At 40.6% G+C, this 288,358-nt stretch overlaps 1 long non-coding RNA gene and 1 pseudogene across 1 annotated transcript; one reads left to right on the top strand and one right to left on the bottom strand.

The window, feature by feature from the left end:
• The first annotated feature begins 30,876 nt into the window (after positions 1–30,876).
• On the top strand, positions 30,877–48,728 carry LOC113617639 (regulator of nonsense transcripts 1 pseudogene; annotated as a pseudogene).
• Positions 48,729–145,311: 96,583 nt separating this feature from the next.
• Positions 145,312–260,490, bottom strand: LOC113615979 (uncharacterized). The gene is made up of 3 exons (XR_003431170.1): positions 260,252–260,490; positions 176,850–176,892; positions 145,312–146,437 (listed from the first exon to the last, which is right to left on the bottom strand). It is a non-coding gene; the product is annotated as an uncharacterized LOC113615979 (long non-coding RNA).
• Between the last annotated feature and the right edge of the window lie 27,868 nt (positions 260,491–288,358).

The following is a 288,358-nucleotide window of genomic DNA, read 5'->3' as shown; positions in this document are numbered from 1 at the left end:
TTCTGAGCCATGTGGCTGACAGGGTCTTGGTGCTCCAGATGAGTGTCAGGCCTGAGCCTCTGTGGTGGGAGAGCTGAGTCCAGGACACTGGATGACCAGAGACCTCCCAGCCCCATGTAATATCAATTGGCTAGAGCTCTCCCAGAGATTTCCGTCTCAACACAAAGACCCAGCTTCACTCAATGGCCAGCAAGCTGGAGTGCTAGACACCCCAAGCCAAACAACTACCAAGACAGGAACACAACCCCATCCATTAGCAGACAGGCTGCCTAAAATCATACTAAGTTCACAGAAACCCCAAAACACACCACCAGACATGTTACTGCCCACGAGAAAGACAAGATCTAGCCTCATCCACTAGAACACAGGCACCAGTCCCCTCCACCAGGAAGCCTACACAACCCACTGAACCAACCTAACCCACTGGAGGCAGACCCCAAAACAAGGGGAACTACAAACATGCAGCCTGTGAAAAGGTGACGCCAAACACAGTAAGTTAAGCAAAATGAGAAGGCAGAGAAATACGCAGCAGATGAAGGAGCAAAGTAAAAAACGCACCAGACCAAACAAATGAAGAGGAAATAGGCAGTCTACCTGAAAAAGAATTCAGAGTAATGATAGGAAAGATGATCCAAAATCTTGGAAATAGAATGGAAAAAATACAACAAATATTTAACAAGGACCTAGAAGAACTAAAGAGCAAACAAACAATGATGAACAACACAATAAATGAAATTAAAAATTCTCTAGAAGGAATCAATAGAATAACTGAGGCAGAAGAACGGGTAAGTGACCTGGAAGATAAGATAGTGGAAATAACTGCCGCAGAGCAGAATAAAGAAAAAAGAATGAGGGCTTCCCTGGTGGCGCAGTGGTTGAGAGTCCGCCTGCCGATGCAGGGGACATGGGCTCATGCCCCGTTCCGGGAAGATCCCACATGCTGCGGAGCGGCTGGGCCCGTGAGCCATGGCCGCTGAGCCTGTGCGTCTGGAGCCTGTGCTCCGTAACGGGAGAGGCCACAACAGTGAGAGGCCCTCGTACCGCAAAAAAAAAAATAAATAAAGTGACATGTACCACAATGTTCGTTGTAGCACTATTTACAATAGCCATGACATGGAAGCAACCTAAGTGTCCATCGACAGGTGAATGAATAAGAAGATATGGCACATATATACAATGGAATATTACTCAGCCATAAAAAGAAACGAAACTGAGTTATTTGTAGTGAGGTGGATGGACCTAGAGTCTGTCATACAGAGTGAAGTAAGTCAGAAAGAGTAAAACAAATATTGTATGCTAATGCATACATATGGAATCTAAAAAAATGGTTCTGCTGAACCTAGGGGCAGGACAGAAATAATGACGCAGACATAGCAAATGGACTTGAGGACACGGGGAGGGGGAAGGGTAAGCTGGGACAAAGTGAGAGAGTAGCATTGACACATATACACTACCAAATGTAAAATAGATAGCTAGTGGGAAGCAGCCGCGTGCGTAGCACAGGGAGATCAGCTCAGTGCTTTGTGACCACCTAGAGGGGTGGGATAGGGAGTGTGGGAGGGAGGGAGACGCAAGAGGGAGGGGATATGGGGACATATGTATATGTATAGCTGATTCACTTTGTTATACAGCAGAAACTAACACAACACTGTAAAGCAATTATACTTGAATAAAGATGTTAAAAAGAAAAAAAAAACTGAAGGGATTTTACTAGGCAGGGAATCCTTGAGTGGGAGATCATTCCCTTATAAAAATTTCAAGAGTAACGCTCTAATCATGAGGCTCCAATGTGAAAGGGAAATCTATGATCACGTGTCAGGCATACATGTATTTTAAATGGGATACTGTAAAGGGAGAAATCTTCCCAGTAGAATCATTCATACTTAAGGAACTAATGAGATCATCTGCCAAAGATAATGAATCCATTAGTTGAAAAAGAAATCAAATTGTAACTCTATATCCTATATTTATGCTGTTACATATAAGGATTGAATGAAATATGAACAAAAAATACCTCATCTTATCACCCATGTGTCCAACTGAACCATTTCCAAATTAAATCAAAAATGTCATTGAAATTGTTTCTAGTTTTCACGATCTCACTGGGAACAGAAAGGATTTTCTTCAATAGTCTGTTGTAACTCTGTCATTATGCTGTAGTGAGGTATTTGCTAAAACGGCTACATCTAATGAGTAAACCTTTCCATCTGGAACAGCCAATACAGACACAAACAACCTCATCAGTTTAAAAAAAAATAAACTTTATTTCACAAAGAAGAATTCTATTTTAAGAAATGTGTCTTAGAACTATACAAAAGGTAGAAAGCACGTGGAGGGGACGACCATCTCTGTCTCTCTTGGTGGAGTTGTTCTATCCATTCCCAGGCTAAGTACATACACACGTGGCCTAAACATTTGCCATGTTGATAATGTGTTGCCTATGGATGGATTACAAAAAATTCAGTACATGTTCATAACAGAAACATCTGACCACCGCGGCACCCCCCAAAAAAAAAAACTGCACAAAAGGAATGCTGTTATAACATGTTAACTCTGCCAACTAGAATGAGAAGATAAAAAATATAGATATAAAAACATGTTTATCTTTCTTTTTATTCTGAGAGATTGTTAGTAGGCCCTTAATGTAAAGTGTCATGGTCCATTCAGAAATCCTTGGCACCTCACACTGCACTTTTACTGACAGATATTCAAGGAAAGCTTTGTTATTTGAATAATTGGTGAAAAATTGCATAATGCTAAAATCTTCTTAACTGCTAATTATTTGGGGTGAGTTCTTGTAAAATATTACCTATTCTCCCTTTACCATGTATCTGTTACTATCTTTCAGCAAACATCCAGGCTGTGATCTGAGTGTCCAAACTGCCTATTTTCCTTCCTTTTTAACTATAGACATTTTTCCTTCTGATGAATCAATGAAGCATAGGCTACTCAATTTTTCTTTTTCATGAAGTTGCTTTATTTAGTCTTAGTCTTAGAAATCCAGTCATTGTGATTTCTCTATTTCCCAATACTGTATGCTTCCTAGGTGAAAATTAAATCTAAACATGTGTACAATTGTATAAAAAAAAAGTCATAAGAGTTTAGGTTAGGATTGGATTTCACAGCTCTCATCTTGCTGAAATGTTTTCTAACCAAAGGCTAAATAAATGCTCATTAAAATGGAATCCAGAGAGTTGAATGTGTTAAGGATTTTCAGTGCACATGCTGGCATTCTGGTTTAGAGATCATGGATGAGATAGGGGTGCAGTCTTAGCGTGACTGAGCCTCCTGCCAGAAAGCTATCAGTCTTCTGGGGGAGACAATAGCAGGAGCTTTAATTTTTCCCCCTGACTCCTGGGTATAATGTAAAATTAATGTGCATCATGTCAAGGTTATGGCAGGGCACTGCTGTCTGAAAGAGAAAACAGTTTTTGCTCCCCACCCTCCAAACAAAGCAAATTTCTTTGTTATTGTCAATAATGGCAAGCTGGTAAAGGGTATTTCCCAGCACCGATTATGCAGGAGGAAGTTGACAGACCTCTAAAATTCAGTCTGAAAGCAAAGAAAATTGTTTATTCATAAAACAAATATAGCTCCACCTATCTAACTTTAATGTCATAAGAGGAAATTCAGTCATAAACGTTCATTCAGCAACTTCACTGTGCACAGCATTGTGTCTTAGTATTAAAGGGCTATAAAGAACAGAAAAGAAATGGCACCTGCCCTCCCAGTGCTTGAGTTTTAAATCAGTGATTCTTGGACTCTGATCTGATCGAGCAGGCCTCTGACCAACCCAGAAATCCGTATTTTTTTCAAGAAACTCCCACATAACTTGAAAATAAATGGTTGACAGAGAATGATAGTTCTACCAAAAAAAGGTGGGGAAAATTTAACACCAACAACATATCCCATTTGCTGTCATCATCCAACTCTTCTGAGAGGTCTAACCTCATATACAAACCCACAGGTAGACACATCCTAGCATTCACATGATAAGGTGATGTGTTCTTTGGGGGATAGAATACAGGGTTAACATTTTCTTAGTGGAAAAGATTTTAAAAGTTTTTCCCCTCTAAGAATGATAGAAAGGAAGAACCAAAAACAAATAAATGTCTGTTGAACAAATTTTAAAAGAATTAAATGAAAGAAAGTGGGTTATAAAGATAAAATTAAGGCAAAACATGGGACTTCCCTGGTGGCTCAGTGGTTAAGAATCCTCCTGCCAATGCAAGGGACACAGGTTCGAGCACTGGTCTGGGAAGATCCCACATGCCGTGGAGCAACTAAGCCCATGTGCCTAACTATTGAGCCTGCGCTCTAGAGCCCATGAGCCACAACTACTGAGCCCACGCACCACAACTACTGAAGCCCACATGCCTAGAGCCCATGCTCCGCAACAAGAGAAGCCACCACAATGAGAAGCCCACTCACCACAACGAAGAGTAGCCCCCACTCTCCACAACTAGAGAAAGCCCGTGCACAGTAATGAAGACCCAACACAGCCAAAAAAATAAAATAAAATAAAATAAAACCTGAAGAGTCATGCAATATAAATAAATTTTAAAAACTAAGGCACAACAGTTGATATAAAACCAGTGTCCAAACTAACTTTTCTTAGCAGAGGTGAAGGCCAAAGGACAATATGCTCTGTTACCTGATTTAAAATGTTGCAAAATGAATATAGATCCCTTTTCCACAACATATTAAATGCAAATCCAAGTAGTCCTCCAAAGGTAAATTGATTTTAACTGTGTCTACATTTTCTCTACTTCTCTCTTCAGAGACCAATAACGTGTAGTATTACATGTGGATTAGGCATAATACCAGAGCTTTGTGCAGAAGACAGACCTCTAGGAATATGACATGGAAGAGCCTGCTTGATGTTTATCTAACTTTTTGAGAAAACTAGAATAAAAGAAGGCATAAAATTGAGCTTAAATAATTAGCACAACATATTAATAGGGAAAAGTCAGGGTAATTTTGAGAGCTCCCTCACCTTGCCACCTTACATGTGCTAGGTGCTCAGGCTACAGATATTGGGGGAATCCCTTTTAGGGTCATTCTATCTTGCCTCCATATGGCAGCAGGATGGACGGGTCTCCTTGGGCTGCCATTACAAAATACCACAGACTGTTGTTTCAACAGACACTTACTTTCATAGAGTACCGGGTGCTAGAAGTCCATATTTAAGGTGCCAGCAAACTAGGTTTCTGGTGAAGACTCTCTTTCTGGCTTGTAAATGGCTATCTTCTCACTGTGTCTCCAAATGCCTTTCTTCTGTGAGTGCTCAGAGAGAGACTGAGCTCTGATGTCTCTTCCTCTTCTTATAAGGACACCAGTTCCATCATACCTAAGGACCCCACCCTTATGACCTCTTTTAATCTTAATTACCTCCACGAAGGCCCTGTCTCCAAATGCAGTCACAAAATATGCATTTTGAGGGGGACATAATTCAGTCCATAACAGGGTTGGGGAACCCCTGGACAAGACCACACGTAGCCCATGGGCCACCTGTGCATGAGCTAGACCAAGGTGCCCCTTCCTCTCCGCAGATGAGGTCCTAGTGTGGTTTATGAATGTGGGTAGCCACCGGATGTGTGGAGTAGGTCACAGACTCAATTCCAGCCCTTAATTACCCTCTTGCTCACGAGTTCTCTACAGGGCACTGAAACGGAGCAGAACCCTGTGAGGCCCTTCCAGGTACAAATCCTTTCCGTGTCCCCTCTTCTTGTTTGTAGGAAATAGGCTTCATTCAGACTCCTTGACCTTCCCTGAGTTCCAAAGGGCAGATTCAAATAGTTGCCCATCAGGGAAGGGAAGGAATGCAGAAACAAAGGAGGAGTAGTCAAGAAATGATACTGCAGCATGGGGCATGGTCCTAGTTCCTCCTCAAGAAATATACATAACAATAACTTTGAGTTCTTCTGTAAGAACTAAGGCCCCTACCCCGGTGGAGGATGGTAACTTCAGGCTGAGCACAAGATTCCTGGAACACCACCCTCTTGCCATAATGAAGACTCTCACCCCCTCCCCAAATGATTCTCCTTTAAAAACTTTCATGGTCAAGCTGAATCTTCAGAGTTGCTTTTTGGACATGAGTCTGCCTTCTCCCAAGGTTACTGGGCTCCTGAATAAAGAAACCTTTCCTTTCCAACCAACACTTGTCTTTTGAGTATTAGCTTTCAAGCAGCAAGCAGCTGAACCTGAGTTTGGCAACAGTACAACTTATACAACCAAAAGCAGATTTGAAGAATCTAAAGAGGAACCTGAGGCACCTTGGGACATCAGGAATAACAAATGGGGCCTTTAGCAAAAGAGAGTAAGAGGCCAACATTCAAATACGGATACAACGTAAACCCATCCTAATACGTCTTACTTCCATGTTAGACAACTACTAGGTAGTCTGGTATTGTAGACCTGGAACTCAGATGACAGCCTTCTTAGGTTCAAGCACCCTGATGTGGACCTGCAGGAAATGGAGGCACTTCCATGACACAGACAAGAGTCTATCCGGGATCCAAGCCAAGTACAAATATATTCTTAGATTGTGAAAGCACAGAGAGTGCCTCCTAGTGAAGATTAACCTAGCCCCCAAGAAGCCCTTGGCCATGAAAAGTACTGGGGGTCAGGCTTGACTTCCTGGACTGCCCTGGCTGCAGTCTCCTTGAGGAAGGGCAGTAATGTTCAATGGATAGGACCCCAGATTCCAAGCCCAAGATACCTGGATTGGAATTCTGGACCTGCCCCTTGTGGGCTGTATGACCTTGAGCAAGTTAATTAACTTCCTATGCTTTATTTCTTTCATGTGTAAAATGGTCACAAGTATACTACTTCAAAGGTTGATTGTGGGGATTAAGTAAATTGGTACCTGTACATAATCCCTCATCCAAAATTCTCAAACAAACAGCTGAAAACCTAAAGAACTGACAAACTTACTTGATAGAAAAACTTGATCTAAACTGAAATTAGGCTATGTATAATCTTTGTTTATTCTACAGAGTGCTAATATTCCTTTTTCTGCTATAAAAACATGAAAATATTAGATTACAGAGAGCTACCTCAGACTCAGTTTGGGGTATAAAGTTATATTTGGTATACAGACCTTTCTAAAATAGAAAAATACAAAATTGAACCCAAGGATTACAGGTAAGGCTTATGGACGTAGAATAGTAATTAGCACTTAGCAATCTATTTAAGTGTCAGTTTTGAAAAGTCTGTCCTGTGACTAGGTGTTCTGCAAATAAAAAAGGGAGAGCAGTGACTCTATCTACTGCACAGACTTAAACTTCAAACTATAGAATCATAGGATAATAGAGCTAGAAGCAGCCTGAGTGATGATTTATTCCAGTCACACATTTGTAGATCTGAAACACAGAAATTGTACTTCCAGCCACAAAGGAGTAACAGGGACCAGATTCACCCTCCCACCTGAAATAACCAAAAAATACATAAAACAATAGTTTTCACAGGACATTAGTCAATGAAAAACAGTGATTCCCTCAGAGATGGGAAACAAACAAGAGAACCCCTATGATTGCCATAGCTTATTGCCTGGGGAGAGTTTCCAGGCTGTGGCGCAAGGAGGGGAAACCCAAGCAAAGCCCAGCAGAGTTCCTGAGTTGTGGATATGAAGCTGCGAGACCAGACAGACCAAGGCAGCTAAAGTCTGCAAACCAGAGTACCAGATAGAAGAGAGGTCCATAGAGTTTGAACTTTGGAGATCAACAGAGGGTACCCTGGAGTATTCAACTATCCATACATGCATATGAAGAAACTGTCCAAGGCCTGGGAAAGGAACACCCAAAAAGAGTAAGAGGGAACAGTACTCAGCACTCACAAAGGACTGGGAACGGTGCCAGTTCCCATGAGCCAGAGTGGAAAAAAGAATCAAGATTTATGGGGCACCGGGTAGAGTATACAGCAGGGTCTTTTTTCAATACTGGGGAATAATTAATCCTAGACTAAGCATTGCTCTGGTCCTGTCTAAAATACCTTAAAAGCAAGACCCAAAAGGCTGAAGCTGTTTCCAAGCAGCTTAAATGAGTCCCAGAACAAAGTTCAAGAATATCAACTGGAATATGAAATATCCCCACCAACAAAATAAAAATCACAAAGTCTGGCATCCAATACAAAATTACCAGGTATATAAAGAAATATGACCCATAATAATAAGAAAAAGAAATCAATCAAAAGTGACACATACTTTTCCCTATTCCTCCCACTATGTATAACTAAAACTCTGGACATTATGTATAAAACAAACATAAGAAGACTCTGAAAGGCAGAGAGAAGAAAGTAGGGAACTAAGAACCCAAGACACAATATGGTGGTGAGTTCCTTGGGTTTTCTTTTTGCCTCACACATCCCAGATTTGGTGCTGAACAAGGGCACAAGCCAAATATATCAATATCTGCAGACAGAAAAATCCTCAGCAAGACTCTTCTTTCTAGCCAAAGAACCATGAGAGGGGCAGCATAACAAGACAGAAAACTTGAGACAACAACCTCTCCACTCCAGCCAGACATTCAAAAATAAGAACCGCAGCCCCACACCATCCACAACAGCTAAGGGCCAGTGGGGAGCCCGAGTTTCCACCCTATGAGTCCCTAATGGGGCACCACAACACCCCTGCTGGGGTCATGTCAGAGAAGACCAAGGAGGGAGCCAGGTCTTTCCATCCCCACTAACTAGTAACAAGTCTCCCCTCCCCATGATGTCACCAGAGACCAGGTGGGAAGATAAAACTCCTACCCCTACCCTAATGAAGCTGTGTTGCCCCTCACCCTGCTCTAGTGATGTGAAAGAAAGCTATATAAAATGGAAAGTTTAAATAAGATCCAGAGTCTAATAACATAATACAAAAACATCCAGCCCTGATAAAATGCTTTGTCTAAGAGCAATTAAGAACATGCTTAAAACAAAGGAAAAAAACAGAAAGCTTCAGGAAAAAAAAAAAATAGACAATTCCAGCAAGCAGAAGATATAAAGAAGAACCAAATAGAAATTTAGAGCTGAAATATACAATAATGTAAATAAAAGCTCAGTAAATGGGCTCAACAGCAAAATGGAGTGGACTTAGAAAAGAACCTTGTGAACTGGAAGACAGAACAACTGAAATGATCCACTCTGAGCCACAGAGAGAAAACAGACTGAAAAGTAAAAATGAAGAGAGCCTCAGTGACTTGCGTCACTGACTCCCAGAAGGAGAGGAGAAAGAGGGCAAGACTGAAAAAGTGCTCAAAAAATAAAATAAAATAAAACAAAATAATGGCTGAAAACTTATGAAATCTGGCAAAACACACGAACACACAGATTCAGGAAGCAGAGTGAACTCCAAACAAGATAAAACCAAACATCATAATTAAACTTCTGAAAAATAGAGACAAAAATTCTTGAAAGAAACCAGAGAAAAATAACATCTATAAGGGACAACTATTCAATGACAGCAGGTTTCTCATCATAAACCACTGAAGCCAGAAGGAAGTGGCACAGTATTTTTCAAGTGCTGAAAGAAAATATCTGTCAACCTAGAATCCTATACCCGGTAAAATATTCCACAAGAAAGAAAATAAAATAAAAGCATTCAGGTGAAGAAAAACTAGGATAATTTGTCACCAACAGACGTGCCCTAAAAGAACGACTTAAAGAAATTCACTAAACAAAAAGAAACAATAAAAGACAGAAGCTTGGAACATCAGAAAGGAAGAAAGAACACAGTAAGCAAAAATATGGATAAATACAAGAGATTTTGCTTCTCCTCCTGAGTTTTCTAAAGTGTGTTTCATGGCTAAAGCAAAATTCATAACATTGTTTGATGTGGTTCTAAATATAGAGAGAGGAAATATTTAAGACAATTATATTCTAAATGGGGGAAAGTAGAGTGGCATAAAGGGAGGTAAGATTTCTATACTTCACCCCAAATGATAAAATATCAGTACCAGTAGACTGCAATAAGATACAGATAGATAGATAAAGATATAGATATAGATATAGATGGATATCTATCTATGAGACCACCGAAATAGCCAAAGAGATGCACTCAAAAACATAAATAACTCCAAAACAAAATTCTTAGAAATGTTCCTATAACCCACAAAAAGGCAGGAAAAGGAAAGAAGAGAAATGAAACATAGAGAACAAATAAAAACAAAATATAAATGGCAGACTGAAGCCCTAACATATCAATAATTACATTAAATTTAAATACGTTAATTAAAAGAGACTGGCAGAGTAGATTGTTTTTAAGAATCAACCAACTATATGCTGTCTATAAGAAAATCACTACAAATGTAGTGACACAGGCTGTAAGTAAAAAGACAGAAAAAAATATAACATTAGTAAAAACAAAGCAAGAATGGATATATTAAGATTAAATAAAGTACACTTCAGAGCAAAAAACAACAAAAATCACCAGCCCCAATTAGAACATTATATAATGATGAAAGGGGTCAACAGACCAAGATGACATAGCAATCTTAATTGTGTATGCACCAAGCAACAGAGTTACAAAATATATAAGCAAAACTGGTAAAACCCAGAGGGGAAATAGACAAATCCACATTGACTATTTCAACATTACTCTCCCAACAATTGACAGAGCAGCTACACAGAAAACCAGCAAGAATACAAATTCAACACCACCAACCAAAAGGATCAAATCAACAACTTTATAGAGCAGTACACCTCACAAAAGCAGATTACATATGCTTTCCAAATATCCATGGAATGTATATACCAAGATAGACCATATCCTGGTCCACAAATATAAAAGAACTGAAATTGTGAAGTGAGTATTCTCCAACCACCAAAGAATAAAACTTGAAATCAATAACACAAAAATAATTTTTAAATCTTCAAACATTTAGAAACTAAACAACACACTTCTAAATAATTCATGGGTCAAATAGGAAAACTAAAGGGAAATTTTAAAAACCTGAAAATGGGTAAATTATACTTTTTTCTTATCATTTAAATCTTTGTAGCAGATAATTGTTTAAACAAAAATGAAAATAATGTAGTGGGGTTTATAACATATGTAAAAGTAAATTAGACATAAACCACAGCAAGACCTTTTTTGATCCATCTCCTAGAGTAGTGAAAATAAAAACAAAAATAAACAAATTAAAATTAAAAGCTTTTGCACAGCAAAGAAAACACTACACAAAACAAAAAGACAACCCTCCGAATGGGAGAAAATACTTGTAAACAAAGCAACCAAGGGATTAATATACAAAATATACAAACAGCTCATGCAGCTCAATATCAAAAAAACAACCCAATCAAAAAATGGGCAGACCTAAATTGACATTTCTCCAAAGAAGAGAAATACATACAGATGGCCAAAAAGTACATGAAAAGATGGCCAAAAAGCACATGAAAAAATGCTCAACATCACTAATCATTAGAGAAATGCAAATCAAAACTACAGTGAGGTATCACCTCACACCAGCCAGAATGGACACCATCAAAAAGTCTACAAACAATAAATGCTGGAGAGGGTGTGGAGAAAAGGGAACCCTCATACACTGTTGGTGGGAATGTAAATTGGTAGAGCCACTATGGAGAACAGTATGGAGGTTCCTTAAAAAACTAAAAATAGAACTACCATATGACCCAGCAATCCCACTACTGGGCATATACCCAGATAAAACTGTAATTCAAAGAGATACATGCACCCCAATGTTCACTGCAACACTATATACAATAGCCAGGACATGGAAGCAACCTAAATGGCCATCAACAGAGGAGTGGATAAAGAAAATGTGGTCCATGTATACAATGGAGTATTACTCAGCCATAAAAAAGAACAAAATAATGACATTTGCAGCAACATGGATAGACCTAGAGATTGTCATACTAAGTGAGGTAAGTCAGACACCGAAAGACAAATATCATATGACATCACTTATATGCGGAATCTCAAAAAAAAATGGTACTAATGAACTTATTTACAAAACAGAAGTAGAGTCACAGATGTAGAAAACAAACTTACGGTTACCAGGGGATGGGGAGGGAAGGAATACATTGGGACACTGGGACTGACATATACACTCTACTATATATGAAATGGATAACTAATAAGAATCTGTTGTATACCACAGGGAACTCTACTCAATGAGAAAAAAAACTGAAAATGAGTCTATGTATATATATATATATATATATATATGTATAACTGATTCACTTTGCTGTACAACTGAAAGTAACACAACGCTGTAAATCGACTACACTCCAATAAAAATTTTTTTAAAAACCTAAAAAAACAAAAAAATAAAAAATAAGGAACAAGGAATGTAAAAAAAAAAAAAAAAAAAGACATGTCCAAAATAGGCAAGTCTGTAGCGACAGAAAATAGATAGTAGATTAGTGGTTGCATAGGGCCAGAGGGCATGGGGGGACTAGGAGGTAATAACTAAAGGTTACAGGGTTTCTTTTTAGCAGAATGGAAATGTTCCAAAATTGACCATGGCAATAGTTGTACAACTTTGTGAATATACAAAAACCTATTGAATTGTACACTTAAAGTGGTTGAATCTAATGTTATGTGAACTATATCTCACTAAAGCTGTTTCAAACCAACCACCCAAAAAAAAAAAAGTAAACTATATGACAAAAATAGCACAAAGGTTGGGACAAGAGCAATCAAAGTGTGCTATTGCGTACAAGTGATATATACACCAATACGGATGAATCTCAAAATAACTGTGCTGAATAGTCAGACCAAAAAAAGAGTCCATATTATATGAGTCCATTTATATAAATATTATATGAGTCCATTTATATAAAACTTTAGAAAATATAAACTAAAGTGTAGAGTCAGATTAGTGGCTGCTTGAGGACGAAGAGAGGACAAGGAGGACGCGGGGGAGATTACAAAAGGGCACAAAGAAATTTATGGAAATGATGGATATGCTTATTACTTTAATTGTGGCAGTAGTGTCACAGGTGTACACATATGTCAAAACTTACAAACTTAAATACTTTAAATTTGTGCAGTTTTTGTATGTCAATTCTGCAATACAAAATGTTTTAAGACTATAAAAATGATATACAGAAATCATCAGAGGTCACATAATTTTATACTTTTATATGTATTTGCTTACTCGCTGTTTTTTTGAGCAATTACAGCTTTTGTTGACTTTAAAATATTTCTGTACTTGCTTGCAGAGATATTTGTTTTTATACTTCCCTATAATTAGATTATAATCTCTGTGGCTCCTCTAAGTATGTGCAAAGGCTGTAGACATGGAAAATGGGCAAAGCCAAGACAGAGCGTAAACAAACTAAATGCCGCCAGGGATCAACTTCAGCTGCACATTCTTTGGCTGTTATTTTTAGTAAGTGAAATTAATGTGAATATTGAAGTGTCTCTGTCTGTGAATGAGGATCTCCAATGTGGATGTGAAACTTTCATCCAGTGCCAAATACCAAAGTGGGAACTGGCTTCCCAAAGTTGTTTTTACTTGTAAGATTTCAAGTAGATATATTTCTATGGTTGTTAAATATCAGCTTCTGGGCATCCTGCCATAATTTTAAGACAGCTGAGAAAAGTGATTCTTAAAGTGTGTGGTCCACAGTCTACTGGAAATTTTCAAAGGGCTTCCAGTTGATTCATAAATGCATCGAAAGGACAAATCATAGGACACTGTCGGCATGTAAGTGTTTTTTCTCAACTGCAGGTTTAGATCTATGTCACAAGTGACAAAAGTCAACAGTCTCTTCTCCTATAGCATTCATTTAACAAAAACTCAAACTGGATATTAAGAGGCTGATTAATTATGAGTAGGCACTTCTGCAGTTTTTCCTCAAAGTGTTCTGCAAACCAACTGTACCAGAACCATCTGGGAAAGTTGTAAAAAATTCAAGTGCAGACTCTCGCCTCCCACCCAAATCTACTGGACTGGATACATTAGAGATGAGAGCAGGAATCTTCATGCTTGACAAACATCCTAATGCTTCTTATGTATACCGAGATTTGAATGCTACAGTTTTCCCCATTTGGATCCAGCCCCACTTGAGTAGCAAAATATATTTCATGACATTTAGAACACACTACCACCTTGTTTTACTGCAGACTGCTTTGTTGTCAACAACTTATCTTATTCTTCTGTTTATCTCTGTGTTGAACTGAGCTACAAGCAGAACTATAAGGTCAAATTCAAAGATGACCGAGAAAACCCAGCGACTTCCAAGAAGTGGTATGAAGGATAAATGAGGAAGCTTCTGGGTGTGTGTGTTGTCTGTTTTGAGGAACAAAAATATTACTTTTAGATGGCGATAACAAAATTCACTTCTAGTGAACAAAACAATTATTGAAGGCATCACAGTGGAAAAAAATGTAGTGATCATAAGCCTGAACCCCCCTAATTTGTCACTGGAAACAACTGTCCTTATAATGGAATGTTTGTTTATGTGAGAAATTTAATAACACAATTCTAACAGAACAAATTTTCTGTCAGAAAAGTGGCACAGAAAAGTTTTCAAAGATTACTGAGCTTGTATGGACCTAAAACTGTGAGGACTAAAGGGCCAGGGAGGTGGAAATAACCAAGATCAAGGAATGTGGCTGCACCTGGCCAACCTTCTAGAAATAATTTCAATTTTCATACTCAGAGTTTCTCATTCATAAGAAATTAAATTAGCACTGTAATAACCTAATAGGCATTTACAGCTGTAGGTTAATAACTGTAGGTTAAATACAAATGTTGGGCTCCCTGGTCTACTAAACCAAGAGACGGTGTAGACGCTACAAATAGACAAAGGCCATGTTTAAAAAACAGCTGAATCAAAATACACTGTTGTAATGGAGCACATCTTCAGCACAAGGAGAAAGTGGATAAGGTCACAGTGTGTCCTTTCAGTGTCAGAGTGGATTACACCTCCAACACCCCTTTATCTGCTGACTCACTAACATACCACAGCCGGTTAGGGGAGAAGAGCTGGTGAGTCGGAAGGGAATAATCCTGGTTTGGGGAGCTTAGACTGTATCCAGCTTGGGTCTCAATCTGTGAGCCTCCAATACTATTTACTTCTATGGTGTTAACAAGTAAGCCACAAGTGGCCCCTGCCTTATTGAGTTATGTCTGCCAGGAAAGACAAGACAAGACAAGCCTTGGTAGGAGAGTAAAGCCTAGGCTGTGAGTTAATAATGGCAGGCTGTTTCTCTGTGATATTGACTAAGCGCTTCACGTCCATGTTGTAAATCAGAAGAGGAAGCTTAGAGGCACTGGGAAGCCAAGTAAAACAAAATGTATTTACTGTGATTTAAAGAAGTCATAGAAAGAAGCCACACAGTAGATATGGGAAGGTCACACAAACAGAAATTGCTGGTATATGAGCCTCCTACAATAGTCCAGACTCTTATTATTCTGTACACTATGTGTCCCCTCCTCATCTCTAGAAGATTTGGGGAGTTCACATGAAAAGATGTCACATTCACGGGAAGTCTTCACCACCATCCCTTTCCATGTCAAAATTTATGTCTACCCCAAATTCAGCGACTTTCCTGAAGCCATACTTCCTCCACACAATCAGCAGAATTACTCTCTGCCTCTGCTTTATTCGTAATAGACTTCTGACCTCTTTTATAGCACATACACATTTCATGGTTAAGGTTTTGCCTGTCTGTCCCCTTTGATTAAGCCCCTAAAGATAAGGTTCATATCTGATGATCGTTCTATCATCCACAGCACAAAGCACGTGATCTTGCACAGAACTGCCATTTTATAACGTCTAGTCAGTTGGGTTTAAAAGGGTTATAAAAATGATCTCAGAATTTCCAGAGCAAATACACTTAGCCAGATAAAATAATGCATATTTTGTCTGATTTTTAAAATTCATAGAAACATCCACAGAGTAGATATTAGATTTACCCAATTTCAGCATGGATCTACCTGGATTGGAAGTTCAGCTAATGCCGACTACACAGTGCTGTTGCTATATTTAAATGTATCTGAAATTCATGATTCAAGAGCATCATCCTCTTCACCCTGAGTGTTGGGAATATACTATATATTACTTTATAACTATATACAGAGACCATAATGTCTTTTTACAATCACTGTCTTCTTTTTGCAATTCTTCCATTTTGACTCATAGCTAGGAAGTGTTTGATGGAATAATTTGAGTGTAGATAAACAGTCTTAATTGATGCTTAATCTCCAAATGATCAGAGATCTATTCAAAGGCCTACCGTTCTACCACATTGTAGTGATAGGAATGCATAATTAAACATCTGTCCCTAAATAGATACATTAAGAAAATAGAAATAGATACAAATATTTTGAAAACTTGATAAAAATCAATTTATATAGGGAAACACTTACATAATACCATTATTGTAATCAGCTTTAAGATAGTGAAATCTTTTGATCCCTTCCTTCAAAATCAGCTAAATACATAAACTCAGTTAAATTCAAATTGGTTTTCATTCTACAGCAACCTGTGTCTTAAATATATACGTAAGTGTATAAAGTATACCTGCCCTGTAAATAATTTACCTCCGGGGAAGTTCTACTTATTATTTTCCTCTAATGTAAAGATCAGCTAGACAATTTAGAGGTCAATAGTGAGCATTTGGTAATTCAGGAATGATTAAGAGTATCTTCAGCTATAATTTCAAAAACTGGAAACTGCTAGGATCTAGGGAGCAATTTCATCGGCCATTAAAATGTTCTTAAGCTGTAGAATAACATACAATGCCTTTACTGATGAGCAGAGCTATTAGTGGTCAGCTTAATTTTAAACAAATTTAAATATATTAATTTTCCTAATAAATATTTAATTGTGCATGCTGACGACAGGAAAGTAATTCTGCAGATTGGAGTTATCTTAAGGTAATCAAAGCCTCAGGAGGACTGAGGAATTGTGACTGCGGCTACTTCTTATAACCTGGGGTTGCAATTTATTTTTCATAACACAAAAAGCCTCTTTTCCTCCTAAGCAAGGCACATGGTAAATTCAACAATTCCAGTTCAATTCCACAAGCATTTATTAAGCATGTTCTACAAGAGGAGTCAGTATCACACAAAGGTTAACAGTGTGACCTTGGGAGCTACCTGCCGGGTTGAATCCTCGCTTTACCACTTCACACCTGGGTGCCTGTTAAAGTTACTGAACAGCTCTGTGCCTCAGTTTCCGCATCTGCAAAATGGGGATGATAATAACAGTACCCACTCAAAGGATAAAATAAGTTTAAACAAAATGATGTGCATGAAGTTCTTTAAAAATTCCTGATGTAGGAAGTGCCTAATAAATTGTATGAGTCTGGACTCTCAAGAGAAAAAAAAACTATAGCTATAGATATCCATTTAGATATATATAGGGAGAGAGGGAGAGAGAGAGCAATGGACATTTATTATGAAGGCTCATGTGATTACGGAAGCTGAGAAGTTCCACGATCTGCCATCTGCAAGCTGGGAATCTAAGAAAGCCAGTGGTGTGATTCAGTACAAGGCTGAGGACTGATAACCAGGGGAGCCGATGGTATAAACCACAGTCCAAGGGCAGGATAAGATGAGATACCTAGTTCAAGCAATGAGGCAGGAAAAAAGGGGTAGATTCCTCCTTCCTCCACCTTTTGATCTATTCAGGCCCTCAATGGATTGGATGATACCCACACACTTTGGAAAGGGCCATCTACTTTACTAAATCCACCAATTCAAATGCTAATCTCATCCAGAAACACCTTCCCAGACACACCCAGAAATAACGTTTAATCTGGGCACCCCATGCCTTATTCAAGTTGACACACAAAATTAATCATCACATCAGTGTTAGCTGCTGAGGTGTACAAGGCACTATGTTTGGTGCTGGGATAAGGCATGAATACAACACAGTCTCCTCTCATAAAACAAGGCAGTTCTGCAAAGCTCCGGCTAACAGTCATCATTCTGGCCTTCTCCGTAATTCCAACTGGGAGCATTCTGAGGTGGAATACTAAGAGGAAACCATGAGAGACCTTCATTTCAAACTTCCAACATACCTCATTGGCATACTGATAGAGTTACTAAAAACTAAGGAGAGTCTGGTCTTGAGAAAAGAGCTAATTTGAATGAAAGCCCAAGGAGAAATAACTTTCCTTCTGTTGATGTTCACCAGCCCTCCAGAGAAAGATGTTCCCTGGGAATTGCTTTGTCTGACCTGTTGCTGTTTTAATTGGTTTTCACGTATTGTTGGTCTCTCTTACCAGAAAACATTAATTCTTTTCTGGTCCCTTTCCACTTGAGATAAAATTTAAATTTATAAGGTCAAATTAAAAGATCAATACACATTTCCAGACCAGCATATCCTCTTATTTTAAAAAGCCTCTTTTTAAGAATTGAGTGGCTTGGTTGAGTGGACCCCTACTGTTTTTAAGAGTCTATTTGGATTTGAAATGACCCTGGGGGGCCACAGCAGGTAGATGGGGAACATGCAGCATTAATTGGGAATTTTTGGAAATTCTGCTTTTTCCCTCTGTATCTCAATAACCTTTGTTCTCTTGGCGAGAGAAATCCAAATGTAGTTGGCTTGCACAAACAAAAGAAATTTCTTGGCTCCCATTAAAGCCAAGAACAAAAACATCCTGAGGTAAATTGAATTCAGGGGCAGCTGGACCAGAATTCAGTAAGTATCATTAGAGTTCCATCTTGGCATGTGTGATGTCTCCTATCAGCCCAAGAGGCCCAACCTGCTGGCTGTGTAACTGCTGCAGGAAGACAGCATGCGCACCTCTCTGTCTGCACCATCTCCCTTCTCTTGGGCTGTACGCCCAGCCCTGAACTAATCTCTGTGTCCAGGGGGCTGGAGTACAAGTCATCTGCCCACCCTGAGAGCTGCACTAGAGTGTAGTAGATAAAAGCCAAAGTCTGGCAACACATTACCCAGGTTTGGACCTCAGTTCCACCACTTAACAGGTGAGTGACATTAGACAAATTGTTTAGTCAACCTGTGCCTCGGTTTCCTCGTCCAGAGAATGGAGCCGATTAAGTGTCCCTATCATCATTTTGTTGCACAAATAGCTAAATGAATACATGTAACAAATGCGTAAGAATAGAAGGCATTTAGAACAGTGCCTGATGTCTAGTAACCACTCAGCAAGCATCAGCAGTGCTGCCAAGTGGCAGGAAGAGGAGGAGGAAGAGAAGCAGCAGCAGGAATCAGCTACTGATGTCGCCAGCAGAAGCATATGGAGTAGAGGAAGAACAGTCTTAAAAGGATAGGGAGGGTGGGAGGGAGACGCAAGAGGGAGGAGATATGGGGATATATGTATATGTATAGCTGATTCACTTTGTTATAAAGCAGAAACTAACACACCATTGTAAAGCAATTACACTCTAATAAAACATGTTAAAAAAAAAAAAAAAGGAACTGGTTCAAGGCAAAACAAACAAATAATCCCCCCAGACTGGAAGGTATTTGTCTCTAGTCCCTCCATCAAGCTGTTAGCCTCTGCTCTGTTCCCCAATAGACTCCCACATAGTTTGGGTGCTGTAAGACACCGTCTAGACTTCAGCGAGTAAATCCTCGTGCATGTCCTGCCTTGGTGTTATAAATACAAATATGTTGCTGCTGTGCTTTTTAAAAACATAGAACTTTTACATGGTAAAGGTATGGTTTAAGGCTCCTCCAAGCAATTTTCAATTTGTAAATTTCATCGCTATAAATACCACTCCAGAAATGATGCTAACCATGATTGTGTGGCAGGGTGGGAAAAATAACTACGTTAGATACATCTTTTAAAAAATAATGTTACTCACTAAAACCCTTTTACCGACAGAAAATGGACTGCACGTTAGTTGTGCATGCAGAGAGAAAGGACGTGGAAGACACAAGGAAGCAAGAAAGGAAAGAGAGAACCAAAATAAACCCTCTCCTGTGTGGAGCGTTGAAAATGTGGCACTAACAAAGACTTCCCATTTCACATAGAATAAGCGCTGGCAGAGGCAGCATGCAGGGCTGTGGGTGTACTCAGCTGTGCAGTGCTGATTATAGAAGATGAAAGGGCTTGGCAATTTATTTCATCTCACACTGAAGCACTGCTGACAACTGAAAGTGAGGACAGAAGGATTCATTTGTTCAACTTCTGTTTTAAAAAGCAGACTTCAAATGATACCACAGAGAAAAAAAAGGAAATGCTGTGGTGTAATAAAATGTCTTCTTTTTAAAAATACACTAACTGCAGCATTTGTATTTTGTAGATGGGTTTGGAAGGAAAAGGGGTTGGCTTTGTGTGTGTGTGTGTGCTTCTTATCAATTCCAGGGAACAAAATGTACATACATAGAATCAACTACTAATCAGATAGGGCAAGTTAACCTAATTTGACCAAAACACTCATGTCTATTCATCCCTGAATCCAAAGATGGGTCAGAATAAAAAAAAAAAAAAAACCCTGTAGCATTTAGAAAATTGAAAATGAAATGATTTTATGCAGGATCTTTATGCTAAAGTTGAATAAATATATACGACATGATAGAGAATATATCTTAAATTTCATAATGTTGGTCTTTTAACATTGTTTGCAGATCCAGATTTTCTTCATTTACCTATATTATTTTGTTTGCTTGAAACTTTGGAAGAAAAGGTTCAACTTCCTTTTAAATAAAATGTGGTATTACTTTTCATCAACATATTAGTGTTTGACAAGGAGAAATATTTTTCAGTTCAAAGACTCATATAAATTATTATGAAATCTAAGCCACCTAGCAAAGTGGTCTTATCCCAAAAGATTTATAAAGATGGGTAATATCCCATACTGGTAGCACATTAGTTATTTATGATTAATACACAAGAACAGATCCAAATGTTAATGGCAAAAATAAAGAAATACATTCTGACTGTAATCATTAATATTAAACTAAAACATCAGTAACAAGAGCACATCATTCTTAAGCAATTTAGTTAAATGATTGATTTTTTTCTTTGTAACTTATATTAGAAATTTCCACTGTTTTCAATGTAGGGCTGTGTTCTAATTCCAAGAAATGAGCAAAGCAATAGAAATGGAAAGGATTACGGCTAAAATAAAATTCACTAGCTTCCTTAGCCTCTTAAAACGATTATATTAGAGAGTTATTTTTTTCAAAAAATATTTTTGGAGCACTCACTGTATGCCAGGCACCGTTTTGGGGACTAGGAATAATAGTGTTTACCAAAAGCTCTATCTGTTATGGAGGGCAAATGTGTGAGGCTATGCAGGCTTACAATGCCCTTCTCCAGAGGCACCATTCACAGAGACCACAATGCAACAAGGCCACCTGAACTGTGCAATGCACAGCCTGCTTCTACTCTAATACATAGAGGGAGACAGAAAATGTACAAGTAAGCTAACACATAATTTAGATCAGAACTACGAGTTAGATAAGAAAAACACAGACTGATTGTGTGTAGGAAGAAGAGCCATATATGGGGATTTCAGGGAAGGTCTCACCAAAACCAGACAAAGACATTACAAAGAAAGAAAACTTCAGGCCAGTATCTCTGATGAATATAGATGCAAAAATCCTCAACAAGATATTAGCAAATCAAATTCAATAATACATAAAAAGGATCACACACCATGATCAAGTTGGATTTCTATTCCAGGGATGCAAGGATGGTTCAATATTCACTAATCTATCAATGTGATACACCACATTAAAAAAATGAAGGACTAAGATCACATGATCGTCTCAACAGACACAGAGGTCATTTGACAAAATTCAACTTTCATTCATGATAAAAACTCTCAACAAAGTTGGTATGAACAGAACATATCTCAACACAATAAAGGCTATTTATGAAAAAGCAATAGCTAACATCATACTCAATGGTGAAAAGCTAAAAGCTTTTTCTCTAAGATCAGGAACAAAGCAAGAATGCCCATTCTCACCATTTCTATTTAACATAGTACTAGAAGTCCTAGCTGTGACAGTCAGACAAGAAAAAAAACAAAAGGCATCTAAATTGGAAGAGAAGAAGTAAAACTGTCACTATTTGCAGATGACATGATACTATATGTAGAAAACCCTAAACATGCCACAAAAAAACTGTTCATACTAATAAAGTAATAGTACTTTATTGAATAAATAAATTTATTATTAAATATAAATTTATAAATTTATTATTAAATAATTTAAAATTTTTATATTTAATTTTAATTTATTTATTAAATTTTATAAACTTATTATCAAATAAACTAATAAGTTAAATAAAGTACTAGTACTAGATTCAGTTAAGTTGAAAGATAAAAGATTAATATACAGAAATATGATGCATTTCCATACACTAATAATGAACTATCAGAAAGAGAAATCACAAAAAAGATCTCATTTATAATCACACTAAAAAGGAATAAATTTAGCCAAAGAAGTGAAATACACATACTCTGACAACTCTAAGACACTGATGAAGGAAATTGAAGACATTACAAATATATGGGAAAATATCCTATGTTCACAGATTAGAAGAATTAATATTGTTAAAATGTTCATAGTGCCCAAAGCAATCTACAGATTTAATGCAATTTCTATCAAAATAGCCATGACATTTTTCACAGAACTAGAACAAATGATCCTAAAATTTGTATGGAACCACAAAAACCCTAAATAGCCAGAGAAATTTTGAGACAAAAAGAACAAAGCCAGAGGTATTATGCCTTCCAACTTCAGATTATACTATGAAGTTATAGTAAGCAAAATAGTATGGTCCTGGCACAAAAACAGACACATCAATCAATGGAACAGAATAGAGAGCCCAGAAATAAACCCATGTACATACAGTAAATAATCTATGACAAAGGAAGCAAGAAAATACAATGGGGAAAATACAATCTCTTTATTAAGTGGTATTGGGAAAACTGGACAGTTATGTGTAGAAGAATGAACTTAGAAATTTTCTCGCACCATATACAAAAAACCAATTCAAAATGGGTTAAAGACCTAAATGTAAGAGCTGAAACCATAAAAATCCTAGAAGAAAACATAGGCAGTACGCTCTTTGACAAAGGTCTTAGCAATATATTTTTGGATCTGTCCCCTCAGGCAAGGGAAACAAAAGCAAAAATAAATTTTGTTACATACCTATTAAGTTCTAGTTCATGGACCAAACTTTGCATTCCCAGGAAACCCTGTAATGACTAGCAGTAACTTTTCACCAAGATCTTGACTGCAGGCATCCCTTAGCCAAAATTCATATATATATATCCTGGCTCCTCCGCTACCTCTTCAGAGCAGTTCCTCAGAGCTATCTGAGAGGCTGTCTCCTGGGCCACAGTCCTCAGTAACACCCTGAAAAAACTCACCTCACAGCTCATATGTTGTGCTTTTTTTTTTTCAGTCAACATGAAGGACATCTAAGACAAGAAGGTAAACTGGTGGGAATGTAAACTGGTGCAGCCACTACAGAAAATGGTATGGATGTTCCTCAAAAAAACTAGAGTTGCCATGTGATCATCACTAATTATTAGAGAAATGCGAATCAAAACTACAATAAGGGGCTTCCCTGGTGGCACAGTGGTTGAGAGTCCACCTGCCAAAGCAGGGGACACGGGTTCGTGCCCCGGTCTGGGAAGATCCCACATGCCGCGGAGCGGCTGGGCCCGTGAGCCATGGCTACTGAGCCTGCGCGTCCGGAGCCTGTGCTCCGCAATGGGAGAGGCCACAACAGTGAGAGGCCTGCGTACCGCAAAAAAAAAAAAAAAAAAGACTATAATGAGGTACCACCTCACACTGGTCAGAATGGCCATAATTAAAAAGTCTACAAATAACCAATGCTGGAGAGGGTATGAAAGAATTTGAAAAAGAATAGATACATGTATATGTATAACTGAATCATTTGCTGTACACCTGAAACTAACAACATTGTTAATCAACTATTCCGCAATATAAAATAAAATATTTTTTTTAAATGCTAGAGAGGTGTGGAAAAAAGGAAATCATCCCATCTCTCCTTGCCCTGGGTACCCCTCTCATTTCTCCATATGACTTACCTCTATTAAATGATTGTTTCAACTCTTCACTTTACCTACATGTTCAGAGTTCTCTCAGACTCCAGTTTCAGTGCCCTAGCTGCCTAGGCTAGAAGCTCAGGAAGGGAAGCAGTGTGCCTATGGTCACGCAGTGAGTTAAGGGCAGAGCCAGGATTTGAACTCTGGTCTCTCATGCTCCATGCCTATATTCTTTCACTGGCTTCAGTGGCCCCCTCCAGCTCCAAGGCACTACTATGTCATCCACTTTCCTTACATTTTATTCTAGGTCATTAAAGTCTACAAAGGCAGTCAGCTCCAAGACGGACATATTTTGCTCCAGGCTTGTCACTGACTTAGCCTAAATTAAGGAGATTGGAAGCATGGCTGAGCTGGTGGCTTGTGGCTCTGAGCTCCCTCCCGTGGCACATCCTTGAATCAGAAGTCATTGACATGGTCAGAAAGGGCATCATTAAAAAGTCTACAAATAACAAATGCTGGAGAGGGTGTGGAGAAAAGGGAACCCTCCTACACTGTTGGTGGGAATGTAAGTCAGAGCAGCTGCTATGGAAAACAGCATGGAGGTTCCTCAAAAAACTAAAACTAGAGTTTCCATATGATCCAGCAATCCCACTCCTGGGCATATACCCAGACAACACTATAATTAAAAAAGACACATGCACCCCAATGTTCATAGCAGCACTATTTACAATAGCTAGGACATGGAAACAAGCTAAATGTCCACTGACAGATGAAGGGATAAAGATGTGGTACATATATACAATGGAATACTACACAGCCATAGAAAAGAATGAAACAATGCCATTTGCAGCAACATGGACAGACCTAGGGATTATCATACTAAGTGAAGGAAGTCAGAAAGAGAAAGACAAATACCATATGATATCACTTATACGTGGAATCTAAAATATGACACAAACTTCTCTGCAAAACGGAAACAGACTCACAGAGAATAAACATGATTGCCAAGGGGGAGGAAAGTGGGAGAGGGTTGGATTGGGAGTTTGGGATTAGCAGATGCAAACTGGTATATACAGAATGGATAAACAACAAGGTCCTACTGTATAGCACAGGGAACTATATTCAATATCCTCTGATAAACCGCAATGGAAAAGAATGTATGTATAACTGAATCACTTTGCTGTATAGCAGAAATTAACACAACATTGTAACACAAGGTCCTACTGTATAGCACAGGGAACTATATTCAATATCCTCTGCTAAACCACAGTGGAAAAGAATGTATGTATATGTATAACTGAATCACTTTGCTGTATAGCAGAAATTAACACAACACTGTAAATCAACTATACTTCAGTAAAATTTTTTAAAAAGTAATCACTGAGTTTCTCTTACACACCAGGATGATAATGGTGAAAATACATTCAGGTTCCTGCTTCTATTCCCAACTCCCATGGAGCCTTCCCTTTTTTGTCAGAGTCTCTTCTCTAACCTGCAAGGAGAAGCAACCAGGTAATTCCTCACTGCTTTCCCCTAGGTCTTTGGCTCTGTAAGGCAGGAACTCAGGAGATGGTGCTGGCTGAGTTTCCATGATCTCTGTACTTAGTTTGGGCTCCATGTTGGTCATCATCAAGGCACTATTCTCTTTCAATCTGGACCCCATAGTGGTAAAGCAAGTGTTTCTAGACAAGACTCTGAACGGCCATCCTACTGACTGGGTGCCACTGACTACATGGTGGACGTGCATGTTACAAGCATGACATGGGGTGAAGACAAGGTTCATGGCCAAAAAAGATCGGTCTACAAAGAAGGATGGGGCTTCTGGGTAGCAGTGTAATGGACAAACGCTTTGGAGGAAAAAATGGGTGCTTTCTGGAAGCCCATGTTGATGACCCATGGTAGTGTGTTATCCAACAGAAGGCAGGAAGAGAAAATGCAGTTTCGGTGCCCTAGCTGCCTAGGCTAGAAGCTCAGAAAGGGAAGCAGTGTGCCTGTGGTCATGCAGTGAGCAGTAATTTCATTCGTGGGAGTGGTTAATTTTACCTGGCAATTTTTTCCAGCCCAAAATGTGAAGGAATCTGGGTTTACGTCTTAGGCCCCTAGTTATGAGTCATCCATTGATTGATTCATTCATTCAAGAAATACTTCATGAAAGTAAATAGGCACTAATGATATACTGTGATAATTGCTACCTAAGAGAATTTCAAGAGCCTGTGGAAACCCCACGGAGGGGTACACAGCTCTGGTTTGGAAAGTTTTCTGGAGGAAATGAAGAAGAAACTAAGCTCTGAAGGAGAACAGGACCTTAACTAGAGGAAGAGATGGGGAGTTGTGCTGCATGTGTCTCTAATGGAAAAGATAGAGAAAACAAGGCCTATTTGGGGAAGCTGTAAGAAGTCTGGTGTGGCTGGAGCATACACTTTGACATGGGAGAGGTGACAGTTGTGGCTAAAGATGTGAGCAGGGACTTTCTCGGGCACTGAAATAGTTTGTGGAGGAACACGACACACTCAGAGTACTGCTTTAGAAAGCTCATCCTTTGGGGGCTACGTGGAGAAGGGATGGGGAGGTCAGAGCCTGCACTTGACAACTATGCCCCAGAAAGGTGCAGTCTCCTCCTCACATCCTAGTGAACTCTCTTAATGCTTGGTGGAGAGCTGCACAGACAGACATGAAAGAATTCAAGGTGTACAGGCAGATGGAGGGTCTTCTGTAGCCCACTTAAAAAACCCAGCCCAGGCCACATTGCCAGGGGTAAGTAGATGGGCTGAAATGACTGGTTAAAATCTTCCCCTGACAGGGATTTTGATACTTTTGTACTCTAGAAGTACAGACATCAGACAAAGGAATAAGCAGTCCCAGCCCCCCTGCACATCCAGTTGAAATTCGCTGTTGCCAACTTACTCTATTCCCAGGACACAGCCCAACCAAGCACCACCAAACACCAGCGGAACAAGGGAAGTATTGAGGATTCAGTAAGAATGGAGTTCTGTGTTCACTCTCTTCCCACGTAGTGACTGACCTATGGACACTGGGTAGTCAGAGAGTGACTTTTTGTAACAATTCATGAAGACAGGTTCTTATTCCCATTTTACAAAATAAAAGGTACAGAGAGGTTCAGTACCTAGCCCAGGGCCACATAGCTAAGCCATACCCTGTAACAGGGTATCCTCTGCTATACATACCTAGGCTAGTGCTCGGTGAAACAAGAAAAAGTATCAATAGATGAGGAAGTGTGCTCAGTGGCTAAAAATTCTTTGATGCCCCTGGACTAGGGATTCTCACCAAGGAAACAACCTGTCTTTCAACTCAACTAGCCCTTCTGAAACAGCAATATCAAGAGTCATTTTTCTTACTGTCAAGTTTTAGCATTCAGATAAGTTCCAGTGCAGGGTCTAATCACTCTGGAGACTTCCGTTGTCTGTTAAGTAAAGTGTCCATATGCCACAGTCTCTCAGTTCCTAGCTATTATGGAAGAGAGCCCTAGGAATATACAGCTGTTGCCTAAAAACCAGCTTGTTCCTAACAGTGAGCACAACTGGCTTAGATACTGAAGAGAGCCTGCGTGAACCTCAGCAGACACGGAGATGCCTGGTGCTGGGAGCCACGGAATACAGTGTAGCGTTCATATCCAAAGACATCAGCTACTGAAGGTAGGATCCGTGGGAGATGGGGAGTTACAACCAGCTGACTCAGAGCCCAGCAGTCTAACCGTGCTGTCCAACAATGTAGCCACTAACCACACAAGGCAATTTAAATATCATACATACCTACTGGGATATGATTCACATACCGTACAATGTACTTTTGACGTGTGTAATTCAGTGGCATATTCATAGAGTGGTACCACTATCCCACTATGTACTGGTGGAACACTTCCATGACCCCAAAAAGGAATCTCGTACCCATGAGCAGTCACTCCTCATTCTTCCCTCACCCCCAGTCCCTAGCAATCAATAATGACTGTGAATCTCTGTGAATCTGCCTATGCTGGATATTTTCGTATAAATGCAATCATACACTACGTGGTCTTTGGGGACTGACTTCTATCACTTAGCACAATGTTTTCAAGATTCATCCACGTGGTAGCATGTATCAGTACTTCATTCCTTTTTATGACTGAATAATGTTCCATTGTACAGCTATCCCACTTTTTGTTTATCTGCCCATCCACTGATAGACACTGGGTTGTCTCCCCTTTTTAGCTGTTATTAATAATGCTGTTATGATCATGACTGTACAAGTTTTTATGTAAACTTATGTTTTCAATTCTCTTCAGCATATACGTAAGAGTATTGTAGGGTCATAGAGTAACTCCATGTTTAAGTTTTGCAGAACTACTGAGCTGTTTTCCATACGTGCTCCATCACTTTACCTCCCCACCAGCAATGTATGAAGGTTGGAATTCTCCACAGCTTCCCCCTCTAGCAAGGTCCAGGCAGGCCCATGATGCCTCTTGGCCTGGCTACTTGAGCACTGCCTTCACAGAGCTCCACCCAGGAGATTGTTGAGGAGCTGGTCAATGGGTTTACCTTCTCCATTTCACTGGCAGGGGGCAGATGCATCAGGCCACCAACAATGATCAGGGCAGGTCTGAGGTCAGACTCAGCACAGAGGGGTCCCAACACCCAAGAGCCTGAAAAGACCAGGTATCGCAGAATCTCATCTCAGAACCCCTCTCCCCCCAAGGCCCTCCCAGAGTCTTCCCACTAGAGTGGCCCACAGTCCCACTCCCAAAGGAAATCTGGACCTCCACTCACCCCACTAGCTGCATCAGAGAGGAGAGAGTCACTCTTCACATAGCCACAGGATATTACAGAAAAAATGTGTCTCCACTATACACTAGGCAATTAAAGAGACAAGTTGTTCCCACTTTACACTAGTCAATGAGTATCTTTGTATTTTGTCCTTTTGCTAAATCTGGGATCTCCAAAATGAGGTTCCCAAAACTCCGTTTAATGCAAAAAGAAAGAGAAAAGAAAGAAAGAAAACTCAGTGTCTTCTTTTTGAAGTAAGCAGGGCTCTCATAGTCTGTCTGCCCTGCACACTGTTTCCAAACTTGGGAGGAATAAGTTTTCCCCAGACCCATTCCCTCTGGGTGAGGGGCAGATCAAGCCACTGTAGCTTAGATAAAATTTCATGCAGCCCTAGACTTGGAAGGTTCTGGGTTCTGACCTGCATGACCTTGAGCAGCCATCTGACATGCCTAAGCCTCTGTATTTTCATCCCTATAATGGGGATGCTTGTTGAGAACTCACTGGGATAATTCTCTTAATAAAGACTATTAATACAGGGAGGTCAGATGTTCCACAGCTAAAAAACATGCCCAGATAGTAACAAGTGTCGAAGCATGCACCCCCTTCCCCACCACCAAACTCAAATTGTACTTTTAAAGGCCAGAACTTTCTTCAGCGAGGGCACTCCTGTCCCTCCTATTGCACATGGCCCTGAGGGGCTGGGATTTCCTGGGTGAGCTCCAGACCCCAATCCTAGGAGTTCAAGGTCCCTCCTTGCCCCATCCAGTATGAAGATGAGTTCACTTTGAACCTAAAGAATGCCTACAGGATGTAAGCACCCCCCAGGAAGGTGCAATGGAGAAGCTGCTGGGGTCCATGGTACCAGCCTTTGCAGGTAGAAGTATCTCCGTCACCACCTTCCTTTTCACATAGCTGGCCTTCACCACAGGCCAACAGGTCCTAGACCAGCTGCTCACCAGGTGAGCGTCCCCAGCCTCTTTGGCACAGTAGTGGTTCTGCCCACTGTCGACTATATGTTTTGGGAATGTCACCATATGTATCGGAGCCTTAGTTTGCTCCTCTAAAAAGTGGATGGTAAAGGATAAACTTCAAAGGGTTCTTGTGGGGATTAATGGATCACCCATGGCAGGTGCTTACCTGGTACCTAGCTCTCAGAAAGGGCTTCCAGTCACGCTATGGTTATTCATCTTTTTTCCCCCAGTTTTATTGAGATGTAATTGCCATACAGGACTGTTTAAATTTAAGGTCCACACCATAATGATCTGACTTAATACATCATGAAAAGATTACCAAAGTTTAGTGAACATCTATCACCTGATACAGATACAAAATATATACAGATCCTCGTCCTTATTTATCTTACAACTAGAAGTTCCTACTTTTTGATTGCCTCCATCCAGTTTCCCCTCCCCAACCCTCACTTCTGGTAACCACAAACCTGATCTCTTCTTCTATAAGTTTGTTCATTTGTTTTTGAAGTATAAATGACCTACAATACTATGTTAGCTCCTGTTACACAATGTAGTGATTTGGTATTTTTACACATTTCAAAATTATCACCACAAGTCTATTAAGATCTTTCACCATATAAAGATAGTACATAGTTATTGACTTTATTCCCCATACTGTACATTTCATACCCGTGACTCACTTATTTTGCAACTGGAAGTCTGTACCTCTTAATTGCCCTCACCTATTTCTCCCTCCACTTTTCTCCCCTCTGGCAACCACATATTTGTTCTCTGTATCTGTGACTCTGTTTCTGTTTTGTATGTTTTCTTCTTTGTTTTGTTTTTTAGACTCCACATATAAGTGAAACCCCCTAGGTCCATCCATGTTTATGGTTGTCCATCTTTATTTTTTCTCCCTCCCCCATTAAAACACATCCACCTCACCCCTCAATAACCTCTGGTCTTTCTCAGTGTGGAAAAACATGTGGAAAGCAACCCGTTTTTCCATTTGTCAAGGAGACTGAGATTTCTTCTAGCTGATCTGATCCTTGTCCTTGGTGTTGCCAGATGAGGGATCTCCGGAAGCAGCAGAGGGGCCCCAGGACCACCCAGATATCTGGGATGCTTGTGCTTGCAGATCATTCATTCAAAAATGCAGATCAAGCACCTACTGCATGCAGCCAGTTTTTGAGATACTTAACATAACTCAGTGAATGAAGCAGACACAATCCCCGGGCCTCAATGCTAGACAGAGAGTTGGACATGCACACTAGATACCATACACAGCTCCTGTCCACGTACATCACATGTGATGCCATCATAGGCTTCTACACATCTGGAGGCATCTTCCTATTTTCTGATGAGGATGATGAACCACAGGACTTACTGAAACAGTGAGTGGCCTCTGGGTGTGGAAGGAGGGGGCCTCTTGCCTCTGCAGAACAGGGTGGGACAGTACAGGAGGGTTGGGACCGGCAAAACACTGGATCTCACACATCTTCTGATTCCCATGGAAAAGCGAGGCCTTGTGGCTTCCACTCCAGGAGGAAAGTAGTGAAAAAGAACTGTGGGTAAGGTCCCAGGACCTTGGGGACAAGAGCGGAGGCTGGGCTGTACCATCCCCTGGAAACTTATCTCCATTGTAGGTCCACCTCAATCTGTGGATGTGTGGACCTACTTCTCCCTACCTTCTCCAGCCCTCATCCTGGTGCCAGAGAACCTGAACTGACTTCTCTGGAAGTGACCAGAAGGAGGGTCTGGAAGAGCTAGGTACAGGATGGTTTCGGGGTGGGCAGGAGTCAGGAACCATGTAGCCTGGAATGTGCCAAAAGGCAGCCCTGAGAGGTGACTAGAAGTTTGGTGTTCTGGCAGGGGATGGGAGGGAGATTTGGAGGAGGCTACTAAGGGTCCCAGCTGCTCCATGTGGGAGCCTAGGTTGGGCCAGGAGATTGAGGGTGAGGGCTATCAGTGGAGGGTCCATTGCAGCACCTGAGAGTGGGCGCTCATTACCAACCCCACCCTGATGGCAGAGGACTGCATCCCCTTCCTCAACACATTCCTGTTACCTGCTGCAGCTGAACACTGTGATGAAGGATTATCTGGAGGTGAGTGAGCCTGGGCATGGGGTGGGGGGGATCCTGTGGTTAGAAAGGAGGGAGTCCCTTCCTGCCTAAGGTCTGAGTCTCCCCGTTTGTCATCAGAGAATGTTGAGTTAGAAGGTCTCTGACCTCAGTTCCCCTGTTCCCCCATCTCTGGAGCCCAGAGCCAAGCCCAGGTCCAACTCCTGCTTCTGGGCATGTGTGTCCCCTGCTGGGCCCTGGCAGTAGTGCAGTATGAGAAGGGGTGTGGATGGGGGCTAGTTATGGGCTCAGAGGTCTGTTTCTGACAGACTTTGGCTGTCTGCCTTCCAAAGCAAGGTGATCAACTTTCTGAAAAGGAGAGAGGTGAGCAGCTGTGGTCTCACTGTAGGGAGGTGTAGAAATCAGGGACCCCAATGGGCAGGACCCTCTCTGGCTCTAACCCTTGGATCTTACACTTGTTGGGAGAGTTTGATACACATAACAGGAAAGAGCCATCCCATTAATGGGTGGGGGTAGGGGATGACATCAAGGACAGCTTCCTGGAGGAGGAGCTATTTAAACCCAGTTGGGACGTGAGGCAGGGCCTGGATGGAAGTGGAGGCAAGGAGGGTCTCCATGTGAGCAAAGACAGAGGACCAGCCCCCTGTCCCACTCCTCACCCCCAGGAGGTCTCCACAGTTCCCCCACCCAGGCCTTATCTGTGAGTCCTCAGATGGTAGTTTTGACTGAAGACGCACTGCGTGCAGGAAAGGCAAATCTACATCTAGAGTAAGTGCCTCTCCCAGAAAGAGAAACATTGCTCCTTCAATGGCCAAATGTATCCAATGTAATCACCTGCCACCCAGGGCTGATCATCCCAGGGAGTGGTGATATCGCAACCCTTGCTGAGAACCATCTGAAGACCACCAGAACAGCTCTTCCACAGCTAAGGCTATAAATAAAGAGCCACAGGGAGTCTGGTAGGAGGGGCAGAGAAGCAATTTAGTCAAGACTCACAGCCACTGCCAGCACATGTGCCTGTGCACACTTAGGAAGGAGGTGAACCAGCTTGGCCGGAGCCTGCCATGGGTCAGGGCAGAGACTGCCACTGCCAGCATGTGCCCACTTATGAGCACTTGGCAAGGAGAAGAGCAAGTTCAGTAGTGTGGGTCAAATGCCTGCAGCCCCAACCCAGCCTCTGACCAAGGCAAGTAAACCAGGGAAAAACTGGAACCAGCTCATAAGTGCAGCCCCAAACCCTTGGGCACCGGACATGCCCCCAAACAAGGTAGAGGCTGCCATCACCTCCCTCAGAGCTCCTGTTCCAGCAGCTTGGGCACTGGCCTCAACCCCAATAGGGCAGTGACTACCATTCAGCCTAGGAGTCTCAGCTTTCAAATGGCTTCTGCTGTAGCCCCTCCAACTCAAACCCTACCAAATTCCCACCAAGGCAGCGGCTGCCATCGCACCCCAGGGAAGTCGTGGTCCAGGATGACTTCAGATCCAGCTGTCTCACCAAAGCCACTAGGCACATGCAGAACACACAGGGACACTCTCACAAAAGGACATACCGTCAAGACCGCGATAAGTAACTGTTTCACCTAATTTCTTAGAAACAAAGAGGGAAAGTTAAACAAAATAAGAAAACAGAACATGTTACAAATGAAAGATAAAACCCCTGAAAAAATTCCTAATGAAACAGAGATAATTCACCTGATAAAGAATTCAAAGCAATAGTAATAAAAATGCTAACCTAACTTGGGAAAAGAATAGATGAACACAATCAGCACTTCAACAAAGAACTAGAAAATATAAAAAAGAACCAGTCAGAGATGAAGAATTCAATAACTGAAATGAAAAATACACTCAAAGGAATCAACAATAGATTAGGCAATACAGAAGAATGCATAAGCGATTGGGAGATAGAAAAGTGGAAATCACCTAATCAAAACAGCAAAAAGAAAAACAAATCGTTAAAAATGAGGATAGGTTAAGGAATCTTTGGGACAACATCAAGCATACTAACATTCTCATTACAGGGGTCCCAGAAGAAAAAGAGAGAGAGAAGGGGACCAAAAATGTATTTGATGAAATTATGGCTGAAAACTTCACTAACCTGAAGGAGGAAACAAATATCTAGGTTCAGGAAGCACAGACAGACCCAAACAAGATGAACCCAGAGACTCACACGAAGACACGTCATAATTAAAATAGCAAAAGTTAGAAATGAAGACCTTTAAAGGCAGCAAGAGAAAAATAATCACATACAAGGGCATGCCCATAAGGCTATCACCTGATTTTTTTAGCAGAAACTTTGCAGCCCAAAAGGGAGTGGCATGATATATTTAAATTACTGAAAGGAAAAAACCTACAACCTAGGATACTCTTCCCAGCAAGGTAATCATTCAGAATTGAAGGACAGATAAAGAGTTCCCCAGACAAGCAAAAACTGAAGTAATGACTACTAACCCAACCTTACAAGAAATGTTCAAAGTTCTCCTTTAAGAGAAAAAGAAAAGGCTACAACAAGAAATAAGAAAATGGAGGTAGGGAAAAAGTCATTGGTAAAGGCAAATATATAGAAAAGCAGTGCATCAACAATTTAAATAAGCTAGTACAAAGGTTAAAAGAGAGAACTCTTTAAGTCAACTATAACTACAATAGACAGTAAAGAGATAGGCATGAATATATAAAATATGACATCAAAACATAAAACGTGGGGGAGGAGTAAAAATGCAGATCTTTTAGAATGGATTTGAACTCAAATAATTATCAGTTTAAAACAAGTAGTACAATTATAGGTCAATACACATGAACTCCGTGGTAGCCACAAATCAAAAACCTACAACAGATGCACAAAAATTAGAGAGAAAGGGATACAAACATTAACACTAAAGAAAATCATCAAACCACAAGGGAAGAGACTAAAAGAAGAAAAAAAATAGAACTACAAAATAAATAAAAAACAAGTAACAAAATGGTAACCATTACATACCAATTAATAATCACTTTAAATGTCAATGAACTAGATGCCCCAACCAAAACATGTAAGGTAGCTAACTAGATAAAAAGGCAAGACCTATCTATATACTGCCTACAAGAGACCAACTTCAGAGCTAAAGACACACACAAACTGAAAGTAAGAGGATGGAAAAAGATAACCATGCAAATGGAAGTGAAAAGAAACCCAGGAGAGCAACACTCATATAACACAAAGTAGACTTTAAAAAAAAGTCTATATGAAAAAATGAGGAAGGGCATTATATAATGATAAATGGGTCAAGACAAGAAGAGAATATAACATGTTAAATACACATGCACCTAATATAAGAGCACCTAAATATATAGAGCAAATATTAAAAACATAAAGAAAGAAACTGACAGGAATACAGTAATAGTAGGAGATGTAACACTCCACTTACATCAATGGATAGACCATCCAGACAGAAAATCAATAGGAGACAGAGACCTTAAATGACACTTTAGACCAGATGAACTTAATAGATATTTATAGGACATTCCATCCAAAAAGAACAGAATACACATTCTTTTTCAGTGCACACAGAACGTTCTCCAGGAGAGATGACATGCTAGGCCACAAAACATTACTCAGTAAATTTAAGAGGACATAATTTATATCAAGCATCTTTTCTGACCACAACAGTATGAAGTTAGAAATCAATTACAGGAAGAAAAATAGAAAAAACACAAATGCATGGAGACTAAACAACACGCTATTTTTAAAAAATGTATCAACAGATAAACCAAAGAGGAAATCAGAAAATCCCTAAGACAAATGAAAGTAAAAATACAACTTTCCAAAATCTATGGAACATTGCAAAAGCAATTCTAAGGGGGAAGTGTATAGCAATATAGATCTACCTAAAGAAACAAGAAAAATATCAAATAAACAACCATCAAAAGGAATTAGAAAAAGAAAAACAGACAAAGCCCAAAGTCAGCAGAAGAAAGAAAATAATAAAGATCAGAGTGAAATAAATAGAAACCAAAAAAACAAAAACAAAAAACCCTAGAAATATCAATGAAAACAAGAGCTACTTTTTGAAAAGATAAACTAAATTGATAAGTCTTTATCCTGGTTCATTAAGAAAAAAAGAGAGAGGACCCAAATAAACAAAATTAGAAATGAAAGAGGAAAAGTTAAAACTGGTATCACAGAAATGCAAACAATCATAACAGAATACTACAGTTATATGCCAACATATTGGACAACCTAGAAGAAACTGAAACATACAAGCTTCCAAGATTGAATCAGCAAGAAATAGATAACCTGAACAGACTGATTACTAGTACTGAAATTGAATCAGTAATCAAAAAACTCCCAAAAAACAGAAGTTCAGGACCACATGTCTTCAAAGGGGAATTCTACCACATATAAAGAAGAATTAATACCTATCCTTCTCAAACTATTTCAAAAATCTGAAGAGAAGGCAACACTCCTAAAATCATTCTATGAGGCCAATATTACCCTGATGCCAAAGCCAGACAATGACACTGCAAAAAAGAAAATCCCAGGCCAACATCTCTGATGAATATAGATAAAATACTCAACAAAATATTAGCAAGCCAAATTCAATATATAAAAAGCATCATACACCATAATCAAATAGGACATATCCCAGGATGCAAAGATGGTTCAGTATCTGCAAATCAATCAATGTGATGATACAGCACATTAACAAAACAAAGACTAAAAATCACATGATCGTCTCAAAAGATTCAGAAAAAGCATTTGACAAAATTCAACATCCATTCATGATTAAAAAAAACTCTCAACAAAGTTGGTACAGACAGAACAGATCTCAACATAATAAAGGCCATTTATGACATACCCGTAGCTAACATCACACTGAACCATGAAAAGCTGAAAGATCCGGAACAAGACAAGCATATCCACTCTCACCATTTATATTTAACATTGAATTGGATGTCCCAGCCACAGCAATCAGACAAGAAAAAGAAATTAAAGGCATCCCAATTGGAAGGGCAGAGCAAAACTGTCACTATTTGCAGATGACATGATACTATTATACATACAGAAAACTCTAAAGTCACCATTAAAAGACTATTAGAAGTAAAAAATGGATCAGTAAAGTTGTAGAATACAAGATTAGTATACAGATATCTGCTGTTTTTCTATATGCTAATAATAAAGTATTAGAAAGAAAAAGTAAGAGAACAATCCCATTTATAATTGAATCAAAAGAATGAGATACCTTGGGACTTCCCTGGTGGTACAGTGGTAAAGAATCCACCTTCCAATGCAGCAGATGCGGGTTTGATCCCTGGTCAAGGAACTAAGATCCCACATGCTGCGGGGCAACTAAGCCCATGTGCCACAACTACATTGAGCTTGCATGCCTCAACGAGACAGCCCACATGCCACAAAACTACAGAGCCCAAATGCACTGGAGCCCACGTGCCACAACTAGAGAGAGAAAACCCGCATGCCACAACTAGAGAGAAGCCCAAGTGCTGCAACTAGAGGGAAGCCCAAGCGCCGCAACAAAGAGACTGTGTACTAACAAAAGATCCTGCGTGCCTCAACGAATATCCCATGTGCCACAACTAAGACCCAATGCAGTCAAAATAAATAAATAAATAAGATACCTAAGAGTAAATTTAACCAAGGCAGTGAAAGACACATACTCTTAAAACTGTAACACACTGATGAAGAAAACTGAAGATGATTCACATAAATGTAAAGATATCCCATGTTCATCAACTGGAAGTATTAATATTGTTAAAATGTCCACACTACCCAAAGCAATCTACAGATTTAATGCAATCTCTATCAAAATACTCATGACATTTTCCACAGAACTAGAACAAATAATCCTAAAATTTGTATGGAACCACAAAAACCCCAAATGGCCAAAGCAATCTTGAGTAAAAAGAACAAAGCTTGAGGTATTATGCTCCCTGACTTCAGACTATACTACAAAGTTACAGCAATCAAAAGAGCATGGTACTGGCACAAAAAAAGACATATAGACCAATGGAAAAACATAAAGAGACCAGAAATAAACCCATGCACATATGGTCAATTAATCTACGATGAAGGAGGCAAGAATATACAATGGGGAAAAGACAGTCTCTTTAATAAGTGGTGTTCAGAAAACTGGACAACTACATGTAAAATAATAAAATTAAAACATTTTTTCAAACCATATACAAAAGTAAACTCAAAATGGACTAAAGATCTAAATGTATAAAACTCCTAGAAGAAAGCATAGGCAGCACACTCTTTGGCATAGGTCTTAGCTATAAACTTTTGGATCTATCTCCTCAGGCAAGGAAAGCAAAAGCAAAAAATAAATAAATGGGACCTAATCAAACTTAAAACCTTTTGCACAGTGAAGAAAACCATCAACAAAAGGAAAATACAACTTACTGAATGGGAGAAAATATTTGTAAATGATATATGTAATAAGAGACTAATAATCAAAATAGAGAAAGAACTCATACAACTCAATATCAAAAAAAAATCCAATTAAAAATGGGCAGGAGACCTGAACAGACATTGTTCCAAAGAAGACATACAGATAATATATAAACATATCAAATCACTATGCTGTACACCTGAAGCTAAAATAATAAGTCAACTATACTTTGATTTAAAGACAAAAAGAAAAGGAAACAAAGAACCAGGCTTGTGAAGATCTGAGGAAGAATGTTCTAAGTACCCAAGCACAGGAATGAGTTTGTCAGTCACTGCGGTCAGAGGGAAGGCCTGAGCAACTGGAGTGATGAGCAAAGGGGGAGAGAGGCAGAAGCAAGGTCAGGGAACCAAAAGAGGCCACTCTTCAGAAGGCCTGATAAGCCAAGTAGTTTGAACCTTTTTTAGGGCCAAACAGAAACCTCTGGAGAGCTCCTTCCATTCAGGAGAGTAATGTTAGAGCTCTCATAGCACAAGAATAGCTCAGCACTGAGGCTCCTGGTCCCATTTTGGCTGCCATCAGAGCATCAGATGATGGGATATTGAGGTAAGAAGAGTAAGTACTGAGATAAATTATAATTAAATGGTAATTATAGTACTGAGGTTCTAATTGGAAAGTCATAATAATCCAAACCCTACAGAAGCAAAACTCAAGCTGGGGCACTATAGATTTATCTGGATGAGCAATTATTTTTCAAAGACACTTGGACACTACAGTATACATTTTTTGTTTGTTTGTTTGTTTGTTTTTTTGCAGTGCGCGGGCCTCTCACTGTTGCGGCCTCTCCCGCTGCGGAGCACAGGCTCCGGACGTGCCGGCCCAGCGGCCATGGCTCACGGGCCCAGCCGCTCCACAGCATGTGGGATCCTCCGGGACCGGGGCACGAACCCGTGTCCCCTGCATCAGCAGGCGGACTCTCAACCACTGCGCCACCAGGGAAGCCCTACAGTATACATTTTTGCTCTGCCATAATGAATGACATTTAAACAAAACTGAAGACGGAACAGAAAAGACTGTTTACAAGAGGTGGTCCAGGCACCAGGAGGCTCTGATAAACAGAACACCCTTTACTTAGGTTACATATAGCTTAATATAGAGTATAATATTGAGTGCAATATTGGGTAAACTCAATAATACTCTAATACTGAATATAGCTTAATTATATAGTTTAATATTGAGCTATATATACCAGACCCTATAAAAAATGTGATCACTTTTCTATAGAAGCCACTATTTAATACTGAGAAGACCAAAGATATCCTACGGTAGGTAAAGCACATAAAACTGTACATCTACTCTTACAGTAAGTAGCTAACAAATGTTTAAATGAATAAATGAATGCTTAGATTTCAATCACTTGTCATTCAATAAAAATATGCTATTTAATTGAGATTATCTGATTTACAAGTTAGTTTGAATAACATCTCAATTTTTAAAAATTTATTTATTTATGTTTACTTTTGACTGTGTTGGGTCTTTGTTGCTGCGTGTGGGGGCTACTCTTTGTCGCAGTGTGCAGGCTTCTCACTGCGGTGGCTTCTCGTGGAGCACGGGCTCTAGGTGCGTGGGCTTCAGTAGTTATGGCATGCAGGCTTCAGCAGTTGTGGCTCAGGGGCTCTAGAGCGCACACTCAGTAGTTGTGGCACATGGGCTTAGTTGCTCCATGGCATGTGGGATCTTCCCGGAACAGGGCTTGAAACTGTGGCCCCTGCACTGGCAGGCAGATTCTTAACCACTGCACCACCAGGGAAGCCCCTACATCTCAATTTTTATGACAGAATTTAAGTCTATCTGATATAAGGGATGCTTGGTATTTTATTATACTTTATTGATAAAGAAAAAATTATAAAAATGAGGCTTTAACATTAGCAATTCCATTCTAATATATTGGGAATTATCATAGGTATAGTCAATTTGGGGCATAAATTTTATTTCCATAAAGACAACTTGGGGGGAGTAAAAGTATTTTGATAAAAGCTATCATAAAGTACACTTTTCTTAAATTAGCATTCACAGAAGAGTTAAATCACAGGAAAATGCTTTAAAAACCTATCTAAAGATAGTCCTTGTGGATAACCAAAAACATTAAAAATAGATAACTGACCTAAGCACATGATAATATCAATCAACTATTACGGCAATCAGGCAGTATACCTGGTTATTTTTCATACACTGTCTTCTCTTTTCTTTTCATGAGGTATAAATTACAATCAGTGAAATGCACATATCTTAAGAATATAGTCCAATGGGGTTTAAAATATGTGTACACCCTATAAACAGCACCCATACTACAGAAACTTCCCTCTAGGCCTTTCCCAATCAATCTCTTCACCTTCTGCTTGAGGCAATCATCACCATAGCTTAGTATTACCAGTTTTAAAAATTCACTGATAATCAAACACCTACAGGCCTCCGCTCTACCAGCTGAGCTACAAAAATAAACTCCAAATGGATTAAAGACCTAAATGTAAGGCCAGACACTATCAAACTCTTAGAGGAAAACATAGGCAGAACAGTCTATGACATAAATCACAGCAAGATCCTTTTTGACCCACCTCCTAGAGAAATGGAAATAAAAACAAAAATAAACAAATGGGACCTAATGAAACTTCAAAGCTTTTGCACAGCAAAGGAAACCATAAACAAGACAAAAAGACAACCCTCAGAATGGGAGAAAATATTTGCAAATGAAGCAACTGACAAAGGATTAATTTCCAAAATTTACAAGCAGTTCATGCAGCTCAGTAACAAAAAACAAACAACCCAATCCAAAAATGGGCAGAAGACCTAAATAGACATTTCTCCAAAGAAGATACACAGATTGCCAACAAACACATGAAAGAATGCTCAACATCATTAATCATTAGAGAAATGCAAATCAAAACTACAATGTGATATCATCTCACAACGGTCAGAATGGCCATCATCAAAAAATCTAGAAACAATATATGCTGGAGAGGGTGTGGAGAAAAGGGAACACTCTTGCACTGTTGGTGGGAATGTAAATTGATACAGCCACTATGGAGAACAGTATGGAGGTTCCTTAAAAAACTACAAATAGAACTACCATACGACCCAGCAATCCCACTACTGGGCATATACCCTGAGAAAACCATAATTCAAAAAGAGTCATGTACCAAAATGTTCATTGCAGCTCTATTTACAACGGCCAGGACATAGAAGCAAACTAAGTGTCCATCAACAGATGAATGGATAAAGAAGATGTGGCATATATATACAATGGAATATTACTCAGCCATAAAAAGAAACAAAATTGAGTTATTTGTAGTGAAGTGGATGGACCTAGAGTCTGTCATACAGAGTGAAGTAAGTCAGAAAGAGAAAAACAAATACCATATGCTAACACATATATATGGAATCTAAGGAAAAAAAAAAAACGTCATGGAGATCCTAGGGGTAAGACGGGAATAAAGACACAGACCTACTGGAGCATGGACTTGAGGATATGGGGAGGGGGAAGGGTAAGCTGTGACAAAGTGAGAGAGTGGCATGGACATATATACACTACCAAACGTAAAATAGATAGCTAGTGGGAAGCAGCCGCATAGCACAGGGAGATCAGGTCGGTGCTTTGTGACCACCTAGAGGGGTGGGATAGGGAGGGTGGGAGGGAGGGAGATGAAAGAGGGAAGAGATATGGGAACATATGTATATGTATATCTGATTCACTGTTATATAGCAGAAACTAACACACCACTGTAAAGCAATTATACTCCAATGAAGATGTTAAAAAAAAAAAAAAGAAATGAAGAGTGGGAAAGACTTCTGATGCAATGGAGACTTAATAAAGATTTGATTTTGAATCAATAAAAAAATTCATTGAATAGAATTATATTACTACTTAGCAATAAAAAAGAATGAACTAATTATAGATACAACATGGATGAACCTCCAAATCACTAAGCTGGGTGAAAGAAAAACCATACACAAAAGTAGTAATATAATGCATCATTCTATTTATATAAAATTCCAGAAAAATCCAACTAACCCTTGCTGACAGAACTCAGAGCACTGGTTGTCTGGGGACCAGGGAGAGGATAAGCAAGAGGAATTACAAATGAGCATAAGTAAATGTGGGAGGTATATTCATATGTCAAAACTTACCAAATTGTACACTTTAAATATGTGTAGTTGATTTTTTTCAACTATATCTCAGTAAAGCTTAAAATCATAACTCAAATGGCATATCAGTTTGCTGGATAAGAAAAATTTACTTCACAAGTCACACAGAGCTTACATATTCAATAAGTAATTAAGCTTTCATAATGTGTTTTAACTTAGAAAAGGTTTCACCATTTTTCCTCCAAATATTTTTCTCTAATGCAATTTTTCTTCCATTCCATGAATCCAATTCCATGTGTGTTCAATACCAATGTTGTCCTACAATAAAGAGGTCAATACTGCTCTTTTTATTTTTTTTCACTCTGGGCTTTTGTTTGGTTTATTTCTATTGATTTGCAAGTTCACCGATCTTTTCTCACTGTCCAGTCTGTTGTTATGACCTCATTTCATCTCACTTCTCAAATTTCCATTTGACCCCTTTTTAGTTTCCATTTTTCTACTATGAACCTCTATCTGTTCATCCATTATATCCATCTTTACCTTAAAGCTTTGAAAATATTTATAATACTGTCTTAAATTCTTTTTGAATAGAAGGCTCTAGTTAAATCTTCTTTCGGTTCAAATTATAAAACTATTGTATGTGTCATTTAAATAAGGGAGTAGACTTCCTTATTTAATGTTTTATTTACTTTCAATGTACAGCTCAAAGCACAAACACTGTACGCTTTAAACCCAAACCCTTTCCTTCCCCTGTTTATTCAATATTTTGGACACATATTATGCCATATGCACTGGACCTAAATTCAAGAGTTCTGTGAAAACCATATCATTGGAAGAAGGAATTCATTGATCTACTGTATTTTTCAAGGGCTTCAGCCTCATATTTGGTTTTATGTTACTAACTGATCCACTAAAATAAGATGGCAAAAAACCCAGCTCTATTTTTGGAAACACAATTTTCCTTATTATTTTTTTACAAGTTGTATGCACCTATTGTCTTCTGTTATTAAGAAACGAACAAAATAATATCTTAGTCCAGATTTGTTTTTAAATGATACTTCACTTTATACTTTTTGTTGAGGTATAAATCACAAAAAATAAAATGCATATGTCTTAATAGTACAGTTCAATGATTTTGACAATGACTGGGTAACAACCACTGAAATTAATATACAGAACATTTCCATCACTCCCAAAATTTCCCTCATTCCCCCTTTCCAGTTAGTCTGCTTTCCCCAGAGGTAACCAGTTTCTCATTCCTACTAACATGGTATAGAACTGCCTGTTCTTGGAACTTATATAAAATGAAGTCATATATAAGTACTCCTTTGCGTCTAGATTCATTCACTCAGATACTATTTTTAAGATTTATCCATGTCGTTTCACCAATCAAAAGTTCATTCTTTCTAACTGTTAAGTATTCCATTGTATAAATATACTACAGTTTCTTTACCCATTTTCGTATTGATGGGCCTCTTGGATTGTTTTCAAACTGTGGCTATTACTTTGTATAAACCTGCTATGAATATTCTCTTATACCCATTTTCATAGACATATGTTTTCATTTCTCTTGGCTTAATACCTAGAAATGGAATTTCTGTGTCACAGATGTACTCACTTTATATATCTTTTTCCACTCCTCAAACTGAATTTGTGTTTTTAGATATTATAAAATATATCCTGTAAACAACATGTAGATAGGTCTTGCTTTTTATCCAGTCTTGTAATATCCTTCTCTCTAATGGAGCATTTAGTCCACTTACATTTAATGGAATTACGGTTTTGTTCAGATCAGTTTAATTCTACTACCTTGGTATTTGTTTTCTATCTGTCCCATCTGTTATGTGTTCTATTGCTCATTTATTTCTATTGTCTTCTGTGCTTACAGAATAATTTTTATCCAATTTTATCTATTTAATTGATTTTTTTAGCAATACTTCTTTGTGTGCGTCCACTGTTACGTGTTGTAATGGTTACCCTATAGATAGTAATACACACACTTAACTTACAACACTCTCAATTCATAAGATATTAAAGAACAATACAATAACTATACAATGGTATAATTTCACTTAATCCCCACTCAATTCCTTGTATATTAGCCATACGTTTTAATTCAACATATTCTATAAACCCCATACCCATTATTACTGTTTTGTGCTTTAAACAGTCAAGAGTCTTTTAAAGAACTTCAGCAATGTCATGAGCCTAAAACAACTTAAATTAGACTTCAAGGGCATCAAGACAGCCAGAACCTAAAAGGCCAAGATTACAGAGAGAAGAGTTCAAAGAACCGAGCCCAATAGTCTAAGCCGTTTTTCCTCTTGAGGCACTTGCCAGTTTGTAAGTAGTATAGGCTGAGAAGCACAGAAGCGGCGCAGAAACTAGCTGCTATGAGTTCGAGAAACTATGCAGGATTTTTCTCAGTTTCATGGCTCTGGGAAGATTTTAAAAATGGGATTAAAGAACCACCAAAAGGATGGGGTTCTGATAAAAACCCCAAGTATTCAATTGGACACCACAAGGGCTACAGTCTATGCTGAGGTTAAGCCAGAAATAGGCCAGCCTTGCAGACTTGAACCCAGCTGTGAATCAGCTCAGCCTGTTTGAATTAAAGTAATCCATGCCGACTCTAATTGACTGCCAGAAGCTAAAGAAATCCCCTTTAGAGAAAGATTACATTTCAAGAATCCCTGTAATTTTTACACATAATTTTAGTAATTCAATAAAAACTTTACCAGGTATACAAAATAAAAAATAACGGGGTGAGGGGTGGGGGAGGCAATAGAAACTGATGCACAGGTGATCCAGATACTGGTTTTCAGAAAAAGATTTTAAATGACTGTAAAATGGACGACAAGATAGAGAAATCAACTAGAAAACTAGAATTTATATCAAAAGAATAAAATGGAACTCCTAAAACAAAAAATAATATCAGAAATCAAGGATGCAATGGAGACCACCTCACATCCGACAGAAAAGGTAAAATTAAAGCAACGTACTTACAACAGGCCGTGGCGACGGCAGTTCCTGCAGTCGCTGTGAGCTGCGGGTGGCTCCGAGGGCAGCAAGAGCAGCTCTGGTCGCGCGGCTCGCGCGGATGCGACCCTTTGGATACTGCCCAGCTACGCAGCGGCCTAGACCTCGGCGTGGCTGAGGGCTCCGCGCAGCGAAAAGGCAGCAGCTTGAGCTTGGAGGCGTTTCCGCCCAGCCCGCACATGCGCACCTTCCTGGGTGCGCAGAAAGCCAACCTCCCAGGCTTCCACACGCAGGGCTAGGAGTTTGAATGTACCGAGATCGCCTTCCCCAGCCAGACACAGACGCGCCTCCCAAGGCGGCAGCACTAGAGGCCAGGTCCGTGTAGAAGCTGCAGCCGGACCGGTGGACTCGCAGGTGGGCTGACCCGTGCGCATCCTGCAGAACCAGGCGAGAATGAGAACGTGGGCAAGACCAGCCAGTCGGCCAAGTTTAACTTCAAAGAAGATGAAGACGATACTTGTTAGAGGAAGGATGTCTCATACATGCCTGCAGCTACTGGGGAATACCCGATCCCGACTGCATGGTTTACTGTGATACCAGCAAGAGTGGTTCAGTAGATCACGGAAATGCTTCTGGCAGCCACATTCTAAGTCACCTCTGAGGGCAAAATGCAAACAGATGACTCTGCACAAGGATGGGCCCCGGGGGAGACAGTTCTGGAGTGTTATGACTATGTCAGCAGCAAGGCCTTCCTCCTTGGCTTCATTCTTACCAAAGCCACCTGGGTCATGGGGCAACTGTGCAGCCAGCCCTAAGCCACTCAGAGCAGCCTCAAGAAAATCAGATGAGAGAGTTCACAGTGGAAACCCCGGATCCAGGACCCGTACTTCCTGTCCTGGCTGATCGCAATCCCTTCTGAGCAGGAACAGCTGTGGGCTCACAGATCAGCAGGGAGTAGATGAGCCAGCTGGAGTAGCTCTGCAAGGAAAATCCTTCCACCACCTTGGAGGACCTGGAGAAGCCAGGGGTGGAGGCAGGGCCCCAGCATATCATCCCCAGGTAGGAGGACTCTTACCAGTACCAGAACATATTTGGCCCTCTGGTCAAGCTGGAGACCAACTACTCTAAGAAACTGAAAGAGTCCCAGAGTCAAGGTAACATCACTGTCAGGTGGCACCTGGGCCTTAACAAGAAGAGAATTGCCTACTTCACTTTGCCCAAGACTGACTTTGGTAATCAGGCTTTAGTAATAATTTGGTTAGGAGACATGCAGCTCATGCAGGGGAACAAGATTTGTCTGTGGTACAAAGGGGACCTGGTGCCCCTGTGGAAAGGGATCGGCCACGTCATCAAGGCTCCTGATAATTATGGCAATGAGATCGCCATTGAGCTGCAGAGTAGTTGTGGGCGTACCTTGGCGGTAACTCATAACTTCCAGGTGGATTTCATGTGGAGGTCAGCCTCATTAGACAGAATGCAGAGTGTTGAAAACATCTGCTGTGGAGGAGAGCTCTGTGTTGGGCCACATCTACCGTAAACTGCTAGGCGAGATCAGAGAGTGCCAGCTGCCCAAGTACTTCACAGCACAAGAGTTCCAAGACCTCCACCACTCTCAGGTTGACTTTCCGAGGATGGTGCTGCAGAGACCACTGAGCTGGATCCAGGGACCACTAGGCACAGGGAAGATGTGACCTCAGCCACCATCATCTACCATCTGGCTCAGTGGGCCTGTGCTAGTCTGTGCCCCAACTAACATAGCCAAGGATCAGCTGACCAAGAAGATCCACTGACCAGGCTGAAAGTCATGCAGCTCTGCGCCAGGGTCCTCGGCTCCCCATTGTGCATCCTGGCCCTGCACCAGCAGATCAGGAACACAGGTAGCATGCCAGAGCTCCAGAAGCTGCAGTTGCTGAAGGACAAGACCTGGGAGCTGTCCTCTGCAGACCAGAAGTGGTACTTGGCCCTGAAGCAGACTCCTGAGAGGGAACTGCTTGTGAACACAGATGTTATCTGCTGTACATGCGGGTGACCGAAGCTTGCCAAGAGGCAGTTTCACAGGGAGCCAGGCCACTGAGCCCTGGAGTGCATGGTCCCTGTGTCCTCAGAGCCAAGCAGCTGATCCTTGTGGATGACCACTGCCAGCTGGGCCTCATGGTGATATGCAAGAAGGCAGCCAAGGCTGGGCTGTCCCAGTCACTCCTTGAGTACCTGGTGGTGCTGGGCACCTTTCCCATCTGCATCATCCGCCTCCAGGTCCAGGATCAGAGGTACCCTGCACTCAGCGCCTTCCTGTCCAACATCTTCTGCGAGGACCCTTGTCAGAACAGCAGCAGGTCATGTGAAGATGCTGTGTGTGACCCAGGGCCAGGAGGAGATCATCAGGTCAGGTACCTCCTACCTAACAGGCCAGAAGCTGCAAACAGAAAAGATCACCACAAAGCTAATGAAGACGGCTGCCAAGCTGGACCAGATTGCCATCATCATGTCCGTCATCATGTCCTATGAGGGCCAATGCTCCTACCAGCGCAGTACATGCAGCTCAGTAACTCCCTGCACACCAAGCCCTACCAAGAGGTGGAGAATGGCAGCGTGGATGTATTTCAAGGGCTCAAGAACAATTTTATCATCTTCTGCATGTGGGCAGGTAAGCACCAAAGCATTGGATTTTTAAACAACCCCAGGCACTTAATGTGGCCCTGACCAAAGCACATTATGGGCAACCCAGGGGCCCTGTCCAAGCAGCTGCTCTGGAACCACCTGCTGAACTACAACCACCTGCTGGGGGCGGGCGCACTGAATGATCTGCAGGAGAGCCTCATGCAGTTCAGCAAGCCCAGGAAGCTAGTCATCACCATCAACCTTGGAGCCCACTTCATGACAACATCCGTGTATGACCCCGGAAAGCCATTATGCCAGGATCAGTCTATGATCAGAGCAGCCAGGGCCAGCCTTTGAACATGTGCTTCCAGACCCATGACCAGATCAGCATGATCAGTGCCTACCCCAGCCTCATGACCTCCATGAACAGTCCCCATGGCCTCCAACCTGGTCATGCCACCCATGCTGCCACCGGGGTATTTTGGACAAGCTAGCAGGCCATCCACAGGTGGGGCACCCCAAAAGGCAAGACTGGTCATGGGGGATTCTAGAAGAACAGCTTTGGGCCTCCTGGGCCAGCCAGAGGGATCTCCTCAACAGCCAGGCCAGCCGGGCATGTGCCGTCAAAGTTGTCGCACAGGGTGCCCTGTGGACAGGCTGCATCTCCATCAGCCAGCCCTTCCAGGTGAGTCAGGCCCACCTCTCCCAGCCCAAGCTGTCTCAGGACAGTTGTCTTGGCAGCATGGCGCTGTCACAAGACTCCATATACTCCATGTACCAGGGGCAGCAAGCATACCCGCCCAGCAGAGTGATGGGGCTGCACCAGTACTAGAAGGTGGTCTCCTCCACTAGCATCTTATTCTGGGTTAAAAAAGTAAAAATAGGGCTTCCCTGGTGGCGTGGTGGTTGAGAGTCCGCCTGCTGATGCAGGGGACACAGGTTCGTGCCCCGGTCCGGGAAGATCCCACATGCCTCGGAGCAGCTAGGCCCGTGAGCCATGGCCGCTGAGCCTGCGCGTCCGGAGCCTGTGCTCCGCAACGGGAGAGGCCACAACAGTGAGAGGCCCGCGTACCGCAAAAAAAAAAAAAAAAAGTAAAAATAAATGGATGCCTGTTTTCCACTGCTAAAACTGAAGCATCATTTTGAGCAGCACGAGAGGGAGAGGAACACCCAAGGGAGAGAGGAGCTTAAGTCAGAGCAAGTGCCCAATGCCGGTGCTTGGTGAGGAGGAGGAGGAGGGGGAGTGAGAGGTGGGCTCCACCACGGAAGACCATCCACCATCAAGCCTTACCATCCCTGCTGCCAACAAGGCCCAGCGCCCACAATGTCCACACCTGGGTCTGCCACCAGGGCAGAGCAAGGAAAACCCTCGTCTCAGAGGAGCCCTTTTCCCTGTTCTGTTCTTCTTCTCTTTTAGTTAAAGGGGAACTACGTTTTAGCAGGAAAAAAACTTCGCACTCTGTGCCCAGTCAGGGCTCCGGGCAGTTGACAGCTGTGCTAGGCTGAGCCCCTTCGAGATGTGCTGTCCACACCAGCTCTGAAACTGTGGAGGGCATGCTGGCTGTGTTCTAAGAGGGTTTTCCTGTAAAGAAATACATGTTTGGAAGGTTTCTGGTTACTTTTTAAAGATTCTTTCAAAGAAGTACTGAAATAAACACTTTCCTGAGTTTGTCTGCCAAATCTGAGTGGTGGACCTGGGTGATGTGAGTAGGTTCCAGAAACAAAGTTTAAACAAACCAATACAACTAGAGACTAGGAGCAACACCTGTGATGCAATTGCAAGAAGGGTTTTTGTTTGAAGTTTTAGCTTCCAGCAGCTTCTCCCTGCAGGTGAGGGAGCAGCATTCAGGAACAGGAGGCTCCTTTCTCCACTAGACTCTGAGAAGCAAAGCATTTCCCTCTAGGGCTGGATTTGCCCCTCACTCCCTGTGAAAATTTGGACACAGAGACAGACACATAGAGGGAAGATGATATGAAGATACACAGAAAAACAACAGCCATGTGACTGTAGTGATGAAGCTACAAGCCAAGGAATGCCAAAGGTGGCTGGCAAACATCAAAAGCCAGAAGCAAAGACGGATTCTCCCCCAGAGCCATCAGAGAAAGCATGGCTCTGCCAGTGCCTTGATTTCAGACTTCTAGTCTCCAGAACTGTGACACAATTGCTGTTGTCTTAAGCCACTCAACTTTTGATACATTTTTACAGTCACCCTAGGAAATCAATACAACTACTAGTATAGTTAACAACATGGATGAATTCTCAAAAGCATTATATTATGTAAAAAAATCTTACATAAAAGATACTAAATGTATGATTCACTTTATATGAAGTTCTAGAACAGGCAAAACTAACCTATGGTGGGAAAAAAATCAGAACAGTGATTGCTTATGGGTGAGGAAGTTGGGACTGGCTGGGAAGAGGCATGAAGAAACTTTCTAGGGGGATGACTATGTTCTATATCTTGGTAGAGGATTGGGTACACCAGTATTTGCATTTATCAAAACTCAGCAAATGAATACCTAAGATTTGTGTAGTTCATTGTATATAAATTCTACCTCAAAATAAAAACTACTATAAACAAATACTGAACTCTAGCTAATGGTATGCATGCTGAGGTGTTTAGAAGGAAGTGTAGTAAAGTCTGCATTTTAATTTGAAATGCATTAAAGAGTAAGATGGATTGATGACTGTATAGTTAGATGGTTAGGTAGATATGTGATAATGCAAGTATAATATAATATTAATGGCAGAATCTAGTTGGTGGACATATGGCTGTTCAATGTAAAATTCTTTCAACTTTTCTGTGTGCTTGAATATTTTTATAATAAAATGTTACAGAAAAAAGAATGTAATAAAGGAGTTAACCAGAAAATTAGACATAGAAGTTTAATCAGGCTGCAGCACAGAATTTTAAAAAGAATGGAAAATACAGAAAGGAGCATAAGTGATACCAGTCTCAGGGATAAAGACTAACATAGGTATAATTGGAGTTGTAGAAGCAAAGAAGAAAAAGAATTGGCTAGATGCTGTTTTTTAAAAGATCATTTTTGAGAATTTTTCGAAGTAGATGAAAGACTTCAAGCCACATATTCGGTTAATAAAATGAATTGCAAGCATTTCTTTTGAATACAAAGGAAAACAAAATGAGGTATATCTAGTTAAACTGTTGAAAAACAAAGACAAAAACCCCTTAAAAGCATTCAGAGGTGCAACAACGAGACAGAACTGACTTCTCAATGGAATGGCATCTTTAAAGTGAGGCCTGTGAATAGAGCTGGCATTTATTAGGCTTCTATTATATGTCAGACTCTGGGCTAAACCCTTCACAAACATTGTAGCATTTAATCCTCACACCCTCCCAATGAGGTAGAATTAAGAATCCCATTTTAGGGCTTCCCTGGTGGCGCAGTGGTTGAGAGTCCGCCTGCCGATGCAGGGGACACGGTTTCATGCCCAGGTCCAGGAAGATCCCACATGCCGCAGAGCGGCTAGGCCCGTGAGCCATGGCCGCTGAGCCTGTGCGTCCGGAGCCTGTGCTCCGCAACAGGAGAGGCCACAACAGTGAGAGGCCTGCGTACCGCAAAAAAAAAAAAAAAAAAGAATCCCATTTTAATAAAAAGAAATTGAGGGTTGGAAAAGTTCATTATTTGTGTAAAGTCAGATGGCTAACCAGTGGTAAAGATTACAATTTAATTGTGACAGACTGTAAACACATTCATCTTAAGCTTTGTGCTTCCTCCCGTATTATAAGTGTTCTGCTTTTTTCCTCCACTTCTGTGCATCTGCCAAGGCTCTTGATCTCAGCATTCCCTGATTTGGTAATCCCCCTGCCAAGTCTTGTAATGGTTATGAAAATATGCTTGGGGTTAATATTGAAAATGGAGAGAGAGAGAGAGAGAGAGAGAGAGAGAGAGAGAAACTGAATGTGGTGGAACACTAGTATCTAGTATCGGATAACAAGGATACAGATCACATTATTGTATGATACTGGAGCACTGACTGTAGACAGAATACATTTAATTGGCACCTTTTCTTTGAATGCAGTATATCTAGTCTCCATTTTGACACTCTAGTAGATGACTGAAATGCTATGTTGTGTCTTGTTAGCACCGTATTGTAAAGTGTATATTATTATAGGAAATTGACAAGGTGATGAGCTGTCACTTTAGCTAAGAGAATATCCTATTTTTAATGAATATTATTTCATAAGGAAATGTGCTGATGACAGCTTATTTCAGTGGAAACTGTTGATGCGTAACCTTTTTGCTAGACAACATTATATCAGTAGTGACTATACCTAAAAAATTATGCTAGATGCTAGAAATGTGTTTGCAAGAATAAGTTTTAAGAAATGAGTACATAAGAGTAAGCAAAAGTATTTTTGAAATATTGTGTTAGCATATATTTATTATAGGAGATTTTGTGGGGGTATATTTCTTATGACAAAATAGTAATTTATATCCCAATAATATTTTTTTAATATATTTTTTCTTTACATCTGTGCTAAGATGTAAGAACACGTCTTCAGAATAAATTTACATGTGTAGATGAATGCACAAATGTACGTATGTATATACTGATACGCATATAGATGAAATATTCCAAAGTTTGTATTATATGTCATATAAATTACATCCAATCTGGCAAGGAAGCACAGATCTTCCACTGATTACTAGAATTAGGAGAGCTAAATTCAAGTCCTGGTTCTATCACTTTTATTTTGTAATCTTGGGAAAGTCCTTTAATCTCTTATTTAAGACGAGTTTACTTCTCAGTTAAAAATGGAGAAAATAATATTTGACCTACGTACTTCACAGGGTGGTCAGGAGGCTTTTAAAAGAGATAATGTGTATGAAAGAAACATGATATTGCAAAAAGATATTATATTTAATAATATGTATAATTATATATTATAACATATTAAATATAAATGTGTATATAAATACAAGTATCATTATATGACCTGAATTATTCTAGGAGTTACCAACTTATGGCTTCAAATAAGGTCATGTTAACAATAATAACTAAATTTCTCTACTCCATGGCTCACAACCTAATGAAGCCACCTCAAAATATGACCCAGCTTGTTCTAGGAGAGCGAAGGGGAGTGAAGTTTTAGGAGCTCATAGTGCATCTGCTCAGGGTCCACCCTCTCTCACTCACTAACACTTTCAAGAAACCAGCAGAAGTGCTCTTGCTGATGCTTCACAGCCCACCCGCTCACGGCAAGAACATCTGCATCTGGGCACCATCCTCTAGGACCCACAAAGTGGTCAGTGTCCAAAGAGCCAGAGTGGGGCTGTGTTCCTGCTCTGCATACAAAGAGAATGCCTGTCACACTGGCACAATTTCCAAGTCCCTCTTTGTTACACGGGCAGCAAACTGTATTTCTAAGTGCCCTGTGTCTCTTCCTGCAGGACCCTGTCAGGAGTCCAGGCTTACAGCCCAAAGTCTGAAGCAGGCAATGCTGTTTATCCCATTCTTTCCAGCCTGTCCCTTTGCTCTCCCCCTATATATGCAAACACTTGTCTCATTTTCCTCTAACCAAAAAGTATTTTTAAAATGGCATCCTGTCTGGCATATTTCACATTTCCCACACTTGCCTAGAAATGTCTGAAATCCAGTTGGGAGCACTTAATGCTCTAGCTACTCATTGCTGTGTAACACACTGCTCCAAAATTTAGTGACCTAGAACAATATCGATGTTTTGATTTTCACTGTTCTATAGGTCGTCTGGGTGGAAGTTTTGCTGGTCTTCTGGAACTACTCAGCTGAAGTCAGCTGAGCTGACTGGGGACTAGACTCAGCAGTGGCACTGGGATGACTGGGCCCCTCTTCCCTCATAGTCTCTTGTCATTAGGCTAGAATTCCTTTAATAGCAGCAAGAGTATACCAAATGAACAAAGACAGAAGCTGCCAGGCCTCTTAAAATCCAGCTTCTCAAATATACCACACCATTTCCATAGCATTCTGTTGATCAAAGTATGTCACCAGGCCAGCCCAGATTCAAAATGGTCTGCACTTCTTCAATGGAAGAGGCATGCAAATAGTGAGATGATAAGAATTTTTGGAGAGTCATCTTTGAAGACAAACAACTACCATTCAGTCTCTGGCTACAACATTGCAGATCCCTTGCACATGCAAAATACACCATCCCCCTCCCAATACCCCAAAAGTCTTATTCAATTACACTATTAGCTCTAAGTCCAGGATTTCATCATTAAACATGGTCCAGGTGGGGACAAGTTTCCACAGGTTCAGAGACTCAGATGCAGTTGCTCAAGTGTGGCTCTTCTTGATTTGTGAACTAAAATGACAAGTTATCTGCCCTCCCCACCTCACCTTCACACATACATGCAAAATGCAATAGTGAAAGAGGGACACGATAACTATAATAGACACTCCTGTTCAAGAAAGAGGAAATCGAAGGTGTGTAGAGCCACTGATCCATAGCAATTCTGAAATCTGGTCAGGTACATATTTTCAGGGCTGCTACTCTGGAAACAGAATGCTCTTTGATTAGGGACCAGCTCTGCCCCCTGGGAATAATTTCCTGATTCACTCTTCTCTTAGCTCTTGTCTTGCACACTGGAGTCTTGGCTCTGCCCTCTGAGTCATTACTTGCTCTCAACACAAATACAGAAATAGCCACCATTTCACAATTAGTGCACCATTTTTTTCCTAACAATGCACTCTTTGTGCCAACAGCTGACCAGGACTTATTAAAAGTTCAAAATGAAATGTGTGACCTTTCCATTTGTGTAAATATGTTCAACTATGTATGTGAAAATGCTTAAGTCATTTGTATAAATTCATCAGTATAATTATATAATGAATACATGAATAATCTATACAGTTTTTATACTAAATTAAGCTGTCTTCCAATGTAATAAGCTGTGAAGGAATATTTCTTGTGACTAAGAAATGCTATATTATTTTATGTCTCTTAAATCTGTTCTTTTACTTAATTCTAGAAAGGGAAGGAGTATATGGCTTTATCCAGAGGCAAAAGAGGAGCTAGGTAGTGTCACTGACTTCCAGAATGGTGTTGAAAGAATGAAAGAGAGGAAGGAAGGAAGGAAGGAAGGGAGGGAGGGAGGGAGGGAGGAAGGAAGGAAAAGAAAGGGAGAAAGAAAGACTTGCCCAAATTCTCTCTCTCTCTTGGATATTTGCAATAGGGAGGAGTGAAATGTCCCAATTGGACATGGCCTTAGACTCTTTGGGAATAATACAGTACTAACAATACTTCAGTTCCTGGGCTCTCTACCTAATACTTCTTGGAGGCTCTCCCATGAAAGTTTTCAGTGGGAAGTCCAGAATCTGAGAAATTCTCAGAGTTTAGATACCTAAGATACTGCTATATATCATTGTACTGGACCTGCATTAACTGCTTGTTAATGCTAAATACGGTTCCAGTATTTTCCTTCCAGTTATTTTTTAGACATTTTTTTCTTAAGTAAATTGAGGTCATTATCAGATGTAACACTTTAATATAAGTATGACAAAGATTGAGTTATTTTATTATAGGTCTTCTTTTATATTTTTGAAACCCCTCCCCACCCCACCCCCAGTTTCCTCAGGAATTCCAGTTGTGCATTTATTGGCTTTTCTTTACCTGTCTTCTGTGTATTATTTTTCTAATTATCAATCTTTATTCTTTGACATTTTATTTTGCTATGCTTTTCGATCCCTTCCTATATGTTTGTGTTTGTAATATATCCATTTCACATTTTGTTACTTCCCTGTTATTGTTTTTTCCCTGTGATTGTGTTATATGTTCCTTTTATTGTTTTCCAGCTCCCCTTCCATCTCTTCCTTCTGAATAGGATACTCTGAATCTATTTTTTAACGATTGTTTCAAAAAGTTTATCTTTTAATGCCTGATATAACAATAAAGAAATGTTTGACTTTCTGCCATAATTTTTCTTCTGATGTGCAGTTTCATTTGTCATGTTTTATTGTATTTCTTGCCTCCTCTTTTTCTGGCAATATTGCTGACTGTTTCCTTTTTATTATTACTCACCTTTTAATGGAGGCCTTTTCCTCTGGGTGAGCCACTTGTTGTGGAACAGAACAGTAAGGTGCTGGGAAAGTGTATGTGGAATGCCAATTTAGATATGTTGCCCCAACGTTGCTGCTCAGCAAGTCTGTCTCACACTCTATCATGAGAGTACACTTCACCAGGGCTCTGGTTATCCTGGTTTCTCCCTGTGGGCTGACAGGCAAAGCCTCAGTTGTGACATATGCAAGTGTTTTGTGTGATCATTTGGTATTTATTTCTTTCTCTTTAGCCATTATTATCAGCAGCTGCAAAGCTGATGTACACACACTACTCCACCCTTCCTGAAAAGAGAAATGGGTGAGGGAATGAACAACTTCTCATCCAAGCCATATACCCCCACTCCATACTGCTGGGTCAAATGTGACTGGGAATGTTCCTGCTAACAGACTTGGCCCACAGCTGCAATCCCAAATAAGGGATCGTTGCTTGAGTGTCTCAGGGCCATGCCACCTACTTCTGGATTATTCTATATAATGCCCCAAATCTGTAATGCTATGAGATCTCCCTTAATATCCTCTCTTGATTTGATAGAAATAGCACATTCAGCAGCTGTCCTGCATAGTTTGAGGTAGGAATTGAGGCAATATTTTAATTTTTGTTTAAGTTAAATTACAGAGTTTCCTCTGTGCTTTTCATCCTTCTTTTTTATTTAAATTATTTTCATGCAGGAAAATGAAGCTGAAAATTTTTTACAGTATTTTTTTTTGAATTTCCACTCTGTATGCCATAGAGTTGACCCTTGAACAACATGGGGGTTAGAGTGCCAACCCCATGTGGTCAAGAATCCGTGTATAACTTTACACTTGGCCCTTCTATCCATGGTTCTGCATCCACAAATCCACCAACCACGGATCTTGTAGTACTGTAGTACTAGAAATCCACATGTAAGTGGACCATGTAGTTCAAACCCATGTAGTTCAAGGGTCAGCTGTAGTTTAGAAATAATGTGATTTGCAGCAAGGTCTTTTTTCACCCACCTCCTAGAGTAATGGAAATAAAAACAAAAATAAACAAATGGGACCTAATGAAACTTAAAAGCTTTTGCACAGCAAAGGAAACCATAAACAAGACAAAAAGACAACCCTCAGAATGGGAGAAAATATTTGCAAACGAATCAATGGACAAAGGATTGATCTCCAAAATATATAAACAGCTCATGCAGCTCAATATTAAAAAAACAAACAACCCAATCCAAAAATGGGCAGAGGACCTAAATAGACATTTCTCCAAAGATGACATACAGATGGCCAAGAGGCACATGAAAAGCTACTCAACATCACTAATTATTAGAGAAATGCAAATCAAAACTACAATGAGGTATCACCTCACACCAGTTAGAATGGGCATCATCAGAAATTCTACAAACAACAAATGCTGGAGAGGGTGTGGAGAAAAGGGAACCCTCTTACACTGTTGGTGGGAATGTAAACTGATACAGCCACTATGGAGAACAGTATGGAGGTTCCTTAAAAAACTAAAAATAGAATTACCATATGACCCAGCAATCCTACTACTGGGCATATACCTAGAGAAAACCATAATTCAAAAAGACACAGGCACCCCAACATTCACTGCAGCACTATTTACAATAGCCAGGTCATGGAAGCAACCCAAATGTCCATCAACAAATGAATGGATAAAGAAGATGTGGTACATATATACAATGGAATATTACTCAGCCATAAAAAGGAATGAAAATGGGTCATTTGTAAAGACATGGATGGACCTGGAGACTGTCATACAGAGTGAAGTAAGTCAGAAACAGAAAAACAAATATCGTATATTAATGCATATATGTGGAATCTAGAAAAATGGTACAGATGAACCAGTCTGCAAGGCAGAAATAGAGACACAGATGTAGAGAACAAACATATGGACACCAAGGAGGGAAAGCGGGGGTGGGGGGGGATGAATTGGGAGATTGGGATTGACATATATACACCAATATGTATAAAATAGATAACTAATAAGAACCTGCTGTATACAAAAATAAAATAAAATTCAAAAGAAAAAAAGAATGTGATTTGTGAAGACCAACAAAATTACAAAGTCTCACTCAGATCATATATTTAAAAATAAAAGAGATGGCTTGCCCTTCATTCATGGTAACTGATACCCTTCAAGTTGGAATAAACTTTAAAACACTACACAAGGGCTTCCCTGGTGGTGCGGTGGTTGAGAGTCCGCCTGCCGATGCAGGGGACATGGGCTTGTGCCCCAGTCTGGGAAGATCCCACATGCCGCGGAGCGGCTGGGCCTGTGAGCCATGGCTGCTGAGCCTGCGTGTCTGGAGCCTGTGCTCCGCAATGGGAGAGGCCACAACAGTGAGAGGCCCGCCTACAGAAAAAAAAAAAAATGTGAAACTTCTTTAAAAGTTACTGCAGGCAACTATAATTTTTCTTCCACCACTCTCCCTCTCTCTTTTTTCACTCTTTTCTTCCTTTCTTCTTCCTTTTTTCTTCCAAGGTATTGATTTGATTTAATTCAATGATTCATACCAGCCTCCTAAAAAATTACTCAAACCTCTGCTTGAGCTTTCTACCCTCCCCACCTTGGTTCAAACTCTTACTCTCTTTGCAGAATGTCTATTTCTTCTTCTCTGGTCTGCCAAACTTTCCACATCTTTCAAAAGCATTTTAAGGGACTTCCCTGGCAGTCCAGTGGTTAAGACTTCATCTTCCAATGCAGGGAGTGTGGATTCGATCCCTGGTCGGGGAGCTAAGATCCCACGTGCCTTTTGGCCAAAATACCAACACATAAAACAGAAACAATACTGTAACAAATTCAATAAAGACTTTAAAAATGGTCCACATCCAAAAAAAAATAAAATATCTTTAAAAAAAAAAAAAGCAGTTTAAGTTCTACTGTTTAGTGAAACTTTTCTAAATCATGCTGGGTTCTCATGTGAGAGTATAAAAAGTACTTTCTTACAACTCCTATGCCAGTCAATAGATTGTCTTGTGACCTCAACTCTGTGTGGTTATTTGCTCCTATATGGTTATTTAACCCCACACCTAGATTTTTTTTTTTTGCGGTACGCAGGCCTCTCACTGTTGTGGCCTCTCCCGTTGCGGAGCACAGGCTCTGGATGCGCAGGCTCAGCAGCCATGGCTCACGGGCCCAGCTGCACTGCGCCACCAGGGAAGCCCCACACCTAGATTTTTAAGCTCCTTGAGGTCAAGGACCAGGAATACTTTTCAATTTCCTGGACTCTGGTCCAGTGATTTACACAAATATGCTTAACCAATTTTGGCTGATTGTGTGTAATAGGAACCAAAATGAGATATGCAGAAGGTGAAAAGCTTTTCAAACTTTATATAAAAATGATGAAAAAAATGTGATTTACTTATATTAAACATGAAAAATATGGACTCAAAGGAAAATTTGAGAACCTTTAAATATATGTCAGCCCTGACATGTTTTAATCACAGTAGACACAAAATTTCTCCGGCACACAGTTATCCATTATGAAGTTATTGGATGAAAGTGAAAAACCAGAAGATTTTCCGAAACATGTAAAAAAACCAACAAACAAAAAAAACTGGTGTCTCTGAGGACACCAGTTTCACTAGCCAAAATTTCTCTATTCAATTTCTCCAAAACAGGAGTAACTTTATTTTCTTCCTAATTAAAGCAGAAGTAAATCTAATTTAAGTTTTTGCTTTCAATCATCACCAATAAAAAGACATAATTAGATTTTCGCTATCTTGGCCTTGACTGAGATATGAAAACTAACTGGAAAAGAATTATCTCAGAAAGAGTAATATAGAAATTATTTATTTCGGGGTGAGGGCAAGGGGAGGTACATAACTATAACACGTGGAAATGTATGAAAGATAAAATAACAGTTCAATGTTTCTACCTTCTGAGACAAATATATAAATAAAAGTATATTTTCCATTCAAAAGAGAGATCTGAAAATAATGAGTAGGTATATCTATACTTATAATACATTATGCGTCTGTTATAGAAATGTATTTGTTAACATGGAAAAATATTCATCATATATTGCTAATGTTTTTAAAAGCAATTAAAATAATGCATACTATGTAATTTTACTGTGTAGGTAAAATAATACATATTCGTTTAAGTCTAGAAGGAGAGGGTAGTGGATGCTGTAGGTGCCTCTTCTATATCTGTCACTTTTACTGGGTCAGTGCATCCACACCGAGCTGCTATGAGCATAGCCTGCTGACAGCTCACCACTGCCTCCTTCCTCTGAAGAGGTGTCCTTCACCAAATAGGAACTGCCTTGCTTGAGCCTCTGGGGGCATCCCATTATCAATGACTGAATTATACAGAATACAACTGCCTGGGCCCGTTGTCTCAAGTGGTAACCAACAGTGGGGTGCAGTCCATGCTCTGAGTTCCACCTGAGATTGCAACCTGAGGCTTGAGCTGACTCCGCAGACTTCCTTGGCTCCTCCCCCCACCTTATCCCACTCCTTCCCTTGCCCTGCGAGCCCTCTCTCTATGAAACCTGTGCACATGACTCCCTTGTGCGCGTGATTGCAGGCTTGGCTTCTAGGGAAACTCAGAAGGACATGAAATGTTAAAAATAATTCTACAGGTGCTGAGATTAAATATCATTTTTAGTTTATTTGTCCTGCTTTTCTCTAATTAAAATATATTGTTTGTATATATAGTTTAAAAAAGTATAGAGAGTTTCAAAATACTAAGGTTTCTAAATTGTTATTTATATGCTCTTGTTTGGTAGAACCAGGGAAGTTAATTTTTAAAATATAGACAAAAGAAAATTTAAAGGAAACATTTAACATATTTTGTTTTAATAAAATGTGTTTATTTAAATAACACTAAAGTTATTTTGAATCCTTCAGGAAAAGAATTTTGAATACTTGTGAATTTCTAAATTATTAATAATAAATTATTTTCTGACACTAATTTAGGTCTTTTATTAGAACCAACCTTAGGATTTTATACTAGATGAAATATAAATATCAACTAGATTATTATTGACCCTTTTCACCTTCCTTTCTATAATTGCTTAAATAAGTATATATTAACGTCTAGATAGACTTGAAAGGCATACTATAACATAAAGCAGGAAGGACTTCATTTTCTTTGGCATTTTTCTGTTTAGTCATATCTAAATCACACAAGTTTCAGTAAAGACAGGTTTGAAAATTTGTGGAAGGTTTTGGCATTATCTATGTCCTACTTGAAATCATTCATATTTAACATGATATGTTTTCAATTATACGTCTATCTCTGTATAGATCTAGACATAGATCTTAGATGTATAGTATTTATCCCAGACACTGTGCTAGGCATGTTACACTAGTTTTTCACTTAATCGTTGTAGTACCCCTTCAGCATTACTATTATTATTCATAATTGAGCTCAGAGATATTAACTACCTTATGGAAGGTCTCATACTACAGAGTTCTAACTTTGTACCATCCCTTTCTTACTTTATAGTGTTTAGGAATCAGATTTGCTACTTTCTCCTGCAGTATATTTTATACCTTTCTCCACTATGGCTAATAACTGACCACAAAGTTTTCCCTAAATAAAATGGCAAGTTATTATCTAAAATAACCAAAATTCAAATAATTTGTAGGGGAAAGCTTAATAAAGGATAACTTATTATTTTAAGGGCATCCCTCAGAGCTATAATGATAAATGAAATTATATTACATTTCTCAATAAAGAGGAAACTATGTTCTCCAAAGCACATAAAATTAGTTCCAAAATTAAAAATTCAGAAGTTAGACTTAAATGAATGCTATCAATTAATTTTTATGAAAGAACTAGAACCATTTTGAAAAAGTTCAATTGTCTTCTAAATGAAAATTAGATAAATAACTTCATTTTATTGAGAAAAATTATTATGATCTGAGAGATAGAACTAGCAGGCTTTTTCACCTTCAATTAAAAATATCAATCCTCCAGTGGAGTCCCCCGAATCATTCATCTACAGATGAGCAGAACTCAAAGAGGATTTCATCTAGAGAGCAAAGGAGCAGTAGTTGACAGAAATGCTTCTTTTTATTTGTGATTCCATTGTCTTCAGTGAAAATGACATTTTTAAAAAAATGACATTTTTTAAAAATACCCTAACAATGTTTGAATAAATATTTAAGTTGTTAAAAGTTCCAGGTACTGTCTTGTACCCTACAAGCTGAGGGGACCCTAAAACAATGAACATATTCTCCATGTACTTTAGGTTTTCCTAATTTCAGTGCAATCTTACAGCTGCTTGAAAAGTCACTGCCTGCTCAGTTCTTCATAAAGCAAATAAAGAATAAAAAGAACTCTCCCTTTATTATTGTGTTGTTGGAAAGAAATCTATAAAGATACAGTGCAGGTTCTTAATTACTCAGTATGTGAGAATCTGACCAGTAATATAGAAAGACACAAAATGGTGACCAATTTACAGTGTTCCACATTTTTTTTTAACATCTTTATTGGAGCATAATTGCTTTACAGTGGTGGGTTAGTTTTTGCTTTATAACCGTTCCACATTTTTATTGTTACTATTTTTCTTTGAAGTAACTGTAAGGAAGGAAACAATATGGTATTTCTGTGTCCCTGGTCATCCTTTTCATTGACCCTGTTTTTTCACTACTAGAGAAGTATTTGTCCTTGTGTGTTGAACTAATTTAAGGAACTAGAAACATCTATGAATTCTATAGAAAATTTTATGATAGAGCAAAAAGTGACTAACCCATTTGTTACCATCTTCTCAATGGCACAAATGGCCCAAATCATAAATATCGTAATCTAACTGAGACAAGATGAAATGGACCATTTTCTGTGCAGTATCACTTTTCCTTTTTTTTTTTTTTAAGCATGGAAGCATTTGCTGAAATGTGATATCTGTAATGACAAGCCACAGGGGAAAAAAAAGCAAAACATCCTTGCACAGTGATGGCAGAGTATTACATTTATCCTACCCACACAAATTGGTCCCAGCAGCTTTCTCTTTAATTCAGGATTTATGGAAACATCTGAGATTATAAAATTAACCAAACAAAAACAGATGCTATAATTGTGAGGGGCCCAATTCTTGGATGAATACCAGATCTAAACATTAGTATATGGAGTGGAAACATTTTAACTTAAATTCTCATATATCCGTTTACAAGCCGATGTGAATATTCCACGTGAAATAACATTTTAAACAGCTTGGAGAAATGAAATTATGTTCACATAAGTGGCCCATTTTTCTCCCTTTCAAAAGGAAGACAAGAGCTATTGAAATGATCATTTCCTCAAGTTTCTTAATTAATAATATAAAGTCTCTCACCTATTAACAATTCCTAGGAAAGATAGGGGGAGAGGTATATCTTAGATATAGCTCCCAAATTGTGCTTTTATAGTACCCTGGGGTGATACATAATAACGCCACTGTCATTTAGTTTGCATATTTATTGTGGAAGATCAATTTTGAGCAGTACTTAGCATTTTGGTCAGTGGTAGCATCAGCTAAAAAGAAAAAAGAACACCTTTATATTTAAATAAGAGTAACTATTTAAAGGTAGTAGAAAATACTCTTCTAGTCTAGGCTACACTTAGATATTGTAAAGGACGTGGAAATTACTCTTTGGAAAAGAGATATAAAAAATGATGTTTGATAGTCTTATTTCCACTAAGGGCTGGGTGTAGTTGTAGCAACTGACTCCTTGTGGCTATGCCTTTGCTGAGACTGGTTTGAAGGTAAAAATACAAAGGAAATTAGAGACTTGAAATCAATCAAAAATGTGTTCTTTTTAGGAATGAAGGAACTTTAAGTGATCTAAGATGTTTTTTCTGTAAAGTAGTAGGTTTCTCTGAATCAAAGAACACATGGCAGAGGCTATGGTTCTAAGACTGGGTAAAAAAAGCTTTGTAAACACACTCAGATAAATGTCAGGATAATACCTCCAAGGGACCCTGGCCAAGATTTGTTTATTGAATTTACACAATTGAACCAATCATGATTAGACTGCCTCAGGGCCAAAGTTCAAAGGGATAACAATCAGAATGCATAAAAAGTAGAGCAACGACTGGCATATATTAAAATAAGTAAGATGTCAATGTAAAGAGATGTGTCTTTCAGTTCTTTACAGTTCTGCTTGTAGAAGGTTATTAGACAAGGATTGGACCAAACCATGATGAACAAAGAATCCCACACACAAGGTCCTTCCACAGAAATCTAATTTCTTCTTGAGTTCTTTATGGATGAAATGTGATGACTGTTAGCTGGAGCTCTCCAGCTGATTCATATTTCTATGAAGTTGAGTAAGCAGTGTTTTCCACAGTGCATTCCAGAGAACACAAAACCCATGGGATGTTACTAAACATTAGCCAACCGCTCTCCTTTCCTACCAAGGTGAATCATTGAGTAAACATGGATTTAAATCTGGTTTAACAAATTGTCTGTTTTTCTAGAATCCATGTTTCCCAAACTTATTTCCCTTCATAGTCCCTTTTTCTGAGGCAAATCTTGCAGGAACAGTATTCTTTTGGAATACACTTTGGGGAACCCAAATCTAAGTTAATTAATGTACAAGATCTGTGCATAGTCTTAGGCCCAAAGGTGAAGAAAATTGGTTGCTTGGTCCATACTAACTTCTTAATTCCAGTCAGCCCCATTTTTCTTCCATAATAGACAGTCTTCCTTCCCACTTAAGAGCTTAGTCCCTTCACGCTCCTCTCTATCAAATGTTAATCTGACTCTCCTTAAAATAAGGTAAAAATGCTTGATAATTGCTGGAGTGTGTTTTCTCACAAACATATTTGCATGCAACAGAATAGACCTTTGATGCGAACGAATGTAATTCTTACTCAGATATTTTAGGCAAGCAAGTAAGAACAATATTTGAAGGAATAATAAAGCTATTTATAGGCGTCTTGTGCCCATATGCCATAAATTGATAGTCATACCTGAAAGTAACCCAGACCAAGATACTGAGGGCTCGGGAACTCAAAATTAGGACTTTGAACTGGACCTGGAGGTCTCTGAAGCACTTGTTTCTCAATTTCCCTGCATCTGAGCGATTCCATGAGTCATCTGATAAGAGAGTCACCATGAGGTAATGGCATCAATGTCATTTAATTGCTAACCCTGGACTAGTTGTTCCCTACTAGAAAGGCACCCAGAACAAGAGCTGCTCAGTTAGCTGAGGCTAAGCTGACTTGTCTTGGCATTTATGGGTACTAAACTCTCCAGGCAATGTTCACACAAGCTGTTAGCACCACAAGTCCATGAAGTCCAGTTCCCCAAGGTACCCAGAAAGTCAAAACTCAAAAGTCCAGGCAGAAGGACAGGGAGCATCTTGACTATTTTCCTATTACATGGTTTATTCAGTCACTAAACAGTTCCTGAGCCATGTTGTTCTAGGAACTGGTGACAGGAGAAAAAGCAAGACAAATAAGGCCCCAAGATTCATGATACTTACATGTTAGTTGGGGGGAAGACAGGCAAGAAACAAATAAACAAGGAATTATCAAGAAATGCAGGAGTACAAGAAAGAAACTATAAACAAGTGACATAAAATATAGTGATGGGGCTCTGGAGCCAATGTACAAAGAGAGGACTCCAGCATCCAGAGATAAGAATGACAAATGCTAGGCCAGGTCCTAGAAGGAAGCTAAGACATCTGGTAAGAGATTGGGACAAAGATAAGAATATGGATAGGATCTTAGATATATGACACCAAGTGGGTGAGTAACTCAGGAAGCCAGGTACAAGAAGAACGTTTAACAGAATGAGGGTGAGGAGGGGTACAACATGGCTGCTACTCTTTGATCACCACTGAGCATGTTATGAGTCTAAATGCAGTTGAAAAATATAAAAGGCAACACTGGGGCAGCAAATGCTACTTAGAGAGCAGGCAAAGTAAACCAACAAAAGTTCCTACTCCAAAGAGTTGCCATTTGATTTTCTGCTCCAGTTAACATAGATCTGGGATCTGGGGTAAACACATCTCTACCACTTAAGGAGATGAGTAAAGAGCAGGAGCCTGGCATTTTATAACTATTGGATCAAGAGATTATATCCTGAGGATTCAGATATGAAAGAGGCATGCCTCATTTGCTTATGGTGATGGCAGCTAGCACTCGGCTGGAATTTCTAACTGCAAGTTCAACCCTAGCTCCACACATTTGATTCATTTCTTGGGCTGGTGTGATAGCTAATTTTGTGTGTCAACTCAGCTGAGCTAAGGGAGCTCAGATAGCTTATAAAACAATATTTCTGGGTGTGTTTGTGAGGGTGTTTCTGAAAGATTAACATTTGAATAAGTAGACTGAGCAAAGATCCCCTCTCACCAACTTGGGTTGGCATCATCCAATCTATTTAGGGCCCAAATAGAACAAAAAGGTGGAGGGAGGGTGAAGTTGCTCTCTCTGCTTAAGCTGGGACTGCCACTTTCTACCCTCAGATATCATCACTCCTGGTTTCCAGGCCTTTGAACTCAGACTGGGACTTACACCATTGGCTCCCCTGGTTCTCAGACTTTTGGCCTTGAACTAGAACCACACCACCCACCAGCTTTCCTGGGCCTCCAGCCTGCAGATGGCAGATTGTGGGACTTCTCCACCCCCATAGTCATGTGAGCCAATCCCTCATTATAAGTCTCTTTTTATGTATCTCTATATGTCTTACTGGTTCTGTTTCTCTGGAGAATCTTAATATAGCTGGTGTAATAAGTGGCAATTCCCTGCATCAGCAGCAGAGAGACTACCATGTATGACAAATAGACTGGGCAGGTATTTGATAGGATATGCATTTTCTTTTCATGTAAAAACCCACATCTTCTAACCTGGTTAAGTCAGCGGTTGTTCATAATATTTGTATATAGGCTCTAGACTTTATATCTCCTATGCAAACAGATGGTCAAAGACTAATTTTCTACATATAAAGCTTTCAGAAAATTGTAAATTTCCTAACTGGTGAGAGTTCACCTCTGCAGACATTATATATTAATGAATAGTTAAATGAAAATATATAATATTAAATATTGACTTGAGGGTATTATTGGAATCCCCAAACTCAGACTAGAGATTGAGGCAGAAAGACAAATTAACTTTGGAGGGATTCAACATTACAACTGCTTGGGCTCATCTGTAAAGAGCTCAAGAAAACAATAGCAAAATTAAATGAAACAAATGATTAAACATGATTTAAAATATGTTTATATGTCTCTACCTATCTTTAATTTGGCATGAATTACAATGGAAAAAAAATTTTACAATCCATTTGTTTCTTTTTCTGTCCGTGTAATCAAATATGGTCCTAAACATTTAGGGAGTTATGCTTAATTGTTTTAGGGGTCAGTTTTTATCAAAGTGCTAAAATGAAAGGGGGGGGAAGCTATTTTGGCTTAAATTACAGGATAAAATAGAAAACAGATCTAAAATTCACTTGACCAAAAACTTAATTGAACTTAATGCCTTACACTCAGCATTAATATTTCAGAACATCAGTGCTTTCAGTATTTGCTCAAATTTTATTTTCTATTTTCAACAAACACTTCCTAAAATAAAAGATATTACATACATTCTGTTACATGCTCTGAAGGCTAAAAAGATAAAACTCATCCTAATTCTGAAAAGGCCCTTTATATATGTTTTATAGGTACAAACCCTAGAGTATAAAAACATAATTGGTTTTGTCAAAGGGCGCCATGGGGAAGCTTTAACCTCTACATAATCTCTACCAATCCCAAAACCTGTCTTGAAAACTCACAATGTCACTAAGAGAAAAATGCTTGCCATGCCAATACAGTTTTAATACATTCCCTTGCCCTCTCTTCCAGTTTCCTAAGTTTAAGCCCCTCCCTGTAGAAAGGCTAGACCCTCCAGTGGATCCTTTGCTGTGTAACAGAGGAAGGAAGGTCAGTCCAATTTTAGAAGAAAGGGCGTGGATAGGATGTGAGAAAACCTCAGAGAGGAGAGATGACTTGAGTGAAACTTCGTGGCTCCATTAGATTTTCACGAGCAGGAATGAGGGCAGGCTGAAGAGCCTGCAAGAGCAAAGATCTAGACGAACTTTGACAAGTACCAAGGATAATCAAGAAGGATTAGGAAAACCAGCCTGACTCCAAGTTTAGCGTAACCCCAGGGGCACCACTCACATCCTACCTGGTATGGAGCTTTGCTCCAGGGGACCCCCCTGAAGGTTAGGGCACCTGCTTGGATAATAATATTGACTGCTCACTCTTTGGTTTACACTTGAGAAAAATAAAAAGCTTTCTGAGTAGAAAGTACTCCGTAAAGGCTAAATAATGATAATGTCCTCTCCAGTGTGTATAGATTGGTGAATACGTTTTGACTTTGCTATCTTTCTTGGGGGACTGTGCACAGAGACTTGGATATATGTGTCCTTTTCTGTTGCTTCATTTGTCTTTCTCTTTCTACTGTAATAGCCCTGTCTCCAGTTCTCACTTTCCACTGAGATCAGAAAATTGTCTCCCTGTCACTGGGGCTGCGGCTTCCTTTCGGCAGATCTTTCCATCTCTGTTAGTCCATCTTATCGAATTTCATGCTCTCCACAGACCTTCCCTTATTCTGTCATAGATCTTACTTTGAAAAATCTATTGTGCTTTTTAGGTTCTCTCCGCAGCCCTGACTTGTCCACCTCTCTGACATCTCATTTTCTTTCACGGCTCTCCCATGTACCTCGCTAGGCCTTTATTGAACACTCCAGAAAGGGTAAAATGGGAAAGGGTGAGCTTGTAAATTATAGAGAGAACCAATCTCTTGACTACTAAAATGGCGTTCCACTGATGTAATTTGTCAATATGTTGTTTAGTACCTCACAAAATCAGACACGCACGGTCGGTAGTAAAAATTGACCAAATCGGGAGACGTAAATTCCCTCTGATTGCAGGTCCGAGAAGCGGAAATCCATACGCAGGAGTAGAGAAATATTGACGGAGCTGCATTGGCTTAAGGGCTTAAAATCACATTCCTGACCCTCCATGAAAGTGTTGGGTCCTAACACCCAAGGTACGTTTTGGAGGACCTAACAGTGTGACTGGAAGAAGAAATGAAACCTTTAAATACACCTCCATATGTGCTTGGCCTCCTGAGTGTCTCCTCTCTGTTAGGTGAGTGTGGGAGAGGCACACAGATATTCACAAGGACAATATAACCCAAATTTATCACAATTTAACATGTTACAGCACTTCCTACTGAAAATGAGTATTTCTCAAAAAGACAGGTGTTTACCACAAGAGTTACTGAGAATCGCATTGCTATGGGTATGCTGGGTTTCCCTTATTTATGCCACTTTCTCCTGAAGATGCAAATATGGGTCACTCACAAGGAACATATTTTAGCTAGCTTTTTGAGGCAGTGAAAGCCTTTACCATAAAAAAGATATCAAGGAGGAGTTCTGAAATGTTATGATCACGAAAATTGCCACAGCTGTAACTTTAAAATAGCTTGAATGTTCTATTTTTAGGCTTTGATCCCTCACATAAAACAGTTTCTCCTTTTAAATGACTTTGTCAGCTACAGATTATTCCAAATATACACAATGACAACAAGTAAACTATTTTACAATGGCTTCTGAGTACAGATCTAACCTGTATCTTTTTTCCAGTGTTTACTTTTCTCCTTATGGCTTCTTGCTTCTTTCCTTTCCTCTTTCCACTATCTTACACCGGGTTTCTTGATAAACTTTAACTACATTGTCTCAATGTATTTGTGATCTAACTTTATAATTCTTAAAAACCTTTCCTGGAAGATATTTCAGGGAATTGTGTAAAACAACTGCTTGTTTCTCCTATAAAACATGTCAATAGTGTCTTCTAACTCTGTATTTATACTAGTTTCCCTTCCGTCCATTACAACTAATCAATGACTTAGATGCAGCATGCTTGTAGCATGAGCTTGCCTATTTCCACTAAATACTAAAATACGCTCTTTAGAATGATGTCATTTGGTCAGTCTGGAGACAATCAAATTGCTGAAAACCAGAGAAGAACTCACTGTTTAAAAAAAAAAAAAACATAGATAAGGAAAATAAAGGAGCACTTCTTAGGAAAATGAAGAGAGGCAAAAATATCATATAATACATTATTCTTCCAAGTGCTCGTCTTATTTTGCGTAACTTCCCTGAGCTTCTAGGTTCTTGAAGGCTGAGAATTTAATAGAAGAAAAAAACAGACTGCGGTAAAGAAAAGATTAAGTGAGGATACTGTATATAATAAAAGCATTTTCTGGGCAAAATGAGGACCATTATCAGATAGAGATGCACACGTACAGATATGGGATATATATATATATATATATAAAATATATATATATTTCTCACGGGGTGATTTTTAGGCACCATGACTTTTCTATTACTTGATTAAAAGACTAGACATTTCCCCTTGAGATTTGTCCCTCTGCCTAATGTGCTGTAATTGCAACAGAGTGCTTGGTACAGCAGCAATGAGCAATCTTCTGTAATAAATTTGGGTCACTGCAAGAGTTCATCGTGCAGTCCTCGGCAACGGGAGATAAAGTACTGGTTACTTCACCTCTAGCTTTCAGCTGCAGTGTCACTGGTTCTCCTGCCTAATGATATTAATAGAGCTAAATGTACGCAAATTACCCATGTCCTGGCTCTTTCCCCTCCCCGTTTCTACGTATATTTCATCTCTAGAAAACATTTCTCACAACGGAAATGTGAATCAGAAATGCGGAAGTGTCAGGTGCCGACAAAAAGACGACTCCCCTTTCCTTTGGCTCATTCTTTTTCTTATCCTATATTTCTTCAGATCAACATTTTAAAAATCTTTTAGTTCGTATAAATTCTCTCATCTATTTCTCTGGTGGAAAAACAAACAGAGCTTGGTGTAGGGCTCTCCAAAGTGCTGACTGCAACGGCTAAGCGGTCGAATGAGCTTAGTGAGTGCTTTTCTTTAGAGAAATGATTTTTCACTTGCTTCATTACCCTTACTCCTCAGAGTTTCTTATTTACAGATTGTCGGTCACAGGAATTCATTTCTGCCACCTGTAAACACATTTTACAGGGCTACCGGCGAGATTTAACCCTCTACTTGAAAGTCTGGACAACTTTCCAGCCATCCCTTTCCAGATTCTTCTATGACCGCACCCACATCACACACTCTCCTTCTGCCCCACCCCTTGCCGTGCACCGAAAAATCCAGCAGCCGTTCATTCTCAAATTGTGCTCTGTAAAACTTTTAAAACTCTTTTTTAACAGAACTGGGGGGATTCAATAAAAGGAATTAAAACAATAGAGCAGAAATCAGAACTAGAAAAATTAGAGAGAGCGAATGGTTTCCTTTTAACTCCAACACACATATTTAAATCAGTGAACTCTGTGCAGCCGGCTTCAGGCAGAGGGCTGAGACATGCGTTTTGCTTTTGAAGATCTTTGCCTGAAAATGCTTTTGAAGCATTTAATAAGTGAGTTAGGACTGTGTAAATCTTGTTAAAGCAAGTGAACATGAAGTGCATCGCCGAAAAGGCAGCCTGTTAACGCTTGGAGGGAAATCACTGTCCTTACTCTGCTCTTACATCAATATCAGGGGTGAAGCTAGAATGTGCACTTGACCTCGCTTCATATTGATGAAAATTCTCAACCTTTTAAAAAGAGAAAAGATTTCATCATAAATAGACACCCCTGCTTGCTATTTATTTTTTATTTTTATAAGAACTTTTTTTCTTCTTCTAGGGCATTACAAGACTTCTTCTGTCCTACATAAATGTAGAGTACTAGAACCTGCCTCAGTCGTGTCAGCTACTCAGACTCCTCCCATAACAGTAAACCCCTCAAAATGAAGGGAGAGGCTCAAAACAGCAAAGGCCCACCCCCAGTGCTTTGTCACCAGGAGTAAGCACAGGAATATCCCAACAATGTGGCTGGCCCAGGAAACTAAGGGCTAAATGCCTGAGGCAAACGGAAGTCTTTCATGGTACCAGAGAACCAAGTTCCCCAAATCACATGTCATATATGTCATATGTGTCACATATGTGTCTCCAGATCTAAAATAGTCACTGGGTCTTAATTCCAGTTGGCACCAAATATTCTGAAAGGAGCACAAATAAGTAAAATTTTCTATAAGCATACAACCACAACTTTTGCTAACTAACCACAGGTTTTTGCATACAACAACCTTCTTACTTTCTCGTGACCTTGAACAGGTCATTAAACCTCTAGATCACACTATCTTCCTCTGGATTATGAGACAATATTTATTCTTGCATGTTGCTAAGAGAATTGAATGAGCTGATATAACCACAGCACACAGCACACGGTACCCACTTAAAAAATTTCAAGTCCCTGCTATCCGCACTCTGAAATGCAACAACCGTGTCTCATGATACAGGGAAAATGTATTTTAATAATATCAGCGATGGACTTAGAATTTTATCAAAACATAGTCCACATTCAACCCATTGTAGACTCTTAGAGAGCTTACTGCAAGTGAGTGTTTTCTTTCTTTTTTTCTACCAAAAAGAATGCTGGAGTCATTTATTTCCTTGCAAGAACACTGTGGAGGTCTTTGTAAGTCTGATAGCATTATCTGACAAATAATCAATGTTTGGCTGTAACCTGAGGGCCTCCAAAGCTGGAGGACATTACTCAGCATGGTATCATGGGGAAGGAGGCAAAGCCAGCATCAATTGTTTTCTACATAGAAATTATCATGTGATTTTTGCCCAGGACTCTCCATCATAACACTTCCTATAGGATTAGATTTGAAGCTCAGAATTATTTTGATTATTCATCATGTCATCCTTTGTATCGAGACAGATTTTCTTTCACAAACTACCAAGAGCACAAGCCCAGCTGCATGTTTACTGACGTGTATCGGTAAAGTGACAGAAAAGCTATACATCTTTAGGCTCTTCATTTCTCAGAGAGGTTAAAGTGACCTTTTAACAGACCCACAATAAAATTGGAATCTGAAAAGAGTGTAGGGCCCAGGTATAAAACACTTTCCAACCTAGCTGACATAAATACTAATAGGATGGAATAATTTGAGTGGACACAGGAAAAATAAATCAAATTCACTCACACTTAAAGATATAAAACTATTGTAGAGACACAGACCATGACTAAAGGTGTGATTTATTTCTGACAAAGCGCAGTAAAATTATAACACCTAATACCATATTCCAAACCACCTTCAGAAAAGCACACGTTTATAAATTTTTTCTTGCTTCCAAAATATGTTCTTTCTCTGTTACCTGCTAATGGGGAAGCATAAAGCCTGTGGACTGATATGAAAAATTCCCTAGTATATTCTTTTGAACTATAAAAACAGTGAGCATATAATTTACGTATAATATAAGGTCTTATATTATAAATACATGATCCTCTCTTGTCTTAACTACCTGACTCTACCTAATATACTGCAAATAGAGATCTGGAGTTAGGCAGAAAAGTCTAAACTTGAGTGGGAAGCGGGTATCAAGAAACACTGCATTATGAATTTTTTTTTTACCTTATATACATAAACAGATAATTGTGGAAACCTGGGCTATTTTGGTGACTGCAGCTAGTTTTGTTATTATTTTGAGGTATCTGTAAAATCAGAGCCATTGTCGACGTAGAATTGAAAAATGCAATAGGATATCCTTGCTGAGATACAATAGTTAGGGAACAGCAGAAGAGTCGGGAAAGAAAAGTTCAGGGCAGTACTGAGGTAACTAGAGACCCCTGAGAGGTTGGTAATCATTAAGAATAACCACAACAGGGGCTTTCCTGGTGGTGCAGTGGTTAAGAATCCACCTGCCAATGCAGGGGACACGGGTTCGAGCCCTGGTCTGGGAAGATCCCACATGCTGCGGAGCAACTAAGCCTGTGCGCCACAACTACTGAGCCTGTGCTCTAGAGTCTGTGAGCCACAACTACTGAGACCACGTGCCACAACTACTAAAGTCGGTGTGCCTAGAGCCCGTGCTCCGCAACAAGAGAAGCCACTGCAAAGAGAAGCCCACGCACTGCAACAAAGAGTAACCCCCGCTCACCGCAACTAGAGAAAGCCCGTGTGCAGCAACAAAAGACCCAATGCAGCCTAAATAAATAAATAATAAAATAAATAAATCTATTTAAAAAAAAAAAAGAATAACCACATCAGGAATGATGTTTGCACTTACAAGGGTCTCTTAGACAACAGGCTTAAGGATTTAAGACCTTGACCTACGAGACAGAGGTCTTTAAAGTGAGCTACTCTTGGAATGTTAACTTGATAAATTCGGTTCTGAATTCCTACTCTCCTTGGACTAAGTCCAAAGGACCCTGGATGCAAACTCCAAACTACAGACTCTCACGATGAGGCCTACATTCACAACTCGAAACAAAGAGTGTTCTCAGCACAGTCAGCTTTCAACAAATAATCTTGGCATTTTTTACATGATGTTGAAAATGTTTCATACCATTAAAACTCTTTTACAGTTTGAACCTAAACGAGCGTTCTTAAGAGTATGGCAAGGATGAACCCAGGCTGTGCAGCAAATTCAAGGTACTAAAAGAGGTTCTTTGAAATGCCTTAAATTCAAAAATTCCAACATGGGGTATCTGGAAGAAACTGCAGAAGGGGAAAACTTTAATTTTTCATTTCCATTTTGAAAATGATGAATGTGAAGTTTGTAAAAGAAGTTTTATAATCTCTCTTAACTTTGGGAGCAAATTTAAAAAGGTCATTATTTAACAAAGATGTAACTGTAGATGACTTACCTCAAGGAGCCCATCTACCATGATTCAAGCAAAAAGCATTTATTAAGCACCTACTATAAACGTTTATTGAGCACCTAACATTACACCTGAAACAAAGTTGTATAACATTGCTCTTTTGAGAAACGGCTCAATCACAAATCAATGACTGCATTAAAGAGTTTCTCCCACCTGGCTTTTGATTTCAGGCTTATCTGTGAATTCAGTTTCGATCTTCTCTGTCCACAGCATCTTAATACGTATTCCGTGTCCTACCTAAGGCAGTCACACAGGTCTCTCATTATGCACCTTGGTTCAGCCCCTCTGAAAATGTGCTGATCTATTTGAGGTGCTCCCAGAGGCTCCCAAAATTGTGCCCAGCCACATAGCCACCACATAGCCTATACTTTCATCAACCATCCCAAATATAGCTTTTAAATTCAGTAAAAATCCACGCCATGGCCCCAAGTGTTACCTAATATGCAGCAAAGAGACAGAAGATATTTTACTATATGGATATCTCCCATAAGGGTGATCATATTTGACATCTATTCAATACAATGTTTTTCATCCAAATGCAGAACAAAGAAAGGTCAGGAATGCTATAAAATTGATTCCTGCATCAGTTGACCAGTTGGAAGAGTGTGTAGGTTATCAATCCAAATATTATTAGCATTACCTGGGTGAGGTTACAGTGTGTGCTATGATTGCCACAAACTGAATCAGCTCTGAGGAAATATGATTCTGATTTGAACTTTTTGAACACTTTAGGTTCTTATGGAAAAGACTGAGGGCTCTGGAAGCTTCTCTGAGCTGAACATCCTCTTTATTTAGTTGTTAGCTGCAGCCTGGGCCACGTGTCTTCTGTATCATATAACACATATGCTCAGAGCAAATGAGTCCATCTTTCCGTGACAAAACTGAGGTCCAGAAGCATTTGTTCCCCACCAGCACACATCAACTTGATGGCAAGGTTGGCAACAGGCCACTGACATCCCGTCTACATCCCGTCTACATGCACCATGACCCAGGGCCAACCTCTCCACTAAGCACAGGAGGCACAGTTCTGAGCCCACAGAAGTTTTAGGACCCATGGAAATGTTTTCATTTCTTTCAAAATAAGAAAAGAAAAAGAAATTTTAGGTCAAAGAAAATGCCAATAATTCATCTTTATAGCAATGCAGTTGTGAAATATGATTTTTATGAGGGAAGGGACCCATACAGGCAAAAGAGCCTAGGACCTGTGAAGTCACAGGTGGACTTGGTTATCCTGGACTGTGGGTGGCCAGCTATATAATTCCCAGGACCCTTAAGAAAATGAAAAATGCAGGGTCTCTTGTACAAAATATTATGGATTTCAAGGTGGTACCATCAGAACATTAAACCAAGCATAGAAAAAAAAATAAAAAATAAAAAAAAATAAAAAATAGAAAAAAAATAAACCAAGCATAGGGCCCTCAGAGCATGGGGTCCCATGCCATGGCCCTCGTTAGCTGATGGAGGGCACTGTTAGGAACTAGTATTGCATAAGTGAAGACTGGGGTCTTCATCTCGGTTTTTACCTTGTCTAATCCTTTTTCTTCCTCCATGCAACTCCTTCAACCAGAGCTAGCCAACGAGAGGACAAGAGCACTAAAGAAGGATGTGGCTCTTCGGGGCATCTGGTTGAGAAATTTCATTCCCTTCATGACTATCATTACTTTGACAACGCTTTAAGTTCCACCCTGTCATTGGGCAGAGGATCTTTTATTTCCTGTTCACCGCCCACAAATACAATGTTAAGTGACCTTGAAATTTGAGCACTGAAAACACATACCTTACCTTAGCACATGTCACTGTCACCAGGTAAGGCCCCCAACCCCCCTTACTATTGCTTTGAAACATACTATGGCTGGTACAGAAACTTCTGCTGTTAAACCTACCTCGACACAAAGTCGGTGTTATTTATTTATGATGTTACATGAATCATCTGTACTTTCCCTGATAAGCCCTGGGCTGTGTGTCTTTCATTGCAGCTGACATCTTGCTGCCATTTGCCAAGCTAAGTAACTACTGCGCAATCACTCCAAGCTGATGCATGGTCATTGTTTTGCACAAAATGGATTTTTAAGTCCATTGAAAGGCTTTCTGAAGAATATAATTTGACAAAGTAAATTTTTGCCCATGTAACAGAAATCAGCCAGGGCTGCACCAAATGTATTTTTTAAGATAGCTGAAAGGATTTCTGCAGAGAGTTTGACAAAGTATTTTACTTTTGTGCACAAAGCAAAAATTGATTAGTTTTGAACAAAAAGGATTTCTCAGGGCGCTGAAAGGCTTTTCTCTGGAATTATATTCTTCAGCTTGTGGGATAAGATATTTGAAAGGAGTGTCTTTGAGAAGACAAATAGTTGTCAGTGACATTTTTTTTTTTTCAGGAACAAGTTAGAAGAATCTACTTACATGACATTTTCAACCACCTAAACCTGGTTTGGTTCCAGATGTCTTACTACTCACAGAAAGATGACCCATTTTCCAGTGAATGAGACTTACTGCATGAATCAGTCACTTGTTTGATCCTGCTTCTAAATTGATAGAACCACTGAGTAGACATTTCACTGAACACTTTTCCCCTTCAGTTTAACTACAGAAGACAAGAAATCTGAACAAATTGGGAGGTACAGAGTTTTAGCTTAAATTGTTTAGCTTCGGGGAAATTTTGCTGACAATTTTCCTGGTATCCACAATGCTTCTATTTGAGGAGGGGAGGTGATATGGAAACATGCAACTTATACAAAAACTGCTTCAGTTTTTTCCAAAAGCGTCAGTCTGCTGCCTGGAAAGTTTTGAAGTTGGAAGATAAATGCTATGACCTACTTATTCAATGTGCTGTGAGAGCTTTGTGCTCAGGTGTGTGTGTGCGTGTGTGTGTGTGTGTTAGTGCAGGTGGCATGTAAGCAAGTATGTGTGGCTATAACACCAATCGAATTTTTGAGTAGTGATCATTTCTTAAATACAAAGAATGTGTTTTAGATGATATATAAGAGTAATAATTTACAACATCCATATTTTTCTGTATATATCTTCGGGGGTTTTTGTGCTTTTATAATTCACCAGTATAAATTTGGAATTTCTTTTCCCAGCTCAGTTTGTATTCTCTGCATAAAATCATGACAGGACAGAGCAAAACCATCCCTGTCCCTCATTCTTTGGTTATACCATTAAATTAAATACAAACTCAAATCTAAATTTTCTTCATAAGTTGCTGAAGCTTTAGAAGTTATGTATATTTTTACCTATTGTATATCTAGAAATTAAGGGTAGCTAGTTTTTAGCAGTTCATTATTTAACAAGGCTGTATTCATACTTATGAAACAAATCTTTGATGTGTTTACGTTAACTGTCACAGAAGATTGTAATATGTAATCTTATTTCTGTCCTCTCTTCTTGTCTGACATCAAATAAAATCCTCTTCTCTACAAGATGTTCCTTATCATTCTTGTTTTTTAAGCAACGGTATTTAAATAAAGGAAATGAGAATCAGTGGGTCAGCTTCTCTTCATCTTATCATTCACCAGCAGGAGGAACACACACACACCCGCATGTTCTCATACACATCATTACTATAGCACTACCTCCCTAAAGCTTGACAATGGACAGCAAAAACAGTTTATTGACCAAATTCTCTGGCTTTTATCAAAACAAAGCAAGCAAAATAAGTATTACAGACCTACAGGACTTTGATTACTAACCTATTTTAGGAAGGGACTAACACAACACACCATTTCACCTCATGTCTTGACTAAGACCATGCCAGCTCTTGACCATGTTGTAGCACAAGCAAGTTTAGAAGTTCATGGCTTACAAAGTAAGGCCATTCACTGTGGACGTCAAATCCAGGGGGACCATAGGCGGATGAATCACCCTGGAGGTTAACTCTTGGCATGTGGTTTCTTTGGACACTTTACCCTGGAGACGATAATAAAATGATGATGGTACATAGCAGGTAAAACCGGTTCATATGAATATTTGATGCTGTACTAATTGCGAGAGTGGGTCAATAAGACCAACCCTTCAAATCGAAAAGGCAGAAAAATACACATGTATCTTTAAATGCTTCAGAAACAGAACAACGTAATAGCAGCAGGAAAGCAAGATGAACTCCTAAGAACCCAGAAGGAGCCAAACACTGATAGAAAGATAGTTAGATGTAACTGCCCATTAGGGACTACTTCATGATGACAAATAATGACATTTTCTTGGGAAATGGGAGAATATAAAGCGTCTCAAGTTGCTGAGGAATAAATAGTCATGGAAATGCTAGATCATAACCATTGCTCACTCAAAAGCTACAACTGATGTTGAGAAAATCACAGTGTGGAAGTCAGGACTTTTTCCCTCAGATTCACAACTGTAAACTCCTTTAAATGCTGCAACTACTTTTAGAGGTGCTATAGTGAGTTGGTTTCTTTATACATTGGTTGTGTAATTTTTTCAGTGATGGTATACTCCATCTTTCTACAGGTGACATTAACTCATGTTTGCTCAAACAGAATAGCCTTAATACTTCTATAAACCTGGGGCAAAAGAGAAGGAAATCCCACCCATGACCAGTAGTGAATTTCCTGCCCAGTCATCAAAATATGGGCTAGCAACAGATTTAGCTTGATTTTAGGGAAAAATAAATAATTGGATATTTCCTGCACCTGAGCATGGGGTTTGCATATTTGTACCCATTATACTCCCATAATGATGTGCTGGGCACTTACTAGGCCCCGTGAAGAAAACACTGAGCCTCAGAGAAGGTAACTCAGCAGAGCCAGGTTCCAAACCCAGTCCTATCTGAAGACAAAGCCTCTGCTTCTAATCTCAACACTATAATATGACAGTCCCATTGCTGGCACACGTGAGCCATGTGCCCTTAGATGAGTTGTTTATTCCTTCTCTATTATATGTACACCCCTATTTACTCACCTAGAAGGTGGTAATGGTATTGGCTGCTCCATGAGATTTTTATTCTGAGGATTAAATGAGAAAATACATGTAAAATATGTCGCATGGTGCCTGGCACATCAGAACAGTGCTCACCTCCCATTTGCTTAATTATGGATTCATGCTGGGGCAGGGGGTCCTGACCTGAATTCATGGATGAGCTTCAGGGTGACAGAAAAATCACAGAGGTTGAAAGGATTAAATAGCGGAGATGCACAAATACACGTGTGTACAGCATGGTATAGATTAAATAGCTGGGGGCATGGGGACTGAGAAAATAAGAATCTTCCACCTGGGAAGTATGTACCAAGATTTCATTCATTGAGAGGAGAAGGTATCTACCCTACAGGGGGCCCGCAACAGTTGAAGAGACACTTAGATCACTTTAAAACTCTTAGAACACCAAGAACCATCTTAACAAAGCAACCATTAGTCAGTCTTGCCAACTGAGAATCAGATTGCCTCTGTTAAAATTTGAAGAATAATTACCTTCAGAAATGCTTCCTCAAATTTCTGGATATGATATTGAGGCTCAACTAAAACAATTCTAATTTCCCATTAAGCTTCATTTTCTCACTCCTTTTCAAATGGTCATCTATAAAATTTCAATTTTGAAAAAGGGAAAAGATCTTTCAGGAAAAGTTGCAAATCAGGTTTGAAAACCCTCCCATGCTTTTTCAAAGTTCTAAGCACTACTAAATAAGATCAAGGGAAGTTATTGGCAGTTTACCACACTGGTTTTTATTTGGAAGTTGCAAAATAGCCGTCTATTTTATTTTCCTTCCACATTGTGTTTTGAAAATCTGGAAATGGCACAGATAAATCCAGATTTTTATCTTCCCTTGAAACACTTGAACATTTGCCACCATGCCAATCCTAGGCCCACATTCTCAAGTGGCAACAACCAGCTGGAGCTGCAGGGCAGCCACCCCTATTGGTGCATTTGCTCCCCAATATACCACAGTCCCCACCATTCCCTTATGTCTCATACCAGCCCACTTGTCTCATTTATGCTACCCGGCTTTGAATTTGTGATCCCTGATACAGAAACTGAGAAGGGTTACAAAAGCAGCCACGTTCTCCAAGTGTTAGACTTTGGTTCATCCGTCTACCTAATACCACCTTATGAACTGGACTGTCATCAACTGCGGTTTAGGTGGTGCTCTGTGGAGGTGTTTTAGCATTGTCCCCTCCCAATCTTCCTAGACTGACAGCCCAGGAAATAAGGAGCAGTATCTCTACAGCAGTAGCAAGAGAGATCAGGAAGATATTGACAAGTGAATTGGTTTTTCCTAAAGTCCCTCACATGTTTGCCTAATGCCAGTGTGGATGATCATTAGATGAAACATTTCTCCATTGACGGTAGAAGATGAATCTTGGACTAAGGTTTTATGTGCTTCCTTCCATAAAACCAGACTCTGATAGGAATGAACACTGAATGAGCATTTTCTTCCCAGTTCGTTTATTTACTGAGTACCCTTGGGTAACAGACATTGGAGAGAGAGTAGAATAGAAAGATAAGTAACACATGGTTTTTACCCTTGTGGAGCTTTCATATTAGCGGTGGAAACTGACATGAAAACAAATGTAATTTGGGGCAGATGGACATAATACGACTGACTTGAAGGAAAGATGATAAAGTAGAGAGATAGACTGGGAACTGGAGGCTGAAGGTAGGAAGTAGGGGCAAGTGGGGTAAACCTGTAAGAATACTCCAGAGAAGAAATGAAAAGAGGCTGAACTAGACTAGAACAAAGCATTAGGCTGGGAAGTCAACGTATTTAGCAGAAGGCACTTAAGAGCTCACTGTTCAAAAGAAAGTCCAGTTCACCCAAGTTCCCAGAGGGGAACTCTGGTCAAATTTAAATGGAGGGGGTGAAATGGTGGTCCTTTGGGTCCCTTTAGACCTGATCGTATCCCTGGTCACTACACTTTCTCTCCAGTTCTCCACAGTCCCCACGATTCTCTAATATCCAACACCAAACCACTTCACTCACCACCAACATTTAAAATAACTATATTTATTTTCAAATACGGCTATTTAACCATTTTTTAAAAAAAATGTCTTTCATCAAGGCCCAGAACGAATCATTCTATTTCAGCCTGAAATGTCATCCTTTATGGGGCTTCCTGGGCATCCACATCCCCTCATCCCAATTTTCCACTCCTCTGTGTTCAAAAAGCAATTCACAGGCCTGTTTTCTAGCATTTACTATACTGTGTTATAGTTTCTTACCTGAGTACCTCTCATACCAGCTCATGTTCAAAGTATCTGGAATACAGGAGTGTAGTGGATCGATACTTCCCCCACCCCTGCTCCAAAAAAAAGGTATGTCCACCCAGAACCCATGAATGTGATCCTCCTTGGAGAAGGGGTCTTTGAAGAATTACTTAAGTTAAGGGTCTCTAGATGAGATCATCCTGGATTATTCGAGTGGGCCCTAAATCCAATGATGTGTCCCTCTAAGAGACAGAAGAAGAGAAGCACAGAGAGGAGAAGGCCGTGTGAAGACAAAGACAGATATTGGAGTGCCCACAGCAACTAGAAGCTGGAAGAGGCAACGAAGGATTCTGCCTCACAGCCTTCAGAGGGACAGCGGCTCTGCCAGCATCTACTTTTCTGAACTCTGGCCTCCAGAGCTGTGAGAGAATAAATTTCTGTTGCTGTAAACCACCCAGTTTGTGGTCATTTGTTATGGCAGCCCTAGGAAAATAATATAAGCTGTATTATCAATGTATATCAGTTAAATAGTTATTCATTTGATTAATTAACTAATTCAGTGCTAGGTTGCAAGCCTAGTGATTAGTCTAGCGATTGTAAGCCAAGAAGAAATTGTAAGCACCTCCAAGCAAGGGGGGTAAAATCTTATGGCATAGTCAGATAAATATGAGCCCTCTCTGTAGTAATGAAAGATTGAAGTATCCCTACCTTCTTCCAAGACCTTACAGAGGTAGGAAGCGGAGAACTGAGCATCAGTGAAGGAGAAATTCCTGAACTGGCTCTTCCAGTCCCTAAGGTCACAGTGCAATGGCTGGTACCCCAGGGTCGCTGTCCAAGCTGGCAGCTACTGCCAATCCCTACCAGGGCCAGGGAAGCCTCTCTCCATCTGCTTGGCCTAAGGAAAGCCACACCTGCAGAAACCTCAATTATATATTTTGTAGCATCTTTTTTTTCCTCTGGGAAGGACCCTCATTCTTCCACACACCCCCCCCACGCTGATAATATGAGTTTGCTATTGGACTTAACATCTGGTCTTCAAATGCATTTTTCAGAACATAGAAAAGTATGGAACTGCTTGTATATTGTAAGTGAAAGGGAAAAAAATAAGCTAAAAATAGTGTATTCAATTCAGTACCACTTTAAAAACAAGTTTAAAATAAAGAATAGTTAGACAGTAGTGAGGATTGGAGGATAAAGGAAATAAAGTAGTAACAGTAAATATTTCTGGGTGAGATTGCTGGTTATATATTTTATGAACTATTCTGTTTTTCATGTTTCTTAACTAACCGTATTTTCTCTATTAGATAAAATAACAACGAATATTCTAAAATCAGTAAAAATATAATGAAAACACAAAATAAAGGATGTAACACCTTGAATATTCAGAAGCTGGGATGAGCATTGACCCAAGAGGTTTAACAGTCACATACACGTTGCCCAGATTATGAATAAACAGATATATTATAGTATAGTATATAATACAGCATCGAGCCCATGACGGAACAGAGAAAAAAAGCAAGGCTGTGGTTAGAAATTCAAGTTGTGGAATAAAGCAGACCTGAGTTGGAATCCCAGTCCTTTAATAGCCATGTAACCTTGAGCAAATTCCCTAAGCATTTAAATTAAATAAGATAGTATACAAAAGTCACTTGGCATAATAGCTGATAGACAATAAGATTCAAATAAATATCAATAATCTATCAATCATCACCACATAGGGTACCAATAATTTAGATTGTCATAAGAGTTAATTTCCAATTGATATTCCTTCTTAGAATTATTAATTCATTTTACATTAAGTTAAGCAGAACAAAATTGGGAATGTAAACAATTTAAAGTTAAATAATACCCTATCATTTTAGGGTAATCATACTGTGACTAATTTATATCCTTACTCTGGTCCATGAAAGTAGATATTTTCCAGCTGACCACTAAATTACATACTATTATAATCAAATAATCAACTTTCTTATTTATGAGAAGAGGGTCTCTGGTTAGGCCTTTTATAATATTTGGCAAGAATTGGATTCTTTTAAGATGTGATAGCTACAGAATTGTTCAGTAGGGAGGAATTTTTGAGGCTTTTTAATGTAACCCATTACCTAATTTTACAAAGGAGGAAATGAGGCATGGTGTGGTTAACTGATGTCCCTACAGCCACCCAGCTAGAGTGGTAAGGATGTCAGGTCTTTCATTTCCTCAACCAGGAAAGGTCTTTCCACTGGGCTATTTTTGTTCATTTCTGGCATAGAGGCAAGCACTCCATCCATTCTGCTGCCATAATATTGATGGGGGTGGGGAGCAGTCAAAGCAGCCTCCAGGGGACATTTCATGCTCAGACAAGGAAGTTAGTTACATGAAGAAAACAGAGACTCAGATGATTAATTTGTGAGCAAGTGAATGGTGAATCCATGAGAGGATTAGTTGAGTTTTTGATGCTTGGTTTAGTATTACTTGAGAGAATTAAGAGAGATTAAATTATTAAAAACTTTATGATACCGCTTGTTTTATTTTCATAGCATTGATAGATATCTCTTCCGTAATCACTCATGATGTCTCTCTTAAAACTATTCAGGATATGTTTGCCTGTGGGATTTTAAAGATATGTGAAATATGAATTACCAGGCAGCAATGGTGGGAAGGATAGTAACACTATGACAATATACTCATCCTCCCTCTTCCTATCAAAATTATTTTTCACACAATCAAGTACCAAATGTGGGAAAAAAATGGGACTTCATCAAAAGAATCATGCCTTTCTAACTCTAAATATAGGTAAAAGGATATTGGGAGGAACTTTTCCTGTTGCCTCAGCATCAGTGACCTGAGACCAGAACTGAGGACAAAAAAAAAGCATTCAGAACACCCCCCCAAAATTTCAGCAGGACAATTTGTCTGAGGCTTAAAAAGAAGGCAATAAAACTAGTGTTCGTCCTAACAGCTGTTACCCCAATCTTTCACCTCACTCTTCCTCATAGGCTGAGGTATGGGATAAGAGAGAATGACTGGAGTCTTCAGAGCCAGAGGCTGTTGTTAAGATCTTACTTTCCTCTTTCCTGACAACATGAAGGTGTGTGTGTGTTGGGGGTGGGGGTGGGGGGGGAGCTTCAAGAAACTTACTCAAAGAGATCATGCATGCCAGTGAGAAAGGGAAACCAGCCTCTTACTCCCCGGTGGACCCTTGAAAAAATAAAAAGCACGCAGATTCATCTATGCCCTGAGCAACATGTAGTGAAATGGCAATATCTAAAGACATAGAGACAGGTGTCTGCTTCTCACCTGAAATTTTCTCAAAGACAGGAGGCTTTCCAGAGCAGTCTGAGCCAGGCTTGAGCAGAGACCACACTACCATGTGCCTAGGAAGAAACTGATGGAAGATACCAACACTTTAGGGTCTCACAACTCTTACAGGGTTCCATAAATGACCTCAGAGATTCTGGAAAGCCCATGGATGTTCCAGGTAAAGTAAGCTGCCATAAAGTTGTCAGGTGGTTTTCAAGTGAAGAGAAAGTCCTGCTTGGAGAAGAGGATTGGGGTATTGACTACTTTGCAGGGCTAAAGCGATATAGGGCTGCCTCTCTCTTTGTGAGTCCTTGATAATGGAGGAGGTTGGATATAAAGATGTCCCTCCAAAGTAAGCAAACAAACACATCATGTATGCTAAGTCAATCTCAACAGCAGAGGACAGGTGCAGATTTGACAGTGAACCGAACCAAAACACGACCAGTCAAACAGGATGCTAGAGGGACTTCTGCTGCTGCCCTGGAATTGACTCCCTTCAGATTAGGCTACTGTGTTTTCCAAACAGGCACACTCTAAGGATAACACTTTCTCAAGACAGACACCTACATAGGACGTTAGATACTTCCCTTAATGCTTATTAATATGTGAACCTTGGGCCTGGCTCTCCCAGCCTCTACTCCAATTTCCCACCTGCACTCCCTCCCCAGTTCAAATAAAACTGAAGAGAAGAGAGAAGGGAAATCAGTCAAGAACCCTAGGCCATATGGGGAGTATTGTGTTCTTTGTGATATGCCAGTTTTGCCACACTTCGAAGACAAGAAAGTAAGGGGGAGACTCCAAAAGAATTACTCATAGAGATTAGAGTGATGATAGGATTTGGGAAATGGCATTCTACTCTTGGTTGGACATCTGCTTTTAGTCAATGGACTTGCTAATCTAGCCCTGGGTTTGTGTGATCAGAGAAGATAGCCACTGGAAAGAAATGGCAAAGAATTGTCCTACACACATGCCTTTTGCTAAAATGGCAAGATTCGTGTGTTTCTGGAGCTTAAACTGGACTCTGCAGAAGGTGCCTCCTAATTTGCCTTCCTGCCACTACCCCGTATGAGACCTGCCCACTGAGCAAGGGGATCCCAACAGCAATAGACTCCAGGGTGGAGCTGAGAGACTAAGGAAGAGGTTGCCTGAAGCTGGATTTCTAAGGTCAGGCAACAGTGCAATGGGAAGACGCTACAGGGCCCTCCGTAGAATTCATACATGCTCCCTATGAGAGAGCCCACACTTGAAAGTCTAACATGATGAGAAGAAGACCTGGCAAGTGGAGATCTGCAATGTCAGTTGTTGAGTGCAGAGACAACTGTCTCTTATCTCTCCCTTCTCTTTGCCCCAATCCAAGGAGGAACTAGGCCTTGAAGAGGCAGAAAGATGTCTCCAGGCAAGATCATCTCCCATCCCCACCCCACCCCACCTACTCAAGCTGTCAGGGTTCCAGGCTCTACCTGTTCTAAAGGGAAGAGAGAAGAGATTTAAGTCAAGTTTCAGGCTGATCCAGACTTAGTATGTTAATATATGGGTTTGACAAGGGAGATTTGACAAAGTAGTTGAAAACAGGGAATGAAGAAAAATATTTTCATATCGTATGGCCCAGAGAGTTAGCCTCTTTAATAGGTCTTTTAAAAAATACATCATCTTTATTTTTTTAGAGTAGTTTTAGATTTACAGCACAGCTGAGTGGACAGTACAGAGAGTTCCTATGTACCCCTCCCCTTACACAGGCACAACCTCCCTCCCCGTCAACATCCCATACCAGAGTGTTTGTTACAGTCGATGAACTTACACTGATACATCATTATCATCAAAGTTCATTATAATCCAAAGTTCATTATCAATCCTACTTTACATTAGGATTCAAACTTGTTGTTATATGTTTCATGGGTTTTAAGAAATGTATAATGACATGTACATACCCTTATAGTATCATACAGAATAGTTTCACTGCCCTTAAAACTCCCTGATCTCCACCTAGAATGTACCTTTTATATATATATTTCTTCTCTGGAATAGTAATGGGCTCATTCAAGTTCTTCCATACTCTAACCTCTCCACACTGGTAAATAATAACCCTCTGTAATAATATCTTGCCATTTGAGACTTGATGAATAAGTGGTGTTTTGCTATTATTTTCATGATTGTTTATTCCACTTTCTTGCTATAATGTTCCTCCTCCCAGGGTCTTTCAATCTGCATGAATGGAGTCTACCAGTATAACACATCCAATGAAATCCTTGCAGAACATTTGGTTGGCCCTGTCCAAAATGTTCATACGACATTTGGTCCATGCCAAAAGATTCTTGAAATTTAGTCCTGTCCAAACATCCACAAGCATATTTGGTCTGTGCCAAATGGTTTTGGACAGGACCAAATATCAAGGACCTTTTGGCATGGACCAAATGACTTATGAACGTTTCGCATAGGACCAAATGTCTGCTAACTGATGAAATAAAACCAGAAGACGTCTCTACACCTTTTTATTAAGGAATTTATTTATAATTCTGATGTGCTCTATCCTTCGAAGAGGTTGATATTATCATCATTTTGCAAGTGAAATAAAGAAAATAAGCATGCCCTGAATGTTAAATGCCATACTTTCAGTTGGTAGAACACCAACATTAAGTATATATAATAAGCGTCTCTTGCTTAACACAAGTCGGTCTAGAAAAACAAAAGACATTTTTCCTAAAAATGCTGATCAGGAACGTATTTCCTTTTATTTTTAAATGGAAAAAAAATTATAATCCATCATACCTTGATACAAAGCCCCCTACTAATGACCTAAAAGGTAATTAAAATACAGCAGGGCTTCCCTGGTGGAGCAGTGGTTGAGAGTCTGCCTGCCGATGCAGGGGACATGGGTTCGTGCCCCCGTCTGGGAAGATCCCACATGCCGCGGAGAGGCTGGGCCTGTGAGCCATGGCCGCTGGGCCTGTGCGTCCGGAGCCTGTGCTCCACAACAGGAGAGGCCACAACAGTGAGAGGCCTGCGTACCGCAAAAAAAAACAAAAACAAAATACAGCAAATTGCCTGTATACATAAGCAACAAATTATCATGTTAGGATATAGCATTCTAAAAAAACTGCTTTCTGTTCACCAAAAAAATTAATGTTGTCAACCAGAAGTTGTTGGTGTGCAGTAATTTAGCACACTTTCTAAATACTCTACACAAGATTGTGATGTCCTAACAATTGAATTTGGAATAGAATTTGAGACCATTCCAGCACATCATTTAATTCAATATGTTTTTCTAAGTTTTAGGTTTATAAATATAACTTTTTTTTTTTTTTTTTTTTTTGCGGTACGCGGGCCTCTCACCGCTGTGGCCTCTCCCGTTGCGGAGCACAGGCCCCGGACGTGCAGGCCCAGCGGCCATGGCCCACGGGCCCAGCCGCTCCGCGGCACGCGGGATCCTCCCGGACTGGGGCACGAACCCGCGTCCTCTACATCGGCAGGCGGACTCTCAACCACTGCGCCACCAGGGAAGCCCTAAATATAACTTTTTTAAACAAACATGGGTTAAGAAGTATTTTATTAAGAAATACGTAAGTTCTGTGAAGTTTGGGTATTGAAAACAACGAGGCATTGTACCAGGCAACAAGCCAGAGACATTCTGCAAAGTATGCCTGAATATTCATATAATATATTGAATATATGAATATTCAATAAGTCAAACCCTAAACAGCTATGGGAAAGTTTAGCAAACTAAAAGACGAACTATTAGGAGCCATTACTAATGGAAGTGTAATATAAAAATCACATTCATGCTAGATTTCTAAGTAAAATGGAATTCCAAGGGAACATATCATTCTGTGTGCATACAATTTTTTAGTAACACATCTACCAAGTATAGAATAAAGATTTATTTTGAAGGCCTTAAGGAAAGTAAAATTATCAGCTTCCCTGTCTCCAGGTACTGTTACCACAGAGAAATAAAGGATTAGAAACTATTGAAACTGTTGTTTCTGAACTGAGATGAGGAGTTTCAGGGACTTCCTTGGGTCTGGGACTTTTTTCTTAAAAGTACTTGAATAATTACTAGTAAATTTTGTCATATTGCTTCTCACAAAGTTTGTACTTTAATTAATAACAATTACCAACAAACTGTGGGAGTTCACTTTTTCCATTCTTTTTTCATCTTTGCAATGGAAAGGTATAAAGTGTAAACATTTTTGACTTTGCATTCCTTAACTATCAGGGAGGCTGATCATTTTTTCATAAACCAGCTAAGTATCTTTTCTAGAAATCTGCCTTAAAATTTTTTTTAGCCCATTTTTCCTTTAGGGCATTCATCTTTTTCTTATTAATTTGTAGAAACTTGTTATATGTTAAGAACATCAACACTTTTTCTATGATATATGTTGCAAATATTCTCCCAAGTTTTTTTTTTTTTAATGAGTTGATAGCTTTCAGTACTTCTGAAGACAAAATTTTTAAATTTATACTTGGTTAACTCCAATAGCATTTTCCCTTTGTGGCTTTTGTCCTTGGGTTCAGATTAAACAGCCCTTTCCTCTCAAGATTACATAAATATTTACCTGTATTTTTCTATAATTCCTTTTTCTTAACATTTAAAATTTTAATGTAATAGGAAATTATTTTGGTGTAAGTTATAAAGTAAGGATATTGATTGATTGATTTCCAAATGATGATAATTATCCAGCAAACTTCATTGAATAACCCTCTTTTCCCTCAACTTATTTGAGCTACCTCCCTGCCCCCCTTTATTATTTGTTATAGTTAATTATATATTTTGGTCTATTTCTGATTTACAAAATTTTTTCCATTGATCTATCTTATTATTTCCTATGCTACTGCCATTCTCTTCTAATTACTGTGTCCTCATAATTTATCTGTTCAGGTTTTCAACTTCTCTTAGGTCAATTTTGGTCATTCATATTTTCTCAGGAAATCATTTAATTCAAGAATTTTAAGCTTATCAAAAGCACAATCATGATGTTTCCACTATGTCTATGGTTTTCTTATGTTACATATTTCTCTCTTCCTCTCCTTTTAATTAGCCTGGACAACAGTTTGGTTCCATTATTAGGCTTTTCAAAGTTCTTAGATTTACTCTTCAAATCTGTATTTTTCCTCTTTTCTACTTAATTATTTTAATCTTTTTAAAAAGTATTTCTGTTTACTATTCACTATCACCCTTTCCTTTATTTCTCTCTCTTATTGCTCTTGGCTTCAACTTGGTACTGTTGTTTTTCTTATTTCTTGAATCAATGCCTAGTTTATTTATTTTCATCTTGTTTAACAAAAAAAGCCCTAATGCTATGAGTTTTTGCTGAGTAGAGATTTGGTTATACCCCAGAATTTTAGAAGTAGTGTTTCATATTTGTTTGTCTGGAAATAGTCTTCAGTTTCAATTCCGATCAGCTCTTTCACCCAAAAGTTGCTTAAGAAAGTAATTGAATTATCATGAAGGAGGAAGGTTAACCTCTTGGAGAATATAATGGGAGTTTGTGGTTAACTGTATGGTCAGTTTTTATAACTATCAATACTTCATGGGGACTGGAAGAAAAAATTATATTCCTTATTTTTTGGACATAAAGTTTTAAGTATTGCTGAAAAATCAATAATGTCATTACTGACACCATTTAAACCCTCTGTATCTTTATTCTTTTGTGATCTCTCAAAGACTAAGAGTAGTACACTGAAGTTTCCTCATACTATTATGCTTCTGTCACTTTAATAAGAGGGACTAAAGATCTAGAAGTAAAAATAACAACAGAGGGAAATATAAAGTACTGAAAACATTACTGGAAGTTATTTTTATAATTTTGGTGAAGGAAATATTTTATAATCAAGACACAAAGTACAGAGACCATTAAAAAGAGATTTAAATACAGAATTTAAAAAATTTTTATGGTGAAAGATGCCATAAGCAAAATTTTTAAAAATAGCAAACATTTGCAACAAATGAAGCAATATTCCCAAGCTGACATATTCTCTCTTCTTTTCTGAAAAAATTCAGAAAAAATGGCATATAAAGAAGCTAAAATGTTTATAGAAATAAATATCAGGACCCTAAGTTTTATCCCTCACTTCTTTCATTATCATTTGTGAGTAGACAATCTATGTAGCATTGAGACCGCCATGCCCTCAAGTCCCTTCTGTGCTGGGGGGTCAAAGCCTATTTCTTTCCATTGGCTTCCATTCCTTATGTAATGTTCCCTGCAACTCTGTTCACAACTCACTGTAATAACAATTAGTGTCTAATGCAAAAAGAACTCCCCCTCCTCAAAATAATGAGCATGAGTAGGCCTGCAAAGCAAGCTAGCACGAGAATTTTCCCCAGTAGACACTTCTTATACCCATTAGGGACTAATCAGTCTGACTAGACTGCTTGTATCCTCCCTCTCAGGGTGTTAAAACCCAAGACATGAGAGAGGGCCACCAACGAAAGAGAAAAGCAAAAGACACGTAGAGAAAGTCAGTAAGCAAAAATTATGAGGCTGTAGAAGCCATAAATCAAAAGAAACCATGAAGTAAAAAGGTGAGTAAAAAGAGACAGAAATGATAAAAGGAATAAAAACGTAATGCTGTTACTGTTACATTTGAAAGAGGGAGAGAGATACTCAGTAATGCACAGAGCAGAACAGATAAAGTAGAAGGACACAGCTGTCCTCCCAGATGTCAAGAGCTCTTCTTTTCCCGGCAGGATGAGTGAGGTTCTACTTTTTTGGGGTCTGACTTTTCAGCTGTAGAATATCATCTCATGTTCCCTGCTCTTCAGGAATCCTTTACAATAAATCACTAATCTGGAGATACCCTAAGCTATTTTCCCAATCTTGTAACCTGAAATATCCTAACTAAAACCACTTCTTGGTATCACTGCAATTGATGCCATTCCAATTTCATAGTACATTTTCAAAGAATTCTATAAGCCTGTCAAGAATCTCTGTTCCATAGCCATACTTTCCCTCCCACTGAATGTGCCAAATAATTGATGACATTTTTACCCCAGAACTGTTAACACTCCCTGCAATCATCAGTATAAATACTTTGTTAATAATTCGTATTTATAGAACATCTGCCTCCCAAAGAGCTCAAAGCTGTTTACAAATATCATCTCATTAATCCTGATAGCACCCTTTTTTTAATAAGCAGAAATGTGTAACGGCTAATGGGTACTGTCATCTCCATTTGACTCATGGGAAAGCTGAAACCCAGGGAAGGGTTATTCTTTTCAGGGTCAAGCAATATTATCTGAGAAATAGCACAGAAATACAATCCAGAACTTCTACCTTCTTGTACTTTATGCTCTTCCCTAGAAACCTCTCTCATTTCAGATCACACACATACTCATTGGAATGCTCCAGCATAAATTTTTTAATACAGCTTACTCCACTGAGGATAAAAGGAGAATCCCATAAACTCAAGTACGAAAACTTACTGGACTTTGACTTAATTTTTCAAGAGGCTATCACTATAGTCAGAGCCATGAAGAATGATTAAATTTGAGAATTAGAGAGCATTTTTCCTGCCATTTTTAAGCCAGTAAAGGAGTTTCTGCTTGGCATCTGAACATGTTCCTTCTCCATATTGGAAATAGAAGAATCAACTTCAAGATGACAAAGGTCAAAGTAATAAGCATTTTCAAGAAGGATGCAAGAAATGGCACCTCAATAATATTATATATTGAATAATTGCTATATGCTAGGCATATACATGCATTATGTCATTGCAACCCTATGAAGCTGACATTGTTCTCTTTGTTTTACTAGTGAGGAAATTGAGACTCAATGCAGTTCAACAAACGGAGGAAGCATAGTTTTTAATGCCTTTGTCTCTGCTTCCTTTACCTGTGCTTTTAGCTAATACCACACAACCACTCCAAATAATAGTAACAGTTGCTGCTGCTGCTTTTGCTGTTTTGAATGGTGTAATCCTATAATCAGAGAGCCAGATGACTACAGCGTGGTGCAGCCACCGTGGTTTATGTCAGCTACAGAACATCTAAGGAATGTTATTAAACATTAGTCTTTGATGCTGAAAATCTTTCAACACAATTTGTAAACCTAGACCCTGAAATATAATTTAGCTGCCTGGAAGTCCATCATCATTCAACTCTACACCAAGATGGCAGGGTTAGCAACATCAGGAAAAATGGAAACTTTTCAAACTGATTACTTGTCACTAATGAAATAAGATGGGGTCCAGAGTTTACTGTGACCACACAGATCCATATGAAAATTCCACAAGATACCTAGAACATATTAAGGGAGTGCACGTGTAAATATCTATAAAAAATTTCCCAACTCAACGAGCTACACACATAATGAAAACCGTCAGGAAAGTCTTCAAAACATTTCTTAAAGCAGGAGACCTTCATTTGAATCATAGTTCGCTACGGGCAGAGTAAGCCTAAAGGACTAAAATAACATAGCTAACATTTACCAAGTACTTAACAATTTGGCAGTCATGGTGTTTTACATACATATTCATTTAATCTTCACTGTGAAATAGGTGCAAGTATTATTCCCATTTTACAGATAAAGAAACTGAGGATTAAAGAGGTTAAGTATCCTCTCAATCCTGGGATACTAAACCCAGCAATTTCACTTAAGAGCCTGACACTTGTGTATTAGCTTTCACTTGTCTTTGGGAAGCCCACAGCATGTTTATGAAAACTGTTTACTTAATAAAAAGTTTGCTTTTTACTTAATAGGCATTCATACTATATGAATGAATGCATGAATAGTGAATAAAACTTAATATTATCATTGAAAATGCAGAAATAACTGTTGATATTGTCTAGTCCTTTAGAGGAAGCACAATATTCAATGATACACTAATCAACATGAATTAACCAAGTCAAATGGCCCTTGAGAGGCACGTACCTATGGTGAGTGTGAGAAAAACTGTCTATAATCATCCCCTTTCATATGACATCTGTAGCACCAACTACTTACTCCTTGAAATCAAAGAAACAGGTTGCCTTTCCCAGCACCAAAGATAGGAGAAAACCAGCTCTTTTGAATTTCCTGGGGTTCTTGACCCATCTAAAACCCAAGTGGTGGCCTGTATCCATCTGACCTAAAGGAGGTCCCGTTTTCTCACTCACGTGTGAGGTGATGGGATAGCCAAGGATGAAACACCGTTGTTGACTAAGTATTTTCTTTTTGCTTTAAATAATGAAATATTTCAAATATATAGTATAGTATAATAAATTAAAGAACCACATCCAGGCCATGTCACCAGCATTCTGATTTAACAAGTGTATTCCTTTCATCGTTATTTTTTTAATGAATTTTTGAATTTTATTTTATTTTTTATACAGCAGGTTCTTATTAGTTATCCATATACATATTAGTGTATACATGTCGATTATTATTACCTTACCTTTTTTCTTAGAAAGAGAATGTTACTAATAAGGTGGAAGTTTTGTCCTCCCATCATCCCTATTCCCTCCCCTCTTTGCCAAATGGACCACTCTCCTGAAGGTGGCATGTGTTCTTCACAGTGACGTTCTTTGTATTTTTGCTACACCTGTAGGTATCCAATACGTAGTATTGTTTTGTGTATTCATAAAGTTTATACAAATTGTCTCCAATTTATCCTCCTTCTATAACCTGAAGTTTTTACTCAGCTTTTCTTTTATTGCAGCAAAATAAACCTAAGAAAAAAGTTACCATTTTAACTATTTCTAAGTGTACAGTTCAGAGGCATGAAGTACATTCACATCATTATACATATATCACCACCATCCATCTCCAAAACTTTTTCATCTTTCCAAACTGATTCTCTGTACCCATTAAACAATAACTCTCTATTCCAATCTTCCTCACAAACGCTGGCAACCATATTCTACTCTCCATCTCTATGAATTTGATTACCCTAGGAACAGCATATAAGTGAAATCATACAGTATTTGTCCTTTTGTGACTAGCTTATTTCATTTAGGATAACATCTTCAAGGTTCATCCACACTGTTGCATGTGTCAGAATCCCTTCCTTTTTAAGACTGAACAATACTCCATTATATGTATATACCACATTTCATTTATCCATTAATCTGTGGATGGACACTTGGGCTGCTTCCACTTTTGACTATTGTGAATAATGCTGCCAATATATGTACAAATATCTGTTCAAGTCTCTGGTTTCATTTCTTTTGGGTATATAACCAAAAGTAGAATTACTGGATCTGGATCGTAAGGTAATTCTATGTATAATGTATCAGTCAGAGTTCTCCAGATAAACAGAACCGAAAGGATATGACCATAGGCAAATATATAAGAGGAGCTTTATTATAGGAACTGGCTCACATGACTGTAGAAGCCAAGAAGTCCCATGGTCTTCCATCTGCAACCTGGAGAACCAGGAAAGCCAATGGTGTAGTTTACTCTGAGACTCAAAACCCCAAAATCAGGGGCCAATGATGTGAGTCCCAGTCTGAGTCCAAAGGTCCAAGAACTAGGAGCGCTAATGTTTGAGGAAAAGAAAAGAATAACGTGCCAGCTCAAATAAAGCAAATTCTCCCTTCCTCCAACTATTTCTTCTACTCAGCCTTCAACAGACTGGATGATGCCCACCCACGTTGGTGAGAGGCATCTTCTTTCCTCACTCTACCAATTCAAATACTAATCTCTTCCAGAAATAACCTTACAAACACACCCAGAAATAATGTTTTACAGCTATCTGGGCATCTTTTGGCTTAGTCAAGTTGATACATCAGATTAACCATCACATTTAATTTTTGGAGGAATCACCATAGTGTCTTCCACAGCAGCTGTACCATTTTACATTCCTGCGAGCATTGCACAATGGTTCCAATTTCTGCACATCTTCACCAATATTTTCAGCTTTGTTCTTGAGAATTATCTCTATCCATACAGTTATATTTAATTCATTCACTTTTACCTACTGTACATTTTCCTTCTATGACTATACCCTAATTTATTATCTATCCCCCAAGGGTAGCATTTGGGTTCTTTCTTATCTTGTTGCTATTACAATAAATGCTATACTGAACATTTCTATATATCTCTCTGTTCACAAGTGCAAGAATTACTTTGGGCTTCGTACATAGGAGTGGAATTTCTGAATCACAGGTCATGTGTAATTCAAACCTTAATATATGTTGCCAAAATTCTCATCAAAGAGGTGTTTCCCTATTTATACTCCCACCTGCAGAATATGAGGGTTCCTGTTAGTCCACACCCTTGACAACAATTGCTATTCCCGTAATTTACATAGCATTTCTCAACATTTAGAACAGGAAGGAATTCTGTGTCTGCTTAGTTCTCAACTTTACAGTGATTTTCTCTGTTAGTGCTTTTTCATTTTCATTCTACCTCTTCCCTGCCCCACCCATCCCCTATCCCTGGAGAGTCTCCTTTTCCCTTTTGATGCCAACTTTATCATAACGCTAATCTTGGCCTTTTCCCACTTATGAAACTGTCAAAAGTTCAGCCAATAATCTCCTTCTTTACGAGAACTACAAATGAAATGACTTAAAGATCTCTTGGAACGTTGTAGGTGGTAAGATAACACCGACATGTTTCCTAGCTCTTAGAGTTAATCTTTAAACCATGCTTTGGCTAAATTCTGGGGGAAAGTCCAGGGAAATGAACGCATGGGCTATGGAAATAGAAAAGAAGTGGCTGGTTATGACTGAAACATCCTTGTGTCTACACATTCAGGAGTAGGGCTGGGATGAAGCAAGTGAGGCACTCAGGAGCAAAATTTAAGAGACACAAAAAACTCAGTAATCAAAAAAAAAAATAAAGTTAATGAAATATTCTTAAGAGCAGAATCAATGCAAAAAATCCATGATAAACAAAATATCAAAATTATAAATTAAAATAGGATCAGTATTATTATTACATCTCTAGTGATTATAGCCTTTTCAGTTTAATGGAGTAAATTCCATCTGTATATTAAGAGTGTTTTTGACATTTTTTTTCACATCTTTATTGGAGTATAATTGCTTTACAATGTTGTATTAGTTTGTGCTGTACAACAAAGTGAACCAGCTCTATGTATACATACATCCCCACATCCCCTCCCTCTAGGGCCTCCCTCCAACCCTCCCTATCCCACCCTTCTAGGTGGTCACAAAGCACCGAGCTGATCTCCCTGTGCTATGTGGCTGCTTCCCACTAGCTATCTATTTTACATTTGGTAGTGTATATATGTCAATGATACTCTCTCACTTCACCCCAGCTTCCCCTTCTCCCCTTGTGTCCTCAAGTCCATTCTCTATGTCTGCATCTTTATTCCTGCCCTGCCACTAGGTTCATCAGTGCCACTTTTTTAGATTCCATATATATGTGTTAGCATACGGTATTTGTTTTTCTCTTTCTGACTTACTTCACTCTGTATAACAGACTCTAGATCCATCCACCTCACTATGAATAACTCAATTTCGTTCCTTTTTATGGCTGAGTAATATTCCATTGCATATATGTGCCACATCTTCCTTATCCTTTCGTCTGTTGATGGACATTTAGGTTGTTTCCATGTCCTGGCTATTGTAAATAGTGCTGCAATGAATATTGTGGTACATGTCTCTTTTTGAATTATGGTTTTCTCAGGGTATATGCCCAGTAGTGGGATTGCTGGGTCATATGGTAGTTCTATTTGTAGCTTTTTAAGGAACCTCCATACTGTTCTCCATAGTGGCTGTATCAATTTACATTCCCACCAACAGTGCAGGAGGGTTCCCTTTTCTCTACACCTGCTCCAGCATTTATTGTTTGTAGATTTTTTTGATGATGGCCATTCTGACTGGTGTGAGATTATACCTCACTGTGGTTTTGATTTGCATTTCTCTAATGATTAGTGATGTTGAGCATCTTTTCATGTATTTGTTGGCCATCTGTATGTCTTCTTTGGAGAAATATCTATTTATGTCTTCTGCCCATTTTTGGATTGGGTTGTTTGTTTTTTTTTGATATTGAGCTGCATGAGCTGCTTGTATATTAATCCTTTGTCAGTTGCTTTGTTTGCAAATATTTTCTCCCATTCTGAGGGTTGTCTTTCCATCTTGGTTAAGGTTTCCTTTGCTTTGCAAAAGCTTTTAAGTTTCATTAGGTCCCATTTGTTTATTTTTGTTTTTATTTCCATTTCTCTAGGAGGTGGGTCAAAAAGGATCTTGCTGTGATTTAGGTCATAGAGTGTTCTGCCTATGTTTTCCCCTAAGGGTTTTATAGTGTCTGGCCTTACATTTAGGTCTTTAATCCATTTTGAGTTTATTTTTGTATATGGTATTACAGAGTATTCTAATTTCATTCTTTTACATGTAGCTGTCTAGATTTCCCAGCACCGCCTATTGAAGAGGTTGTCTTTTCTCCATGGTATAGTCTTGCCTCCTTTGTCAAAGATAAGGTGACCATATTTGCGTGGGTTTATCAAGAGTCAATTAAGGAAAAATAAAATTTATACACATGCCTCATTTTTAAAATTCAAAATAGCTTTATAAATCCTCTTGAATATAAGACTGCCAAGAAGAAAATTAGAAGGGTTTTGTAGCCAATAAAATAAAGGTACATTTGAAGATTAGCATCACAGAAGCAGTTTTCTCATTTCTCAAACTAAAATTAACATTGATGGCCATTTGTGAGGTGTGGTGAACTGTATGGATTACTCATCAGTATCCAATTAAGATTTTAATTTTAACGGAGATTTTGTACAATCAAACAAAATGTAGACCATACCATCCAAGAAAGATGCATCAATTTGCTAGGGCTGCCATCATAAAATACCACAGACTGGGTGGCTTAAACAATAGAAATTTATTTTCTTATAGCGCAAGTGGTTGGAAGCCCAAGATCCAGGTGCTGGCAGGGTTGGTTTCCTCTGAGGCCATTCTCCTTGGCTTACAGATGGCCAAACTCTTGCTGTCTCTTCACATGGCCTTTCCTCTGCATGGACAGATCTTTAGTATGTCTCTGTGTGTCCATATTTTCTCTTTTTATAAGGACACCAATCTTATTAGATTAAGGTCAATCCTAACAGCCTTATTTTAACTGAATCACCTCTTTAAAGAAAGGCTCTATCTCCATACAGTCACATTTTGATGCAACAGGGGTTAGGACTTCAATATATGAATTATTGGGGTTGGGGGGGGGAGCATGCTTCAGCCCATAACAAGGGGAAATAAGATATTCGGTAGAATGAAGATTTTATCCCTCAGCAACTAATCAAGAGCTGAGAGAAGAAACAAGCACTTGCTTTAGAATAGAGATTTCCTCAATTGTTCAACCTATCAGGATGTTATTAACACAGCAGCATACTCTGGTTCCAAATAAATAGATAAAAGCTGTGAAACCTCCAAAGCCCTTTGGAGCTATAACTACCATCTTACCCAGTTCCTTGTGTAACCCATGTATCCTACTGAATAACATCAAGGAGTAGGACAAAATCGCTAAAAGAAAATTCATGCAATCCAGCCAGTCTACCAAACATACCGTACCACAACTTTGTTGTAAAAAGTAGGGGTCAGCCGGACACCCCAGCAGCCGGAATGAAGTCATCCCAGCAGGGACGTAGAACCATAGCCTCAAGTAATGCAGCCCGTTTGTGAATGGCTGGGGAATTCCAATGCCTAACAGCTCAGCTTTATCTTTCTATATAAAAATACCCTTTTTGAGTCAAAGTTGGATAATTTTTGTGAGTCTAGACGGTAACCTCATAACTACCAGTGGATCTTTCATCCAGCAAACTGAATTACCATCCAAAAGATCTTGTATATTTTATTTAAGCATCCTTGCCTGAAAAAAATACAATATTGAAATTGCTTCCCAAGTCCCCAAAATCTAATGGCACAAGTAGTTATTTGAGGATCCTTATTCCTCTGTTCTTCTTGAAGAAGCCGTGTAACCTTTATAATCGTGAGCCACCACACTTGGAAAATAAGAATCCCAACACCAGGGACAGTGATGAAGTGTGTGGGTGGACTGATCATTTATAAGCCTCTTAGATGCCTTAGAAGAAAAGGATTATATAAATCTGAAAACTGAACAACTTCCTTTAAATGGTGATATGTTTCAGAAAGGCAACTAGAGAAGGGTAGTGTTTGTTAACAAAAGCCATTGCCCATTATGCTATGCCTGCCTCCTGTAAGGTACTGGAATCCTGAAGTCCAAGTTTATGGGGTTTGAATTCAGATTTTGTTTGGGGGAGGGAGTGTTGAATGATGTGTTGCTTCTAAAATAATGATATTTCTCCTTCATGTAGTGGCTGGCATCTTAATAAATGTGAACATGACTTAACAATCAGGCAAAAAATGCTTTCCAATGTCAGCATTTGGGTATCTGGGTTACAGAAAACTGCTTTTCTTATTACCTTTCCTTCTTAATGCTTAAACACAGAAAACGAAAAAAACCCTGGAATAATACTCCTTACTCATCTCACCTACTTGTTAATCTGGAGCCGGTTAAAGGAAGCATATCATAGAAAGCATATTGTAATGGGTGAATAGCTGTTTTAAAAAAAAAGGGGGTGGGAAGGCATGACATTAAACAGTACAAATGATCCAGGCTTTTGCTCTACCAAACCTTGGGGCAATGTCTTTTCAATGTCATTCTTTAGAAAAAGTCTTTGAGACCATGTATGTCTTTTTAAACAAGCGGTGTGGGGAGAAAAGAAACAAAAGAGAAAAGGAAAGAAAAAAAAGAAAGGAAAGGAAAAATGGGGTGGAAAAAAAAAGCTTTTATTTAAAAAGCAAACAGCTAAGTGATTTGCTGCACACTTGCCATGAATAATAACGAGCAGATCTGTGGTGTGTTCCTCTTTTTAATTAGCACGTTGCCTTCTGCAGCAGTGCCCTGTCTTATTCCACAGCACCTAGAGAGCCCCACTGGAAGCACTGCACAAAACAAGATGGGCAAAGAAGCCCCCGTGAGGAGTCTAGCAGTCGATTTAGAAAACTTCCATTTTGTTCCCTCCCCACCTCCACCCTCCTTTTTTTTTTTTTTTTTTTTTTGGTTCAGAGAGTTATGACTAGTTTTTTTTTGTTGTTTTACTTGGCACAGAACATACAAATATCTCTGAAGCTGTACCTGAATCATTCTCTTGCTGTTCAAACTATAGAACTAAGAGCTCGAAAACAGTTTAAAAGGCAAGGAGAGTGCAGGACCAGAGATGGAGCTCCCACTCTCAAGATGTGAGGTGGGACAGAAACTGCCACAGAATTTGCACTCAATAAAAGTGTTAAAATGCTCACCCAAGCTCTTCAGACACCAGAACAACAAAGGAGCTCGTTAAACACCTCTGTTCTGGAGTCCTTACATTTGGAAGAGTTAGAGTGGTCTAAAGTTAAGTGTCAAGGTAGCAGAGGCTAACTCTGGGCACCTTGCAAGGGGAACTTCAAGTGCAATGTGTCAGAAAATAAAGAAATAAAAAGCAGCAGTTGGAAAAAAACGAAAACCAATCTCACGAATCACATTCCTATCTGTAATTAGAAAGCATTAGCAACATCTCTGTCAGCCAAGCCTGAAACGCAACTTAAATACCAAATGGCTCCTGTATTGCACTAGGATTCTGTTTGCTCTCACACGTATCTCGTGCAGAATGTGAATTCGTCTTCTATCACCAGGAACGTTGAGCATGCTGACACAGCTAGCTGAGGCAATCTCAAATTGTTCCAGGATTCGATTTTCATATGCGGGCAGCCTACAGCTGCATTTGATAGTGCACCACATTGATATGACACCTTTCCTAGAAGGTCTTTGATGGAATACATCTGCTGAACAGAACAGAAACAAAATATGTGCCTTGACTCAAACTTGTGGCAGAGAGCTATCAAAGTGGCAACGTGCTCCAAGCCATTTGCATAATATGCAGATGAAAATCTAACCAGAGAGAAAGGTATATTGACAGACTTTGCCTTGTTATCTGGCAGTACTGTGCATAACAGTATGTGGTACCCAGACATAATCTCCTGTAATGTTATTTTGCAATTTAAATGTCTTTTCCTCCTCCAAAAGGAGACACGTCAGTAAGTGCCAGGCATCAATAACTGACATTTGAGATAAGATAAACCACAGCAGCCTATTCAGACAGAACTAGCCCAGTTTATTTCAGGACACAGATCTCCAAGTTGTGTGCTATTTACTGGCTGAAGGAGAGGGAAGGGTGCTGGCCCCAAACGCTCACTGATGCCTCATTTTTACCGTGTTCCGATGGCTGCTCTTTCGGCCCTGGTGCCGGTCCTGAGTATATTTCAAGGAACGTTACTGAGAACAAAATCGAAGGCCATCAATATTAATGATCTGAACCAGGAAGATAGCTTTTAGTGTGCAAATTAATTACCCTAATCACAGGGTTTTTTGTATCCATTTTAATGAAATAACTATTTATTTCATTGAATCCTGTGCTTTTCTTTTGCAAATAAGGCACATTTACATGATAAATACATGAAATTTAAAAGGATGACTAAATTAAATTGAGAAAAAAAGACCTTTCTAAATACAATTTTCTTAGGAAAAACAGCTAGATTAATGGGTTAGTTAGCTGAGTGGCATCTGTGATTAAATCTTTTTTAATGTACGTCAAATAGAATTTAATGGACCTTGAGAAATGTCTACACAGTTAGTAATATTCAGGGCCTAGGGAAGATTCCAGTTGTCTCCTATCATTTGTTGGTGAACTCCTGAAGCCTCGGCCTTGTGACTCAGCTTGACACGTGGGATTGACACTTCTGATCCCTGTGTTATCACCCGTTTTCTCTTCCTTGCCGTCTTATTCTCTTCTTAGACCAGGGGGCCTTCTTTAACAATGGAACCAACACATTCACTTTTTAGCAGTGTGGGCCAAAAAATAACTATACTATTAATGAAAGCATTAAAGTAGTTTAAATACGCCTTGTATTTCATCATCTCATTCACATTTGTTTCAAACTGTGCTGGCCTTGGTAAAGAGAGAGGGAGAGAGACAGGGAGGGAAGAAAGGAGAGAGAGAGGCTGCTTAATTCAGAGGAATTTTCAATGAATCTTTTAGAGTCTGTGGGTGTTGAAAACTTTATTTACTGTGGGTGTGCTTTGAAGGGCTGCAAATTCAACAGAAGAGAGATTTGAAACGCATTCGGGCTCATTTTTTTGATAACAGACCCAAAGAACAGAGCATCTTTCTCTGTTAGCTTCCCGCCCCGGGTTGTGCCACCAGAGATGTCTCCCTCTCCCTTTGATTCGGAATGATCAATTGCAGCTGTGGCAGCCGGGCAGGCAGCCCCAGGCACCAGGAACTCGAGCCCTCTCCCCAGCGTTAAGATTTACATTTCAATGGCTGCCACCATTTTAAAGATAATTATAACCTTTTTAGATTAAGAATATTCTGTGGCTTCTCTAATATTTTAACAACATAAATATTAATTTAGCTGGTTTCAGAGGAAACCTCTCTCTTTCTCTCCCCTTACTGTCACTCCCACCCCTACGGAACCTTGGAAAATGCAGAACAAAGGCTTCACCCCAAACCTGTTTGGGGCAGGATGGAGTGGGAAGGTAGGATGTTGAACCAACAGGTATGATTAAAATAACTTGACCCTAACCTGGCCCAGATCTTATCATTTGAAAGTAAATGAAATATAGCAGATGGCGGCGGGGGGTGGCAGTTTTCAGGGGCAAAAGACCAGGAAGCTACTTTCTGCATGGGTAATGTTTCCAAAGGCAAAATCTTTTAAAAGTAAATTGTATGTAGTTTTATCTAACTCAGCAAGTCGACTTGCAAAAAGCTGGCAGATGAGATTCACGTTTCTTCGATCACATTCCAAGTGTGGTGGGAGATGGGAAAAAGATGAAGCTGTCTTGATGAACTCAGTAGTCTTGAAAAGAGAAAAAGGAAAATTGCCCACAGAAGATACTGAGACTATAAAGAGGCTTATATTTCACTGTTACTGCAAACTTCCTTTCTGCTTATTATCATTCCAACCCTTTATTTCCCACCAGCTGATGCAGCTGGGGAAAACATCACATTGTACAAACAGATGTAGACCACTCAGATTGCCTGACCACGCTCCGTGGACCGTGATCTATTTTTTGCTGCTCCGCAAGTATTGAGCATGTTGTAGGCATGAGGACAAGGCTTTTTTTTTTTTCTCTATTTACATTCATTAGCTTGCTACAAGTATTCTCTTTAGGGCCGATCGCCTTATATCACTCAGTATCATGCAAACAATTTACATTGCACAAATAGAATCAGAAGAACACGTTTCCCAGATCCACTGATAAATAAGAGGAATCATGTATATTAAGAAGAAAATTGATAATGTGCTGGTCAGATGTTGCAGGCAGGTCATTCGGATGCACTCCTTGATGGAGTGCAGAGCTACAATAATTGCTCTGAGATCTCTTTACGCACAAGACCTTTATTTCCTAGGCACCAAAGCCATGGGATTGAGCATTGCTTGAAAGTGACTTGGGGAATAAAACCGCTCATGAAATATGCATGACTAACACATAGGCTGCCAGGGGAACTTAGTGTATTATGTATGACCCTACAGTAATTGTAAGGAAATGATATTCATTTAAGTGGATGTTTATCACAGTTAAAGGTGCATCTAATGAAACAAAGGTCATAAGCCTAGAAACATAAGGTGAGAGCCCTTTTATTGTACCATTTCTCTCTCTGAAAAAACCTGGCCTTTCTTCACAGCTGTTTTTCTAACACCTGTGTGCACTGTTTACACAGCCTTAAAGAGTTCCTGTCACCCCTACTTGAATGCCAAAAGGATTATTACATTAAACGCTCTTCTAATATTATACCCACACATCTGGGAAATATCAGACAGTGTGCTGCAATATATCAGTTCGGGCTAGAGTTTTTAGCTACTGACATTTGGTTAACTAAAGAGTATTTTTTTTCTCCCTGAGTATTTCTCTATGGGAAATGCCTACCCATACATTCGGATTGAGAGTATGGCTTTTATTGTGAGATCAGTGGTGATGGGATCCTCAGCAACAGACCCATCTCTCAGGCAAATTATGGGGAAACATCGCAGAGTGGATGCACACAGGTATTCGGGAGTCAAATTCCCCAGATGAGAATCCCAGCCCCAGTGCTCATGAGTCCTGTGACCTTGGGCAAGTAACTTAACTGCTCTGGGCTTTTGAATAAATTTCCGTCTATAAAATAACACCCACAAATAGCCGTGACTTCACGAGGCTGTCATGATGATAATTAAGTCAATATCTGAAAAGCATTTAAAATAGTTCCCGGCACATAGTAAGTGCTATGTATTTGTTAAATAAAATACACAGTTTGCATGGTTGGTCTGCTCTGCCAGTTCTCCCCTGAAACTGTGATTTTCTTTGGTACCTAATTAACTCCCTCATGCCCATGTTCATCTTTAGGTTTCGGGTGGTTCTACTGCACCTCCTCAGCCATCGCAGCTTCCAGCCACAGCCAATTGTGTACAATAACACGCCTTGGTGAGGGAGGCTGTGAGCCCTTTGATGGGGGCCCACTCACTTATAAACATTAAGTACCTTCGGGCTTTCTTGGTCTCACTGACATTTACCTGGTAAGTTCATAGGACCCTGGGAAGCAGGTGGAAAAAAAAATTACTCTAGAAAAACATGCAGTAGAGAAAACCCCAGGAGTCTTCATGAGCTGAATCCAAATTGATAGTGACTCTCCAAATTACCCTAATGTCATTCTGTTTTGGTTCAGGTTGCGAGGCAGAAACATAGAAAAGAAAATAAAGATGCCATCTTATATAGTTAGCGTATATTAACTCTAGAGAGTGTTACAGATTTCATAATTCTTTCATTCATTATTTCCTAATGCTCACAAAACTATCATTTGTGATGGACAGGGCAGTCTTCCCCATTCCCAAAAGGTTTTGGATAACTTGCAAACTCTAGATTATTCCTTTCAAAATGTAATTTCTTACTATGACCAAAGTTGTCTGACATAAAATAAAATAGAAGCTGTATGGAGGATAGAATTTTTATAAATACCACTAGACTAACAGCCATAAAATAATCTAATAAAACAAAATCACAAACCTTGTTTTCTTAGATTTTAAAGAAAAGTCACTGTAAGGTGATCACATATAGCAAAGGGGTTCTGAAGCTGGCTTGTTGTGTGTTTGAATCCCAGCTCTAGCCCTTACTGTGTGGCCTAAGGGAAATTACTTAACCTCTCTGTGGCCTCAGTTTCATCAGCAAACAGAGATAATCAGAGTACCAGCTCATGAGTTTGCTGTGCCTTTTAAACAGGAGAATGCAGGTGAGGTGTTTACAGCAATGTCTGGAATATAAGTACTCCATTATTGTAAAATATTGTATTATTATTACTTTTAAACTGGAAGCCAGCATTTCAGGAAGTTTTTTGGCATCCTCATACCACCACCAATGTTTTATGCTCAAGGTAATTTGTTCACTACAAATTACTGGTGGTGTTAAAATTTGTCCATAAATTTGACACTTCTCCCTTCATAAAGTAGCGCTGACTTCTCCCCTTAAATGTGGGCTGCACCTAGTGACTCACTTCTAATGATTAGAATGCAGTGAAAGTGATGGTGTGTGGATTCCAAAGCTAAGTCATAAAATGCACTTTCTTTTGTACCGTGTTTGCTCAGGTCACTAGCTATAGGGGGAAGCAAGCTGCCATGTTGTGAGGACACTCAAGCAGCCCTATGGAGAGGCCACAGGACTGAGCCAGCTTAGGAGATCTTTCATCCTCTGCCAAGCTTTCATAGGACTTCAGTCCTCCGGACTGTGAGTCTTCCCAATGAGACCCCAGACATGTGAAACAGATATAAGCCTTCCCTGCTGTGCACTGTCTGAATTCCGAGACCAACTGAAACCATGGGGTAATCAATAATTATCACTCTTTTAAGCTAGTAAATTTTGGAGTAATCTGTTATGCAACAATAGATAACTAACACAACACCCTTCAACATAGAAGTGGAAGTTTCACTTGCTAAGCTGAGGACTTGTTTGTATAGGGATGGGAAGCGGAGCAAGGTTTTAGAGGAGATCTGAATGAACATAGGCTACAGTGGAAATTAGCAAACATTTTATATACCCTAGAGTACATTTCCCCTTTATGTATCTATTAACATGGGGATCTTTTTTTTTTTTTTTCATAGCTAAGTGAAATAATTCTCTCCAGTATGTAGTTCTTATTTCTAGGATAACCAACCACCCCAAGGGGCCCAGGACTATCTCTGTTTTAGCAATGAACTTCACATGTTCCAGGAAATCTCTCAGTCCTGGGCCAACCAAAATGGTTGGTCCCCTACTTATATCTTAGATTAGATGATTACCAACATCTCACCTGAGCTAGTCCTATAGCCAAAGAAGGGGATTCCTAAAAAATGTTTTTGTGAGAATATACATGTTTTTGCAGGAAAGCATAGGCACCCCAAACAGTCCCCATCTCACCGTAAAACTCCAAATTTCTCCCTATTTTACCATGTGCCTGGTGAGTCCTTCACTTGGGGAAGAAGGGGCTGGGAGAGGAGGAAGATATCACTGCTCCTGGGCCCTCAGCACCTTAAGGTTTCATGGAATCCAGAGGTTCAGGGTGCAGTGATGATGGTTGTTGGGAGGTGAGGAGGTGCTATGAGAGTGGAGAGCAGGGTTCTAGGAGAATCTCTGTAGCTCTTAGTGAAAACTCACTGAACTGAATAGGGAAGGAGAACGCGCACAATCAACTCTCCTCCCCTCTGCCCTTTGGTTAGTGTTTCCTTTTTGTGGTTAGGGAGTTTGTAACAGGTGTTATTTTTTCATGTAACAAAATACTATTAAGTCTGGAAAAGGTGATGGGATATACTCTTACCTAAACATAGACCAAAGAACCAATGATTCAGCTGCAACCCCACCCATCTTTTTCCTGCTTGTCAATAGCCAAAATAGCACAAAACCATGTGCATTTCTTGCAGGACTGTTCTGTAGACAGGAGAGGACTAGACAGAGCATCTATTGCAGAGGATTATATGGTGCACGGACTAGTCACACCCAGATTAACAAATTTCAGCTGCTTCGTTTCATGGTGGACACATGAGAATAGCTATACTCTAAAAAACTATTCAAATGGAAACTCATCTGGGTTATGAACACAAGAATTTATAAGCAAATTAGTAGTGTTAGCAAGGGAAAGTTTGGCTTACACAATAGAATAGCAATGGCATCCAACAGGTGTGTAAATTATAAATTGTTCTCATCTGTTTGTGAATGCAATCTTTTTCCTTCCTATCAGGAGGGTTACTCTCAAACCTTACAAGGGGCACTAATACTCATATCTAACGTTTAATGAGCACTTACTGTGTGCCAAGTACAGGAGAATGAAACACACATTAACTTGATCGATACAACAAGCCTCACGAGGCAGACGCTACCAGATCCCTGTTTTACTGATGGGGAAACTGAGGCACAGAGTGGCTGAACAATCTTTCCAAGGCCACATCACAAGTAGGTGGCCAACCTCGTGTACAGTCCATACATGGTCTCTTTCTGTGATTAAATCAGAGTTTAATTCATTCAAATCTGCCCTCCTCTCCCAATTAGAGTAAATTAGCAAGTTAAACTGCCTGCTTGAAGCCTCACTGAGAACAGCATCTTGGACCAAGAAATGTAGATGAAGGTAAGGTGGGAAGATGATAGTAGCAAAACAGATGAGGAAAGGAATCTATGGAAGGGCGTAAAAGCAGACAGGTGACCCAAGAGAGAGGACAGAACAATGGAGAAGAGAAGGATGAGAGGAAGAAAGAGACGTGAAAGAAGAGACTACAGGGAAAGGGAGAAAGAAGAAAGGAGAAAGGGCTGGCAGGGCAGGAGCAGAGGAAATATGGACACAGCAAGGGTTCTGAGTGCAGATGTTATCAGCATTTGATATCTAGTAACTGACTGAAATGTTAAAATAAGGTCATAACTGAAGCTTTCTATGAGAATATTCCCTTTAAATTTATAAAAATTTTATCAAATTTTTCCTTTAAAAATTGTTGTGAAAGGTAAAAGGGGAGAATGTGGACTCCACATCATAAGAAAAAAATTTTCCTGCTCCAAGGTTTTGTCTGAGGCAGGCCAGGCATCTCACTGCAGAGTGATGGCCACAGGAAATAAGGAAAATCTGGAAACTGCGTAGCGATGCAGATATAGACAGAAGGCACACCTCCTGAGAACATTCTACCAAAGCCATGCCTTTCCAAACAAATTTTAGGAAATGTATTGGCATTACCGTTGTTAAAATCATGATGAAAACAAGTGCAATGATTTTCAACCCTGGTGATATCTTAGAATCCCTATGGTAATCTTTAAACAGTACTGGTGAGCCCACCCATCCCAGCCTAATTACAACAGAATCCTTTAGGGGGAGAGCTGGACATTAGAATTCATCAAAAAAAATTCTCTAAGCTATGTCATTGTGAGACATTCCAGGTTAAAGAAGTAGCAAGAATATTCCTAACAAGTTATTTTGTGAATATCGACAAACTGATTCCAAAGTTGGTATGGAAGGTAAAAGACCCTGAAAAGCTAACACAATATTGAGGAAGAACAAAGTTGGAAGTCTGACACTATCTGATGACAAGACTTACTACAAAGCTACAATAATCAAGACAGGGTGGTATTGGCAAAAGAATATATCAGTAGATCAACGGAACAGAATACAGCACCCAGAAATAGACCCACATAAGTACAGTCTACTGATCTTTAACAAAGGCAATACAATGGAGAAAAGATAGTCTTTTTAACAAACGATGCGGGGATAACTGGACATCTACATTAAAAAAAAAAAAAAAAAAAGGATCTAGGGTTTCCCTGATGGCGCAGTGGTTGAGAATCCGCCTGCTGATGCAGGGGACACAGGTTCGTGCCCCGGTCCGGGAAGATCCCACATGCCGCAGAGCGGCTAGGCCCGTGAGCCATGGCCGCTGAGCCTGCACGTCCGGAGCCTGTGCTCCGCAATGGGAGAGGCCACAACAGCGAGAGGCCCGCGTACCGCAAAAAAAAAAAAAAAAAAGGATCTAGATACAGACCTTACAACTATCACAAAAATTAACTCAAAATGGATGTCAATGTAAAATGCAAAATTATAAAACTCCTAGAAGATACCACAGAAAACCTAGATGACTTTGGGTGTGGTGATGACTTTTTAGATACAACATCAAGGGCACACTCCATGGAAGAAAGAATTGATAAGCTGGATTTGATCAAAATTAAAAACTTCTGCTCTGTGAAAGACAGTGTCAAGAGAATAAGAAGACAAGCCACAGAACGGAAGAAAATATCTCAAGAGAAGTAGCAGGAATGTAAGCTCATGAGAAGGATGGGAATATTTTATAGTGAATTTCATTACAAACAAAATGTACCTTGCCTACTCCTGCCCCCAAAGTTGCCTCCCTGGCCGTGGAATCTGGGTGGAACGGGATGGGGATGAGGATGGAGATGTATCAGGTGACTTCTGTTCTTGTTCAGACAGTTATCACTAGCGATTTTGGATTTCTGTTCTAACACCGAGTCCACAAAGCCTATGGATTTCTAGCAAAACAAAACACTGCACCCAGCAAACGTGGGCATTTGAGTTGTGGTTGCCAACATGGTTTTTCCTTCCTTGCCCCTCAAGTCTGCTTGGGTACTTCAGAGCTCGCTTTCATTTTTCTCCAGGAAAGCTGGTTGTGTAGGATTATTAAAACTCGAGCACATTCTCCTCCACACAGTCTCCCTCAAAAACTCTTTGGGGGAAGCTCAGTTCCTATAAAAAGAAACCCAACCACCCTTGTCATTTCCATTTTTCATACATCTGCTTTTGGTGTGTGCAGTATGCATGCTATGTCTCTGTGCAGTTTCATCTCATTTGCTCGCTGCCATAGGCTACAGGGTGGAACAAAGTTCACTTTCACATTCAATCTCAAACAAAATGAAAAAGCAAGAAAATCATGAAAGGGAAAGCTGCCCACTGCCATTAATATGGATCTCACTGCCAGATTCTTCTGGTTTATCCATCAAATGGGAGGCAGAGGAATCTGCTCCCATGCACAGCTGCTGAAGCACTGACCCGGGGTACAGGGTACTGTCAATCAGAAGAATGGGTCCTATGAACTGCCCGGAGTGAGTGCCAGCTGCCAGCTGCAGACAGCCTGACACATTATTGAATAACACCCTGAATGGCACTGGACCCCTTTCTCTGATAACAGTAGCAGTCCCAGGGGCCTTTCAACAACATAGTGGAAACTACCCTAAATTTATTTCAGACACGAAATTTAGGATTAAGGGAACTAGCAGAAATGACAGGGTTTGAGAGAAAGTGTGCATTTTCTTTAAAAACAAAAAAAAGTCTTAAAACCCACACAGTGGTTTATATCTCTGTTTGAAAGAAAGTGGCCAGTTCAGTATTCTTTCAATATATCAGTGGGTCCTGCTGAATTATACATGTGGTTGGAATTAGAGAGGCCTGTGTCTTACGTCTGGTTTACTCTGACTTGCTGGGTTAGCTTGGAAAAGTCAGTAATTCCCCAGCTGAAACAAAATTGGGGTCGGTCACATACACATACACACACACCCGCCATGTGCAAGGTTTAAACTTCCCTGTAGGGATCCAGGGAACAGGGAACACAGGAACTGTCCTACACTTTTATCCAGGATGTTCCTAGAATAAAGATGGCAGAAGCCCTTCACAATGGACCCAGAAATGACACGGTGCCACTTCTATAAAGTCAGGCAACACTGTACCTTATTAGATCAAAAACTTCTGTGCTTTCTCCTTTTTTTCGTCCTCCGTTTGAAATGATATGTGTTGGATATACTCAGAGACTGAGTGCTCTAGACGAGGGGTCCCCAACCCACCCTGGCCTCAGACTGGTACTGGTCCGCAGCCTGTTAGGAACTGGACCGCACAGCAGGAGGTGAGCGGCCGGTGGGCGAGGGAAACTTCATCTGCCTCTCCCCAACGCTCCCCATCGCTCGCGTTACCGCCTGAACCATCCTGCTCCCCAAACGCCCCATCCGTGGAAAAAACTGCCTTCCATGAAACCGGTCCCTGGTACCAAAAAGTCTGGGGACCACTGCCCTAGACACTTAAGTTCTAGCCTCCTCTGAGTTTCCTACAGAAATGTTCTTTCCTACCTGGCTTGGTAAGAATTTTAATTGCAAGAGAGCAGGAGAGGAAACACCGAGCAGCTGCAGTTCAAGCTCTGAGTTGTTGGGATGCACAATGGGTGCCAATGGCTGCTTCTCTTCCAGGAATTAGATGCGACTGATCCTCTTTAAATAAATCTGGCTAGCTAACAAATAGCTTTCTCTTGCCAGCATTTTCTCAATATGGTCTCCAGACTCTTTATGGTTTGAAAAAATTACCAAATAAAATTCATGAAAAGGCAACAAGAAACATATCTTACAAAATTTCTGTACAGAATTCAAACATTATTCTTGTGCCAGAAACACACAGCTGTGGGCCTGACGTGGCAGAGCCATCTGCTAGAAGCTCCACAATGTAGCTGCGTGAGAAACACAGAGTTGGGTAGGTGCGTCCTTTGTTGGAAACACACAAACACCAGAGCTCTGGAGCTTTCCTATTTTTTCACCCTCATTGCCGTCTGTCCATTTGGACGGAATAGTCACGAGAGCGTTGCATGTACAAGATGGCGCAGACGATGTAGGAAAGTACAATTGCTTTAAGCAAATGGATGTTTGTATCTTCATGCTTAAGCTTTCCTGATTCCAACTGGGTTTGGGACCAATACACCTACTGAAAAGATGGGTACACTGAGGACATGAGCATTGAAATGAGTGTTTGTCAACTCGGTGAACAGTTTAAGTCACCCCTGACCCAGGGCAGGTGTCCTGAGTGTCATTTCTATACATCTGTTTCCTTTATGAACATAATTATAAACATAATATTTTATTTGATTATGTTTTAATTTTTCAGAGGAATCTCATCAATTTGTGTTACCTCTAAAATTTATAAATAAAACTAGGGAAGCAAGCCCCTTTGACAGGAAGAGTGGAATCCCTCCTTTCTTGCACACCTGTATTGCTTGCAGGATTCGGGCCCCGGGTTGCCTGTAGGATGCTTACCTTAGTCACATCAGAGAAGAAATACAAGAAGCTTTAAGCATTTCCTTGGACAGGGGTGGGCTCACGTGCCCTCGGAGCAAGTGGGTTGTCTTAGATAGAATGCCCTTTCTGCGTCTAAGGGGGGAATCTCACCTGCTGAAGTCTGTGGAACACTTCTCAGATAATGTGTTTATGTGCATAAAATAAAATACGGAACAACACAAAGGAAATCAGTTACACTGAAATATACTTATCAAAATGTTTAAACAAATGCATTTGTAATATAGTCATGTATGTGCTTATTTATTAACCCACTAAATAACAGAATTGGGCAGATACCTATCATAATTTTGAGGTAAGTGATGAGCAAAAACAACATTTCTGCAGAAACTCTAATGTGATACAAAAGTATCTGTTTCATTGATGACAAAGTCACAGGTGCTCCTAACACTATGCTGAGGTTTCTGTCAACATTCATAATTGAAGGAAACATCAACTTGAGCTAGAGAATGGTAAAAATGAAGGGTTTCTCCCCATCCAAGTTCATGGACATCTGAATTCTATCCATAGACCCTTTAGGAGTCCCAGGTTAAGGTCCTTATTTTGGTTCTGTTTTTCCTTTCAGACAATTACATCTCTGGACAAAATGAAAAAGATCTTTCTGACCAAGTAGTAAGTGAACATGTTATATGAATATGGAAGATAATGTGCTTCTGGATCTGTGACTCCTGAACTTTCTCTGTCAAAGAAAATCAGTGTGTTGCTGTTTAAACGTCACAGTGTTGGCCTTTTAAAAGTCAGTGAGTTTCCCTTCTCTATCTAATGTTACCTTTACTCCATCTTCTCCTCTTTCCCGTCATTCCAACTTCTAGATGCAATGCTTACCTCTGTGTATTCTTCTTTGTTCCATAAGTATTTCTGTTCCTTTCCTGTCTGGCTTCCCCTTTTTCCCTAATTCTAACATCATTTACGCATAATCAATCACTGGAAAATGCACTAAATCCCATAGTCACATCATACTTCTCACTCCAATGATGCTCTAAGAAATTTTGAAGACCCCCTTCTCCCTGCTTCCCACCATCTCTCCACTGTCCCTGACGGTACAGCTGTGAGAATTCACCCAAGAACAACTGGCAATGCCATTAACTGCTTTCCAAGCATATTCTCAGGAGCTCTGGCAGACTATAAATGATCAGAAACTTGCTGGCTTCTCATTCGATATGAGAGCTACATGCAGGAAAGGAATCATATACTAGGGGGACAGTTGAATTAAATGACCTTACAGATCTTGCCTACCTTTGGAATTCCCAGATCCCTGTGGCAACTGTATCTGAGCAACTCAAAATTTCATATCCATATCCTGTACATGTAAATTGGTTCTGACTGGTGTCTTCATAGACTTGAAAATGAAACAGGCAATAGAGATTAGGGAAACATTGACTATTCATCTCTGTTGAATACACGAGTTTATTTTTACTTGGTTGTCAGTACATCTTTTATGTTCCTGCTTGATTTTGCTATGGAAGGGCAGGATTAAGGTTCATCTAAATGACTCTTTTCCTAGTGTCAAAAAATGCCTCAGTCACAAATAAACACTTTGTAAATGTTTTCTGATACTGCTCAAGAGGATGAAATTGCAAAGCGGCTCAAAAAACCCCAGAGGACATCTTTTCTCAAAACGAAGTTAGCTTTATTTTCTCCTGCTACAAAAAATAAGACTTTCTCACTCCAAAAAAATTTTTAAATTACACCCCCCCACACACACACACACAAATATTAGGAAAAAAATATTTTTCTGGCATTTTTGAGGTATAATTGACAGATGACATCGTGTAAGTTTAATGCATACAACGTAATGATTTGATACATGTATATATTGCAAAATGAATACCATGATGAAGTACGCCAACACATCCAACACCTCACATAGTTAAAATAGGAAAAAAATATTGTTAAAGTCATATCAAAATCTACCACCCAGAGATGACCAGAGTTAAATTATAAACAACCCTCTAGACACCTGTCTACACATATAAATGTATAGAAATATAAATATCTGCAATTTTACGTAAGGGGAATAATTTTGCACCTGTTATTGTGTCATGAGAATCTTTCCAGGTCAATAAACTTAGCGCTACACCATCCTTTCTAATGGGCTCTTGATAGTCCATCAGATACAAGTACCATAATTGGTTCATCCAGTCCATCTGTTAATATTAAAAATACACCTTCAGAAAAACCCAAGCTCGTATATCCAGAAAACAGGCTGGTGGTTGCCAGAGGAGGGGGGTGGGAGTGGGCAAAATGAGTGAAGGGGGTCAAAAGGTACAAACTTCCAGTTATAGAATAAATAAGTCATGAGGATGTAACGTACAGCATGGTGACTATAGTTAATAATATTGTACTGCAAATTTGAAAGTTATTAAGGGAATAGATCTTAAAAATCCTCATCACAAGGAAACAAATTGTAACTATGTATGGTGAGAGATACTAAAGACTTATGGTGGTGGTCATTTTTCAATATATACGAATATTGAATCATGTTGTACACTTGAAATTGATATAATGTTATATGTCAATTATACCTCAATTAAAAACGTATAAACTTTCAGAAGCTGAATAAATCTGGTGGAATAGTGCATCACTGCCTCAGCAGTCTCTGAGGAAAGCCTGGCATACTTCACATCAGACAATGTCCACATTAGCCCTGCAGTCACTTAATGAAAGGCCAGACTCTGAGACACCAGAGTCCACATACTAAAGACCAAACCAAATCAGCAGAGAGTTTAAAAGAATCACAAAGGTATTCATCAAGGAATAAGCTCCCCCTGTAGACTTACTGCCATCAGGATTCCTGTCCCCTTCTGCTCCCCCTGGTGGGAACAGGACCTCTGGCTGAACAACCAGGCTGTGGCCTGGACACTCTGCTAGGCGCCACGAAAGAGAGAGGAGCTTGTCCTCAAGCACACATGGTCAGCGGCTTCCTGGCAAGTCTGGCACATGGAGAAGGGCAGTTACTCTTCCCAGATGGCACGTTCTATCCCTACTCAGAGCCAAAGTAGGACACGACTATGCCAGCACTGGCTAGAATGTCATGTGGTCGGCATGGAGAGTTAGTTAGAACTGTCTCAAAGTTGGAAGGTTTATCATATCTATGCAATCAGTATCCCTTATGGGGAAAAAAGAATCTGGGACCAGGGTCTGAGTTATACAGATGAAGAACTAGGACACACAGCTACACAGAATATGCCTTAGAAGTAAGATTAGATAAGAGCACTAAATCTCCATGAAGAAAAGATCTAAAGCTTGGGGAGAGTCTGACTGGGTATACAGGTAGACTGATACAAAAGAGTAAAAATTGAAATGATCACAACTATCATCACACTTTCTGGATAATTTTGATGAGACACATGGCTGTGGCACCCCCAGTCACATGCAATTTTACTTATCGTCTCCCTATGAAATTTTATTTCTACTAAAAATTAGTGCTAGGCTGAAGGGAAAGCCCAGCTTAACGGGGAGGCTTCTGGTACCATGGACTAGTGTGTGTCTTTTGAGCCATTCGTACTTTCATATATAGAATTGTAACTGAGTAGGACCCTATGGAGCCTTCCCGGGACAGACCCCCTCCCTCCATGTCCTTTGTTTGCCTCTTGTTTGTAGAAAAGCTGCAGTCTCTCAGGCCTCCTCTGAGTCACAGAAGCCTGGCTCAAGAATTAATGATTGAAAGGATGTGAAAATGTAGTGACAAAAATAGCAATTGGACCAGGGGAACTAGTAAGAATTGAAACAGTAAATCAGCCATCCAGCAGTCACAGAATCTTCAGTTCCTCCCTGAAGTACATAAGATAAAAGGACCTGATGCACATTTCCTGAGCTGCTTTAAAGATGCTAAAACCCCCACCAAATGGAAGAAGTTAACTACCTGATGACCTTGAGCACATAGCCCCCAGATGTACTGGAGCCTGAGGATTGATAACGTCAACCCCTGTGACACTGCCCTTTTCCCTCACCATCAGCCAATCAGAGACTTGTACACAAGCTGATCACACACCCTGTGACTCCCCTCCTTCACCTGGCCTTTCAAAATGCTTCCCTGAAACCCATCAGGGAGTTTGGGTCTTTTGACCATGAGCCACCCCTTTCTCCTTACACAGCCCTTGCAATAAACCTTCCTCTGCTCCAAACTCCGACGTTTTGGTTTGTTTGGCCTTGGGCATACAAACTTGGGTTCAACAGACTGACATAGAATAACTGTTCCATGTCATAAGACTATTGTAAAAATTATCCAAACTTTGAAAGGGTTAAACATGTAAAAAATGCACACTTTTCCTATTCCTATATAACAAATATCAAGATGTATGTTCATATTACCCAGGTGAGACATGGACCAAACATGGAGGCCATTACTGACTACAAGAAGTAACGTGCTCAACATCACACAGGTATGCACTTCAGAAAAGGTCCAAGAGTCAGATACTCTCTTGAACGTGCCTGCCTGAGCATGGGTAAACAGGGAATCTTCTCTGAATTGTTTTACATGTCCCGGGAAATGAAAGGTGTTGATTTAAGTGGTCAAGAAATCCTGAATCCTAAGGGCCAGAGATACCATCTTTCCCTGACTATGAGCTCAACCGGACAGCAAAATAATGTTGAGTGTATGTATATGTAGGTGTTAGGATTGCAGGGGTGGGGGTGGGGGAATCAGGTCAGTCCTGTACGCAGATAATGTTAGTTTAAAAAAATGCACATGCTTGGGCAGAAGTGTCCCTTTAAATATCCCCACTGAGTAGAGAGAAGTCTGATTTGTTTATTCCACTCTAAGCAGACCCTGGCATCCTGTTGCCAAAAATATCCCCGCCTCCCCCTCCTCCCTTCCCAGCATTGTCTGCAGGTGCCTTCGCCCTGAAAATGAAGTCCTCTGCATGAGGCTCTGGGCTCTGCCGACGGTTTGGCAGCAGAAGCTGCTTGGCCCATTTCACATGTGCCTTTGGGAGATTTCCAAACAGATGCATACGCATCTTCACTTTGTTGGCAGGAGGGCTGAGAATGTAAGGATTCTTGGGGGGAATTTATGCTGCTCTGAAAATTTAACCCGTCGTGGAAGCAATATAAAAGAGTTCGTATAAAAGACGTGACCTTTTGCCTCTGTTTGGAGTCTGTTGCTTGGCCTCCAGGGTCTTTGCTGCCTTTCATTAAAGCTTTGGTGACTTTCTTTGTGAAAGGGTGATTTTCACTGTCCCGGGCTCTCTCGGGTCTATTTTATTTTCAACAATGATTTCTATTTCATCTGAATTTATTACCATGGCCAAAGATGTGTTTCTTTATTCAGAAAGTACCATCAGTAGGCATAAAAATATATATATTGTTCGAAAGCCATTTGGGGGCATTTTGACAAAACGGGAGGAGATAAATGAGAGTAACCTATGATTTTATTACCTAGAGCTACATGCTAAAAAAGACAAAACAGGAAGTCCCAACAATAACTTGGGTGAGCCAGAGATGGATCAGTGGCCTGATTGGCACATTCTAAACAATACTTCTTATTCTTCTGAGTCATTTAATTCCCAAATGATTAGAGAGGACAAAGAGAGCCATGCAAATCAGGAAGATTTTATAATTTTGTATCTGCCTATATTTGTCTGGGCTAAATACAGACAAGAGCTTTTTTAATATTCTCCCCCAAAGGATACTTTGAAAACTCACCAAACAGGAATTACCCTGTAAAAAGGCAGAAATACAATGCTCTGCAAACAATGTTTTCTTAGACTAGGCAAACTGCAAATGAAACAAACACACAAAGAAAACAAAACAATATTTGAAAAGAATAAGAAAGTATCCCAGCCTCCTTTATTTGACATGTGACTGATTTAATAATGTTTCTCCAGATCCTTCTTTGATAAACACACTGAGGGAATAAATTGTTGTTTTTGTGTGTCTGGCTAGATGTTCCAGGTCTTGTTTTAAATTAGTTTCCTCGGTTGTGTTTTTACCCACCCTGCAATTCCTTCCCCTCTTTCCTCCCTCTTACCTGTGTTAACCTGATTATACCCTGACACGGATTCCTCCCAGCACAGCTTCCCCACTGCTCGGAGACTTGGAGTACAGGCATTTATACATCTGCACTGACTCACTGAATCTATTCTTCTGCTCAGTAGGATGCCCTGAAGAAAGGTTCTCAAGCAGGGTCTAACAGGATCTTTATGAGTTGGGAGTTTATTTTTCCCTCTTTAGGGGAACCACTTTGCTAGGAGATGACAGAGATGCTGAGATTCCCTGCATCAGCTTTCCACCTGGTACCCAGCACCAGGGATTTATCCTCAGCCGCGACCAGGGAGCATCCCCCATAGAGGATGGCTCACAAGACCTCGTAAGACAAAGAAGTTTCTTCAAGCAGCTTATCTGCATTAGCAGCACTTGATTCTAGATAGGGTAGTGCACCAACAATTCCTCCGAAAAGAATAACAGTGGCTGAGGAGAACATATTTCCAACTGTGAAGCAATTAGAGTGCTGTTGAATGGCTGACTGCTTGCGTGTGGTCCCCTTAGTTCTCTGGTAGAGCGTGCTGATGCTTCTGCAGTTGGATAAAATGGATTGGGATGAGCGCTGTCATAGAGAAATGCCAGCTGTTCTACTGTTAATAAAGACGCTATTTAGCTATTAATACATCCCATTCTTCCATGTTGTACCCATTCAAACAAAATATCTTTGTCTGTGGAGCGGGTGTGCCTGCACCTGTTCTTGATTCTGGAATCTGTGGCCTATGGAGGACCCCTGGTTATGACCCTGCAGCAATTGTAGCTTCCAGGTGGTGTCTGCTTGTAAAAGAAACAGGGCCACCAGACAGTGGGATGAAAACAAGAAAAAGCCAAGCTCTGGTTTCAATTGAGCTGCGGTTTCTTCAAATGGTTTTTAGGTAATAAACAACCTGGTTTATTGGGCAAGTTAAATTTACTTGTAAACAAATTCCATGTGACTAATGAGTCCTTCCCTTTTGCCTAGAGTCACTGTGTTTTAAATATTCCTGGGTGTGAAGGCAGGATTCTCCATGGTGATCTCAGCAGGTGACAAAGGCAGCCTAAGGCTGAGGAACTAACGGGAGATACCACTCCCCAAATAAGCAAAACAGCAGAGCATTTTCTTTCTTCCCACCAGCAAGCACAATACCAGACTCTTCGGAGTGCTGTCTTCAGGGAATTTACAATAAGAGTAGAAAGGTAAGACTTACATACACAGGGAAAAATAACCCACGTGAAGTAAGCTACGTTACGTTTCCATTTCTATGTGGACAACTAGGAAATACAACAGAGTGCTGAGTGGGATCTATCCTAAAATTGCAATTAAGGCACAAGTTAGAGTCACCAGTTAACCACTATCAGTTGAAGCAAATTTTCCTAGAGTTTTGAAGACGCTGCTCTAGCACTGATATGCTGACACCACCACCACCACCACCACCACCGTGATCTCCTGAGTCCATTATGAGCAGAGGATAAAAGAGAATGGAGAAGAGGGATTTAAAATAGGCACCATCAACCTGTGGGAATTAGGTGTTCCTAGGCGTATTAGTCTGCTTGAGCTGCCATAGCAAAATACCACAGACTGGGTGGCTTAAATAACAGCAATTTGTTTCTCCCAGTCTGGAGGCTGGGAAGTCCAAAATCAAGCTGCCATCAAGGTAGGTTTCATTCTGAAGGGCAGCCACCATCTCACTGTTCCCTCACACAGCTTTTCTCTATGAAATAGAGCAGGACCGGGTGGGGCCAACCTGAGTAAAAATCCCTTCTGAGTCCTCTGTTTCTTATTTGTAGGAAAAAGACTTCATTCAGCCTCCTTGACCTTCCCTGAGTTCCAAAGGGTAGATTCAAAGAGTTGCTTATCAGGGAAAGGAGGGGGATGAAGAAACAAAGGAGGAGCTGTCAAGAAAGAATGGTGCAGCCTTAGGGCAGGGTCCTGGTTCCTCCTCAAGGAATATACGTAACAATACCTTTGAGTGCTTCTGCAGAAACTAAGGTCCCCACCCAGGTGGAGGATGGTAGCTTCAGGCCGAGCACAAGATTCCTGGAACACAGGCCTGTTGCCTTACCACCAACCAATCAGAAGACAGTCTGCACACATTGGAAGATAATGAAGACTCTGAGCCCCTCTCCAAATGATTCTCCCTTTAAAAACTTTCATGGTCAAGCAGAATCTTCAGAGTTGGTTTTTGGACACGAGTCCGCCTTCTCCCCAGGTTGCCTGAATAAAGTAATCTCTCAGTTCCTACCAGCACCTGTCTCTCAAGTCTTGGCTTTCGAGGGATGAGCAGCCGAACCTGATTCTGGTAACATCTATGCACAGTGGAAAAGGAAGGAAGGAGAGAGAGCTCTCCGGTATCTCTTCCTACAAGGGTACTAGTTATGTCATACCTGGGCCCCACCGTTATGGCCTCACTTAACTTTAATTACCTCTTCATAGGTCCTATCTCCAAAAACAGTCACATTAGGGGTGGGGGCTTTAGCATAGGAATTTGGGATGGGGGTGGGGGACACAATTTAGTCCATAGCCATAGGTGATGATTTTCCCTTCATTCCTCCTGGAGTCCACCTGGGACACAGAACCTACAAGCCACCCACTCCCCTCAGTGTTGCTTTCTGAGAGGAGATATTGAGGGACTCGGGAAAAAATGGGACACGCTCTTCTGAAGTGCTGGAGATGCACTTGGATATAGAGACAGTGTCCTTTCTGGTCTAGAGATTTGGAAGGGCTGGCTGGAAAGGTATATAGGGACCATAGGATGAATGAGTATTCATCTTGTTTTTTATTTTCTGTATTTTATAAAGTTTTGACATCTTAAAAATCTTGCTGGCTGGGGAAACTGCCCCTCCCAGCACTAGCCAATTCCTAGAGAGAGCAAAGGACTGAAAGCACACCTTTCATACGCAAACCAACCAATCCCAAACCCGAACTCCCCAACCATCTGCTCTATCGAGCTCTCACATACAAACCAATATTTCCCCTGCTCTAAATCAATGCAAGGCCAAGTACCAGATGACAAAGACCATCCCTAGAGCCCAGAGTTCACTAACATGATTCAAACTAGCCAATCCTAAACCATTTATTCTGCTCTGCCTTGTCTTTCCCACAGAAACTCCAATAAAAGTTCCAGCCTAGGCTGTCCCCTCACTTCTGTTTCTGCCTCCTGAGCAAAACCTGGTACTTCTCCATGTGACCCTGCGTGGCATGGTGTATCCCCTTCTCTCAGGAAATGTAAGAACTAAATTCTTCTTTCAATGACATGGACCTCTCTGTGTCATTCTTCAGTCACCAATATAAATTAAACTCCTGCTGTTCCTTTTGAAACAGGGTGCCACAGAAGCACCCTCGGCAAGGATAGAAGAAGACCTCAAAGGTTCTGTGGCTCTACCTGAGGGGCGTAGGGTTGGAAAAGGGCAGGAGGTTGTCAAGCCGGTAGGCCACAAATGAAGCTGGAGACGTAGCTATGCCTCTCTGAGGTGTCTTTGGTGACAGAGGGGCTGACTGGATCTGATCATTCCCTCAAAGCAACTACATTCATTTATTCAAGACCACTATGTCAGCAGAGGCCACGGGCAGCAACTGGAACTACATAAAACCAGAGTTTTGGAAACCTGGGGTACTTCTAGACATGGACATTTTAGGTGACCAGCAACAGAAAGCCGTCTTTCCCTCCCTGGCACATGAGGAGATAGGAACAGAAATGAGAAGGGGAAAGGGATGTATCAAGGTCATTTCAATCTGAATTCTTATAACTTGGTATCTAAACTGTCCAAGAGAACTTCAAACTGGCGACGGGAGAATTAAACCTGGAAATTTGAGTTGGAGCTTATAGATTGGAGTTACAACTAAGCTGGCTTAAATTTTCATAACCAAAATGAGGGGGAAATTGCAAGGTCCATCCAATAGAAAAAGCAGAATTTGACAGGGTTAAAAGCAGTACCAGGAAAGAATTTTTTTTTAACGACACCATCTTACATTTTACTTATCTTTGTTAGTAGTCTTATTTCTTTCTGAAGGAGAAGGTATATAAATAAATAACTTGGGAAGACTGAAAAACAGTATCTAGTATAGCACGTACCACAAAGTAGGCCTTCAGTTTAAGTCTGTTGGGTGGTCAGTAAAATCCCCCCTTTTCCCTTTAGGAAATTTCTATAAAGGATAAGTAGAATATGGGTCTTTATGGACTGCTCACACAGATACAGAAAATGTGGCCACCAGCAGAATGTGATAGCATGTCTTTAGAGCAGCTCTAATTCGTCCACTCCTACTTTTGCAGTCTGCTGCCCTGGCTGTGTAGACGTTTTCTTGTACAATTTCATTTTGAAGGACAACTGAGCATGTGATTTTTTTCACAGCTGATGGTCCTTTCAGGTTTAATTCAATTTCTTGCTTCTTCATGCTTCCCAGTGAATATCTCTGGTCTTGATGTCTAGATTCCTCTTTTCTCAAAATTATTTGTCATTCCCAAATCCATTCTTCTGGATATTTCTTTCATACTGATTCAATTAGTCTCTTCACAACAGGGTAACGTGATACATCTTTCAAGACACATGTTAGTTTAGACCAGAACTCAGGAGACCAAATTTGGTTCCAGTTCTTCCAGGAGCGTGAGCATGACCACTTTTGGGACCCTTAGTCTTTGCATTGTCCCCTACACCAAACCTTTCCTGACCCCTGGATAGAGGAATTACTCCCCTTACCTCTATCACTCTGCATTTACACCTACTCATTTATGTTTCTATTCCCTCTACTAAAGCGTGAACTTCTTCTAAGTCCCCAGTGTGTGCTATATATATAGTAGGAGTTTAACGAATGTGTTGAAAGAATGAATAGATAAACAGTACAGGATGCATGTATGACTATTTGACCTAGTCCTTATGCTGCTGGTTCCTACTGTTGCAGCACCAGCACTGTGGTAGTTAGAGTAGAGGGGACTCTGCTCTCCAGGGTCTACAACTTAGCATCATCACTGGATGAACTTGGCCTCTAGCTCCAACTCTTCCCACAACAAGCTTTTTATTCCATCCTTTTCCCCACTTTGCACTGAAACAGTTAGGACTCACCTGATACAAAGAGACAGCACTAACAGAAGAAGGATGATCCAAATCAGACCTCTGTTCTCTGACAAGATAAAACACTGTTGCTCTCTTAGAGATCAGTGAACAAAAACAGGCCTCAGGAGTAGACTTGTATTTGGTCCTAGAGATCTTTTAATTCAAATAGTAAGTAATTCCTCTTCTCAAATACATGGGGTTTAACACAGAAGATTAGGTCAGGCTGATGGTCCAGCACCCAGGACAGGGCCAAAAGTGGAACAAACTGTCCACAGTAAAAGAGGTGTAGAAGTGGCACAAACAGAATTTGTAGACTAAAAAAATGGAGATATAGCCTCTTTCTGAGAGAGATTTTACTTCTTTGTACTCCCTGATAGTCAGAATACAGAACTTTGAAACACGATAGGTACTTAATAAATTCCTATTGAGAGGAGGGAGAATGTAATCATTGAGAATATTTTCCACAGCAAGTAGCTGAAAATCCACATTAAGTTGGCTTAGATATTAAGGTGATTTATTGAACCATATAAAGAAAATTGGACAACTACATGTAAAAAAATGAAATTAGAACACTCCTTAACACCATACACAAAAATAAACTCAAAATGGATCAAAGACCTCAATGTAAGGCCAGACAGTATAAAACTCTTAGAGGAAAACATAGGCAGAACACAGAACACACTTTGACAGAAACCACAGCAGTATCTTTTTGGATCCACCTCCTAGAGTAATAAAAATAAAAACAAAAATAAACAAATGGGACCTAATGAAACTTAAAAGCTTTTGCACAGCAAAGGAGACCATAAACAAAATGAAAAGACAACCCTCAGAATGGGAGAAAATATTTGCAAATGAAGCAACCGACAAGGGATTAATCTCCAAAACATGTAAACACCTTATGCAGCTCAATATCAAAAAAACAACCAACCCAATAAAAAAAAATGGGTGGAAGATCTAAATAGACAATTCTCCAAAGAAGACATGCAGGTGGCTAAAAAGCACATGAAAGGATGCTCAACATCACTAATTATTAGAGAAATGCAAATCAAAACCACAACGAGGGCTTCCCTGGTGGCGCAGTGGTTGAGAGTCCACCTGCCGGTGCAGGGGACACGGGTTCGTGCCCCGGTCCGGGAAGATCCCACATGTACCAGAGTGGCTGGGCCCGTGAGCCATGGCCACTGAGCCTGCACGTCCGGAGCCTGTGCTCCACAACGGGAGAGGCCACAACAGTGGAAGGCCCATGTACCGCAAAAAAAAAAAAAAACTACAATGAGGTATCACCTCACACCGGTCAGAATGGCCATCATTAAAAAATCTACAAACAACAAATGCTGGAGAGGGTGTGGAGAAAAGGGAACTCTCCTACACTGTTGGTGGCCATGTAAGTTGGTACAGTCACTATGGAGAACAGTATGGAGATTCCTTAAAAATCTAAAAATAGAGCTACCATATGATCCAGCAATCCCACTCCTGGGCATATATCGAGAGAAAACCATAATTTGAAAAGATACATGAACCCCAATGTTCACTGCAGCACTATTTACAATAGCCAGGACATGGAAGCAACCTAGATGTCCATCAACAGAGGAATGGATAAAGAAAATGTGTTACATATATACAATGGAATGTTACCCAGCCAGAAAAAAGAACAAAATAATGCCATCTGCAACAATATGGATGGACCTAAAGACTGTCACACTGAGTGAAGTAAGTCAGTCAGAGAAAGACAAATATCAAATGATATCGCTTATATGTGGAATCTAAAAAAGGGTACAAATGAACTTACCTATAAAACAGAAACAGAGTTGCAGATATAGAAAATAAACTTATGGTTACCAGGGGGTAAGGGGTGGGGGAAGGGTAAATTGGAAGATTGGGTTTGACATATACACACTACTATATATAAAATAGGTAACTAATAAGGACCTACTGTATAGCGTAGGGAACTCTACTCAAAACTCTGTAATGGCCTATATGGGAAAAGAATCTAAAAAAGAGTGGATATATGTATATGTATAACTGATTCACTGTGCTGTACACCTGAAACTAACACAACACTGTAAATCACCTGTACTCTAATAAAAACTTTTTTAAAAACCCAGAAGCTATAAACTGCAGAGGGTTGGTCAGTTCTGCCTCCACGTCTCTGGGATTCTTTGGCTCTGTTCTCTTCTATAGTTTTATCTTGGAGTTGGCTTTCCCGTTGGTAGCAAAATGGCCTCCTCAGTGTCAGACACTGTATTTGCCTAACCTCACCATCCAGGTGAAAATAAAAGGCCACTTAAGCTTGGAGGATTATCCCCTATTTTTGAACCAATGGCTGGGAAAAGGGCAGTGAGATTATACTCAGTGGCCCAAGCCAAGCAAGATTCATATCTGGATCAACAGGTGGCATCAACCCCAAGATAACAGCCATTAGGGAAATATCTAGAAGTTGAAAATAGAAAAGGGGTACTGAGGAGGCATCCAGAGAATTCTACAAAAAGCAGGAAGTAGTAAGGGAAGGAAGAGAGGAAAGGGAAGGAAAGAGAGAGTCATGGAGAGGGAAAGGGAAGAAAAGAGGGAAGGAGGGAAGGAAGGGAAGGAGGGAAGAAAAGAGGGAAGAGGTTTTAAAATTTTTTTAAAACCCTGCTCTTATACCCAGCATACAAGTCTATATTGAGGATGGGGAAGGAATGCAAAGAATGAAGTACTAATACAACTATCCTGGGTTAGACTCTGATGTTCTAGATCATTGTACTCCTCCAGCTTACTCTATATTCAATTAAAATAAAACTAGCTTGAGATCTCCACAAGCAACCTGATTGCTGTTGATCTACATAGAGATGTAAGAGACAGATCTTTCCCCCAGTCTAGGTCTCTATCCCTATGTCCTGATCACACACCAATAGGACTCCAGTGAAATGAAAGACAAGAGGAGAGGGAAGCATGGTGTTGGAATGGAATGACTACTGAAAAATATAAAGGGCATGTCTAAAGATTCAAGTTCAAATCTGCTCTTCCACGTACTATATAAATTTAATCAAGTCACGTAATTCCTCTGCATTTTAGGATCCTTATCAACAAAATGGAGATAATATCCACCTCACAGTTTTATTGTGAGGATTATATAAAATCACCTACATATAAAGCTACTACAGTAGGTATTTAATAAGCGTTAGTTTGACTGCCCTTAAGAATTTCTTCTGAGAATGGATATATATATATTTTTTTTACCAGCTTTAAGATATTCAGCCCGAATTCTTAGTTTCAAATATAATGTTGTCTGATCAGATCCTAAAGTCTCTTGATCCTTTATTTGGAACTTTCACAGTAGCAGAAAAATGTCTACTAATTCTCAGGACAAACTGTCAGATATGTTCTCCTCTGTACCTTAGTTTCTTGCAACAGATATTTATTCAATATTTCTAAATAGCTATTTCCTGGAATGAACCAGATGGAAGAGAAAGGAGGGAGGAAGAGTGTGGGAGTTGAATTATTTATAATTCGGTAGGTTCATTATCACTGTTAAACGTGAATATCATTTAACTCTTGTATATGAATCTCTGTTGGTGAAATATACAAAAAACAGTCCTGCCCTTGCTTTTTTCTCTCTCCCAAAATTTCAGGTTTTCATTGTTTAAATGCCAACAAAATGCCCCAACCTGAATGAAGAATGAAGCTGCCAGGCCTAGGAGTCACTGTCTCAACACTTGCTCCGAGAATATTCTACAGCTACTATATTCTACGGCTCCTTTAAGGAAGAGCAGCAGTTACCAATTCGAAATTCTTTCGATTCTATGAGCACAGTCTTAATTTTGCTACATATTACTGCCTAGTATCCTAATTGGATAATATAAATATGTAGTTAATATTTAATTATTTAGCAGCTCTTCATACACCTGAACAAAAATACAGCTACTGATTTTAACTCTTTATTCCTTCTCAGGTCTTTGATTTTTGTGATTTCACTTATCAAGGCTGAATTCAGTTATTTTAAAAATGCGACATCAGTAGTTACACAATTAACTATACACACACCTTCCTAAATTTCCAACACATATGCTATTTGTTTAATTCATTACTCATTAATTCATTTACAAGAATATGATAGAGGACTTCGCTGGTGGCACAGTGGTTAAGAATCCACCTGCCAATGCAGGGAACACGGGTTTGAGCCCTGGTCCGGGAAGATCTCACATGCCACAGAGCAACTAAGCCTGGGCACCACAGCTACTAAGCCTGCACTCTAGAGCCCGCGAGCCACAACTACTGAAGCCTGTGTGCCTAGAGCCCGTGCTCCACAACGAGAGAAGCCATTGCAATGAGAAGCCCGCGCACCGCAAAGAAGAGTAACCCCGCTCACCGCAACTGGAGAAAGTCGGCGCGCAGCAACGGAGACCCAACACAGCCAAAAATAAGTAAATAATAAATAAATAAATTTATAAGAAAAAAAAGAATGTGATAGAATGTAATGACTAAAGATGCATCTTGATCTAAATTCAAGGAGAAGAAAATGCAGTAGTCAGCAAAAAAACTCAATGTTCAGTTGTAATTTACTGAGGAAAAGAAAAACTGTAACTTGTCCATCTAACATAGTGTTAATGAATACGATAATATAGAGCTTAAGTTTTAAATTATTTATAAGCTTGTTAACTGAATGAAGGTTATTCCAAGAAAAATACTACTCAAAAGAGAAAAACTGATTTTAAAGCAACAGCAAAAAAAAAAGTTTTCTTCTACTTTTTAGCAAAGTAATGTAAATCAAAAATACTTGGGCTTCCCTGGTGGCGCAGAGGTTGAGAGTCCGCCTGCCGATGCAGGGGACACGGGTTCGTGCCCCGGTCCAGGAAGATCCCACATGCTGTGGAGTGGCTGGGCCCGTGAGCCATGGCCACTGAGCCTGCGCCTCCGGAGCCTGCGATCCACAACGGGAGAGGCCACAACAGTAAGGGGCCCACATACCGCAAAAACAAAACAAAAACAAAAACACAAACAAAAACTTAAAATGTTTTCCTTGGATCACCTCATTGGGAAGGTAAAGGAGAAAAAAATCTGTTGTCAAATAAATATGCAAAATGCTACAATTTCTCATCTTTGGGATTCAAGATGACTTAGCAAATTAAGGCTATGAGAAATCCTGCACTTAAAACAAATAAATAAAACTGGCTGATATTGTTTTGATTTCCTATACTTGAATACTTTTTCTGGTAACAGTAACATTCAACATTTAGGAAACACTTCATTAAGAACATTACTCTCGGGCTTCCCTGGTGGCGCAGTGATTGAGAGTCCACCTGCCGATGCAGGGGACGCGAGTTCGTGCCCTGGTCCGGGAAGATCCCACATGCCGCGGAGCGGCTGGGCCCGTGAGCCATGGCTGCTGGGCCTGCATGTCCGGAGCCTGTGCTCCGCAACAGGAAAGGCCACAACAGTGAGAGGCCCGCGTACCGCAAAGAAAAAAAAAGAACATTAGTCTCTTGCATAAGACGTCCTTGGATTTTAGCAAGAAAATGACATGTCTTATAAGGACATGAGAAAAAAAGAACATTTTGACCTCAAACAAATAAAAATAAATATTTGTAAAACTTAACCGTAAAGAAAGTTTCTATAATCTTCCAGTGGTACTTGTTTATGATATCAACCATATCATTACCATTACCTCTACAACACTACCTTGCACTAAGTAAACTTTCAGTAAATACTTACTTAGTAGAAAATACTTCTGAAACCCAATCTTTATATCTCACAGAGAAATACTAATTTTTCCAGGTTTTTCCAATTCAGGTCAGTGGATATATTGAAAAAAAGTATCTGGAATGAATCAAAATCAATTAAAAGTTTGGAAAAAGTGTAGTAAATGTTGAGAGATATGTTATTTATCTTGGTGACGACTTAATAGTATTTTTCAATACATGAGAAGTGATTATGTGATAAATATTATAACCACATATTAACTAAAACCTTTTCAAATCTCTAGTAAACTTGATTGCTCTCCTTTGCAAATTTGTTCTGTCCTATTCACCTAAGACTAACTACCTATATCACAGTTATTGCAACTGAATACAATGATACCCTCTAGTTCCACAAACACTTTATTCACGCTGCTCTAGGTGGGGCGCTAAGGTAGGAAGTTGAAAGCACAGTAATCTCTGATAAAGGAAAGACAATGTGCCAGAGTAGCTGAAAGAGCAGACTGTGGAATCAGACGGCCTGAATTTGAATTCTGGCTTTGATGCTTCCTAGATTCATGACCTTGCACCATTTACTTAACTCTTCTCACATTAAGTTTCCACATCTGTAGACAGAACTACCAATAAAACCTGCTTCACCCAGGGTTTGTGTGAAAGATAGATGAGAGTATACACATACTTAGCACTGTGCTATGCACTTTACATGCCCAACAAATATTTGCAATGTTCATTAGGTGTTGAATGACTAGAAACAATAGCACATGATAGTACTAGAGTAGAGGGGCCAGCAAATGTCTGTGTGAGCTTGGATGAAGGATCTATTTATTCTGCCTGGAGGGAACACGCTCAGGGAAGTTTTCCCAGAGTTTTTGCTAGGCCTTGGAGTAAGAGTCAACAGAGAGGTGGGTGGTAGGACATTGCAGATCCCGATAATGGCATGAACAAAATCAGATGATGTAAAATGGCACGACACAGGCAAGAAACAAGTCAGACAGTGCATTAATTCTAAACCTGGGTGGCTTAGAATGACAGAAATGTATTGTCATCTAGTTCTGGAGGCTGGAGGTCCAAGATCAGGGTGCCAGCATGGTTGGTTTCTATTCTGAGGTCTCTTCTCTTGGCGTATAGGCCGCCACCATCTTGCTCACATGACATTTTATTTTATTTTTTTTAATATTTATTTATTTGGCTGTGTCGGGTCTTTGCTGTGGCACGTTTGATCTTCCTTGTGGCATGCGGGATCTTCGTTGTGGCATGTGGGGTCTTTCGTTGCAGTGCTCGTTGCAGTGCTTGTTGTGGTGTGTGGGCCTCTCTCTAGTTGTGGCGTGCGAGTTTTCTCTTCTGTAGTTGTGGCGCGGGCTCCAGAGCACGTGGACTCCATAGTTTGCGGCACACGGGCTCTCACGTTGAGGCACGCGAGCTCAGTAGTTGTGGCGCATGGGCTTAGGTGCCCTGCAGCATGTGGGATCTTAGTTCCCCGACCAGGGATCGAATCTGCGTCCCCTGCATTGGAAGGTGGATTCTTTACCACTAGACCACCAAGGAAGCCCCTCACATGACCTTTTCTTTGTGGGAGCCTAAGCTCTAGCACAGAGGGGAGGGGGAGAGGGGAGGGGAAAAGACAGAGAGAGAGAGAGAGAGAGAGAGAGAGAGAGAGAGAGAGAGAGAGAGGGAGCTCTGGTGTCTCTTCTTAAAACAGCATTAATCCCATGGTAGAACCTTACTCTCATGACCTTACCTAACCCTAATTACCTCCTAAAGGCCTTGACTCCAAACACCAGCACACTGGGTGTTAGGGCTTCAACATATGAATGGGGGGGGGGACACAGACATTCAGTCCATAACACCTTGTACATAATAATTCATAGAGGACTCAAAAAATTTAACAAGATGAAAAGATGCAAGAATCTATTCTTAGCATCGGGATTTAGGTTGCCAGATTAAATACAGGACACCCCATTAAATATGAATTTCAGATAAACAACAAATACATTTTAGTATAAGAATGCCTAATAGCTAGTTATTTGTTATTTATCTGAAACTTAAATTTAACGAGGAATCCTATATATTTATTTTCTGAATATGATAACCCATAGGAACATTTTGGAAAAAAAAAGAAGCATATATTTCCTAACATAATAAGACCAATATACATTTGGGACATGTAACATTTGGGACACACTGATACTAAAAAAAAAAGTATTCATTGTTTATCTGAAATTGCAATGTAAGTGGCCCTGTATTTTTATTTACTAAATCTGGCAACTCTAATTGGGATGATTTGCTGATCTGCAGGGTTGGAAGTAACAAAAAGTAATAAAGAAAAATTCCAAAGGATATAAGCAAAAAAAGAGAATTTACACTCCCAAGCAAATAAAAATGACAAGTTCTCTGTTGGAGCCCCTGTCGGGAGGAATTTTATCTTACCCTCTTTCCCTAATACCTATAAAAGCATTGGAAAATCATCATCAAATAAGCATTTATTGGAGTTCCAAAATACTCTGAATTTTGAGACGTTCCAACAGATTTGAAGAGATTCACATGAATACCCCAACTCCAACTTCCCAGATTCTAGAAGGTGCCAGATTTGTAATCCGAATTTGATCCAGAGGGTCCTGGAGTTTAGGTACTAACAATGGAAGATTCAAAGGTCGTACCATATCGAAGGCCAGGCAGTGCTGCTGGCACGCGGTCTGCTGTGGAGGACACGGTCAGCCTTTGACTCCCTAACTCTCCACCCACAGAGCCAGCTGCCCCATTTTTTTTCTCACCTTTGTCCTGGCCCTGGTCTCCTGCCATTTGCAGTGATGTGTTTCTTCCTTTTGCTGCCTCTCTTGTACAAAGGAAAGAAACTCTTTATGGGAAGCAGCACCAAGAGATTCCTGCAACTGCAGCAGAGCAGCTGGAGGGCCTGCTCTGCCGGGGGGTCGGGTCTGCCAGTATCTGACATCCACACAATTGCTTTTACTAACTTGCCCAGGCTCAGTCTCCTCCTCTCCCCACGCTGCCACATTTTCACTTGACACATTTTCTACTTACTTTTAAGCCTCTGAGATCCAGTCAGATCCTAATCCTAGAGCTTAATGCATTTGACGAAATGTTTATTTTGGACAAGATTCTGGTTGAAACCTTGAAAAAGCCAAGAGAAGCTCTTTCTTGTCCATTATCTACTTAAGTGATTCTGCTTTGCATGGAGGTTGCCAACGTTAAGATAAGCACGGAGGAGGCTTTTATGACTTTACTGGGAGCACTCAGGCCCATGAAAATCTCATAGGTGACCTGGATTTCCTCTCTACCTACATGTTTAAACAGATGATGGTGAGGAGGGGCCGACAGAGAGTAGCTCTAATGAGTATCAGTGCCCAATCCATCATTTGGTTTCTTGCATATTAAATTTTCTCACTTCCCTATTCTAATATCTTTTAGTCCAGCACTTTCTAAATGTCTGCCACATAGCAAGTTTTCAATATCCATTTCCTCCACTGTGAGCAGGTACTGATTGAGATATATCCAGCTTTCAAGTGGGTGTAAGCCCCAAAATACCCGAAAATGGGGAGTCCCCAAAGAGGGGCTGATAGTAGCTCTTTTTGTCTACATTTCCAATAAGTCCTAGGGATTTTTTTTTATTATAATGATATGACCAAAGAAAAATCAGATCATTGCCTAATCAAGCACATGATATCACTGTCCAGTGAAGAGGATGACCTTCATACAATGATGACAGCCCAGTGGTCAGTACAGTCCTAGCGTTAGGTAGCTAGTTAGACATAAGTGCGTCCTGCCCCATCCTGGACGGGGTCATCTTTCCCTCCCCCAACTGAACTCTGGTCATCAGAACATGCCCAGAGATCCTCCCTCTTCCAGTCAAGGACCACCACTAAGTTTCCAGGATGAGAATCAGGGCCTTCGTGCAGGCCCACCAAGACCTAAAAGGTGACTAAACATAACCTGGGATTCAGTATGCCGTATCTGTAATAAGTTAACATTGCAGTTTTTGCCCCACACCCCCCATGGGTTTCATTTGGGTGCTTATGGGTAAGTGCCTGCGCAGTAGAAGAAAAGTTATATAACCTAAAGCTGTCGATCAACTTGTCAGTCAAATGACACAGGACACACGGAGGGACCACCACTCTAAAAAACCCAAAACTACCCAATGGTAGGGCTGCTTCTGGTTTCCAGACAGACTGCTCTCATCCTTTCTCGGGGGCATACTTTCGCTCTGCTTAATAAAACACTTGCTGCTTAAACCTGCTCTATGTTTCTAGACTGAATTCTTTCCCTTGAGAGGGCAAGAACCATGGAAATCACTGTTCCATAGGTGACTCTAGAATATATATGAATAATGTCAGGATCCTCTCTAACTCTACTGAAGTAAAGACTTTAAAACAGAATTATGAAAATATAAGTAAAATTCTTCTAATAGGTGGGTGTTTTTAAAAAGGTAACAGACTAAATCACTATGGGAACATTATGGATTTCCTTCCTTGAATTTGTGTCTTTTTAAATGGGCTGTTTCTCTAAATAGAAATCTTTAGGAAGAGTCCTCTTTAAAACCAAAAAAATAATCTACTGTACTGACCCTTTGAGGACTAGTCCCAGAATCCTAGGAAACTTTTCTATTATATTCAGCTCTTTCAAGCTAGCTCCTTATCACTGAGCTTTTTTTTTTTTTAATCTCATCAGAATGTTCCCAAATTGCCTCTGTTGGTAAATTATTCATATAAGGCAAAAGCTTTTAAATAGATTTGACAAGACAACTTCTTTAGCAAAGTCATTAAGATAAGAGACCTCAGCAGGGTTGGACGTTATTCAGATTAGACACAAAGCCTGCTGTGTGAACCAAGGCTTTTCTCTTCTCCTCTCCCTTTCTACCTCACTTTTTTTTTTTTTTTGTATCTTTAACTAAATGTCACTCAGCATAACAAATCACCACTTTGCCACAAGTAATGTAGGACTCCGGCAGTGTGCAAAACCATTTCACTTACAGTATTATAAAACACTGAACATGTAAATGTAGCCTGAGGAAAAATAGTCATTCAAAGTTCAAAGGTGATTGTAGAGATGAAGACTATTAGAGACAACCTCTTTCCAGAGAGTCTGATGACAGCAGTAATGGGAGAACTGGGTTAAGAATGGGTGTGGTACGTGTGTTTGCTCAAGATAAAGACATGAATGACATGTTCTAAAAGCACATATGCGCTTATTTAGACAATATTTAGTGGCTGCAGAATTTTCATGCTAACAAAAGACATATGTTCAAACTTCAGTGTTACCAGTTGATGACCTCAAACTCTGCTGTCAACCTGAATTCAAAAGAATCAACAGAGTTTATCCTGTGGGGATTTTAGGCAATAAAGTTTAAGGGGGAATCTGAGTAGGGAGAAAACTGTAGCAGCCAAATTACGATATTATTTAGGAAGCAGAATCCAAAAGGGAACTGAGAACTTCAAAGTTTCTGCCCAGCTGTTCAGAACTTCCTCTCCATATATAATTAATTCATTCAACTCCACACATCATTACAGGCAATTTGCATGAAACCTAGTGTTAATGATTAAACAATGCTGACTGGACAACTTCACAGTCTCAATTCTGCTTATTAAACCAGAAAAATAACCTAGGTTTGAGAAAAGATTTTATTTGTTCATAACTCATCCATTATACTGTTACAGTCGTTTCAGTATTCCAACTTGTTGAAAACTGTCTTAGTTCCCTTATGAAAAGATGATTCAGTAAATTGAAAGCTAAATCAATTCTTCCTGGATCATGTGATTCTCTTGTCCCAGTATGACCACTTTCTGAGCGGAACCTGAACTGAGGATGAGCGTTACAGATCCAGGCAGGAGGCAAAACACAATGAGAAGGATGGAACAAAGGGCCAACCAATGCAAACAGTCAAGTTTTCCCTGGGAGACCACTCACTGCTCTTTTTGGTTTCCGTATCACCATCATCTACAATGAGAGTAGACATCACAACACTTGAATGATGGCACGACCTGGTTTTCATTCATGACATTTGACACCTTGAAAGAATTTTAAATGTTCTTTATCCAAAGGTCATATAAAGTCAGTCCATAGGCTAAACATAACCTCAGATATGTTTTCTTGTCTTCATACAATTATTTTTTTAGTATATATTAATTGTAAACTTTAAAAATGATGAGATTTGGGCTTCCCTGGTGGCGCAGTGGTTAAGAGTCCGCCTGCCTATGCAGGGGACATGGGTTCGTGCCCCGGTCCGGGAAAATCCCACATGCCGCAGAGCGGCGGGGCCCACGAGCCATGGCCGTTGAGCCTGTGCGTCCAGAGCCTGTGCTCCGCAACGGGAGAGGCCACAACAGTGAGAGGCCCGCGTATCGCAAAAAAAAAAAAAAAGAAAGAAAAAGATGAGATTCCATATATAAACATCTACGTCTGGCTCCTTTTGAATACTCAGAGGAAGGAGTAACATTTGAAGCAGAGTCATTGTATCCCCTTTAGATCTAGTACATCAGTTTGCTAAAGTTTCAATCCAGCCTGCAATCTTCTGTTACATACTTAGCCAACCTGAATTCTGTGGAGATATTTGACTTTCTGACTCTCTGTTGCTCAGCCCACTAATTTTTCAGACGAGAGATCCAAGGCTCAGAGAAGGTGACTTGTCCAAAATCAAGAGCTAATAATCGGGCTTCCCTGGTGGCTCAGTGGTTGAGAGTCCGCCTGCCGATGCAGGGGACATGGGTTCGTGCCCTGGTCCGGGAAGATCCCACGTGTCGCGGAGCGGCTAGGACCGTGAGCCATGGCCACTGAGCCTGCGCGTCCGGAGCCTGTGTTCCACAACAGGAGAGGTCACAACAGTGAGAGGCCCGCGTACCATCAAAAAAAAAAAAAAAAAAAAAAAAGAGCTAATAATCAAGAGTTAGGCCTAGAATGTAGTTCTTTCCATTGTAACCCTCTACTTCTCCTTTTCGATATCCTACCTGATCATGATTCTGGAATACTGATTATGACAGCATATTTTAATTACAATAACCATAACTATTAAAAAAACACCTTTTTCAATGAATGAATTCAAGGGGTTATAATAAGATATAAAATGTAAGAAAGAAACTAAACCTCAAGATTGATGATCACATCAACTGATGATTTTCAGGGTGTCCACAGTATTTTTAAGCAATAACATATATATGTGTGTGTGTGAGTGTATATATGTATGTATGTATGTGTGTGTGTGTGTGTGTGTGTGTGTGTGTGTATTTGGCTGTGCTGCGGGGCATGTGGGATCTTTGTTCCCCAACCAGGGATCAAACCCACACCCCCTGCAGTGGAAACGCGGAGTCTTAACCACTGGACCGCCAGGCAAGTCCCTAAGCAATGCAATATATTAATTAAAGCCATACTTGGGGCCAACTAAATGACAGGTAGGAAAATATAGCAGCCAAATTATGATATTAGCTAGTAAGCAGGACTCAAAAGAAAATCAAGAACTTCAATGTTTCTAGCCAGCCGTGTAGAGCTTCCTCCCTATGTATAATTATCGGTGTGTTGATTAGAATTTGAAAAATATGGAAACTGTTTGGTTTGAATTCAGTTTAGTTTTGGTCAGTAGGATAGATTATGCCTTTGTCACGCCTTTGGACTGCTTCCTGCTAATATCAGGTATTAAACTGATGACCGTGAAAATCCTTGATTCTTTGATATTTGGAATCTGATTAAACTTTTATTAAGAACACTGTAGATGTAGATTACTGTTTACAGTGGACTGTTAAAGAGATTCTTCCTAAAGCTGTCAGTCCCTGGTTCAACACCCCCAGTTGCACCTGTACACCTCTACCCTTTCAGTCTGATGTAACCATGGATGGAAACTTGGAGTCCCACCAGGTCTTTAAGTCCAAGCAAATCAACAATCATTGAATTTGTCTAACTTTGAGAAGCCCCATTCTGCCTTTATTCCCACACTGGGGTTGCCATTTGCACTGGGTGACCAATAGACGGTACCAACACTCTTGAGGCTCTCAGAATTCAAAATCAACAGTCCACATTACATGGGTGTCTCTGGCTCTCTTATGTGACCCAGTCCCAGTCTGTCAAGCACTAACAGTCCAAACACTAAGACGTTGCCCTAAAATTCATGCTTTACTGCTTGCCTTCTCTTGCCAAGTCTGAGATCACACGGCCTCCTCTCTGTGCTTTCCGTAGGGAATAGTCGAATGCAGGGGGATGATGGGACTACAGGGGACCCAGATTCAGAGGGAATTGAGAAGTTGGCATTTAGGCAGGCTCCACAATAGGAACTGGCCCTCGCCTGATTTCTACCTCCTTGCTCTATCACAACATCATGCACACAACTCCGTCTGGCTGGTAACTCAGAATCCACACTCCTGCTTTGAAAATCATGAAGTTGCTATGGCTCAGGATTCTGTGATTGCAAGCAATACCACAGTTTTCTTATTTATAAAATGAAGAGCCTGGACTGATGTCTAAGATCAAAAGATAAAAGTTCTAAGATCTTGTGAGTTATTAGCAAAATTCGACTGATTCAGAAATAGAACACCTTGACGTGGGAGAGAAGTGCTGCTGTGTAGGACGATATTCACTGGAAGGAAGGCTACAGTTTCTTCTGACAGTGAGTTTCAGAGATTATGGCATCTTTTCAGGTCAGCTCAACAAACATTTCTTTAGCCTTATTACATATTGGGAGCAGTGGGTTTGCAATCAAGTGTTTCACAAATATTTGAGGAGATAACATTTGAATTGATACATAAATAGTGCGACTAGGCAGAGAAAACAGCAAATGCAAAGACCCTAAGACCTAAGTTCGGCATGTTGGAAGAGTTTGAACAACATAAAGGAGGCCAATATTTGTAGGGAAGTTTAGTGGGAGATGAGGCACAGCAGGAGGCCAGGATCAGAGCATGCTGTCCGGGAAAAGACTTCACATTTTCATTCTGAGAGCAACTTAGATATTATCCTTTGTGCTGCTGGAGAATAGGAGATGGAGCAGCCTCAAATTCAACAAGATTGATGGGGTGAGGCGACCTGAATGAACTGCAAAAGTTGATGGCTAAGCTGAATCTCAAAGGATTAACATGTTTCAGCAGGAGAATGGAGAGTAGGAGGAAAAGTTGAAAAAAAAAAAAGGAAAATAGGAGAAAGAGAGAAGTCAATTGAGGTGGAGGCAACACCAAGAATAAAGATACAGGATTGTCCTGGTGTTTGGTGGAAGCCATAAGGGGACTAGAGTTGGTAGAGCATAAAATAGGAGATAGCACAGGCAGTATCTGAGACAGGGCAAGTGAGCAGGTGCTAGAAATGATCACATTACAACCATAGCCACTCAGACATAAAGCACATTTGCTTATACATGCTAAGATTCTATACTGTATTAAACTACACTTGTGGCCAGAGGGCTTACAATCTTAGGCAATTAGCTTCTCCTTTCAGCATCTAGCATAGGGCTATTAGGTATTCAATAAATACTTGCGGCTTGAGGACCCTTAAGTAAACCTCACTGATAGTTTCTACTCATTTCTGCCAAATGTGTCACCAGAGTTTTAACCAAGTTAGATAGATCAAGACAACTTGTAGGCATTGATAATTGCTGCTTAGAATTCATGGTGAAACAATGTTCAAAGGGCCCCATCACCTCCCTTATTTCTGGACTATAAACAAGGCATCCAATTTGTTCAGATGACTCGTCTTGCCCGAGAAATGCTTTATTACTTTACCTGAAGTACAAAGCAACTTCCTTAGGGAAGATAACTTCACAGGAAATAATAATAACTTACACAGAAAAGCTTTACAGTTTTCAAAATGCTTTTACATATATAATGTTTTATCCTCGTAGAAACTCTTTGAGTTAGGCAAGATATTATCATTTTCATTTTCCTTTTATGAAAACTGAGGGTCAGAGAGGTCACACAACATCTAATCCTGGATTAGACGTGAGGTCTTTGACTCATATTTTTGTCACCATGGACTTTCCATGGAAAATAATTTTAAGACAGACAAATGCATAATAATTTTATTATTTTGGTAGAAAAAGGGCATGAATTTGCTATAAGCTAATCTTTCATATAAAAGATATTCATCTGTTCTTCCATTTCTTTACTGAACAGATATTCATCCAGTGCCTAGTACATGTCAGATATTTTTCTAGTCACTGGGGATATAACAAAACTCCCTGACCTTGCGCTGTTTATACTCTAGTGGGAGATGGACAGTCAACAAGTAAATCACATAGAATGTCAGGTGACAAGTGTTATGGAGGCTAATGAAGCAGGGAAGGGAGATGGAAACTGTAGGGTGAGTGGGTGTAGGTTAGATAGGATGATCAGGAAAGGCATGGCTGAGATGATGGACGGTCTTGGCACAAAGGTCTGTGGAAGGTAATGCAGAGCCTAGAAGAGCTGGGGGAAAAGACTCTAGGCAGATAAAATATCATTTGCCAGAGCACTGACATGGTAGGATGCCTTGCTTATTGGAGGAACAGGAAGGGGCTCCAGGTGGCTGGGGCAGAGGGCGAGACTGCAGGAGACGCAGGTAGAGTTAATGATGTGTGTGTTGGGAATGAGGACGCCATTGGAGGGTTTTGAGCACAAGACAGACAACATCTGTTTCACCTTTTAAAAGGATAATTCTGGCTGCTGTGGGAAGAGGATTATAGAGAGGAGGTGGTGGTAAATGACAGACGTAGCAAGGCTCATCTAGAGATGATCACAATAACCCAGATGAGGGATGCCATCGGTTGAGTCGCGGGTGGCAACAGTGGAGGAGGTGAGAAGCGGTTGGGTTGAGAATATATTTTGAGAGTAGGGCCATAAGGACTTGCTAAAGGATTAAATGTAGGTTGTGAGAGACGAATATTTTTGTTGAGTCCCTATCATGTACCAAGGACATGATTAAGAGATAGGGATGCAATGATGCTTCAGACAGACACAGCTCTTGCCTTTGTTGAGTAGCCACCTCCCAGTTAGACAAGCGGCCACACTGATCAAAATAGCCTCATTTGCTTCAGTGTTTCCCGGAACCACAATTCCTACTGCTGACCCATCACCCCAGGCCTGAGCGAATCAACTATTTTTACTGAGCCTCAATTTCGTCACAGGGAATTGATAAAACAAACAACCAAACATAAATCTCTTTTAGCTTCCATACTTTAAGAGTTGGTGCACCTAAAATGAAAGAGGGAGGGTTCTCTTTTTTATTATCTTCTATGAAAAAGGACTACATTTTTCAGGGAACGTAGGATCTCTCCAAAAACTGGAAATGTTGGAATCAGGGAATATGAGGAACCTCCCCTGTATCTGTGTTCTTACCTTGAAAACATGTGATTGCCAATACATCTGTCACAGACTTTGAATTGCAGCCGTTGACTCCAACAGAAATAAATGAGACCCAAGAGAGTTCTACCTTTGAGGAAATCCCTGGCTGCTTTCTTAGGATGCCAAGGAGGGCAATGAAGTAGGAGGCTTGGCTCTGCTTTTCCCCAGCGGAGAGTTAGGGAGCCAGGTTTACAGCCCCATCTTGAACTTGGTCTCTCTGTGTCCTTGCTTGATCTCTCTAAGCCGCTGAAAGGCTTTGTCTTTTTATCTCATTTTCTCACTATTTACCATTGCTCCTTTGTTTCCTCAGAGCAGAAAGCTACATAGACTGTGGGTGATACACGAGGTGCATTCTAACCATCACATTCACTCTCGCCACTGTAGCTGAAGTCCAGCTGGGGAAACGGGCAGAGCAATCGCCCAGCTGGAGCCCAGGAAGACTCAGTAACTTCTTCCCACAGGTTGGAGCTCTGCCCAAGGAGATGCATGGGAATCAAATTCTTCCCTTGCCTCCTGCTTTGCTCCCCAATGTTTACTCCTCTCCACTGCCTCACCTCTCACAAAATGACCCTGCCTGTCACTCAGGCCCGCACCTTCCCATCCAGGTTAATGGATGATTCCACCTCTCTGCATCTCCAAGCTCAGCTAACCCTCACAGCGAGTGTAGCTTTTCTCTGATCATCCCTCTGTTCAACTGGCCTCATATACAGCACCTAGAAAAGAGGCAAAGCTTAAAAAAAAAAAACGCGTCATTAAATTTCTGTATATAGAATCCTGTGATGCCACCCATTTTGCTTTCATGAAGATTTTTTTCTAGGAGAAAAATTTGTTCCAGGGCAAAACCAATCATCGGCCCCACCGCAGGCTTGGTGCTATTGCAGCCCGGGGCCACTGTGCCTCCAGAAACTGGTTTTCTTCACTCCATTCCCTTGGCCTTTGTCTTATCTGGTTTCCATCCTTATTTTCAGGTGTCCAGGGAGTATTTCTTCTTTCTCCCCTCTCCCCTCTAAATTTGTCATTGTTTTGAACTTCTCCCACCTGTGTCCCCTTCCTAGGTTCTGTGCTTAAGATGTGTGGACTGTTAGATGCAGATCCATGGTTAATTTCTTTTTCTTTTTTGGTGGGAATCTGTCTTTTTTATTTCTGTTGAAGTAGTTGATTTACAATGTTGTGTTAGTTTCTGGTGTACAGCAAGGTGATCCAGATTCCTTCTCATTATAGGTTATTACAAGATATTGAATATAGTTCTCAATACCATGGTTAACTTCTATACAATCCTGTGTTTATTCTGGTGTCTGGGAGGTTTTTTTGCTGCCTATGCTTATAAATGTTTGTTTGTGTTTGGGAGGGGGGGTTATTATTTTTAAATCAAAAATCTTCTATAGCACTGTGTAGCCCTTGCCAGAGACAGTCACAGTCTGGCTGCCTCTCTACCCAGAAAACACTACCCACCATTCCTGGAGCCTTGGCCAGCGTCAGCATGAGGTACTGGTCTGGGGCCAGGGGACCTCTGCTACTGGCAGGGAGGTGGTGACAGGCTGAGGGGGGCTCAGAATCCTCTCATCACACTTTCTTGGGTAAGCTAGTCCAAATTCATGTCCCTGCTTCATACATTCCATTATAGTCAAAACCAGCAAGGATCTCATAAAATGGAGATTTTGAAATACACTTAAAACTACAGGATTGGGCTTCCCTGGTGGCGCAGTGGTTGAGAGTCCGCCTGCCGATGCAGGGGACACGGGTTCGTGCCCTGGTCCGGGAAGATCCCACATGCCGTGGAGCCGCTGGGCCCGTGAGCCATGGCCGCTGAGCCTGCGCGTCCGGAGCCCGTGCTCCGCAACGGGAGAGGCCACAACAGTGAGAGGCCTAAGTACCGAAAAAAAAAAAATTACAGGATTGTTTTCTCATGATCAGGTTTGTAAATTACGGAGGAGAGGAAATGTGCTGGGAGCTTTTCCTACACGCAGAAATGTGTGGTCATGCCTTTGGAATTAGGAAATAAGGTGAACACTGGCAACCTGTCCCCCAGGTGGAGGCGAGGAAGAGAGAGAAGATTTCGGGGTTTCTTTACCAAATAGTGGTTTTGACTTGCCAAGACCTTCCAGGAGTAACTCCTGCTTTCCCGAGAAGGTCCAGGATCCACATGGCAGCAGTCAGATATGAGAAATCCCTCCAACCCACCCACGGCCCCTTCCCCCGGCTGAGAACTGGAAGGGTGATCCACCTGGCGGCGGGAAGACAGAGGTCCTTCTCTCTGCTTGTAGCTTTATGAGTTGGCAGCTCTGGAAAAGCCTCCCTTTGATCTTGAGCTTTGAAGGGATCAAACAAGCTGCTTTAATGGGTGGGAATGCTGCTCTGAAAATCCTACCTTTTGTCATTAAAGCATTTCTCCTTCTCCTCCTGGGGCAGGTGCAACGGGAGGATGGAGTCTGCTTTCCAGGCCCTGTGCCAGATGTTCGTTCTTGCAACCAGTAGAACAAAGGAGTGAAAGTGAGATCAGGGCAGCAACTGACAAGGCCTTATCCACAAATGAGCTCTGCTGGGTTTGGGAGTTAGTTCTTGATGTGTTCCTTCCTGAAACCTGCTTTAAGTACGCTGCATTTTACAAAGGCCAGAAATCAGCCACTTTGGTGTTAACCGTGCCGATCATGACTTCTTCGAAGCTTCTCGATTTTGTTTGCAAGAGGGCTCACCTTTAAGCAATGGGATTTGGGCTAACATCCTTTGATTTATGAGCTATATTTCCAACCCCGTTCAGCCTAGGATCCCAGACCCTTCCGAATGCCAAAACAGCCTTTAAATAACCACTTTTATTCCTTCGGCCTGTGTTGCTACTATGACAGCAGAAAGAGAGAAAGAAAAACTGGATCATGGTTGTTTTCCTGAGGACCTTCCAACATGCTTCTAAGAACATGCTGTTAAAATCTCACATCAGAGAGCTATTTAATACTTCCAAAGCTCACCTGAAATAAGCAAATCCTGCACATTTTCTAATTCCTGGATAAGTTTCACACTGTTTCTTTATAAATGTTTTCCAGAAATTGCCTTCAATACCTTTAGGGAAGAGATACTGGTGATTATGCCTCCAAATGATTCCATAACTGTTCAAGCTAGCAGTTGAGGTTTTCTTGGTGATGCTTATATTTCATTAAGCATCCCGTGGAACTAGATCTCCCGGGGTATATTGTGCAAATCCCCATTCCCAGGAGATGTTCCTTGAAGAGAGCGCCCCATAGCCAGAGGACTTAGGAAAAAATTTGAGAACCACAATTACCTCCTGATATAATCTCACTGGGCATTACATTTAAAGTCTTTTAGAAGAAACTTGTTAAGTATCATTTAACCTATATATCCCTAAATTATCTGACCAGGGGAAATGTTCTCCATATTATAATTAATATCCCATGGAACTAACTCTTGGGGAAACGCGCTATGAGATATTCTGCCTTAGAGCACGAACACCGGATATACCAGGAGCAATTTCTTAGCCGATTCCCAGGCCCTTCCCTGAGGATCTGATGGGACAGATCTGGAGTGAGGGCTGGGAACCTGAGTTTTAACATGGAATCCTGGTGATTCTTATCAATGAGGTAAGTTTGAGAAATTCCGGCTTTCTGTATACCCATCCCCTCTCTCTCTCTCTCTCTCCCCCTCCCTTTCTCTCTCTCTCTCTCTCTCTCTCTCTCTCTCTCTCTCTCTCTCACACACACACACACACAAATATATGCTAATTATAAAAGAACACCTTAAACTACACAAACCCCTGAATGTAACAGAGCTGATTTCTTCTTGCAATAAGAAGGCAGAGGTAATATAGGCAGTAGCCCTCTAGCTTCAGTCAAAGTAGATAAATTAAGTCTATCTTTTTATTGTCTCTAAGAATAAGGAACAGCAGCCTGAGAGTGGGCGCTGGTGCAGGACAGTGGGTCAGCTCACAGACCAGGAATGTAGCCACCTGGACTTGGGATCTGTGCTCTCCTGCCCTTTGTTTTCCAAGTCTTAATTTCCTCATCTGTAAAATCAGGGATGAAAAACATAATAGTTTTCTAACCCAAGCTATTAGAGAGGATTAAATTCGACAACATAGGTAAATTGTTAAGTATAACACCCAGCATGTTCTAAGTGCTTGATAAATATCAGCTTTTTTTTTTTTTTTTTTTTTTTTTTTGCCGTACGCGGGCCTGTCACTGTTGTGGCCTCTCCCGTTGCCGAGCACAGGCTCCGGATGCGCAGGCCCAGCGGCCATGGCTCACAGGCCCAGCCGCTCCGCGGCACGTGGGATCCTCCCGGTCTGGGGCACGAACCCGTGTCCCCTGCATCGGCAGGCGGACCCCCAACCACTGTGCCACCAGGGAAGCCCTCAGCTATTATTTTGAAGCAAAGATTTTCAGAGGCACAAAAATACCTGAAAAAAGCAAAAAGAGAGTGGAGAAAAGGCCTGTCCTTGGATATCTGGAAAATCACCCCTGCAGAAGACTCTTCTGAGTAAAACACAAAATAAGCCGTAGTAAGTGTGCTTTGTGCCTTATCTGTTCTGCTATCAGCTGCTCCCAGACTCCTGCAGCTGGAGTAGGTGAGCATTTCTGGAAACGTCCCCTGTTCCCTGTGCATTTAGACCTTCCAAGTTCCAGGCCACCAGCACCCAGGGCTAACCTCAGCTTCCTCCGCAAACAAACTCAAGGCAGCACAAAAAGCGTTACAGCCATGTTTCTAAACAAATAAGAACTGCCAAGGCTTGGTGCTGATATGAAATTATAATCAACGCATTCACGGATTGGTAGTATTTATCATGTTGTTAGCATTGTAAATTTGTACCATTGTAGATAGGAGTCACACAGCTTGGGGCCCTGTAACTTCACCTATTGTTTTCCCTGTGTTATGATAAATTTCCAGCAACACTTGATTAAAACTGCCAATTTGTTGGGAATAAAGAGAATCTCTCGACACCACCAGGACTAATGACGTCGTCCTTGCCAAAGGGGTAGTTGAATAATTGCACGCGATTATTGCTCAGGCCTGGCGCTTTTCACATCAGTAGCAATGCAATGAAGATTGATTCCCTTTAATTAATCATTCAAAAATAGCCCCCTCGTATCATTCCCTAAATAGGAGGGAGCATGTTCCTACATTTTTCTTCCAAAAGGCGCCCGGATGCAATTGGTTCCCTGATGATATCAAAATGTGTGTGCCTGTCTGAGATAGGAGGACCTTCTCTGTAATTGATTGTGGATCCTATTCTGATTCTTTATCCCCAGCCCTGAACTCTCTTTGTAATCTTAACAGCCTGGAGCGCATTTACATAGCTTTCATTAATTGTACTCTGGCTTCTCATTAGAAAGGGAGGCAACAACGCTTACCTGATCCAATCTAGGCTTCATTCTGCATTCCTACTAACCTGATAGATGGGGTTCAAGTATTCCCAGCATTTGCTTGGAGGACCAAAGGCTCCACAGGACAGTATACTATAAGAAGGCATCGATATACACTATTATTTATTATTTGCATTGTTTGTTTCTCTCTTTTTCCAACAGTATCCAAATTTGGCCTCGTTTACATTTTTTAAAACACCAGTGTCTACTTTCTCAACTCAACCCTTTAAATTTAAGATACCGTTAAGTCATCTTAAAACGTTTCTTGGGGCTTCCCTGGTGGCGCAGTGGTTAAGAGTCCACCTGCCGATGCAGGGGACACAGGTTCGTGCCCCAGTCCGGGAAGATCCCACATGCCGCGGAGCTGCTAGGCCCGTGAGCCATGGCCGCTGAGCCTGCGCGTCCGGAGCCTGTGCTCCGCAAGGGGAGAGGCCACAACAGTGAGAGGCCCGCGTACCGCAAAAAAAAACCCAAAAACATTTCTTGTTTTTTTGTATACTCTTTCATTAACTTGACTGTTATCCGTCTTTGCTGTGGAAAAAGATTCTATCAGCAAAGTTGGTGGATGGTCTTCTGCACAAGAATTCTACTTGATGCTTTGAAGTGATGCAAAAGGAGGGCGATGGCACTGTTTTTCTAATTGGAAAGCAAAATTGTCAAGTAGGAAATGTCCAATTTGGGTACATCTCCGCTTCCCACAGCCTGCTCTTACCAACTGTTCCTCTCCCATTTGCAGAAAATATCATTTAATAAGTTTTTATATAATCTGATTTTTCTTTTTAGTCGTACATCCAAATTCTTCATTTCACACAACAACCAACCTTAGTCTCAATCTCAGAACAGTTTTAGTCAATATGATCTCTCCATCCTCTTAATAGATTTACAAGAGTGAACATATAGTCTCATTTCAAATATGTATTACGATATATTATGATATGCTTATAATACCAATGGTCCTCTATTTTAACGTCTCACAAAATCCATACTCATAACCACCAGCCAATGGTGGGAGGGGTGGAGAAGATGTGACTCACAAGAGAGTGAGAATTTTCTCCCAAACCCTCCTCTACCTTCCTTAGCAATCATCTCTATCACATGGCTGGTGAGGCCCATCCCCATCCCTGGACTAGTGCTTTCTCATTATTGCTCAGGTGTATTCCAGGAAAAAAATGAAGATGGTCTTTAAAAGTGTAATGGCAAGAGAGACATAGAGAAGGGTCTGGATATGAGATTCACAGAAGGTCAAGTACCATATCAAACAAATAATTTAAAATTAAGCTAATATATTCCTGAAACTCATAGTATAAGTCCGCTAGGGCTACCATCACAGAGTACCAGAGTCTGGGTGGATGAAACAACAGAAATTTATTTTCCCACAGTTCTGGAAGCTAGAAGTTGGAGATCAAGGAGTGAGCAAGGTTGGTTTCTTCTGAGACCTCTCTCTTCAGCTTGTCAATGGCTGTCTTCTTCCAGTAGTTCTTCCTCTATGTCTCTCTGTGTCCAGATTTCCTCTTCTTATGAAGATACCAGTCATACTGGATTAGGGCTCACCCATATGACCTCATTTTATCTTAATTCCTTCTTTCAAGGCCCCATCTCCAAATGTACTGACATTTTGAGGTATGGGCATTAGGACTTTAACATACGACTGTTGAAGAGACACAATTCAGCCCATAAAACTACCCCGTCCTCACTGGTTCTGCACCCAATGCACTGTGCTTAGCCAGTCACCTCCATAACCTGGCAGTGAGAATGTGCTTTCAAATGCACATGCTGGGTTAGAGCAGCTGGGTTAGAACGCCCCAGAGCAGTTCACATGTTTCCATCAGGTCCTCTCAAATCAAACAGGTACCAAACAAAGATGTAAACAAAAGCTTTTATACTCATGCATTTCTGAAATAGTAGCTCTTGTTTCTGGAAGAGAGGTTCAGGTCAGGGAGATCTGATGCAGACAGATTGGATCTAATAATATCAACAGCATCCCTGAAGCCTGAGAAGTACTCCTGGTTGCCCATATAGGCAGGTCAGAGCAAACTGAGCCGGCTGAATACCTCCTTCCTTTTGTTTCAGCTGTGTTTTTATAGATTCAAAGAAAACCATTTTTACATATGCAAGCATTTTTATACTAAAGAAATGCAAAAGTCTCTCTCTCTCTCTTTCTCTCTCTCTCTCTCTCTCTCTCTCTCTCACACACTCACACACACACACACACACACACACACACACACACACCCCATACACAATTTCAGGAAGTAGCCCCTTGCCTCTAACTAAACATACCAGCAGGTGCCTGACTGCATTACCATGTTTTTAAGTCCTGAGGTAGCAACAACTAATAAGCAATATTCTAGGTGTAATCTCAAATTCTGTGCTGTTTTCCAAAAGAGCATTAGCCTTTAAGGTTCTCGTTAGGCGGCGTAAACTTTCTTTTGATTTGCCTTTCTGCTTCCGATGTTTCTCCCACCTGCAAGTCCTGGACAATGCTATGTCTATGTCATGCTATAACGAAAAATAAAGTACTTTCCAGCTTCCCAAATTGTCTCTTCTGGGAGCCTATTTATCAGAAGGCACAATACAAAAGAGAGGAAGTGCTGTAGGTAGATATTATAAATTCCACTGGGGTTTCAGAAGTTGAACCATCTATTCTAGCAAGAGATGTTTTCTATATATCTGCTGATTGCACATTCATTCTTTAATCTTTATACATGAAAAGCTACAAGCAGAAAGCCATGGACTAAAATTTGCACTGTAAATTGTTGAACATTTGCAACAGATATAGAAAATCACAGTGTGAGAGCTGTTAAAGCTGGGAAAAAATAAATTGGAGTCACCACAGGAAATGAAGATTTTACATAAGAACAAGGAGCCAGCCAGAGTTTTCACGTCCATTTTGTAATAAAGGAAATCATGATCCACATAAAGCCCACTTTGGGAAATTTACATTTTGATGGATACTACGCTTATAACAATTAGTATGAAATGTTCCTTGTTTCCTGTGACATGTTTCTAATAGACAGTCCACATGCAACTTTAGCAGAATGTAACTGCTAATATTTGAAGTGCAGGTAATTCCTTGGTCCTCATTTAAAATACCATAATGATCTCCTTGCTCCAGGCAGGCAAAAATAAAATCTCAATTCAAATAAAAGCAGGCACGCTTCCAGTTCAGCAACGATCATTTCGAGAATTAATGCCGTAAAGCTTTTTTTCCATAAAGTGTATCGTCAGCGTGGTGTAGGAGCAATAGCACCAGATTGCAATTCCGGTTCCCTGGATCCAAAATTGGCTTTTCCTTTACCAGGCTGTTTAACCTCGCACACTTCACTTAACCTCTCTGGGCAACACCTTCCTCGTCGATACAAAATGAAATGGTTGCACTTACCATCTCTTAGGCCTCATTCGGCTTTAAAATGCTGGACTCTACAATCTAAGCAACCTGTGGAAATCCTTGTCACATTGAGAAATAGGTCTCAGAGGGGCTTGGCTTCACCACAATCTTAAACTCAAGGAAATGACAGAAATGCTGCAGTGACTAGGAATAGATCTTACAAACTGGCAGCTCTGTGCCAGATGTGGTCTTCAGAGCTTTGCCTGATGAACAAAGCATTTTAATTTAAAAAGAGAAACAAATAAAGAACGCTTTAGTCCTCCGGTCTGCCCCGTACCCTGCTTCTCTATCGTCCTCCTGCCAGCTAGAGATTGGCACTTGTCATCTGCCTCTTGAAGGATTAAGTCACTAGCCGCGGCAGCCGCTGACCTTCAACACACCCTGAAAGGAGTTCACAGGGTGGAGATCAGGAATGAGGCACTCTGTACTCTGGGGAAAACTGGCAGAACAGACCTTCAGATAATCAGGCATTTTCAGGAGAAGATTTTATGAGCCCAATTCTTGCATCTCCTCACATCTAGAAAAGCACTAAAATCATTAACAGTGACATCTGCTCCTCGTGACCAGCAGCAAGTCTCTGCCAAAATGTGTGCCTGACTACACGAACCCCCTTCACTAAAATCATATATAATACTGACCTCTCCCTTGACCTCTTTGGAGCAGTTTCTCAGAACTATCTGAAATGCTGTCTCCCAGGCTCTAGTCCTCATTTTGCCCCAAACAACTTAAATCACAATTCTCACGTTGTACATTTTTTTTTCAGTCGACACTCCATCCAACCTGATGCATTCACTTAAGTCGGCTGCCTGACCCCCCGGGGAATTTGCACTGATGACTTGGACCTGATACTCGTTCATTCTTTACGCAAATAATTGCTGAGCTCCAACTCTAGGTGTCAAACGCTGTTCTAAGTGTTGAGATTATAACAGTAAATAAAAGAGACAAGACTCCCGTAGCACCAACGACTAGTTGGGTTATTTTACTCTGAAGTGAATTTTCATCTTATTTGGAAATGGAAATAGATCAAACTTTTTCACGGCTACCTTTGTTTCTAAAGTAGAGGCCTTAGATGACTCAAGACCCTGCGTTGGTTGTCACAGTGCCTGAGAAGATGCAGAGCTGTCATCGTAAACTTGATCAGGCACTTGAGCTTCAGAAATTATTTCTACGGCTCTCCCCTCTGCTTCTGGCAAAATTTCCCTCCTCCCACATATCCGGGGTTTGAGAGTGTCTTACTGCATTGGCGATGAACAAGAATCTAAGGCAGAAGGAATTAGATTCTTCTGTTTAATGTTCCGGCTCTTCTGCTGCCTTCTGCTCATGTCTTGTGTCATTTCTCCCTCACTCATCCTTCTGTCTCCATCCCAGTTCCCTCTCAATCCACTGCCAATCTCTGAGTGTGAAAAGTAAGGCGGGGCGTCAGGTAACAATGCAAATGCCCAATAAACAATTGGCTCCTTAAGTCCATCTGCTTATCTTTCAAGGTTGGGAGGAGGAATGAGACGGGAAATATTAAATCAAAGCATTGATCCAACAGTTATCGTAGCAGGAAAAGAAACTAGGAAAAGAATAAATGAAATTGTGAAACCAACTGCCCACCAAGGTGAGGAGGAAAAAAACTGGTGAAAATTATTCACAGGTTTTTCTGTCCCATGACCTCACAGCTAAAAGAAAAACTGAAGTGTAGTGCAAAGGATGCTGGAAGAACCATCAGGACACCTGAGCATTTCTCTAAACTCTAATATGCCAAGTCCTCACCAAGTCTTAGCTTCTTTTTCTAAAAATGAAGAAAACTGGACTGTGCTGGTTCTCAGCCATGGTTGTACGTTAAAAGGACCTAAGGAGATTTTTTTTGTTAATGCCGACGCCTCTGTCTCATCCAGACCAACGAAATCAGAATCCTTGGAGGGAGAGCCCAGAAACAGAATGACTGCTCCCCAAGGGATTCTAACGTCCAGCCAAGGCTGAGAGCCACTGGCTTAAAATATCCATCAAAACAACTTTTGTGTAGCTGGCACTAAATTAATGTTAGTTAAATTGAACTAAATGAGCTTAACATTTCTAAGTCCAAAATTTTATAACTTTCATCCTTTGTAATAATTATATTTTGCTATACAAATCTTTTTTTGTCAAAAATATCTTTCTAATTTGTACTGGTACTTTAGCGTTTCAACACAACTAAAACCAAACCAAAAGAAAAGAAAACAAAATGTAGATGACCCTCTAATCTGAGGATATGGAAGTCACTCCAAACAAATAAATAAATAAGCATAAAAGGAGCCCAGAGCTTCCCTGGTGGCGCAGTGGTTGAGAGTCCGCCTGCTGATGCAGGGAACATGGGTTCGTGCCCCGGTCTGGGAAGATCCCACACGCCGCGGAGCGGTTGGGCCCGTGAGCCATGGCCACTGAGCCTGCATCCGGAGCCAGTGCTCCGCAACGGGAGAGGCCATAACAGTGAGAGGCCCGCGTACCGCAAAAAAAAAAAAAAAAAAGGAGCCCAGAATACATGTTTGTTGATTTGAAAAAAATCTAAAGATTCTGTATATCACAAAATATAAAATACCAATAATAGACTGGTGAAGATATTTGTACATACACGAAATATAAAGGGATGTTATCTAACTACATAAAGTCCTTTTACAAATGAATAAGTAAAACATAAATATCCTAACAGAAAAATGGGAAAAGTATGCAAACAAACTACACATTGTAGAAGAAATATAAAGAGTTAATAAACATTAACTAGTTTAAACTTCATAGTAATTCTATTTTGTTAGGGAATCTTTTTTGAAGAAATACAATTTAAATTAATAAGGTGGTATTTTCATCTAACAAATCTGAAGGATTTTTTTCTTTCAAGGAATGATCAGACAACCCATGAAGAGGCAAGGGCTGCTCTTTGTCTACGATCAGGGCAATGTTCTTACTAAAATAATCAGCCCCAAATTTGCAAACATACAATATGTGTCTGTTCGCTACTTAAATGTCTTTAACAGCCTCAAAAGTTTGTTCCATGTGAATGTTAACCATGGGATCATTTTTCCAAATATTTAGGAAGCTAAGCAATCAAAGGTTGAAGTTTTTACCCCAAGGCAAGAGAGAGCAGGTCGAGGTAACTGAACCCAGATCTCAGAATTACATGCCTGCTGGGAGGGAGGTAAAACACATGAACTTGGGGGGAAGGAACAGTGAGGACAGGGGAATGGTTGACCTAAGAAATACCTACTCGGTATAAGGAAAGATAAATAAGAATAACCAGGGACTTTCCTGGTGGCGCAGTGGTTAAGAAACCACCTGATATTGCAGGGGACCCGGGTTCAAGCCCTGGTCCGGGAAGATCCCACATGCCGTGGAGCAACTAAGCCCATGCACCACAACTACTGAAGCCCGTGTGTGTGCGGCAACAAAGACGCAATGCAGGCATAAATAAATAAATGACCTTTAAAAAAAAAAAAGAAAGAAAGAAATATGGGAACAGAAAGCCTATATATAAAAATAATAATAATAATAGTAACCGAAAACCTTTTCCATTTTCAAATCTTTCTGGATTAGGATGACTTCATGGCATCCAGAAGGCAAGAATCAAGAACTGTAAATGATGAAATGAGAATGGTATTGACAGTGTTTATGAAGAACCAAACACAGGATGAAAAAGTCTTCGTATGGTATTAATACATTGCCTTAAAAAAAGAAAATGCATTTGCAAACATCTCATTGAAGCTATAAGGGAAAGAATGCATCCATTGAATTAAGGGTAAATTAAAATTATTAACTTTGGTGGGGTTTTGTTGTTGTTTGTTTAACTATTGCTCTGTGGGATATGTAAGCAATTACTTAATTTTTTTTCCCCCTTGAAACATTTTAGATGTGGCTGCCACGGATTTTTCTACTCACAGGGCTTTCTTTCACAACCTTCAAAACAGGCAAGGCTTCTCCAGGAAGTGTACCAATTTCATACTGCTGCTGGGTCATTCCAGGGCTTCAGTTTCTAGCACCTTGAGGAGAAGCCCTTTCTCAGTCTTCCAGAGCTAAGTCCCATTTACTCACACCCCTTACTTTTCTCTTAACCACAAAGTGAGAACGCGAGCCAAACTAAAGCCATGTTTTACCTCAATATTATACTGATTTAGAGGTTGAAGCCTTTCCTGAGTAGCACTGCTACCGGACCCTCTCTAACAACCATCTCTCTTTTAACAGTTTAAAATTGTTGGGAGTTATCAGTTTTTTAAAATGGCTTAAATTATAGATAGGGAGGGAGGGAGATAGATAGACAGACAGACATAAAGAATGTCATATGTCTCCCCAGTTATCACCCACAAACCCTGTTGATAAGACAGAGCTGAGTTTACTGCTTACCACAGTGAGGGAGAATACCACCTCAAGAGAGCTTTGGTGGTGTCTCAGAGGTGGAAGCAAGATCAGAATTTAGTTAGAATTGGAAGTTTGCGTTAAATTAGGTCTTTCAGTGTGGGGACTCCATTAGGATTGAGTACGAATCATGATATAACAGTTTAGGATTGGTGTGTAGGGAAAGAAAAGCTTTTCATCTATTCTCTCAAGTTTAGTGATTGAGGCCTGCAAATTAAACTGACAAAAGACAGATTAGCAGGAGAAAAGATTTATTTGTACAGGATGCCAAGGAAAGAAGTACCTGGCTCACTACATGGTTAAAGTAAAGGCTTATGTACCCAACTTAGTAGAGGAGGGGGAGAGGGGAGAAAAGGCTTCTTGGGGGAAGAATAAATAGGTTTGTTTAGGAAAGACGCAGAGCTTTCAGGATAACAATCAGGAGATAAGAAAGCTTATGATAATGTTCATCTATACAGTATGAAGGGGTCTTTCTTTCTCCTTCAGGGCCATAAAATTTCCCCAGACAAGGGATTTGGGGTAGGTTTTATTCCCATTCCCATTTTCCCCTCTGGGAGTAAATCTGCCCAAAGGAAGGCATTTATGGCAGTGTTATTTTCCAAAAGTTGTTGCTTTTAGTCAGATAAGGGAAAATCTGAGACAGCTTCTCTCTGCCTCTGGTGATTCTCAATTATCTTCAGCTCAAAATAATCCTTATGCCAAAGTGGCATATTTGGGGTGACATATTCTGATCTCCTTCAAGTGGAAACAGCGAGGCAAGGAATTCAAAGAATCTGGGACTTTGTAAACTGTTGATACTTTCCATTGAAGAATTGATGTCTTTTTGGAAAATTCTTATAATGAACAATCAAGTTATCTGCCTGTGCAAAATTCTCCTAGAAGGGTAAAGTTACCTTATTTAAGACAATAGAAAAGTCAAGTCCTATTAATGTAGAGAGTAAGCTCTGTGGGTTAGGTAGTTTAAGCCTTTGGTGTGCGTGTGTGTGTATGTGTGTAGCTGAGATGTAGGACATACTGAACTACTCAACAAATGTTATTTCTTCTCAAATCTGTATAAACAGTAATATTTGCAGAAAATATCGTAATTGCCTATTGATTTGAATAAAGCAAAAGTATTGCGCCTGTCTTCAAGACTCTTAACCTTGTGTACCTCTATTACTTATAACACTTTTTCTGGCAACCCGGAGTACTCAAGTCCCCACCACTTTCCTGTCTTTCATTTTAAATTATCTTTTCCCCATGTGCCTAAACAATTTTTTTTTAACTGGTTGATTATCACACACACAAAAATTATCATTAAACAAGTATAAGAAAAGCTGAGTAAAATAAAGTTTAACAAATTTCTTTACTCAAGGACTTCTCAGGGCCTTTTGGAATTTTTTTAAGGCAAGCAATTGGTATAATATATTTTACCAAATTTATTAGACTACAGAACACTTTTTTGAAGTCCATTTCACATGACTAATTCTCCAAGAAATATACTTGAAGAAACAATGGTCTAAGTCCTACCTACTCCTCAGGCCCTAGCTCAAATACCTCATTAATGGAGTCTTCCTCCAAATCCCTATGAGATACTGAACATGAGACAGACTACTGATTCATAGGGATTTTATTATAACAATAACTGTAGTTTTTATTTCAAATTTAAGTATTTTTCTCATGAGTAATATTGCTCATATTAGGAAATGTTAGAAAATATTAGGAAAACAAAATTAACCTTTTTACTATCTAATGAATATTAATATTCTAGACTAGACCTGATGAGAACAATCAGAAAGGTCTAGGTGTTCCATAAGCTCCTGAATGAATGCATGATAGCTACTATGAGAATATGTGAGGAGAATTATTCAAGTAGAGTTAAGCTACTGCTTTGTCAACTAATACTGAACTTGTATGCACAATGAGGACAGCTATCAAATCAAAATTAATTGTATTTAAAATGAAAGAATGTTTACACACCAAACAATCGTCAACCACAAATACCCACCATTCCTCTTCCCATCCCTTCCCTTTTTTTAAAAAATAGTTCCTCCCTCCCTCCCTCCGTCCCTTTCTTCCTTCATCAAAAAGGCACAGGCAGGCGTGAACAAGGAGGACACCAGAGTAAGCAAGCCTGAGTCAGGATCGGGGCCAGCAGGGGGTCTACGGGAGGGGAAGGGCAGAGAATGGTACCACACAAGGGCAGATGGACAGGCTAAATGTAGGGATATTAAAATAATGGGAGCCAGAATTCTCCCAGTTGGACAAGTGATGGAAGCATGGAAAGGAAGAGGCTAGAAGGAACCTGTGGTGTTGGTTTGGAATTGGAGAAATCAATGTAAATTCAAAGTTGTCAATATAGATAAATAGATATAAAATAAATACACTTGTAAACGTGCATATATATGGTTTCCAAAGATCACCCTGAACGTGCCAGAGCTCTTTGAAAACATGGATGATTCTTGTAGCACAGATGATTTTGGCACAAGAGGAGCCTGAAATCTAATGTGGTACCAGGAAATGGTCATAGAATAATGGGGTCATATCAAAAAGACATAGAAGCAAACTTGAAGGAGCTCCCACTGGCCAAATCTGGGGAAAACTGAGCATCAGAATAAATAATTATAGGGATGGATTACAACCCATTGAATAATAAAAGAGTTCTCAGGAAATCTGACACACAGAATCTATATGTCAACACTGATATAAATAAATAAATTAAAAGCCACATAAATAAAAGAGACAGCTATTCCTTATAACAGAAAGTCACCTAATAAAAATATATACTAAATATAAAGGGAATAATAGCATTAGAAAACCATCTTTTGGCAACCATTATAATGAAACATCAGAGGATGTTAAAACTAATGAATGAACATGTGGTGAGGAACAGAATTTTACATGGTCTTAAAGTCGCTGCCCACAAAATATTTGTTAATCCATATCTTTTTTAAAAGTAACTTACAGTGGAAAAACCTGGCAGACGTTACGTAAACCAAATGATAAATGTAAACACCACCGCCCGTGGGAAAAATAAACATCACATATCACTCAATAGGATATAACAAAAAGAGCACATCATCTGTAATATTCCAGCCAAAAACATATTACCAGGATCTAATCATAAGGAAACATCAGCCAATCCCAAAGCAAGAGATGTTCTGTAAAATGACTGGCCGATAATCTTTAAAATTGGTAAAGTCATAAAAATCAATGACATACTAAAGAATTATTCCAGATTAAAGAGAATAGAGAGACGTGACAACCAGGAGCAACTCATGATGCTGGACTGGATCCTCTGCTACTAGAAGGACACTGTTGGAAAAATTGGCAAAAGTTGAATCCAGTCTCTGGGCACAGGGGGAGGAGTGCTGTGTATTATTCTTGCAACTTTTCTGTAGTTCTGAAACGTGTTACTTTTCTCCCCCAGTTAGAGTTATTTACCTGTTGTCTCCTTTTCTAGTTCATCAGCTGTTTGACTTCCAGATTCACAGCTGGCTCAATTTGCTACCCCTCCACAGTGCCTGCAGCACAGCAAACCCTCATAAATATTTGCAGGAGATGTGGAGGGAGGGAAGGGGGAGGGGGGTGGGGGAGGGGGGAGGGAGGGAGGGAGGAGGGAGGGAGGGAGGAGGGAGGGAGAGAGGAGGGAGAGAAGGAAGAAGGAGTGAGGGAGGAGGGAGAGAAACTAGCCAAAGGTAGACATGTTACCTCCTCTGCCACACAATTCAGTTGGGCTAGGTTCCTAGATGACGCTGGGCTAGATAATGATTGCAGAAAATTCTATCCTTGCTTTACTTAAAGTGTCTCTGGAGGAAAGAAAAATCATTGAAGTGTGTTTTTGGACCAGCTTGTCATTAAGCTGGAAAAAGCCATTTTGTTGCCTTAATTAGTTTTATTGTTTTGACATTTTAGCTTTTTAAAGGCTTTGTGCTGGAATTCAAGTACAGTATTTTATTGCCACGGAGTCTATTTTAATGAATGATTATTATACAAATGAACCTGCTAATAGGATCCTTTTTTTTCCAGAAAACAAACAAAATCCACACAGAAATGCTGAAGGGCCCTACTTCATACTAAACCTGCAAGTTGCTGCTGTCTTCCTTAAAAACAAAACAGGACCAAAAAAAAAAAAAAAAAATTGGTTCTGCTACAAAAATCTAAATGGAAGTTTTGGTAACTTGACCTATTAGTAATGCCAAGTATTTAATGATGAGATCTTCTCCACTTCATTTTTTTTCTCAGATTATAAAACTAATGAAATAAAATAATGCTAGTAAAATAATGCATTAGCCTAGGATCCTCAGTTTGTTCTGAGCAATCTTTTAGGTACACTGATTCTTGGCCTTTTCTGTATGAATATCCTGTCCTCAGTGGTTATGCCTTGAATAGGCTGCCAACCACACAAAACAGAAGATCTCGCTCCTGGAAGAAATGTGCCACCCATTTCTCATAAACAAGGATAGCATTTGTAGGAGCTAAACCTCCCTTGGACTTCAATGAATGTGGTATCACCACTTCCTAGGGGATGCTGTGGCATATTACCCAGCAGGATTCCAGTTACAAGAGCATGGTAAACAATTAGACCTCATTTACATTTTACAATTAGGTTTCACTTACATTTTACTGTGATTTTTACACGCATCAAAGGCTTTATTTCACATCTTTACTAAATCCACAAACCGTGAATTGAAGCATCCCACACTTTTGACATGTTATTCCACGTGCTAAATATCGGTCATCTACATTTGGTTGAACAAAGGCTAAGAATTATATAAGAGTGCTCCCAAATTGAAATGAAATGACTCTGAAATCTAAGAGCTGAGCTAAATCATTTACACAGCTTCATAAAAGCCTGAGAGATGAAATGCAAATTTCCTCGGGTGTTAAATAAAATATGTTTAACTCATGTCATGTATTCTAAAGGTCTCCCTGGATAGATTTCTGAAGGTCTGTCAGTTTATTAGGGCACAGATGATATCCATCAATTGGAAATCAATACCTACTGCTGGGTTCTAATTATAAATTATTGGGAAAATGCAGGTAGTAAACAGGCAGGGCATTTCTTGCTCATAATTTGAAATAAAATTCTTTTGATTTCCAGTATGTGAATTGAGAGATTTTTTGTTGTTGTTCATATGTATTTGCTTTTAATCTTAAACTTTTTTTTCAAGGTTTGGTTGGCAGAGGAACAGTTTCTCTCTATGGATTGTTGCATTTTAAATTCTGGAAAACAGTGCTCTCCAAATCCAATACGATGATGTTCACAGCGAAATAACAAGCATTTACATTTTATTGGTACAAATTGGAAGAAGTTTTTCTGCCTCCTTTCTTTCCTTTTCATGGTCACTTTACTCCGGAACATACAGCAGTGCACCTGCATTAGCCTCTTAAAACACTTTCCATACAGAATTTCAATTGCTTTTCTTTTTCAAAGTGCCTTATCCTGCATTTATGCCTATATAATAAAGCATGCCTCCTTCCTTCTTGTAAAGTATATAAAAGAATTTTGCACTCAGCAAAATAAACTGAAACTTCACACAGAGAAAAGAGGTTCTTTTTTACATGGGATGTCTCACTGCTCCAGGAAAATCTGCCACTAATGTTATTTACAATGTAGTTATTCAAAAAATTGGCTTTGTTTGCCTCGTCAGCAGAGGAGAAAGTTTGCACGTCCAGGACTAATTCTTTACACTCACCGTTTGCATAAGATTCTGGGAGCTTTCCCCAGTTACTTGCTATTGATTCATGTATGCCTTCAGGCCAGTATTTAGTTGGTGGTCACATACCAGGAACCAGGCACAAATATGACCGCCTCCGCCCTTACGGTACCCAGAGTCCAGTAGTGAAACATGACAACAAAGAGTGACATGCATTGTGGCAAGGAGTAGAAAAGGCGTATTTGGGAATATCTTCAAAATGTCACACACAAAGTACTATATTGGAGGGTAACCTGGCAGGCAGTCTTTCCACTATACAAACTGAAAATCAGGGAAGGTATAGAAATCTACAGTGTACTCTCCAATCTCCCTGCTAGTCTATTAAGAAGAGGTGAAGACAAAGCAAACAAAAAAACCCCAGAGACTCAAATTAGAGGGGTGGCCACGCACCACCTCAGGAGAACTGAGGACACAGGACTACAGCCTTCGCCCAAGCTCTGCAGAAGTGCAATCAGCAAGTCAGCGACTAAGTCAGACCTAGAATATCCTCACATGCAAGTAAGTTACCTAAGATCCTCTCTCTTATTTTTTGGCTTCAAAGAAGACCAAAAGTCTCAGGAAGTTATGAAAAGTTATTTTTAGGGCAGGTGCAAATATTAATTCTACTCACATAGTCAAATATTAATAGAGAGATTTCAGGTGCAAAAAATAAAAAGGAGAACAGTTCAGCCCATCAGTTCATAGCTCTAACCGACTGCCCCAACATTTTACTGTAGGTTGTAAAAAATCCACACCCACACCCACACATATACTACACACACATGCACATGTATACATATCAAACACACACAAAGACACACACACAGGCATTATACCATATACAGAGACACAAATACACCTACACAGACTATCACTTAAAAATAGCATCCTGGGGGCTTCCCTGGTGGCGCAGTGGTTGAGAGTCCCCCTGCCGATGCAGGGGACACAGGTTCGTGCCCCGGTCCGGGAAGATCCCACATGCCGCAGAGCGGCTGGGCCCGTGAGCCATGGCCAGAGCCTGTGCTCCGCAGCGGGAAAGGCCACAAAAAAAAAAAAAAAAAAAAAATAGCATCCTAATGATAATAAAAAAGTATGCACTCTCTAATTTCACTACCCTTTCACATACATTATTCCATTAATCTTTACCAGCTTTCCTCTTCGTTGATTTATCCCAAATTACTGAAAACCCCAAGACAGTGCCTACATCCCCAAAGTCCATGTTGTTTTCCTACTCCTATGTCTGCTCTGACACTGGGTGACATTTTCACTCACTATGACTGTAATGGAAAAGCAAATAAACTAGAAAATAAAAGTTAAAGGTCTAATGAAAGGAATGCTAGAACAGGAAATACTACAAGGGTTAAAGAACCCAAACCACAGAGTTCCTCTTGGGACCATTTTAGAATTGTTTATTCTCCTGCTGATGCATCGTGGCAAGACTCATTCAAGCCATCTATGGTTGAATGGAACATTTCTGCTACCCACCTTTTTAAGCCATAGGCAAGGAAGCTCCACCCTCATGACCCTTGTACGAGAGTCCAAATCAAGTTTCTTAATGCTAAGTTTAAGATTTTGTCTTGTATACAAAAGTACAGGAGAAAGACAGAAAACTTTGGTATCGGTCCCAGACCCATCTCTTAGTAGTTGTGAAATACTGCATATGAATTTTATCTGAGTCTCAGTTTCCTCATGTATAAATATCATGTCTATCCACCTTTGAGTTTTGTAATTTGTATCAGCATGTGGATATCAAAATAAAATAATGGACATGAACACTTTGTGAAGGGAGGGGGGAAAAAACCCTTTTTCTTCTACCCATTTTAGGTTCTCTGGCTGGGGCCCTGCAAATCAGAATGACAAAAGGCAGATTCATGAGAGAAAAACAAACATAAGTTTATTAACGTGTGCATCACGCATGCTCTTGGGGGTACCCAGCGATGAGTAACTCAAAGGGGTGGCTAAAACTTGGACTTATGTAGTATCTTAACAAAAGAACAATAAATTTTTAGAGCAGGGACAAGACAAAGGAAAAGGACTTTGAGCTTCAAGGGACAGTAAACTGTGGGAAGACAAATATATGGGGAAACTAATGGTAGATGAGAGCTAGTCTTAGCGAGGTTTGTTATGTAGGTTCCTCTGGTATTGTCTCTGGGCTAAGGGTCTAAAGTTGTCTCTGGTGATTAACTTCTCTTCCTGGTAGAAAGGAGCAGGGGGCACTTTGCAAATTTATATCCTGCTTTTAAGCAAATAGAGGGAGGACAGAAGAAACCCTTTTTCTTATATCTGCTTCTTCTCAATTTCCTTCAGTTCAAAATAATCCTAATGCCAAAGTGGCATATTTTGGGGTGGCATATTCTGCTACATTTTCAACTGTATGGGCTGTAAGGTACTTAAACATTTTAAGTGCATTATTGTTACCCCAATCATGTTATCATCGCTCAGTAAAAACAGTGCCTAAATACGTATAAATCTATGTCAGATCTAAACAGAGAGAAAGAAATGAGCATAGTCTTACCCCATGCAGGTTTACATTCTGAATAGGTTAAATCCTTCCTCTATAGTATATTTCACTTTTCTCTGACCCACTATTTCAGCCTATCCTAGAAATGCTCATTTATCAAAGGGTTTTAGGGCTACAGCAATTTTGCAGCCTTGAAAAGAAGTACTTTCTAGAGCACACTCAGTTTTATTAAAATGTAGCTTTTATATGTTTACATGAACAAGCATTAACCTTATCGAGCAATGGGTGGATTTTGTCGTCAGTTGACACATTCCTCTTTTTTTTCTTCCTCCATAAGTTCATCCTTCGTGGAGCATGATATGGTTCTTTCCATTCTTCGTCACAAGTATAATGATTTTTTCTCCCTCTGATCAGATACTCGAGCTTACAAATTAGACATGGTGGCAGTTTTCCTCCATCTGGCATGTAAGCGAGAGATTTGGCAAATGCAGGTTTTATATTATTCAGTGGTGAGCTTGACAGTCTTGCAGAGTCAGAAATGGCTACAGTAGATTCAGCTGCCCTGTCACATCAGATGGAAAGTCTATCATTGTTTGTGATCTGCTGAGGACGGAGGAGTCGGCATTGTGGTATTACATTCTCCAGTTGAAATCAAGCGATAGAAATTTATAACTTTCCCCAGGTATCATTTATCTAGCTGTAGTAGTGTCTATGGAAAGGGTTACTCAGCCTTGAAGGGTTGCATTTCTACAATGCCTAAATGCAATGAATCTCCAGTCACAGTAACCACAACTGCACAACGCTTCACATGGCCCATCAGATCGGCTCTGTGCTGCATATATGTGGTGGATGAAGTTGGAGCAAGAATGACTTTTGTGAATTACACAATCTGGTGAATTACATTCAATGGTAAATCGTACAGTGACAGTGAGACATAAGTCAAGAATTTTCCTGTGGAGGGCTCCATCTCTGGAGTATATTGCACATACTTATTTGAGGCCCTATTTCCCCACAAATGGGAGTTTAAGTTTAGAAAAATCCTTAGGATCAATCATCTAAAAATAGCCGGAAATGTGAACAATGATCCTAGCTCAAAGATCTCCACCACAGATTAGTAATAATAACAGAAAATGGAAAGGGAAATGTCCAACAACATGGGAATACTCTGCATATACGGTGAGATATAATGGTGCCCTTAAAAAACATTTATAATAATTTTAATGGTAAAAATGCACATCATTAAGTTAAATAAGCCAGGATATAAAACTGTATGTATGTTATAGCTTTAACTATGGAAAAAATCTGTAAAACACTGGAAATAAGATACACTGAAATATGAGTAATAGTTATTACTGATAGCAGAAATATTAGTGGTTGTTTCTTTTCCTCCATATGTTTTTCTATATTTTTCATTGTTTTTTCCTACAGTAGACATGCATGACTTTTAAATTCAGGGAAAAAAATGAACAGATTAAAATAAAGTCTTTTAACTGACTTTTATAGGGATTGGCTGGTGGGACTTTTTGTATCCTTCTTTTTAAAAATACCCTTCCATAAATTTTTAAAAGGTAACATGCTCTTTGAGGTCTTTCTTAAATTAAAAAAAAAAAGGATAGGACACGAACAAATGAGCCCTACATTGCTACTTTTTCCAATTTCAAGGGGTAAAAAAGAACCATTTCCTTTCCAGTGACCCATATTTTCCCCCTTCACCGTGCATCTCTGGTCAGTGGGTTCTGGCCCCCAGGCAGCAGGCAATCCTGCTACGTATTGATTGACCCATCACTCTGACCTGAGGCAGCCTGGGAATTCCTGACCTGTTCTATTCATTTTATTAATCATCAAAACTTTGGCTCTGAGACATGTTGCTATTGAAATAATTTCACCTGTGGGGTTCATTTTGCTTTCATCATTAACTTCAGCTTTCAATCTTTTCCCCTTTATCCCCATCAGAAAACTTTTCAAGCCTTCAGTCTGGCTTAGACATTAGCACTGAGGCCTGTTGGTTCAATTAGCCTCTGTGCTTCATTATGCTCCATGACATAATGACATAAAGTGATTCGCCCCAGTGTACTCTGAAGTGACTTGCTGGTGTGGTGCAGCAAGGCAGCAGGAATTTTTGAGAAGCCACATTCTTGTTGGTATCATACTTTTAAAAATACCATATGTCTCACTGATTTTGCAAAAAATTCCGTTTCTATATGGCTAGCTCCACCACCAGACAAACATATGTACTTGTGAGACCTTCAAGATGGTGGAGGAGTAAGACACAGAGATCACCTTCCTCCCCACAGATACATCAGAAATACATCTACACATGGAACAACTCCTACAGAACATCTACTGAATGCTGGCAGAAGACCTCAGACCACCCAAAAGGCAAGAAACTCCCCCACGTACCTAGGTAGGGCAAAAGAAAAAAGAATAAACAGAGACAAAAGGATAGGGATGGGACCTGCACCAGTGGGAGGGAGCTGTGAAGGACGAAAGGTTTCCACACACTAGGAAGCCCCTTCGCGGGCAGAGACTGCGGGTGGCGGAGGGGGAAGCTACGAAGCCGCGGAGGAGTGCACAGCAACAGGGGTGCGGGGGGCAAGGCGGAGAGATTCCTGCACAGAGGATTGGTGCCGACCGGCACTCACCAGCCCGAGAGGCTTGTCTGCTCACCCGCCGGGGTGGGTGGAGGCTGGGAGCTGAGGCTCGGGCTTCGGAGATCAGATCACAGGGAGAGGACTGGGGTTGGCTACGTGATCACAGCCTGAAGGGGGCTAGTGCGCCACAGCTAGCTGGGAGGGAGTCCAGGAAAAGGTGTGGACCTGCCTAAGAGACAGGAGACCACTGTTTCAGGGTGCGCGAGGAGAGGGGATTCAGAGCACCGCCTAAACGAGCTCCAGAGACGGCCGTGAGCCACGGCTATCAGCGTGGACACCAGAGACGGGCATGAGACGCTAAGGCTGCTGCTGCAGTCACGAAGAAGCCTGTGTGCGAGCACAGATCGCTATCCCCACCTCCCCTCCCAGACCTGTGCAGCCCGCCACTGCCAGGGTCCCGAGATCCAGGAACAACTTCCCTGGGAGAACACATGGTGCGCCTCAGGCTGTTGCAACGTCACATTGTCCTCTGCTGCCGCAGGCTCGCCACACATTCCGTACCCCTCCCTCCAACCTCCCACCCCCAAGTGAGCCAGAGACCCCTAATCAGCTACAACTTTAACCCCATCCTGTCTGGGTGGGGAACAGACACCCTCAGGTGACCTACACACAGAGGCAGGGCCAAATCCAAAGCTGAACCCCAGGAGCTGTGTGAACAAAGAAGAGAAAGAGAAATCTCTCCCAGCAGCCTCAGGAGCAGCAGATTAAATCTCCACAATCAACTTGATGTACACTGCATCTGTGGAATACATGGATACACAACAAATCATCCCAAAATTGAGGCTGTGGACTTGGGGAGCAACTGTAGACTTGGGGTTTGCTTTCTGCATCTAATTTGTTTCTGGTTTTATGTTTATCTTAGTTAAGTAGTTAGAGCTTATTATCATTGGTAGATTTGTTTATTGATTTGGTTGCTCTCTCCTTTTTTTCTTTATATATAGATATACATATTTTTTTTCTTTTTCTCTTTTTGTGAGTGTGTATGTGCATGCTGCTTTGTGTGATTTTGTCTGTACAGCTTTGCTTTTACCATTTGTCCTAGGGTTCTCTTTTTTTTTTTTACTACTTTTTAATAATTTTTTTATTTTAATAACTTTATTTTATTTTACTTTTTTCTTCCTTTCTTTCTCTCGCTCTCTCTCTCTTTTTTTCTGAGCCATGTAGCTGACAGGGTCTTGCTGCTCAGGTCAGGTGTCAGACCTGTGCCTCTGAGGTGGGAGAGCCAAGTTCAGAGCATTGGTCCACCAGAGACCTCCCAGCTCCAGGTAATATCAAACGGCAAAAGCTTTCCCAGAGATCTCCATCCCAGCACTAAGACCCAGCTCCACTCAACCACCAGCAAGCTACAGTGCTGGACACCCTAAGCCAAACAACTAGCAAGACAGGAGCACAACACCACCCATTAGCAGAGAGGCTGCCTAAAATCATAATAAGGTCACAGACACCCCAAAACACACCTCCGACACGGTCCTGCCCACCAGAAAGAAAATATCAAGCCTCATCCACCAGAACACAGGCACAAATCCCCTCCACCAGGAAGCCTACAAAAACCACTGAACAAATCTTAGTCACTAGGGGCAGACACCAAAAACAACAGGAACTACGAACCTGCAGCCTCCGAAAAGGTGACCCCAAACACAGTAAGTTAAGCAAAACGAGAAGACAGAGAAACACACAGCAGATGAAGGAGCAAGGTAAAAACTGAACAGACCAAACAAATTAAGAGGAAATAGGCAGTCTACCTGAAAAAGAATTCAGAGTAATGATAGCAAAGATGATCCAAAATCTTGGAAATCGAATGGAGACAATACAAGAAACGTTTAACAAGAAACTAGAAGAACTAAAGAGCAAACAAACAATGATGAACAAAACAATAAATGAAATTAAAATTTCTCTAGAAGAAATCAATAGCAGAATAACTGAGGCAGAAGAACGGATAAGTGACCTGGAAGACAAAATAGTGGAAATAACTACCACAGAGCAGAATGAAGAAAAAAGAATGAAAAGAATTGAGGACAATCTCAGAAACCTTTGGGGCATTAAACGAACCAACATTTGAATTACAGGGGTCCCAGAAGAAGAAGAGAAAAAAAAAGGGACTGAGAAAATATTTGAAGAGATTATAGTTGAAAACTTCCCTAATATGGAAAAGGAAATAGTCAAGTCCAGGAAGCACAGAGAGTCCCATACAGGATAAAGCAAAGGAGAAACACACCAAGACACATATTAATACAACTACCAAAATTAAATACAAAGAAAAAATATTAAAAGCAGCAAGGGAAAAGCAACAAATAATATACAAGGGAATCCCCATAAGGTTAAGAGCTGATCTTTCAGCAGAAACTCTGCAAGCCAGAAGGGAGCGGCAGGACATATTTAAAGTGATGAAAGGGAAAAACCTACAAGCAAGATTACTCTACCCAGCAAGGATCTCATTCAGATTCGACAGTCCTTCCTCTAGAAGGACTGAAACAGGGTAGTTATATGAATCTTGATGGTAGAGAGTAATGGGTCATCTCTCCAGAGTGTTGCCGCCAGAAAGAAACAATTCCCCCACCCCGTGCCATTTCACTTGAGACTCAAATTCACGAGAAAGAGAATGGGATTGGCTTGGCTTGAGTCACATTCCCATTCCTGAATGAATCCAGGATGAGGTGAGAGATGAGAGAGTGGAGTACTTTCTCTCTGATTGGCTAAGTCTCAGTCTTGGACTCATACTTGAGGTTGATAAACTCAGGGTCATGAACAAAATGGATTCCCTACAAGAAGGAGATACTGTGTCACCAGAGAAAGGGGAAGGGATGATAGAAGGGCCAGCTTAATCAACCCCCACTACAATATCCAGCATGGTACTTATTTCTTTGTATTTTATTTTGTCGTTTATATGTCTAACATATGTTTATACGTCTTGCCAGAATTTATATTGCTTTAAACTATACCTCAATGTCTATTTGCATATGAGAAACATAGAGCTCTCTCAATAAGCATTTTTTAATTGCTAGTTTAAAGTATTATCCATTCAAGATGTACTGGCAGGGATCTTCTAGTAATATTGCCCAATTTTTTGAAGTGATGATATAAATTGCAGATAACATGTTAGGACAAGTGGTTTATCAAAGCACATCAAATCACTCCAAGTGGGGACTCACAAACTTAGGGTGGGAAGGAAAGAGAGTTCACTTTCAGTCTCTTTCCTCATCCTCACATTCACCCCATCACCCCCACCCTACATGTGACACGTTGAGAAAAGGACTTTTCCACAATCTAGAGGGTTTTATTTCAGCGAGACTTGAATCTTATGGTTTGAAATATGCTCTGAGATCCTTAGTGCGAGAATTAAATGTACATCAACTAGGAGAATGGCTGGATAGCACAGCCCCGCAGAAGACAGGCTGTGGAGTCATAATTCCCACCTGACACACTGACTAGTCAGTATGTGAAATGGGAATAATAATATCGACTTCAAGGTTGACATGAAGACTAAACCCAATAACGTTTATAAGGTCTTAGCATAGTTTATGACGTATGATAGAACTCAATAAACAGGATAGCTTTTATTAAATCTGATCTGCCATTAGATTTGATATGTGAATATTTCCTGGGGATTTTTTACACTAGCCACACATTATAAATAACCTAGTAGAATAATCATGTTGGAATCTTTGCTACTTTGCTAGCTCTGATCCCATTAGCAATGTACTATCGGTCTAATTAATGATCACCATGCTATCCCTGACACAAATATTAAGTTTTGCCTTTTAGCCCTGGGCCCTTTGTTCCTGTGTGCATTAACTTTGTACTCTTATAAAGTTATTTTCTGTCATTCCTTATTTTTGCTCCTTTACGTGATTTTACACTAATAAGACCTCCTTGCACTTAGCAACCTTGCCATGAATGTTGATTTATCTTGTATCACAGTTTGGACAAGCTACTGCCCAGTAGGCTTTGAAATTAAGCTGTAAAGATTAAAAACATACAGTTTGCAAAACTTCTACAATCACTGCCTATCTGCGCTCCTTTTCTACTTTTCTCTTTTTCCTTTTGCATTCTTTCTGTCCCCCATACACCTGAGGGAGGGAATCATGCCCACATAAGTGTTTCCTGAGTCTCTAGCTCCTGGGACTAAGCGAACAAGAATGACATCACCTGCCATGGCTCTCCCTGGACTATGTCAATATGGGGCTAATTTAGGGTGCTCTGTAGACATTTATAAAGGTGCCAGGTCAACAAATTATCTCATCTTACCCTTCCCTTATGCCAGGTCTTTCTGAGAATGTTCTAAAGACCTCCAGAATGAAAGGATAAAATTTAAACATAGCTTTTCTTAACTCCTTGAGAAGCCTGTCATCTTATTATCAGTTGAATGGTGATACTGTTAGCAATATTATGTACATTCTGTCTCCAAACTTTTAAAATATTCACTTATCTATTCATTCCATAAATATTTACTAAGCCTCTCCTTTGTTCTAGACAATAGAGACACAATAGTGAACAAGGCAGGTAACAGTCTGTGCCCTTATCCCCATACAATTAGTGGGGAAGACTGGTTAGAAATTAAACAAGCAATTATAAAGAAAGCAGTAAGCACTGCCATAGAAGACAATTGAGCTGCTATGGAAGCATAGAGCAGGAACCCTTAACATAAAGGGTATCAGGGAAGACTTCCCAGGCAAAGTCCAAGGAGTGAGTTAGCTACATTAAAAGTAGGGTGAAGGAAAGAAAGACTGAAGGCAGGGAAAACAGCGAAGGTGCTTAGCACATAGTAAATGCTCAGTAAACCCTTGTTGACTGAAAGAGATAGAAAAAGCAAGGCATATTGCAGGAAATAAAATAAGTGTACTAGATTAAAGAGTATATGTAGGGAAAACAGGCAAGATGAAGTAGAATTGATAAGTAGAGTTTAGGTCATGTAACTCACATAAAAGGAGTCAAAGTATTGCCTTTTTCTGGGCAATGGAGAGCTAGTCAAAAAAGACAATGACTTGGATAGATTTTTGCTTTAGTCATATCATTTTCGCTGCAGTATAGGAAGTGAATTGGAAACAATACAGAACATAAAGAGAACAATTAGAAGTCTATGGAGTAATCCAAGCAAGAGAGACAGTGGCCGGGATTAAGGTATGAGGGAAATTGGATGGAACTGAGAAGTATTTAGGGTTGTGTGAAAATGGCTTAGAGACTTTGGATGAGAAACAGTGCTAGAGAAAGGGGTCAAGCAGGAATCTCAAGATACTGGCCTGGACAACTGGGTGAACTATGTTACCCTTCACTGAGATAAGTAACATGGGAGAAAGAGCAGGTTCGGAACAAAGGATGCTTTGTTCTGTATCGAGTTGAAGATGCCTGTAGAACACCCAGATAGAGATGTCTTGTAGGCATTTGGATAACTGGGTCTGAAATTCAGAATAGACATATGTGTTGGAAATGAAGATTTGGAAGTTGCCAGGATATGGGTGAAAAATTAAACACAGTGAAACGGATAGGATTATACGTTTAGGAGAACATCTAACCAATGCCAATACTAACGACCTGGGCAGATGAAAATGAGGATGAAAAGAAATCTGAAATGAAATGGCCAGAGAGTTATGGGGGAAACCATGAGTAATATGATGCCATGTATTCAATAAGGAGATTGTTTTAAGATAAACAAAGTTACCACTGGTGTCAAATGCTGCCCATGGGTTAAACATGATCATGCCTAGGAAGTGTATATCCAATGAATTTTGCCACAAGCTCATCTCTTGGGACCTATAAGGGTAGATTCTGAAGGGTAACAGAGGTAAGACCCAGATACTTTAGGTTGCAGAATAAGTGGGCAGTAAAAAATGGAAGCAGTGATACAGACTTCTTATTTCAGGAAGATCTGCTGTGAAGGAAAAGAGAAAGGTAAATCAGGAGCCAGAGGAGATACAGGGTCAGTGGGAGTGGCTTAAGCATACATTGGAAAGAATCACCAAACAGAATAAATTTAAGGATCAAGAAAGTAAGAGCACAGTGACTAGACTGAGCACGCTGAAACAAGCACAAAGAACAAGAACAAAGAACTCAGTAGAGACGGAACATTTATTCACGAGAAATGGTACATATTTCACAGAAATATGAAGGGGAGCAAGATGGGTAGAGGTGTTAAGTGTCGGGGTGCAGAGACAGGAGTTTGAAGGAGACCTTTGTGAACAGCTTCCATTTTCTCTGTAAAATACGGAGTGGGGTCATCGACTGACAATCATCAGGAAATTGGGGGGATGGATAACACGTTGAAGGAGAATGAAGGCTTGAGAAAAAAAGAGCACGTTAGGCAAGCAGAGAAGGATAATCAGGAAACACTGAGAGCCCAGAAGAAGTTGGATCTTAAAGTCGTGGTTGTACCATTCTCCTGCTACTGTGATTTCAGTAGTTTTCACCACCCCAAAGGCAAAAAGAGGCAGGTAATAGCACGGACCCACTTAGTTTACTCTTTCAGCTTCAGATGGCGAATAGTTAGGCCTCTCCTGGGATTACAGGGAGGGGTCAAATTTATGGATTTAGAGAGATTCATGTAAAATTGACATATTACCTAAAATTACTTCCACCGCCAAAGCCATGAGAATGGAAGAAATAGTGGAAGCAGCTGTAGGCTAACAGTTGAGACGTGAGTTCTAACCGTAAGTCTGCCCTAAACAGCTATGCCTCCTTCATCAAGTCATTGGGTCTCAGTTTCCTAATCTATAGGATAAAAGGACTGTTTGAGGCATTCTCCTCCAAGTCAGTGATCTCAGTTTCTGTGAAAACATTGCTGCCGCCCTATACCAGGTGTGAGGGTATCTCCACGTCACCATAAATGCAGGAAAGGTGATCATAGCCCAGATTTCATAAACAACAAAACTGAGGGGGAAACTTCTAGAAACCCGCTTATGTTCAAGAACAGAGATCCCTGACTATCTCCAAACCTACGTCTTATCCGCATTCTGAAACACCCTCAGATTAGGTTTGCCCATGAGAGGTCTATAGACTCTGTGGTATTATCTAGAAAAGGAGCTCAATTGTTAGCACATCACGGAGGGAAAACAGTGTCGCCTGAACTGGGCGAAGTGACTGATCTGGGAAGTAGCCACAGAAATAATCCTCCTCAGAGAGGAAAAGACATATTAGCAGACAGGATTTCACAAACTTTTGTGTAACTCGACAATTAATTGACACACAGTATAAAACCAAATCAAAAAACATTTTTTTAGAAGCTAACGTTCCTCGAGACTCAGGCCAGAGAGTAGTGGAGGGATTTTTCTTTCATTTTCTTTCTCTGCCAGATGAGTAATTTCAGAACAACTGCTGAGTGCTGAACAATAAGACATTCAAGGACCAAAACTCGAGAGTCATTTTTTTCACCACAACACCCTCGGGTAGCTGTTCCCTGTCTCTGGCAGACAAAATTATTTTCCAGCTGGCTCCTGGAGGACCATCTATAAACAAATTAGAAATTTCAAAGGGTTTGTTTTCTGCCTCCTGGCTGCCAGTAGGGGCCGTTCCCTTTGTGTCCTTCATATGAAAAAGTAATTTAACAAAGAAAAAAGAGAGCACGCCTTGGTTCAAAACAGAAAAGCGTGTCCCCTCTCTCCCCCTCCCTTTCGTCATCCCCTCTCTGTCCATTGTCATGTTGGGTCAGTTTTCTGTCAAAACAACTTTTATTGTATGCAGCTTTCATCCTGCAGGGCTCCAAGAGCCTGAGAGACAAGTTGTTTTCCTCCAGCAATTCCATCAGTAAGGAGAAAATGGAAAATGAGCCCTGATTTATGGCTGATTCTCCATAACAAACAGGGGCAGCAAACGCCCACCCGGCTCTGTAGGGAGAAGTTAAAAGTGGGTCCGCTCGCCTGCCACCCAGCTCAGATTCAGACCAAAGGAAGTACGGCCTCAAAACAAAAGAGAGCTCTTGAAACATTTTACAACAGCTTGCCCTAGGCAAGGTACAGGACATATTTCAACGGGAAGGAAAAAAATCAAGCGTGCCTTACACCAACTCAGAACAGGAATTAAGCTTAATATCTGGGACTTCTGAAAAACCTTCCCCCTCAAAATATCCCAGCAGATGGGAAGCACCAGCTATTTAGACATAAGAACGCATTATATTCCAAAGGAGAAAGTTAGCAAAATGGGTCCCCAGTTTACGGAAAAGGAAACCAAGACCTACAGAGAAGGGAGGGTGTGTGTGTAGTGACACAGCAAATTGTTTAAAGACAGGACAGAGTCACCATTTCTTGTTTTATGTGGCCGAAAGTCAGCTTACGGAGACTAAGATGCTTTCTTGGGGTTTGGCTTGAAAAGTCCATTTTCTCATTATTATCTTATTTTTCATTCTTTGGGATTGATTTGGGGCTTGGCTGGCAGTCAAGAGCTAGAGAACATGAGGTTCACAAATGCAGCTATTTCTAGCCTGCTGATATGCTCCACTAATCATGTTTCAAGTGGCATGCCAAATCGAGACTTTGCTTTCTAGGTTTGCACTTTAAGGTGAAGAGGTCTTAAAAGCCTTCCCAGCACAGAGCATTTCATTTAAGGAAATTCTTGACTCAGGCAAACCAATTTGGAACTATTTGGGAGTATGCCAATAGAGAGAAAAATACTGTGGGGCTTAATTTGGTTCTGTGCACTTTTTTTAAGCATGTATTTTGCATACCTTTACTTCTAATTCTTTTCCAGCAGAGTGTGTGGATTCTGCAGGTAGCTCTCCAGCAGTGATTTCAGCCCTGGGGGTCAAGGAAAGAATGAAAATGGCTTGGAGGAGTAAAAGCTTCCCAAGCCATCAGAGCCTAAGTCTGGAGTACGTGTGTGTGCACGCACACGTGTACGTGTGTATTTTTGCTGGAGGAGGTGCACGTGCGCGTGTGGGGTGCTAGTGAATGAAGTGGAGATGCAGGACAGAGATGTGATGCCTCAACTTGGCTAAGGCTCAAATACCACCCTGGAGCCCTGATTAAGCAAAATGCTCAGGACAACATTCGGGTCAAGGGCAGCACCCCCCGCTGGCTCACTGCCCACTCACAGCACTGTTCACTCACCCTCCGTACATACGTACCTTCCACACATACCCCCGAGCGCATGCTTGGGAGCCAGTTAAGAAACAAACACTATTTTAAATTCATTTCCTTTTTAAAACAATGCTCACAAGAAACGTATTTCAAGTCTGTTTCCCATGAGTGAGATGAAGCCTTTCCTTTCTGGCTACGTTGAAGAAAAGCATAATCTTGGAAGTACAGAAAAGGAGTCAGATTTCAACCAGAGTATTTATAGCACTTGGGCCGAGTTGACTGACCTAGGTTCAAATGACTAATAGAGAACAGACAAATATTCCTTCCCTTCCCCCAACAGCATAAAAGCACACAGTATTATGCTGAAGCCAAGATTTAATAAGCCTAAACACGTGTAATATAAGGAAGATGAAATGTAAACCACAGAAGGGGTCTTGGTAGTGTATTCGATACCATACAGCAGTTTTACAAATTGTTTATTTCCTTTACCAGATGGGCCTTTTAAAATTTCCTCTCTGCGTACCTTAGTACCTAATGGCAAACCCACCTGAATCGCTTCCATCCTGCACAGCCCTTGCCGGGATCTTGGCCAGACACAGTGCATGCAGGGTTAATGCCAGCCTTGAGCAGCCCTCTGCCCTGAGTAGGGTTATTAAACAGGAACATTTGACTCATAATTTGTTCTCCTCATGTTAAGTAGATTGCAATAACTCAGCTGTCCAGGATCTGTTTATCAATGCTCTGTGGCTTTCAGCAGCAAATATTTTATAACCACTAAGTTTGATGTTCAGACCACTCATCAAATGAAAATCTCCTGTACTCAGAGCTGGTGTTATCATCACAACCCACCAACTGGAGAACCCTGGAGAGGCAGTAACCCTGTCCCAGAGCCTATCCGGCTTAGCCATATCTTCATCCTGGGAAATTCTCTTCCACTAAATGACTTTAAGAGAAACTGGCCCACCCTCAGAATAGGCTATAACATTTCAGAGATTCTTCATCGGCCTACACTGTCCTAGTAAGTTGCCATTTTATTGAGTTTTATTTTCTCCTTTATATGCATCCTAATAAAAGTGAAATGGGGTATATGTAATAAAGAGGAACGGAAATGAGGGAAGATGTGGATGAGAAGAAAGCAAAGGAAAGAGAGAGAAATAAGGGAGTGAAAACAGAAGGGAGCTCAAGAAGGGAGAAGGGAGAGAAAGAGAAAGGAAGGTAGATGGATCCCACTACAGGTTGCATTCTGTTGATGCTGAATCCCTAAAACTAGATCATTTGAAATTAATAAAAGAAATTATTGTTGTCACAGATATGCTTTCTCCGTAATAATCTGATTTTTTTTAATGAGCTGCAGAGGTTCTGGTATTTCCCACTTAGCGTATAAGGTACTATCCCCCCAAAGAACGTATACAGCAGTTTATTGTATAACTGCAGAATATTGAGCAGTCATTAAAGAATTAGTAATGAAACCAGAGCCATTGACCTATCATGCCTATAAGAACCTATTAGATAATGTAACATCTAAAATAATACAAGAATAGAAAGTTAACATTCATCATTTTCATTACTAAATGAAACCCACATGTTGAAAAAATGCTTGTGATTCAATTTTTGAAACAAACTTCTTGTACTTTTCAGTGACATAAACAAATGAACTGCCTCTATTGACTAAGCTTAAGTTGGGAGACTGTGTCTTGCACCTAAGGAGTATTGAATAATACTGATGTTGGTACTAGGACTAGGGTTCTCAGGTTGGCTCGGCCTCCATCACTTGCCCACCTAGAATAGAAGAGAGGTGTGACTGGGAGGCACTGTACAATAACAGTCCCTCAAGTCTCAGATGCGAGAAGCATCTGTCCAAAGGAATGGGGGCCACTGACAGTTAAAGACATCAAATAGAATGCAAGGCAGACAAAAACACAGCTACTATCCAGAAAATCCCCTCTCCCCCTATCTGTTCCTATTTTCTTTTCTTTTCTTTCTTTTTTAAGAGAGAAGAGGGTTGGGTTTTTTAATATAAATTTATTTATTTATTTTTGGTTGTGTTGGGTCTCCGTTGCTGCATGCGGGCTTTCTCTAGTTGCAGCGAGCGGGGGCTACCCTTCATTGAGGTGCACAGGCTTCTCTTGTTGCAGAGCACGGGCTCTAGGCGCGCAGTCTTCAGTAGTTGTGGCACACGGGCTCAGTAGTTGCAGCTCGAGGGCTCTAGAGCACAGGCTCAGTAGTTGTGGTGCATGGGCTTAGTTGCTCCACTGCATGTGGGATCTTTCCGGACCAGAGATTGAACCCATGTCCTCTGCATTGGCAGACGGATTCTTAACCACTGAGCCACCAGGGAAGTCCTGTTCCTATTTTCTGATACAACAGCTACATTAATCACAGAGTATTAGCCCCATCACTATGACAACTACTGAGAATCTCACAAAGATAATGATTTACAATTAGAAGAGAAATAAAAGGATTATTAGAGGAAGTCTCTCATAAGGAAAGGACATTGAAGTTGAAACTTGAGCAATATACATGAATTAGACAAATTCAAGAGTAAGAGTAAAAAAGCCTTTGAGGTTGAAGGAAACCTAAATGTGAATTCTCTTAATTCTAAGGAATTTGGAAAATTCTGCTTTAATTCATATGTAGAAAGGAACAAAACCCTAACAACAACAGAAGGCTGGAAAACCTGCAAAATCATAGTTTTTTAAAACCCGTCAGAAGCAGACACAAAGAAACCCAAATAACCCACACTCCAGAGAGTGAGGAACACTTTCCAGGAGAAAAAAAATAAATAAAGGACTGAGCACTAGTCTCATACCTTGCACAACTGCAGCAGGAGGAGGGATCCACCATAGACTTACTAGTCAAAATTCTAATGACCTTTTAATAGCCTCATGTGGGAAGCACAATGGATTGCAATTCAAAGAACCCTCAGCCAGCCACAAAGCAAGTCTCCACTCACTCACCATGTCTTTTCCATGGGTCTTCACTCAGTGCTTGGGAGTAGACCTAAAGAGAAGGAGTAGAGGAGATCTGAGAGACAGGCGCCTTGAGATGGTGTCTATATCTATCCATCCATCTATCTGTCACAGATTTGTGTGTATTCACACACATACATATTTGTTTTATACAATATGTATTATACACACATATATGATTTCTTTATATGATATTATAGATTATATTTACATATAAACACATTATTCTTTAAAATTTTTTTGACTAAAGCAAAAATACAAACATTGGTTACGGTATTTATAATATACATCGTGGTAAAGTATAAAGTGACAAGACGACAAAATATGGAAGGAGATTGAGGGAATTATTCTATTTTAAGGTACTTATGCTGTTCATTAAAGAAGATGACAGGGATTTCCCTGGCGGTCCAGTGGTTAAGACTCCGTGCTTCCAATGCAGGGGGCATGGGTTAGTTGGGGGGAACTAAGATGCCACGTGGTGTGGCCAAAAATATAAAAAATAAAGGAGATGACAGTTTAATAATCCATATTGTACACTCCAAAGCAATTACTAAAAACAAGTTTAATACAAAGACTTATGAAGATAATACATAAAAGAAAATGGGATACTAAAACAAGTACAATTTGCTCAAGAGAAAACAGGAAAGGAGAAAAAGTAGAACAAAGAACAAATGGATTAAGTATAAAACAAACAATAACATGGGAGACTTAAATGCAATTATACTAATAATTATATGTAAATGAAATAAACATATATATTAAGTGGCAGAAATTATTAGTTTGGATTAAAAAAAATCAAGACCCAACTTCATGCTGTTCCTAAGAAACATATTTTAATTATGAAGCACAGACAGGTTGAAAGTAAAAGGATGGGAAAACGTATAACGTGTATAGCAGATAAGCTCCAGAGAAGGCCACCATCAATCCTACCTTGCACGGACAAACCTACTGTTTCACACATCAAAAGGTACAAACTAACTCTCCTCCCCTGGAAACCAAGCTGGCTTTAGTGACTTGTTTAATGAACAGAATATAACAGACATGACATTCTTGGACCACTGAGGCTACTTTATCATAAGCCTTACAGCTTCTGCCTGAGGTGCTTAGAATGCTTACTTTTTGGATGTCGCTTTTGAAAAACCAAGCACCCTACAGTGAGAAGCCTGGGTCCTTCCCTGTGGAATCAGCAAAAGGGGAGAAAGGGGGCAAGAATTATACTATATGAGGTCTCCCCATATGGAGAAAAACATCTGTAATAGGAGAGAAGTATTTCTCCAAAAAATTCCCTAACTTTGCGTTTTTTCCCTTAACACATTGGGCTTAACCATGAAGTATATGGTCAGTTGGGGATGGGAGCCAGGGGTGGCTATCAACCGGGGTGAAAATAGGTATCTATCAGAAGAGTCCTTCATGAAGTTATTCCCACAACATTCTCTTTTAGGTATCCTCCTGAGACCACTGGGGATCCATATTGATTTTCCCCTCAGAATGCTCGAAAAATGAGTTTGAATGATACAGTAAGTAAATTAACTTCAAATTTCTTCTGCACCCAAAGCTGAAAACCCATTCACTATTTTATTTTTGGCCCTAATAATGTCCAGGCGCATTGTCTGACATAACATATGAGAGAGTCAGCAATGAGATTAAGTGACAACATGAAAATATAGACACTCCAATAATAAAATGTCAACAATGTAGAGATGACAGATTTTAATATACATACCCTCCCATTATCATATTAAAATTCAGAAGTATTGCATTTTATATGAAAGTCCAAATCAAATTATCTTGCCCTTGTGAGTAAAAGTTTTTGCGAGTTAAAGTCCAAAGGCATTAAAGTTAAAAATCAGTTTTTCTTGATCAAGTTGAGTTAATGGTCCTAAGTCTGAAATTCTTAAAGTTCAAAATACGTCCTCCTTAATTAAGTATCCTTTCATCTGTCAGGTAAAGGAGATCTTGATGCCTCCGTAAAATTATTGTTCCTTCAGCAGCTCCATCCTGGGTTGTCTCTCCTGGGAATGGATGTAGTTCCTTCTTGACATTAAAAGTGGCATTCAGTTCAGTGCCAGTTCTCTGTACGCATCCCTCAGATGCTGAACCCTATTCTGTTGTAAGTTTTTCCACACAACCAAGCAATTCTCTGACACCAGCTGGGTGTCCTATAATTCAACTCAACTGTCTGACACTTACCAGGAGATAGTATCGGACTACACAGGTAAAGGACACAGTCCCACAAGACCGTCCTACACTTCAGATGCCAATTATAAGTCCAGGTTGTTACCTGTGACTCTGACGGACTGGCTATAAATCAGAGGTTCCCATGACCCTGTTCTTGGGTTCGATTAATTTGCTAGAGCAGCTCACAAAACTCAGTAAACCTGTTTACTCGGTAGATTACCAGTTTATCACAAAGCATATTAAAGGATTTAATTCAGGAACAGCCAGACAGGAGAGATGCATAAGACAAGCTAGAGGAAAGGATTAGGAATTTCCATGCCCTTACTGGGGTACCATTCTCCCCAAATCTCCATGTGCTCACCAATCAGGAAGCTCTCTGAACCCCATCCTTTTGGGTTTTTACGGAGGCTGCATTACAGAGACATGATGGATTAAATCATCAGCCATTGGTGTTGAATTCAATCTCCAGATTTTTCAGAGGGGGGGGTAGTGGAATTGAAGGTTCTACTTCTCTAATCACGTGGTTAGTTCCACTGGCAATCAACCCCTATCCCTAGGTACTTTTCATATCATTAACATAACAAAAGACACCTTTCTTCTTCTCATCTCTTAGGACAGTCCAAGAGTTTTAAGCTCTCTGTGCCAGGACCAGGACAAAGACCAAATATGTATTTCTCATTGTCGATCACAATATCACAATCCCCTTTCTAAGATCCTGAAGACTTCATGTGACACACAAGATTATTACAGCCCTGGCTCCAAAACCTCCAAATCGAGGAAACAAGATGATCCCCAGCCTCTATCAACAGTTCCCACAGGCGATAGTGTACTCTGAGAATCCCTTCTAAGAGCTGCTAAAGGCCATATAACAAAAATTCAACATCTGAGGGAAGTAAAGTAGATGGAACAATGCTTGGTTCAGCATCTTCACATGCAGTCAGTTAATGTCTGTTATCCAGAATCCACAAACTGTGAATTCAAAATAAATCGGGTGAAATCTCCCAGCAGAATGTTAATGAGGGCACTACTCATTCGCCATTTCGGTGATCTCTCTAAACACTATCACGTTTCTCAGAGTGCATTTCAGATATTGCTGCCTACTTACAAAGATTAGAAATTTGAAATCATGGGAACCCAATCACTAAGAATTATTTGCAGTGCCTATCTTTTCCATCCAAGTTATTAAACTACTTTAGTTTCACTTGCCCTTTTGTCTTCAGCATTCCTGGAACTTTGGTGCTGCCTGAGGGTGAGGTCTGTCTGGTAATACAGACTTCACGTTATGTTACGAGAAAGTACTTCTGAGCTTGGGCTGCCACTTCTGCCTCTTGTATTAGAATTGCTTAGGGAAGAATTTCACTCCCACACTGAATACATTCAACTAGAAGAGTACTCACAACCGGACACCCACTTACAGAGAAGAAATTGGACTCCCTACCTCACACTGTATACAGAAGTTAACCCAAGATGGATCAAAGATCTAAACATAAGAGCTAAAATTATACACTAATTGAAAGAAACCAAACAGAAGGCTACATGTTATATGATTCCATTTATATGACATGTCCAGAATAGGCAAGTCCACAGAGACAGAAGTAGATTAGTGGCTGCAAGGAGTTGAGGAAGAGGGGAATGGAGACTGACTGCTAATGGGTATGGGACTTATTTTAGGGGTGATAAAACTGCTCTGGATTAGATAGTGGTGATAGTTGCATAAACATATGAATATACTAAAATTCATTAGATTGTATACTTTAAAAGTGTGAATTTTATAGTATGTGAATTATCTCTAAAAGTTTTTGTTTTTTTTTAAGTACATTCAACATATTCTAGAAACAGAGCTGCTGCTGATACATCAAATTCCCAGCTCCCAGGGCCTAGGAGATGCCGTCTTTACTCCTCCCATCAATTCATCTGGCACATTTTCTTGGAGCCAGTTGTATCAGAATTTGTATAAGTACTCTAAAACTTAGTGGTTTTAAATAGCAACTATTTATTTAGCTTGAGATTCTGCGGGTTGACCAGTTGAGCTAGGCTTAGCTGAGTAGTTCTTCTGATCTTAGATGGTTTCATGTGTCTGCAATCAAATTCTGGATCAGCTAGGGTCTACCTAATCTAGGACAGCCTCAGTGGGGTCGTCATCTTGGTTCCACATGGTTGCTCATCCTCCAGCTAGACTGGGATTGTTGTCACATGGGCAGCAGGGTTCCAAGAGTGAAAGAGGAAGTGAGCCTAGAGGAAGAGGCACATCATCATTTCTGGTGCATTCTGTCGGCTAAAGTAAGTCACGATGCCAGTCAAGATTCAAGGGCAGGGAAATAAATTCCACTGCCTGTTGGGAGGAGCTATGAAGACACAATGTAAGGAGTGGGGATTCAGGTAAGGGTAAAGGATACTGAGAACTTTTGTAACCTACCATTTCCTAGAGCAGATGTTGCAAGACAAGAGTTGTGCAGTGGGTCTAGAGAACAACCAGTACAGATCAGAGAGAGAGAGAGGCTAGAGGATTCCAAGAGGGAATTTCTAAGAGAAACAAAAATAGGAACTAAACAGACGACCTGATGTATTAGACTAGATTGAAAGGAGTTTTAGAGTTCTTTCAGAAAGTACTAGTACGGATTATAGGATCACAGAAAACAATTCCTTCAGGGAATATTACTTCAGGTGGGTAATATAAGTGTGCAAAGTGGCCAGATGGAAGTCAGCAAAGAATGAGGTGCAGAGTGCATGCCCATCTTAAAACACTGAAATCATTAATTTCAGGGAGAATAAAAAGGATTTCATATATACTTTAGTATAATATAGAGTTCATTGTATATATGGTCATATTTACATATTTACCTACTTATATATTTACATGGTCATAATAATCCAAACACTGAATTTAGCAAGAAAATATGTAATGCAAGTACAATGAGAAAATAAAGTACAGAAAGATGCATGTTTTTGGATCAGGGAATGGGGTGAAGTTTGGGGAATCGCAATCCTAGGATCAAGAGAAAGCTCGAAACATCTCCAGTACTGCTGATAGGAACTGAGACAAGTCTTTGATTTACTGAGAAAGTCCCAGGATGCATGCTAAAAACAAGGATGTAAAACTAAGCAGTTAATGTTACAGACTTAGATTGTCCTACATATTATATTAGCATACTGTATTTGTCTGTCTAAGGATAAGTTTATTTGAAGAAATCTGGGCAAAGTAGTACAAAGTTTAATTCAAAACATGTGGTAATTACACTTAAATAAACATAAGGAAAGAGTTTTAAGATTTCCAGTTGCACATGGTCAATCGTTGTGGTTGCCCTTAAAAATAGTAGTTAATGTAGCCACAGAATGTTAATAAATGATTTCAAAACCTCAAAGTTTATTGGGAAGATTTCCAAAATGTATCAGTATTTGCTTGAAATGACTCCACCCATGAGCATGGGTTTAAAATCATTACAGGACAATTATCCTTCTCCTCCTTTAAGATAAATTTGGAAACTTTGCCTTAAGTAGAGCCTTCTATATTAAGAACAACCTTGAACTTCATACCGAGAAAATTAGTATGTGTAAATTTATACAAAGTCTACAATAGTAGAACATGAAGGCAAACAACATTCCTGAATGACGAAATAATCTCTTCATCCTCTAGTTTGGGTCAGGCACTTATTTTTCGCTCAGAGGCTTTATAATTTTTATAAGATTACCCATAAATCTTCCTTGCCAGAAAACCAACAGTAAGCAACAGTTTTTTGGATCTCTGTTTCCTTGAAGCAATTCTCTTTCATTTTCTGAAAACCACATACCAGGGTTTCTGCTTGAGGCCAATCAGATTGATGTATTGACTAGCGGGGATGGGTAACCTATAGAATGAAGAACTGGCCAGAGCCACTGTTCCCACTGGCATTCTCATGAGACACACCTAAGTTTCGTTCAAGGCTTCACTGTGTAATACCCTCATTTAAGCAGAGCTTGTGGATAATAAAATGCATCTCAGGGGTGAAACCACTCTGTCCTGTTCAGCAGGCCACATCTTCAGGACCACTGTGAAACCAAGCGTCTGTTTTGTGATGTTTGAGGCCAGAAAAAGAGGAATCAGACCAATCTGTAAGTTTTGGCCTTGGTGTCTCATCTCTTACCTCAAAATTCTAGATGGGTGGTTGAGAGAGGTTAGATTTTAACCAAACCATTTTAATAGTTTTAAATTACCTTGGTATAAATAGATTCTATAGAAACAAAATTACTATGAATTTGAAGATTAAAGGCAAGTTTTTCATTTTTTCAATTAATTGAGTGGACATCTTTTGGGTATCTACTTTGGGAAGAGGCCTGGACAAGACACTGAGGGTTTGCTAAAATGAGGAGTTTTCAGGCCCAGCCCTGAAGATTTTACTTTAGTCATGGAATCAGGTGTTTAACCGGGGTTTGCAAACTCGTGGCCTGTAGGCAAATTTTTTCAGCCTTGTTTTGTTGGCTTGCTTTGTTGAGTGTCTAATTTGAATGTTTTAAGCTAGGCATGCATTCTCCAGCTCATTCTCTGCTAATTTACATTTGACCACTTCTCACAATTATATTACCCACCTGATCCCAGAGGGAATTGACTTTGCAACTTTGAAGACTAGATATATTACATAAGAAATGAAACAAATTGGAAACCTGTGCTATAGAGAGAAACATAGACTTTTAATGTGAGAGAGACTACTATGAATCCTGGTTCTGCTACTTAATATCTATGTGATCTTAAGCAAGTTGTAATAACTTCTTTGAGCCTTAGTTTTCTTGCCTGTAAAGGGAGCTACAAATACTATCTCACAGTGTGGTTGTGAAGATTAAACAAGATAATATTTCTTATTTGTACAAGAGCCACCACATTGTGAAGGCTGTATAGTTTGGTAGCCACTCTTTGCCTCCCCTTACAGTAGATGCCTATGGAAGCTCAGAGGAAGGATCCATTAGTTCTGGCTGGGTGGGCGGGAACACTTGGCAAATCAAGTGATGATTTGAACTGGGCCGTGATGGATGGAAAGGATTACCATGGACAAGGAAGGGGTGTGGGGATTTCTATGTTTTAGGATCTTCTGTTTTGGGAGAGTGTGTTTTGAGTCAGGCCATGTGATGAGAATTCTTTGGGGTTGAGGATAGTAGAGAACATCTCCGTAGCATAAGCAGAGAGCTAGTCTGGATCAGGCATTGCTGTTCATCACTTGCTTTCATGCTTTCCCATCATGGGGTATGAAGCACTGCTGCTATATTTATGGGGCAGAAAGTAATTACCAGGTTCCTGGAGCAGAGATGGGGGGCTTAAAAGGCCATTCACGGAAGATAGCCATGAAAGGAAATATGAAGCTCCAGGGACCAATCCTATAGTTGTAAGCATGCACAGCTATTTCTTGAGAACAAACCAGATGCCATATCTTAGTCAAATGACCTTTCCTAGGGTTTAGTGATGGGCAAATTGTGTTATACGTGGTTCTTAGGATTACTAGAGTATATCCTGTAAGTCCTTCTGAGTGGACCGTAACTTCTACAGGCAGTAGTTAACTACCTGAGATGAGGGAAGAGTTAGTTGCTAGAGTGGTGGTACTGTGGGTGGATGAGTAGGGGGGTAGTCCTGTACAGATTCTGCAGTGTCTGAAGAAGTCATGATTGTGTAGGGTAAGTAGGAATAGGGCATTCCTGAAGGAGCAGTTGAATTGTTCCATCAGGCCATCAGTCTGTAGCAAGCAATGATGAACATGTTGGTGGACATGAAGGAATTTGAACAGTGCTCCCAAAATATAAGATAAGAACTTGGACCAAGTATCTGAGATCCAGAAGATTGCTATTTCAAGGAGACGAACATTTTCCTTCATCACAAGAGTTGCAGAAACTATCATGAATGTGCGGAGAACGGAGGAATGGTGACATTCAGGGGATAAAGTGCGCCATCTAAGAAAGTGTGTCCATCCTCATGACTACAGGAGGAGAGAAGACATAAGATATGAAAGAAAGTCCATCATGAGACTATCCAAAGGAGTATAGGGGTTAGGAGTAGGAGGTTTCCCCCAACAGAAGTCTTGGTTATTTTTGTAGTGGTCTGCTTGCCGTCTCTCAGACTGGTGACCCAAGCACTAGGCACCTGGCCCTACCACACCCATGGCACTGTTGACCCTACCTAGTGACATGTTGTTTTCAAGTACCCATGAGAGAACCAGCAAGCCACTACTTGTATAGGCGCATCGGACATCCCCACTCCAATATGAGGGTTAAGTACTATGGTAGGAGTTTTGGCAAAACTCTAGCCTTGTAGAAATCTATAAGTTCCAAGAAATCAGAGAATTCTAATGCTCTGGACTCATCATGTACTTTTCTGAGATCTCTTCTAATTCTCTTGTCAAAGGATTAACCCATTCTACCCAGGTGACCAGGTGAGAATGCAGAACCTGGGTATGAAGGTCCACAAAACCTACCTTCTAAAGAGTTCATTCATAGCATTGGCCACATCCTAGGTGATAAAGCTGTCAGACATGATCAGCCTGAGGTCAGGAATCTGTGGTTAGCCCTGCATCCAGGGTCACCCTGTTAGAAGATGTAAATTACCCATCTCCACCACTTCAGAAAAACAGTACTTTATTGCATTTTCCCTTGATCACTGGATCTGGGTCACCACAGGTAGCTAGCTGCTTTTGCCATCATATGTTGGGAAAATGGAGGGACTCCCCCCAGATCTCTCAGGAGGCAGGAATGTGAGCAGGTTTCAGCTTCCAACGTTTGAGAATCATCAGATGGCTGCCTTGCTCTATATTTTTTACCACAGAGCTATACTGCTTACATGTAGTACATAGAATATGGCCATTGACCCCCACTGGATAATGAGCAGAGGGATCTGGAACCTTGTGTAGCGCATGGAATGTCCAAATTGCTCTCTTCGGGGGATGTCTGATGTGCCTCTCTAGGGTTTTATTGCACTGAAACTGTCAGAGATGCTCTTACACAAGTAGATCCTGGACATATGATAAACTCACACGATTGTTGGTTCTTGCAGATATGCCTACCGGAGCGTCACGTAAAAATTCAAATTTTCAGGTTCTCCTGAAAAATAAACATGCCAAGACAAAAGATCTACGTTCCCACATGGCAACAATCCACAGGACCAGAAAAGAAAAATCTTCTGTACACTAGCACGTGCTCTCCAATCTCCACAGTCTTCTTCAGTCCTTGTCATGTTAAATGGATGACCTCCCTCATTTACTTTTGTGATTGCATATCTTAATTTAAAGGAAGAGAGAAGACAGAGGGAGGAGCATGATAAAAGGAAGGGAGGTATGAAGTATGAATTACTTAAAAGGACATATACTAGGCTATGAGAAGAGAAAGATAGGTGGGGACTACAATGAAATAGTCTATGAAAACTCTCCTAAGCTACTGAGCTTATTTTTTACATAACGTTAAGACAATGAAGGCTTTCACTTAAGAGTTTAGCAAAATGTGAACTGCTTTAGAAAGATAACTTCAGAAGCAGTGTGGATGACACAATGTAAAAATTAAAGACTAGAAGCAAGGACGTTTTTATTTAAAAAAAAGTACACAGGAGAAAAAAATGAGAGTATGACCTAGCCTTGCCCAGAGTGATAGAAAGGAGGGAAGGAATATTGTAGAGAATTTGAAGATGGAATTCATAGAACTTAGGAGACAACTGGCTAGGTAAGAGGGAGGAAATAAAGATGAGTGTGATGAGTCTCTGGGAGGAGAACATGAACTCTGGATAGAGTTCAGGGAGAACTCATTGGAGAGAAAGATGAGTTCCAGTTGAATGTGTTAAAATAGAGGGAGTGGCGAGTCATTTCCTATGGACACATCTAACAAGTGGAGCTTGGGAGAAAAAATACTAGCGATAGGGACTTGGAAATCAAAAACAAATGCTATTTGAAGCCAGAAACTAGGTGAGATTGTTTAGGGCGCGGAGAAGAGGGGTATACAGAGCCCTCAGGAGCACTATACTTACAGAAATGGTGATGGAAGGAGTGCCAACAAGTGAGAGTAAAAAGAAAATAGGAGACATGGGGATGCAGTGGATATTTTCCATTGGTCCTTCCAAACCCACTTTCTACCCAGCTCTGTGCCTGGGGAGGCTGACCTGTGTGGGCTGCTTCCATTGGCTCCCTTGTCCTCTGGCAGTGGGTCTGATTTGGCCAATAGGAAGCACAGGCAGAGATCAGAGGTTGGGAAGAGAAGGATGCTGGGGGTATTTATTCCTCTCACTCGCTCCCTACTGGGTGTTCCCAGGTTAGCTACATTTCTCTTTGATGTTCACAGCTCTGTTGGGTAGGTTCTCTCCATGCAGCCGGTTGGCTAACTGGTCCCATCTCTCACCCCTAAGGGTAGTCACAGCTCCCCTTCCGTAGTCCCAGTGTACTGCCCCTACCCTGATCTTCATAAAGAGTCCCTTGGTTACACTCCCTTCAATCACTCAGTGTGAATATGCCATCTGTTTCCTGCTGGGATCCTGACTGATTCAAAGGTAAATCCAGGAGGGACACTATCCTGGAAGCCATGGTAGAAGGACCTGCATAAATGCTCCAAACCACGTCATGGGATAAGGACTAACAAGAAGCAGAGTTTGACATTTGTTTTTAGAAGACTGGTGTGGGTGGGAGTCAAGATGCAAGGTCTGGTGGAGGAAATGAACGGTGAAAGAAAATAGAAGCAGTGAGTAAGAAATATTACTTCAAAAAGGCTGGTGGTCTAGGGAGAAAAAAGAGAGAGTACATCAGTCTGAAGCAGAACTAATCTATTCCTTTAAAGTTAAGGAGAGATGGAAATAGCCCCATAAAACTGCTTTTTTTGGTCAATTGCCTCATTGTCACATGATTCAAATGGCCTCCTTAAATTAGCATATCACTTTCTCCCTAGGATTTTAGTTTAACGGAAACGTTTCAAATATGACCAAGAGACAGCTAAAGATGAAATATCTAGTTCAGGCTTACCTCTCTGAGTCATTCCAGCTATTAATCATTTATAGGACTCTATAAGCCACCTCTAGGAAAATGATGATTCTTTATTGCTTGTTAAAAATATTTACATTTTCCTCTACCAGCTGTATACAAGGAATTGATATTTTCTGATTTGCTAAGTCAATAACATCTTCCTCGAGCCATCAAAGGATTTGATAAACCAGCAAAACACGAGAGCCTCTGCCACAGATAAAGTGGGAGGCACGCAGGCTGTCAGGCAATTAAGTGGACCTGAATAAGCTGATGTAATTAAGCCTCTTACTGCATAATTATCTTTATTTTAAATGTCTTTTGATGAAACATCTGTTCCCTGCTCCAGATATGAAAAGAGGGACCCATGCTCATGAAGAAAACAGGCTTGTGAGGCTCTCACACATGCTGCCTGGGCTGCTCAGATCCAAGGCAACAAATGTTGTCATTTGTTCCATCTTTGCATGCGAGAGGCAGGTGTCCTCACGTCCTGAGCCCGGATTCATCTGACCTCCAACTCACAGCAGCTGCCTAAAGCACTGTCACACAAAGCAGTCCCTGGGTGCCAAAGGGGACCCTAAGAAGCAAGCAAGGCATCTAGCTGTAAGGGCTCGTGCTCTGACCATCTCAAAGGAGGACAATCAGAGGTGTTCAGCAAGGTGGGGAACTGGTCAGCAGGATCTCCTCAGGTCCCTATCTCCTGACCACATCTCCTTCATCAAAGGTAAATACGATGAGTCAAACCTGACTAATGCTGGGCAGCATCATTTTGGTGAATTTCTGTATGGCGATTTTGTTGGTCCTCAGTTCTGTAGACCTCAGACTCTAATTTGTCAATTTCCTACGTTTTTCCAAATCAGGAATTTTGAATCATGCTAATGGACGTTTAAGTGAGATAGTCACAGCTCTGGAAAAGAAATAGACCTGGTTTTATGCAGGCATACCTCGTTTTATTGCACTCCATTTTATTGCGCTTCGCAGACATTGAGGTTTTGACAAATTGAAGGTTTGTGGCAACTCTTCATTGTCAGATGATAAATAGCACTTCTCAGAAATGGAGTATTTTTAAAATAAGGAATATACTTTTTTTAGACATAATGCTATTACACGCTTGATAGATTATAGTATAGTCTTTTATATACACTGGGAAACCCCCAAATTCGCGTGCCTTGCTTTACTGTGATATTCACTTCATTGTGGTGATCAGGAACCGAAGCGACAGTATCTCTGAGGTCTGCCTATATTCTGATGCTGCCACCTGTGGCCTTGGTAACCAACCACCTGTTGCTCCCTTTCAGCCTCAATTCACTCAACTCTAAATTGCAAATAAGAAGACCTATCTTACAGACTAATTGTGAGAATTCAAAAGTAGGCAGAAAGCCTCAGAGTATACATTAAGTATAGGAGCCGATCTGAATAAACATTAACTCCCTCCCCTTCCTCTGATCCACCTCTTCCCACTGCCCATGAAGGAGCCTAAATGCCCGTTTCTTAATTAATGGTGAGAAGACTCCTGTCAAGAACACTGACCAGGGTTTTCGTTCAAGATGGAAGGGGATCCTGAACTCACATCCTCCTGCAAACACACTGCATCTACAGCTACACATGGAACGATTTCCTCTGCAAAAAACTGGCTGAGCAACTCCTATGCATCCGGCAGACAAGGAAAGGCCCAAATCAAAGAGGGTAGGGGAGACTGGGACAGCATTTCACCATAAACCCCATCCTGGGCACAGCAACCCACACTAGGGACAGAACTCAAAATCTGGATCTTCTCCCTGAGGAGTGAAGGAGTTGAACTCCACATCGGGCACCCCTAACTTTTGAAACCTCCACCTGAGAGATGAACTCCCAAAACATCTAGCTTTGAAAACCAACAAGGTTTGTGTCCACGAGACCCACAAAGTCATAGCAATCTAAGGAACGGCTCTTACATGGCTGAGGCATGGACTCTCCCCGCACAGGGCTCAGCAAAAAGCAGCTGATCAAGCAGCGCCTGGATTCTGTGTGGGATCGGCTAACTTGCTGTCTTGGAATGTTGGCCTGATGGGCAGTCATCTGATTTGACACACATTTGGGGGCTACTCGGTGCTCCTTGGTGATGGAAACTGATGGGCACCATCTTTGCACTCTCCCTCTGCCTTGCTCTAGCCAGCAGTACCACCTTTTTTTCTTTTCTTTTCTTTTCTTTTTGGCTTTTAAAACTCTAGGCTTTTTCCTTTTCTCTTTCGTATTTTTTCCTGGCAGGCGCCATCTCTACCCTATATCCCTTGGCCTCTCTCCCATCAGTGGGCTCCACCTTTGCACTTTCCCTGTGCTGCACTCCAGGGCACCACTATCTCCCAGAGGAGAGTTTATACACTCTTCCGGTGCCCTGGTTTTTGTGGCTGCCACCAGGGAGCCCTCTAGATTCCCTGGCACAGGTGGTCGGTGGGGCTTACGCTTGCAGTCCTATGGGACTGTCTAGATTTTCATAATTTCAAAGCTGCTGCCTGGGGGTCTAGTTTCCAATCAGCGTGAATCCAGGTGCTGACTGAGATCTTCCCCTTTGGAACACTGACAGGTCTTGGTATACCTTCAACTCACGGGAGCCATGAAATGTGAAATAGGCTGCTTGGACAATCACAAAGATTTGAGGGACAATCAAGAGCTAGGGCAGGGTTGAACGATAAGGTTCATCCCCTACACAAGGCCATTCCTTCAAGACTGGGAGAGATGGCTCTTTTTTCTAATGCAGAGAAGCCAACACAGAGTCAAGCAAAATGAAAAAACAGAGGAGTATATTCCAAAGGAAAGAATAAGATAAAACCTCAGAAGAACAGTGACCAGCACACACCTCTCTCTGCAGCATCCAGTAAATTGGGGAACAAGGAGTCAGATCATGGGATGCGTGTTTAACAGAATCAACATCCTGGTGCATCGTTAGTAAATAAGACCATCCTCAGTGACCAGAGGCCATTTCTCTAAGCCTGGGTCACAGATTTCCTGCTTAATAATGGAGACAGACTTCCAGTGCTTTTAGTTCCAATGTCTATATTCTGTATTTTGGGAAGATCACTCCCTTTATGACTATATACTCTCCTTCCACATCTTAATATCATTCATACTAGATCAGCTTTTGGCATGCTAATATCTTGAGTCAATGCCTCAGCCTCTCTTTTTGTTCTTTAACAAGCCTACTGCAATGTAATTCATACGTCACAAAATGCATCCATTTAAATTGTACAGTTAAATAGCTTTTCGCATATTCAGACTTGTGCATCTTCACCGCAGTCAATTTAGAACACTTTCACCACCCAGAAAGAAATCCTACGCCCTCAGTCATCACCTCCCAATCTATTTCCCCCACAGCTCGAGGACCACTAATCTACTCTCTATCTATTTGCCTATTTGGGATATTTCATGTAAATAGACTCATACAGTATATGCCATTATGTCTGTCTTCTTTCATGTAGCATAATGTCTTCAAGATTCATCCATGTGGTAGCATATATTAGTACTTCATTCCTTTTTATTGCCAAATAATGTTCCATTGTATGGATAGACCACATTTATCCATTTACCAGTTGATAGACTTTTGGGTCATTTGGGGGGTATTTTGACAAATGCTGCTATGAACAGTCCTGTACAAGATTTTGCATGAATACATTTCAATTCTCTTGAGTGTATGTGTAAATGTGAAACTACTGGGTTATATAGTAACTCGATTTTGAGAAACTGTCAAGCTGTTTTTCAAAGTGGCTACACTATTTTAAGTTCCCACCAGTAGTACATGACAGTTAAAATTTTCCCAAATCTCCCCAGCACTTGTTATTTTCTATCCTTTTGACTACAGCCATCATAATGGGTGTGAAGTGTTATCACCTTGAGGGTTTCTCTTTTCATAATTTTTTTTTCTTTTTGGTGTGGTGAGAACACTTAAGATCTAATCTCTTAGTAAATTTCAAGAATACTATAGAGTATTATTAACTGTAGTCACCATGCTGTACATTACACCCCCAGAAGTTATTCATCTTATAACTGAAAGTTTGTACACTTTGACCAACATCGCCCCATTTTCCCCACCCTCCAGACCCTGGTAATCATGGTTCTAGTCTCTGGTTCCACAAGTTCAACTTTTTTAGATTTTACATATAAATGAAATCATACAGTATTTGTCTTTCTCTATCTGGCTAATTTCACTTAGCATCGTGTTCTCCAGTTTCATCCATGTTGTTGCAAATGGTAGGATTTGCTTTCAGAAGAGTGAATATCCCATTACATATTTCTTCATCCATTCATCAGTCAATGGACACTTAGATTGTTTCCACATCTTGACTATCGTGAGTAATGCTCTAATGAACATAGGAGTACAGATATCTCTTCAAGATAGGAATTTTTTTCCTCTGGATATACACCCAGAAGTAGGATTCCTGGATCATTATGATAGTTCTACTTTGGGGAGAACCTCATTTTGTTTTCAATGGTGGCTGCACCAGTTTACATTCTCACCAACACTGCACGAGTGTTTTCTTTTCTCCACATCCTCAAAAACATTTGTTGTCTTTTGTCTTTTTCATAATAGATATCCTAACAGGAGTAGGGTAACATCTTGTTGTGATCTTGATTTGCCTTTCCCTGATGCTTAGTGATGCTGAGCAGCTTTAAATGTACCTGTTAACCACCTGTATATTTTCTTTGGAAAAATTTCTATTCAGTTTCTCTTCCCATTTTTCATATGCTTATTTGTTTTTTTTACTATTGAATTGTATGAGTTCCTTGTATATTTCAGATGTTAACCCCTTACTGAATATGAGGTTTGCAAATATTTTTTACAATTTCATAGGTTGCCTTTTCCTTTTGTTAATGGTTTCTTGTGCTGTGCAGAAGCTTTTTAGTTTAATATAGTTCCACTTATTTTTGCTTTTATTGTCTTTCCTTTTGGTATCAAATCCAAAAAAACTATTGCCAAGAATGATGTAAAAGAGCTTACTTCTTATGTTTCCTTCTGGAGTTTTATTGTTTTGTGTCTTACATTAAAGTCTTTAATCCATTTTGAATTGCTTTTTCATATGGTGTAAAATAGGGGTCTAATTTCATTCTTTTGCATGTGGCTGTCCAGTTTTTCCAACACCATTTGTTGAAGAGACCATGCTCCTCCCATTGTATATTCTTGGCTCCTTTGTTGAAAATCAGTTGACTATATACACATAGGCTTATTTCTGGACTCTCTATTCTGTTCCACTGATCTCTGTGTCTGTTTTTATACCAATACCATATGGCTTTGATTACTATAGATTTGTAATATAGTTTGAAATCAGGAAGTAAAATGTCTCCAGCTTTGGTCTTCCTTCCCAAATTTGCTTTAGCTATTCAAGTTCTTTTGTACTTCTATAAAAATTTTAGAGTTGTTGTATCTATTTCTGTAAAAAAACAATGTCACTGGAATTTTGGTAAGGATTACAAGGAATCTGTAAAGCACTTTGGGTACTACGGACATGTTTCCAATATTAATTCTACCAGTCCATGAACACAGAATGCCTTTCAATTTATTTGTGTCTTCTTCAATTTCATTAATTAATGTTTTATAGTTTCCAGTGTACAGACCTTTCACCTCCTTGGTTAAATATATTCCTAAGCATTTTATTTATTTATTTTTTGATGCTATTGGAATGAGATTGTTTTCTTATGTTATCTTTCCAATAGTTTGTTGTTAGCGTATAGAAACATAACTGGTATTCAACACCCATTTATGATAAAAAACTCTCCAGAAAGTGGGCATAGAGGGAACCTACCTCAACATAATAAAGAGCATATATGACAAACCCACAGCAAACATCATTCTCAATGGTGAAAAACTGAAAGCATTTCCTCTAAGATCAGGAACAACACAAGGATGTCCACTCTCGCCATTATTATTCAACCTAGTTTGGGAAGTCCTAGCCATGACAATCAGAAAAGAAAAAGAAATAAAAAGAATCCAAATTGGAAAACAAGAGGTAAAACTGTCACTGTTTGCAGATGACATGATACTATACATAGAGAATCCTAAAGATGCTACCAGAAAACGACTAGAGCTAATTTAATGAATTTGGTAAAGTTGCAAGATGCAAAATTAATGCACAGAAATCTCTTGCATTACTATACAATAATGATGAAAAATCTGAAAGGGAAATTAAAGAAACACTCCCATTTACCACTGCAACAAAAAGAATAAAATACCTGGGAATAAACCTACCTAAGGAGACAACAGACCTGTATGAAGAAAACTACAAGACACTGATGAAAGAAATCAAAGACAAACAGATGGAGAGATATACCATGTTCTCGGATTGGAAGAATCAATACTGTGAAAATGACTATACTACCCAAAGCAATCTACAGATTCAATGTAATCCCTATCAAATTACCAATGGCATTTTTTACAGAACTAGAACAAAAAATCTTAAAATTTGTAAGGAGACACAAAAGACCCTGAATAGACAAAGCAATCTTGAAGGAAAAAACAGAGCTGGAGGAATCAGATTCCCTGATTTCAGACTGTACGACAAGCTACAGTAATCAAGACAGTATGGTACTGGCACAAAAACAGAAATATAGAGCAATGAAACAGGAGAGAAAGCCCAGAGATAAATCCATGCACCTATGGTCAACTAATCTATGACAAAGGAGGCAAGGGTATACAGTGGAGAAAAGACAGTCTCTTCAATAAGTGGTGCTGGAAAACTGGACAGCTACATGTAAAAGAATGAAGTTAGGACACTCCCTAACACCATTCACAAAAACAAACTCAAAATGGATTAAAGAGCTAAATGTAAGACCGGACACTATAAAACTCTTAGAGGAAAACATAGGAAGAGCACTTTTTGACATAAATCACAGTAAGATCCTTTTTGACCCACCTCCTAGAGTAATGGAAATAAAAACAAAAATAAATAAATGGGACCTAATGTAACTTAAAAGCTTTTGCACAACAAAGGAAACTAAAAACAAGATGAAAAGACAACCCTCAGAATGGGAGAAAATATTTACAAACGAATCAACAGACAAATGATTAATCTCCAAAATATACAAACAGCTCATGCAGCTCAATATTAAAAAAACCAAACAACCCAATCAAAAAATGGGCAGAAGGCCTAAATAGACATTTCTCCAAAGAAGATATACCGATGGCCAAGAGCCACATGAAAAGCTGCTCAACATCACTAATAATTAGAGAAATGCAAATCAAAACTACAGTGAGGTATCACCTCACACCAGTTAGAATGGGCATCATCAGAAAAGCTACAAACAATAAATGCTGGAGAGGGTGAGGAGAAAAGGGAACCCTCCTGCATTGTTGGTGGGAATGTAAATTGATACAGACACTCTGGAGAACAGTGTGGACATCCTTAAAAAACTAAAAATAGAACTACCATATGACCCAGCAATCCCACTACTGGGTATATACCCTGAGAAAACCGTAATTCAAAAACAGACATGCACTCCAATGTTCACTGCAGCACTATTTACAATAGCCAGGTAACGGAAGCAACCTAAATGCCCATCGACAAATGAATGCATAACGAAGATGTGGTACATATATACAATGGAATATTACTCAGCCATAAAAAGAAACAAAACTGGGTCATACAGAGTGAAGTCAGAAAGAGACAAACAAATATCATATACTAACGCATATATGTGGCATCTAGAAAAATGGTACAGGTCAACCAGTTTGCAAGGCAGAAATAGAGACACAGATGTAGAGAACAAATGTATGGACACCAAGAGGGGAAAGAGGAGACATGAACTGAGAGATTGGGATTGACATATATACACTAATACGTATAAAATAGATAACTAATAAGAAACTGTTGTATAAAAAAATAAAGTTCAAAAAAAAAGGAAACATATTTGACTTTGGCCATGATCTTACTGCAACACCATGGGGTCAATAATTATTTTAGCCATTTGTCAGGTAAGAATTTTGACACCCAGGCTTAAGAGCATGGCTTGTGTAACAGATACAGGTTTAGACCCAGGTCTGTCTCTGCCACCTACTAATGACCCTAAAAATTTGAGAAAGGTAATCTTGCTTGCTATGACCAAACTCATATAGAAGTTTCTCTTCTCCATCCCTCAGTACATCAGGACTCAAACAGATGGTTTCCTTTAAGTATTTTTATCCAAGAGATTCAACTTCCCCTTCAGAAGGTTTTAATGCCCTCTCCCTGATCTACAATTTTGCTCTTCCTTTAAAACCTAGCTCACAAAAAAAACTGTAAAAAATACAAACACATTGGAGACTAAACAATACGTTACTCAATAACGAAGAGATCACTGAAGGAATCAAAGAAAAAATCAAAAAATATCTAGAAACAAATGACACTGAAACCACAATGACCCAAACCTATGGGATGCAGCAAAAGCAGTTCTAAGAGGGAAGTTTATAGCAATACAACCCTACCTCAAGAAACAAGAATATTCTCAAATAAACACCTAACCTTACACCAAAAGCAATTAGAGAGAGAACAAAAAAACCTGAAGTTAGCAGAATGTAAGAAATCATAAAGATCAGATCAGACATAAATGAAAAAGAAATGGAGGAAATGATAGCAAAGATAAATAAAACTAAAAGCTGGTCCTCTGAGAAGATAAACAAAATTGATAAGCCATTAGCCAGACGCATCAAGAAAAAAGGGGAGAGGACTCCAATCAACAGAGTTAGAAATGAAAAAGGAGAAGTAACAAATGACACTGCAGAAATACAAAGGATCATGAGAGATTTATTACAAGCAACTATATGCAGTAAAATGGACAACCTGGAAGAAATGGACAAATACTTAGAAAAGCACAACCTTCTGAGACTGAGCCAGGAAGAAACAGAAAATATAAACAGACCAATCACAAACACTGAAATTGAAACTGTGATTAAAAATCTTCCAACTGGGCTTCCCTGGTGGCGCGGTGGTTGAGAGTCTGCCTGCCGATGCAGGGGACATGGGTTCGTGCCCCGGTCCGGGAAGATCCCACTTGCCACGGAGCGGATGGGCCCGTGAGCCATGGCCACTGGGCCTGTGCGTCCAGAGCCTGTGCTCCACAATGGGAGAGCCCACGAATGATGAGAGGCCTGCGTACCGCAAAAAAAAAAAAAAAAAAAAATCTTCCAACAAACAAAAGCCCAGGACCAGATGACTTCACAGGCAAATCCTATCAAACATTTAGAGAAGAGTTAACACCTATCCTTCTCAAACTCTTCCAAAATATAGCAGAGGGAGGAACACTCCCAAACTCATTCTACGAGGCCACTGTCACCCTGATACCAAAACCAGACAACGATGTCACAAAAAAAGAAAACTACAGGCCAATATCACTGATGAACACAGATACAAAAATCCTCAACAAAAAACTAGCAAACAGAATCCAACAGTACGTTAAAAGGATCATACACCATGATCAAGTGGGGTTTATCCCAGGAATGAAAGGATTCTTCAAAACACGCAACTCAATCAATGTGATACACCATATTAAAAAATCAAAGGAGAAAAAGCATATGACCATCTCAATAGATGCAGAGAAAGCCTTTGACAAAATTCAACAGCCATTTATGATTAAAAAATCCTCCAGAAAGTAGGCATAGAGGGAACTTACCTCAACATAATAAAGGCCATATATGACAGACCCACAGCCAACATCGTTCTCAATGGTAAAAAACTGAAACCATTTCCACTAAGATCAGGAACAAGACAAGGTTGCCCATTCTCACCACTATTATTCAACATAGTTTTGGAAGTTCTAGCCACAGCAATCAGAGAAGAAAAAGAAATAAAAGGAATCCAAATCGGAAAAGAAGAAGTAAAGCTGTCACTGTTTGCAGATGATATGATACTATACATAGAGAATCCTAAAGATGCTACCAGAAAACTACTAGAGCTAATCAAGGAATTTGCTAAAGTAGCAGGATACAAAATTAATGCACAAAAATTTCTTCCATTCCTATACACTAATAATGAAAAATCTGAAAGAGAAATTAAGGAAACACTCCCATTTACCACTGCAAAAAAAGAATAAAATATCTAGGAATAAACCTACCTAAGGAGACAAAATACTTATATGCAGAAAACTATAAGACACTGATGAAAGAAATTACAGACAATACAAACAGATGGAGAGATATACCATGTTCTTGGATTGGAAGAATCAACATTGTGAAAATGACTATACTACCCAAAGCAATCTACAGATTCAGTGCAATCCCTATCAAATTACCAATGGCATTTTTCACTGAATCAGAATAAAAAATTTCACAATTTGTATGGAAACACAAAAGACCCCGAATAGCCAAAGCAATCTTGAGAAAGAAAAATGGAGCTGGAGGAATCAGGCTCTCTGACTTCAGGCTATATTACAAAGCTACAGTAATCAAGACAATATGGTACTGGCACAAAAACAGAAATATAGAACAATGAAACAGGAGAGAAAGCCCAGAGATAAACCCATGCACCTATGGTCAACTAATCTATGACAATGCAGGCAAGGATATACAATGGAGAAAAGACAGCCTCTTCAATAAGTGGTGCTGGGAAAACTGGACAGCTAGATGTAAAAGAATGAAATGAGAACACTCCCTAACACCATTCACAAAAATAAACTCAAAATGGATTAAAGAGCTAAATGTAAGGCCAAACACTATAAAACTGTTAGAGGAAAACATAGGCAGAACACTCCATGACCTAAATCACAGCAAGATCCTTTTTGACCCACCTCCTAGAGAAATGGAAATAAAACCAAAAGTAAACAAATGGGACCTAATGAAACTTAAAAGCTTTTGCACAGCAAAGGAAACCATAAACAAGACCAAAAGACAACCCTCAGAATGGGAGAAAATATTTGCAAATGAAGCAACTGACAAAGGATTAATCTCCAAAATATACAAGCAGCTCATGCAGCTCAATATCAAAGAAACAAACTACCCAATCCAAAAATGGGCAGAAGACCTAAATAGACATTTCTCCAAAGAAGATATACAGATTGCCAACAAACACATGAATGGATGCTCAACATCACTAATCATTTGAGAAATGAAAATCAAAACTACATTGAGGTATCACCTCACACTGGTCAGAATGGCCAACATCAAAAAATCTACAAACAATAAATGCTGGAGTGGGTGTGGAGAAAAGCGAACCCTCTTGCACTGTTGGTGGGAATGTAAATTGATACAGCCACTATGGAGAACAGTATGGAGATTCCTTAAAAAACTAAAAATAGAATTACCATATGACCCAGCAATCCCACTACTGGGCATATACCCTGAGAAAACCATAATTCAAAAAGAGACATGTACCACAATATTTACTGTAGCACTATTTACAATAGCCAGGATATGGAAGCAACCTAAGTGCCCACTGACAGATGAATGGATAAAGAAGATGTGGCACATATATACAATGGAATACTACTAAGCCATAAAAAGAAACGAAATTGAGCTATTTGTAATGAAGTGGATGGACATAGAGTCTGTCATACAGAGTGAAGTAAGTCAGAAAGAGAAAAACAAATACCTTATGCTAACACATATATATGGAATCAAAAAAAAAAAAAGTGGTTCTGATGAACCTAGGGGCGGGACAGAAATAAAGACGCAGACCTAGAGAAGGGACTTGAGGACACAGGCAGGGGGAAGGGTAAGCTCGGATGAAGTGAGAGAGTGGCATGGACATATATACACTACCAAATGTAAAATAGATAGCTAGTGGGAAGCAGCCACATAGCACAGGGAGATCAGCTCGGTGCTTTGTGACCACCTAGAGGGGTGGGATAGGGAGGGTGGGTGGGAGATATAAAAGGAAGGGGTTATGGGGATATATGTATACCTATAGCTGATTCACTTTGTTATACAGCAGAAACTAACACAACATTGTAAAGCAGTTATACTCCAATAAAGATGTTAAAAGGAAAGAAGATAGGAGAGAAATATGTAAGTTTAAATGCTTAATTTATAGTAAAAATTAATGTCAATGAACTAAACATTGAAATTAAGAAATAAAAATTTTTAAAAGGGGAAAAAAGAAAAGAAGAAAAAATCTAGTTCACTGTTTAGAAATGGGTTCTAAGTCAGGCCAAATTCAGTCAAGAACCATGATGTAAACTTCAGAGAAAACATAAATTTTTCCTACTTACTTGAAGAGTTGTTTCTATTTTTTAGGCTAATGGAAGAGACGCAGAGGTTCTATTGACTGGGTAATGACTTAGCCTTGGTTTTAATTTTCAGTCTTTCTTTGGGTATTCCAATACACTTTGACTGACTCAATAGAAGTATTATCCAAAGTGGTCTTTTAAATGTGAGGAGAAGGTCCATAGAGAGAACACATCACCATCTTTATGGAAAGGTAGAAAGAACAGTAGACAAAGATTCTAAGGTCAGACTCACTTGGACTCTGCAAATTACTAGCTATTTGATCTTGGGCAAGTCATTTCACAAGTTTGGACCCCAATTTTCTCATCATTTAAGTGAGCAGTAAGCTGGATACCCTCTCAGCTCTTTCAGCTCTGACATTATTTGATTCTAGTGCCAGAGCATAACTTCACGATATACTCTACACGTTTTTTTTTTTTCTCCCAAACACATTGACATCATGTTAAATTAGATTGACTCATGTTCCCCCATGTAAACAATTGTGGCTATTGCCAAAATTTGCTAACAAACAGAAGACAGGCGTGGCATGTTTCAAATTCTTTTTCCTTTAATGCTCTGAGCACATTTTTGATGTGTTGAAAAACTGAAGGGTATTTCTGTATGCTGTTCTATATGCGACTGATGAGATCACCCCAAAAATATTTCACAGAGCCTCTTTCATACCTTTGCCAGAACATCCAAAGTTGAGCAAAAATATTTGAACTAGACGTCTAGATTTCTTTTTAAATACATCTGTGTTAGAGAAAAAAGCAAATGCACAAGCGAGATGTTAATCTTTCTGTTTGATAAACCAAAGCATATTGATAAGCACCTGTCAAATAGCTGAGATGTATTATAAATGAACGTAACTTTTGTTGGACAGCATGCTGAGCTGTAGAATACAGCCTAGAGGCATTTGTAACTAGAAAGAGATACCATAGGACATAGTGTTCTCAGGGGAAAAAACACATGGAAATTGTGAAATGTTTTGGAAGGCAGGAATTCCAAACTATCATCTTCCTAGCAGATCTGATTACTCTCATGTGTTCTGATTTCACAGCAAACTCCGATCCAATTGACATTTAGGGAGGAAGTTTCCCAAAGAAACCATTTGTGGCATCCTTGGAAATATTTCTGGATGGTTATGCATTATGGGAAGGCTTGGTATCATCCTAAACTGAAATTTGAGTTTTTTGATTAAAGGAAATCTTGTGTAAGGACATAAGCTCAGACCTTAACATATACTGCTAGTTGACATCCAGACTGGTAACTACTTGACTTTTACAAGAAGTCCTGACACAGGGCAGCTTAACCTAAGGCTTAGTGAGATTCGGTAGCTCTGATCGTTTCCCTTCTTCCTGAATGTCTCATAAGGCTCATCTGAACACATGGCTCTCATCTTTTTTGCAAGTGACTTGATATTTAAGATCAGCTCAGAAGGCCAAAAAACATGAGAATAAGCCAAGTCTTCCATTCCCTAACCTTGTTTCCTCACAAAAGCCACTATACCTTGTCCCGGGATGGGAAGAGGAGAACGGCATAGGTATATTTCTTCACTAGAATTTTCTATTGGCCTCACCTCATCAGCTTGAGAGGCCTGCCTCCACACACATGCTTCCTTAAGGTCTACCACAGTCTTTTACGTCAAATTCACCTGTCTTTCCCCAACTACTGTGCTTCCACTACCAACACAGGCGCTATCACTTTTCTTCTTTATTTGGTTATACCAACCTGGTACCTAGAAGGACCCATGGAAAGATAAGCTTTCCATCTTCATATGAGCAAAGTGGGCCAACCCTGTGAAAGAATGGGAAGAACTCAGATAGGGGCAGGAGAAGAAGAGCCAGAAGACACACAGCATTTGCCTCAACAAGATGACCACTCCCACTTCCCTAGCTGCATCTCTGCCCTTATTTTAAGTGCTCTAATTTTCTCTGATTCAATTTGCATTCAAAACCAAGTTGTTCTTTCTTCTGAAGGAGTGGTTAGACATACTAACTGAAGCACAACATTCTTGTATTTCCCTCTCAGTCTTTAAGAAAGATCATATAGGCAGTAATAATACCCTTAAAAGATTGTATTTTCCCATGAAAAAAACAATTTACTAGGTAGTTCATGGGACTGGGCCTTGGCAAAGAAAAAGGGTGGGACTTCCTCTACGCCTAGGACAATTGGTCAGAGATCAGGAGAAAGGAGAAGTCTAGACACAGCATAGGACTGAGACAAGAAATCCTCTGCATCCAGCCATCAGCATCATGGCGAAGCCATGAGGGATTGAGGGGACAGGGAGGTGCCCTCTTTAACCTCTGCACACAAAGGACAGCAACTTCACAGCAGCTTTGGATAATGAACAGTACATTTCTTCAGTAGACAGGCCCCCTGATTTATAGTGGGTACCCAGCTAACCCCCAAATTTAAGCAGTGGACCAGGAGGCTGGGTCCAGAGAAGTTGGACCATCTGGATTTCAACAGGGTCATGTGGGCAACAACATCAACAAGGGCCCCAGACGAGGCCTCTTCAGAAGGCTGAGCCAGATCTCACCCTTTTTTTCTCTGCTTGAGACCTTGGTAGTCAGGATTGACAATTGGTCTGAGCAATCATTACTGTTCTTGGGAGTGGTCAAGTGAAACCCACGGAATAAAAAATGGCAACCCCTCAGTTGGAAGAGGAACTCAGAATCATTGAATTTGAATGTGTAAATTTTATATCCAAAATTGGGAAGTAAGGAATATAGATTTCACATTGGTAAATATTTGGATTGCCCAATATCCATTCATTTTCTAACAGCACTCTGATTCCTTTTGAGAAATGACTTTTTCCCCATTGGACAAAGTCTAGTGGGATAATCATTAGGGGTTATGACCTTCCCTACCCAAGGAACTAGCTCAAGATACAGACTGAACCAAATAGATGCCCCCTTCCTGAAAATTTACATCTGAGCAGAGGGTCAAAGTGTCTGGAAGTGACTAGAATCTACCCTATCTAATTGGACGGTTCCTGCTGGGGCCCTAGAGCGTCTGGCTTCTTTGCCTCTGGAACTATCTTATTTCTTGCCACATCCCCAACATGCTCTCCTAGGATCCTGGCAATTTTGTGAGCCCCTGTAACCTTCCAGTAGATTCCTTCTAGCTTTAGTTAGCCAAGATCCATCTCTATAGCTTGTCATTAAAGGCATTTAACTAATATACACCCACATTCATACAGTGGGCTAAAGTTTATAAGGCTTTTGGCCATCTAGTACCCCATTTCACTCCCACAGGACTATGACATTAGTAGAGCAGATATTATGTATGCTCACTGATTCATGAAAAAAAACCTAGACACGAAGGGCTTAGACAACTGGCCCAAGCTCTCCCAGCAAGACAGTGCCCCCAAGCCCAAGACCTCGGGCTTCGCACCCAGCACCCTACACCATACTGCGGTGAGGTGTGAGCTCCTCATCTGTTCTACATAAAGCAGCAAAAGGAAGACAAGTTAACTGGAAACATGCATGCTCTCTTAGCAGCATTCATGTGACTAATACCACAGGCCTCTTTTTAAATTTCCCTTTTAGTGCACAGGGATCAAGATGTAAAAACATTCTTTAATATACTGCAGCAATGTTAATGGAGCCAGACTGCAACAGGGTGACATATTTACATTCAGAAAGATTGGAAGTAATGGCAAATTGGCTCTGATGTCACCTATAATTGTTGTTTTTTAGAGGAGAGATACCTAAGTCCATCATCTCTGTGTAGAAGGAATTGGTTTCTTGGAAACAAAAATAAACATGCCTATCTTCCAAAAGGGAACTGACACTAATCAAGAAGCATCTGAACATGGGCAACACAGGGGCAATAATTACTCCTTGACTAACAGCAGGGACTTCCAGACTTTTTTCTTTACATATAGAAGGACCAAATTTAAAGTATCAATGAAACTTAACTGATCAGTACAAGATTTGTCTGAAGCCAGTAATGTTCTTTGAGAATTCAAAATCACTAAATAATTTGCCTGAGGGCTTCCCTGGTGGCGCAGTGGTTAAGAGTATGCCTGCCAATGCAGGGGACACGGGTTCGTGCCCCGGTCCGGGAGGATCCCACGTGCTGCGGAGCGGCTGGGCCCGTGAGCCATGGCCGCTGAGCCTGCGCGTCCGGAGCCTGCGCGTCCGGAGCCTGTGCTCCGCAACGGGAGAGGCCACAACAGTGAGAGGTCCGCGTACAGCAAACATAAAAAAATTAAAAATAATAATAATAATTTGCCTGAAATCACATTTCAGATCCTCGGTACTGTTTAGTGCGGAAGGCAAATAATTCAGGCTAGAATTACAGCAGTGAGAAATCACCCAAAGCAAAGAACTGAGGCCCCCCCACCCAACAACATAACTAACTGTAAACCTATTGCTTCGAGGCTCACCATCACCATTTAGGCTCTTCTCTTGGAACAAGTCCTTCTCACAGACAAATAAGAAAAAACTTAGTTCCTGATATCACCTGTTTTATAATGCTACAAGATTTCTCAGTTTAGATGAGAGAACCCTTCATGAAAATGCTTGAAATATAAGTACTAAAAAAATAAACATGACAGGAACAAGTTCATGGACATGTTGAATTCATGCAGGCATTAACATTTTTTATTTATAGAAAAAATTTCTTCTTGTCAACATCTGCTCCCTGTCAACATCTATTCTAGACCCTTTTATTATAAAAGACAACATCACCTAGATAAAATATATTTTATAAATAATAGATATTTCGTGACCTTATATGGAAAACCTGGTGACAAAATTTTTCTTCAGAGTCCCTTGGTGTGCAAATCAGATGTTCTTTTACACCAGGGAAAATGTGAAAACATATTCCCCTTAATATGTACACATACACAAATTAGAGCACATTCCCCATTGGTATCACCCCCACGTGGGTACACAGTTTGTTCTGTTGGTTTGATTGGATATGCTTCTTAATTTCTACAAAATTGATTTACTGAACAAAAACTAAAAGCTCAATGTCTCTAAAATATAAGTAAAAGACTAAAATTGATCAGTAAGAAAAAGAAATCCAGGAAGTAAAGCAGAAAAGAAGAATTTCTATAAATATCAATAATCACAACATTATACGATATGCAAATAGGAGTGTCTCCAAACATCTATGAAAAGAGATCCATGAAACTGTTCTTTATATTCCCAGATGAAAGGCAGACCTGAAATAGTAAATAATTCTGAGAGTGATGGTTGTACAGCATCAAGTTCAATGCTAGGACTGCAGGTCAAATTTGATTAACGTACCTCTCTTATCACTGCCTTCTTTTACTGTCTTTACTGTCTTCTAGCTTGGTGATTTGTTAGTACTTTTATTTTTAAATATATTGCTCCCTGTTGCAGGACAAGCACATGATTAATCTTTCTATGGATAACAACTATTCTTGACATGTAAATCAAGTATTGCCGAAAGCAAATAAAGTGTTTTGGAAAACAAATAAAAGCATTTTAGTGTTTCTAAAGAGACTAATTTGTAGGGTGTGATTGGGGGTGGCAATGGGGGATGGGAGGAATGTCGATATAGTTTTCTTTTTTCCCCTTGAGAGTTCTCTTCTGAAAGAAAAATGTTAGATTACTGCAAAGAATACATTCTTTGGCAGCATTCTGTCTTTACTCCATTAAAAAGAAAGTTTTACACATAATGACTTACAGAGTACATAAATGTCCTTGGAGTATAAGTGAATCCTACTTTATTTGGGGTGGAAGGGAGGGAAAGCGTTAGTGTCCACAATTTGCTTGCTTTCTTTGACTTTTTCCATAGCTCTCGTCTTCCCATCTGACAGGCTCTATCTAAGTTGCTGAAGTAGATCAAATTTCCTTTCTCCTTTCCCCAGGTTAATGACATTTGCTGTGAAGACCAGGAGATTACTAGAGAATTGGGAACTGGAGTCAGGGAGCTGGAAGGCTGTATCTCAGGAATAATTTCCTCCATTTATCTGATGAGAGTATTGTGAAAGTACCCAAGTTATTAGTCTATATATAAATAACACTGCCACCCACCCGGCATTTTCTCTCAGAGAGGCAGGCTGCAAGAGCCCTCCCTAGTTTCTAAAGTGAGGTCCTGTTTCGAGTCACCTTGGGGTGTAATATATTCTATTTATTCCTAAATGTACATTGCTAAAAAGAAAAAAATTTTCAGATTATTTGTTTTTCATCACTTCTCTAAATATTCTATTTCCCAGCTTCATCACCCACCCACTAATTCATCAGGCTTGGCTGCAAAAACATTTTGACAGTCTTCCAAATCCAAACATACCCTCAAAGGATGAAAAATCACTGATAATTCTTTTGAATGTTCAGAGACCGAGGAAAAGGCCTGATAAAGCCACCCTAACAATAAGGCCAGGATGCTAGAGCCAGCTCTTGCCATAATGGTATTGATTATGTAAGAAGGATGTTTCAGAGCTAATCGACACCCTTTCCCCTACACACACACACACACACACACACACACGCACACACACATACACACACACACACACACCCCAAGGCCTTTAAAACAAGGCAAATCAATAGTGTCCTAAGGTAGAAACAAAAAGAAAAAAAAAAAATTCTTAAAGTCGGTTCTTTGGGGAGAGATTATTCAGGACTCCTATTTACTTCCCATTCCGTAGTGGCTGCAACTCTGAGCCTCACTAAAATATTACAAAGTGTATACCTTCTGTTTGTATTACATCCCTGGATCTTTACATCTACCAAACATCCAGGTGGTGAGAAATCTCCCATTCATAGCCCTTTCTAATTTTCTCTGTGTGTATGGTGTTATTTTAGGAACCAAAGTGTGAGGAATTTTCATGCTTCTTAAAAATAAGCATGTTTCATGCCATCTTTCTTATGGATTCTGCAATAGATAGACGAATTGGTTCCAAATGGTTGGGTTTTCACTCTCATTAACTAACACTAAGGCAACATGCAGTGGATTCGTCAGCATTCAGAATCACAGAAGTCCAGAGGGAAAATAAAGGGCAGGATATATGAACCTTGACTCTTGAATGAGCTCAGGTGCCTGGAGTCACTGACATTCTGGAACGTAGAGTTGAAAAATGGTATTTCTTAGGTAATTATGATCTCAGCCGGTTCTAATGGAGCAATAATAGTTTGGCAGATCCTATGGGTGGTGTGCATTTCAGAGCCCTCACAAATTCCAGGGAAAGAAAGTTATTCTTTTATCTCAGGAAAGAAAGAATAATTGACCTATTGGGACAAAGGAGAAAATTGACTACAGTTCCTTTGGTACTACGGTCTCTTGTCATTTAGAAAATAGTGATTGGATTACAGAGTGGATTAGCATAATTTAGTGGTAAAAGCACTTGTAACCATTTATCTTCTGGATAAATGGTTACTGAACCATATTTCTTCAATTCCTTCCCTTCTACCTATCTCAGTTTGGTGGAGAAAAAAAAAGGGATGGGAAACCGAAGGAGTATAACATAACTCTAAATACAAAACCACATGGCATGGTAAATGTCCCACTGTGAGTCAGGATGACAAGTACTGCATAGTATTACCAGAAACAAAAGGTGGAAATGGGGCTTCCCTGGTGGCACAGTGGTTGAGAGTCCGCCTGCCGATGCAGGGGACACGGGTTCATGCCCTGGTCCGGGAAGATTCCACATGCCGCGGAGCGGCTGGGCCCGTGAGCCATGGCCGCTGAGCCTGGGCGTCCGGAGGCTGTGCTCTGCAACGGGAGAGGCCACAACAGTGAGAGCCCCGGGTACCACAAAAAAAAAAAAAAAAAAAAAAAAAGAGCTATGAAATGAAAGTACTCATTGGATCTGCAGATTTCATATAGCTAAGAAGGTCATTTTGAATAATTATGAATTTCTGCTTTGAACTAATTTAATAAACAATTTATCTTAGGGTTTTAATGAGTCCTTAAAAAGACACACACACAGTAATACATACTCATTGTTTAAAAAAAAAAAGTCAAATACTACGGAAGTGATTTTAAATTTTAAAAATCTGTCCTCATCTCCATTCTGCTCCATCCCAGGGACCTGCTTCCCAGAGACAACCACCTTAATCTTATTGTCTTTAGTTATTTAGTTAACCCTAAATAATATGTTATACTGAAATTATTGATTTTCTTTGGGCTTTCTTTTTCAACTTGAAGTTGAGGATTTAGCTAACTGAAGACTGAAAACCAACCGGAGTGTTTGGATTAAAATGACATTTAAAATGGTGTTCACTCCAGAGAGCTAAGCAGGGTGCCAGGATTGTATTTCTCTTTTCACAGGTCCAAAGTAATGACCTTTCTGTCATTCAAAGGAGGAGGAACACGTGAACTAAGCACTCAGTCAAATGAATGAACTTTTCTTTAAGTCATTAAACATAAGAAATCATTTCATGTTGAGTTTGCTCCTTACTTGTATCATTACTCTCTTGTAACATTTTTGTTGTGCTTGTTTTGCTTTATTCTTTCCTGGGTTTTATATTTGCCTTTTTTTTAAAGGAAAAATAGACAACTCATATACTTCTTTATCTGTGAAACATGACCTTCTCTGTTAAGTCTCCCCTGGCTCACCAGTGTAAGGTCAGTGATTCCCACCTTTAAGCTCCTATAGCACACATTTTGTCTGAGTTCTAGTTTAGTAAAAAACTGGTTGGAAACGGAGTGCCTATTTTATTGAATTATAATTATACATTTAGGTCTATGTCTACTGGAGTAGACTATGAATTCTTTAAAAAGAAAATAATTGCATTACCTTTTCATGCTTTACCTCCTGCATGCTGCCCAGCACTTAGTGTTTATCACCTTTGTTGGATGAATAAATTATCATAGCCTATAAACATGTACCTCTCAAGGGACTGATGCTCACTCACCTCATCCTCCCATCTCCACCCTCCTTATTTCTAGATTCATTTCAGAACATTTACAATTAGAAGTCATTGTAAGTTTTAAGCTGTTTTCTTAAGAATTCTGGGAGAATTTAGCCATGTTATCCTCTAACCTTGAAAATAAAATAAGAATCATCACAAAGATGTTGTAATTCTCCTTCTTTTCACCCTCCATTTATAAATATCTCTTTAGGAGAGTGGCTTCCCTGGTGGCGCAGTGGTTGAGAGTCTGCCTGCTAATGCAGGGGACACGGGTTCGAGCTCTGGTCTGGGAGGATCCCACATGCCGCGGAGCAACTAGGCCCGTGAGCCACAACTACTGAGCCTGCGCGTCTGGAGCCTGTGCTCCACAAGAGAGGCCCCAATAGTGAGAGGCCCGCGCACCGCGATGAAGAGCGGCCCCTGCTTGCCACAACCGCCCTCGCACAGAAACGAAGACCCAACACAGCAAAAATAAATTAATTAATAAAAAATAAGGAATGATATATCTCATTAAAATACATATATTTTATTAGGAACTTGAAACACAAACATCAGAAAGGCTTGAACTCATCTAAATTATTTCCTACTGCCTTTAAATCCCATTTATATAGAATTAAATAAATGATATAAAATATATACATTTAAAGATACAGAATATGAAAATATGAAGACACAGACCAACTCCGATGCTAGACAAATGGGACTGATTGCCTCTTTGCCACGATGATAAGATTTCTCTCAAAGTAACCTGTGATTACAAGTTTCTGAGGGACTTTCCGAAGTCTGTCTCATTTTATGTTATCACAATATTTCCTATTACGGCAGAACATTTGCAGATAATATTCATAAAACTTGTGTTATATAGACTTTGCAAATGTCCTCACGTTTATTGGAAGTGTTTAGCTTTAGTTCCAGGCAAAGAATCAGTTAGGGGGTTAGATCTTTTTTGAGCTACTATCAATCATCATAGCTGAAGTTTGTTTGACAACAGCAAAGTCACTTTAACTTCGGCCACCCACAACTTACAAAAAGGGATTCTTTTAGCTGAAGCATCACCTTGACAGTGAGGGTGTTCCCTGATCCCCTGTGATAGAACTCACCACACTCTCCTCTGTGGCCCCTGCATATCCTCTCCAGACCATCAGAGTATGTGAGTAAATGCTGTGCTTGGTTGCTCACACACATTTTTTTAACTTCTTTTTTTTTTTTTTTTTTTTTTTTTGCGGTACGCAGGCCTCACACTGTTGTGGCCTCTCCCGTTGCGGAGCACAGGCTCCGGACGCGCAGGCTCAGCGGCCATGGCTCACGGGCCCAGCCGCTCCGCGGCACGTGGGATCTTCCCAGACCGGGGCATGAACCCATATCCCCTGCATCGGCAGGCGGACTCTCAACCACTGCGCCACCAGGGAAGTCCTTAACTTCTTTATCATCCCCTTGAAGACAAGGCTGTGTGTTTATATCTAAGCACCACTATATAGTAGGCATTAAATACATGTTTGCAGAATAAATGAAGAAATCTTTCATGTGGAAATCTTCTTTTAAAACAGTTACCCAAAAATTCCTTATGCAAACACTCCAAAACTACTGCTTTGGGCCCTAATCTTTTGCCTCTAATTAAACAATTCATTTTATTAAGAAACATATTTTCTAACAACTCAAAGTATGAGATTTCAGGGAGGTGGGGTGAGATAGGACTGCAGAGCACACCACTGCCTAGTGTTGGCATTCAGGCATGTCTGGAATTGTTTGATGACTCAGTAAAACAGAGTTGATGAATGTTTATTTGCATGGACCTGGGGTTACTCTGAGGGTGAAAAAATGATCTCAGAAGAAAAATAAACTAGACATTTAATTTTGTCTCTTGGAAATGTGTTTCTTTCAAAAAAGAGAGAGATTGTAGGTAAACACTGAAAAAAACTGTTCTCCTAAACTTTCAAAGAAGCAGGAGGCAGGAAATGCTGCTTTCAGAGTCTTGACAAAAGAAACATGAGGAAGAGTGAGCCATTCCTCCTCTCCTGATGCCTCAGGCCATCATACAGTCCTGGCTCCACAGTTATGGTGAAACTGAGCAGGATCCTGTGGTACAAAAGCCTCTTCAGGGACTGAGTGAACTGATGAGGGTGATTATAATTTTCATGACTTTCTGTTTGAATTTAAAAAAAAAAAAAAAAAAACTTTCCCCGCCCCCCCTTTTTTTTTTTTTTAAAAAAAAAAAAAAAAAAAGGCTTTAGTCTCCTAGGCCTTCCCTGAGTTCCAAAGAGCAGCCTCAAGCAGTTAATGATTAGGACAATAGAGTCACAGGACTCCTAATTCCTCCTGAAGGGACACACGTAACAATCCGGTACATATTCTTGAGCTGTTCTATAGAAATCAAGAACCCCACCCCGGTGGAGGATGGTGGCTACATGCTGACATCAAGCACACAGACCCCAGACTGGTTGGAACCAAAAGGTAGAGAATCCAGTCAATCAGAAAAAGGGCCATGAGCTGATGACTCATCTTACGACTCTTTCCCCTAACACTGTCTTTAAAAACCTTGTCTGAAAGCCACTGGGGAGTTCAGGTCTTTTAAGTATGAGTCACCTGTTCTCCTTGCTTGGCCCCTGCAATAAACGTTTCTCTGCTGCAAACTCTGACATTTCGTTTGTTTGGCCTCACTGTGCATAGGGCACATGAACTTGGGTTTGACAACAAGGGCATCCGATGTGGTGGTCCCCATGATCGGTAATGCCACTGGTAGGGAATCGTGTGCTTGAGGAGCAGGATACACTATGGTGCCTGGAGTTGGAGAGTGGCACAAAATGACAATGTGACCACAAGAAGTGACGACGCCCAAAAGAGCTCTGGCACTGTCAGCTACACAAGCATGTCTGTGACCATGTGTGAAATGGATCGTGAAGACTCCCAGATAGATTTGGGAGAGTTCATTTTTAAGAAGGGAAAGGTCTTACAGAAGTAGGTAGAGTCAGATGTCAGTGACATTTGGATTAGCTATTCAACCATTATTTATTGAGTACTGATTATGCTCTAGGCATCGTGCTGGGCATGGGTTATTGCTGTTAAAGTGACTTCATCTGCACCCCTAGATGGGACAGCCTGGGAAAATCCTGGTTGCAATAAAGTTTAGAGTGGCTGCTCACAACAGCAAAATATAAAATTGAAGTGGGGAAAATATGACCAATACAGATGAAGGAATGCAGATTTAAAACAATGGAATATCAAGTTTTCCCTCATGTACGTGGCAAAAATTTTAAACATAAATATCATCATGTTGACAAGACAAAAGGGAAAGATGCACTCTCATACGCTATAGGTTTGCAATGGAAATGAGTACAACTCTTGAAGGCAACTTAGCAATATATATTATATCAGTGTAGAAATTCCCACTTCTCTCCTTTCATTAAGAAATACATGCATATATGTTCATGAAAATACAAATACAAGGCTTAGCTTTGTAGCAAATACCCACAGTAAAAAAAAAAAAAAAAACAAAAAAAAACAGTTGAGCAATGGGGAATGGCTAAATAAAATATGGTCCATCTATAAAATGGAGAACTATACAACAATTTTGAAGAATAAAGTAATCTAGAATGCATCCCTATAGAAAAAGCTCCTCGACACATTTTTGCTTCTACAGAATACAATTTCTGCATAGGAACATTATTTATGTCAGAGAAAAACAGAGCAAAGAGGTTAGAAGTAACAACTTGGATGTGAATCCTGGCCCTGCTGAAACAGAGAAAGACCCTTTGGGGCCCTCCCAGGTACAAATCCTTTCCATGTCTCCCATTTCTTGTTTGTAGGAAATAGGCTCCATTCAGCCTCCTTGACCTTCCCTGAGTTCCAAAGGGAAGATTCAATCAGTTACTTATCAGGGAAGGGAGGAGAATGCAGAAACTACAGAGGAGCAGTCAAGAAAAATTAGTGCAGCCTTGGGGCAGGGTCCTGGTTCCCCCTCAAGGAATATATATAACAATACCTTTGAGTTCTTCTGTAGGAACTAAGAAAACATATTACCCAGATGGAGGATGGTAACTTCAGGCTGAGCACAAGATTCCTGGAACATCACTCTGTTACCTCACTGCCAACCAATCAGAAGAAAGTCTGCACACAGTGGAAGATAACAAAGATTCTGAACCCCACCCCAAATGATTCTCCCTTTAAAAACTTACACGGTCAAGCAGAATCTTCAGAGTTGGTTTTTGGACATGAGTCCACCTTCACCCCAGGTTGCTGACCCCCTGCATAAAGCAACCTGGACATTCTTACCAGCACTTGCCTCTCAACTAGTGGCTTTTGAGTGGCAAGCAAACCTGAGTTGGGTAACACTGCTACTTGCTGAGTGTGCAACCCTAGGCAACTTGCTTACCCTCTCTCAGTTCCTGGATTTCTCATAAGTAAAATAGGGTTAGAAATAATTCTTCCCTTCATAGCACTGTTGTGGGAATTAAACCGAACATGCCTAGCACATAGTAAGTACTCAAGAAATGTTAGCTATTATTATCCTTTTAAAAATTCACAAAATAAATATATTCTGTTTGTACACACACTATCACACATGTACACACACATATATATGCAAAGAAAGTGATCCTGAAGGAGAGACATCAGTCTGGAAACAGCAGTTTTGAGTGCAGAGGGAATTTGGCTTAGAGATGAGTCAGGGGAATTTTTGCCTTTAATCAGTGCTCTTACCATAAGATGAGATTTTTGTATTATTATGAATTTAAATATAAAAATACCTTGAATGAAAAGAAATAAGCCACACAAGAAGGAGAAGGATAAAGAAAATGAGAAAGAGACAAAGTTCTGAGCAAAAGGCAGCCTGTTGATATGAAGGTAGTAGAATATGGTGCCCCAGAATATGTTTCTTTGGCTTAATGATTCTTTTTGAGGTGATTTTCCTGAGAAACAGGACAGTCTCTGAAAACAAAGTAGAAGTTACCCTTTTGTAAGAGACATTTACGTTTATAAAGGAAATCTCCGTTTATTTTTCTGTTTTTTTTTTTTAATTGAAGTATAGTTGATTTTCAATGTTGTGTTAGTTTCTGGTGTACAGCAAATGATTTAAATATATATACATATTCCTTTTCATATTCTTTTCCAATATGGTTTATTACAGGATATTGAATATCATTCCCTGTGCTGTACAGTAGGGCCTTGTTGTTTATCTGTTTTACATATAGTAGTTTGTACGAAATCTCCATTTTAAAGAAGGATGACTCTAAATCACAAGAGAATCTTATAACTGGAGAAGGACAATGACTTAAATCCGCATGACCTTACTCTTCTTACCCTTGTTTATCCATGCTTCTTCTGCTAATCTCCCATAACTTCCCCCCACCACACACACACCACATACACACACACACCACCACATACACACACACCACCACATACACACACACACCACACACACACACCACACACACACATACCACACACACACATACCACATACACACCACATACACACACACACCACATACACACACACACACCACCACATACACACACACAGCACACACACACACCACATACACACACACCACATACACATACCCCACATACACACACACCCCACATACACACACATAGCACGTACACACACACACACCCCACGTACACACACACACACACCACGTACACACACACATACACACACACACACCACATACACAGACACCACATACACACACACACACCACATACACCACGTACACACACTCACACCACGTACACACACACACACCACCCCTTTGTCTTTAGGTAAAGACAGTATTTAAGCTGGTGGCTTAGGCCACCTAAGAAAACTACTCATTTTTCCCTGGGTATCTCCTGTGTATATGTGATGTTCACATTTTAAGAAACTTCTGTTTGCTTCTCTCTTGTTAATCTTTTATCACAGGAGGTCACAGCCAAGAACTCAGAAGGAAAATTATTTTTCCTCCCCTAGAAATATACTAGAATCTATGACCAAAACCCTTACATGTCATTACCTGGACTCAATAAAGCATTCAGTAGTGTTACTTCTCGAGTAATAGAATTAATGATTTCTGAATAACAAATATTAAGAATATACCCCAGGGCTTCCCTCGTGGCGCAGTGGTTGACAGTCCGCCTGCCGATGCAGGGGACACGGGTTCGTGCCCTGGTCCGGGAAGATCCCACATGCCGTGGAGTGGCTGGGCCCGTGAGCCATGGCCGCTGAGCCTGCGCGTCCGGAGCCTGTGCTCCGCAACGGGAGAGGCCACAACAGTGAGAGGCCCGCGTACCACCAAAAAAAAAAAAAAAAGAATATACCCCAGAAATATTTCAGCAATCACCTAAAAACTTCGATAAATTATTCAAAAGGAAGGGTGCCCTTATCCGTATACACACACATGCACATCAATACATACATATATATACATACATATGTATAGCATTTAGACTTTACATGACTTCCTATCACTTCATGCCCCCATTCTACTGTTTCGTTGCTGTTGCTGTTGTTGTTTTCTTTTGCTTAATTTTCCTTTCCTTTCCATAGAATGTTGTGAGCTTTGTAAATATCTGTGTAAATATTAAACATTAATTACAAGCTTATACATTTAGTTTCTGTTGAAAGTGATAGAAACGCCATGCTGTCACCTCGGGGCCTGACAACAAAATGGCTCCATGAAATAAGCTGAGGCCTCTGTAAAGGAAAAGCAGTTTTTAGTGCCAAGAAGTTAGCACCAACCGCCATCTCAACCTCCATGAGTCTCAGACAAGCTGTGGAACAAGAACAGATAAAGGGAATTTGAAAAAACAACTCAGGAAAATGTTCTCTTGAAAGAGCTGGAAGCAGTGTGAGGGACGGAGCCCTCTAACTTAATCCCCATCAGAGATGAGCAGAGATGAGATGAAGTTGACTTCGTAGCCCCGCCCCCTCACACTCCAGCCCCTGGACCGCCCTGGGTTACCCACTCTGTCCATGCCTTGACTCCTGGCTGGCTCCGCCTTTCTCAATGGACTGCTCACCCTCTTGACCACCGTCGGGGAAATGAAACAATCCTGCCAACAAAAGACTTCCCCATACCAACACAGACGAGAGAGAACACAATGTATTACAGATTCGCACACATAAAACTGTGGACAAAGTCTAGGCAGACTTTCATACAAGTTTATACAGAAAAGTGGATGAGAGAAAAATTAAAATGCTTTTTTTCCTGAGATTACCTCCTGTGTGACTATGAAGAACTTCCAAATTAATCTTAGAGGCATGTGTTTATAGCTCTAAGCAGCGTCAGAAGACCCACGACCTTGCATTGTAAAATCAAAAGCCTGATAAACACAGGGCCTCTTGTGTATTGAAGGAGACTCCCTAAGGAGGAGAGGGTGGGAGAGACAGCTGCTTCCCTCCTCTTCATGAAACTGAGAGCTTGATCATCTCACCTTACAATTTGAAAGCTTACCTTACAATACAAAGGGGAAAATCCTGATTCATGTGTCAAAACCTTAGATGATTCACTATTTGGGGGCCTCTCTTGTCAAATGCAATTTTAGGGCTTTGTATGTAATATCAAACAAAATCTTGCCTTTGGGGCTGATAAGATAACTGTCTTCATTCTTTCTCCGGATTTGACTGAAGTGGGCAAAGAAATGAAGTTTCTATCAGGCTGCCTTGGAGAGGGGGTCACCTGCCTTCAAGGTCAAACCCTGCGCTCCAGAGAGGTTCACAAAAGCCCTCTCTGCTTGAGGTATCCTGGGGTTTGGGGGCGGGCGGACAGACAGGTTGGGGCTCAGGAGCTGTGAGCATGTGGGGGTCATTTCCACTCCCCACTGGGCTGCCACCACCACCAAGCCCTCCTCCACTCCTGTCACTGCTTCAATCTCCCACCCCTATTAAAGCAAAGCAGAGGGATGGGTTTTAAATGAAACAATCTTAAGAACAACCCCCAGCAAAGCAGCTGATTCTTAGGGAAAGTGCTAATATCACAGGCAATTTAACCCTGGCATTTGGAATCATTTTTTTCAAATCCCCATTTAGGAGGCAACAAAGCTTTGCTACCAAGCTCCGAGGCTGTCAGAGAAAGCAGTTCCCAAATATTTAAGGTTTATAACGAGGCTTTAAAGCCACAGCCCCCAGGCTTGGTCCACCACATCCTCGCTGCCAATGAATGAACTCTCCTTTTGCCCTGTTCTGTTGACAGCCGCATTTTTACAATCTGACTTTCCCCATTCCGGACAGCATTATCCTTTCTGATTCAGGGCAGACCCCTGACGACTGGACTTGTGACAAGCAGATTACAAAGCTGGCTTATCCAGGCATTGTGTTTCCCAGGCTCTTTCTGCAGCCAAAGCGTCAGCGGCAGCAGGGAACAATAATTGCTCATTTGCGGCAGTGACCTTTTCAACTGGACGGCACCTCAGCTCTGGTGCCACTGTGATGTCTCTCTTCTTTAATTAGCATGTGCTGGCAGGGAAAGGAGCACCCAGTGGCACTGAGTACAGTAGTGTCTAGTGTCTGGACCTGTCTCACTCTACTTCTCAAAGCCACAACTGAGGAGCAGAGCCATCTGTTTCATTCACTTTGTTTTTATACTTGGATTCTAACAGGAATTTAAGTCACTGGGATCAGAAGTGCATTAGGAAATAATGTCAAGACATTTACCTGGGGGTCATTCATTTTCAAACGAAAACTGGACAAATTCCATCAGGCAGCAGGTAGAAGAGATTCAGAGAAATCTATTTTGCTGTTTAATCCCCAAACCTTGCAGTTTCAGTTGAGGGTAGTATCTGTAGCTACGTCCTATTGGATGGCATCCCAGCTAAACATCTCTGTTCATTTGCTCACTGCCTCTTGGCTATGCCAATTCACTACAATACTAATCTGATGTAAGCACGATGGTACTGATAACGTCAACAAAATTTTCCAGGAAGGTTAGTGGATTTTTGGCACTTTTACAAGGAATCTGCAGGACCAGAATGAGCTTGACAAAAAGAAAGAGAAAAATATGAGTGAAACATTAGCTGAACTGGTCAAAATCCTATGATACTATCTGCAGGTTGGGATGAAGGCACGAAGAGAGATAGCAGCCATGCAATGCAGTGAAGGGGCAGCAAAGTGAGAACCGTCACATATACTTTATGCTCTGGTTCACGTATGTCAGTTCATCTATCTGATACTAAGACCTAGCATCCAAAAATGTACTGTCTGACAGTGTGGTGGAGTGGAGAGGAGAGGAGACACTTACCTAGGGCCATCATCCAACCAAACTCAAATGGAAAATTGACCAAACACTTACTGATGAAAAAAGAAGATACACCCAGGCAAGAAATAGAATTCTAAGGAAGGAATAAAACAATTCTAGTAATGATCAAAGTTCTACAACAGGACAGTCGCATCATAGACACGATCATGGACAGCAATTCTATTTTTCTTTTTGGATTTCATCAACAACCTGATGTTCAAACCTGAAGCATCTAGTGAACAGTCCCTGCCCTTCCCCCATAGCCCATGCAAATTTCCCATCAATCCCTTACCAATCCCCCAGTCTCAAAAAATATAAAAAGCACATTCAGGGCTTCCCTGGTGGCACAGTGGTTGAGAGTCCACCTGCCGATGCAGGGGACACGGGTTCATGCCCTGGTCCAGGAAGATCCCACATGCCGCGGAGTGGCTGGGCCCGTAAGCCATGGCCGGGGAGCCTGCGCGTCCGGAGCCTGTGCTCCGCAGTGGGAGAGGCCACAACAGTGAGAGGCCCGCGTACAGCAAAAAGAAAAAAAAGCACATTCATTCTAAAGTATAAATGTGTTAGTCATTGTGGGGTTTAAAATTACGCATATTTTACATGTATAAAATACATATATATTCGATAATATACGTATGGTAAGAGTCTCAGGAAATTATTAAAATTGTTAAGGGGTTGCAATCAATCCTCTACCCTCATCTTAAAAAGCTCCCACAAGAAAAAGATGGAAATTTAAGGAGAAATTCAACTTTTAAAAGAATAACTATATTGTGAGGATGACAAGCAATAGTGTTACGTAAGATTGTGATCCTACCTACACAGCTGGCACCAACATCATCTGAAGGATGCTATGATGCTTGTGTGTCAGGGGAAGTAAGAAGCAAGAAAGCCTCTTCCCATGTTAAGACTACAAATCAGGAACCTAGGTCTGGCTCTAGGGCTCTCCAGTGACTCTTCCTGTGATTGTTCTAGTTCTCTCTTTCCTCCATAGGAGTAATATTTGAGTTCTAGCGACGACGATCATTGCAATAGTAACTTGATGCAAAATTCCCCAGAGAATTAAGTAAAGGGTATTATTTTTAAATCCCTATCAGTCACTTTGTGCTGATATAAAGTAGCTAGAACTTGGAGATAGAATGAGATACTTAATAGACTTTTGGGGAAGAAAAGAAAAGCAATTTTCCCTGTGGAATTCTATGATAAGCCAGTTAAATCCATCCTCAGAGACAAATCGGTGGCTACCACGATACCTAGTAGTGTGATGATGCCTTATAAGAGAAATTGTGAAACTTGCAGGATTTCTCATACATGTCACTGAAATGTGCTCTGAATTGCTCAGCTAAACGTTAATTCCATTGCATTTACTTAAAGGGGCATATTCCATGGCTGATTCTCAGTCTAAAACCCCCCACTGACTTCAGAGGGAGATTTTCCTGAGTAAAGATGACAGGATACAATTCCATGTAGGCTGAGTGACTGTCTGTCATTTTTATTACGTGAGGCTGAAAATGTCTTCTAGCCGTACAGACCCCAAGGGACTACATGGTGCTGAAATTATCCATCTGCTTTGCTGTTTGGATCCTTGTCTATCTGACTCCACAAGGGACCAGAGTCGCTCACCTGCTATTGACCACAAAAGCATACTTTCTGTGCCTTATATTACCGACCAAGGAATGCATTTTCCAGCTGTGAAAAGTGCAAACACATATAAGTACAAGGTTGTATTCAGAAGCAGAAGGAGCAGTGGCATCCAGGTAGAGCCAACTGATATTTATCGAGGCAAGGAGTTTACCTGTACAACAAAAACGAAACCAAGAAATAATCCATCTTGTAGTGAACTCAAAGCTCTCTTCAATGTCAATCTCATTTATTGTTTGGGGGCTGGTGAGAGGTATCAAAAGGGAGATGGAAAGGAGGGGTGGAGTGGCGAGCTTCATTTTGTTAATATTCCAGCTTTTTCCAAATAACAAAATATTTCACATTTAGATTTTTATTAAGCCAAGTCCTTATCATATTCAACATTCCACTCATAATAATTTTGGAGATGTTATCTTGAACCATATTCTGGCTACAGGACTTCATAGAATCAGAAGAATGAAAAAAGACAACAATTTTCAATAAGTATAATTTTGGCTTCGTTCCCCAGGGTCTCGTCAATGAGGAATCTGAAAGTTATAAGAGTAGCAATTTTTTCGTCCCCAGTGAAATAGACAGGGAAAATGTGAAAGCTCATTTGAAGGGAGAATGGCCACCAAAAAGCTAATGAGGAGACAACCGTAACATATCCTTCTTTTCTTCTTTCCTAACATTGATTTGGTTCTTCATCTTTATGTATTAAAAGAAACATGACAGAGAAACAAATGTCCTTCTATTGTTTACATTTGAGGTTTACAGAGAGAGCAATCAGCAGATTTTCTGTAAGATCCATCTATCTGTCACTGTGTTTTATTGGATACGGCTGCAGCTGAATCAAAAAGAGGAAAAATGAAAGATGTGAAAGTGACAAAGATGGTTATAAAAACAGAATAAAGGAGTGAAATCTCTGGAGTGTCAGAGGGGTCCAAAGACAGCTGTGAGCAATATTCCCTCTGTTTTCATAAAGTGTGAGCATGCACCCTCAACACATGAAAAACAAATTATAAAGACCAAGCATGAAAGAGCAGATTTGGGTATGGTATTCAGATGGGATTCACAATGGAAGTTTACGAGACACATTTCACATTATGCCCAGTTGGAACTGTGCTACGTAGCAATGAGTTAAGCCCCGCCCTCCCCCAACATACACACACACACACACACACACACACACACACAATTAAGTGTCAATCAGTTCTCCTGGTCCACAGATGAAAGTCAAATCTCAACTTTCCATTTAATAACCCCCACAACCTGGCCCCAGCTTTTTACTGTAACCTAATTCTCCTTGCTCCCTCTCTGGCCCAAGAAAACTCCTGCTTGCTCTCTGGCCCAAAAAAATTCCTGCACAAGTGACTCTCATTTTCTCTTTTGTCATTGTGCTCAAGCTCCTCCCCTACTCTGATGGTATTCCAACATCTCATTTGCACCGTCTTCATTTTTCTGTCTTGCCCTTCTTTCAAGATCTTCCTTACCACGGAGACAATACCACCCCATGGCAACAACAGTAATCATATCTCAGAGTTAGATATCATCACAGAAAACTGGCATGAAAACCCAAAATGTCATTGGCCAGGAAGCAATAAAATATTTGTAGCCAGTGACTTAGTTCAAAGAAGTACAATTATTTTATCTTTTCCCATGGTTTCTGACTGTCAAGAATTTGATGGGGGTGGGTTCTCACTCAAGGTTTGGAACAGTGGGAAGCTGGACTGTCTAGATCCTCTATCTCTCTCTGTGTAGTCTTGGGGCCCTTCCATGAACTCTACCAGGGCTGATGTGGAATTCCTCAAAGTAGGACTGCTTACCTAGAGGCTGAAATCTCAAAGAGCAAGCAAGGCAGAATTTAAATCGCCTAGTATGACCTAGCCTCAGAATTCATCTAGGACCACTTCCACCATCTTCATTGGCCAAAACAGTCACCCAATCCTGCCCGATTTCAAGAGGAGGCGACACAGAACTCAACTTTCGTTCGCAAGAACGTCAGAGTCACACGGTAGGAGAAGCACTTGAGATATGAAATATTTGGGGGCCATCTTTAAAAAACACAATGGGCCGCAAGAATCGATTATTATTTTATCTTGAGGGGAAAACAAGGAATTTCTGGATCCTACCATTTCTCTACCAAATAACACAGAGTTCCAGGTAAATAGTCAACAACTACACTTTTATATAGCTTTTAAACTAAGCATGCTTTTAAAAAGTTATATTTTAAATAATTTGTTTGAACGTTGTAAATTATTCTTTCCAAAAATGCTAAAATATGCTTAGTGATGAACAGAGTGGGGTGAGTCCAGTTCTACACTTCAGTATTATATATCTTATAAAACACAAGAAATATTTGTCCTGGAGATGCTGGGATAACATAACACAACTAGCAGATAATCAAAGCACAGGTACATCCTTCTTTAGATTCTAGCCAACACTAGGCCAAGGGTGATACAGTCAGTGAAAGCATGGTCCTAGACCAGACCATCTTCATCACCGTCTAGTTTGCTGTCTGCAGATAAGCATGACCTAAAACATAATGTTCCCTGGTGGTATATTCCATAGTTTAATCAGTAACATAGTCTTGAATCTGATAACGGTGCTCCGGAAGTATAACCCTTCATAACCCTATTGAAGCTATTATTTATGTAGTCAGATCCAGGCTCAGTGCTGCCATCAGAAAACATGGTTCACACATCAAAAGGTACTTTTGAAATAACTCACATTAGTACACTGGATCTCTCTAACACCACGAAGAAGATACGTAGTCTATAGCTGGATTTCTACATAATTCTTCTTTCCTTTTTCACTTACTTTGTTTATACCCTATGACACTCCCCGAGTCCCTACCTCCAAACTCTGAAAATCCTTCTGGCTTGAAATGAATCTCTCATATCATCATATCCCACCCTCTTTCCTACAAATCTGGAACCATGATACTCTGGTAATGCCATACCCCTTCCCCATCCGAACTCTCTTCATTATCAACACTCATGGTTCATATTTCCTTCCCAAATCGCTCTTTTAAAGTTAAGCGTGAAAAGTGGTCTCCAGGTCTTCACAGCATTTTCCATTATCAGGGAAGAGTCCACGATTCAAATCCTTAACAGGTATGTTCAGGGCCAGAGCAGCACTTCTCAGACTTCATTATGTGTACTAGTCTCCTGGGAATCCCCCTACATTCTGGTCCAATGGGTGTGGCCTGGGCCCAAGGCTCTGCGTTCCCAACCAGCTGCCAGGTGGATGTCAATGCTGCTGCTGGAGCCACACTTAAAGTAACAAGGCCCTATTTTTAAATTAATTATTATTGTCAGTTACTTAGACCTGTAATTGCTTGGTTTGAACTCTTTCCGGTTTGCTGGAGATTTTGGAATGTATGAGGTAAACAAAGACAAGAAGGAAAATCCAGTGACCTGAGTCAGCAAAAGCAATGTCAGTGGCAGCGATGGGAGTGACAGGGTGATAGACCAGCACCAGGCAGATGATTTGCAGGCAGGTGCGAGCAGGCAGCAGATGGAGTGCCCTTCCCTGAAGTTCCAAACCCGCCACTGATCTGCCCGTCCCACCGTACTCTCCTCCTTCCTCTGAGGTTTGAACATCACCCCTCAGAGGAGTCCCTTCCTGTGTCCTTGTCTGTTCAAAGGTGAATTATTACTTAATGGCTGATCAGAGTTGAGAGCAGGAAGTTGAGAAGAACTGACAGAAGCTAAGAGGTTGGATGAAGCATTGCATCTTCACCTGGGAGGCAGGGAGCCAGGAGAGAGGAGGGTGACAACAGGACTGTCAAGAAGGAAGGGGAAAACACCCACAGAGGGCTTCTCTTGTGGCGCAGTGGTTGAGACTCCGCCTGCCGATGCAGGGGACACGGGTTCGTGCCCCGGTCTGGGAAGATCCCACATGCCGCAGAGCAGCTGGGCCCGTGAGCCATGGCCACTGAGCCTGCATGTCCGGAGCCTGTGCTCCGCAACGGGAGAGGCCACAACAGTGAGAGGCCCGCGTACCGCAAAAAAAAAAAAAAACAAAAAACAAACTGACAAGGACGACTGAGTTTTCAGATTAAGCAATGTGAACCTTCTAATGTGACTGAAGAGAAACCCACATACTCATAGTCAACCTCTAAAGCTATTGAGCTTTCTTAGTTTCTTTGTTTGAGCCTCAGAAAACCTACGCGTTCCTGAGCCACTAGAGACACAAACTAAATAGAGCTGCTGATCACATTTCTTCCATCCCACACCTAGCCCGTCACTGTCTCCACTCACCCTTCTGTGGAGGGGGTTAATGGATTTCAACAGAACCTTCTGTGGGCCTTGGAGAAGGTGGCTGCCTGCTCGATTTGCCCTGTGGTTCATTGTAAAAGCACTTTGACCAGATGACCCAGCACTGCCAGTAACACACCCTAGGGTTAGTCTTGAGCCAAGAACACTGCTGCTTCTTCCTGATCTCTTAAGATTAGTGGAACAAGAATATTTTCTTTTTTTATTTTTAAGGTTATACTCCATTTACAGTTGTTATAAAATATTGACTCTATTCCCCATGTTGTAAAATATATCCTTGTAGCTTATTTTATACATTAACAGCTTCTACATCTTAATCCCCTACCCCTATCTTGCCCGCTCCCTCTCCCTCCCCGCAACGATAACCACTAGTTTGTTCTCTATACCCATGAGTATTGTCTAGCGAAACTCCTGGCTCAGAGCCCACAAGAAAATCATGGTAATCATTCATAAATGTTAAAACATTAATCCTTTCCAAACAGGGCCCGATGAGGACAAGCCTGATTGCAGTAAGGACCTGAAGTGTAGGCAATGCCCTGCATTAATCTCTCCCGCCCTGGTGGGATGCACCACATGGAACTCTGGGAAGGTGCCATGCACATGTCTGACTATAAGAAGGCTGAACTTAGGCATTCCTGCCAGAGGAGCTGCTCCATTCCCACCAAGGAGTTAAAAGATAAAAAAAATAATTCTTATTTCAGGTAGCTACTGTAATTTAACCACTTTTCAGAGACTAAGCCTTTTGGAAAATCCTTTTCAATGATTCCCATTCCCTCATGTATTTTCAAGTTATTTTTAACTATAGAAAAAACTCCAGTTAGGTGAAATATTTTAATATTTATTCATCAAGGCGAGTATATTTATGTAAACTCATGCTTGCTACCACAGGTACTTGGGCCATAAGAGTTATAACATGAAAATGTATATAACAGATTTTTTTAAAAAGTTCATTTGCAACAGGAATGAAAAAGCACCACAGTGGGACGATTCACCCTATTTCCCTCTCCTACCCCCTCTTCCACCCCCAACACCACCTTTGGACCCAAGATTTTAAAGAGAATGAAATTTCGCATCCTGGATCTTTCTTTGCTTGGGAAAGCAAAGATGATGAATAAAATGGAAAATACCCCTTCCCTATTCCCTACCCCCATCTCTAAGGGTGGACCCTGATTTGTTTATCCAACACATACACACACACACACACACACACACACACACACACACACCCTTCCATCATGTCCCAGTCCCCATGATAAGAGCCAGTTTTGTTTTCCTCATAGCAATGATTACCATCATTGATGCTTTTTTATTTACTAGAAAGATGATCTGAAATGAAGAACGTTGGTGTCTTATTCACCCCAGCACCCAGCACCTAGAACAATGGCAGAACCCAGAGTAAATAATCCACATTTCCACTGCAGTGAGTTGCTTGCTGGTCAGACTAGCTCAGATGCTGTCCCATCCCTGCAGGCCCCTCTCAGCCAGCAGCTTTCTTGGACAGCCCAGAACCCAGTGCCAAGAGCCCAGCAGTGGGTGATTCACAGAGAAACTGAGCATTGCTCTCCCTGACGGACCAGAAAGTGAGAGGAAGTTTGGCAACATTTTTATATATGTGCTTCTCTAAAAATTTGGAGTCAAGGGCTACAATGACTTCCTATAGAGGCAAATGAATAATGAGCTTGTGAAACATTTTATCTGCATTTCATAAAACATTTCATAAAACACGTGAAAAGCAATTGTATAAAATTATGAAAGCATATCTGAAAATTATTTTTACTTAAAGTAAAATTTAAGGGTTTTTTAACCGAGGATTTTTTTTCTGATGATTGTATGTCTAAAGAAAAATCAATTTCAATGATACTTATTCTGTTTTTTCTTTCTTGCAGTATCATTTATTATGAAAGCTCTCTAATGTGAACTAAAATATTTCCTGCCATATCAGTAAACAAAGGATGTTGCAGCCATCAAGCCATCACATTAGAGCTGCCTGGACGGTGCACCCTGAAGAGACTCAGATGAGAACACACAGGATGCCAGCTCCAGATAGCTGAGGTGCACATCAAAGCAGTGATTTCAATGATTCCAGACTCCTGCATCCTCCCATACATAGAAAAGCTCTAACTTCCTTAAGATATCTGGTTTTCTTTATTAACAGTAATCTTTCGATGTTCCAACTACCTAGTCTTTGTTGGAAAAACGTCTATATATCCTGGCTCCCCCCCTTGCCTTTTCAGAGCAGTCTCAGAATTATCAGAGATGCTGTGTCCTGGGCTTAAGTCCTCAGTTTTGTCCACTGAATAAAATGTAACTCTCAGAAGGGAACCCTCTTGCACTGTTGGTGGGAATGTAAATTGATACAGCCACTATGGAGAACAGTATGGAGGTTCCTTAAAAAACTACAAATAGAACTACCGTATGACCCAGCAATCCCACTACTGGGCATATACCCTGAGAAAACCATAATTCAAAAAGAGTCATGTACCACAATGTTCATTGTAGCACTATTTACAATAGCCAGGACATGGAAGCAACCTAGGTGTCCATCAACAGATGAATGGATAAAGAAGATGTGGCACATATATACAATGGAATATTACTCAGCCATAAAAAGAAACGAAATTGAGTTATTTGTAGTGAGGTGGACGGACCTAGAGTCTGTCATACAGAGTGCAGTAAGTCAGAAAGAGAAAAACAAATACCGTATGCAAACACATATATATGGAATCTAAAAAAAAATGGTTCTGAAGAACCTAGGGGCAGGACACGAATAAAGACGCAGACATAGAGAATGGACTTGAGGACATGGAGAGGGGGAAGGGTAAGCTGGGACGAAGTGAGAGAGTGGTGTAGACATATATACACCACCAAATGTAAAATAGCTAGTGGGAAGCAGCTGCATAGCACAGGGAGATCAGCTCGGGGCTTTGTGACCACCTATGGGGGTGGGATAGGGAGGGTGGGAGGGAGGCGCAAAAGGGAGGGGATATGAGGATATATGTATGCATATAGCTGATTCACTTTGTTATACGGCAGAAACTAACACAACATTGTAAAGCAGTTATACTCCAATAAAGATGTTAAATATATATAACTCTCAACTTTTATGTTGTGCATTTTTTTCAGTCAACACTAACATACTTAATTTCAAAGAATAACAAAAGCTTACCTAGCTGCAGTCTAGATTTAACAAATATTATTACTTTTTCTAAACTTTTTTATTTAAAAATAAAATAAAGTATGATGTCTTCATAACTGAAATTAATAAAAAGTTTGGGGGCACCAAAAATAACAGTTTGAATATTACTGTAACACAGAGGTTGGAAGGATTTCTGTTTATCAGTTTCAAATGTTACTGAATCAAACTGATGCAGGTTCATTAGAAATAAAATAAATAAGGCATTTTAATTTAAAATGCCTGAGTTTTAAAAATTCTTTTGTTACCAACATTAAAATGTTATTGAGATTAATACATAGTTAGAAATCGTATATCCAGGTGGTGGATCTGAGGTTCACCTGTCTCCCTATAGTAGATTTTTAAATAAAAGAAAACTAGGTCTTCTTTTCCCTAAATAGTAATTCTCCCCTAAAACACCATTCCTCCTATTTATGTGTTTTAGTATGTGGGTACCTATGCCCTGCAGAAGGTAAAACTGAGCTTTCCCAGTCGGGAGAGATATTTAAAATGAGGGAAGAGGTAAATTTCAAAAAAAGGAAAGAGAAAACCTTAGACCATTTCTTCCTTAATTGAAGAACTAAAGTGGCAAAAACTTTTGATCACTTTCCTTCTCTACCCTTGCAAATATATACGTAATCAAGTAATGGCTTCTTGGTACTGGCAACAGGAAACACCTGATGTACAAGAGTCTCATTTCTATAAAAGAGCTTTGTCAGAAACAGAGCTGAATTAAGGGCAGACCAGGCAGGTTGTTGCCTAGAGCACCGCTCTGTAAGAGGTACTCAGAGGGTCGTGGAAATGTCACAAAATGGAGAAACTTGTATTAACCACATTGCTTCTTATGGAGAGAGAAGCAATGTGTTTGGACGAAACACCTGGGGTGGCGCTGAGACCTCCCAAGAGGCATTATCTGAGTTTGACTTCCAAGAAGAGTGGGCCGGGCAGCTGTAAGCACAGTTAATGCTTTGCCTGGAGTATTCAAGCCTGGTAGAGCTGACTAGCTTGAGACATGACAGCAGACACTGAGGGACCCGTCCATTCCCCTTCCACCTTTCTCCTCACAGAGTTCAATGTCTCTTCAAAATAAATGTGCATATTTAAAGAATATGATTTTAAGAGGACCAAATTATTAACCTGTCAGGATGCCCAAAGACTCTTAGCCCATTCAGGCTGCTGCAACAGAATATCACAGACTGATGGGGAGTGGGGAGGGAGGGGAGTGGGGGGTGCTAATTAACCACAGAAGTTAATTTCTCACTGTCCTGGAAGCTAGCAAGTCCAAGATCAAGGCACCAGTGTGGTCGCGCTTGGTGAAGGCTCTCTTTCTGGTTCATAACTGACTCCTCCTCGCTCTTGTCCTCGCATGGTGGGAGGGGCTAGGGATCTCTATGGAGCCTCTCTTATTACAAGGCACTAATCCTGTTCATGAAAGCTCTATGCTCATGACCCAAGAACCTCCCAAATACCCCACCTCCTAATTCTATCACACAGAGCATTAAAATTTCAAAATGAATTTCGTGGGGACACAAACATTCAGACCATAGCAGGCTTCATCTGGGCCTGCTCACACATTACTAGGACAGCCAAGCTGATTCTCTGCCATCCGTCTGTGGAAATGACTGAGACCTTTAGAGAGCTTTGCTCTCATGGGACTCACTGTAGTGGGATGTTAGGTGAATGTCCCATTCTTTGTAGATAAAAGTTGTAATTAATCATTTTTTTCAATATGTGAACTGATTGTTAGCAAAGAAAAGAACACTTTCAATGCAGCTGTTTCCTTCCCCACATCTCCATCTTATTTATTCTCAGTGTGTCTCTCATGGCATGTTAGGTCTCAACTGCCCTGGACATGAATGATGGTACCCAAGTCCCTGGATCTGGATGGACTTGCTTCCACCCTAATATACTTTCCCCACTAGGGAAAAAAAGTAGTACACACAATTAGCTTTGAGGAGACCTGAGAATTTTTTTTCATTATCTCCTGGTCAAAAAAAAATTATCAAAACATCAGCTCCAGATGAAGAAGGGTTACTAAATGAGATTATCATCTGAGGAACCATCACGGATGAAGATTGCTTTCTGTCTTGCTGCAGCTCGATGCCTACATCAAAGCATTTTTCTTTCACTATTTGCATATGGTAATTCCAGGAATGAACCCAACCCAAGTACAGCGGAAAATGCAAGGAATTTCAAATCAGCTGTTTCTGAAGTTTTCCTCATTTGTGAGTTGGAAGAATGAAAAGTAGAAATATGTTGAAGGTTGGATGAGACAACAGGATATCTTACTTTTGTAAGCTATAAATTGTTCTTGTAAGGCACCATTCAGGCTGGGCATGGATTAACCCACTGGTGGGAAGAGCTGCAAGCTTTTTTCCTATTTCAAGCAAGATTACTAATTCTGAAAGAAGGTGCTTTGTTAAGTCCTGTTTCACTGTAAGGATCTGATTAGGTTGTGTGTTTTGGGTTTCAGTTGTTTGGTTTTTGTTTGTTTTGTCTGTTGCAAACCCTGGGTTGTTTCACTGCAGGAATCTGATTTTGTTGCTGTAAACCCTAGGTGGTTGTTTTTGATTAGAACCTTATAAAAGGAAATAGGTGTGGATGGTTGTAATCGAGAGTATGGTGTATGATGGGGGCTCAAGCCTAGAGTTTAGCCCTTGACATTATCACTATCCCAGTGGCAGGTGGAATTCAGCTACAGGACATCTTTGCTGTCATGACTGGTGGTCCAGAAGAGCATCATTTCAGCCAGTTTTACCAAATTAAGTCAAGTAAGATGGAGTTAGAAGCTACGACACAAGACAGGGTTAAAGTCTTTTAGACTGCCTTCTTGGTTTTAAGGAAAACACATGAGGTTCCATGATAAAATCATGTCATTAAAAAGGTTGTTCTGATATAATCAAATAGATTAAAATCACATATTTCATAATGTCTTTATGTTTGGTCTTTAATCTATCATGATGTGCTCATTGGATCTAAAGGTTCAGCTCGTTGAGATTTGTGTACTAGAGCTAGGCTTTTACTGACCGTAATTCCTTAGGTTAATAGTAGTTTTTATGAGAGCTGGTCATCTGATACATTGTGGGGATAAATGAATCCATTCACTTGGGATTCTACAATTCGACGCCAGTAACTTTTTACAAAGAATAATTTTCAGTGTTTCTCCAAATTGTATATGAGCCGTAGCTCTAACTCTGTGTGTATCTAATATGCATGTATATGCAGTTTTAATATATACATTTAATATAAAAATATATTTTCTTTCTGCCTTAGAAGTACTGTCTTCTTTGTAATATCTACCTAAATGTTTATTATCCCAGCAGATTTCTTCTGATTAGGATGAGTATATGCATCAACTACCCTCACACAGATTCTTTTATAAAAGAAACCAAAACCACAAAATACTAAAGCACATTTCATTCCAACATCTTTAATGTTGAATGTTCGTCTTGTGACTTTCATAAAACATCTTCAGAGTGAGTAGAAGAGATGAAGATGACCATTAGCCTAAATTCCTGAGTGTGAGTATACCCTAAATTCTTCAAGATTCCATAGGCAGAATGTTTGTACATCAAATAAATGTCATCATTTATTCTCTTGTAATAAGCTCAACATTACATTCTACAGAATAGTATATATTTATTTAAATACTAGTATAGACTTATAAAGTATTTTCTATAATTATCAACCTCCCAGCATTACAATTAATTTGGCCCAGCTTTACTTCACATCAACCCTCTTCTAGTTATTTTTGCCTCTAGGATCATGATTTGATAGCCCAAACATAAATATTAAACAACAAACTATTGAGAATTTATTTTAATCAACTGGTAAGAATTCATTGAGCCCCTACTATGCACAAGGCACTTAAGGAATATTATGAAATATAAAGCAATTTTTTCATAAGAGCATTCAGAATTCTTTGTAATTTCTTGCCAGGCAAAAAATAATTAACATCCATGAAGCTTAACAAATGGTGAACTCAAAGAGAAATGAAGATTTAGGGCCTTCCCAAAGTCCCCTTGAGATCTAGGTAATTTGGTTTACTTCCATGGCTCTATCACAACGCTGGGTACCAAGTCCACCTGTAGACACAAGTTCTTAGATAGGAGACGCAGTGCCAAGGTCAGCCTGCTGTGCAAAGCACCAGGATTCGGCAAAAGGGTAAACATGTTCTAATATCAAGGGAAGTAAACCTGGGCATGAGCTCAGACAGCATGGGGATAGGGCTGGCATAATTCAATACAGAAACAGACACCGAAAAATATAAGATGTCACTCTTTCACTACAAATCTGGCCATAGGTTTTTTCAATTGCTTATTTCACATCGGTTCATCTAAAATGTATCCCTAGTAGTCATAACAAGTGGCCTGGCATTACCTATCAAGATGACGTCCCTAAATCAATAATGATGGTGGTGAGAAGGGGAGGAGCTAACATCCTCCCTAGAGGACCAGTCCTGCTTCTGCCTCTCCTGTGCTATGAGGTGTAGGAGGGCAGGGTGAAGGATCCTGAGCGGAGCAGTGGATTTACTTATTAAGGCCTTTGGAGAAGCAGAATAAGAGAGCTATGAAGGTTGGGCTATAATGACCTACTTTTAACACCAGCCACTAAGGCTCCCCAGTAGACTGTGAGCACTGCACAGTAGAATGCTTTAGAACAAAGGGTGTACAATGTGAATCCTGCAGAGAGAGAGGCATTTGAAGCTTAAAAAATGCCCAAATATACAATGCCCTCTTTTTAAATTATAGTAATTATTCATCAGGCTCCAGATGTTAAGAAAGGAAAAAACTTTATTTTTTTATGATTAGAAGCATGAATCCTTTCAAACGTGTGTGTCACCGGACTGGAATGTGTCTAATCATCAACTTGCAGCTGAGAGGGTGCTGAGTGAATAACCAAAGCCAATCCAGATCCTTATGAAAAGAATTTGTTTCCAAAGGGAGAGAGAAATACCTTCCATTCAGAGGAAATCAACCCTCAATTTCAGACCTACAAAGAAAAGTCAGAAGTACCTTGGGCATTCTGGCAGCATCAGGACTTATTTTATAATGGTCAGTCAAATTCTTGTCCAAATACCACTGATAGCTGTGGACTTCCTATGAGGTTGCTGCATTCTTTTAAAGGTGGTTGAGAGGCCCAGGAATCAAGGCCCGCCCTGTATGCATGCTCGGAGTGGGGCGAGAGGGCAAGGTGGCCTCCCAGAAGCCAAGCCTACAATTCCAGAGCTGAAGATGAATCCCTTGGGCCTTACCCAACCCTATGAAATTAAAGAAAAGGCAACCATCTTCTCTTTCTGCTGGGGTGCTAAAGACCTAAGTGGACAGTAATTACTGGAGTGTGGTAGCCAGCCTCCAAGATGGCCCCAGTGACACTCACTTCCTGATATTCATGGTCTTGCACTGTAAATAAGGCCTATTGTGTATCCAAGAGGATATTGTGGAAATGACAGTGTCTGCCTTGCCAGGCCAAGACATAAAAGGCATTGCCACTTTCTTCCTGTTCTTTCTAGTATCACTCACTCTGAGGAAACCAGCCACAGAGTCAGGAAACTCTCTAGGGGCCCAATGGAGAAGACCCTGTCGTGAAGAGCTCAGGACCCCTGCCCACAACCGACACTAATCTGCTTGTGCGTGAGTGTCCCGACCCTCCAGCCTCATTGCAATCACAGCTGACATCTGAACCACAACCTCAGGAGAGACCCCGGGCCAGAACCACCCAGCTAAGCCACTCCTGAACTTCAGTAACTGGGGGAGATGTTTATCGATTTAAGCCACTAAGTTGTAGGCTAACTTGTTACATAGCAATAATAACTATTGCATAGGGTGATCTTAAGCTGCTTGACTGGATCCTTTTACCTTTGACGCTTCTCCATACATAAAGCCATGCATCTCATTTCAAGCCCAAATACTGGGTTGGCCAAAAAAGTTGGCCGTAAAGTTCCGTAACATCGTATGGAAAGACCCAAACAAACTTTTTGGCCAACCCAATAATTACACGGGGGTGAGGAGAGCATGCGTTCAGCTACAAGTCTCCTGTACCCCACAGTGCAGAATTCAACTCAAGGATCCCGCGGCACACTATATTTATCCATTTTTATGGACTGTCACATTCATACTTAATATACTTTTTAAACTGCATTTTAAAAAAAGAAAATGGTCGCTTCATAAATGATGGAGCAATTTTTAAGATATTTTTAGACCATCACCATGTTCAAGGTAATGTGCCAAATTATAGGAGGTATTCACAGATGTGGAACACTCACAGCCCCTATCCTCAAAGAGCTTATACTCAGGGGAAAATGCAAGTACACATGTGTCTGTGTGTGAAATAAAAATTCCATTAAAGACATAATAAATATGTATAGAGGTAACCCGGGACAAGCCAAGAGACGCTATTTACAATTTGGTTAAATAATAGGTAGGACCTCAAACAGGCAAAAGAGGAAGTGAGAAAGCCATTTCAGAAGGAGGAAGCAGCCCCAGGACCTGTAGAAAAGGAAACCTCAGAATCTGTACCAGGAATGGACAGCAGTCGTTGGATGTTGGGACACGGGATTGATATTTAATTGAGCAGCCAGTGAGAGGCACTGAAGTGTTGTACAAACTAGAGTGACCACATCTCAAACTGCACTTCAGGAAAATAATTGCATATATAGAACAAATTAGAGAAGGGAGAGGCTGAGGGCAGCACAGCCAGGGGACTGTGGTCGTAGACTAAACATGAGAGACGAGGCATGAATCAGGGAGGGGGCAGTGCAAACAGAAAAGGGGAGCCTGTGTGAGACGTGGAAATGATGGGAATTCCGCTACTAATGGGATAAAGCTGAAGTAGAGAAAGGTAAGAGAGGTTAAAGAGACAAAGACAACATGGGTGTTTTAGCTTGAGATAGGAACAGGGCTTTCTTTTTTTTTTTTTTTTTAACAGAATTAGGGACAAACAGAAAGGTTGCCAGGAGTGGAGATCAGGGAAATAGGGTTGGAGATGGTCATTCAAATATAGATTCACATTTGAACTCTAGCCTTCTACCAAGTCACCCCCAGACTGCAGGTGATTGCCTTTTGCAAGTACAAATACTTTGATTTGCATTGGAAACCATCAGCTGGACTTGCAAATAAAGTATAAAGCCATTTTATATATGAATGCAAATATCCTTTGAATCCATAGATAGAAATATTTGAAAAGCTCCAAATTAGACATGGCAAAAAATCCCTGCCTTTGGTTTTTTTTTTTTTTTTAAGACAAGTGAGCTTTCTAAAGATCCCCAATCTGATCTCCACACCTACCTTGCAATATGATTCTAAACAAACTCTTTGCCTTGCCATACTTACATGAACAGGCTCGAGACCACCATTACCTAACCTGGCATTCTAACCCCACCCTCCCAGCAACTCAAATAGGAAAAATCAAAACCTGTCTTGCTCACTGGCAATCAGCTAACTGTGTGAAGTACTGGGCTCCCTCTCATTTAAATGCTTAGCTCCCCTGTGTATTCTCAAAGCTACGTACTTAGCTTGAACATTTTTCCACATCTCAAAGAGTTCTTCTAATGTACCAATGCCATGGCTTTTATGCAAAGCTAGGGTTTGAATCCAGATCTTCCAAGTTAAGCTACTGAGGTTTAAACTTTTTTAAGTATACATGAGGCTGATGTTTACTAAATACAAGGGATTTCTTTGCACATTAGAACTGGCCCTGGCTAGAGTGCAATATAAAAATTATATAAAAATAATAATCACAGCAACAACATACCAGGGGCTTAGCGGCACCATTTTCAGCACTTTAGATATATGCAGACTCACTTTATTCTTATATTAACACCAGGAAAGCCTTAAATCAACATCTCAGGAGCCAAGATTTGACCCAAGGAAGACTCGGAGTCTGGGCTACTGACCACTAAACCTAAATAGAGGAATTTTCTATTCATAGTTGGCACTAGAATCCAATAGATGAGACGGCCAGACATTTTTGTAGTCATCACTGTATTCATTCTCTACTGGTGCTGTAACAAATTACCAGGAACTGAGCCGCTTAAATGACACAACATTGCATCTCTCTGATTCTTCTTCCCTACTCACACCTCCCTCTTACTCTGACCTCCTCTGCCTCCCTCTTCCACTTCTAAGGATACTTGCGATTACATTAGGCCCATCAGGAAAATCCAGGACAATCTCATTATTTGAAGGTCAGCTGATTAGCTGCCTTAATTCTCATCTGTCATGTAACCTAACATATTCACAGGTTCCAGGGATAAGGAGAGAGAAATCTCTGGGGTAGGGGTGGAGGCACTGTCCTGTCTACCACACCCACTAAGGCCATAAGTAAAGAATCTAAAAATCCAAGCAGATTTCAAACACTAGGAATCAGAAAGATAAAGAAGAGAAGGAGAGGTGAGTGGGTAGATGAAAAAAAAAATTTAACAGAATTTATCATGTGTTGGGGAGTGAAGGAAGAAGCTGAGCTCCACCTCCCGATTTCTCACTTTTACCTATTCCCCCTACAACTACATCATTCACTCACTGACAGAATACACTCAAACTCTAGCCTTCTAATACCACCTTCATAGCAGTTCAACTAGGAAAAATCAAAACCCATCTCACTCTCACCACACTTCCTCATCATCATGTTGCTGGCTTACATGCAGCGCACTTAGCCCTTCACAGCAAGCTCTTTATGGCCATCCTAGCCACAGAGGACTGCAGTGGCTCTCAGCACCCTGAGGCGACCCTAGGACAGATGTGTGCACAGAACACGGTGGCAGCACTGGATGTGCTCCATACTTAGGGAGATGATGATGGCATCTGAAGGTACAGCAGTTGGGGTCACTCAGGCCAAGAGGGAGGGAGAGGGTTGGCTGGGAAGAGGAGATGACGGCTCTAGGACCCAGAGGTAGAAATGAGAATGAGCTGGTTTCTCTAAACACTAGTGTCCAGTAGGCCTGAGCAGGGAAGGGTGAGAAGTCAGGCCTCAGGGGCCAGAAGGGTCAGATCCCACAGAGCCTGGGGGGTGGGGGGAGCCAGGTAAGAAGTCAGGAATTGAACATTTAAGTCTTGGGGAACCACTGGGGGCTGTCAAGCAGGGGCCAGAATCAATGCACTGTTGACCAGCTGGGAATTTCTGTGGCAGGTTCCTCTACTGCAAGATAGAGATAAGAGTCCCCACACCATAGGGTGATGGGGAAGAAGAAATAAGGCGCAAGTCACTTAGCATATGGAACACAGAGCCAGCACTTAGGACATGCCGAGCTAGAAGATACGTGGGTAACCAAAATATTACCCATCTTGAAAATCTAAAGTACGATTATCTCAGCATCCCCAAGCCCACTGTCTGGAGAGTCCAGAGTCCTCTCTAAGGCTTCTGCAAGGTGCCACAGCAGATGGGTCCCAAGGCCTCTGCCGCCTCCAGAGTGCCTGCTTCCAGCACTGCTCTGTGTCTAACCAGCTGAGAAGTTCAAAGCAGCAGTGAGCTTCTAAAAGAGGGGAGGGGGCCCCTGGAGGAGGCATAGATCAGGACAGCTGAAGACTCCCAGGGGACCAGGGTGTCAGTTCTTACAGCACCCCCTAGGCCACCCACCAGTCAGGATTTCCACTAACTGTTGTCCTCGCCTCCTCTTTCAAAGGGCTCCTCTCCCTCCCCTTCCCTCATCAATCCCTCTCTCTCTAAGAAGTGAAAATAATCAGTTATTCCTCTTGTCTTATGCAGATCATCTTTCTCCCTCCTGCTAATTTCTCAGTATAGGCTTATCAAGGTGTTTCATAAAGGCTGTAAAGAGGGATTTTAGTGCCAGCTATAAAAGTGGTTCAGGGACTTCCCTGGCTGTCTAGTGGTTAAGATTCTGCACTTCCAATGCAGGGGGAATGGGTTCAAACCGTGGTTGGGGAACTAAGATCCCACATGCCGCAAGGCGCAGTGAAAACAAAATAAATTAAACTTCACTCAATACTCTGTGATGGCCTATATGGGAAGAGAATCTAAAGAGGAGTGGATATATGTAGGTGCATAACAGACTCACTTGCTGTACACCTGAAACTAACACAACATTGTAGATCAACTATACTCCAATAAAAGTTTTTTAAAAGAGTGGTTCAGTGTTTTCACTATGTAGGCACAGAAGTCAAGGACCTGTATGGCTGGATGTGAGAAATGAGACTCGGACCTTGTTGGCAGAGACGTGAGGCATCACATTGATACTGGAGGAGTTAGCACCCTTCCACTGACAACTCTGGCCAGGCAAGGAGCCAGAGCCTCCTGAGAGAAGAGGGCCTGGAGTTTGTCCCCTATCCCGTGGAAATGCAAAGACATTATAGTGGACTCTACCTGGAGTTAGCCAAAGTGCAAAAGTTAGAGGGTACAGTTTCTACTGAATATCATCCTCACTTCTGACACCAACTGCAAGTTCAGAAGATTTCAAAGCCATCTCCATGTTCCATAATTCACTAGAAGGATTAACGGAACTCACCGAGGGCCCTTATATGCACGGTTACAGTTTATTACAGGGAAAGAATATCAGTTAGAATCAGCCGAGGGAAGATGCACATGGACAGAGTCAGGGGAAAGAGAGAGGGGTCTCAAACACAAAGCTTCTGATGCCTCTTCCCTGTGGAGTCAGGATGTGTTACCCTCCTGACATCAACATGTGGCAATAAGCATGGAGCATTGCCAACCAGGAGAAGCCAGGAAAGCACACCCAGGCTTTGGTGTCCAGTGTTTTTAGTGGGGCTGTATTAGGCAGGCCTGATGGATTGATCAAGTGTCCACATGGTTGATCTCAGTCACCAGACTGATGGCTAAAACCACAGGACCCAGTGCTCTCACCCTAAACACTAGGGGGCCTTGCTGGTGTGGACAACCACCACCCTGTGTCTACTTGGTGAGGCTGACCCCAGTCTAAGATCTGAGGTGCTCAGCCCCTGCCCCTGATACAGATTACCTCTCAGAAACTGAGGGTAAAGGCCAGACCTCTCTTCGGGCAAGGCCAAGTTCTTTACCATGCCGACTCCATGAGACTAACAGAGACCTACTTTATAAGAACGCATAACGTCCCTCCACCTCCTATCATCACTCAAGGAGGACATGGAACGGACGGAATGTTGAGATCCAATGAGGACAGCACCTAAGTTATCAGAGGGCACACCTGGTTCTCATTCCTGACGCAGAGCTGAGCAGCTCTCAGCACAAGGACTGTAGCAGCATGTGTGTCAGGAAAGCTGTGCTGGCTCCGGAACCTGAGATACATCCTCTAGAGGCTGAGAGTGTAGGAGAGTTGTTTTATAGTGGCATGAGTGCAGAGGGCAGAGGAAAGAATGGGCAAGGAGAAAAAGGGGGCTAATATATAAATTGGGAAGTCATGGTATAAGAAATGCCAACAAGAAAAGGGCTAAAACACATAAATGCTAGAGGATGCACGATCAGGGAGGGTGAGTGTGGTCATGCCCCTTGGAGGGGACGGTACTTCTGCGAGTGAATGGAGGTCCTATTTATAATTGTGCCAGGACACCAAGTGTAAATCAGATTATCCCCAACAACCCCACAAGAGTGTTCACCAAATTTTAGGTGGTAACTGGGGCTGACAAGAATCAGAGGCTGGTGACCAACATCTCACATTTGACATAGTTCATTTGGGTTCCCGAGCTGGTCCAGCATCCTGGGCCATGTTTGGCCTGATCTCAGTGAGAGCTGCCACTGAGACTGGGTTGGAGAGCCCTGGTTCCAAGCATGGCCCGTCCAATGGGTGAATGTCAGTGAGGGCTGGGGTCTCAGTAGGAGCTGTTCAGAATATGCAGAGCAGTATGGAGGGCGCTGGTCCAGTGCAGTGAGCCCTGACCTGTGTGGGAGCCTGCCCAGAACCTGTGGGCCTATGCTGAGGGCTGGTTCTCAGCCATCTTCCTGTATATAATCTTTAAGAATCACACATTTAAGTTTACCTGTTTCAGATGAGGTCCTCCAGGCAATCAGGGTGGCTGATTGCACCCTGCAAATGTTTGACTGGCCTCAGGCCTCCTATAGTGCTTCGACTCGAGTTGAAGGGACTAATAGATGACACAGCCAGATAAACATAGATAGAAAAATGCATATGGCACTGTATTCATAGCCTTGATGTAGAAGTCATGGGATTAAGGCAAGGGAAAGTTTTGAACCAGGCCTAGAGAATCTTGTAGTAAATGCAGGAAAACTGGGTAGATTTGGAAAATCAGAGAGTTGTGGAAAGAACCTTGGATACGAGTTGGATTTGAGTCTTCTTTACGGCACTAGATTTTACCCAGACACTAACCTGGGTTTTGGTCTTGGTTAGTTTGCCATGAGATATAGAAAAACAGCAGGAATAATAATAATAGCGAACATTATTGAGCACCTACTATTAACCTATTTAATCCTCCACACAGCGCTAAGAGGTAGATACTCTTCATCCCCATTTTACCAGAGGAAGCTGACAGGTTGAATAATCTGCCCAAGGTCACATAGCAATTTTGCGCCGGAAGACAAATCCAGCTCTTGAGTTTATCCTCTTAACTTTAGCATGTTTGTTATTAGTCTCCAATGGCAGCTGCTCTGGAGTCAAGTGTGGGCGATGAAAGCAACACTCTAATGGTACAGAGCCTTAAAAAAAAAGCAAGCTCGTATAAGCCTCTAGTTCAGCCGAGAAAACAACCTTTTCCAACCAAAAGTGCACTGACAGTAGTGTCTTGGTTTCCATTCTGTCTCCTTTCTTCAAAGGGAAGGGAGAGAAAGGGATAGATACCACAACACCTGTACGGTGCAGGTCAAGTGGGTCGCCCATAGGCCCCACTTTTTCCTGGGGCCTTCCTCATGTACCCTCTCCTTACTTCTCTTTCCAACACTGCTCTTTGGTCTTGCAGGGAAAACATCTCCTGGAAAGCTCAAAGCATTGCCTCTTCAGGCAGCACCCCCTCCAGGACCATAGCCCTAAACTAAGCTCTGGGTGGAATTTCATCTGCTCAGACCATGATGGAGAAATGCACAGAAAATCATGAAAAACAAAACAGGGGTTATTGGTGCCTCTCCGGGAAAGTGAAGAACCAGAGAAAGCTTCAAGGATAGGGTGATCCCTACGCTGGACATCTGTGGAAGAGCAGGAACAAGCGTGGCAGGAGTGGAGGAGGGCACGCCAGGCAGAAGGCAAATCACGGACGAAAGCCCAGGAGCGAAAATCACGCTGCTGAGGGTCCTTAACGTGCACTTCAGGGTGGTGCTAACAGGAGGTGCAGCTGATGAGGAGGGGAAGAGCCCAGACACAAGGCTTCTCTGCCTTTATCCCATGGGATGTGGAGTTATTGAGGGAGGTTATGGGGAACTGGCAACATTCGACTTGTGTTTACAGAGGTCATCTGGCTGATACAATGGATCTGAGGGCTCCCAGGCCAGGAGATAGTTGACAGACTGTGCTTAAGAGCTCACGGGTTCTAAACATCCTAAATATTTAAGAAACAAAACAAGGAGAATTTGCGACGTGGAAGATGCAAGTGGCCCCTAGATTTCCCTCCTGGGTGAGAAAGACCGTCAGATGCTCACGCAGATATCCAGCCTCCTGCAACATCCTGGTCCATGACTCCCAAGTCCCCAGAGGCTCACGTGTACACAGGAAGGTCTAACCCTGTGGTATCTGGATCTGGATCTAGATCTAGACCTCTATCTCATATATCTCTACTTTTTATTGTTTTACAGGGAAGGTGTATTACTTTATAATTTAAAAAACATACAAATACCTGGAAAATATACTCATCAAAACTGTCTGAGGAGAACCCCAGCCTTCCACAGTTAGAGCCATAACCATCTGTGGATTACAGAAAGTCATTACAAAAGCAAGAAGATGCGCGGCAGATAACAGGACACTTTAAAATAAGTAGAGTCGACATATTAAACTACATTTTGAGGGAACTGTTCTTACAATTCAGGGTGTCTTGAATAGAAAAGCCGGTTAGGGGAAGTTTGAATTATCCAACACATGTTTTGGCCCCATTAGAAAAGTAGGCAAATCTTTAGCAGTAGGACCCAAGCATCCGTCTTATGGCCGCTGGGAGATAAATGACTTACAATAAAACAAGCTGTACTTGGTAATTAAGATGATCTGCATTGATTCCTACCACTTATCTCTTTTGAAACATCCCTGTAAGAAAGATCAGACAATCACGCTGCTGAGCTGTCAAAAGGGTGTGTGGGGGCTGGGAGGGAGGATGGCAGGAAGCAAGGTGAGAGGTGTTTTTTTTAAGCGCTGCTAAAATTAATGGTGCTATTTTCACAGTTGTAAAGTAGGCAGCGTGATTATAGTGCGAGCAAGGCTGCTTCCTCTCTCCAGAGACCAGGGCTTTGATAGCAACTGGACAAAGGCGAAGGTATAAATAATCACAGTTTACTCTTGTGGAAGAAGTCAACAGCCTTCTCCAGAAGGACTGTGGCCTGATGAATCAAGGCAGGCGTGCTGTGTTTGTGAGAAACTTCAGGTCCTGATGGAGCTTTTCCACGCGGAGAAGCCTCACCACCATCCCTGTCCACTGCTGGGCCTCTGGGTGACAAGGCTCAAGCTGGGTCCGGCGCACGGCCCAAGGATGATGCTGAATCAGTGAGGCGCCTGGTGATGCTAGAGGTGAGGGGCTGGTTGTTTGGTCCTCTCTTTAATCCCTAACATCTATTTGGTTGCAATGTTCAACTCACTAGAAGAAGAATTTGCAGTTCTGTTTAAATCAGGGTCCTAGAGGATATTTAAAATAAAAAAGCCAAAGTTCCCATCATGGAAATATTACTTTTTACTACAAGCACAGGTCCCAAATTTGGGGAGGAGGGGTTAGATCTGATTCCAGAGTGTTATATCTACTTATATTTTGGAGTCCCAAAATGTAAGAACATTTACACTTGCATCTAAAATCTGGACACAGAATGGATAACGATGTGGTACATATATATAATGGAATATTACTCAGTCATAAAAAAGAAATGAAACTGGGTCATTTGTAGAGATGTGGATGGACCTAGAGTCTGTCATACAGAGTGAAGTAAGTCAGAAAGAGAAAAGCAAATATTGTATATTAACGCATGTAAGTGAAATCTAGAAAAATGGTGCAGATGAACCTATTTGCAGGGCAGGAAGTGCAGACATAGAGAACGGACGTGTGGACACAGTGTGGGGGGTAAGGGGAGGGTGGGATGAATTGGGAGATTAGGTTTGACATAAATACACTACCATGTGCAAAAAAGATAGCTAGTGGGAAACTGCTGTATAGCACAGGGAGCTCAGCTCCGTGCTGTGATGACCTAGATGGGTGGGATGGGGGGCGGGAGGGAGGTCCTAGAGGGAGGGGTTATATGTATACATATAGCTGATTCACTTCACTGTACAGCAGAACCTAACACAACATTGTAAAGCAATTATACTCCAAAAAAAAAAAATCTGGACACAAAAACAACATCCAGAAAACAAGCATATTTAAAAATCTAAGTTGGAGATAAGATGGAATTTATTCAAGGACAGTAGCAGCGACCAAAAAAAAAAAAGCAGGGTTCCAGTACCTCATACCGGAAGTGATCAAAAATAACACGCAAATCCAATGACCTGAGTGCTGACAAAATGCCACAGCTATTCTGCCTTATTCATTCTTTAATTACTCATCTGCTCCGGAGGAGATGGTCTTAACAGAAAAAGAATGCCATGGAGAATCAAAGGCAACATAATGACAGGGTCTAAGAGTAGACATCTCCAGTGGAGAAGGAAGAGTCAGTTTCCTAACTGGATTAAAATAAACTAAATTTAGAATCAAATGGAAATCCAGAGGAGTATTTATTTTCCCCACCTTGTTAAGGCCCTCCTGTAAGCAGGTGTTGCTCTCATTCATTTCACTGATCTCTGACTAATCAATTCTTTATTTCAGCAGCCTATGAAGAGCAAATCCATCTTTTTCATCTTCCTTCTTAAACTGAAGCACCTCTCTGAATTGCGTTTTCCATGTGGGTTGGCAACTGGGGTGGTGAGAGGGGCCAGGTGGAGTTCGCTGGGAGAAATGGGGTGGGGGGGTATGGAGTTTCAGAGACCGCAAAGCCTGCTGTCTCCACAATACCTCCTTGCCGTGTAGCATCTCCACCCTTACGGTTATTACCCTGTGTGGCTAATCAGATTAAAAGTCTTCAAGACAACGCTTTGATCCCCTGTCAAACAAAGGTATGCATGAAAACGTGGGAAGACTCTAGTGTTGCACCTGGGTTAGTAAGAGAAGCGAATACAACTGTACGATGCGTCCAGGTACCTCAGAGACCTCCCTCTACCTGTCAGAGACCTGAAAGATTTCTTGTGGCCCTGGCAATCAGATTTAATGAAGGCTCGGGGCAATTAGTAAGCAAAACAGAGCCGAGGGTCTCTGGCCATAGACTGCATCCAAGCAAACAAAAGTACGGCAATGGCAAAGTTCTCTGAGTGATGTGTTGATAAATGACTACCACAGGGCCGTCCAGCTGTAGAAGACCTGATAGCACTGACGACATCACAAAATACAATCTGAGCTGTCCTTGTGTGTAGCACTGCATGTACAGAGAACAGGGTCTATCACGTGAACACAGAAGGCACTGAGCCCAAATCCTCATATACATTAAAAATATAATGGGAGAGATTTTTATCTGCCATGAATATTTAATTCTCCTGAAAGCTCACCATCTGCATATCACAAGGCCCCAGTGCATGTGTGTGATTTTCTGTTGTCTTTCAAAAGAAAGCAGACCATTTCCTGTGCTGTCCCGAAAGTTGCTTCAATGTGCATTGATCCCTTTGATCTAATGAGTGTGTGTATTTTAAAACCAAGTTGGCTCTGCCGCTCTCATCTATTTGTGGGGAGGAACCAGAACCATGGGGGGAAAACCAAGTTGGTTTCCATTGTTTTCCCGGTGGCCTATATCCCTAGTCACTGATGTTTCGGATGCTGTTTAATTTTTGCTGATGTCCTTTTATCTTAGGCTTCATGTGAATTTAAAAAGAGTTCCATTGATATGCAACCTACTGTGTATTCTGATACCCTGCCCCCCTTGTTGCACTGCAGAAGCCTGCAGCTGCCTGAAGCTTAATTATGCATGCATGCACAGCCCAGATGCTCGGCCAACAGTGCCTCAACGACCGCAGTTTCTCACTTGTTTTTGCTTGAATTATAATTGGGCAGATCTCTATTTCTCAGCCCATTTTGTAGCTTCGGCATGCTCCCCTTTGCCTCCGTCGCTACCTCTGCTTGACTTGGCTCCTTCCAGAAGGAGCCCTTTGCTAATCTGCTGTGCCTCTGAAATCCAAGAAGGGTCATTCATGGTTTTGACAAATCCTTTTACCTACATGGCAATTTTAAAAGGTACAAAAATGACCCTAGCCCCAATCCGTTTTCCTCCAGATGGTTGGTAGCTTAGGGAAAAAAAAAAGTTAACTAGAAGCTGGCATCTGGGTGGAAACAAAGGAGGCTTAGAGCCAGGCACCTACAATGGAAAGTAATATCAGTATAAAGCTTCACACCTGCTGAAAGAAGGTAATGGAGACCAGCAAAAGCAGATTTGTTAAACGTGCACATCCTCCATTCAGAGCCTTTTGTGAACAGTTTTCCAGCCTGCCTAAGGGATCTCGGTCTTCAAAAAGAACAAAGCTTCATCTCAGAGTGTGAAACTGGGTATTGCATTGCACGATATATAACCGTATTAGTGTTACCCTGGCTTCATCCGGAGATGGGCAGGTAGAGTAACTCATGGAGGATGGCAGCTGCCGGTTATACCTATTTCTGAAGAACAGTCAGAGACCCTGGTACTGGTTTCTTAAGTGAAACATCAAATTAAGCGCCCAGATTTATCTCGTTGAAAGTCATGGGATATTTTTGCTCCTAAAGCTTAAGAGAAAAATGTTATGGAAATGTATTGAAGCCTCAAAAGTAAGCAAGAATCTATGATAGGATAATTAACCATGATGATTTTAAGATATTAAAGTCATTGGGTGAGCATTTGTCGTTCAATCAGATGATTCCTATGTGAAGAGCAAATCTTAACATTTTCATCTGAGACACCTTGCTAGCATGTGCCATCACAATTACTTGAGGCAGATACTACTACTATTCCCATTTTACAGATAAGCACACTGAGAGGTAAGGAGACTTTCCCAAGACCAGTGGCTTCCATGTGGCAGAGTTGGGATTCGAATTGTTTCAGTCCAAACCCGTGCATCTAACAGCTACTATATTGGGCCTACGTAAGAACATTTATCAAGTGTATATTAAGTGCCAAACATTGTTATAAGCTCTTTACAGCTACCCAATGAGGTAGGTGTATTTATTTACCCCATTTTCTAGAAGAGGTCTCCACAATTAACCACGCTGCCCAGTAGTTTTCAAACTTCGCTTCAGAATCACCTGGAGGGCTTGTTAAAACAGGTTGCTGAGCCCTATCTCCAGTGTTTCTGACTCAGTAAGTTTGGGTTGGGGTCCGAGAATTTGCCTTTTCACATGTGATCCTGATGCTGCTGGTCTGGGGACCACACTTTGAGAACTACTGCTTCTACAATATTACTTATAAATAGTAGATAGAATTTATTATCCCAGATCCTTCACATCCATGTTACACATTTCTAATGCTCAGAAGACAGATATTATCCCTGTTTTATACCTGAGGAAAATTAGGTTGTGAAAAATTGGGTAAGTTGCACAGCATCACACTGATAGCAGCAGTCAGGACCCAAATCGACAGCTGACCCTCAATGCCCAAGCTTTTCTCAATAGCCCACCCAGCCCTCCAGCCAAATGGTCTACCAAACTGACTAGGTATTGAGTAGCCCTATAGTATAAGGGCTGTAGTATAAAGGATGAGCCTTATACAAACATCATTGTCTTATTAATACAAATAAATAATTATGATTCCCTGGGATGTGCAGAATAGTACCACTGTCTTGATACATTGTTTAGAAAATCAAATTGTTCTGTGCGTGTCAGCAACGTGTAAAATGACTAGATACATAATACAGGTAAAAAGAGGATTTTCATGACCAGAGATGCTTTCATCATTAAGAAAAAAGTTTAAGTCAAGTCATTAAAAACATCTTTTCATCTAGTAATGGACAGTGACATGGAGAAGAGGAGGGATGAATGGGGGACTCCCAGGGAATGGATATTTATGGGTATATAGATTTGTAAGTTTAATTTTCTAAATTGAATAGCTCTAATATTAAGAAGAGATTAAAAGATCACAAGCTTTTTCACCTCTCAATACCAAGTTAGCAACAATATCTAAATTATTAGTATTACTCCACTCAAAGATGAGTCTGTGCCCTAAAGCCCAAAGAGCACCAGAAAATGGATTTGCACAGTTCATTCGCTTGTGTTCTATACTGAAGAGGAAAAAAACTCAAACTGTCGGAGAGAGATTTTTATCTACCACATCAGCTAACCTCCTTTCTCTTCTCCCAATTGGAAATTAAATTTGTAAGCATCACTTTTTATTTGCCTAAGTGCGTCAATGTAACATGAATGCTAACCTATGATCCACTAACATTTGAAGCAATTATATTAAATTCCATTTTTGAAGTCACAATTTTATGCAGCTTTACAGAAAAGAATAACCAAATGAACGTTAAAGTCTTTGTTGTAATGGAGAGAGTTTGGTTTGGTTTTGGCTTCAAACAAATCTGCATCGGAATATCCACTTTGTCTCTTCTTCCTAGTTTTTCCTTGGGTGTATGTGATTTAACCTCTCTGAAGGTCAGTATCTCTCTGTGTAAGCTGGTGATGCTAATACCTACTGCATAAACTTGTCATGAGAACATTTGTGAAGATCTTGGGAGATAACGTTTGTTTGGTTTTCCCCAGATTTTCCTAAAGGAAAATTGAAGAATGTCCAAAACATATGAGGAATGTTCTTTGACTATTTTGGTAGAGTTCATTTTTCTGATGTCTTTCTCACTTTTTTGTCTGGGAAGCAGTGGAACTAGAATACCAGATCAAAGGATAGACATGGAAGGGAGGGATGAATTTTCAAAGCCAAGCATAGAACATTTTAGAGTAGCAGAGCTTCTGGATAAGTTACGGCATTAAGGATGATGTCCCGTTTTGTAATTGCATGGGCCACTGCTCCACATCTACCTTTCCATTCTTCTCCAAGGAGGGTTTTTCCGAGCCAGTCTCATGCTTGGCTCATATCAGGTGCTATTCTTTTTCAGGGCACATGGTATTCCAGATCAATGGGAAGGAGTTCACTCAGGGTTAACCAGGTCAGAAACCAACCCAACTAAGAGATCCTGCTCAAAAAGATCCAGTTATCATCTATTCATTCTAATATACTTTGACTCCCGTTTATCCAAGGCTGCCAACAACTATCTATTAATAGAGATTTGGATCAGAACCTACACAAAATATAAAGTGCTGGGCTCCCCAGTGGTAGGATGCCTAACACCACTGTGATGAGATAAGCCAAGAGTAAAGAATATCTGTGGTCTTAATTTTGGTACTAACGTGCAAACAGTTGCTCTTTTCTGAGAAGTCAATGCAAATTAAAGTATTATAAACTAGTCATTCATTCATTCAACAAATATTTCTTGGGTACTTACTAGGCGCTCATACTGTGCTAGAAGCTGGAGATACAGCAATGAACAAAACACCAAGATACATACCTTCATGAAACTTATGTTCTGTGACATCTGGGTGAGTTGTGAAGAACAAAAGAAAAACATTTTTAATTCCCAAGAAGAAATATCAAACATTTCATCCATAATTTAGCTAACTGGCTTACTTTTCTAAATGTCAGGCCTTGGAGGCAGTTCAAGATGGCAGAATAAGAAGATCCGGAACTCACTGCCTCCCTCTGAGGCAATGAATCTACAGCTACATACGGATCAATTACCTCTGAAAAAGACCTGCAAACTAGCTGAATAGCTCCTCCACAACAAAGGGTAACTGCACCGAAAATTACACTATAGGGGTTCAACAGCAGACTATATGAAGCAAAGAAAGAATCAGTGATGGGCAGGATGAGGTAATGGAACTCACCCAAAAAGAGCAGGAAAAAGAAAAAAAGAATTTTAAAAAGTGAAAATAGCTTAAGGGGCCTATGGGACAATATCAAGTAGACTAACATTCCCATTATAGGCGTCCCAGAGAAGAGAGAGAGAATGGGGCAGAAAATTTATTCCCCGAACCTGGGGAAGGAAACAGACATCCAGATCAAGGAGGCCCAGAGAGATCCAAACTATGAATCCAAAGAGACCCATACCAAGTCACATTATGTTTAACTTTTGACATTTTAACTATAAAGATAGAATTTTAAAAGCAGTAGGAGAAAAACAACTTGCTCCATACGAGGGAACTCTCAGAATACTATTAGCATATTTCTCAGCAGAAACTTTGCAAGCCAGAAAGGCATAGCATGATATATTTGAACTGCTAAAGGGAAAAAACTTCCAACCAAGACTACTCTACCCTTCAAGGTTACCATTAAAAATTGAAGGAGGGCTTCCCTGGTGGCACAGTGGTTGGGAGTCCGCCTGCCGATGCGGGGGACATGGGTTCGTGCCCCGGTCCAGGAGGATTCCTCATGCCGTGGAGCGGCTGGGCCCGTGAGCTGTGGCTGCTGGGCCTGCGTGTCCAGAGCCTGTGCTGTGCAATGGGAGAGGCCACAGTAGTGACAGGTCCACGTACCACAAAAAAAAAAAAAAAAAAAAATTGAAGGAGATAAAGAACTCTCCAGACAAATGAAAGCTAAAGGAGCTCATCACCACTAAACTGGCCTTACAAGAAATGCTACAAGAATTTTTTTAAGTTGAAAAGGGCACTAATTAGTAACAAGAAAACATATTAAGATAAAAATCTCATTGGCAAAGGTAAATATACAGTAAAGATAGTAGATTAATCACTCATAAGGCTAGTATGAAGGTTAAAAGACAAAAACAATAAAAATCTAGAACTACAATAGCTAGTTAAGGGATACACAAAATAAAAAGATGTAAAATGTGACATCAAAAACATAAAAATGTGGGAGGAAGTGTAAAAATGTAGAGTTTTAGAGTGTATTCACACTTAACTTGCTATCAACTTAAAATAGACTGTTATAAATACAGGCTATTATATGTGAACCTCATGGTAACTACAAAGGAAGAACCTATTGTAGATACACAAAATACAATGAAAAAGGAATATAAGTATAACATTACAGAAAGTCATCACAACATAAGAGAAGGAAGCAAGATAAAATTAAAGGGACACAGAAGAACTATAAAACAGCCAGAAAACAATGAACAAAATGGCAATAAGTATTATACATAACTATCAATAATTACCTTAAATTTAAATGAACTTAATGCTTCAATAAAAAGAGAGAGTGGCTGAAATAGAAAACAAGACCCATCTACATGTTGCCTAAGAGACTCACTTCCAATGTAAGGACACACAGGCTGAAAGTGAAGGGAGAGAAAAAGATGTTTTATGCAAATGGAAGCCAAAAGAATGCTGGGGTGGCTATACTTTTATCAAACAAAACAGACTTTAAAACAAAGTCTGTAAGAAAAGAAGTAGATGGGCACTGCATAATGATAAAGGAGTCAATCCAGAAAAAAGATGTAACATTTGTAATATCTATGCACCCAACATGGGAGCACCTCAGGATATAAAGCAAATATTAACAGACTTACAAAGAGACAATGACAGTAATACAAAATAGTGGGGGACTTAATACCCATTTCCATCAATAGATATATCATTCAGATAGAAAATCAATAAGGAAACATTGGTCTACAACCATACATTAGACCAGATGAACTTAATAGATATCTACATGACATTCCATCCAAAAACAGCAGAATGCACATTCTCTCAAAGTGCACATAGAACTTTCTCCAGGGTAGATCACATGCGAGGCCATGAAACAAGTCTCAATAAATTTAAGAAAACTGAAATTATGTCAAGCATCTTTTCTGACCACAATGGTATGAAACTAGCAGTTAGGAGGAAAAACTTAGAAAAATTACAAATATTTGGAGATTAAACAACATGCTACTTAACAGCCAATGGTCAATGAAGAAATCAAAGCAGAAATTTTAAAAATACCTTGAGACAAATGAAAAAGGAAATACAACATACCAAAATGTATGGGATGCAGCAAAAGCAGTTCTAAGACAGACATTTAGAGCATTACAGGCCTTCCTTAAGAAACAAGAAAAATCTGAAATAAACAATCTAGCTTTACACCTAAAGGAACTAGAAAAACAAGAACAAACAAAGCATAAAGTTAGTAGAAGGAAGGAAATAAGATCAGGGTGGAAATAGGGACTAAAAAGAAATAGAAAAGATCAGTGCAACTAAGAGATCTTTCTTTGAAAAGATAAATAAAATTAACATATCTTTATCTAGACTTTCTGAGAAAAAAAGAGAGAAGACAAATAAGATCAGAAATTAAAGAGAAGTTACAAATGATATCAACGAAATACAAAGGATTATAAGAGACTACTATTAACACTTATATGCCAACAAATTGGACGACACAGAAGAAATGGATAAATTCCTAGAAACATACAATCTTCTGAGTCAGGAAGAAATAGAAAACCTGAATAGATCAATTACTAGTAAACAGATTGAATCAGTAATCAAACCCAAAATCAAATCCCAAAAAACAAAGTCCAGGACCAGATGATGGCTTCACTGGTGCATTCTACAAAACATTCAAAGGTTTAATACCTATACTTCTCAAACTCTTCGAAAAAACTGAAGAGGAGGAAATGCTCCCAAACTCATTTTGTGATGTTAACATTACCCTGATACCAAAACCAGACAAGGACCCCAAACCCCCCCCAAAAAAATTGCAGACCAATATCCCAATGAACATAGTTGCAAAAATCCTCAACAAATATGAGCAAACAGAATTCAACAAGACATTGAAAGGATCATACACCACAATCAAGTGGAATTTATTCCAGGAATGCAAGGATGGTTCAACATTCAAAACATCAACATGATACCTTGAATTAGCAAGATGGAGAATTAAAAAAGCCATATGATCATTCCAATAGATACAGAAAAGCATCTGACAAAATCCAACACCTATTCATGATAAAAATGGCATTTTTTACAGAAGTAGAACAAATATTTCTAAAATTTGTACAGAGCCACAAAAGACCTTGTATAGCCAAAACAATCTTGAGAAAGAGGAACAAAGCCGGAGGTATCATGCGCCCTGATTTTACACTATACTACAAACTAGAGTAATCAAGACAGTATGGTATTGGCATAACAACAGACACATAGATCAATGGAACAGAGTAGAGGGCCCAGATATAAACCCATGCATATACAGTCAATCTACAGCAAAGGAGGCAAGAGTATACAATGGGGAAAGAAGAGTCTCTTCAATAAATGGTGTCAGGAAAACTGAACAGTCACATGCAAAAGAATGAAACTGGATCACTGTCTTACACCATACACAAAAATTTACTCAAATGGATTAAAGGCTTGAATATAAGACCAGAAACCATAAAACTCCTAGAAGAAAACATAACTGGAAAACTCCTTGACATGAATCTAGCAATATATTTTTCGGATCTGACTCCAAAGGCAATGGCAGCAAAAGGAAAAACAAATGTGACTACATCAAACTACAAACCTCTCCACAGCAAAGGAAACTATCAACAAGATGAAAAGGCAGTCTACTGAATGGGAGATGATGTTTGTAAATCATACATCCAATAAAGGTTTAATATCCAAAATATATGGTTGACATTTGAACAACATGGGTTTGAACTTCACGGGTCCAGTTATACATGGAGTTTTTTCAATCAATACATAGTACAGGACTACACAATCTGCAGTTGGTTGAATCTACAGATGAGGAACCGTGGATATGCAGGGCCAACTCTAAAGTTATATGCCAATTTACAACTGCATGAAGGATTGGTACCCCAGCCTGAGTTTTTAAGGGTCAACTGTATAAAGAATTCATACAATTCATTCACAAAAAACAAACAATTCAATGAAAAAATGGGCAGAGGATCTGAATAAACATTTTCCAAAGAAGACATTCAAATCGTCAATGGGCACATGAAAAGATGTTCAACATCATTAATTTTCAGGGAAATGCGAATCAAAACCACAACAAAATACTACCTCACACCTGTAAGAATGGCTATTACCAAAAGGACAAGAAATAACAAGTGTTGGCAAAAATGTAGAGAAAAAGGAACCCTCGTGCATTGTTTGTAGGAATGTAAATTACTGCAGCCACTGTGGAAGACAGTATGGAGGTTCCTGAAAAGATTAAAAATAGAACTACCATATGATTCAGCAATTCTACTTCTGATTTAACTGAAGAAAATTAAAAAACTTCTTCAAAAAAACATATATGCACCCCTGTGTTCATTGTAGCATTATTTACAATAACCAAGATATGAAAAACAACCTAAGTGTCCATCAGTGGATGAATGGATATATATATATATATACATATATATATATATATATATATATATATACACAACAGAATAGTAATCAGCCATAAAAAAAGTGAAATCCTGCCATTTCCAACAACATGGATGGACTTTGAAAGTACTATGCTAAGTGAAATAAGTAAGACAGGGAAAGACAAATTCCATATGATTTCACTTATATGTGGAATCTAAAAAACAAAACAAACAAACAAAACAAAATAAAACTCATAGGTCCAGAGAACAGATTGGTGGTTACCAGAGGGGAGGCGGGTCAGTGGGTAAAATGGGTGAAGAGGATCAAGCGGTACAAACTTCCAGTCATAAATAAGTTATGGTGACATAAGTATAGCACAGTGACTATATTCAATGATATCGTATTGTAAATTTGAAAGTTGCTAAGAAAACATTTTGTAACTCTATATGGTAACAGATGGTAACTAGACTTACTGTGATGATCGTTTCACAATGTATACAAATGCCAGATCATTATGTTGTACACCTGAAACTAATGTTGTATGTCAATTACACTTCAATTAAAAAAAAATTCAGATCTTGTCAGCCTCATAAATCACGTTCTCCTAACTCTCTCCTGATATACATCACCCAGCCTATTTCAATACTTGAGTGACTCAGAGCTCTCTACTCCACAGTGCAGGCCATTACCTTTCTGTACATCCCAAATTAATTAGAAGATCCTTTTTAAAAAATGATCAAAAATTTCCTTCACCCTAGATTTCCTTCTGAAGCTACATAGCGTTAACCACGTAATGAAAGATGGGGGTGCCGTGAGTTCGCAGTCAGTGGTAAGATGTCATCCTTAAAAGGAGAGCTTGGCTTCATTCCTGGGGTAGTGGAAGAGAAAAGCCTGTCTTTGTATGGTTAAGTGGGCAGCATAGGGGCCCCCAGCGCTCCTACATTCCGTAGGTGATACTCTTTCATTTTTAAGTTTACTTTCTAAGAATTTTGCCAACAAAGGCACTTTTTGTCTTCTACCAGTTTCAGAGACTTAACACTGTGAAGAGAAGCAGTAGGATCGGTACCCGCTTTCTGCAGGTAGTTTTCACAGTGTCTTTTTATGGCATCTAAGAGAATCATTTTTTATTGTATAATGCAGTTCATGACAGTTTTGAAATGTAACCATTCAACACTTGTATTTTAGGAGAGTGTATGGTAACAATAAAGAAACACAGACTCGCGCACATACACCATACAGACAGGGTCGATCAAGATTGAATTTCCCCCTAGGATGAAAGTGAGATATTTGTGTGGAAACAGGCAGGTCCCTGCCCCTAACAACTCCACAGTTAGAAGACGGAGCTTTATCTTTGCTTCAAAAGGCTGCTGTTCATTTCAGCATCCATGTCAGAGAGCAATAAAAAAAGCACCAGAGAGAGTGATTACTGTGTTCTTCCAACACAAACAAATTTGTTTTCCACTAAGGACGAACACAAAGCTTTGTACCCACTAAAGTAAGCACGTTAACTATGACCCTTTCTCTGGGCCACATTGCAGAAGAAAAGGAAGGACAAGAGATTACACACACAACCTACATATAATATATATACAATTAATATTAGCCACCCCACAGTAAGGTTAATTGTGGCTTCTCTGAACACTTAATCTGCAAGCCGTTGATAAATCCCACCCTGAATAGAAGTGGCTGGTATTTAGGTCACACAAAGTCATTGCCGTTTTTTAATTTAAACCTCACACTAGATTAAAACACAAGAGTATTTCAGGAGGACAATTCCGAAGCCACGGCAATAGGCTGTCGTTTGGCGTAAAAAGTTTCCACAGCACACCCCAGGGACATGTTAATCAAAGCTTTTTAATGGATTCAGTCTGATCTGTGACAGGCTTTGTTCCACAGATGGCTTTTGCTGGATAGAGCTGCAAGTTATCAATAAGACACAGTAATTGCGGGGAGTGATGTAGCTGAGTTTCTGGGGCTTTCTACCATCCAGCTCTTTTTTTTATTCTCAGCCGAGGCAGAAATGGTCTTGCCGTAGAAGTCAAGACATGACTTGTTTTTTCCTTTAATCTCCCAACATAGAATGAAGGGAAATTAAGCAACAAGAAAAAACACCTGACATTAATGTATTAAAAAAAAAATGAAAGAGAGAAAAACCCTCACACCACCTTCTCCTATTTCTCTTCCTTGTTAAATCTTTGTCTTAGACTTTTAAGCCAGGGCTGGGCAGCAAGCCTTTTAACCTGATCAAATAAATCTATTTTAACCAGAGGCAGGCCTGGGAAGCTCCTCTGTGGGCTGGAGCAGCAACTTCTCCACCAAGTTCTCTGTTATCGCTCTAAAATCAAAGCCGCCAGAGGCTAAACTAATGATTTAGGATTACGCTGATCACCTATCAGAGATAGTTAGCTTTTCAGCCACTTAAGAAGGTTAATGCTCCCCATAGGATGGAAAATGTCTCGGTGCCTGTTCAAAACAGTCATGTCATAGGAACCGAACAGTTGTTTTCTTTAGTCAGTCACAGTCCTTGCTCTGGAAGATCAAAATCATTCCCTGGGGGCTTCCCTGGGGGCGCAGTGGTTGAGAGTCCGCCTGCCGATGCAGGGGACATGGGTTCGTGCCCTGGTCCGGGAAGATCCCGCACGCCGCGGAGCGGCTGGGCCCGTGGGCCGTGGCCGCTGGGCCTGCGCGTCCAGAGCCTGTGCTCCGCAACGGGAGAGGCCACAACAGTGAGAGTCCCGTGTACCGCAAAAAAAAAAAAAAAAATCATTCCCTAAGTAAGAGATGTGAAGGTGGATAAGCAGGAGCAGCAGGGAGATAGTGTTCAAGAAGGAACCAGCCTCATTTAAGGCACTTTTTCACAACCACCTGGCTGCCGTGGCCCCCAGCTCCCTGAGCTCATATGTCACCGCTGAAGACTCCCACACCTGGATAGCCAGTGTCAACACCTCAGCAAACAAGGAAAGAACAGTCAGACGTCTGCAGGTCAGTCAAAGCGGATCTCTTACTGTTTCCCGGTGTGTTAATGTCTATGCAGCTGTTACCTCGGTTCCCCAGGCAGGAGGTCAGACAGATTTATCAGTCTATTCAGCTCAGCTCTGAATCAACCTAGACACACACTGCATGCCTTTCCCTGTCTTTGGCCAGGAAATAAAATGGCCTAGAGATACAAACATGGGATAAAACACTTCTGACACTGTGCCTTTTATTTATCTGCTCCACGTCTCCTGAAACTCCAAACTCCTGAGTGGCCTTTTTAGGACTGATGACAAACGACTTTTTCAGTCTCGTTTCTCCTTCTCAGCCCTACCGTTTGACTTTCATTGGTCACGTAACATGTCTTGTAATTTCATCCCTCTTGTCTTTGTTTATAACATTCCGTCAGCCTGAAATATCCTTCCCCTCGTTCTCCACTTACCAAATTCTTAAGCCGCAGGCCTCACTCCAATGTCATCACTCAGTGAGGTCAGAATGAACTGAGACAAGGGACAGAGCCACAGAAGGCTGAGGCACAAGGGTCACGGTACCAGGGACCTACGCTGTCATAAAGCTTTAGGGAGATGACTCAGCCCACAGGCAACAGGTCATCTGTTCTCAGAACTCCGCAGCCGGTTTCTTCCAAGCAAAAGCAAACCTCTAAAACTCAGCGAGGAAAACTAAGAAAGAAAAGAAACTAACCTGGGTTCTGCTGCTGTGAGAGCCAAGCACGGAGCACATTCAGGAAGTCACTCAAGAAACCATATGCCTGGTTGTGGGCTAGCAACCCTGAAAACAAGGTCCTTGCAGAGCCTGCGGGAGACGTGGCTTTGCCTTCCAGCGTCTGTTTGCCATCTTTGGTTAATAGCCCCTTGATTATACTTGAAGACAGTGGTATTCAGACTTTAGATCATCAGACTCATCTGGAGGGCTTGTCGAGCACATTGATAAGCCCACCCCCTAGTTCTTCTATCCAGCAGGCCTGGGGTGGGGCTAGATAATTTGCATTTCCAACAAGTTCCAGGTGATGCTGATGCTGCCGGCCCCACCAGAGCACAGGCTGAGAACCGCTGCTTTAGGAAACCACCTGATCCCCCTTCTCTCTTTCTGTTGTGTGGAGTACGGATTTAAGGGCAGTGAGGCGCAAGAAAGAAGACTGGTTAAGAGGTGAATACTATGGTCTTCAATAGAGATGGTGAGGGTCCAAATTAAGGAAGTGTCTGGAGGAATGGAGAGAGGAAAAGAGAGTGAGCATTGAATGGTTAACCAAATTTGGGAATGAGAGAGAGAAAAGAACCTACAGTGTTCCTACATCTTGAGCTTAAAAAACAAAGAGACTCATATCCAAGAAAGGGTCTGTTTTATAAGCAGAAGAGACTTGTGCTGGATAATTGGTAAGAGAAAGGAGCAATGAAGCTGAAAAGTTGATACAGAAACCACGGGCATAAATGATAAGCAAGTTCTGTAAGGACAAGTGAACGTGTGAGGGGACAGGCCTGGCTCACACCCCGGGGCAGGGAGGGGGCCAAGGAAGAGAGCTAATGAAGATCATTTTGTGGGCAGGAAGTTAGGAAGTTGGGGGAGTTCATACTCGATATTTTTTTTATGAGATAGAAGTTTCTGGGATTAGACATTTAAGGAGAGAAGTTGGTAAAGGAAGCGGAAGATCAAACCGACTAGAGACAGGTAATGTTTCTGAGAAGCACTCATAGACTCAAATGACAGCCCAAAATTTTATATCCCAAGCTGCTAAGCTCCTTTAAGCTTTATAACAACACTCCAAGCTTCCAGTGGAATTTGAGCTCAAGGTCTCATAGCTATTAAATTGTAGCCCCAGGTACTGAATCCAGGTCTATTGATTTTCACAACAGTTAAATAGTTTCCTGTGTAAGACAGCTAGTCCTTACCTAAAACAAAAGGACATGTTTTTCTGGGAGGAAGGAAGAGGATTTGGATTCTCTCTTGCTCTCTCTTCCCACAGGTGCTCAGAGCCTGCTATGGTCCGAATGTTGGCATTGCCCCCTCCCCATCCCCCGATCCCCACCACCACCATCACCAAATTCATATGTTGAAATCCTAATCCCCAAAGGTAATGGTATTAGTAGGTGGGGCCTCTGGGCGGTATTAGTAGAGTGGAGCCCTGGGGAATGGGATAAATGATTTTATAGAAGCGATCCCATGGGACTTCCCTGGTGGTGAAGTGGTTAAGAATCCACCTGCCAATACAGGGGACACAGGTATGAGCCCTGGTCCGGGAAGATCCCACATGTGGCAGAGCAACTAAGCCCGTGCACCACAACTACTGAGCCTGTGCTCTAGAGCTCACGAGCCACAACTACCGAGCCCGTGTACCACACCTACTGAAGCCCGCGTGCCTAGAGCCCATGTTCCTCAACAAGAGAAGCCACCACGATGAGAAGCCCGCGTACCGCAACGAAGAGTAGCCCCCGCTCGCCGCAACTAGAGAAAGCCTGTGCGCAGCAACGAAGACCCAACACAGCCAATAAATAACTAAATAAATAAACAAAATTTAAAAAAAGAAAGCAGTACTGGCTGTAAAATTAATAGGCAAAAAAAAGAGACCCTGCAGAGCTTCCTGGTCCGCTCTTCCACGTGGCGACACAAGGAAAGGTCTGTGACAGGGCAAAGGGCCCTCGCCTGACCATGTTGGCACCCTGATCTCGGACTTCTCACCTCCAGAACTGTGATAATTAAATCTCTGTTGTTTATAAACCACTATGTTATTTTCCTGAAGCAGCCGAAACTAGGACAGAGCCCCAGTGAAGAAGCTTCTCCACAAAGTTTCCTGTAGCCCCTTGCACATACAACATGGTGTTTCAGGAGAAGAGTGAGCCCTGGCCCCATGGTCTACATAATTAACCAGCCACCACCAGGGCGTTTCCAGTATTGCCAATGCCTATCATAAGTCTCCAAAACACAATTCATTTTAGCTCATATTTAAAGTTTAAGCCCCAGAGCCTCTCTGTGAAATGCTTTACTTCCACAAAGTAAGATGTTACATTTCCCCCGAGGTAGAAATCATCACTCTAGTCCATTTGAGATGCTGAGGGATCCCATTTCAAAGTGCTTCTCATAATGGCTGTGGGATCAAACAAAGGCCCCTCACAGCACACATGTTCTCAGCAGCCTGGACGTGCCTGCCATCCCGGAGAGTACGAGAACATATTCAGAATAGAGTTACATGGCCCTGGTGTAGAAAAACTTCCTGAATGGGTAACCAGAGAAGATAACATATATAGAAACACTCACCTGTTCTCAGAACCAACCGGATCTGGTTTTGTGCATAGGTGGAAAGAACTGAGTCTGGGAACAGAGGCTTTTGTTTTCCCACAGTGAAAACAAGCACCTGCCCACACACAGCCACTCACACAGACTCTCACGCAGACACGGGCACACTTAGCATACCTCCACACACACATTCTCACAAAACTAGGAGTGGTTAGGAAATGTCAAGAAAATTAAAAGCAACGTCAGTCAGTTTGCCACAGACAGCTAACTATGATTTTCTGTCTGTAAAAAAAAAAAAAAAACTAATGTGGAAATAACCAATTTGGGGTATTTCTCCTTGCCCTCTTCAATATATATAGCATCATGTTGGCCTCCTTTGGAACAGTGGGACCATTTCTATGACAGTTGCTGGAAGCACAATGCCTCCTCAGCATGCTACCATATTTCACAAAGAGCTATGGGTCCAGTCTTCTACTTGCTGAGAAGAAGTCGCAAATAGATACTTTGTCTCCAATCCCTGCTTGGTGTCTATTTCATTTTGAAACTGGCTAGTACAGCAGTCTAATAGGACCAAAGGATAGTCAGTTCTTCCTTAAATTTTAAGAACAGCTTCCATTAATGCAACGACCACCATGAGACTAACAGTCTTACTTCTAATTCAGTCCCTAAGCTTAAAGTCTACAAAAATATCCTTATATTTAATAGTTTAAGAAGATTTCCAGCAACCGAATATGGCAAGAGAAGATCGTGCAATTAAATACAGAGGTCAGATTTTCAATTCAGGATTTCAAACCTCAAATGGGGACCCCATACCTCTCCTCGCCTCAAGCCTCGCTCACGTCCTTGGCCCTCACTCTCAGCTGACAGCTTTGCCATATACTTCATTAAGAAAACAGAAATGAAACACAAATCCTTCCTTTTACCACCCCAAGCCCACAATCCCACTTTGCTCTTCTTTCTTCCTGAGCATTAAAGACCTCCTCTCACTAAATGCCGACTTCTTTGTTCTCCGACCTTATCACCTTCTCTCCTGCAGTCACCTTCTAGCTCTCTTGCATCATCTATCTCCCACTTTCTAACAGAAAATCCCCACTCGAGTTGTTCCTTCAATGAAATAAAACAAACGAAACCAAATATCTCCTCCCCACATGCCTGCCCAGCCCCTCTACAGCCTTTCCAAGTAAATCCTCTCAAGAGTTGTCTACCAGTGCTGTTTCTACTTCCTCATCCCCAGTACATTCTCAACATACCACTTTGTCCTCCTCTCCTCACCCCCACCAAGACTGTCCTCGTCAAGGTGGCCAGGGAATTCTGTGTCACCAAACCCAATGGATGCCTTTCTAGACCTTTCAGCATCGCTCCAAATACTGATATTTTCTCCCTTATGCTTACCTTCTTTTGCCTTGTATTCTCTCAAGGTTTCCCTGTTATCACACCAGATGCTTCTTCTCAGTCTCTTTTCCTGGTTTCTCCTCCTCTGTCTGACCTCGAGGATCAGCCTTGGATCTTGCCTCTCTCCCCAGATGATATCTATCTACACGTTTCAAAATCTTTTGCTTATGACTTGCAATTTGATATCTTTAGTCAAGACCTCTCCTCTGGGCTCCAGACTTGTGATTCCACCTAACTTATGTCTCCACTTGTATTTCCAATGGACAATTTAAGCTATGTCAATAACAGAACTCTTGACAGTTTCCTGACAAAACCATACCCAACTCATCTAACAGGTCTTCCTATTTCAGTAAGAACAATAGCTGGCATGTATTCAATGCATGCTATGTGCCAGTAAGTAAGTCAGCTACTGCATAACCTCCTTTAATGCTCACAGCATTCCTATGGAATAGATATTCTCATTATTCCTATTTTATAGAGGAGAAAACCAAGGCACAGAGAGGATAACTTTGCCACGGTCAAACAGCTAAAAAGAATCTCAGATGGGATTAGGAGCCAGGCATTCTAGCTCAAGGGCCAATGTTCTTAAGCAAAACATTATAGTGTCTTCTCCCCAGAAACTCTTAAGAATTTTATTAATTACTCTTTTCCCCACACGCCCTGCACCTCAGTCATCAGCAGGTCTGGTTAACTCCAGCTCTAAAGTAGATTGTGGACCTGCCCACTTCTCTTCATATCCTCCGCCACCATTTCGGTCTTGTATGGCTCACAGTTACAGCCTCCTAACTGATTTACCCTCGGTCACTTTTTCTACCTCTGAGCTGCTCACCATGTTACCCCACTCAGGTTCAGCTGTTTGCCACTCAAAAGCCAATAATCGAGAGGCAAGTGTCAGTAGAAAGGAAAGGTGCTTTAATCAGAAAAGCCGGCAATCTGGGGAGAAGGCGGACTCATGTCCCAAGAGTAACTCTGAAGACTCTTGCTCAGCCATGACAGTTTTTAAAGGGAAAGGGGGGTAAGAATCTCTGTGAGTCATCAAGGCAAGAGGTTGGATTCTGCATAATTCTCCATTGTGTGCAGACTGGCTGACTCTTTCTTCAGATGTTATCTTGCCTGCATGATCTGCTTGCAGGATTACTAAGGGGGCTATTGGGGGTAGAGAGCTAGTCATTCTTTAACTACTTAATCTTCATTCTTACTTCTTTTAATCTAGAAAAAGAATCAACAGGTTAGACATGGCATGGTGTGCATTCAAGAGAGCATAAGTCAGGAGTTAGGTGAAATTGCCTAGTGATCTCTTTCCTATAATTAGGTTCTTTTAAGGTTAGAGCAGAACAGAAATGGGCAAACAGCAAAGGGGCAAAAGAGCTGCCTTCAACCACGAATGGACAAACACATCTTAAAAAGGGAAAGATCATATCATTCTCCAATTTAAAAACCATCAAAGCATCCCTCTGCTGTTAGACGGAAATCTAACATCCTCACCATGCCCTCTAGGGCCCTGCCTTTCTCTCCAACTTCATCACAAGCCACACTTCCCCACCTCACAGCTCCTCACCTCTGCTGGCCTCCTTTCACCGCCATAAATGCACCAGGGTTCGCCCCCGTCCTTCCTATCTGGAGTGCCCCACCCACCTGGCTACCTCCGCCCACCCTTCACATCACTCCTGAGAAATGGTCCCCTTCAGCACTACCTAAAGTAAGGTTCCTAGGGATGCACCACCTTATACAACTTTTAGCTATTTAATTCTTTTCCATTTTCTTTTTTTTTTAAAAAAAATCTCTCTTCCCCCAAGAAGCTCCATGAGGCCTGACCCAGGTCTTTCTTGTTCCTTATGAAAATGCCAGTGTCCAGGACAGCACCCAGCAGAGTCAAGCCCCTCAGTACATCTTAATTAATATATTCTCTCTAGTTTTTTTTAAGTGTCTTCAAGGGGGCAGGAATCCCAAATTTTAAGGTTCAATTGTTTCTGAAAAGGAAACTGATTATTGTGAATCATAAGAAATTTAGAAGCACTCATTCCTGAAAGAACTAAAAGGGGGGAAAAAAAAGAATTTCCCTGGATATACAGGAATGTACGTTTTTGAGGGAAGCTTAGCTCAGCAGAAAAATAGAATTGGTGGTCATTGCCTTATGAGCTAATGGGGCATATGGGATCCTCTCGACCTGCAAAGTGAATGAGAAATTGAATTTAATAAAAATATCTAAAATCCTAGTCAAAAGAACCGAGATTATAAATTCTCTGATATAGAAACCATATGGAGAGTTAAATAGTGTAGCATGAAGAAAACATAAATGCACCACCTAAACTGTTAGACTTTCCTAAAAAAGCATGAAATTGACTTTGTCCCTGAGGTTTCCGAGATTCTCACTAAAAACAAGAGCATTTGTTGCCATTATCAAGACCTCCAGTTTAGACTTTCTAACAGGCAACGAGGACAGCACTGTTGAAATGCTGGGTTCAGCGATGACTTTGTTCAGTGTCATCCTGGGGCCAGTACATTTGGCCGAGGCAGCATAACGACATAATGTGATGCTCTGTTATGGAATGCTGTGTATCTCGGCCAGTGCCCTGGGCTGCTTTGTCTATTTGCTACATTTCAGCCTCTGGTTGTGAGGTTGTGCCTTATACCGCACACCCAAAACACTCCACTCACTCATTCATTCACTCGCTCATTGATTCAGAAAACATATCTCGAGAGTCTAAACTATGCTGAGCACTGTTCCAGGGGCTGGGGTTCGAGCAGGGACTAAAACAGACAAGGCCTTTTGCTCTTACATCATAGAGGATGATAAGCATAACTACGGTAACAACCTAAGAAACCCTGAGGAACAAGAAGAAAGTAAAACAAGGTAACAAAAGAAACAAGTGAGTGAGGCCCTGTGGAGGCGAGAACTGTGAACAGACGTAGAACAGAAGCTGGGGTGCACAGAGGCGGCCTCTCTGAACAGGCTACATTTGATCTGAGGGAGAGCGATACCAGGCGGAGCGCAGCACCACGGAAGATTCAAAATTGAGTCAGGCTTACCTGTGCACGTCCTTGTAAAATCTGAGTTTAGCAAAAAGCCCAAGTCAGTTTAACCAGAGCCCCCTACCCTTGATATCTGATCACCCTCAGTATCTGATCGCTTATCTGTCACCATCCCCCAGGTGATGTCTGATGGCCCTGGCCTGTCTTCAGTGAAGAATCCTGTTAGGTCGGTTTAGCCAGAATTCCCCTTACCCCTGATGTTTCCTCTGAGTAATTTTCCACCACCCCCACCCCGGCCCCGCACTCTGCTCCTTGGCTTACATTCCCACTTGCTCGATCTCTCATCCCTACTGTAAAATCCACTGTCATCAGCGCTATACTTAATGAGCTGGTCCTGAATAAAGTCAGCCCTACCAACTTTAACAAGTGTCACTGAATATTTTTTTTCTTTACTAGCACCAATGGCCTATGGCCCGAGGTCACCGTGGCTGCGCTCAGTGAGTGGTGTGCAGAGATATCAGGAAAATAGGTACGGGCCAGACCAGGGGGTACTGGGAGGCCACAGTGAGGAAACTTCTGCACCATTGTGTGTGTGCACGCCGGCAGGCAGGCCTATAGGTACTCCCTTGCCCTTCAGCTTCTGTTTGGGTTAAGCTACTGCTCCCACCTCCCCCACTTTGCAGAGCGCAGAAGGTGGGAGTAGGATGCACGTCACTGTGGACAGCCTGTGCCACCCTACTGAAGGTCAAAGCTCCCATCAGGGGGCCATGCCACATAATTCTCTCTCTCTGGGTTCCTATATCCGCTCCCTGCATTTTCCCATTCAGACCTGGGGTAGTCATAGCTCTGCACTCTTACTATTCCTTGGGGGTGCTGCCCCATCGTTAGTTACTTTTTCAAACCCCATCTAGGACCTCCTAGAAATTGTCATCAAACACCCAGCCTGACAGTGATGTTCTCGCCAGGACCCTGACTGACAGATTGTAATATAAAAACACTGCCCAAGCCACTTTCTCCCTTTCAGCAGTTACCTTTGCTTCCTCCTTATCCTTGGTAACCCACCTGCTAGAAGCTGGTTCCTCTAAGTGGCACATAACTCCATAAAACATCACTTTGGGAATTTTCAGAAGTTTCTGGGTCCATTAAATGTCATTCAGCTCCTATGGTTCCCTTTCTCTGCACGAAGCTTCCCTGAGATCAGAGCTCTCTTTAGGGTGATGCAAGTCATTCCAATAAAATGATTCAGGATGGAATTTTGAAAATGAAAGGCCATGTGGTACAGAAAGAGCACTGGATCTGTAGTTCAAGTTTAACTGCATGACTCTTGGCAAGTTGATTTCCTCATCTTTAAGATAGTAATGATAACAATGTGCAGTGATAAACTTATTCATCAACACTCAGAGTAAAAAGCATGAATGGACCAATCAAGCTGCAGTAACTCCACTCCATTCTGAGGAAGAAGGGCAAATCAATCCAGCATTAAATTCTTCACTTCATCGACGCTGAGACACAGACTATAAACAAAACCCAGTAAGACTCTTGTTTTGGTCACTTCTTAAAATGACAATGTCCCCACAAATGTTAAAATACAAAGGTTATTATATCAGCCAGTTCGGGCTGCTATAACCAAATACAACGGACTGGGTGGCTTAAACAGCAGACGTTTATTTCTCACATTTCTGGAGGATGGATATCCAAGATCAAGGTGCTGGCAGATTCAGTTCCTAGTGAGAGCTCTCTTCCGGCTTGCAGATGGCTGCCTTCTCACTGTGTCCTCAGGTGGTGGAGAGAGAGCTCTAGTGCACTTCCTCTTCTTCCAAGGGCACCAGCCCTATCAGCTGTGACCTCATTTAAACTTTATCATCTCCACACCAGCCCTGTCTCTAAATACAGCCACACTGGGGGGTTGGGGCTTCAACATATGAGTTGGGGGGCTGGGAGGAAGACACAAATATTCAGTCCATAACAGTTATCTAGACCAACTGCATGATAATCATTACCCAAATACTATCTATTTCTCTCGGGAACAGGCACGCAGAGATGATTTAGAATTCCATCAGATTCAAAATTCTCTTCCTCTACTGTACATAATGATGTATACTGAAGATTATGATTAAAAGCACTAAGTTAGGTTTAGTAATCATTTATATAAACTAATTGCTTACTTAGAATATATGCACAAAACGAAACCAAAAAGCCAGCCTTTAATTTATGCAACTACATGATATCTAAACATCTAAGTATCAAAGGTTGCCGTCGCTTTGCTACAACTTTAACCAAAAATCTTGACCAGTATGAGAAGTATTTTTGCCATGCTTTTCTGTCATGCACATTCATGCCTTAGTAAGGGATTGAAATTTTTTAACTATTAAAAAAATTCAAGAAACTTGGAATTTACCTATATAACAGAATACTTTACAGCAGTTTTTAAGTTAACCAGATCTACATGTTTCAACATGGATAAATGTCAAAAACAAATATGGAATAAAAAAAAAAAGAGAGATTTCAGAATGATATATTATATCTGTACTCCCTTTCCCCAACCTTCTTTTCCACCTTGAAGAGTATGATCTGAGACAAATGTTACACTCTGGGAAACCCGAATGTCATGTCAACGGAGGTTACTATTATTTTCTGAACTTTTCTGAATTTTTAAAACATTCAAAATTAAAACTAAAACATTTTAAGAGTAACAAAAGTAATATACATCAAGACAACAATGCAAATCACAACAATAAGATATAGAACTAAAAATTACTTTTGGGGAAAACCCAAAATACTTCCTTAGTACATCATTGCTCAAGGATCAATCAAAATACCAGTCCCTCACCTAATAGGTCTGGGAAAAGAAGGGTGAGCAGAGCTTCACAGATTTCTTTCTTACGGTCTGCAGGATGGTAATGTGCTTTTGTAACTTCAAGGTTGATGAGGAACTGAGGGTGAATGTTGGACAAGATAGAGTATGACATTTCCCAGTTCACGTGCATTCTAGGAGTGAATGCCTTTGCCCACAATGGATCAGACCGTGCAGTGGAAACGATACTTGCCAAATACAAATACTTTTATTGACTTTTTCAACTCTTTGCTATATTATCTGGCATAGTAGCTTCCAATCTTTTTGGTCTCAAAAATCTTTTACACTCTGAAAGAATTATTAAGGACCCCAGAGAGCTTTTGCTTATATGGGTTATACCTGTCAATATTTACCCTACTGGAAATGAAATCCACCCATTACATGTCAACATTTTTAAGTGAAAATAACTATATTTTCAAAAACAATGAGAAGAGTGGCACTGTTTTACATTTTTGCAAATCTCTTTCATGTCTGGTTTAATAGAATACAGCTGTAACTTCATGTCTGTTTCTGCTTCTGTTGCAATATGATTTTTTGGTTGAAGTACATGAAGAAAATCTGGCTTCACACACATATTTACTTGGAAAAGAAGGGAGTATTTTAATGGCTTTTTCAGATAATTGTAAACATTCTTTAATACTACACCAAAACTCAACAAATAGCAGTTCTTACAAATCAGTTGCAATGAGCAATCTGAAACAATGTCAATGAACTTTTTATACTTCTTCTTTAAAATCCATTGGTCTACCTTATACTTTGAATGGATCTTTAACTCATTCACAATTTTGTAATATGCATTGGGCGTTTGGAAATGTTTTGCTCCCTGAGGTATACGGATCTTCCCAAGGTTGACTTATTTCATTATACAATGTCAAGTAATCACATTTGTTAATATCACCATTGATCTCATCAAAAGCCCCTTAAGTATATGGAAGCTGTCAAGCTCACAGTGGCAAATACACATTTTTCCAAATTCTGATTTTTCTTGAAAGCTCAAATTGTATCATTGGCAGCAAATACTGGCAGATGTTTTTCCTGAAGTAACAAGCTCACTTTGTTCATTTTTGAGAAAATGTCTGCCAAAGCCCAAGCCTAAATAACCATGGTTTGTCTGTCACTCATTCTCTCAGATAAAAATGATGCTCCGGGGAAAAAGCAGATAGTTCAGCTTACAACTCAAACAATCACACAAGTGCTTTTCCTCAAGACAACCATTGTACTTCCCTCAGCTGCAGAAGTGCTTTATGCGTATGTTTGTCACACAGAACATTAAAAGATGTACATTCAGAGTCAAAATTTAATAAAAATTAATAATTTTACTGCTTTGGGCTTCCCTGATGGCGCAGTGGTTGAGAGTCCGCCTGCCGATGCAGGGGACACGGGTTCGTGCCCGGGTCTGGGAAGATCCCACACGCCGCGGATCGGCTGGGCCCGTGAGCCATGGCCGCTGAGCCTGCGCGTCTAGAGCCTGTGCTCCGCAACGGGAGAGGCCACAACAGTGAGAGGCCCGCGTACAGCAAAAATAATAATAATAATAATAATTTTACTGCTTTATCAAAGACATTCTCAAGAGAAACTGGAGCTTTTTTTTTTTCTTTTTTCAAATTACAAGTAGGTGACAGTGAAGAATAACTATTAGTACAGTTTGGTGCCATCACCAGGATTGACACTAAGGCACTTTTACCCACCATTGTTTTTCTAGCAACAGGTCAAATATCAACACAGTGAAAAGGGCAAGTATTAGTATTATTATAAAAATAGTTTTGACCTCACAACCTCCTAAAAGGGTCTTAGGAACTCCCACTTACCTGAAGACCCCACTTTGAGAACCACTGATGTAGAACATTACAAAGATAAATAACTTAGTCTTAAATTATTTGAAAAATTAAACAAAGGCCAGTGCCTTTGGCTACTGCAATTCCTTAAAAGACTAACTCACTTGCTTCTGCCTTTCTGAATGGAAGGGAATTCAAAACAAAATAAATATGCCTCCTCAACTGCCTTTTCTGTCTATGACCACATAGCCTGCCTCATTTAGACTTTTACATTTTTTCCTGGTTTTTTTCATCTCAAAGGTAAAGATAGTAACATCCAATATTGAGAATTTTAATCACAGAGATCTGCCAGAGGTGTAAAAAAGAATATCATGCAAATTTTACAACATAAAATTCTCCATTTAAGTGGCTTTGTGTATAAGATTTTGTAGTTCACTATCAGCTAACGTTTATCTAATAACAACTGTGTATCAGACATTATAATACGCACTTCAGTGTTCAATTTATATTTACCTTTTACAACAACTCATCAGATATCGGCACATTTTACAGCTAAGAAGGTTGAAGGACACGTACACATGCAATTACTTTTTAGGAGGTCCACAGTTCTGGAACCATCACACAAGTCTTCAAATTGAAAGAACCTTATTTTTGCCATTGTCCTCAAAGATGGGGCAATGGCAATAAGTAATCCAGGTCCTCAGGAGAGCTTCATAAAACAGCCTCTCTCCTCTGCCTAACTTTCCTACCTTCCCCAGCTGTTTGCCACTCCCCATGAGATGAAGCAGCCAATGAAGTCAGAGCCTCAGGGTGACATAACCACAGAGCCAACAGACACTCAACAATTACTCTTCTGTATCCAGAAAACTAACTTGTCCAAGAGTAGGGATTTCACATGAACACTATAATCTTTAGTTAGGAAAGAAATATACAAAGCCAACTTTGAATGTTTGCTGGGGAATAACATGAACATTTAAAAACCGCTAAAGAGAAGAATGTTCCACTACACCCTCAGAAGGAGAGAGGGGTGCAAACTTACCAAACCAACATCCTAAAATCACTCCTCAGCTTAACACTCATTGTTTGCCTCATTAGAAGTCTTTGCCACCATAAAAATATGTTTCTTAAGACTCAAACCCCATCATCTTCCAAGACAGAAGATCAAAGAGCTTCCTGGTACATTCGGTATTGGGAAATTCTTTCCTCCATTTGTAGGTTCTGCATCAAAACAGATGCAGCGAGAAAAGCCACATCTCAGTGCATTTGGGACCTGATGAAGCTGGATATCTCTGGTGGTGTGTAGGTATTGCACATGTCTCTCCTGTCATGGAGAATAACCTGCCTGCCCAGGGAGGTGGAGTCCAATCATGGCAGAGGATGATATATGGAAAGCATTTTCCTGTATGAGGGAGAACTAATTCACCCTGTTACCTTTCTTTCATTGAGGAATGCTGGCAATTTGAGAACCTATGTCTAGATCCATTGTCTATGAGAAGAGGAAGCCTTTTGCAATAAAACAGGCATTTTGTCATCTTCTAACAAGATGTCCATTTTATTTTAGAAATACGCATAAGAGAAGTGAAGACAGGGCGACTTCTAACAGGTCCTCTTCTGTTCAGTGAGGCCAGGAGACAAGACAAAATTATATCAGTACACATCGGTCCCCTGTAGCTAAAAATATACACGGTTATTCCTGAGGCTTTTGAAAAGAAGCATCAAGCAGCCCTATTGTGAATATTATTTAGTGTAAGACTTAGATATAGGGAGTTTTAGATTTTTTTTTTAATCCTACACTATTTGGAGAAGCATTTATGGTGATGGCTGTAGGAAACAGCTTGTTTCAAATCATTCTTTCCATTTTAAAAGCCACAGGAATATATCAGAAATGGCCAAATCATGAATAAGTTATTTACTTTATTCTAAATGTAACTAGACCTAGGGAGACTTCACTAATTACTGGTATCGCAGCGAAGCAGAAATCTGTTCATGTCTCATTCAGGCAGTGGATTAGATAAAACATTAGTTCGGTGGAGCTGATCACTCTGGAGGTTTACTCATTTGCCTCAACGCAATAAATGTCAGCATTTTAGGTCTCCTGGAATATCCTGAAGCTGGCCTAATAACACATCTGCTGTATTTATTTTTCAACGTAAATGGCACTCAGAAGTATGCTTTGAAAATTAATTTCAACTGGAATACAATAAACATTAATAAATCCAGATTTAGTTTCTGCTAACAATTACTTCATGGAATTGTCAGATATGGTAGAAAGCCCTAGTTTACAAATACGGTTTGTAGCAATTAAATCCCTTCCAAACCGAACCACTCCAAACTTGATGGGCTCCTCTCAGGTGCTTGACGGATATCAATATGGACTTGCAGGATTTTTATGACTTCGTGATGGGCACATAAAGAGCAAAGGCACGCTTAGGTCAAGGCTGCTGTGGCCGTGAAAACAGAGGAAATTCATCTCTAAGAACTGGCTCAAGACAAAAGAACAGTTACACAATTCTTTGATGAAAATGAATTCTCCATTGACGTGGACAATGAAAACAACAAAGAGGACACTTTCCTACTCCCATGTTCTAGATATCTTTTAAGCATAGCAACAAAAGCACAAGGGTGCTTTCTCTGTAAGTCCCCAAATCTGAAATGATGGAGCTGCCATGATGGTGTTCCAGCCTGCAGTACACATTAGGGATGGGCTGCTCGTCCTGATGGCTGAAGCGGACAGATTGAAGCATTCAGCCCGTTCTCCGAACCACAGCCCATCTGTTTACATCCTGTGCCAAAATCACAATGCTGGGAATTGCATGGGTACCCTTAGCATCATCTGCAAATAATCACCCCTGGAATGTTTGGCTCTGTCTAACCCTTGAGCAGAAGAAAAATAACCCCATTCTGAGCATCCAGAGACCTCAGTTCACTTGTATCCATAGACCTCGGACCTTTCATCCAGGGCTTTTGTACTCAACTTCGCCACTAGGAACTGGGGGAACTAACTGTCACCTTATTGCCTTCAGAGGCGCTCACTGTACCTCTTTAAGCTTTTACTCCTTCAAACAGGTGACTGCAAAACTGAAATAGCAATAGATGCAGAAACAGGCAAAAGTTTCAAACAGACAAGATCAAAAGGTGGTTCTCCTCTAACACAAATCAAACCAAACAACTTTATGAGAATAGAATGGAATTTTAAAAAAAGGACACTGACCTAGAGAAAACTAGGTAACTATGTTTAGTTATATAACTGAGACTCCTGGATTACAAGCAATGTGAAGGACTGGGGTGGGTGTCAGGCATCTCTGAGCAGCGGAACGCTGGTAACCAGAGCAGATAACAAACAATGCATATCTGTTGACTGAAAAGTGGCTAAATTACATTTTTAAAGGTAAAGTCAAAAGCAAATGCATTCGTGAAAATGGCATGACATCTGTGAGTTTACAAAGTTATAAAGGGTTCGGGGAACATCAGCTGAAGAATTGCAAGTTAAACCACGTGTCCCTGCCCGCGTCCAAGTTGAAGACACTCCTTGTGGACAGAACATGCAGTGTTGGGCAGAGACACAGAGAACAGCGCCGGGGGATCCTCTCTGGGAATAAGTGGCAGGACCCAGGGACAAAGAAGACCCAGCTCATCTGCTCCATTTGAATTTGCCACTTTTATATGTATTTTATTCATATTTCAGTTACACAAATATAAAATTGTGTGGTGAGTTTTCTTTTCCTAAGAAAAAATGAAATATTTTTGGGAGGGGACGTGCTGTCAAAAAAGGAGTTAAAGAAAGTAAACCAGAAAAAGCCCCATTGCCTTATGTAATTTCATTTGTATCACATGCCTACAAAGTTTAAAGAAAAAATAAGTGTCCCTCTTGCATCGGTTGTTTATAGTTCCTCAGTGGTCTTGTGTTGTTTCCTGATCACGTTGCTGGGTCAAGCCCCAGATCAGAGGGGTGTCAGCTTCTATTTTAGAAATTGGTTTGCTAATGACATTCTAATGTCGATCATCATATAGCAGGAACTATATTAATATTTTTTTCTCTCCGGCACTGTTACACAGATGTCAGCTCTAATCCCTGTAGAAGGCTGCTACAAGTCAATCTTCATGGAAATATATTAGCGATGCCTGTGAAGTTTCTAGAAATATAAGAGGTGTGAAAATTATAATTGGAAGAAAGAAACCTTTAAAAAAATTAAGCTGAGCTTGGGATATGTAAAATGATTCAGCTTTGATGACAACAATCGGCCTGCAAAATTTTCCAAGACTATATTAGCCTAATGTAAATAATACATATATGAAAATCTGTCAAATTATCTAAATACATCAACTCTTTATACAAATCAAGCATGGGAAAGCTCTCTGTTTTGGCCAAAAGTAATGCCCAAGACTAATATTTCACAATCATGAATTAAATGAATAAAAAATCAGTTTGTAAAATGTTATTGATGTTTCTCTTTCAACATAACCTTTATGCTGTGTTCAGAGAGCAGGAAGACAGATGTTTCCCAACCTGCAGGGCTGGGGCAAGCCTGCCTTTTAAGAGCGCAATTGTAAACCGATGAAAGGTGTATAAACAGATGACAGGGGCAATTACAATGTGGAATTGGTTGCGCTCTCAATTACTGAAAGCACATCACCCGCATTATTCTTTTTATGCTGCTCTTTGATGACAAAAAGCATGAATAGCTCATCAGGACTACAATATGTTTGTATTTCGAATTTCTCTTGGTAAGGGAATATCTGCAGCTGCAGGTGAGGCTAGAGAAAGAGGATGAGCTGGTACAGATCCTCATAGGAAAAGGAACGATGATTCCATCTCTTACAGGTAGCAGTCACTTTTTAAGTTTTCTAAATGCCCAAGAAGAGTAAGCATGGCCCCCCAGACAAAGAGGCTGCCAGCGTGTTAGAGGGGAGAAGTTGGGAAGGGTCAGAGGGAAAGCACAGTGGAGACTGATACATATTAAGTTAGGAAAGAAGTGTGAACTGGAACAGAATCTGTAAATCAATGATTATGCCTCATCGATGATTGATTAATCACATCTGCCTCAATACACACGTGTAACACCTAGATCTCAGGACAATTCTTGTCCCAATTCATGCTCTGCCTTTTCAGCTTGTCTTGTAGATGCTGAAGAATCTCCCAAAGTAATAATAGTTGGGATTGTAGTCATAAAGATCTCGTGCAGGGCTCAGTTCAATTTAGGAGCCTACCCTAGAAATGGAACAGAACCTTTGGGGCTTACTCCAAAATGATCCAGCCTCCCCACTGGGCCTCACGACTCACAGTACTCTCCATTGCTTTGCCATTCCTAGATCTCATGCCGTGGCCTAGGAATCCCAAGGCTCAAACTGGAAAGCAGCCCATCTTTGAGGTCACAAGGGCAGGCTGCCACTCCTCAAGTGGACTGCTCACCTTAAAAACACCTCTTCTCTGTGGGTTGTTTTTTTGTTTTGTGTTTTTATGGGGTTTTGTTTTTGTTTTGAACAGCAACAAAAACAGCTAGTCTGTAACCGATACCAGAGCTGTTAAACAGAGGATTAATTCTATACTTGGCCTCAAGTGTTGGCACATGTTCTGGAGAATGGAGTTGGGGGGATGTTTAAGAACGCTAAGTACTCAAGCCTGTCATGTGCAGATGTGGTAAAACTGCAGTAAGTTCAGAGAAGTGACAAAGATGATTAAAGGGATAAAGAATGGTTTCTGAGGGAAGGCTAAAGGGATTCTTTTCACCTTTATCCCAAGAAATGAGAAAATAATGATTATGAACTTCAAAGTCTGTTTGTTCTTCATGTCTGCAGCAAACCCCACGAATGAACATGGGCTTGAACTAAAAGCAGGAGAGAATCTGGTAACAGGAAAAGAAAAATTTCTTGTCCTTCAGAGGGAAAAGCATGGCAATCTCATCCAAGAGTCTACATTTGGACGCAGTTTTTAACCAAGGGTTATACCACACACTTCTCTAAAAATCTAAATTCTTTTTTTTTTTTTTTTTTGCAGTACGCGGGCCTCTCACTGCTGTGGCCTCTCCCGTTGCGGAGCACAGGCTCCGGACGTGCAGGTTCAGCGGCCATGGCTCACGGGCCCAGCCGCTCCGCGGCATGTGGGATCTTCCCGGACCGGGGCACGAACCCGTGTCCCCTGCATCGGCAGGCGGACTCTCAACCACTGCGCCACCAGGGAAGCCCTAAAAATCTAAATTCTTAACGACTTTTTTTTTTCTCGGAGCCTAGACTTAGAGGAGCAAAAACGGGAAACATGTAAATGTTTCATTTCCCACCCCATGCCAGGTCTGCAAGCCCTCACAGCCCAGTCTTACGAATGTTCCGTAGAAGGAAATTCATGGTTCAATCTCAGTTCGCAGTGGACAATATTTTTCTTGATTTTTTTACTATTTTCAGCACTTCGCAGAGCACGTATGGGGAAAAGGAAATGGAGGAGTATGGCTAGTCGGGGAGGTTTAAAGTAAAGAGAAATAGGCGCAGCTCTGGAAGAGAGCCTATGTCATTGATCTTGTCCACAACCTAATTGAGAACATTCCCCGGCTTCGCGAGGAAATACTCTGTCTAGACTCGCAGGATTTACGCAGCACTCAGTAGTTCGACATAAGGCAGTGCGCCTGCTGAGTATGCAGTCTGGCTAAGCAATAACTCAATCTGTCTTCTAAGAACCCGGTGCAGAATAACCTAAGGAAGTTGTTCTTCTGTGTAGAGGTACCTCCATGACTGCTATTTAAAAATAATAATAGTTAATATTATTTAGGTAATTGATTATTTATGTTGTTTATTATTTAGCCCCAAATCATAAATAGTTTGGGGCTTTGTTCTAAACAACCTGGTGCAAGCTGACCTCTTTGTTTTCCTATTCAACCCAAATATTCTCTTTCCCAATACCCCTCCTTTAGTGACCAGTCTATCCCTGTGGGCCAAATGAGGCTCCAACTACTTGTAAAAAGAGCAAAAGCCTCCGTTGGTGACCTTCAAGCTGGCTAAAGACCCAGCCAAGACGTGTCACCATATGGAGTTTCCGTTCCCCTGTGAGAAGCCACAGGGGCACATGCATGGGTGACATGAATGGAGGTATTCGGTTGTAAAATGTTATTCACATGCAAGAGATCATTGTTATTGTTTCCTGTAATTATTCTGCCTAATAACAAAAGGAAAATAACTGATTTTGACACCCAAGTTTTGCTGTAAATAGGCAGAATGTTGTCATGAATATGCAAAATATTATGATCATTGCCATACCTAACTAATTGCATTTGAAACATGCTGGCCATAAAATAATTAGCAGTGCAGAAAGGCATCATGATACTAGCTATAAATACTAAACATAACTAATTATTTCCATCATAAAATGGTCCTGCCAAGTAATTTATAACAAACCCTGGCATAGACGGCAGAGCCCGAGCTCTCTGACAGCGTGGCATTCAAGGGCCGTGTCACCCAAGGCTTTCTATTTTGTGATATCGTTGGGATGAGTGGATACCAATTTGAACATAAACTAAAATGAAACTAATCTAGGATTTTCAATGTTCTTTGAGCTTTGGGGTGATTGTTGTGGAAAATTCAGGCAGATCCTTTTGTTGCTGACATCAAAAGTGGTAGGTCACTCTGGACCTGCGGAGTACATTCTCAGCTCAAGCAAAAATTGATTTCCTTTTTTAAAAAGCAGCTGGCATTACAATGAATAGCCTTCTTTCGATTTTTCTTCTCCAGTGAAGCATTCAGTGAATGCAGCAGGCATAATAGGCTGAAGTAAACAGTGTCAGGTTCTGTTATATCAGGAGCTCTTTTAAACCAAGCAGACAAGCTATCATCAGTGCCTGAAACCCTGCAAATCATGGCAGACTCAGAAAATGAGTTTGTTTCTTGACCAGTGTGTTGATGACATTTTGAAGAATGGAAGGAGGCGCTTTGCTAATCACTCTGGCTGCCCCAAGCTCCATTATGATGCCATCTCGCTAATGAGCAAAAATAATGTGCCTGGATGAGGCGGTAATAGAATTAGAGCCTCTGTGCCGCGCCGGACCCGGGACCGTCATGAACATTCTCTGATTTTTCGTGAAACGTGCAAGAATCTTGGGATTCATCTCTGAGAATCATTTGTCAGAATCCTTTGGCCTCATTTTTTTCCTGGTGGTTTGAAAATCGGAAATTGGCCTACAACATAACAAAGTAACTTGCCCTAGTTTTCAGTCCTTAGGGTGAGGACCTCATGACCAACTGAAAGACAGCAAATCTGAGCTGTGACTTTTTTGTTTCTGCTTTTGTTCCCCCCACGCCCACCCCCGCTCCCCCCAGTGACTGTAAAAAGAGAGGGTGGTAAACAAGGATTTGGGTGATGGAAATGTTAAAATACATTCATCCCTGCGGAATTAGGCTTGCAACGATTCAATCGCATACTAAAGAGCCCGGGGAGACCAGCATTAATCTTGTTGTTAAAAATATTTTATATGTATAACAGAATCGCTTTGCTGTACACCTGAAACTAACACAACATTGTAAATCAACTATACTCCAATATAAAATAAAAATTAAATTAAAAAAGAATCAATAACAAATGAATCTTAAATATATATAAAAAATTTTTTCTCTTCTAAGTACACAGTCTTCTCACCTACAGAACCATAACGGTGAGGCTAGAGCCCACTGAACCCTCCTTCCTTCCATCCTGGGGACAGGAGGAGAGGTAAGTGTCTTCAGAGAGCCCCTAGAGTTCAATGTGAGTGCCATTCACACCCAGGCAATGAAGCTTTCTCCTGAATTCTCCTGTGCACTGCTCTCAGGATGAGAGGCAGCCACTGGGATGGGAGGGACTCCCAAGGCACCCGGATGGGCAAGTGCCCAAGGAGGCGCAGGGAAAATAACTACTTGCTGTGCGGTGCTGGGGACCCCTTCTTCCTCATCTCTGCTAGAATCCAAAAGCTTTTTGCGCCAGGAGGGTATTTCTAAGCAATCGCACCTCTAAATAGAAAGTAATTACGGAGGAAATTAACTTCACAGCTGAAGATTGTGTTGTCATGATAATTTAGAAGAGTGGGAAGGATGTTTTCTGAGCAATCCCTAATCTTTTTTTCTTCTCTCTTTTTGGTTATCACTTAATGGTATTCATTAAAACCGATAACAGAAATTGCTTCTCTTTAAATTTCCTGCTGAGGCTAGATTTAGTTGAGTTAGACTTTTCTTGAAACAATATATTAGTGTCATGCCCAATTGACTTCTGCTGCAAAAGAAATAAATCTCCCATGTGACTTTGTTGCTCGCATCTGGAAATGGTTAAAAATATGTACTCTGTCAGCCCATTGTTTAAAGAACAACGTGGGTTTCCTTGTCCCCTAATCTCCGTGCACCTGTCACCACTCTGTCCCCTGCTATACATGAACTTATGACAGGCCTTCTTTCAGCTCAAAGCAATATTTACCTTCAGAGATAATTCATGCTTAGAGCATAGTAAAGATCTACCTTCCACCATTAGCCCACAGGTCACTCACTTCTCTTTTACTCTCACTCGCCCTGTGTCCCTGCAAATCAACACAGAAGCTTCCCAAAGAGGCCAAAGCCATTTGTCCCCTCAAGATGTTCAAACTAAAGATTGGGGAGGTGCTAATAAAATTATAGCAAACACTGATGTCATTGGAAATTGTGTTTCATCTTCAAGCCATTAATACAGAAAACAGTATCTTACACCTTCACTCTTAGAATACTAAGTATAATTTGTAGGTTCATTAAGCAGAGCCACCCAGACACATGACATGGTCTTCATCATATATCCTCAAGGAGGGAGGCTGCTTGCAAACAAAAGTGGCATAAACTTTGTAAAAAATGGTAACGAATGCTACTGTTGGTCTTGGCCACATCTTTTTTTTTGCGGTACGCGGGCCCCTCACTGCTGTGGCCTCTCCCGTTGTGGATCACAGGCTCCGGACGCGCAGGCTCAGCGGCCATGGCTCACGGGCCTAGCCGCTCCGTGGCATGTGGGATCTTCCCGGACCGGGGCACGAACCCGTGTCGCCTGCATCGGCAGGCGGACTCTCAACCACTGCGCCACCAGGGAAGCCCTTGGTCACATCTTTATCAGCATAGTGATTGTGTGATTGAATGGCTGGGTCTCAGTCTCTGATCCTTAAGGCCACAATCCTACAGAGGATCCTGGCCTAAAAGGAAACTTCTAGGTACACTCTGTAGAGAGTGTGGTTGAGCCCCTACTATGTGCAAAACATTCCTATCACCTGATACCCACATTACCTCATTTAGTCTTTACCACTCTTATGGGTGTTGTTACTAGAATTTCTCTCATTATAATCTCTATTTTATGGTTGAGGAAATTAAGACTTGGAGAGCTTAAGGCCAGCCAGTTAGTGAGTGGGAGGTCCGGCATTAGTTTTGAGAAAGATACTATCATTACTTTTCTACTAGCTAATATTTTCAACAGATATCATTATAACTAACTGTACTTTAGAGATGTGAATGAACATGAGAAAAATAAGTTACTTTGCTCTAAGAGCAAAGGAGAGTAGGGAGGGAACCAACATTTAATGAATCTGTTATAAACATACAGATAGCAACCTTTCAAGGCAGGCATTTCTTGTGTGTGTGTGTGGTACGCGGGCATCTCACTGTTGTGGCCTCTCCCGTTGCAGAGCAACAGGCTCCGGACGCGCAGGCTCAGCGGCCATGGCTCACGCGCGCAGCTGCTCCGCGGCATGTGGGATCTTCCCGGACTGGGGCACGAACCCGTGTCCCCTGCATTGGCAGGCAGACTCTCAACAACTGTGCCACCAGGGAAGCCCTAAGGTAGGCATTTTTTATCGGCCTTTTATAGATGAGGAAACTAATGTTCAGAGAGGAAAATGACTTGCTAATTTCATACAACTCGGGAGTAGGAGAGCCTGACTCAAACAAGATATGGTGTGTCACAAGTTTCATTCTGAAACTTGGGTTAGGATGAGAACTTCAAATCTAAGGAGTCTGATTATGTGAACGAATAAGCAGAACTGTCCCAAATGCAGTCCTAAAATCGTTGAATTTAGAGCCATCACCATTTAAGCCTTCGATTTCAAAGTCTTCAAAGAAAAGAGAAGGAAGTAACCTTAAAACCATTGTTCTCAATTCTTCAGGGCAGAAAGCAGGATAAATATGTTGGATTTCCCCATAAGGTTGTTTGGGGTTTCATGTAAACCATGACGTCTCTCTGCTGGATAATAAGGAACTTAAGCAAACCAGGAAGTACAGTGATAAGGTTTGGGAATGAACTATGGTTTAACACCTTTCGCTGTGGGATTTCTCATTATTCAAGATCAGTGTGTCCTCTAAAATCTCCCTGCCTTTTTAGCAAGTTAAGCAAATGTGCAAGGGTTGGATAGCTCCTCATTGGAACATCTTCTTTTACCCTTTGTTATCAGAACACTTCTCTAGAGCAAAGTCAGTGTCAGATGCAAAAATGATATAATGTGCAGTTTTGCAGAAACAGGAGGTGTGCTGTGGAATACATATCAAGCAGACACCACAGTAAGCCGACAAGCAACGCATGAATACATGAGACGAATAAATAGTGAATAGCATTTTGCATTTATAAGTTGCTTTTTATCGAAGAAGTAAACAGTCACATGACCTTGAATAGAGCCCTTAGGATTGCAGTGGAGCCTGCTTTGACAGCAATCCCAAAATACTGCGGTTCTAGAGAGACAGGAAAGTGTTAAAATTGATCAATGCCTTGGGTAAATTTGATGAAAGTTTTACCTAAGAGGAAATACCTATTTCAATCTGAATATCATATGTGAAACTTCACGCCAACTGTCCAAACTAGCCATGTTATCAAAATGGAGAGTTGACTTAGTCACGAATTATATGCCTTTATCTTGTAATTGGTTGCAAGATGTAACATCAAGTATTATTCCCCACATAAAGCTGATAGTCACTGAGGAAACTCTAAAATGCTACCAAACTCCAAAATCTAGAATGCCTAGCAGCAAGGAACGAGATTTTGACATGCACACTGTGCTATTCACAGCAAATGGTTTCACAAATGCACTATCTGTGAAAAAAGTAATAATAAAGTTTAAACATCGTTCCCTCCAGTTCGTAAGGTGTGCAACATTTTAAATACATTATGCTGTTGTGGTCACAAGTCTACCTGTCATGGAGCCAACACAGCTGGAAGTTGAATTCTTGAACTAATGTGACAAAAGTCTTCTAGCGTGAGCAATTTTACATCTTGTTCAAATAAACTTTATTAGCATATATGCCCTCTAAAATGGCAGAAAAACTGTTATGGTGGCTGTACATTCTGTCTTGAATTAGTAAGACTGGATGGCTGATGTCTTACCATTTTAAGAATAAACTCTCTCATTTTCTTTCCTATGCAATCTGCTTTTTTACTCATTTGCACTAACATAAGATGGAGCATGTGAGAAAACATAGTCACAAAAGACTTACGTTAGCTCTTATTCAGAGAGCCGAGTGAAGCCAATTTTCTAGGGCAGAGCTGCTTCCTCTTATAGAAACCTCAATCTTATTTTAATTTTTAAAGAGTAGTCCTACTGGGCAGTAGCCTATTGAATCATCATTGTGTGTGTGTGAATTTCATGCCTTCAAAGTTATACACTAGAGAGTCTTCAGGGCTGAAGTTTATTTATTTTGAGCACAAGTACTGCCAAGACAGCAGTAAGAGCATCCCTACTGGGTCCTCCAAATACTTGCTCCTCTCTCCCTTGTGCACAACCTCTATAGAGAAGAAAGAGGGTTAAACCCTTGGGCATTATCCTGGTTCTTGAAACTTAACATCCCATTTGGAATGCAAAGCTACAAATTCCGATCCCTTGGACGCCGACTCCAAAAAGCTTTTGAAATGCAACTTTGTTTTTCTGGATTGAGGCTTCCCTGCCTTTTATGATGGAGGTGATGGATAATGCTGACCTACAGAAATTAATTAGTATAATTCACTTGAAGGCTTATTGCTAACATCGTTATAATTCATTCCCACAGGAGTCATTTGATTATTGCCTTTCTTGCCAATAAGAATTAAAACAGCTAGTTACTAGTTGCAGATCATTAACCCGTTGTCTTTGCCATCATACAGGAATACTGTATGGAAGACATTAGGACCCTGACATTTCCCTATGGCCCATCTTCTCTGCCTGCCTAGAAATGCATTCTAGAGTATCTGTGAGCCCAGCACCAAAGATATACAGGTCACAGAGGGAGGGCGAGCTAGATTTCCTACAACAGCTCAGCGCTGTGAAATATTCAGGAGATACTTCCTTTTCTATCCCTCTGTGTATCTTAGGAGAAATACACACAATTGGATAGGAAGAATGAGGTAGCTGCCATATTTGAAATATTCTCAGCACCACTGCAGGTGGGTTATTTGTAGCATGGCGTGCCCACAGCAGGTTGTTTATAAACAAACAACTACATTAATTAACTCAGTAATTAATTAATCTAACTTCTAAACACACCCAGTGTCCAGTGGGAACAGTTTCTGATCCACCCTTGAACTTGTCCTTTATACAGACTATTTCACATTCTATTGCAAATATCACTGCAATTTTTCCAAAGTATGTCATAATCACCATTTGTGAAACTATGTGTTTATAGGCTCCATATTATTTGTACATGTGAGAACGATCTTTGTGCCTACTGTAAATAAGAGTCAGAAGTGTGTTTTACTAGACTGAATAGTGAACATGTTCACTAGTGAATAGTGAATATTCCTGACTCTAATAGGCCCATTTAGGTCATTGGTATTCACGTTACTTCCTTCAGCCCAGTGTTTCTGCAGAGCTAGTCAGGGTATAATTTATCCTCAGGGTAAGTTTTGCCAAACTCCTTTACTTTGCTCTTCTTCAAAAGAATTCTCTAAGTTGATGTACATTCCCTCTGGACTTTCATGAAGAAATTTTTACCTGTGCGTGAGCCTTTCTTGCACAAAAAATCTAGTACAGTCACTCCTAGGGTGACTCTTGAGTTTGTGTGCAATCACTGGGGTCAGTAATAGTAAATTCAAAGGAGATGATAAAAGATGACTTGGGGAAAATGACATAAAAGTCTGTTTCTAGAAAAACTAAACTATTCTTCACTTCCATAAATATTTTATGTTTATTACGCCAGCAACCAATAGCTATAGCTTCAGAGAGAATTACTTTACAGAAGAAAAAGAAAATCAAGAGCTGTCCTAGCAGAACTTGCAACAGACTGAGACTTACATGAGTGTACTTCTAAAATTGCCATTAGTTTCCAAGTTAAAAAAAAAAAAAAAAAGATGAACATTGACCCAAAATCATTTTGCACTAAATCTAAAATACTTTAAAAGGAAGGAATAAATGTGTTGGCAAAATCACTAGCCTTGACACGTGAAAACTAGTGTTCCAGTCCTGACTCTACCATTAAGCAGATCAACGGTTACAAGTACCTCATCCCACTGAAAATTAGTTTTTCACAAATAAAAAACAGGTGCATAAAAGCCTGAGCTACATTTGTGACTAGAGGAAGCTACACAGCATGATGCTCTTTCACTATTTAAAATAAAGTATCATGTCAACTATACTTTAATAAAAAAAAAATAAAAAAAATAAAACAGAATGGACCACATGTGAAGCAATAATAATAATAATGAAGTAGGAGTGTGCCCTAAAACTCTTCACATAAAAGAACTGGTTTCACGTCACTGGTTTTTGTCATAGCCAAACACTTTTACACTCTAAAATAGAAATCCATCAGCTCAACAAGTACGTTTGAATCCCAAAGCTGTTCGTAATAGGTTTCTACTCTATTTGACCATTTGGTTCTTACATGTTCAATATCTTGTCAGTCTTTTCAGAGTGAGGCAGGAGCAGTAGCAGGAAAAATCATAGCCCTGGGCTTAGGCAGATATGTGTTCAAATCCCAAGTCTGCTGCTTATGAGCTGGGTGTCCTTGGACAAGGACATCATTTCTTTGACCCTCATTTGCCTCATCTGTAAAATGAGGATAGCATTAGTATTTACTTTATAGAGATATTTATGAGGAATTTAAAAAATTTATATACTCAAGGCACATTCATACAAGCCAGCCATGTAGTGCTTAACAGAGATAGCTTTTGTTAATAAAATAAGACAAAGATTAAGGGAGGGATCTAGTAACTAAAGAAAAAATCAATGGTTGCATTGGCTTAAGACGGAAAATACTTCTTGCTGAGTATCATGAATTCTACTTTCTAGGATCAAACTAAGGCTTTTTGACTGGTAAAGGACTGTGAACATATTGAAACAATAATTTCTAGAAAACTGATCTTTTTTACTTAGTATAAGCGAAGCTATTTTAGGCAACTTAACTAGAAAAACAGAAGAAGAAAAGGAACGTTTCCTCCTCACCCTGTTTATTAGCAAAATGGTTACATGCATCATAGATGCAAAGTTCTAAGATCTCAGACTTCACAGAAACCTAGTTTATTGTGTTGCTCAGGTTTCAGACAAGGGGGACGAGTGAAATAGCTCTCTGCCTATAATTCACTTTACATCTCATTTAGAGAAAAATGAAAACAAATTAACATCTCACAGAAAGTAGAATATGAAGTAACTAGAATGAGAATAGAGTTAGACAGTGAGATTGTGTAACATTAGAGGGTAACACTTTGGGCACTGATGCCAATCAACCTTACTTAAGTGACCCTGAAAGTTTCTGGACTCCAATTTCCTCATCTGTGAAATGGGGTTATAAAGAATATCCACCTCACACAGCTGTTACACGGATTAGTGAGACAGTCCCCAAACCATGCCTGAAGCTTTGCCTAAAGTTTCTGGAATCACCATGGTAACCACTGGGTACTCAAACTGGATGCTTTATGGAAAATGGAGTTAGTCTCCAGAGTCCCTGAGGGCCTTCAGGACTCTAATGGAATTCGTTATCCATTGTTACATAACAGAGTGCCTCAAAACTCAGTGTAATCATTTGTTACCTCACAGTTCCTGTTGGTCATGAGTTTGGGAATGACGTGGCTAGACCGTTCTAAGGGAGGTAGTGGTCGTCCTGACCCCCTACTGATGCTGGAGGGCCTTCTCCCAAGATGACCCCCTCACACGGGCTGGCAAGTGGGTGCTGGTGGGTGGCACGAGGCCTCAGTTTCTTGACATGTAAAATGCCTCTAGGGACGCTTGGGTGTCAGCTTCCCTCAGAGCAACTGACTCTAGAAAAAGCAAGCCAAAGTGGCAAAGTCCTTCACGACCAAGTTTCATGAGTCACAGACCATCATTTCCACTAATTCTGTTTGTCATGTGGAGCTGCCCTGCTGCACTGCGGAGGGGACTACCCAAAAGCATGGGTACCAGGATGCGGGATCACTGGGGCCATATTGGGGCTACCGCATTAGTACCATCTTGAAATGGAACCCAAATCCCTCTTTCTGAGGACTTTGCAGCTCCTTCTAATAAGAAGAAAGAATATATCCCTTTAAACTTCGTAGCATAGGAACATACTCTTTCTTCAGTGATGCACTGCATAAGCTACTGGCTTGTCTTTAGGGGATGTTGTACGAAAAGCACATATCTTTAAAATACTAAATCACACTTAGTGTGGCGAGATGATCACACTGCAGGACGCCCTGGGTACCTGAGCTTTCATCTTCCCATCTCTAGCTCTTGCTAGCATAGTCACTCCTAGAATGGACTAACAGGAGGGATGATTCACTCGATTTAAAATGTTTTCCTCTCACTGTCCATTCACACTCCCCACCCCAGTCTGTTTAGATCTATATATGATGCTGAAGAGTCAGAAAGAGGAGAAGTGAGGGTCCATGCTTAAAACGGAAGTCGTTCTTAAAGGCCAATCCGTCAACAGAATACAGACCTTTGCCCATAGCTTTCCATCACTCCTCTGCTAATAAAATACAGGAAGAGAGCAACTAAACTTCAACTTGATCATAACCATTCGTGAGTTTCAGATACAAAAAGAGGAGCCAATGAATTACTGGACAAACCTTCGGCACTCTGGTCAGATTTCCTGCAGGGACATTTCCCACCAGGAAAAGGAGAATAGGGGGACTCAGTCATTTAGGGCAACTCATGGAAGGAGTTTAACATAACTTTTTAAAAAATCACTTTATTGAAATGTAAAATTAGATGTAATAAAATTTATATGTGTGTGTGTGTGTGTGTGTGTGTGTGTGTGTGTGGTACGCGAGCCTCTCACTGTTGTGGCCTCTCCCGTTGCGGAGGACGGGCTCCGGACGCACAGGCTCAGCGGCCATGGCTCACGGGCCTAGCCGCTCCGCGGCATGTGGGATCCTCCCGGACCAGGGCACAAACCCACGTCCCCTGCATCGGCAGGCGGACTCTCAACCACTGTGCCACCAGGGAAGCCCAAACTTTATATTTTTAATTGCAGTTTAAAGAGTTTTGTCAAACACATATGTATGAATATATATGTATATTCATGTCTACCACCACCACGATCAAGATCCAGAACATCTGTCTTACCCCCAAAATGTCTCCTCAGACCCAATGCAGTCAATCTCCCCTACATGCCCACACCCAGATAACCACAAGATGACCTGCTCTATCACTATACGTTAGTTTGCGTTTTCTACAATTTCACATAAATGCGATCATTCACTATGTATTCTTTTGTGTTCGGCTCCTTTCAGTCAACATAATGCATTTGAGTGTCAACCATGTTGTTGTATATATCAGTAGCTCATTCCTTCTTACTGCCAAGTAGCTTTCTTGTATGGGTATAATACATATTTTAAAAATCTATTTACCTGTAATTCCCAGTTTGGGGCTATTATGAGTAAAGCTTCTATGAACATTCATGTTGTGAGGAACATATGTTTCCATTTCTCTTGATGAAATACCCATGAATGGAATTGTGGGTGGTACCGTAAGTGTATGTTTAACATTTAAAAACACTGGCAGAGATGAGGGGAAGATGGCGGAAGAGTAAGATGCGGAGATCACCTTCCTCCCCACAGATACACCAGAAATACGTCTACACGTGGAACAACTCCTACAGAACACCTACTGAACGCTGGCAGAAGACCTCAGACCTCCCAAAAGGCAAGAAAGTCCCCACATACCTGGGTAGGGCAAAAGAAAAAAGAATAAATAGAGACAAAAGGATAGGGATGGGACCTGCACCAGTGGGAGGGAGCTGTGAAGGAGGAAAGGTTTCCACACACTAGGAAGCCCCTTCGCGGGCGGAAACTGAGGGTGGCGGAGGGGGGAGCTTTGGCGCCGCGGAGGAGAGCACTGCAACAGGGGTGCGGAGGGCAAAGCGGAGGAATTCCCGTACAGAGGATCGGTGCCAACCAGCACCCACCAGCCCGAGAGGCTTTTCTGCTCACCCGCCGGGGCAGGCAGGGCTGGCAGCAGGGAGAGGACTGGGGTTGTTGGTGTGAACACAGCCTGAAGGGGTTAGTGCACCACGGCTAGCCAGGAGGGAGTCTGGGAAAAAGTCTGGACTTGCCGAAGAGGCAAGAGACTTTTTCTTCCCTCTTTGTTTCCTGGTGCGCGAGGAGAGGGGATTAAGAGCGCTGCTTAAAGGAGCTCCAGAGACGGGCGCGAGCCGCGGCTATCAGCGCGGACCCCAGAGACGGGCATGAGACACTAAGGCTGCTGCTGCCGCCACCAAGAAGCCTGTGTGCGAGCACAGGTCACTATCCACACCCCCCTTCCGGGGAGCCTGTGCAGCCCGCCACTGCCAGGGTCCCGGAATCCAGGGACAACTTCCCCAGGAGAACGCAAGGCGCGCCTCAGGCTGGTGCAATGTCATGCTGGCCTCTGCCGCCACAGGCTCGCCCCACACTCCGTGCCCCTCCCTCCCCCCGGCCTGAGTGAGCCAGGGCCCCCGAATCAGTGGCTCCTTTAACCTCGTCCTGCCTGAGCGAAGAACAGACGCCCTCCAGCGACCTACACGCAGAGGCGGGGCCAAACCCAAAGCTGAGCCCCGGAAGCTGTGAGAACAAACAAGAGAAAGGGAAATTTCCCCCAGCAGGCTCAGGAGCAGCGGATTAAAGCTCCACAATCAACTCGATGTACCCTTCATCTGTGGAATACATGAATAGACTACGAATCATCCCAAATTGAGGAGGTGGACTTTGAGAGCAGGTGTGTATGTGTATGCTTCTGTGTGAGATTTTGTCTGTATAGCTTTGCTTCCACCATTTGCCCAAGGGTTCTATCCATCCGTTTTTTTGTTTCTTTTTTCTTTAAAAAAATTTTTTTTCTTAATAATTATTTTTTATTTTAATAACTTTATTTTATTTTATCTTACTTTATTTTATTTTATTTTAGCTCCTTTCTTTCTTTCTTTCCTTTCTTCCCTCCTTGCTTCCTTCCTTCCTCTCTCCCTCCCTCCCTCCTTTCTTCTTTCTTTCTTTTCTTTCTTTCTTTCTTTCCTTTCTTTCTTTCTTCCTTCTTTCTTTCTTTCTTTCTTTCGTTCTTTCTTTCTTCCTTCCTTCCTTCCTTCCTTCCTTCCTTCCTTTCTACTTTTTTTCCCTTTTATTCTGAGCCATGTAGATGAAAGGCTCTTGGTGCTGAAGCCAGGAGTCAGTGCTGTGCCTCTGAGGTGGGAGAGCCAACTTCAGGACACTGGTTCACAAGACACCTCCCAGCTCCACATAATATCAAACAGCGAAAATCTCCCAGAGATCTCCATCTCAACACCAGCACCCAGCTTCACTCAACGACCATCAAGCTACAGTGCTGGACACCCTATGCCAAACAACTAGCAAGAGAGGAACACACCCCACCCATTAGCAGAGACGTGGCCTAAAATCATAGTAAGTCCACAGACACCCCAAAACACACCACCAGATGTGGACCTGCCCACCAGAAAGACAAGATCCAGCCTCATTCACCAGAACACAGGCACTAGTCCCCTCCACCAGGAAGCCTACACAACCTACTGAACCAACCTTAGCCACTGGGGACAGACACCAAAAACAACGGGAACTACGAACCTGCAACCTGGAAAAAGGAGACCCCAAACACAGTAAGATAAGCAAAATGAGAAGACAGAAAAACACACAGCAGATGAAGGAGCAAGATAAAAACCCACCAGACCTAACAAATGAAGAGGAAATAGGCAGTCTACCTGAAAAAGAATTCAGAATAATGATAGTAAAGATGATCCAAAATCTTGGAAATAGAATAGACAAAATGCAAGAAACATTTAACAAGGACCTAGAAGAACTAAAGATGAAACAAGCAACAATGAACAACACAATAAGTGAAATTAAAAATACTCTAGATGGGATCAATAGCAGAATAACTGAGGCAGAAGAACGGATAAGTGACCTGGAAGATAAAATAGTGGAAATAACTGCTGCAGAGCAGAATAAAGAAAAAAGAATGAAAAGAACTGAGGACAGTCTCAGAGACCTCTGGGACAACATTAAACGCACCAACATTCAAATTATACGGGTTCCAGAAGAAGAAGAGGAAAAGAAAGGGACTGAGAAGATATTTGAAGAGATTATAGTTGAAAACTTCCCTAATATGGGAAAGGAAATAGTTAATCAAGTCCAGGAAGCAC

The sequence above is a fragment of the Aethalodelphis obliquidens genome, unplaced genomic scaffold (genome assembly GCF_003676395.1).
Source record: "Aethalodelphis obliquidens isolate GAN/ISIS:26980383/991018 unplaced genomic scaffold, ASM367639v1 scaffold4, whole genome shotgun sequence".
NCBI classification, from domain to species: domain Eukaryota; kingdom Metazoa; phylum Chordata; class Mammalia; order Artiodactyla; family Delphinidae; genus Aethalodelphis; species Aethalodelphis obliquidens.
This window is presented reverse-complemented; position numbering and strand designations above follow the sequence as displayed.